The sequence below is a fragment of the Periplaneta americana genome, chromosome 16 (genome assembly GCF_040183065.1).
Source record: "Periplaneta americana isolate PAMFEO1 chromosome 16, P.americana_PAMFEO1_priV1, whole genome shotgun sequence".
NCBI classification, from domain to species: Eukaryota; Metazoa; Arthropoda; class Insecta; order Blattodea; family Blattidae; genus Periplaneta; species Periplaneta americana.
This window is the reverse complement of record NC_091132.1, coordinates 164,762,090-164,971,134: the sequence shown is the minus strand read 5'-3', so window position 1 is coordinate 164,971,134 and position 209,045 is coordinate 164,762,090. Positions and strand designations below refer to the sequence as shown.

At 35.8% G+C, this 209,045-nt stretch overlaps 4 protein-coding genes and 2 non-coding genes across 14 annotated transcripts; 2 read left to right on the top strand and 4 right to left on the bottom strand.

The window, feature by feature from the left end:
• Window positions 1-433: 433 nt before the first annotated feature.
• Window positions 434-35,738, bottom strand: LOC138691761 (zinc finger protein 431-like). Of its 3 annotated transcripts, none has more exons than XM_069814111.1 (6): window positions 35,513-35,738; window positions 27,503-27,603; window positions 20,315-20,455; window positions 15,631-15,771; window positions 6,938-7,020; window positions 434-3,563 (listed from the first exon to the last, which is right to left on the bottom strand). In XM_069814111.1, exons 1-6 carry the CDS (start codon window positions 35,559-35,561, stop codon window positions 2,726-2,728), a joined length of 1,353 nt encoding a protein of 450 aa, XP_069670212.1. In that variant the 5' UTR covers window positions 35,562-35,738; the 3' UTR covers window positions 434-2,725. The 3 variants fall into 3 exon arrangements, with proteins under 3 accessions (XP_069670212.1, XP_069670213.1, XP_069670214.1); XM_069814112.1 differs by lacking the exon at window positions 35,513-35,738 and adding an exon at window positions 34,875-34,979; XM_069814113.1 differs by lacking the exon at window positions 20,315-20,455.
• Window positions 35,739-41,231: 5,493 nt separating this feature from the next.
• Window positions 41,232-155,417, bottom strand: LOC138691759 (zinc finger protein 493-like). Of its 6 annotated transcripts, XM_069814107.1 has the most exons (7): window positions 79,233-79,338; window positions 78,204-78,304; window positions 63,405-63,505; window positions 58,869-59,009; window positions 55,514-55,654; window positions 48,912-48,994; window positions 41,233-45,609 (listed from the first exon to the last, which is right to left on the bottom strand). In XM_069814107.1, exons 3-7 carry the CDS (start codon window positions 63,498-63,500, stop codon window positions 44,490-44,492), a joined length of 1,581 nt encoding a protein of 526 aa, XP_069670208.1. In that variant the 5' UTR covers window positions 63,501-63,505; window positions 78,204-78,304; window positions 79,233-79,338; the 3' UTR covers window positions 41,233-44,489. The 6 variants fall into 6 exon arrangements, with proteins under 6 accessions (XP_069670207.1, XP_069670208.1, XP_069670211.1 ...); XM_069814106.1 differs by lacking the exons at window positions 63,405-63,505; window positions 78,204-78,304; window positions 79,233-79,338 and adding exons at window positions 152,147-152,284; window positions 155,334-155,417 and having other exon boundaries at window positions 41,232-45,609; XM_069814108.1 differs by lacking the exons at window positions 63,405-63,505; window positions 78,204-78,304; window positions 79,233-79,338 and adding exons at window positions 152,147-152,284; window positions 155,334-155,417 and having other exon boundaries at window positions 45,551-45,689.
• On the bottom strand, window positions 98,830-125,854 carry LOC138691762 (uncharacterized). Its single transcript, XM_069814114.1, has 6 exons — window positions 125,759-125,854; window positions 123,502-123,639; window positions 116,897-117,025; window positions 112,536-112,655; window positions 110,064-110,146; window positions 98,830-104,036 (listed from the first exon to the last, which is right to left on the bottom strand). Exons 1-6 carry the CDS (start codon window positions 125,849-125,851, stop codon window positions 103,511-103,513), a joined length of 1,089 nt encoding a protein of 362 aa, XP_069670215.1. The 5' UTR covers window positions 125,852-125,854; the 3' UTR covers window positions 98,830-103,510.
• Window positions 124,343-124,415, top strand: TRNAT-CGU (transfer RNA threonine (anticodon CGU)). The gene has a single exon. It is a non-coding gene; the product is annotated as a tRNA-Thr (tRNA).
• Window positions 155,418-162,533: 7,116 nt separating the features above from the next.
• Window positions 162,534-207,666, bottom strand: LOC138691758 (zinc finger protein 665-like). Of its 2 annotated transcripts, XM_069814104.1 has the most exons (9): window positions 207,545-207,659; window positions 205,223-205,305; window positions 198,215-202,039; window positions 192,071-192,168; window positions 189,793-189,930; window positions 183,077-183,214; window positions 176,462-176,581; window positions 173,507-173,589; window positions 162,534-168,152 (listed from the first exon to the last, which is right to left on the bottom strand). In XM_069814104.1, exons 4-9 carry the CDS (start codon window positions 192,161-192,163, stop codon window positions 166,493-166,495), a joined length of 2,232 nt encoding a protein of 743 aa, XP_069670205.1. In that variant the 5' UTR covers window positions 192,164-192,168; window positions 198,215-202,039; window positions 205,223-205,305; window positions 207,545-207,659; the 3' UTR covers window positions 162,534-166,492. The 2 variants fall into 2 exon arrangements, with proteins under 2 accessions (XP_069670205.1, XP_069670204.1); XM_069814103.1 differs by lacking the exon at window positions 198,215-202,039 and having other exon boundaries at window positions 207,545-207,666.
• On the top strand, window positions 190,640-190,712 carry TRNAT-CGU (transfer RNA threonine (anticodon CGU)). Its single transcript has one exon. It is a non-coding gene; the product is annotated as a tRNA-Thr (tRNA).
• Window positions 207,667-209,045: the final 1,379 nt, after the last annotated feature.

The window sequence follows — 209,045 nt, the reverse complement described above, 5'->3', positions numbered from 1 at the left end:
AAGCCAAATTTCAAAGACTTTTCTTATTAGAGAAAGTTTTCCTTCCTGCCTGAGCTGTTCTCGCGCTATCTTTACCATAAATTGAAATGATGCTGATTAGTTAAACACAGTAGCACGATGTTGCTCAGCACAATATGTTGTGTCAAACATGTTTGCAGATTGGTTGGTGCATTCTAAGGCTGCCACTAATACCAAGATTCATAACAATCTGTTCCTTTACATTTAAGTAAAATTAATCAACAAACAAAGGAACCAAAAAATAAAATAAGGAAAGCATTTAAATTATATTCACTAATATTTTCTTGTAGGTAGATTTATTACTTTTTTTTTTTCCCTGTCAATTCACTCGATATGAATGGAAATTAGAAACAATAACAAAAAAAAGTAAAGAAACCAAAGACAATTATAATCACAAAAATTGTCTTCTAGTTAGGTGTATATGATTTTATATTTCACCTTTGCTTATTTACTTAAAATAAAGATTTGAAACAAAAAGGCAACCTAAACAAATAAAATTACAAAGAGAGAAGGGAAGAAATATTACATTCTGAAACTGACATAGAGCTCAAAAACAATTTTTTCCCCTATTACACAATTAGTAATAATAGTAGCAAATTCAGTACCACTCAATGACGATAGCATTCTAAGGATAACAGACATTGAGAAACTCACACGTAATTACAAAACTCAAGAACACAAACAAGTACACAAATAATTTACTCTAACCTTATTACTCTAATACAGTCTTTCCATACATACCGTTACAAACATATAGCGTATACTGCACGTTTTGTATGTAAGAACAGCATTGTGTTACGGTGGCTCATATTCGTCAGATTAAACAGCGCGGTGTTACTTTCATTTTCTAATCAACATTTCTAACTGGGACAAAATCCTTCCCCACAGGCATAGCTTGACTCATATCCTGTGACCCGTAGAGATATGTCACTAATTTCATAACGGTCTGTAGCAGAATTTCTGTTTCTCCCTGTGTGGAGTACTCAATACTATTCCTTCTGTTGCTACTATCGAACTGGCGGATCAAGGTCACGTACAAATCAAGCACGAGTCACTGAAGTGAAACCTGTGAACTGAAGCACTGATAATTCCGGCTGTCCCAGCTGGATTTAGTTGACGAGAATGGATCAGGATTGGGGTGATCACACGTAGCAAATGCAGTCCGTTGCTTGACCTTGAGCCGCCAATTCGAAATGCACAGATAACAGCCCTTTGGCGGTTTGCAACATATGTTTACTGTATTTAAAGTTCTTCAATTTGCATTATCATCCGAGACAAAGGCTGCAATGTTGAAATTCGAATTCCATAACATCTATCTCTTGTATTAGAAACATTCTTCTCCATATTGTCCAAAACTTCTTCCCCGTTATCTTGTTACGACTCTGTATTTTTCTTCCATTTCAAAATTTTTATATCCCAATGTTCTGGTTATATTTTCCACTTCCCTCTGCGAATATTTTTGTGAACAATTTTTTCTTTTTCAATGGCCTACCACAGTCGCCAATATTTTTTAATGTTTCGTTCAAATGTATAATAAATTAATTGTTCTCCATTTCGGTAAATTCAATGTCACACTCGACACTACTGCAGGGTTACACATCACTGCCACTACAAATGGGTTCTGCTATTTTGCTGACACACTCTTGCATAGGAGCATAAACTTCGGAACTCGACATTTTATTTCTGCAAAAATAACTTGATAAATACGTAAAATTAGCGTTACTCCTGATAAAATTTTTAGGTTTACCTACATTATATGACTACAAGTATTTTATGATTCCCAGTAAACCAAGAACTGAAACGACAACGCATATCGATAAGTATGTGAATAACAATATGTAAAGTCGACATTACGGATTTAGATGTAATTTGAGTATAAATTACCAATGGCGTTCTCTCATGAGTACAAACCAGGTAACATAAACATAGGTTAACTAAATTCAAAATTTATTAGAAAGTATTTAAGAATTGAAATCACGTGGTAATCTGTTCAGATAAACGTAGAATAATACTAAAAATGATTCTATTGAATTCCTGAGTTAGACACGATGTATGAAGATATCATGTAAAGCCCTCCTTGCTACAACAAATACGATTAGAAAATACTTATGAGAACAGAGTGATTATGTTTCACGATCCCAGCAAGTTTCTCTTTAATTGCAAATGTCCACTTTCAGTGTATGTATTTAACAGTATTTCCGTTCTGGTTGTCGGTTCTGTTCCAGGTTTATTGTGGACCAGGCCTAAAGCCTCTCGCCCGTGATAGAGTCCATGACGTTTTTAGCTTATAGGATTGAGAAATACACATTTAACAGACATCGCATTACCAAATCTTTTCGTCAGTATTTTGAAAACATACTTAAAATAATCTTACAAAATCTTGAAAAAATTTTGGCCTATAGGCGTTCATGTCTTTTTAGGTTACCCTACCGACAGAAATACTAAACACAAAAATTACATAAGGGTGTTTAACAATATGTTTGAATTCATGAACACTCAAACTATATGTGATAGTGAAACTCATTTCAGTCATTACAATTAGAAATTTTCTAGCTAGTTTATGGCTTTTTAAACTCCTTGAATCAGGTAATCTCCAAATACGAACACCGCATTTGAAAGACTTTTCGTCTGTATGCCGGCGTTCATGAAATTTTAGGCCACCCAACTGAGAGAAATACTTGCCACAAAGATCACATTTGAAAGGCCTCTAGCCGGTATGTACGTGTTCATGACGTTTTAAGTTACTGGAACTTGTATAAAACTTACAACAAACATTGCATTTGAAAGGTTTCTCGCCCGTGTGATGGCGTTTATGATATCCCATGGAACTCAAATGCGAGAACAACTTCCCACAAACATCACATTTGAAAGGTTTATCGCCTGTGTGCCGACGTAAATGGGATCTTAATTGACTCAACAGTGAGAAAGAAATGTCACAAACACCACAATTGAAAGGTTTCTCTCCAGTGTGCAATAATAATTTGTGTTTCTTCAGGTTACACGACTGCGAGAAACACTTGTCACAAACTTCACACTTGTGAAGTTTCACTCCAGTGTGCAAAAATTTGTGTTTCTTCAGGCTAACTGACTGCGAGAAACACTTGTCACAAACATCACACTTGAAACTTTTTTTCTCTGCAGTGTGCAATAATTGGTGTTTCTTCAGGTTGCACGACTGGGAGAAATACTTGTCACAAACATTACACTTGAAAGGTTTCTCTCCAGTGTGCAATAATTTATGCTTCTTCAGGCTCTGACACTGCGAGAAACACTTATCGCAAACATCACATTTGAAAGGTTTCTCACCAGTATGCAAAAAATTGTGTTTCTTCAGGTAACGCGAATGTGAGAAACACTTGTCGCAAACATCACATTTGAAAGGTTTCTCTCCAGAGTGCAATAATTTGTGTGTCTTCAGATGATACGACCGCGAGAAACATTTGTCACAAATATCACACTTGTAAGGTTTCTCCCCAGTTTGAATTAATTTGTCTTTCTTCACGTTACACGACTGCGAGGAAGTCCTCTCAAAGGTAGCTGCAATCCTAAAGCAAATATACTATCAGTCTATAGAATAGCTGCAATAAAGATACATTGAGGTACATTCTTGTATAATTAATTTATGATTAATGTTGCAAGTATCAAAATTGTCTCGGCATATTGGTCTTCGCCTATGAATCAAATTTTACAATGATTACACCACGTAAGTAAACACATAGTTGACTTTTCCTTTTAATAAACCTCTGTCTAAAGCGTTGCTTACGAGATTATACAAGCTGGCAAATAGCATGGTCAAGAGTGGGACTCAGAGCTTCATTACAATTTATGCCGCTAGGTTCGCCTCGCAGTTCTACAAAATGATAGTTTCATTTTTAATCATTGTTTATGGTGATAATTATTTCATTAATTTTGCATTACTGTTCGAGTACGACGATTATAATCATCTCAAGCATATTACAGTCTTATTTGAGATTTATTTATGACTTTTTAAATACCAGTATGCGGATTTTCATTGTGATTTAATTGAATTTATAATTTTGTTTCCCGAAAGTCTGGATTTCTTCAATTAAAATATTTCCTTTCGACCTGCGTTCTTCATCTGGTTAAATTACTCTGGCAAGTTGACGGTTTTCAGTTCCGTGTTTTTCCTTTAGATTTCCCTCTAATACGTTTCAACTGCTTATAGTGAAGTTCCAGTGCCTTCTACTTTCAGATATCATCATCATCATCATCTATTATTATTATTATTATTATTATTATTATTATTATTATTACTATTATTATTATTATTATTATTATTATTACTATTATTATTATTATTATTATTATTATTATTATTATTATTATTATTATTATTATCACTAAACCACTGTACGTCTTATTTTGTCTTGCCTTAGGACAATCAGTAGGGTTATTCACTACTTTCGAGGAAAAGAGTTTGTTTAAAAATCATTCGTAATGGCGAAATATACTACGACAATGGTTAATTATTACTGCAGAATATTGACACATATACGATTTACATTATTTAAGATACAACACACGCAGCTATGCAATTTTAATGTTGTGCATGCCGAGGTTAGTGTTACATTGTCCCCTCTTTTTTTTATTTTATTGGGCTATTTTACGACGCTGTATCAACATCTCTGGTTATTTAGCGTCTGAATGAAATGAAGGTGATAATGCCGGTGAATTAATCGGGGACCAGCACCGAAAGTTATCTAGCATTTGCTCGTATTGCGTTGAGGGAACATCCAGGAAAAAACCACAACCAGGTTACTTGCTCCGACTGGGATTCGTACCCGGGCCACCGGGATTCGCGGCCAGACGCACTGATCATTACTACACAGGTGTGGGCTAGTTCCCTCATACTCCAAGCCAAATCAAATATTATTACGACATTACGAGTAAAAAATAAATAATAATTACAATTATTGGTTGTGATAAGGACAACTATCACTCTATGGTGTACCAAAGATTTTTCTTTATGTTTTCATTAAGTTGACATGTCATGAGTGACGACAGAAAACACCTAAGGCCCACACCTGTGGAGTAACCGTCAGCGCGTCTGGTCATGGAACCAGATGGCCCAGGTTCAATTAGCGGTAGGGGCAAGTTACTTGGTTGAGGTTTTTTCCGGGGTTTTCCCTCAACCCAATATGAGCAAATGCTGGATAACTTTCGGTGTTGGACCCCTGACTCATTTCACTGGCATTATCACACTGATTTGATTCAGATGCTAAATAAGCGAATATGTTGATAAAGCGTCGTAAAATAACTTACTAAAAACACCTAAGGGCACCGAGAAGCAGACATTACTAAAACAGAAATGTGGACCGGGGAGAGGAGATGCCTATGTGCAGCAACATTCTAAAAAAACTTCCTGAGATATTTGCTTATGTTTTGGAATATCGACAAATGTGGAATCCATTTCTAATCACACACGTTGCAGACTAACTTCTTGATTTAATTTGATTTAATTATAACTTCAAATTAAAAAAATATTTACACACACTAAGATATTACAACATTTGCTATTATTATCCATCATTGAATAAACTGCAGGCCTATTACATATTTCATCACATAGGTGTGCAAGAAAAATCGCAAAATTGTAGTTATCACGCATTGTGACTACAGTTTCCATCACACCACTTCAATGCCACTATGTATTTAGAAAAGAAAGGGAAAAGTTAGGCTCATTTACAAATCATGAAATTATGAACTCAGGGATATGGAAAATAATACAGTAACTTAATTCACTTGGAAATTAATAATAATAATAATAATAATAATAATAATAATAATAATAATAATAATAATAATAAAAATAATAACAATAATAATAATAATAATAATAATAATAATAATAATAATAATAATAATAATAACAATATTAATAATTGAATTATTTACATAGGCAGAGTTAAGGCTATAGGACCTTCTCTCACACTCTACCAGGTCACAAAATATACAAGGAGTGAAATTTAACAAAAAGTTAAAGAATAGAATAATAACATAGTTGGTGTGAGTGGGACTCTGAAGGGGAAGCAGTGGAAGGGAAAACAGTGACCAAACAGAAAGAAACAACACTATTCGAGAACCACTGTATATATTATTGTAGTTGTAATTCTGGTGGTGTGAAAGTGAAAGACTGTGTCAGAATGCATGAATCATCGAACAGATAAATAAATGAATAAATGAATAAGTGAATAAAGAAATAAATGAACAAATAAATAAACCAATAAATAAAGCAATAAAAAATGAATAAATAATTAAATGAAAAAATGAATAAATACATAAACAAATTAATTAATTAAATAATTAACCAATCAATGATTTAATGAATGAATAAATAAATAAACTAATAAACAAACAAATAAAAAAAGAATAAATAATCAAATGAATAAATAAAATAAGCAAATTAATGTTACACACTGACTTTGTTAATGTAATGAACTATTAGCAGAAACACTCTTGTAATGGACTCAAAATGTTAGTTCATAATTTCCTAGGGAAATATGAAGACTTCAATTATAAATAACTGTAGAAATTATGTTGGAGAGTTTCAAGTCCTGGACTGCAATACAGTGTAAAGACCCACTTCTAGCTTGTCTATCTATATTACGTTCCTGAAAGTATAGGCAATTTTAGTGAAGGACAATAAGGAAGGATTCAACAGTACATTATGGAAACCGGTACCAAGAGACGTGGAATGTGGTTGTGATGACAGATTACTGCTGGTTGATTCAGATGGATAGTTCTCCTGAATATGTGACAGGAGCAAAAGAATTATATTGAAAAATAGGAAAAAACAGGAAAAAGGACAGTTCTTCTGCAGATGCTTTTAGACAGTTCAAGGAAACAGAAACTTGAAACAGAATGAACTCCTGTGTGAAGACTCACACATCACACTCACCTTTCGGCGGAAACCTCGTTGTCCCCTGTCATTACCTCCACTCTTGGTTCCTCATTCACTGAGTGCAAGTCACTCTGCTCTTCCTAAAAATACAGAACAAAACGATAGCACAATTTACATTAACAAAAGTGCGTCGATTTTAGATGTCACAGAACTCCATTTAAAGAGTACTCAGCCTAGTAGAATGTTAGATAACACAAAACAATTGTTGGGGCAGATTTTTCATAGGGTACTTCTTTTGCTTATAGCACAGCGTTTTTCAACCTTTTACAACATGTGGCACACTAAATGAGTAATTCAAAATTCTGCAATACACTCATACAATTTAAAGGTGATATTTCCAAGCAGGAAGAGAGGAGAAATAAATGAGATATATGTATATGCATGAATATATTAAATAAAATATTATCAATTTAATATGAAATATTTTTTAGTGATAATTAGAAAAATGGTGAAAAGGTGCAGTTTGAAAGGAAGGTTGAGAAGAGAAACAAAATACATATTATTCAAAGAATTTTAAACAATTTTTATGTTTTTATTTGAAGTTATGATAGAAATGTAAAATTTAATGACAAAAAATTATTCCAAAGCAATATTATTCTGATATTTAAGTATGTTTTCTTAATTTATTATTTAGGAAACATGGCAACATACAATATCATTACATGTTTCCTAAGGTATTTAATGCACGAAACATGTTGTTTCATAAATCCAAGTAAAATACGATACTTTTTACTGATCTAGCTACCCTAGCTGCGCATGAGTCATTATATTCTCTGCTCCTCGCACACCTACTCTGTGTTTATTGAAGGTTGAGTTGAGCCGCATTCAGTATTCTGCCGCACACCAGCAGATCATTCGAGTGCGCCATGGCAAACTGGTGGAAAGAGGCTGTTATAGACTAAATATTTAACTACTGTATTATAGCAGAAATCATCTACGAACAAATAATTCAATTACTGGTCATAAAATTGGTGAATTTTGTAAGTTATTTATTTTATGACACTTTATCAACTGCAATGTTTATGTAGTGTGTTAGTGAAATGAAGATGATGTCAGTCAAATCAGTCCAGGGTCCAGTGCCGAAAGTGAACCACCATTTGCTCTCAATGAGTTCAGGGATAATCTCAAAAAAAAAAAAAAAAACTTCAATCAGGTATCTTTTCCCGGTTCGCCAGTTTGACGAACAGTCATGCTAATTGTAACGGCACAGCTGTGAACGAAATTCGTACAATTCCCCCCCTTTTTGTGACAATGTCTAATACTATATCATTGTATGGCCACAAATTTGTACACTTCCAGATATATAATGGCCTGATTCAGTTTTCCTTCTGATAGTACTTCTGTTACTATGATACTCGGGAGGAAATTAAATACAGAATAAATATGGGAAATGCCTGTTATTATGCGGCTGAGAAGCTTTTATCATCCAGTCTGCTGTCAAAATAGTTGGAAGTTAGAATTTATAACACAGTTTTATTACCAGTTGTTCTTTATGGTTGTGAAACTTGGACTCTCACTTCGAGAGAGGAACAGAGATTAAGGGTGTTTGAGATTAAGGTGCTTAGGAAAATATTTGGAACTTAGAGGGATGAGTTACAAGAGAATGGAGAAAGTTACACAACACAGAACTGCACGCATTGTATTCTTCACCTGACATAATTAGGAACATTAAATCCAGACATTTGAGATGGGCAGGGCATGTAGCACATATGAGTGAATCCAGGAATGCATATAAAGTGTTAGTTTGGAGGCCGGAGGGTAAAAGACCTTTGGGGAGGGCCAGACGTAGATAATAATAATAATAATATTGGGTTATTTTACGACGCTATATCAACATCTAGGTTATTTAGCGTCTGAATGAGATGAAGGTGATAATGCCGGTGAAATGAGTCCAGGTTCCAACACCGAAAGTTACCCAGCATTTGCTCGTATTGTGTTGAGGGAAAACCCCGGAGAAAACCTCAACCACGTAACTTGCCCCGACCGGGGTTCGAACCCGGCCACCTAGTTTCTCGTCCAGACGCGCTGACTGTTACTCCACAGATGTGGACTCAGACGTAAATGGGAAGATAATATTAAAATGGATTTCAGGGAGATGGGATATGATGGTAAAGACTGGATTAATCTTGTGCAGGATAGGGACCAATGGCGGGTTTATGTGAGGGCGGCAATGAACCTGTGGGTTCCCTAAAACCCAGTAAGTAAGTAAGGACCTCTGTGCTCATAATGCCAGCAGTTCACAAACATATTCTACTGATAATTAAATTTTGCGCACAAGTTGATAACAATGTTAATACTGACTAATAATTCGTTTAGCTTCATAATTTCTGCCAGCCACAAACATGAACTATACAATAATACTAAAGCTCCAGTACGCAAAGATTCCATTGGTTGACCTTTATGATCTTTATATTGTAGAGATAAAATTGGTTAGAAAATTCGTTCAATCATTTCATGAACTTGACAACTTTCTCGAAAATTTTAACTAAGTTGGACTCTACTAATAAGAACTACAAGAAAATTCAAATACCTTGTCTTTATTTATAATAATTTTGAAATTGGGAAATTGGAATTTCTAATTTTACATTTCTCTATCGGTATTAAAATGAAATCAACTTCACTGACATAATAACAGTCAATAAAAAGGACAACATGCATGCTGTACCTACACGTATGTATCAGAACATTTTGCAATATTTAAAACCTATTTTGGAATCCACTCGAAATCAGCTACATAATTTATCACAAAATTACAAAATATTTTTCCTCTATGAGAAAGGTAATGTTCTATAAAGGAATATTGTAAATACTTAAAAAAAAATGTGTAAAAAACAAATGAAGAGAGGTCATAATGTTTGTACATACATCTACAACAAAATCAATTGTTTCAAGGCCTTCTTCAGTTACAAGCCGGAGAATGGGTAGGTTTGGCAATGCTGAGTGGAGGCGGGAGATTCTAAAAAGATACTGATGTAATTGTGCTTGCTCATTACGTCTTTCACTGTACGTAACGTGCAATTTTTCAAAATTACTTTATGCACAAAGGTAAGATCAAGATTCAGAGTAGTGATGCAAATTATTACGGTTTCGGGAATAGTGTTTCATTGCAATCAATTAGCTATATGGCGCAAGTACGCTACTTACATACAAAAACTGAACAAAAAAGATATTCCTTGCACCGAAAATAATAAAATTAATAATGCAATAAAGACGTTAAGTATCTACGCCGTATTCTTAAGTTCCATTCAATTAACAAATTTGTGGCTAGCAAATTGACAATGTTTTGTGACTTTATGGTGTTTCACCTCCGAAATGAAAGGTCTAGGTATCATATATATCTTATTTTCAAGTGATTATCTGTCGTGCATTTCCATAAATATTTCAGATGCCCAGGAAGACAGTTTTAGTTTGAAGCTGGCCAGTCAGCATAAAATACTGTTCTACTAAATTATTAGTCATAAACTTTTTAAACTTAATTTTAAATAAATATAACTACAGGAAACAAGCTAGGAATGTAAATTATGCAAATAAAATAAAAATGTAAACAGAGGAAACTTAACATGTTATAATAAAGTATGGGAATGTAAATACAGTTAGGCCAAGTATAAAGATCTATGAAAAATGAAGAATCATACCTTCAACAAAATGCGTAACAAAACAAATCATTATCTATTAAGTATGTGCCAATTAGCGTAAACTCAGTGAACTTTAAATCCTGTAAATACGACGTGATAAGGAACATGTTTGTATCTAATTTATTAAAAAGAAATAATATTAATAAGCAAACCTTTAAAACCAACAATGTGAGTGTATGCATCTACAAATTATAGGTAGTTCTGACGTATAGCAGGCATTCCGAATCTTCAACAAGACTGCAACATTTATGGGATAACAATACAGCTGTTTACAATGAACTTGGATAATGAACGGCGTTACTTTGATATATTGATACAGCAGGCGAGACTCAACAATTTGGCTAGAATTCTGATACACCACAAACCACAAGTAAGACTATAAAAAAGTAGTTTATACGATATTTAATATTTAGAAGAATTGTCAATCTTTTGTCATTATTAATAACCGTAAAAATTACCAAAGACAGTAGCCATATTTTCATCCATTACCTTGTTTTTATTGCCAACACGCACTTAGTTTATTATACATCAACAATGAACGTTTGGTACGACAGCGAACATAATTCCATTGATACGCACTTATATTGTAGCATTAATTTACATTGAAAATCGGCATTAGCACAAACACGTGTTATAGATGGTAGGTCTCCACTTGACAGTTAATTACAGTGTTGCCAATGTATGGCCCTAATTGTAACTGAAGAAGGCTCTGATTATTTGGTGTTTGGGACTTCAAGGTTGGCACTCTGCCATAGTTTGGGACTTCAAGGTTGGTGATCCTCCAATAGCAGGGTGTCTGTAAGTATGACGATGGTGTGCTGTTGCAGCTAGAAACCACGGACAATAAAACATACATTTTCTACAGTCCACGTGTTTTATTCATCAATGGAGCTACCAGGGCCTCAACATTGGCTCTCACGATCCGGATAAATATTAGTGACATTGGAAACAAAGGTAACAGTGCAAAAATCAGTGAAATATAAAAGTGCTGTTTGGTGAAATTCGAAATGGCTAAGGATGAATGCTGTGAATTGTACAAGAAAAGGCAAGTCCTGTGGGAGTCATATAGCGGTTTGACAGTCAACTCCTAGCACTAGGCTACTGAAGCTACAACCCAGTGTTTACATCTAGCGGCCTTCAGTCAACTAGCACCAGCAGTGATCGGTAAAGTTGGAGGCTACCGATGCTACAACTCAGAATTTCCACCTAGCAGCCTTGCAGTGAACTTCAAGGGCTGCAACCCAGTACTTCCATTTATACGTCCAATCAACTTAAGGTCGTTAGCCAAGGAATCAGCCGAGTCCAGTATTTCTAACAATCAACTTTGCAGTGAAATTCAAACTATTGTCATCAACAAGATAGGAAAATAAATTACAACAAAATATAACATTCAAAGATACTTATACATCAGAGAGGTTTAGCCAAGCCTAGTTTAACCAGACTTGAAACATTTCCTGGAAGGGTTGATGAAGTAACAGAACCGGGTTTGATCAAGGTAAAATATGAAAGACTAGACAGCATACTAATGAAATATGAAGATAGTCAAGATCAATTAGAAATGATAGGAGACGAAGAAAATCCAGAGGACAGGATAGAATTTGAAGAGCGGTATGATAGAGTAAAATCAAGATTCTTAACAATAATGGAAAGCAGAAATAATGTTGCACAAGATAGGTATCAGCCCACAGTTGAAGGGAAAATAAAGTTGCCGATCATAAGTCTGTCTAGTTTCAATGGAGACTATAGCACTTGGCTCAACTTTAGGGATACGTTTAGCAGTTTAATAGAAAAAAATAATGATTTAGCAGAAGCTCAAAAATTGCATTATTTATTATCTGCACTAAAGGGAGAACCACATAAACTAGTAGAAAATCTAACAACATGTGATGCAAATTTCAGAATTGCTTGGGACATGGTTTATCAGAGATACAACAATGAAAAACTTATTGCGTCGGAACATGCGATCAGCAAGGAATCACATGGACATTTACGGTCATTAGTGAGTCAAGTAAAGAGCAATATGAATGCGTTAGAAGCGCTATCTTTAGAGGTTCCATTACAGGAAATACCATTCTTACAATTGATACTGGAAAAAATAGACACTCAGAGTAGGCGCGATTGGGAATTAAGCTGCGCGGATCGAAACATGTCAACACTCAAGAAATTATTGGATTTTCTTGAACATAAATCTCAGGCATTAGAAACCATAAAGGTCACGACTCCTATACCTGAATACAGAGTAAGGTTTGATAGAGGAAAGCAAGCGAGTATAGCATTGATAATGACGAAACTTAGATGTCATTATTGCAACCAGTCGCATTCTCTGTACAATTGACAAGCTTTCTCAAGTAGCAGTATGCAGGAGAAAAAGAACTGCGTTCTTAACCACAGACTCTGTTGGAACTGTTTGCGAAGCCAACACTTAGTGAAAGATTGTCGAGCCGCGACCTGTAAACAGTGTGGAGCGAAGCACCATACACTTCTACCTCCAAACCAGACAGTAGAAACACAACAGATGGGTTCCATGACTATACAACAAGCATGTCCGAGCATCAAGAATGAAGTAAAGTCACAAGTATTGTTGTCGACAGCCATAGTAATGGTGGAGAATGCGCAAGGAGACTTACAACAATGTAGATGTGTTCTTGATAGTGGTTCACAATGCAATTTTATGACTGAAAAATTATCACAGAGATTGAAATAACGAAGGTCAGTGAAAAGAATTCCTATACAAGGAATAAATGGAACACCATTAAGAACTACGCATTGCGTTCATACTCAGTTATCATCAACAGATGGAAAGTTCACAGCTGATACAAAGTTCTCAGTGCTTTCTAAGATTACCGGGAATATGCCTGCAGTCTATGTAAAAATACAAGAAGGAAGATATCCCATTTGGAATGGAACTAGCGGATCCTACTTTCAACAAACCAGGGAAGATTGATCTACTGATAGGAGCTGAACTATTCTTCCGAATATTGCGACCAGAGGCAAGGGTGGTCGTAATCGACTTGCTATCAATGTACAACACAAAACTAGGGTGGATATTATCTGGTAGGATTCAAGTAACAACAGCAGAGGTTATTTCGACCATCGCAGTAACATCACTTCTTATTTATAACAGGGACACCTTAGAACAACCACAGCGTTTCTGGGAATTAGAAGATATTCCAGAAAGAACAAGGACAACAGAAGAAGAATGTGAAAAACATTTTCTAGCAATGACAACAAGAGATCAAACTGGAAGATTTGTGGTATTACAACTTCCTCGACGTCTAAATCATCTGCAGTTAGGAGAATCTTTCCAAGAGGCACATAATAGATTGTAACAAATGGACCGACGTTTCCAAGGGCAACAGTTACTTCAACAAGAATACTGTAAATTCATGACAGACTATGAGCAGATAGGACACATGAGAGAAATAGATACAAAGAAAGAGGAAGAAGACAAGGCAACTTGTTACCTTCCACATCACGCAGTTTTTAAGAACTCAGGAGAAGAGCGAGAAATTAGAGTGTTGACGCATCAAGTAAGACAACGGAGGGGCACATCATCAGCACCATTTCAAGGTACACAATGCTTACAAATGCCGGCTGAAGAAGTATCACGAAGACACCCATTAGCTTCGAGAGCTCTGCAAAGAGATTTCTACATGAATGATCTTCTTAGTGGTTGCAGTGACCTGCAAAGAGACGTCACAACTCAACCTGAACAACGAACTCTACTAAGCAATGAAAGGGACATCACAAAGCAAGAGGATATTACACTCAGATTCTCTTCACTACACAGACTACAACGGGTATTCTCGTTTTGTCTCAGATTTGTTCACAATGGTAGAAGAGGAGCAAAGAAGAGAACTCGTGCACTGACAAAGGAAGAATTGCAGTACACACTGGTGTTATGTATCAAACAAGCACACCTTCACGAATACTCGACGGAAATCAAGGATTTAAATACTCTTTCCGCAGTGTCACTGAAGAATAAAGTGAAGGATCTGAATCCGTTCTTGGATTCTGAAAACATTCTCAGGGTGGGCGGAAGAATGAATAACTCTTCTAAGTCTTATGAACATAAGTATCAAATTATCCTTCCACAGAAGCAATATATAATAAGGCTGATAGTAGAAGCAGAACATTTAAGACTACTACAGGTGGGTTCACAGCTTTTAACAGCATCTTTAAGGCAAAGATATTGGATTGTAAACATTCGACGTGTGATAAGAACCATTATTCATAAATGTCTACCGTGCTTCAAACAAAGGGCCAGCACATCCAAACAACTTATGGGACAGCTACCTATTCCACGGGTGACAGCTTCTCGACCGTTCATAAATTCTGGAGTGGATTATGCTGGATCCTAGACCGTTCACGTTACAGGTGAAACACCATAAAGTCGCAAAACATTGTCAATTTGCTAACCACAAATTTTTTTAATTGAATGAAATTAAGAATGCTGCGCAGGGACTTATTTCTTTATTGCATTATTGATTTTATTATATTCGGTCCAAGGAATATCTTATTTATTTATTTACCTTTATACTATGAATAAAAAACATGTCTTTTGTAATTATTTTAAGTGGCAGTCTTTGAATGTTGGTAGCCTACTTACGCCGTATTCTGAAGTATAGCTAAATGATTGCAATAAAACACTATTTTCGAATCCGTAATAATTTACATCACTACTCTGAATCTTGATCTTACATTTGTGCGTAAAGTGACGTTGAAAAAAATACACATTACGTACAATGAAAGCAATGAGCAAGCACAATTACATCAATATCACTCTAGAATCTCCCGCCCCCACTCTGAGTTGCCAAGCCTATACATGTTCCAGATTGTAACTGAAGAAGGCTCTACATATAGCAGAATTTTAGGTCGCAGTGATCAGTATATTCTTTTCTACAAGGCCAACTAATTTATTACACATGACAATCTACATGAAATTACACTTTCAATTTTTTATAGGCCTCCATGGATATCACACGGCAATTTTAATTCCCTATATACTGTTGTTTGAAATACACGGTCTATGGATATTGACAGTGAACCACTTACTTCAACTTCAGTTTTCACGACAGGAAAGCTAATAGGCTCTTGTGTGATGTCTTCAAACTTTATCTCTGATTTGATATCGTAACTCTGGTCCACGCATTCAGTCTTCATGCTCGTCACATCCAGATGCGATAAATTCCCTTCCTGCAGAACAAAAAGACATCGTGAATTATTTTATTAGGTATTTTAAAGATAAATTGATGTGAAACAGCCACAAATCTTGTTCTACGTGGCAGACACTGACCAACTTTCAACACAAGCGACAAATGAGAGAAGAAAATTGAGGACAAAATTGGAACAAGGACACTGACAAAGACGAACTATAGGGCAGGTATTACTCAAAAATAATTTACACGGTGTAATATGCTTTAAAAAGTTATTGATATTATAGAAAATGTGTGCAAATGTTTTTACGAATATAACATTTTATTACTAAAAAATATGATTATACAACGAATCAATAAAACGAAACAAAGCAAATATCCAATCCCACTTGATTTGGTTTTCAGAAAGCTCGTGACAATATTGTGGTTCATCTCAATTTAACACTGCAACCTTCTTCACCTCAAAATTCACAAACTCATTTTCGTTAAGAATATCAATGGAATAATATCTCCTGTAATAGAAATTTATACAGAGTGTATACATATGAGTCATCAGGTTTTGACATCGTGTAGCTTAAAATTTATAATGTCCACTCATTTGTACTTATAGCCAATTGAAAGAGCGTATTCTTAAATTTAGCATCTCTCATTTCAGATTTCATTCTGACTCTTCAGTGACTCACTAGTGGCGGTTGGTATAATAGTGACTGATCAACAGAAATCATTTTGTGTTTTGGAATATCAAAGTACTCAATCCATCATCAATGTGCAGCGTGCATTCCGGAGACAGTACAGAGGAGACCCACCAACCCACCAAAGCATTCTGCGGTGGTATCGACAGTTAAAAGACAAAGGGTACTTGTGTAAAGTAAAAAGCTCAGGACGACCAGGTGTTCCAGCTAAAAAGGTGGAGAGAATCCGAGAGGCATTCAGTCGTAGCCCACAAAAATCAACACGTCGAGCAAGTCGCGAACTGGACATTCCTCACGCAACTGTGTGGAAGATTCTGCCAAACCGATTACGCTAGAAAGCGTGGCCCTCACGGTCTCCTGACCTCACAGTTTGTGATTTTTTTTTTCTTTGGGGATACGTGAAAGAGAATGTTTACATGCCACCTATGTCGACAACATTGGCTGAACTCCTGGATCGCATCACTGCTGTACTGAGGAACATGGACAATGACATGCTCCAACGTGTATGGGGGGAACTGGAGTACCGCATAGATGTGTGTTGGGTAACACGAGGAGGGCACATAGAACATTTGTAATGATATGCACAGAACTTGAAAATGTGCTCTTTCGATTGGCTATTAGTACAAATGGGTGGACATTATAAATTTGAAGATATACGATGTCAAAACCCGACGAATCATTTGTATACATTCTGTACAAAACAACAGTATAGTATAAATAAATAGGTATTTCTTGTATAATAAAGGGGATTAGTTAAAAAATTCGGATACACTTATTTTTAAATATCTGCTTTTACAATGTTATTAAACTATACATTATTTCATATCCACATTCATCCTGCTTGGTTATTTTCTGATGCTAGCGCATATTTAATAATTTCCAAATCGATTTAAGCTTTCAAAATTGCCTAACGAATACAATTATGAACTAATGCGTATCATAATGTGCACGTCAATAACAGAAGCAGATCTCAAATCAATGTGCGTGTAAGCTTTCCACTTAATTTAATATAATGAAGGTCACAGTTTTACTTGTCAGTAAGTAGTAGCATGTACTCCATAAATACTGATCAAGTGAGTGAAAGAAGGTTGCTGTTGTAGAACATGAGAAAGTACCTCGGCTCAATATAATTATGCCTCAGAAGTTATAATACAGTACAAAATGTTATGGGGTATGGAGCCAAATCTCGATCATATGAAATCCAATATTCAAGTTTCATACAGAGGGACCAAACACAACCACAGTGGAGCTGTGGACCAGATTACATGAATAACTGTGGATAGTGATGCAGGGTGAGTAGCGGTCACACTGAACAGCTGATCTTACTGAGAAAATATCTGCTCATGGGGAAAGTAGAACCAACACATACTTCATAACGCCAGACCAATTCATGATGCCTTATACCAAACAGCAAGAGCAAAGGGTTCTAATTTAGCCTACTGAATATAAAGTATCAAATATAAATGGCACTCGGGAGGAAATTAAACGCAGAATAATTATAGGAAATGCCTGTTATTATTCGGTTGAGAAGCTTTTATCATATAGACTGCTGTCAAAAAATGTGAAAGTTAGAATTTATAAAACAGTTATACTTCCGGTTGTTTTGAATGACTGAAACATGGACTCTCACTTTGAGAGAGAAACAGGGATTAAAGGTGATTGAGAATAAGATTCTTAGGAAAGTATTTGGGGCTAAGAGGGATGAAGTTACAGGAGAATGGAGGAAGTTACACAACGCAGAGGTGCACGCATTGTATTCTTCACCCGACATAATTACGAACATTAAATCCAGACGTTTGAGATGGGCAGGGCATGTAGCAAGTATGGGCGAATCCAGAAATGCATATAGTGTGTTAGTTGGGAGGCTGGAGGGAAAAAGACTTTTGGGGAGCCCGAGACATCGATGGGAAGATAATATTAAAATGGATTTGAGGGAGGTGGGATATGTTGGTAGAGACTGGATTAATCTTGCTCAGGATAGGGACCAATGCGGGCTTGTGTGAGGGTGGAAGTGAACCTCCGGGTTCCTTAAAAGCCAGTAAGTAAGTAGGTAAGTAAGTAAGTAGGCTATTTAATATTACTTGCATTCTATTTACATTGACGAACTAAAAGCAACTTAGTGTTGCAATCAGAAAAGGCTTATGTGTAATAATGATCATTTACAAAATAAATTACTCTTTCATCATAGCATACATACATATAAATCTCTCCAACTGGTAACTAACTATCTCTGTCTTATCATTGAAAATTAAATGCACATTAGATTTTGCAGCTTTAATAAACAAGACTTTAGACAGCACGTAGTCATAACATTGAGAAAATTTCATTGATTGTAAGTTGACTTTACAATATATTTTTGCTTTAACTACATTTACAACACAACTATTACGATTATGAGTCCGAACATTTCCCATTATTGAAAACATTCTGTCTGAACATGCCTCGAAATTATAATTCAAAAGAAAGTGTTATGTGTACACAGGAAATTTCTTACATGAAATCCAAGGTTCAGCTAAGTTTCATACCGAGGTGCCAAACAGAACCATATTCGGGCGGTGGGTCTGGATTACATTAATGACTGTGATTCTGCATTTCTTCTTCGTAGTATTATAATTCCTTTTTTTAAAGATTAATGCCATATAAAATAGAAATTTAGGTCCCAGTAATCACATATAGTCTTCTTTTCTACAAGGCCAACTAATTTATTACACATGACCAGCTACAGGAAATTACACATTCAATTTCTTATACATGGATTTCATACAGCAATGTTAATGGGTTCAGAAAGGGCAGATCTTGCATGGATGCTGCCTTCTCGATAAAACTGCTAATTGAAAAAAAGACGAGAGTTTAATTTAGAAACATATTTAGCCTTTATTGATTACATCAAAGCTTCTGATATGACCAAAGACCTAAAGTAATGGAAATTTTGCAAAAATGAAATATAACAAATTTGCAATATTTACACAAACAATAAAATAAATATATAATTTAATAATTTTACTTGTAACTATAGATCCATAAATCAAGAAGTACGACAAGATTGCCCATTGTCACCAAGTCTCTTCAATATATACATGGATGAAATAATACACCTTTGGTGTGAGGAGTACAAATTAGGAATTCAAATTTCAAGTTCCATAAGACTAAACACAGTTCTTTTCGCCGACGACCAAGCATTAGTTGCAAACTCTGAAGACAATTTACAGACGGGTATATTTAAACTAAATAAAATCATAGAAGAACATGGCATGAAGATTTCACCAGAAAAAACCAAAATATTGGCATTTGAAGGTACAAACCCAATCCGAAGCAAAATTGTTGTTGAATATGTGATTTTAGAAGAGATAAATTCCTTTTCATATTTAGGATCTAATATATCATACGAAGGAGAGAATGATGTAAGTAGAAAAATTTTAAAAATTTTACAAATATTAGGACTGCTAAACCATACCCTAAAACCAAGTTTAGTACAGAAACATTCCAGAATAAAGCTATATAAAACCCTTGCACTACCAACTCTCCTCTATGGAAGCGAAATTTTGGTTCTGAAGCAAAGAGATATCAGCAGATTAAGAGCAGCTGAAATGAAATATCTGCGACGAACTGCAGTATACACACTTCTGGACCACAAGAGGAACGAGGATATACTGCATGAACTCAACATCCAACCATTAGAAGAAAAAATTACAGAATACAGAAACAGATGGCTTGAACACATTTCCCGTATGGAAGCTGGCCCGACACCCCAAGAAATGCTAAAATACCACCCTCAAGGACCATCAATGGCCTAATTTCGTGCCTGGAATATGATGATTATGAATGTTAATTTCCTATATACTATAGTTTGAAATACACATGGTCTATGGATATTGACAGTGCACTACTTACATCAACTTCAGATTTCACGTCAGGAAAGCTCTTGGGCACTGGTGTGGTGTCTTCAACCTTTATCTCTGGTTTCGTATCGTAATTCTGGTCCACGCATTCTGTCTTAATGGCAGTCATATCCAGATGCGATAAATTCCCTTCCTACAGAACAAAACCACATCGTGAATTATTTAATTAGCTACTTTAAAGATGATTTGATGTGAAACAGCCACAAATCTGGTTCAATGAGGCAGTCACTGACTAACTTTCAACACATGCGACAAATTAGAGAAGAAAATTGAAGACAAAATAGAAACAAAGACACAGGCAATGACTACAATAGGACAGGTATTACTCAAAAATAACTTACACGGTGTAATATGTGTAAAACAAATTATTGATATTCTAGAAAATGCCTGCAAATGTCTTTTCGAATATAATATTTCATTACTCAGAAGTAGGATTACACAACACATCAATAGAACGACATATAGTAAATATCCAATCCCATTGATGCCCATCATACCGTGTACATTTGATTTGTTTTTCAGAAAGCTCGTGACAATATTGTAATTCATCTCAAATTTAATACGGCAAGCTTCTTCCCCTCGAAATTAACAAAGTAAATTTGGTTAATGAATAAAAATGGAATAATATCTCCTGTAATAGAAATATGTACACCACAACAGTATAGCATAAATAATTGTAGTTATTTCTAGTATAATAAAGGGGATTATTTAAAAAAATTCGAATACACTTATTTATAAATACAGTGTAACTTCCCAATAGCAGACACCACCGGGGAAAAATTAAATGTCCGTTAATGAGATGTGTCCGCTATTTAGAAAATCGTTAGTATGTATACAGTACATTAAAATTCCTCATACATATTCAACACTATATTTTACAGTACAGTACAGTAGACAGTGAGATTGTTTATACAGTGAAACCTGTCTGAAGTTACCTTGTAAAATGGCCGTTTTATCAGGTGGCTGCTTGATTAAGGTTGCGGTTTTTTATGAATCAGCATGAAAATACTGAATTTCATTGACTTTTCAATACTGTGCGCGTACAACAATCGTCACCCTATTCCATTCTTGCAACTAGCTTGCGGTACCTCAGTTTAAATGACTGGATAATACCTTGATCAAGGTGTGATGTCGTATTTGGGGGAAGAAACACCAATTTCACGGATCACATAGCGATTTTGTCGTTTAATCTTGGAATTTAAATCGCATAGCTAATTCTCAAACAATGATGATGTCATCGAAGCTTTATTGTTGGCAGTCCAGTTCACCCCAATAAGCCCATGTCAACATTCTCCAAACATCTCTGTTTCAAAGATTTCCCTATCATTAAGAATGGTTCTTTTTCTCCTACAGCATTACAACAAATGAGCAGGGTTATTCTGTATTTTGCCAACTTCCCCCTTTCACACACTTTTTTTTTTCTTAAAACTTAAAGTTTTGTTAGGGAGGGCTCTGAAAAAAAAACCCGTTTCGTCAACATTGTAAATGTCTCTGAGTTCATATTCCGCAAGAATTGAAGGCAGTCTATATTTTCCATTCTTCAGTAACATTGGTTGCAATGTCACCTCCTTCACCAGACACAGAACGAAATGCGATGTTATGCCGTTTTGTAAAGCACTCTAACCACCCATTACTAGCAACAAAATTGCTTACATTGAGTTCTTTGGCAATTTCAAGAGCTTTCTCTTGAATCATAGGCCCACTTACCGGCAATTTCGTCGTCCTCGGACACTTGAACCATTCGTAAATGAAATCATTCACATTACTAAACACAGATTTTTCCTTTTTTTGCCACTACACATATTTTTCTCGCACTCTTTTAATATTTCATCTTTATTCTTAATTATACCGTTCATTTATGTCCTTTCACATTTGAATATTTCTGCAATTTTTCTCGCAGATGTTCCCTTCTCACTTTCATCAATCATTTTTCGTCTCACCTCTAAACTTAATACCACTCTAGATTTATTGTTCTTGATTTCTGTCTCAAACTAACTTCACAGTTCCTCTGAATCAACTGAATGAAAAGAAGAAAAATTCGTAAAAGCTGGTCCCAACAGAGTAAGATAGAAAGAGGCGAAAAAAAAATTGAATGGTTAACTACTGACTTAAAACATACTGTGACATTTTCCATAGAAAAAGTCAATGTTTTAATCCTTTAAAAACTAGTAAGAATTTATAGCTGTGCAGGGTCGGAGTGGAAAGTGACAAAAGAGTCATAAAACAGTAACCAAATAAGCCCAAGATATGTAGGGTGTACTGTTGTAAACTTAGGTATTGTCCTAAATGTGATATTGCTTCCTGACCTTTAACCATCGAAAAAATAGGTCAGACAGTATTCGTGAAAAGATTTTTTGTTGGACAGTGACTATTATAGTCAGGTTCCAATGCAAATATACCTGCCGGCCGCTGACTGGAGCATGAGGTGGCCACTAAATAAAGAGAGAAATTGTATTGATCTTATGGAAAATACATTTGGTTCCAGAAAAATTGGCCTTTTGGAGAGGTGGCCGTTTAAATGAAGTGACCGCAAAGGCAGGTTTCACTGTAGTACTCAACCAGAGAGAAATCGTACTAGCAAATATTTGTAAATAAAATAAACAACACTAACCTGAGTTTTACCCATATTAAACTTTGTGACCAGCTCACGAACACTTAATTTCTTCTTCTCACTATGCTTTACAACATCCACTTTCTCTTTTAGTCACAAACGTTTACGTTTTTGTGACATTTTTAATGTGACTGTAATTCCGAACACACAACTTGACAAACTAAGAAAGTACGGACTGCTCACGTACAGTATCACAACTAACAACTGTGCTGCTTACCTTCAATAAACTACAAGAACGTTCAAATGCACGATAATTATTGTTGCAAACAATTCCGTTAGAATTCGATTTAATTTACAACCGTCTTTTTTTTTTCTTTCACGCTGTCCGTTATTTGGAAGTTTTAATTGTTGTTGGGAGATACATTTCAGTGTTCGCGTCCGTTATTGAGAATGTCCGCTATTTGGAAAAATTTTATCATAAGGGCCAATGTTATTTTGCAGGGGAATATTAAAATGTCCGATACTGAGAGGAGTCCGCTATTGGGAAGTGTCCGTTAAGTGAAGTTTCACTGTATCTGCATTTAGGCCTACAGTGTTATTAAGTTGTATCTTACTTCATACCTACTTGTATCCTGCTTGGCTATTTTTTTACGCTAGAGCATATTTAATAATTTCAAAATCGATTTAAGGTACCAAACATCCCTCTCGAATACGATTATGAACTAATGTATATTATAATAAGCCAGGGTTGCCAGATTTTACATCTACCAAGGAGGGACATCCTTTTTCACCGTACGTAGTACTTACGGTTTGTCTTAAAGAAAGAGTGATATGAATTTGGGCAGAGTTGGTAATTTTATGATTATACAAAAAAAATAATAAAAAAAAATTAATAAATAAAAAGTATCACGCAGCTGAAAAAAATAATATGAATCTCAAAATTGTAATTTGAATAAAAGACATTTTATAGATTCAGGTATCCAAGAGACTGTGAGTTACGTCACGTTTTTCTGACGTCTTTCTGAAGGGCTTGTGGCAATAATATGTTACGCCAAATTATTAACTTATATGACTTAATAATAGCTCTGTCTGGCATCACATGTGACAAAATATTTAAATTTCAATGTTTATTAATTGATAACAATGATAAAATTAATTTATACCTAAATTCTCATTAATTTGTGCCTTAGAATTTTACTGCTCCAAACCACTGCCATCGTGATCTAGACCAGGCCGTAATGCAGGTTGTGTGACGTCACTCGATGAGTCGGGCTTTTCTATTTGAGTATACGGAGCTGAGTGAAATCTATTACTTTATAGCGTGTCGGCGCTCAATTTTATTTAGTGTAATGTGTGTATAAGACCCCTTCACACTTCTTATTGCATAATATGTTGCAGAAATAATTACAAAACTGTGTTATTTTAATGTGAACGGAGTTTTACATGTTAACATAACCTGGTTGCATCAACATTTTAAGTTTGGAATGGAAGATATTTTGAGATTTAATAAAGAAGAATTATTTATATTGTGATTTTAATTTAGCACATCTACCTTCCTTACTTGTAGGTACAAAATTTACCACAGTCCCTCCTATGAAATTTCATTACAACCCAGTATAGTAGGGAACAAATAAATAATACAATTAAATTTTTATTCAATGTAATATGTGCATAAGTTCCATTTATGTGTTGCATAATGTGGCAGGAATAATAAATAAAACTGTGTTATTTTTATGTGAAGAGAATTTACCATGTTAACATAACCTATCTGCGTCAACATTTTAGGCTAAAGTTGAGAACGAAAACTGTTTTGAGATTTAATAAAGAAGAATATATTTTAGGATAAACTTCAGAACACGGTTACCGTCCTTACTTATAGGTAGAAAATTCACCACAGTCCCTCCTATGAAATGTACATACGTTATATTACTTAGTAGCGCTGAGGTATAGTTCCGGTAATTTCTGAACTGAAAACAGTTGAATTTATTTTTTTGTGGAGATGCATTTGATCCTATAAGCAAGGCATATTAAAATCCTGAACGAACCGAACTAATTTGTATATGCAAGATGTATGAATACGAAGGGAACTACCTCAGCGCTAGATTAGCCCTTGTAACATATTAAACTAATCAGACTTCAGACTGGAGTACCGTCTGAAACGAATAAATACAATTGAAGTGTAGACAAATTGCATTTATAAGTTATACGTAGCGTTATGCTTAATTATAATGCATAATTGCGAATATTACTGATAGTATAAACATAACCTATAACTTCAACACATTAAAATATGCGTGCGATGCAACTAAAAATTGTTGAAACGTGCATAAATGAATGTGCAAGAATTTCGTAATGAAGCATGAGTGCTTTATTTCAACTAATTACAATTCTAGATACTGTAACAGTAATGAAAACTATAGGGTATAATTTTTCGTAATATACTATATGTATCTCGTTTTTAGTTCAAATTGTGTATATTATCAGTCGTATTATTTACTCGTATAATGTAGGTTATTCACAAATAAAAAGGGCGCAATAATTTAAATTTAATAAGACAAATACGGTAAACTAGCAATGATGGATTAGACAAGAGTAACATCGGTAACGCTGCACTTAGGCCTAATCACAACTTACTTCACATGCCAGTCAATGTTTCACTTTCACGTATATATTATCACGCATATTTAGCCTACTGTTTATAAGACCAAAATTTCACTTAACCACATAAGGACGCAATATTTAATCGAAATAAAGGCAGGTATTACACATACGAACTTTGTCTGCAACAACGTAATTTTCACACCAAAAATAATATTATACCTTAAATTGCAAGTAAATTGTGTCTCAAGTGTCTCACAATCACTGTTTAAAATTTTACTGACGCAATTACACTGCATTTCAGAGAAATATATGTTATTCTTTATGCACTGCAATTAATTCATATGGTTGAAAGACCGCCTTTCGCGATCAGCTGTTAAGCGAGTCACGTGGTCTGCCTTACGGCCTGTATTAGATCACGATGGCAGTGTCCAAACCCATCATTTAGCATATAGTACATATCTACATTTTTACAGCTTCCTAAATAATTATCACTGCACTTTAGCATTTTCAACAAGCTTCTGTCCATTCTCTGTGCCATGCAGTTCTGATGAACAGTATCTTTTTAAATGTTTAGAAATATATTCAACACTGAATTCCCTGTTATAAACCTTACACTTGCCAAAATATTCGTTTTTTTTTTTTTTTTCAATGTGCAAACCTACATCGCTAAGAAAATTAATGGAAATGTAGTGCAATTATTTAGGCCTAGAATGAACTAATCAAGTGATGTTAATTCTCTAAAAGAGGGGCTTTTTGCATCCCGCCTCAAAGCAGGACCCGGGACTTTTATATGAAAATCGGGATATGTCCCGCCAAATCGGGACATCTGACAACCCTGTAATAAGCACGTCAATAACAGAAACAGATCTCAAATCAATGTTCTTGTAAGCTTTCCACATATTTAATGTAGGTACGGTCAATAAGTGGTAATGTACTCCATAAATACTGATCAAGTGAGTGAAAGAAGGTTGCTGTTGTAGAACATGAGAAAGTACTTCGGCTGAATATTATTATGCCTTAGAAGTTATAATACAGAACAAACTGTTATGGGGTACGGAGCCAAATCTCGATCATAATTATGAAATCCAATATTCATTTAAGTTTCATACAGAGAGACCAAACACAACCAAAGTGGAGCTGTGGACCGGATTACATGAATAACTGTGGATAGTGATGCAGGGTGAGTAGTGGTCACACTGAACAGCTGATCTTACTGTGAAAATTTCTTCTCATGGGGAAAGTAGAACCAACGCATACTTCATAATGCCAGACCAATTCATGACGCCTTATACCAAACAGCAAGAGCAAAGGGTTCTAATTTAGTCTACTGGATATAAAGTGTCAAATATAAATGGGACTCGGGAGAAAATTAAATACAGAATAAATATGGGAAATGGCTGTTATTATTCGGTTGAGAAGCTTTTGTCATCTAGTCTGCTCTCAAAAAATGTGAAAGTTAGAATTTATACAACAGTTATACTTCCGGTTGTTTTGAATGGCTGTAAAACATGGACTCTCACTTTGAGGGACAGAGATTAAGTGTGTTTGAGAACAAGGTTCATAGGAAAATAGTTGGGGCTAAGAGGGATGAAGTTACAGGAGAATTGAGAAAGTTACACAACGCAGAACTGCATGCATTGTATTCTTCACCTGACATAATATAGTAACATTAAATCCAGACGTTTGAGATGAGCAGGGTATGTAGCACGTATGGGAGAATCCAGAAATGCATATAGAGTGTTAGTGGGGAGGCTGGAGTGAATAAGACCTTTGGGGAGGCCAACACGTAGACGGGAGGGTAATATTCAAATGGATTTGAGGAAGGTGGGATATGATGGTAGGGACAGATTAATGTTGCTCAGGATAGGGACTGATGGCGGACTTATGTGAGGACGGCAATGAACCTCTGGGTTCCTTAAAAGCCATAAGTAAGTAAGGATATAAAGTGTGAAATGTCGAAATGATTGTTTTTCTGTCACTGTTACAGAAACATATAAACAAAACACATAGTGAGATATTTCACTTTACCTCTGATAAAGGATCATTTCCTTCCATTTCGTATGTGTTATCATGTAGTTGTAAGCCCAGCAGATCAAGTGCAGGTTCCATTTTGATCACATCCATCACAACTGAAATAAAAGGTTATGTAACTGTCAGTGATTACAGAAACTGTGCTGTTGAGAAAAAGTTATAACAAGATGCTAGGAAGTAATTCACATCACATTCATTACCTCGTACTCAATCTTCTTTCACAATTCCCTGCAAAGATCCCTCAATTCGCTACGTGATAGTATCAGGGACTGTGAAAATAATCTTAAATGCGCATCGCACACTAACTTACTAGACACTTGCCCAGTAACTAAGACTAGTTTAGACACGCCTTCTCGTAAACAATTATCTATGACACCTAATGACTGTCACTTGCTTCAGAGAGATTTACACGAGTTATAAAAGTGGTCACTGAAGAATAAACTGTGGTTTAACTTAAATAAATGTCATTATGTGATATATGCTAGGAAAAAAAACTTATTTTACTTACAGATACTCAATGGGTGGAGAGTTACTGGAAACCACTGACATGGTAAAAGATTTAGGCATACGATTCACTTATAATATGGATTTTTCCAGCCATATATTTGAACTTGTGTCTCAGTCTCTTAAACTTCTAGGATTTATCTATAGACATACCACAAAATTCTCATCTCGAAATAGTTTAAAAATTATATATTTTTTCATTAGTTAGATCAAAACTTGAATATTGTAGTACTGTACGGAACCCCTATCAAATTAAATATAACAAAATTGAAAGTGTTGAAAAAAGATTCATTAGATTTTTGTTCCTTAAATCATTTGGTTACTATCCCTCCTGGAATAATGAAAGTAGTATTTCGTACTCATCTCTTTTGTCTCTCTTTAATTTTGAAAGTTTGCAACACAGAAGGAATAATATTGATATAAAATGTTTTCATAATTTATTAACAAGTTCTGTAAATAGTCATCTACGTCTAGGATAGCAATACATGTACCCAGAGAGAACTGTAGGACAAGTAAAACATTTAATATAAACTATGCTAGGACATGTTGTTACAAGCACTCTCCACTTCTTAGAATCTGTTCCTTCTATAATAAACTGAGCAATATCGATATTTTTCAGGATAGAGCCACACTCTTGAGAGAAATAAATACCGGTAGCTTTCAAAACACTCCATAAGTATTTTGCTAATAAATAGGTCTTAACTGGTTTGAATATTGTATTTTTGGTCTTCTTTCTTAAATTATTTCATATCAATTTTATTATCATTACTACCTCACTCCTAATTCTGTTAACATTGTTGACTTAAAGTAGGTCTAGTCCCTCATCAGTTATTGTATTATCACAGTCTACTACATACAGTCGCGAAGCTTCAGGTGATTTTTTGCAAATCTCCAGATAAAGCGCACCAAGCGGTTAGCAACTAGAAACAATAGACTGTCCATGGTCGACTTTGGATTTAGAGTTGACTGAGTCGTATTTCCATCGAGTGCTAGGTCGTTGTGCATTTCGCATTGATGCTCGTGAAGAAAAATCCTAACATCTATTTCTTATTTTACTTGTAGATGCAAAAAGTGGTTAATAAACAGCAGGAGGGAAGATTTAATGACAAAGAATGAAGCATATCTTTATAAAAATATAAAGTTTTGCTCTCTTCATTTCGAAAACACGAAATTTATGAATGAAAACAAAAATAAATTAATCTGGAATGCAGTTCTAACTTTATTTGATGTTTCAAATAAACCTGTTCTGTTATTACCTGCTGAGAAACACAAGCTTTGCACTAATTCTACGTCTGTATCAGCTGATTCCTTGAATAATTGTACATTTTCAGACAACTTAGGCCTACTTTTTTCAAAGGATATATTTTTAATTATAGCTGTTAATTTTGTTGTTATTTTTATTTGTTACTTTACTAGAGACGTAGAAAAAGTAAGTTTGTTACAATAAAATTTATTGATACGTTTTATTTCCAATTCTGGTGTGATTATTATTGCGTAACCTCATCCCACTATGCTAACTACGTAAGCCTACACTACAAGTACCGGTACACGCAAGTTACTCCCATTAATTCATATTTCCATTATTATTGTTATTATATTATTGTTGTAAAGGGAAATGCAAATTAATATTTATTGGTTACATAGTTCATTATCGCTATAATCTTGAATGAGTGAAGCGATTATAGCAAATTTCAGTTCGTTTTGCACAAACAAAAATAATATTAACTTATTTCTTGCAGGTATTTTCGAGTTTATGGTGGAATTTAATATACTTCATTAAATAATAAATGAACTTTATCCATTATATATTTCAATAATGGAAGGAAGGTGTTAACTTTTCCAAAAGAACACAACGAAACTGTAACATATTTTGCAATCTGCTAGGAGAGATCTGTGATGATGATGATGAGGCGATACTAGCGATCCTAGTGGTGGGCAACTACCCATGTTTGCATTTTTACTATATATTGAGCTTCGCGACTGTATATAGTAGACTGTGGTATTATTGTTATTAATCTGTGACTAGTTATTTGCAGTTCATCACTTGCTCTATTACTTTAATATAATCTAAGTTTTCTTTATACTGTAAATACTTTTGTTTTTGTTTACCGAGATTTACATGTAATATTTGCTTGATATCTATTGTTGAGTAGTATCGGATTGTAACAGTTTAAGTTTAAATTACCATTATTATATGTATTACTACTGTTATTTTCACCTTTCTCTACTCTGTAATTACATTGTTGAGTGAATTAAATAAATAAATCTTACTGTAGCATAAAATAATTCAATCTACAGTAATTTCATCTCTACATAATTATTCTAGGCTTAATGTCTAATTCAGCAACTACTTCCTGCTCTGTTTTTAACTTCTACAAAATACTGACTAGTCTTTATCTTTTTTTCATTGGGTTATTTTACGACGCTGTATCAACATCTAGGTTATTCAGCGCCTGAATGAAATGAAGGTGATAATGCCGGTGAAATGAGTCCGGGTCCAGCACCGAAAGTTACCTAGCATTTGCTCGTATTGGGTTGAGGGAAAACCCCAGAAAAACCTCAACCAGGTAACTTGCCCCGACAGGGATTCGAACCCGGGCCACCTGGTTTCGCGGCCAGACGCGGTGACCGTTACTCCAGAGCTGTGGATATGAATAGTTGCATTACTAAGCATGGTGCATGGTGATAATGATTTGATTAATTTTGCATTACTGATCGAACACGACGATTGCAAACATGTCAAGCATATTTACGTAATATGATATAACATAATACGTCCTATTACTATCTAAGTTACCTTCTTCTCCTTGTTCTAACTTATTCTATTTTACAATTTACAGTTATTTTTGATCTGGCCAGTATTCGAACCCCTACGAATGTGAAGTTCTTCTTATCCTTCCATGACCATAACCACTGAGTTAACAGAACAAGTTGGGATACAACTGCTTACATATCATATAGTTCTTTCATATATTATAGCAGCTCCTCACTACCACTTATAGTTACTAGTCATAATATCAGTTCAGCTGTAGTACTGAGATAGTGGTAGTGTATCATGGCAACCAGTGCTCTCGTGGTAATTTTTCTCTTGGCCATACACCCCACCCCTTTGTTTTCTACCTTGAAATATATTTTACTCTCTTCTCTCTATCTCTCCGACTGACATTTAATGCTTTTTTATATCAAACAAGTCAAGAAATTGTTTTGCTTTACATTTTAATTGTATAACAAGCTTGCTTTAAAGAATACACCATATAACACAAGCATAGATGCACATTTGTCTCGATGAATTTGGAGTATAGGTATATTTGCAGCACTTCTTGTTTTTCAACCATTATTTTATATAATTCTGGATTCCAGTGCTGCAGAGGTGGTCAATTTTTGTTTATGAACATCAAACAAAATACATTAGAACAACAAGAGAAGATCTAAGATTTGTACAGATGTCCGCACACTAAACTTAGCCACCCATATGTCAGATCGCTCTGTACAGACAAAATTTTCTTTTTCCCATACAATTAAAAAAATTGTAGGTTCTCATACGATGTATGGTCCCGTATGGCCTCCATAACAGCACTGATGGCAAGTAACTTCGTCCAAATTATGTGTAAAATTAAATAACAATGAAAGCCATTCATTTTTCCGAAACATTTCAACTTATTACATTGGAATGAGTCTGATGAGATTACCGATTACAGTGTATAAAAAATTCGAATCATAAAACATTGTCAGATAATGTAACCCGTAGTGAGTGCACATCAGATTGTGTGCTCCTCAACAGCCCCTTCACATGGCTAGTTCTGAGTAGGGTTGTAGAAAGTCATTGTATGTATATAGTTTCTATTCACGTAAGAAGAAATACATATGAGCTACCGTTTAATTGTTTGAGTTTAAACTCAAAGAACAGAGAATGAACACAGCTAATATCACGCTAACACAATCTTGTGAAATTAAAATACAACTTAATTTTAATTAAATGTTCAGAGAATACAGACAATAAGATACGCTTATTTCAAAATGAAATTAAGAGATTAAGAAATATTGCTACTCTCTCATTTCATCTGAATATTCTGGAGAACGAAAATAATAATGATTATTTCACGTTAAAAATATTTAAAACATTTAAAACTCCGCTATGCTATTTTAGGTAAAACGAAGTTAAAAATAATAATTTTAAACTCTTCTGATTTAATTTTAATTAAATATTCGGTGAACACAGGAATTAAGAAAAGCTTATTTTACGATATACAAATCAACTTATTAGAAATAAAAAAAACTCCGTTTGTCCTACTGGAAGCATTTTCTTCAGGAAATTAGGAATAGTTCGCTCCCACTTTCATTTTTAAAGTGGTAACCAGTAAACCTACACACAAGAAATCAAATTTCCCGAGACGACTTTAAAATCAATGATGTGGGTTACGCTTACATTTCTCGTTTTCTCATCCGTCGTTTCGAACATGTCAACTATCCAGGGTACCTGGGCTTAAGACCCCTATATTTGTCTCTCTTCATGCAATAACCTTTATAAACTTGTCACATTGCATTACGTTTTAAAATTCGTTTGCAAAACGAAATTTAAATTTGTCGGATCAAATTTGTGCACATTTTAAGGTAAAGGTATCCCCGTAACATGCCATGAAGACATTTGGGGGGCATGGAGGTAGAGCCCCATGCTTTCCATGACCTCGGCACTAGAATGAGGTGGTGTGGTCGGCACCACGCTCTGGCCGCCTTTTACCCCCGGGAAAGACCCGGTACTCAGTTTTGTAGGAGGCTTAGTGAACCTCGAGGCCGTTCTGAAAGTTTGGCAACGAGAAAAAATCCTGTCACCACCTGGGATCGAACCCCGGACCTTCCAGTCCGTAGCCAGCTGCTCTAAGGACAAAAGTAAAATACTTTCAACCAATAATTATCACAATACGTTGGTCTCTTAAACTGACTGCGCACGTTGGGAATTAATTCAATAGCTTTCTCAAAATACGCTATGAAGTGTTTCATGTAAAACAATTTTCTTTCTCGAAAAGGAAGCAAGAATGACAAAAATTGTATTACACTTATTTGCACCATGTCACAGCACTGAATAGCGGGCATCAATAATGGTATGTTCCATAACAAATAAATACCAATGTAGAGAATATACACAATCCTTCAGACTGCACTAGTACCACAATTTACTTGCAAATACAACGATTTTCATTTCCAAAATAATCACAAAGACTTCTGCATTACTAATTATGTCAATATCAGAATCGGGCTTGCCAACAGGAAACAACTATGAGAAGAGGACTGTAATTTCTCACTTATCAGGGATGCTAAAATTTGCGCTGTTTGTATTGGATGGATTTTTCGTTCATGGATTACAGTATAATTCCCTTTCGTTTTTTTTTTTAATTTTTTTTTTATTCTCGCCAATCTAATTCTATTACTGTTTAATTCTGGTATCACGCTCCTTCTTGCAAAGGGAAAATGTGGAACTTCGTAAGTAAAACACGTACATTTTTTTTTATTTTATTGGGTTATTTTACGACGCTGTATCAACATCTAGGTTATTTAGCGTCTGAATGATATGAAGGTGATAATGCCGGTGAAATGAGTCCGGGGTCCAGCACCGAAAGTTACCCAGCATTTGCTCGTATTGGGTTGAGGGAAAACCCCGGAAAAAACCTCAACCAGATAACTTGCCCCGACCGGGATTCGAACCCGGGCCACCTGGTTTCGCAGCCAGACGCGCTGACCATTACTACACAGGTGTGGACAAAACTCATACATATTATAGCAACTTCGAAGATGCGAAATAGTCCGTGCGCTAGTAAAGTGTTTAAAAAAATATCGGTCAATACAGAGTATCCACCAACCAATGAACGAATAATTCACACTATTATCACTGTCAATGTGCCGCTATAAACCAATTTACAATACTTTTATCACATCCACAGCACATTTTAAATCTTATTTTGTGTGTGTGTGTGTGTGTGTGTGTGTGTGTGTGTGTGTGTGCGCATATATAATTTATTATTACATCAACACATTTATCACAAAATGTATACTGGACGAAATAAATGTAATTATTATGAAAGTCGTCAGAATATTTCCTTTCTCGAATTGTGATCCACTTACACTAGATGGTGCTGACACGAGAAGCAGAGCCAGCAATACAAACAAACGAAATTATATTAAATGTGAGCAATGTTACTACAGGTGCATAGTATTATGTGACAGGATAGAGTATGTTAGATTAGGTGTGTATTGTGTGACAGGTTAGGTTAGATCAAATGTGTAGTATTACGAGAGAGCTTAGGTCAGGTTTGATTAGGTGTGTAGTATTATTACTATGTTGGCGACACTGGAAGCGACTGTTACATTAAAGGAATATGGCCGTATTCTTCATTCACTCGCGACTATTATCGTTTATAAGGTATGCATTTAGGGCGCTTTGGGTGGGCGTACAGCTATCCCAGTGATCACATTAATTTCTATTGATCAGTACTATAAATCCAAGGCATTTTCAAGGTATTCTATGAAGTTCCTATAGTGTCTGGGACATAAGTAATATTCACCAAAAATCAGTGTAAATATCAGTTTAAACATCGTATGATTGTTGTTTAACCAACTGTCCTTAGTCAGGTTGGAATATCATAAATAACATATATAAGCCATCAGTCATGAGGTAAGTAAGGAAGGAGATAATGGGGTAAAGTGGCGAGTTCTTTTCCCCCTTATTTAATATTATAATTTGTCAAACAAGAACGTGCCACGATACAGTGGTAATAGTAACACAGATATATTGAAAACAAAATGACGGTTATATTGTAGTCTGAAGTTTATGTTGTGTTATATACATGGGAGATGAAATTTTGCAGCTTACCTCTTAAGCAATTGTAATCCTACGAAACAAATACGTGCGGAATTGCATAAGTATATAACCACGACATTCACGAGAGAACGTCGTTTGCTTGGACATCTAGTCATCGAAAGAAATCAAAGCTGCCGTGAATGTAGCAACTAGACACCAGGGTTGCCAACTGGACGGAAATTCCGTCAAAATTGATGGAATTTCAATGTAGCGAAAGGGTAAAGTCTTGGACGGGTGACGAATTTTCTGGCGGAAATTACGAGTTACATCGTATTTTGACGTGTTTAAGCTGCTGTCATTTTTAACTCGAGCGCGCTTCCGTACAGGAGCAGCGCCAAAAAAAAAGAGAAAAAAACTACAAACAAAGCAATAAAATATCCTGAACCATACTGAAGACAAACGCACCATTTGCGAGAAAAAAAATCTAAAATCACAACACTTTATAAAACGCTATAAGGAGAAACAAAAAAGAAAAATTATCATTTATCTCGTATCCTCTCTTTCCACTCCCTCTACCTCCCTCGCAGACTCTTCTACACTCTCATTCCTCCATCCTTTTCCCCCTCTCACCGCACACAACTACTTTATTTCTACTACCTAATTTTATATCTACATTACATACCTTATCATTAACACACATTTTTACTTACCTTGCCAGTGACGAGACTCGAACCACCGACGTTCATTTCTGTCCTCCATAGCCTTAGGGTACGGCCACACGAGCTACATTTGTAGCAAGTTTTCTGCGACAAATGTAGCTGGAATTATAGGCAGCATTGAGTTAAATGGAAGCGGCCACACGGAGCAGTAAATGTAGCAAGTTTGGCGCATCCCAAGGTCGTGTCGCAACTCGAATGGGTCCGGGTCCATTTTTTCTGCGACATTGACTGCTGTTGGGTGGCCACACCTACCGACATGGGTGGCTACACGTGCAGCTACATTTGTAGCAACTTTCTGCGACAAATGTAGCTGGAATTATAGACAGCATTGAGTTAAATGGAAGTGGCCACATGGAGCAGTAAGTGTAGCAAGTTTGGCGCCGTCTGACATGTTAGGTCTATTCGTGACCAATAATTTTCCACCTTAAACGAATTAACATTGTTGTTAGTTACTGGGAATTTCTTATTATGAAATCCATATTTTTAAACTTTAAATTTATATTAATATTTATTTCCGCTTTACTAATTCCCAGAGGAGACTCAGCGAGTCAAAGAATATACATGTCAAAAGACTTTTATCTACTAACTGACAATAAATAAAGAATAAATATCATGCAAAAGAAAACAAAAAAAAATGTAATAAAAGTACAAACAACCGTGTAAAATTAATGGTTATACTTTAATTTTTTATGAATGGGATAGAAAGCGAAAATCAAATGTCATGTAAAGGACACACAGATTAAGACTTTAAAAAGAGTGAAATAACAAATCAAAGTTATTCATTTTACAGTAGAGTATTACAATAATTTAGCGCAATGTAAATTAACAAATGCGTATGGATATACGCGTAAGTTAATTTTAAATACTATTTTCTTAATCTTACTCCTGTTTTTTGTTATTTCACCACAAGGAAAACTAAATATCGCCACTAAGTTCCTTTCTGGTAATTGAATTTGCAGCCAGCCATACAACACCTTGGCATTTTATTCAGGCCTAATGTATTTAAAAAATAAAACAAGTGACATTGATGAGTGCAGTGAAATTTGTCTCTCGAATTAGCTATAAGATATCGAAATTTGTACCACCCCGCTTATCTTTTAGCGTTAAAATTTTCTTTTGTTGGTAAAAAAAAACTTTATGAGACATGAAACTGTAACATACCCTAAGATTCACCTTTCAGTTTCCCCCTCCCCCGAAATTTAATAATCTGAGAAACGTGATCTATCATGTTTAAGAGATCGTAAACTCTGTTTTCTATTGGATAAGATGTAGGCCTACAATGGGAGAAAGGCATTCTCAAATTTGAAGGAAAACCCGTTTTTCTAATGGTTGAAATTCTCAGTATGTATATGTAATCATAACAACAGAATTAACTTGTGTTTATGAGGGAGTGAAGTAGAGAGGGAGATTGACATTTAGACGAGAAATTATTATCATGACAGATTTATAACAATACGATGCCAATATATATAACATATTTTGTTACTAACAATACGGTGCCAATAAATATTGCTTTGCTTATGTATAGTCCAGCTGTGTTGCCCTATTTTTTTAACTCTCTTCAAAATATCTTTCTTTAAAAAGTACATACATTTTTCTTCTTTAAATTTCGATCTAAAGAATTCTTCAATAATAAAATGTATAGTAGGATTTTTCAAAGGATCCCCAGTCGGTCTCTTTTGCTGCTAGAAGAACTTAGCCGCACGGTTCACCCCGGTCATTAAGGGACGCGTGCGGAAATTTCTAGGCGCGCAGTTGTCACGTTTTACATTGACTTCGCCACTTGGGTATGAAACAATCGTACGGTATATTTATTTCTATACAACAAATTGTACTTTCATGCAATCAATCACGAATTAATGAATGGTTAATTTTGAGTTACTGTGTGTATAAAGATCCTTGTAGAATAATTGTACGGTCAACTTCTTCAAACTAATATATTTCCATACTTAGACTATATCAATAATAATAATAATAATAATAATAATGATAATAATAATAATAATAATAATAATAATAACACAGAAAGAATATCGTCAATTTGTGTTTCGTGTCTAAATTCGCAGCGAAATCTGAAATGTTATGTAATAAAACATGGCATTTTTCTTCTCTTACCTCTATTCGTCGTCACTCTCTCCTAAAGGAATCACAAATCTCTCTTGGTTACTGTCCCTGTCGTGCTTCATATAATTCCCTTCCGTTTTAATTGCATGTTGAATACAGGAGGACCAATTATGAGGACCGATTGTTGGAGCTCCATCACGCAGAAGTTAACACACTAAACTCAAGTCGGGATAATATTGTTTTTCCTAACATAAGACTTCAGTTGATGCCAGATCATTTCCGAAGGTAGACCTGGTTGGCGCAGTTGGTATAGCGATGACCTTCTATGCCCGAGATTGCGGGTTCGATCCCGGGCTAGGTCGATGGCGTTTGTATGCTTAAATGCGACAGGCTCATGTTAGTATATTTACTGACATGTAAAAGAACTCCCGCGGGATAAAATTCCGGCACACCGGTGACGCTGATATAACCTCGCAGTTGCGAGCATTAACATTCCCAAAGGATTTAGAACACAGTGATACGGAGGAAATCGTAACACAACGTGTCCATATGAGCCTGCGAGCTCCTCCACTGCATGTTTCTTACTGCATGGCTGATTTGATATCCTGCAACATAACTCCCTTGATGGGTATGGGGTTGGGCAGGGTTATATTATTGTCCTAATAAAGTTAATTATGTCTTTAAAATTGCTGTTTATCTATCATTGCTATCTTGGGGTTGTAAAAAACTAAGTAATTTACAATATACTCCACGAAATAATAATAATAATAATAATAATAATAATAATAATAATAATAATAATAATAAAATTGCAGAAGACTTTCAAACAGCGAACAAAAGCACTTGTGAATTGTCTGAACATATTAAGAAAGACTGCAGTTAGTTTTAGCATTCAGGGGAGAATTGGCAACATTTATGTTTGCCTCAGAAAGCGGAAACAGAGACTACCCCATCCCCCGAGTGGACAGAAAAGGTTGGGGGGACCGTCTTACTTCAAAAGACAACCGCTCAGCGTGCGGTAGCCTCTGTCATTAACTGGGGATCCAAAGAGCGATCCTACTATATACAAAATTGTTCTAGCAAACCCTTCACAGCAATTTTGTTTGGTAAAAAAAAGTACAATTCTTTTGCAGGACACACCTCACAAGTCAGTATTGTTTATAAAGACATTTCCACTTTGAGTAGTATTTTGGGATATAAGGGTCAAGTTTAAATTGCCGCAATTCTTTTCAAAATACCGTTCTTTGAGAGTACACATTTTTTTTCTTTCATTTTCGACCAAAGGTTTCCTTCAATAATAAAGTCTATACAATAGCGTTCCAGTAAACCCTTCACAGCGACTTCATTTGGTTTAAAAAAAAAAAAAAAAAAAAAAAAAAAAAAAATTACAAGACAGATATCTCAAATATGTTACAAACAGATTGCCTCTTTGAGTTGTGTTTTGGGTCATGTTTAAAACTCCTTTTTACTTGGAGATGCTTCAGAAATTCGTGTATTGACAAGGGAAGAGCATGTCTAATCTGTCGTACAATCCCAATGACCCTTCTACAGAACCACGAGAAATTAGATCTTCATACAGCCTTTCAGCAAACCCTTCGCCCACACCGTACTTCCGATTGTTACTGACGAACAATATTGCCTGTTGTAAAATCGACGCAGGAATAAAAGTTAACTTTATGGCACTGCTATAAATTTTCTTCTCATGCGCATTTCAGTTGTGTGTGACCGTAATAACGTACACTAACAACACACAGAAAAGCGACTTTGGCTTCATAATCCATCTCGGAAGAAACCTTCCACTACGCTACTGCTGAATGCTGCAAAACGCAAAAGAACTAGCTACAAATGTCGCTCTGTGTGGCATTACATGTGGCCACACGTAGCGACATTTATCGCAGAAACTGGCAGTAATTGTAGCGCCCGTGTGGCCACCCATTTTGCGACAATTACAGCAGCTTCATTTGTAGCAGAAAACTTGCGACAAATGTAGCTCGTGTGGCCATACCCTTAACCATTAGGCTACAAGAACACTTGCGAAACATACCCTTCAAACCAAAGAGTTTGTAATATATTTTGTATTTAAATACATAAAATTGATGTACTTTTCTATTTCAAATACTCAAAATACTTTTTTCTTCTTCTTGTCCTTCAAGTTTTGGATTTGGATTTGAAGAATGAACTTTTGTCTTATTTGCCTACCCATTTCAGATGTGCTAGCCATACACTTAGTTTTCGTGCCACAACTGATTTCCTTAATGCCATAAAGAAATCTCCAACAGCATCAAGGATCCATCACCCAACACTCGCTAAATGTTCAGCATTATGGAATGCATCTAGGAGACCCAAATCCTCAGAAATTAGATCAGATGTCTTGAAATATTCATTAAAGTTTCCTTGCCCAACTCGATGGAATTCTCTTTATGACCCAATCTCTCAAATACTGCAATTCAAACATGATATAAACAGTATATGTGAAAAACTGGGATTGCCAATCTTCAAAGATATTGAGTTTCAGTATCTTTAAGAGTATTGTACAGTTCTGAAACCCACTGCCGTAGCCCTTGATTTAATGCAAAATGAGAAGACGTGCTATTACGGCCAACTTTTGTCCACATTAATTTCCCTCAAAAACAGATTACATATTCTGTTATCTAGCAGTCTACGCCATCTATTCCAAGTAACTCTAATCCTAATAAGTTTGCTTCCGTCAAGATTTAAAGCGATGTTTGATCTGACCCCAGAAGCAAATTGAGCTATTTTGACAGCTTGCTTCCACCCATCATTGAAGATGAGATTGCTACCTGACACTGCCTCATCAAATGATAAGAAGAGAATACAGAATATGTGCGTGAAATCAGCTGAGCATTTCTCTGCTACATCTTTGGTCAGTTCAGACGAAACAATTTTTATGTCTTCAACTCAAGTACAACAGACTTGGAAAAGAAAAGAACTTGTCTACTGCGGAGTATGAGCTCATACAATTCTTCAATGGCAAAGGGACAACCATGTGCACTCCAGAGAATTACCCAACAGTGAAACAAGCTTTTATAAAGTATAATACAACTTTGTGTTGCTCTGCGCCTGTAGAAACACTGTTCTGTTTTGCAGGATTTATTCATTTCCAAGCAAGGGGATTCTTATCTGATAAACATTTTGAGAAACTGGTTTTTTTGAAAGGAAGCAGTAATTATTCATACGTAGCATAATTTCATTGGTGACTGGGTAAAGGAAGAATGTTCAGTTACAATGTTAATATAAAACGTCGAGATAAAAATACTTTTAATGTTAGTATGATATTTTAGATTTTCAGTAATATTTTTATTTTTTAGGCCTATATATTGTATCGAGTATTTGAAATACAAGTGTATTTTGGTTAATTTTTTAAAAGTATTTTGTGTTTGTTTTTCAAATACAATTTCTTTAAGTATTTTGTATTTGTATTTGAAATACTTGGATGTCAGTATTTTTCCCAGCCCTGGCTACAACCCATACTCATTACGAGGCTAGACGTAACGGAAATTAAATATATATTTTTTGTCTTTATAATGCGAAGAAGAATATAAATTTTATATACATTCTTCAAACCAGTTATCTCATCTTCCGATTATATAATGTCCTTACAAAGGAATATTGATGGAGGTCATTTCGTAAAAAAACACGTGTTAAGCATTTTGTAACTATTTAATTCCTTCGATATATGCCTACATTAACCCTAGAATGTTATCAAACGTAATTTTGACGTACAAATGGGTCATCAATTCATCCTCACTACATTTTACACCAAACGAGCCCCTCCTCCTTCTAGCTATGCCTCCATCTGTCAGTTGCTGACAGGAGGTTACAACTTACACACTTAGCCAAGTTATTATAAGATGTATTTGGATGTATACCTCAAATTTACGTACCAATTATATTAATATAAAATTTTCTGTCAGTGCAGTCTATTTATTTCTTGTAAATGTATTTTATCTAACACAGTAACAAAGGATAAAAACTTACGTGATGATGCTGACAATGTTATGCGAATTATAGATGAAAATTCAGATGATACTGCTGAAGACAATGTAGAGTTTGATGATGAAATCTGTGACAGTGACAAGGATCCAGAATACATATAAGGACGAAGTTGAAGCTGAAGGTCAAATATCAAAGGAAGACCCAGTACGAGAGATGAAGATTAAATTGTAGTAAACGAACGAATGGAGAAAGAAGCAAGAAAACGGGGAACTCACCTCATATTCAGGAAAGAAACTGTACGAAATTCGACCAAAACACCTCCAGTTGCAGCTGGAGAGAATTCTTACTCTGAAAATCCAGTAATAAATTTCCAATCGACTTTTGAAGCCAAATTTCAAAGACTTTTCTTATTAGAGAAAGTTTTCCTTCCTGCCTGAGCTGTTCTCGCGCTATCTTTACCATCAATTGAAATGTTGCTGATTAGTTAAACACAGTAGCACGATATTGTTCAGCACAATATGTTGTGTCAAACATATTTGCAGATTGGTTGGTGCATTCTAGGCCTGCCACTAATACCAAGATTCATAACAATCCGTTGCTTTACATTTAAGTAAAATTAACCAACAAACAAAGGAACCAAGTAAATAAAATAAGGAAAGCATTTAAATTATATTCACAAATATTTTCTTGTAGGTAGATTTATTGCTTTTCTTTCCCTGTCAATTTACTCGATATGAATGGAAATTAGAAACAGTAACAAAAAAAGTAAAGAAACCAAAGGTAATTATAATGAGAAAAATGTTCTTCTACTTAGGACTAAATGATTTTATATTTCACCTTCGCTTATTTTCTTCAAATAAAGATTTGAAGCAAAAAGGCAACCTAAACAAATAAAATTACAAAGAGAGAAGGAAAGAAATATTACATTCTGAAACTGACATAGAGCTCAAAAACAATTTTTTCACCTATTACACAATTAGTAATAATAGTAGCAAATTCAGTACCACTCAATGACGATAGCATTCTAAGGATAACAGACATTGAGAAACTCACACGTAATTACAAAACTCAATAACACAAACAAGTACACAAATAATTTACTGTACCCTTAATACTCTAATACAGTCTTTCCATACATACCGTTACAAACATATGGCGTATACTGCACGTTGTGTTATGGTGGCTCATATTCGTCAGATTAAACAGTACTGTGTTACTTTCATTTTCTAATCAACCTTTCTAACTGGGACAAAATCCTTCCCCCCAGGCATAGCTTGACTGATATCCTGTGACCTGTAGAAATATCTCACTAGTTTCATAATGGTCTGTAGCAGAATTTCTGTTTCTCCCTGTGTGGAGTACTCAATACTACTCCTTCTGTTGCTACTATCGATCTGGCGGATCAAGGTCACGTACAAATCACGCACGAGTCACTGAAGTCAAAACTGTGAACTGAAGCACTGATAATTCCGGCTCTCCCAGCTGAATTTAGTTGACGAGAATGGATCAGAATTGGGGTGATCACACGTAGCAAATGCAGTCCGTTGCTTGACCTTGAGCCGCCAATTCGAAATGCACAGATAACAGCCCTTTGGCGGTTTGCAACATATGTTTCCTGTATTTAAAGTTCTTCGATTTGCATTATCATCCGAGACAAAGGGTGCAATGTTGAAATTCGAATTCCATAACATCTATCTGTCGTATTAGAAACATTCTTCTCCATGTTGTCCAAAACTTCTTCCCCGTTATCTTGTTACGATTATGTATTTTTCTTCCATTCAAAATTTTTATATCCCAATGTTCTGCTTATATTTTGCAATTCCCTCTGCGAATATTTTTGTGAACAATTTTTTTCTTCTTCAATGGCCTACCTCTGTCCCCAATATTTTTTAATGTTTCGTTCAAATGTATAATAAATTAATTGTTCTCCATTTCGGTAAATTCAATGTCACACTCGACACTACTTCAGGGTTACACATTACTGCCACTACAAATGGGTTCTGCTATTTTGCTGACACAATCTTGCATAGGAGCATAAACTTCGGAACTCAACAATTTATTTCTGCAAAAATAACTTGATCAATTTGTAAAATTAGCGTTACTTTTAATAAAATTTCTAGGTTTACCTACATTATATGACTACAAGTATTTTATGATTCCCAATAAACCAAGAACTGAAACGACAATGCATATCAATAAGTATGTGAATAACGATATGTAAAGTCGACATTACGGATTTAGAGATAATTGGAGTATAAATTACTAATGGCGTTCTCACATGAGTACAAACCAGTTAACATAAACATAGGTTAACATACTTCAAAATATATGACAAAGTATTTAAGAATTGAAATCACGTGGTAATCTGTTCAGATAAACGTAGAATAATACTAAAAATGATTCTACTGAATTCCTGAGTTAGACACCACGTATGAAGATATCAAGTTAAGCACTCCTTGCTACAACAAATATGATTAGAAAATACTTATCTGAGAACAGAGTGATATAAGTTTCTCTTTAATTGCAAATGTCCACTTTCAATCTATATATTTAACGGTATTTCCGTTCTGGTTGTCGTTTCCGTTCCAGGTTTATTGTGGACCAGGCCTAAAACTTCTCGCACGTGAAAGAGTCCATGACGTTCTTAGGATTGAGAAATACACATTTAACAGACATCGCATTACCAAATCTTTTCGTTAGTATGTTTGAAAACATACTTAAAGTAATCTTGCAAAAGAAAGAAAAATTTTCGCCTATAGGCGTTCATGTCTTTTTAGGTTACCCTACCGACAGAAATTCTAAACATAAAAATTACATAAGGGTTTTTAACAATATGTTTAAGTTCATGAAAACTTAAACTATATGTGATAGCGAAACTCATTTCCGTCATTACAATTAGAAATTTTCTAGCCAGTTTATGGCTTTTTAAACTCCTTGAATGAGGTAATCACTGAATACGAACACCGCATTTGAAAGATTTTTCGTCTCCATGCCGGCGTTCATGAACTTTTAGGCCACCCAACTGAGAGAAATACTTACCACAAGCATCACATTTGAAGTGTTTCTCGCCTTTATGCAGGCGTTCATGACTCTTTAGGTTACTAGAACTTGTAAAAGAAATACCACAACAATCACATTTGAAAGGTTTCTCGCCTGAGTGAAGGCGTTTATGATATCTTACACCACCAAACTGAGAGAATGAAATGCCACAAACATCACATTTGAAAGGCTTCTCGCCGGTATGCACGCGTTCATGACGTTTTAGGTTACTAGAACTTGTATAAAACTTACAACAAACATTGCATTTAAAAGGTCTTTCGCCTGTGTGACAGCGTTTATGATATCCCATGGAACTCAAATGCGAGAACAACTTCCCACAAACATCACATTTGAAAGGTTTATCGCCTGTGTGCCGCCGTAAATGGGATCTTAACTGACTCAATAGCGAGAAAGAGACATCACAAACACCACAATTGAACGGTTTCTCTCCAGTGTGCAATAATAATTTGTGTTTCTTCAAGTTACAAGAGTGCGAGAAACACTTGTCACAAACATCACACTTGTGAAGTTTCACTCCAGTGTGCAATAATTTGTGTTTCTTCAGGCTAACAGACTGCGAGAAACACTTGTCACAATCACCACACTTGAAAGGTTTCTCTCCAGTGTGCAATAATTTATGTTTCTTCACGCTACCAGACTGCGAGAAACACTTATCACAAACATCACACTTGAAACGTTTCTCACCAGTATGGAAAATTTTGTGTTCCTTCAGGTTACGCGAATGCGAGAAACACTTGTCACAAACATCACACTTGAAACGTTTCTCTCCAGTGTGCAATAATTTGTGTGTCTTCAGATTATACGAACGCGAGAAATACTTGTCACAAACATCACACTTGTAATGTTTGTCTCCAGTGTGCAATAATTTGTGTTCCTTCAGGCTATCCGACTGCGAGAAACACTTGTCACAAACATCACACTTGAAAAGTTTCTCACCAGTGTGCAATAATTTGTGTTTCTTCAGGTTACACGACTCCGACAAAGTCCTCTCAAAGGTAGCTGCAATCCTAAAGCAAATATTTATCAGTCTATAGAATTGCTGCAGTAAACAAATACTGAATTGTTGAATATTCAAATCCAAGCAAACCTATAACATGAGGAGGTATATCACTATTAGAGAAACATAGAGGTACATTCTTGTATAATTAATTTATGATTAATGTTGGAAGTATCAAAATTGTCTCGGCATATTGGTCTTCACCTGTGAATCAAGTTTTACAAGGATTACACCACGTTGTTAACACAATGTTGACTTTTCCTTTTAATAAACCTCTGTCTAAAGCGTTGCTTACGAGATTATACAAGCTGGCAAATAGCATGGTCAACAGTGGGACTCGGAGCTTCATTACAATTTCTGCTGCTAGGTTCGCCTCGCAGTTCTACAAAATGATAAATAGTTTCATTATTAATCATTGTTTATGGTGATAATTATTTCATTAATTTTGCATTACTGTTCGAGTACGACGATTATAATCATCTCAAGCATATTACAGTCTTATTTGAGATTTATTTATGACTTTTTAAATATCAGTATGCGGATTTTCATTGTGATTTAATGGAATTTATAATTTTGTTTCCCGAAAGTCTGGATTTCTTCAATTAAAATATTTCCTTTCGACCTACGTTCTTCATCTGGTTAAATTACTCTGGCAAGTTGACGGTTTTCAGTTCCGTGTTTTTCCTTTAGATTTCCCTCTAATACGTTTAAACTGCTTATAGTGAAGTTCCAGTGCCTTCTACTTTCAGATATCATCATCATCATCTATTATTATTATTATTATTATTATTATTATTATTATTATTATTATTATTATTATTATTATCACTAAACCACTGTACTTCTTAGTTTGTCTTGCCTTAGGACAATCAGTAGCGTTATTCAATACTTTCGAGGAAAAGAGTTTGTTTAAAAATCATTCGTAATAGCGAAATATACTAGGGCAATGGTTAATTGTTACTGCAGAATATTGACACATATACGATTTACATTATTTAAGATACAAGACACGCAGCTATGCAATTTTAATGTTGTGCATGCCGAGTTTAGTGTAACATAGTCGCCTCATTTTTTTATTTTATTGGGTTATTTTACGACGCTGTATCAACATCTCTGGTTATTTAGCTTCTGAATGAAATGAAGGTGATAATGACGGTGAAATGAATCGGGGACGAGCACCGAAAGTTATCTAGCATTTGCTCGTATTGGGTTGAGGGAACATCCAGGAAAAAACCACAATCAGGTTACTTGCTACGACTGGGATTCGTACCCGGGCCACCGGGATTCGCGGCCAGACGCACTGATCATTACTACACAGGTGTGGGCTAGTTCCCTCATACTCCAAGCCAAATCAAATATTATTACGACATTACGAGTAAAAAATAAATAATAATTACAATTATTGGTTGTGATAAGGACAACTATCACTCTATGGTGTACCAAAGATTTTTCTTTATGTTTTCATTAAGTTGACATGTCATGAGTGACGACAGAAAACACCTAAGGCCCACACCTGTGGAGTAACCGTCAGCGCGTCTGGTCATGGAACCAGATGGCCCAGGTTCAATTAGCGGTAGGGGCAAGTTACTTGGTTGAGGTTTTTTCCGGGATTTTCCCTCAACCCAATATGAGCAAATGCTGGATAACTTTCGGTGTTGGACCCCGGACTCATTTCACTGGCATTATCACACTGATTTAATTCAGATGCTAAATAAGCGAATATGTTGATAAAGCGTCGTAAAATAACTTACTAAAAACCCCTAAGGGCACCGAGAAGCAGATATTACTAAAACAGAAATGTGGACCGGGGAGAGCAGATGCCTATGTGCAGCAACATTCTAAAAAAACTTCCTGAGATATTTGCTTATGTTTTGGAATATCGACAAATGTGGAATTCATTTCTAATCACACATGTTGCAGACTAACTTCTTGATTTAATTTGATTTAATTATAACTTCAAATTTAAAAAATATTTACACACACTAAGATATTACAACATTTGCTATTATTATCCACCATTGAATAATCTGCAGGCCTATTACATATTTCATCACATAGGTGTGCAAGAAAAATCGCAAAATTGTAGTTATCACGCATTGTGACTACAGTTTCCATCACAACACTTCAATGCCACTATGTATTTAGAAAAGAAAGGGAAAAGTTAGGCTCATTTACAAATCATGAAATTATGAACTCAGGGATATGGAAGATAATACAGTAACTTAATTCACTTGGAAATTAATAATAATAATAATAATAATAATAATAATAAAAGTAACAATAATAATAATAATAATACCAATATTAATAATTTAATTATTTACATTGACAGAGTTAAGGCTATAGGACCTTCTCTCACACTCTACCAGGTCACAAAATATACAAGGAGTGAAATTTAACAAAAAGTTAAAGAATAGAATAATAACATAGTGGTGTGAGTGGGACTCTGAAGTGGAAGCAGTGGAAGGGGAAACAGTGACCAAACAGAAAGAAATCAGAAAATGGTGAAACAACACTGTTCCAGAACCACTGTAAGTATTATTGTAGTTGTAATTCTGGTGGTGTGAAAGTGAAAGACTGTGTCAGAATGCATGAATGATGGAACAGATAAATAAATGAATAAATCAATAAGTGAATAAAGAAATAAATAAACAAATAAAGAAAAGAATAAATAAACAAATAATTAAATAAATAATTAAATGAACAAATGAATAATTAACCAATCAATTATTTAATGAATAAATAAATAAATAAACTAATAAACAAACAAATAATAAAAGAATAAATAATCAAATGAATAAATAAAATAAGCAAATTAATGTTACACAGTGACTTTGTATATGTAATGAACTATTAGCATAAAAACGCTTGTAATGGACTCAAAATGTTAGTTCATAATTTTCTAAGGAAATATGAAGACTTCTATTATAAAGAAATTGTAGAAATTATGTTGGAGAGATTCAAGTCCTGGACTGCAATACTGTGTAAAGGCCCACTTCTTGCACGTCCATCTACATTACTTTCTTGAAAATCTAGGCACTTTTAGTGAAGGACATTAAGAAATGATTTAACAGTACATTATGGAAACCGGATACCAAGAGAAGTGGGATGTGGTTGTGATGACAGATTACTGCTGGTTGATTCAGATGGATAGTTCTCCTGAATATGAGACAGGAGCAAAGAATTATATTGAAAAATAGGAAAAAAAGAGGAAAAAGGACAGTTATTCGGAAGGTGTTTTTACACAGTTCAAGGAAACAGAAATTTCAAACACAATGAACTCCTGTGTGAAGACTCACACACCACACTCACCTTTCGGCGAAAACCTCGTTTCCCTCTCCCATTACCTCCACCCTTGACTCCTCATTTACTGTGTGCAAGTCATTCTGCTCTTCCTAAAAATACAGAACAAAGAGATAGCACATTTTACATTAACAAAGGCGCGTCCATTTTAGATGCCACAGAACTCCATTTAAAGAGTACTGGGCCTAGTACAATTTTAGCTAACACAAGACAATTGTTGTGGCAGATTTTTGACAGTGTACTTCTTTTGCTTATGGCACAGCGTTTTTCAACCTTTTACAACAGGTGGCACACTAAAAGTGTAATTCAAAATTCTACAATACACTCATATAACCTAAAGCTGATGTTTCCAAGCAGGAGGAGAAATTTGAGGGGTTAGGAGGAAATGAGTACTATAAAATACAAATGAATGAGATAAATGTATATGCAAGAATGGCGAAAAGGCGCATGTTGAAAGGAAGGTTGAGAAGAGAACCAAAATACATATTATTAAAAGAAATTTTAAACAATTTTTGTATTTTTATTTGAAGTTATGATAGAAATTTTAAATTTAATGACAGAAAATTATTCCACAGCAATATTAGTCTGATATTTAAGCATGTCTTCCTAATTTCTTACTGAGGAAATATGAAAGCATACATGTTTGCTAAGGTATTTAATGCACGAACTATTTTCTTTCATAAATCCAAGTAAAATAAGATACCTTTTAAGGTTGGAACAATATTCTAATTTTACTGATCTGGCTACCCTACTGAAGGTTGACTTGGTATTCTGCCGCACACCAGCAGATCATTCGAGTGTGCCGTGGCAAACTGGTGGAAAGTAGCTGTTACTGAATAACTTTTTAACTACTGTATAATAGCAGAAATCATCTATGAACGAATAATTCGATTACTGGTCACAAAATTGGTGAATTTTGTAAATTGTTTATTTTACGACACTTTATCAACTGCAATGTTCATGTAGTGTCTGAGTGAAATGAAGATGATAATGCCAGTGAAATGAGTGCAGGGTCCAGTGCCGAAAGTGAACCACTATTTGCTCTCAATGGATTCAGGGATAATCCCACAAAAAACTTCAACCAGGTACCTTGTCCTGGTTTCCTAGTTTGATGGTCAGACATGCTAATTAATTGTAACAGCACAGCTTTCGACGAAATTGGTGCAATTCCCTTTCACTGATAATATCTAATAGTATATCATTGTATGGCCACAAAATTGTACATTACCAGATATATAACGGATGTTTCAGTTCGCTTACGATAATAACTCTGTGCTCATAATACCAGCAGTTAAAAAACATATTCTACTGATAATTAAATGTTGCCAAGGATAGTTTAACCAGACTTGAAACATTTCTTGGAAGGGTTGATGAAGTAACAGAACCGGGTTTGATCGAGGTGAAGATAGTCAAGATCAATTAGAAAAGATAGGAGATGAAGAACATTCAGAGGACAGGGTAGAACTTGAAGAGTGGTATGATAGAGTAAAATCAAGATTCTTAATAATAATGGAGAGCAGAAATAATGTTGTCCAAGATAGTAATCAGCTCACAGTTGAAGGGGAAATAAAGTTGCCGATTATCAGTCTGCCTAGTTTCAATGGAGACTATAGCACTTGGCTCAACTTTAGGGATATGTTTAGCAGTCTAATAGTAAAAAATAGTGATTTAGCAGAAGCTCAAGAAATGCATTATTTATTACCTTCACTAAAGGGAGAAGCACATAAACTAGTAGAAAATCTAACAATATGTGATGCAAATTTTAGAATCGCTTGGGACATGGTTTATCAGAGATACAACAATCAAAAACTTATTGCGTCGAAACATGCGATAGCAATCTTGTCAATTCCAACAATCAGCAAGGAATCACATGGACATTTACGGTCATTAGTGAGTCAAGTAAAGAGCAATATGAATGCGTTAGAAGCGCTATCTTTAGAGGTTCCATTACATGAAATACTATTGTTACAATTGATACTGGAAAATATAGACACTCAGATTAGGCGCGAATGGGAATTAAGCTGCGCAGATCGAAACATGTCAACACTCAAGAAATTATTGGATTTTCTTGAACATAAATCTCAGGCATTAGAAACCATAAAGGTCACGACTCCTATACCTCAGTTCTGAGTAAGGTTTGATAGAGGAAAGCAAGCGAGTAAAGCATTGATAATGACGCAACCTAGATATTATTGCAATAAGTCACATTCTCTGACAATTGCCAAGCTTTTTCATGTAGCAGTATGCAGGAGAGGAAGAACTGCGTCCGTAAGCACAGACTCTGTTGGAACTGTTTGCGAAGTCACCATTTGGTGAAAGATTGTCGAGCCGGGACCTGCAAACAGTGTGGAGCGAAGCACGGTACACTCCTACATCCAAACCAGACTGCAGAGACACAACAGAAGGATTCCATGACTCCACAACAAACATGTCACAGCATTAAGAATGAAATAAAGTCACAAGTATTATTGTCGACAGCCATAGTAATGGTGGAGAATGCGCAAGGAGACTTACAACAGTGTAGATGTGTTCTTGATAGTGGTTCACAATGCAATTTTATGACTGAAGAATTATCACAGAGATTGAGATAACGAAGGTCAGTGAAAAGAATTCCTATGCAAGGAATAAATGGAACACCATTAAGAACTACGCATTGCGTGTATACTCAGTTATCACCAACAGATGGAAAGTTCACAGCTGATACAAAGTTCTCAGTGCTTTCTAAGATTACCGGGAATATGCCTGCAGTCTATGTAAAATACAAGAAGGAAGATATCCCATTTGGAATGGAACTAGGGGATCCTACTTTCAACAAACCAGGGAAGATTGATCTACTGATAGGAGCTGAACTATTCTTCCGAATATTGCGACCAGAGGCAAGGGTGGTCGTAAACGACTTGCTATCGATGTACAACACAAAACTAGGGTGGATATTATCTGGTAGGATTCAAGCAACAACAGCAGAGGTTATTTCGACCATCGCAGTAACATCACTTCTTACTTATAACAGGGACAACTTAGAAAAACCACAGCGTTTCTGGGAATCAGAAGATATTCCAGAAAGAACAAGAACAGAAGAAGAAGAATGTGAAAAACATTTTCTAGCAACGACAACAGGAAATCAAACTGGAAGATTTGTGGTATTACGACTTCCTCGACGTCTAAATCATCTGCAGTTAGGAGAATCTTTCCAAGAGGCACACAATAGATTGTAACAGATGGAGCGACGTTTCCAGGGGCAACAGTTACTTCAACAAGAATACTGTAAGTTCATGACAGACTATAAGCAGTTAGAACACATGAGAGATATAGATACAAAGAAAGAGGAAGAAGACAAGGCAAGTTGTTACCTTCCACATTACGTAGTTTTTAAGAACTCAGAAGAAGAGCGAGAAATTAGAGTGGTTGACGCATCAAGTAAGACAACGGAGGTCACATCATCAGCACCATTTCAAGCTACACAATGCTTACAAATGCCAGCTGAAGAAGTATCACGAAGATACCCATTAGCTTCGAGAGCTCTGGAAAGAGATTTCTACATGGATGATCTTCTTAGTGGTTGCAGTGACCTGCAAACAGACCTCACAACTCAACCTGAACAACGAACTATACTAAGCTGTGAAAGGGACATCACAGAGCAAGAGGATGTTACACTCAGATTCTCCTCACTACACAGACTACTAAGGGTACTCTCGTTTTGTCTCAGATTTGTTCACAATGGTAGAAGAGGAGCAAAGAAGAGAAGTGGTACAGTGACAAAGGAAGGATTGCAGTTCACACTGGTGTTATGTATCAAACAAGCACAGCTTCAAGAATACTCGACGGAAATCAAGGATTTAAATTCTCTTTCCACAGTATCAATGAGGAGTAAACTGAAGGATCTAATTCGTTCTTGGATTCTGAAAACTTTCTCAGGGTGGGCGGAAGACTGAATAACTCTTCTAAATCTTATGAACATAAGTTTCAAATTATCCCTCCACCGAAGCAAAATATAACAAGGCTGATAGTAGAAGCTGGACATTTAACACTACTACTACTGGGTTCACAGCTTTTAACAGCATCTTTAAGGCAAAAATATTGGATTGTAAACATTCGACGTGTGATAAGACCCATTATTCATAAATGTCTACCATGCTTCAAACAAAGGGCCAGCACATCCAAACAACTTATGGGACAGCTACCTATTACACGGGTGACAGCTTCTCAACCGTTCATAAATTCTGAAGTCAATTATGCCGGACCTTATTTTATAAAACATGGTTCAACAAGAAGCAAGGTCAAGGTCAAATGCTATATAGCATTATTCATATGCCTTAGTACCAAGGCAATACATTTGGAGCTCGTCAGAGACTTGACGTCTGAAGCATTTATCGCCGCCTTACGACGATTCATAGCTAGACGAGGGAAATGTGCAAATATATACAGTGACAATGGTACAAACTTCGTAGGAGCCAAGAACGAACTACGAGAATTGCAACAATTGCTGAAGTCTACAGAAGGGAAGAATTTGCTGCGAAGGAAGAATTCAACTGGCACTTCATTCCACCGAACTCTCCACATTTCGGGGGACTCTGGGAGGCCGGAGTCAAATTCATGAAACATCACCTAAGACGTGTCATTGGAGCCAACTACTTGACATACGACGAGTTGCATACCTTAATATGTCTAGCTGAAGCAGTTCTCAATTCCAGACCCATCACGTCCATATCCAATGATCTGAGTCCAGGTCATTTTCTTATAGGTGCTCCTTTAAAGTCCTATCCTGAATCAGACTTATCCTCCTCACCAATTAATTACCTGCCTCGTTGGGAACACATCCAGAAGATGCATCAAGACTTCTGGAGGAGATGGTCATGTCACTATCTAAATGGCTTTCAGCAGCAATCCAAGTGGTGTACGAAGGAAGGCAACATTCAGCCGGGTGCAATAGTGTTGCTGAAAGAAGACAACCTTCCGCCTATGCAGTGGAAGCTAGCTGTGATTCAAGAAGTGATTCCAGGAAAAGATGGACTAATTAGGGTAGCAGTCATTCCAACTAAAGATGGAACATTCAAACGGCCTATCAGTAAATTATGTTTGTTGCCAAATGTTAATGCATGTTAATTTTGCAATGTTTTCAAAGGCCGTCAGTATTCTCAGTGCATTTTAGTAACAATTTCTGTTCTATTCTTGTGTTAGATGTTATACACTTAAGGTGGGCGGTATGTTTGGGACTTCAAGGTTGGCACTCTGGTATAGTTTGGGACTTCAAGGTTGCTAATTATGCAATAGCAGGGCGTCTGTAAGTATCACGATGGAGTACTGTTGCAACTAGAGACCACGGACAATAAAACATACATTTTCTACAGTCCTCTTGTGTTTTATTCATCAATCGAGCTACCAGGGCACCAACACCTGCTATACGTCCGAACTACGTATAATTTGTAGACACTCACTTTGCTGGTTTTCAAGGTTTGTTTATTAATATTATTTTTTAAGTAATAAATTAGTTATAAACATATTTATTTTCACTTCGTATTTACAGGATTTAAATTCCATTGAGTTTACGCTAATTGGCACAAACTTAAACGACAATGTGTGTGTTTTGTTACATATTATGTTAAAGGTATGTTTCCGCATTTTTTCATAGATCTTTATACTTCGTGTAACTGTATTTACATCCTCATACTTTTATTATTAATATGTCAGTAGTTTCCTCTCTTTACATTTTTATTTTGTTTGTGTAATTTACATTCTTAGCTGGTTTTCTGTAGTTATATATCTTTAAAATTATATTTTAAAAAGTTATAACAAATGATTTATGATAACAGTATTATTATGATGACTGCCAGGTCCAATCTAAAACTGGCTTCCAGGGCATCTGAAATATATAGAAAAGCAAGATAGATAATCGCATAAAATAATATTATAATGTATCCTAGATCTTTCAAGTTACAGGTGAAACACCATAATTCGCAAAACATTGTCAATTTGCTAACCACAAATTTTTTAATTGAATGAAATTAAGAATACTGCGCAGGGACTTATTTCTTTATTGTATTATTGATTTTATTATTTTCGGTCCAAGGAATATCTTATTTATTTACCTTTATACTATCAATATAAACATGTTTTTTGTAATTATTTTAAGCGGCAGCCTTTATATGTTAGTAGCCTACTTACGCAGTATTCTGAAGTATAGCTAATTGATTGCAATAAAACACTATTTTCGAATCCGTAATAATTTACATTACTAATCAGAATCTTGATCTTACCTTTGTGCATAAAGTAATATTGAAAAATTACACGTTACGTACAACGAAAGCAATGAGCAAGAACAATTACATCAATATCACTTTAGAATCTCCCGCCTCCACTCTGAGTTGCCAAGCCTATACATGTTCCAGATTGTAACTGAAGAAGGCTCTACATAAAGCAGAATTTTAGGTCGCAGTGATCAGTATATTGTCTTCTTTTCTACAAGGCCAACTGATTTATTACACATGGCAATCTACATGAAATTATACTTTCAATTTATATAGGCCTCCATGGATTTCATACGGCAATTTTAATTCCCTATATAATGTTGTTTGAAATACACGGTCTATGGATATTGACAGTGAACCACTTACTTCAACTTCAGTTTTCTCGACAGGAAAGCTAATAGGCTCTTGTGTGATGTCTTCAAACTTTATCTCTGATTTGATATCGTAACTCTGGTCCATGCATTCAGTCTTCATGCTCGTCACATCCAGATGCGATAAATTCCCTTCCTGCAGAAAAAAAATACATCGTGAATTATTTTATTAGGTATTTTAAAGATTACTTGATGTGAAACAGCCACAAATCTGGTTCTACGTGGCAGTCATTGACCAACTTTCAACACAGGCGACAAATCAGAGAAGAAAATTGAAGACAAAATTGGAACAAGGACACTGACAAAGAGGAACAATAGGGCAGGAATTACTCAAAAATAATTTACACGGTGTAATATGTTTAAAAAAGTTATTGATATTATAGAAAATGTGTGCAAATGTTTTTACGAATATAACATTTTATTACTAAAATATATGATTATATAACGCATCAATGAAACGAAACATAGTTAATATCCAATCCCACTGATGCCCATCATACCGTGTACATCTGATTTGGTTTTCAGAAGGCTCGTGACAATATTATGATTCATCTCAAATTTAACACTGCAACCTTCTTCACCTCAAAATTCACAGAGTAATTTTGGTTAAAAATATCAATGGAATAATTCTCCTGTAATAGAAATTTATACAGAGTGTATACAAGTGATTCATCAGGTTTTGACATCGTGTAGCTTAAAATTTATAATGTCCACCCCTTTGTACTCACAGCCGATAGAAAGAGGATATTCTTAAATTTAGCATCTCTCATTTCAGATTTCATTCTGACTCTTCAGTGACTAACTAGTGGCGGTTGGTATAATAGTGACTGATCAACAGAAAGCATTTTGTGTTTTGGAATATCAAAGTACTCAATCCATCAACACTGTGCAGCGTGCATTCCGGAGACAGTACAGAGGAGACCCACCAACCCACCAAAGCATTCTGCGGTGGTATCGACAGTTGAAAGACAAAGAGTGCTTGTGTAAAGGAAAAAGCCCAAGATCACCAGGTGTTTAAACTGAAAAGGTGGAGAGAATCCGAGAGGCATTCGCTCGTAGTCCACAAAAATCAACACGTCGAGCAAGTCGCAAACTGGACATTCCTCATATGTGGAAGATTCTGCAAAAGCGATTACGCCAGAAAGCGTGGGCCCCCACGGTCTCCTGGCCTCACCGTTTGTGATTTTTTTTTTCTTTGGGGGTACGTGAAAGAGAATGTTTACATGCCCCCTATGCTGACAACATTGGCTGAACCCCTGGATCGCATCACTGCTGTACTGAGGAACATGGACAATAACATGCTCCAATGTGTATGGGTGGAACTGGACTACCACATAGATGTGTGTCGGGTAACACGAGGAGGGCACATAGAACATTTGTAATGATATGCACAGAACTTGAAAATGTGTTCTTTCGATTGGCTATTAGTACAAATGGGTGGACATTATACATTTGAATATATATGTCAAAACCCGATGAATCATTTGTATACACTCTGTACAATGCAAGAGAATAGTATAAATAAATATGTATTTCTTGTATATTAAAGGGGATTAGTTAAAAAATTCGGATACACTTATTTTTAAATATCTGCTTTTACAATGTTATTAAATTATACATTATTTCATATCCATAAATATCCTGCTTGGTTATTTTCTGATGCTAGCGCATATTTAATAATTTCCAAATCGATTTAAGCTTTCAAACTTCACTAACGAATACAATTATAAAGTAATGTGCATCATAATGTGCACGTCAATAAAAGAAGCAGATATCTAATCAATGTGCTTGTAAGCTTTCCACTTAATTTAATTTAATGAAGGTCACAGTTTTACTTGTCAATAAGTGGTAGCATGTACTCCATAAATACTGATCAAGTGAGTGAAAGAAGGTTGCTGTTGTAGAACATGAGAAAGTACCTCGGCTGAATATAATTATGCCTTAGAAGTTATAATACAGAACAAAATGTTATGGGGTACAGAACAAAATCTCGATCATATGAAATCCAATTAAATTTATTAATGCCATATAAAACAGAATTTTAGGTCGCAGTAATCATATATAGTCTTCTTTTCTACAAGGCCAACTAATTTATTACACATGACCAGCTACAGGAAATTAAACATTCAATTTTTTATACATGGTTTTCATACAGCAATGTTAATGGGTTCAGAAAGGGCAGATCTTGCATGGATGCTGCCTTCTCGATAAAACTGTTAATTGAAAAAAGACGAGCGTTTAATTTAGAAACGTATTTAGCCTTTATTTATTATATCAAAGCTTTTGATATGACCAAAGACCTAAATTTATGAAAATTTTCCAAAAATGAAATATAACAAATATCCCACTTCAAAACATTTGGAATATTTACACTAAAAATAAAATAAATATAAAATTTAATAATTTTACTTCTAACTATAGATCCATAAATCAAGGAGTATGACAAGGTTGCCCATATCACCAAGTCTCTTCAATATATACATGGATGAAATAATACGCCTTTGGTATGAGGAGTACAAATTAGGATTTCAAATTTCAAGTTCTATAAGTTTAAACACAGTTCTTTTCGCGGACGACCAAGTATTAGTTGCAAACTCCGAAGACAATTTACAGACGGGTATATTTGAACTAAATAAAATCATAGATGTACATGCCATGAAGATTTCACCAGAAAAAAAACCTAAATAATGGCATTTGAAGGTACAAACCCAATCCGAAGAAAAATTGTTGTTGAAAATGTGATTTTAGAAGAGATAAATTCCTTTTCATATTTAGGATGTAATATATCATATGAAGGAGAGAATGATGCAAGTAGAAAAATTAACAAATATTAGGACTGCTAAACCATCCTTAAAACCAAGTTTAGTAGAGAAACATTCCAGAATAAAGCTATATAAAAGCCTTGCACTACCAACTCTCCTCTATGGAATCGAAATCTGGGTTCTAAAACAAAGACATATCAGCAGATTAAGAGCAGCTGAAATGAAATATCTGGGACGAACTGCAGGATACACACTTCTGGACCACAAGAGGAACGAGGATATACTGCAGGAACTCAACATCCAACCATTAGAAGAAAAAATTACAGAATACAGAAACAGATAGCTTGAACACATTTCCCGTATGGAAGCTGGCCCAACACCCCAAGAAATGCTAAAATACCACCCTCAAGATCGACGACGACGACGTGGACGTCCACAGAAACGTCTATTGGATCCTGTATAGCTGGAACCGAAACAGGCCAACAATGGCCTAATTTCGTGCCTGGAATATGATTATGAATGTTAATTTCCTATATACTATAGTTTGAAATACACACGGTCTATGAATATTGACAGTGCACCACTTACATCAACTTCAGTTTTCACGTCAGGAGAACTCATGGGCACTGGTGTGGTGTCTTCAACCTTTATCTCTGATTTGATATCGTAACTCTGGGCCACGCATTCAGTCTTCATGCCCATCACATGCAGATGCGATAAATTCCCTTCCTACAGGACAAAAACACATCGTGAATAATTTAATTAGCTATTTTAAAGATGACTTGATGTGAAACAGCCACAAATCTGGTTCAATATGGCAGTCACTGACTAACTTTCAACACATGCGACAAATTAGAGAAGAAAATTGAAGACAAAATAGAAACAAGGACACAGGCAATGATTAACAATAGCACAAGTATTACTCAAAAATAATTTACACGGTGTAATATGTGTAGAACAAATTATTAGTTGATATTCTAGAAAATGCCTGCAAATGTCTTTTCGAATATAATATTTTATTACTCACAAGTAGGATTATACAACACATCAATAGAACGACACAAAGTAAATATCCGATCCCAATGATGCCCATCATACCGTGTACATTTGATTTGGTTTTCAGAAAGCTCGTGACAATATTGTAATTCATCTCAAATTTAACACGGCAAGCTTCTTCCAATCAAAATTAACAAAGTAATTTTGGTTAATGAATAAAAATGGAATAATATCTCCTGTAATAGAAATATGCATAATACAACAGTATAGTATAAATAAATAGATATTTCTTGTATAATAAAGGGGATTATTTAAAAAATTCGAATACACTTATTTATAAATACAGTGAAACTTACCAATAGCAGACATCACCAGGGAAAAATTAAATGTCCATTACTGAGAAGTGTCCGCTATTTAGAAAATCGTTAGTATGTATACAGTACATTAAAATTCCCCATATATATTCAACAGTACAGTACAGTAGACAGTGAGACTGTTTATAGTACTCATCCAGAGAGAAATCGTACCAGTAAATGTTTGTAAATGAAATAAACATCACTAACCTGAGTTTTACCCACTTTAAACTTTGTGGCCAGCTCACGAACACTAATTTTTTCTTCTCACTATGCTTTACAACATACACTTTCTCTTTCAGTTCACAAACGTTTACGTTTTTGTGACATTTTTAATGTGACTGTAATTCCGAACACTCAACTTGACAAACTAAGAGAGTACGGACTGCTCACATACAGTATCACAACTAACAACTGTGCTGCTTACCTTCAATAAAGTACAAGAACGTTCAAATGCACGATAATTATTGTTGCAAAGAATTCTGTTAGAATTCCGTTTAATTTACAACCGACTTTTCTTTTTTTTTTTTCTTTCACGCTGTCCGTTATTTGGAAGTTTTAATTGTTGTTGGGGATACATTTCAGTGTCCGCGTCCGTTATTGAGAATGTCCGCCATTTGGAAGAATTTTATCATAAAGGTCAATGTTATTTTGCAGGGGAATATTAAAATGACCGCTACTGAGAGGAGTCCGCTATTGTGAAGTGTCCGTTAAGTGAAGTTTCACTGTATCTGCATTTAGACCTACAATGTTATTAAACTGTATCTTATTTCTTACCTACATGTATCCTGCTTGGCTATTTTTTATGCTAGAGCATATTTAATAATTTCAAAATCGATTTAAGGTTCCAAACATCCCTCTCGAATACGTTTATGAACTAATGTGTATCATAATAAGCCAGGGTTGCCAGATTTTAGATCTACCAAGGAGGGACATCCTTTAAATCTCACATGTAATGTCAATTAAACAGTGTTCATGGGTTAGATAAGAAACATACAACATATATAACACAGTTGTAGAAACACTTTAAAAATTATGATAATTAAGATTGGTAAAATTCAGACATGTTTCGGAGTGTGCCCCTCCATCCTCAGTGACATAACCACGAGTGCAAAAGGAAAATACATATATATATATATATATATATATATATATATATATATATATATATATATATGTAAGATTCGTGGATGGTTATGTTTAAAAATAAGGTACAAAAAATATACGATGTCAGAATAATAATATTTAATTCTTATAAGGCTAGAAAAAGTTAACAGCTTAATGACCAATGTGTCTCCTATACAAAAATATAAAAATTATAAAATAGGTAAAACTGGTTTTAAAATAAATTAACATCATAAGAAGTAAGAACTATCAAATTGTAAAAAACATGTATCACATTTAAAAAATACAAAGAGTAAATGAAAAAGAAGAATGGACAGAATTATAATCTGGACGCAAGACTCACCGCTGGTTCAGGTGTTCGACCACGATGTAGCATGGCTTAAAGGAGACTGAATACGATGAAGGAAGGGACAGAAATTGCGTTCATTGATACTACGTTAATCTTTTCCTGTTCAAATCGGAAGTAATATAAAGATCAAAGAGAATGTTTTTTTTTTTTTTTTTTTTTTTTTTTTTTCATGAATTGCTTTGTCATTTAAATTTTGAGGGTTAAAAATTTGTCTTTATATATTTGAATAGATTCCAATCTTAATTATCATCATTTTTAGTGTTCATACAACTGTGTTATATATATTGTATGTTTCTTATAGTGTCATCCTTTTTCACCATACGTAGTACTTAAGTTTTGTCTTAAAAAAAGAGTGATATGAATTTGGGCAGAGTTGATATTTTCATGACTATACGAAATAAATAAAAAAATTAATAAATAAAAATTATCCCGCAGCTGAAAAAAATAATATGAATCTCAAAATTATTGCAATTTGAATAAAATTCATTTTATAGATACAGCTATCCAAGTGACTATGAGTTACGTCACGTTTCTCTGGCGTCCTTCTGAAGGGCTTGTGGCAATAATATGTTACGCCAAATTATTAACTTAAATGACTTAATAATAGCTCTGTCTGGCATCAGATGTGACAAAATATTTATATTTCAATGTTTATTAATTGATAACAACGATAAAATTTATTTATACCTAAATTCTCATTTAATTTGTGCCATAGCATATTACTGCTCCAAACCCATCATTTAGCATATAGTACATAAATACATTTTTAGAGCTTCCTAAATAATTATCACTGCACTTTAGCATTTTCAACAAGCTTCTGTCCATTCTCTGTGCCATGCATTTCTGATGAACAGTATCTTTTTTAATGTTTAGAAATATGTTCACCACTGAATTCCCTGTTACAAATCATACACTCGCCAAAATAATCGTTTATTTTTTTTTCAATGTGCAAATCTACATCGCTAAGAATATTAATTGTAATTTAATGTACTTATTTAGGCCTAGAATCAATTATTCAAGTGATGTTAATTCTCTAAAAGCGGGACTTTTTGTGTCCCGCCTCGAAGCAGGACCCGGGACTTTTATATGAAAATCGGGATATGTCCCGCCAAATCGGGACATCTGACAACCCTGTAAAAAGCACATCAATAACAGAAGCAGATCTCAAATCAATGTTCTTGTAAGCTTTCCACATATTTAATGTAGTTAAGGTCAATAAGTGGTAGCATGTACTCCATAAATACTGATCAAGTGAGTGAAAGAAGGTTGTTGTTGTAGAACATGAGAAAGTACCTCGGCTGAATATAATTATGCCTTAGAAGTTATAATACAGAACAAACTGTTATGGGGCATGGAGCCAAATCTCGATCATAATTATGAAATCCAATATTCATTTAAGTTTCACACAGAGGGACCAAACACAACCAAAGTGGAGCTGTGGACCGGATTACATGAATAACTGTGGATCGTGATGCAGGGTGAGTAGCGGTCACACTGAACAGCTGATCTTACTGTAAAAATTTCTTCTCATGGAGAGAGTAGAACCAACGAGTACTTCATAATGCCACACCAATTCATGACGCCTTATACCAAACAGCAAGACCAAAGGGTTCTAATTTAGTCCACTGGATATAAAGTGTCAAATATAAATGTCACTTGGGAGGAAATTAAACGCAGAATAAATATGGGAAATGGCTGTTATTATTCGGTTGAGAAGCTTTTGTCATCTAGTCTGCTGTCAAAAAATGTGAAAGTTAGAATTTATACAACAGTTATACTCCCGGTTGTTTTGAATGGTTGTGAAACTTGGATTCTCACTTTGAGGAACAGAGATTAAGGGTGTTTGAGAATAAGGTTCTTTGGAATATATTTGGGGCTAAGAGGGATGAAGTTACAGGAGAATGGAGGAAGTTACACAACGCAGAACTGTATGCGTTGTATTCTTCACCTGACATAATAAGCAACATTAAATCCAGACGTTTGAGATGGGCAGGGCATGTAGCACGTATGAGCGAATTCAAATATCATATAGAGTGTTAGAAGGAATAAGAACTTTTGGGAGACCGACACGTAGACGGGAGGGTAATATTCAAACAGATATGAGGAAGGTGGTAGGGACAGATTAATCTTGCTCAGGATAGGGACCGAAGGCGGAGTTATGTGAGGAGGTAATGAACCTCTGGGTTCCTTAAAAGCCATAAGTAAGTAAGGACATAAAGTGTGAAATGTAGAAATGAGTGCTTTTCTGTCACTGTTACAGAAACATATAAACAAAACACATAGTAAGATATTTCACTTTACCTCAGATAAAGGATCATTTCCTTCCATTTCGTATGTGTTATCATGTAGTTGTAAGCCCAGCAGATCAAGTGCAGGTTCCATTTTGATCACATCCATTACAACTGAAATAAAAGGTTATGTAACTGTCAGTGATTACAGAAACTGTGCTGTTGAGAAACAGTTATAACAAGATGCTAGGAAGTAATTCACATCGCATTCATTACCTCGTACTCAATTTTCTTTCACAATTCCCTGCAAAGATCCCTCAATTCGCTACGTGCTAGTATCAGGGACTGTCAAAATAATCTCAAATGCGCATCGCACACTAACTTACTAGACACTTGCCCAGTAACTAAGACTAGTTTAGACACGCCTTCTCGTAAACAATTATCTATGACACCTAATGACGGTCACTTCCTTCAGAGAGATCTAAACGAGTTATAGAAGTGGTCACTGAAGAATAAACTATATTTCAACTTAAATAAATGTCATTATGTGATATATGCTAGGAAAAAAATTTATGTTACTTACAGATACTCAATGGGTGGAAAATTATTGGAAATGACTGACACGGTAAAAGATTTAGGCCATATACTTGAACTTGTGTCTCAGTCTCTTAAACTTCTAGGATTTATCTCTCACAAAATTCTCTTCTCAAGATAATTTAAAAATTCTGTTTTTTTCATTAGTTATATCAAAACTTGAATATTGCAGTACTGTATGGAACCCCTATCAAATTAAATACATTAACAAAATTGAGAGTGTTCAAAACAGAGTCATTAGATTTTTGTTTGTTAAATCAATTGGCTACTATCCCTTCTGAAATAATGAAAGTAGTATTTTGTACTTATCTATTTTGTCTCTCTTTAATTTTGAAAGTTTGCAACACAGAAGAAATAATATTGATATAAAATGCCTTCATAATTTATTAACTAGTTCTGTAAATAGTCATCTACTGTCTAGGATAGCAATACATGTACCAAGTAAAACATTTAATATAAACTATGCTAGGACATGTTGTTACAATTACTCTCCAACTTCTTAGAATCTGTTCCTCCTATAATAAATTGAGCAATATTGACATCTTTCAGGATAGAACTACACTCTTGAAAGAAATAAATACCGGTAACTTTCAAAACACTCTATAAGTATTTTGCTAATAAATAGGTCTTAACTGGTTTACAGATTGAATTTTTCGTCTTCTTTCTTAAGTTATTTCATATCAATTATTTATCATTACTAACTCACTCCTTATTCTGTTAATATTGCTGACTTAACGTAGGTCTAGTCCCTCGTAAGTTATTATATTATTGTTATTAATCCGTGACTATAGTCGCGATGCTGTTATTCCCGGCCTGACTCCTCCTCTTTGCTTACGTCTTAGGAAGTCCAGGCTCTATAAAGTCTAGGTAGGTAGTATAGTTCGCCATTTTTGTTCTTGCCGAGCTACCAGACGAGGGATCTATTTGCCACACCGTTAAACTTAATACACATCTATAAAAACAAATTTTACCACAGATGTATCTAATACCAGTGCATCAATGTATGAAGTGTGAATGAACCTAACCATTGTTGTCTTTATATAATAATTTATAGTTGAAACGTAACGGATGTAACAAAGAAAGGACAAGGTAATTTCTACACTAAATGAAGTGTCTGATTTCTCTGAAAGTACAGCAGATATTTATTCCAATTTTTTTTTACTTTAAAGTAGACATCATACATGTTATGGTGGTACTATTTTAAAAGTATACCACTCTGATTACCTTGGCATTCTTCAAAGAAATATAAGCGTAACGGACGTAACTCAACGATTGTAACGGACGTAACAAATGAATATTTAAATTGAAAATGAAAAGAGTCCTCTTGTATTGCCAGGTACAGGTGCAATTATCTTTCTAACAATGTCATCAGGTGAGTACCATATTTCATCTTCCATTTGTGGCCATACCCATCCACATCCGGCTGGATGCATAACCCGTACACGGAACTCTCCATTCCCATTGATATCAGTCACAATCTCATAAAATTCATTATTTTCATTAATTACAACAACAAAATCATTTCTTTTAAATATGGTATTCAAGCCTATATTCTGTTCTGTATCTGGTGGCGAAAGACGTACATATCCTTAAATAGTCTCTGGTATTCTTCAGTATTGATTTCACAAGCTTGGAACACATTTCTTGTAGAATCATGTAGAAAATAGTGGAAATTCTTAAGACCAGGAATGGGGACAGTTAGTCTTCGACCAATCATGTTGCTTCTGCTGTCTGCATAAATCTATTTTCTCATTTGGTACAAAAATAACTTTGATTTTCTCAGACACTGCCAGTGCAGCATCAAAGAATTCCATAGCACTTGTGATTGTGATTTGCCTTATATAAATAAAATTAAATAAATAAATTAATTAATTAAATACATAAATAAATTTAAATAAACGAATTAAATAAATAAATAAATAAATAGATTAAAATAAATAAATTACTAAGTAAATAAATAAATTAATTAAATAAATAAAATAAATATATAAATGAAATAAAATTAAATAATTAAATTAATTAAATTAAATAAATAAATGAATTTAAATTAACGAATTAAATAAATAAATAAATTAGTAAAATAAAATAAATAAATAACTAAATAAGTAACTAAGTAAATAAATCAATTAATTAATTAAATAAATAAAATAAATATATATATATATATATAAAATAAAATTAAATAAATTAATTAATTAAATTAAAATAATAAATGAAATAAATTAATTAAATTAAAATAAATAAGTAAATAAATCTTATTGTAGCATAAACTAATTCAATCTCCAATAATTTCATCTCTACACAATTATTCTAGTTTTAATGTCTAATTCAGCAACTACTTCCTTGCTTGTTTTTAACTTCTACAAAATACTGATTAGTCTTTATCAACCAGATAGTGTTTGCTACTTACATTATATTGTAATTGTAACTTTAATTGTATTAAATAGAGCTTCTCCAAGAACTGTGATCAAGGCTGCCTCTTCCACTTCGGCCAGTCGATTTGGAAGAGAGTTGTAAACGAAGGACTTAAAGAAGCCTACCGTAACGATGATGATTTAACAGTTCGAAATGAAATTAGGAAGCTCATTGCTATGCCGTTCATTGACTCAGACGACGTAGAAGAAGTGTTTGGTTTATTACATGAGGATGTATGTGCTGGAGTTGAACCAACAGCCAGTTACACTGAAAAAATCTATGTTAGAGGGACACCAAGGGGCGCAAGATGCCAAGCGGTACCATCACGCTATCCAACAAATGTGTGAAATGTATATGATTAAGTGCAAGATAGACCACAATGCACGATCAATATTATCGAGGGATGGCACTGTAAATTTCACAAAATGCTTGTGACGCACCATGCGTGAATTTGGAAGTTCCTCCATCACATCAGGGAAGATCAAAGAGACAATGAAATTCTTCTCACTCAAATTTTGGCTGGCCACGGAAATGTAAACACCCAATAAAGAAGTCATACCAAATAAATCAACAGCAAGTAGAAAGAATGGTGGACAATTATCAAGCACGTGAAGACAGGGGTGAAGTGAAAATTTATCTGAGGAGTCTAAGCTATAGGTTGGAATTACGTCAACCTATACATGGGAATGAAGATGGGATGTAATTATAAATTTCTGTTATTTCTCCTTAATAAAGTGCTATAAATTTGTTCCTTAAAACTTCAGTAACATAATTAAATAAGTGTTATATAACAATTAATTCATTAGTAGACTTTTTCTAGTAGGCTTTTTCATTTTTAGACATTTTTTCAGGTAGACTAAAATACAGAGTAGACCTACTTCATGTAGATAAGTTGCTGTAGAGCTACTATTATATTATAGAGCTACGCAAAAAAGTAGACATAATGTCATTGGACATATTTTCTGTAGACCTTCTGTCCGTGTATCCTCAACACACAACAGAATATTTGCCAGGGATATAGGATATAATGCATTTTATCTCAGCTACGTGGGCCCTATTCCACAAAAGTATCGTCTAATATATTACAAGTATATTCTGTTGTAACTAATAGTTATTCATAGAATTGTGTTCTACAAAGGTTTTCGTGTACTTTTGTACTTAATTACTCCATAGTTAAAACAGTACAAGCGACTTTTCATTGTTCTGTATCACCTAAATATTAGTATTAGTCAAGCGTTGTAATTTGTACAGATTTACCTACAACTGTAGGAATGCTAATAACTTTAAATACCAGTGAACTTTTTGTGTAACTCAAGGAACTAGTTGACTGAAATATGTAGTCTAATGGTAGTAAAAGTGAGAAAATTCGTGTATATCAAAAGAGGAATAAATGTTCTTCAGTATAATGCACGTTTTAGGTTAAGTGGAGTTGAAGCAGAAAGAACCCTTCACTAACATTAGGTATAGATTACAACATACAACCAATCGAAGTAACCTAAGCATCAGTTTGTAAATACACTTCACTGATTCATTAATGGTAGCCAATATCATAGCATAGCAGATATGCATGCAATTTCAAAGTTTTCAGAGTTAGATAATATTGTACTCTGTGATAACAGCTACACCATGACATACAATTTGAGTACAACTCCTTATTGTGTATTTCTTTTACCTGAGTTTGAATGTAATAACCCGAGGCACGACAGCCCATGAAGGACCATGACCGACAGCCTCACATCCATATGCCGAAGCAGAAGTGGACGATCATCCAACCAGAAATTAAGTATCGTGTGGTTAGCACGATGATTCCCCCAGCCATTATAGCTGGCTCTCGTAACCGGTTTTCGCTACCTATCATTGCTCCCAAAATAAGTTAAATGTACCGAACACAATGTCTTTCCTTGTTACTAAATCCTTAAAAATAAATAATTTAGTTCAATAACAAACAAATATGGGATATGGATACTTGTACCATCTCCAGATTGCAATTTTAACTAATTGCACATTGCAATTACTTACGGAAAATTACGACAGCGAACTTAGAGTGAAAAATCACGTTTAAATATTGAAAAATATATGATAGAATACTTAAATTCTCATTATTCCTCATAAAATAAATCAGACAAATATTATAAGAATAATGATAAACCTTTCCTTGCATCCTGAAATACGAATTTATTACCAAGGAGGTGAACATAACTAATTCAAAGTATGACGTCATGTGGCAAACCGCTGTTCTTTGGCCATACACTTTTATGACGTCACTAACACTATACAACAGTTGTATATTATTTTGTGAAACAGAAAGTTACAATAACTTACTATTCAATAACTTTTACTAATAACTAACAAAGTATTAGACCGTGCTTTTGTGGAAAATGGCCCTGGGCTATTGTGAAAATTGGAGGTTTCAAAGTGTAAAAAAAAATACGTCCTAAATCATCTTTATTAGTAGAAAATAAAGTTTTCTTAATTTTCTAGATCTATTTTTTCTCGCTATTACTTTCTAAGTTACCTTCTTCTTCTTGTTCTAACATATTCTATTTTACAATTTACAGTTATTTTTGATCTGGCCAGTATTCGAACCCCTACGAATGTGATGTTCTTTTATCCCTCCATGACCATAACCACTGAGTTAACAGAACAAGTTGGGATACAACTGCTTACATATCATATAGTTCTCTCATATAATACACCAGCTTTTCATTACCACTTATAGTTACTAGTCATAATATTAGTTGAGCTGTAGTACTGAGATAGTGGTAGTGCATCATGGCAACCAGTGCTCTCGTGGTAATTTTTCTCTTGGCCATACACCCCACCCCTTGTTTTCTACCTTGAAATATATTTTACTCTCCTCTCTTTATCTCTCCGACTGACATTTAATGCTTTTTTATATCAAACAAGTCAAGAAATTGTTTTGCTTTACATTTTAATTGTACAACAAGCTTGATTTAAAGAATACGCCATGTAACACTACCGTAGATGCACACTTGTGTCGATGAATCTTGGAGTATAGGTATATTTGCAGCACTTCTTGTTTTTAAACCACTATTATATATAATTCTGGATTCCAGTGCTGCAGAGGTGGCCAATTTTTGTTTATGAACATCAAACAAAATACATTGGGAACAGCAAGAGATGATCTAAGATTTGTACAGATCTTCGCGCACTAAACTTAGCTACCCATATGTCAGATTGCTCTGTACAGACAAAATTTTCTTTTTCCCATTCAATTAAAAAAATTGTAGGTTCTCATACGACGTATGGTAACATATGGCCTCCATGACAGCACTGGTGGCAAGTAAATTAGTCCAAATTATGTGAAAAACTAAATAACAATGAATGCCATTCATTTTCCTGAAACATTTAAACTTATTACACTGGAATCAGTCTGATGAGAGTACACATTCAAATTATAAAACATTCTCAGATAATATACCCCGTAGCGAGTGCACATCAGGTTGTGCTCCTGAACAGCCCCTTCACATGGCTAGTTCTGAGTAGGGTTGTAGAAAGTCATTGTACTATGTAGGCTATATAGTTTCTATTCACATAAGAAAAAATACATATGAGCTACCGTTTAATTTTTTTGAGTTAAAAAAAATTCAAATTATAAAACATTCTCTGATAATATACCCCGTAGCAAGTGCACATCAGGTTGTGTGCTCCTGAATAGCCCCTTCACATGGCTAGTTCTAAGTAGGGTTGTAGAAAGTCATTGTACTATGTAGGCTATATAGTTTCTATTCACATAAGAAAAAATATATTTGAGCTACTGTTTAATTTTTTGAGTTTAATCTCAAAGAATGGAGAATGAACACAGCTCATGCCATGTTAACACAAACTTGGAAAATTAAAATGCAACTTAATCTTAATTAAATGTTCAGAGAATATAGACAATAAGATACGCTTATTTCAAAATGAAATTAAGAGATTAAGAAATATTTCTACACTCTCATTTCATCTGAATATTCTGGAGAACGAAAATAATAATGATTATTTCATGTTAAAAATATTTAAAACATTTAAAACTCCGCAGACAAAAGTAAAAACACGATATGATATTTTTGGTAAAACGAAGTTAAAAATAATAATTTCAAACTCTTCTGATTTAATTTTAATTAAATATTCTGTGAACACAGGAATTAATAAAAGTTTTTTTTACGATATACAAATCAACTTAATAATAAGAAAAAAAACTCCGTTTGTCCTACTGGAAGCATTTTCTTCAGGAAATTAGAAATAGTTCGCTCCCACTGGTAACTGGTAAACTCACACACAAGAAATCAAATTTCCCGAGACGTCTTTAAAATAAATTGTGTGTGTTGCGCTTATATTTCTCGTTTTCTCATCCGTCGTTTCGAACACGCCAGCTATCCAGGGTACCTGGGCTTAAACCCGTATATTTATCTCTATTCATGCAACAAACTTTATAAACTTGTCATACTGCATTACGTTTTAAAATTCCTTTGCAAAAAGAAATTTAAATTTGTCGGATCAAATTTGTGCACATTTTAAGGACAAAACTAAAATACTTTCAACCAATAATTATCACAATACATTGGTCTCTTAAACTGACTGCGCACGTTGGGAATTAATTCAATAGCTTTTTCGAAATACGCTATGAAGTGTTTCATATAAAACAATTGTCTGTCTCGTAAAGGAACCAAGAATGACAAAAATTGTATTATACTTATTTGTACTGTGTCACAGCACTGAATAGCGGGCATCAATAATGGTATGTTCCATAACAAATAAATACCAATGTAGAGAATATACACAATCCTTCAGAATGCACTAATATCACAAATTACTTATAAATACAACGATGTTCACTTCCAAAATAATCACAAAGACTTCTGCATTACTAATTAAGTCAATATCAGAATCGGGCTTGCCAACAGGAAATAACTATGAGAAGAGGACTGTAATTTCTCATTTATCAGGGATGCTAAAATCTGCGCCGTTTGTACTGGATTTTTCGTTCATGGGTTACAGTATAATTTCCTTTTTTTTTTTTTTAATTCTCGCCAATCTAATTCTATCACTGTTTAATTCTCGTATCATGCTCCTTCTTGCAAAGGGAAAATGTGCAGCATTGTAAGTAACTCACATTAATATTATACTTATAACAACTTCGAAGATGCGAAATAGTCGGTGCCCTAGTAAACTGTTTAAAAAAAATCGGTCAATACAGAGTACCGGTATCCATCAGCCAATGAACGTTTAAGGCACACTTTTATCACTGTCAATGTGGCGCTATAAACCAATTTTCAATACTTTTATCACATCCACAGCACATTTCAATTCTTACTATATATATATATATATATATATATATATATATATATATATATAAATAAACATCTACACATCTCAAAGAATCTATAAGCACAAAGTTTCTTGGTTTAGAATTGGATAATCACTTGAACTGAAAAACGCATATAGAATATATTACTCGTAAATTGAGCTCTGCCTGTCATGCATTAAGATCCTTATCTACTATTGGTGATATAAACTTACTTAAAATGTCATACTTTGCATATTTTCACTCTGTAATGAAATATGGATTAATATTCTGGGGTAACACGTCTGAAGCTAAACACGTTTTTGTTTTACAAAAGAAAGCTATAAAAATAATGGCCGGTGTGCATAAAAGGACATCACGTAAAAATATTTTCCGAAACTTAGAAATCTTGACTTTACCTTGTGAATACATTCTTTCTCTAATGATGCTGTATATTAAGAACCAAGATAAATTCAGTACTAATCGAGACATTCATCATTTTAATACATAAATTAGATCTTCATCTACCCTCTGTTAGTCTAAGCTGTTTTAAAAAAGGAGTTCGCTATTCATGTATAACAGTCTTCAATGCACTGCCTAATTATCTTAAAGATTTGAAGAACCACGAGAAAATGTTCAGAAAAGAATTAACCAAATTTCTACGTACTCATACCTTCTACAAAATTGATGAATTGTTTATGCTTGTGAATTGAATTATTCTACTTAAATGACATGTATAATTTTATATAGCTCAACTAAAATATGTTTTTATATTGACTTAATCTATTTACTATGCATTGTATATTTTTGTCTAGCATTGAATGGTAGTCTGTATAGCTCAATTCATGAATTATATATGCTGTAAATTGTATAGTAGTCTGTATAGCTCAACTGATGAATTGTTTATGATTATAAATTGAATTAATCTGCTTGATATTAATTGCAAAAATTTGAATAGCTTAATGAAAGTATGCTACTTTGTATTGTATATATGTCTATAGTTTTGGCCGATGAATTGTATATGCTTTAAATTGAATAGTAATCTATATAGCTCTATTGATCAATTGTTTGTGTTTGTAATTTGAAGTAGTTTGCATGATATGTATTATCAATTTCTGTATATTACAACTGGTTGAATTGTTTATGCCTTAAATTTAATTAACTTGTTTTGTATTATACATATAGCTCCACTGATGAATGATCGTTTGCGTTTGTAAATTTAATAATCTGATTGGCTATGTATTGTATACTTTTAGTAGAGCCATCGATGTAGCTCAGTTGGCAGACTCGCTGGGCTGCTGATCCGGAGCTGCGTTCGGGCTTGGATTGGATTCCACCTTTGGTCTTCGATTTCTTCCGAGGTTTTCCACAGCCGTGGGACTGAAGCCGGATGGTCTATGGCGAGTCCTTGGCATCAGCCTCTTTGATTTGATTACCCCCCTTGATTTGATTACCTGGTTGAGGTTTTTCCGAGGTTTCCCCCAGCCAAAAGGCAAATGCCTTATCATTTCTTCCATGTATGTTCAGCTTGTGCTCTTACTACTTCATTTACTATTTTTACAATGTTTCTGTTGATGTGGGTTCAGCAGATGTTGATATAACGATCCTAGGATTTGCAATATCACCTGATGAAAAGGCCATAGTTGGTGCATTTATCTGACTAGCAGGGACATTATCAATATTGGGGGTTCTTTCATCACAAGAATCTTCATCAATATTATCATCAGTTGGATTAGTTGGTGGCAATAAAGTTACGGCCAGTCCATTGTTACATATTTCATCAGAATTCTCTTACATGATATTCAAAAGTCCATTCAATGGCACAAGCTTCCTAAATAAATAATGGTATATGAACAGTAAACAATCTAGGAATGGTAACTGTCCACGGAAATGTTCACTCTAATAGAAAGGTGGGCCAGTCAAACGGAAAGATTTGATGTGAGTATACTGTTCATATGAAGAAGGATGAGAATCAGGGGCGGATCTATAATAAGAATTGCAGAGTTGCAGAACCACCATTTACATGGATCTGTAAAATTAAAAATGTAAAACTTGCTTTTATGTAATCTAGTTCATTATTCATTTATACTTCCAATTCATTCACCTTCAATTCGAGATTTTAATATCTGTAGGAGCCTTGAACTGCACGAGAATTTTATCTGTAGTGTACTTTTCGGATCTGTGATCAGCAGTTCCTGGCGCTCAACATAGAGTAGTCGGCAGCAGAAAACTGGTTTACTTCACCATCTCATAAAACTGCATTAGAGCTGCAACCGAAGCAGCTCTCTCTGAATAGACAAAAGAACCGCCAACACCCTCATCTCTTTATGACCTGCGTTAGGCTTCTGGACTTACTGTGTACCATTACAGCTCCAGTGTGTTATAGTACTGTGGATGCCATGCATAAAAAGAATAATACAACACACGTATAATACATTAATCTGTTTCTGTTGTGTTAATTAAAAACTGAAAATATTTACACCTACGAAGTGTACAATTGATCTAAGGAGGAACGAATATTTAGAATTTGTGAATTTGGCTCCGTGAAACTCTATCTTATTGACTGGATTTCTGTGGCTGAACGTCTGTGTTGTGAATGTTTATTTTTCTTTCTTATTTGCTTATTTATGTTTTGATTGTTCGATATGTTTTTACTTGCTGAATTGAACTGCTTCCACAATGAGTTCATCTACTCGTATTATTTTTCTAAATAGAAGACAATCTTGCTCCTGGATTTATCAGAGACTTCTATCATTTGACTTAATCCTATAATTTGTTTACATTTTGATTTGACTTCAGTGTGGACACTAGAAAGTAATTTTCTTTCTTCACGTGCTACAAATGAAGCATTATGTCCAATCTCTGAGTTTTTGTCCTGGAAATATGTCAGAGTACCAGTAGGCAGACGTCAATGCCATATACTGCAAGTACAGGTAGCTTCTTCTTGTTAGTTTAAGCAATGATTTGTCAACCAACATACGGTTGTGCATTCATGTGTTAACAGATGCGTATGTTGTGTAAATTCTGTGCTTTTTTCTGTTCTTCTTTTAAAAGAAATATTACACAAGAAATTACTAAAATCTCTTTTTAGGGACTTATGATCGTTAACAACAAAATTCCGAAGCTCATACCAGGAATATATAGCAGCTGAGAAGTATTATTTTAAAGGAAATGTTCTATTATCACCAGTAATAAATAGGGTAATTTCCTAGAAGACGGGCAAAATCCAACATGGCTGACGAAAACTACCAAAACGTTCTGCCAACTATGAAGTTCAAATGTCACCAAACATTACAAAATCAAACATGGAAAATCAAACATATATTCATATTTTTAAGGAAGAAAAAGCCGTTTAAAAAATGAAAATATGTTTAATTTTTCACCTCTGATTTTTATGGTGTTTGGTGGCATTTGGACTTCATAGTTGGTAGCACTTTTCTGGCAGTTTTTGTCCGCACTTTACCCCTACAAATCACTAAAACACAAAAGAAAAAAATAATTTATCACCTAATCAAACAAAATTCAATCCTCATTGACGTCTTCAAAGACAACCACTTCACTTGCATTATGACACAGGCTTCAAGGCAATCTAAACTTAAAGCATGCAGCCAACCAAGAACTAAACCACCACTTTGTCGTACAGTCAAGTTCACATAACTAAACCATGTATTTACACAAAATGAAATTCTCTTTGAACTCTTATTACACCTTAACTTGTACGGAGAATTCAATGAACAATTCCTTGGAATCACAGGAACAGTTTTCTCGTCAACAATCGATACAATTTTTATTCACCAGCGAAAGAACTGAACCAAAATCGACATAAAATTTAATGCTCTGTTCAATGTTCATACATCTTTCACAAATATCATAAAATTACAAACTTTCAATAGGTTTACCCATCAAACACAATATAACACCACTCACGTCAGACAACCAAGAACAACTTACTGACGTCATTATCCATTCAAAATTAACGAAAATTCTAGAACACATGATGACAACTATAACCAATCAAATCGAGGAAAATCATAAAATGACAAACTTGCAATAGCTTTAGCCAGCAAAACAGTATAACACCACTCACTTCAAACAACCAAGAACAATTAACAACGTCATTACCCATTCAAAATTAACGAAAATTCTAGAACAAATGACAACTATAACCAATCAAATTGAAACATCATCAATGCGACATCTCGTATAAAAACCTAGAACTAACATATAAAAGTCACTAAAAATCACTAACATTTAACTCTAAAGTAAAAAGGTTGGTAATACTTAGTACATCCAACTAGGTGCCCGTCTTCTATGAAATTACCATAAATAGGAAGTCAGTATATACTTTCAGCAAATATAAAAGTAATAATACTTGAAAACAAGAAGATTAAGCATGGGGACCCAATCTTCACTTTTGCGGATGGCATACTGCACTTCCCTAACCAACAACCGCAATTAGACGGCACGTAACTCAGAAATCCTCACTCTATTTTTCCACTTGAAATTTACATCAATAAATACATATTTAGTTGAGCGTAGTGTAAACACACTGATGCCAATTTGGGATATCCTCATATGTGAAACAAATTCCGCACATGTCAATTTTCGCCTGTGCAAAGAACTTAATTTTTTTAACTTCCAGTACACGGTTAATTCTTCCCGCATACATCGCATTTCAATGTTCTCTCAGCTGTGTAGGCGGATGTGATCGTATAGCTAAAAGCTGACGATTCTGAGAAAGAAATTCCATTCACCTCGCATTTCAATGGCGTTCACCTACATGTATAGGTGTGCATGTCACCTTAAAACTAACGATTGTGAAAAATATTTTCCACAGCCTCGCATTTCAATAGCCTTTCGAGTATATGACATATTCTTGCATCTCTGTTTAAAACTGACGTTTCTGAGAAAGATTTTTCACACATCACGCATTTGAATTGCCAGTGTGCATGCAACCATGTTTGTTTAAATTTTCAGAAGCTTTAAACGTTTTCCGCATACATCCCATTTGAATGGCCTTTCGAATGTGTGGATGTGTATGCGTTGAGTTAAATGTACGAATTTTGAGAAAAACTTCACACACACCTAATATTTTAATGATTTTTTCGCCTGTGTGAACGCGTACATGTCTTTCTAAAGTGGACGATACTGAGAAACACTTACCACACAACTCGCTTTTGAACTGCCCTTCGCCTGTGTGAAGGATTACATGTTGAGTTAAATGTCCTAATTGTGAGAAACACTTACCACACATCTCACATTTGAATGGCCTTTTGCCTATATGTGTGCGTAGATATTGTGCTTAAGTTGCGCCTTGTGCGAAACAGTTTACACACAACTAGCATTTGAATTGCTTTTCGCCAGTGTGAATGCGTAGGTCTAATAATAGTAATGGTAATAATAATGATAGTAATAGTAAGAACGGTAATAATGATTTTTATGATAATGACAATAATAATAATAATAATAATAAAAATAATAATAGTAATATATAATATGGAAATTTCAACAGATAAAACAAAAATTATGGCATTCTGTGGGAAATACCCAATACAAAGTAAAATTTGTCTCGATAATAAAATATAAATATCTAACAGTTTCCCATATTTAGGTTAGAATTTTCCATTTTTGAAGAATTGGACAAATCACAGAAAATTCATAAATACACAAGAGCTATGGGCATTATAAATAGTGTGATGAAACCATCCTTGGTTCAGAAACACACCTGCATAAGTCTCTACAACACATTGGCAAGACTGATGCTCAGCTATGGCAACGAAGCATGGACAATGAGGAAAGCAGATAAAAGGAGAATAACGGCTTGTGAAATGTGATTCATGTGAAGAACAGCGGGCTATACTAAATGGGATCTGAAAAGAAATTGTGAAATTTTAAAGGAACTAAAAACTCAACCAGTTTTAGATTACATTGTTCAATATCAGTCTAATTGGAGACATCATTTGGAAAGAATGAGTAATAGTAGACTCACAAAAGTAATTTATGATTATGTACCACATGGCCAAAGATCTGTGGGTCGTCCTGCTAAGAGATGGCGTGAAAATTTTATGTGAGACTGTAACAGGCCTTGTGGCCTAACACTTGTCACGCTGAATAATAATAATAATAATAATAATAATAATAATAATAATAATAATACGTAATACGACGCTAATAAGAGAGCGAAGAGCTACCAGCCTACAGCCTACAGCGTTGATATCCTCAGCAGAGGTGTAAGATGCTCCAACAAGAAGTCGGCTTTCTGTGTGGGAATCACATTGAGCCCCTGAGCAGTTCAAGGCGGATTACACTAATAACTGTGGCTCTGTATTATTGTATCATCATGCAGGGTAGCACCAAACCACTGACCAGGTGAGCCTCCTCTGACAATTTCTTCCCTTGTCTAGAGTAGAATCAACACACATTTCATGCCAGACAAAATCACGACGCCTTATACTACACAGCTATGGCGTGGTACTCTAGTTTAGCCTACTGAATATAAAATGTGAAATGTATGCTTTTCTGGCACTGTTTTACAAATGCCTAAAGAAAATACATAAAAAGACATGCGTTTACCTCTGACAAAGCCTTCTTTTGTTCCATGTTATATTTATCATCATGTGGAAGTAAGCCAAAACGATGTTCCTCAGGCTCCATCTTGATCACATCCATCACAACTGAAAGAAGAGGTTATGTAACTGACAATGATTACGGCGACTGAACTGCTGACAAACACTTGTTACAAGTTACAACGGTCAAATTTTTGTCGCACTTCCTCGTACACATTTTCACACAAGAGCTTTTCTATATAATGAATAATATAATTCGTAGACTAGATAACTAGAGTCCACACATGTCGAGTAATGGTTAGCGCGTCTGGCCGCGAAACCAGGTGGCCCGGGTTCGATTCTCGTTCGGGGAAAGTTACCTGGTTCAGATTTTTTCCGGGGTTTTCCTTCAATCCAATATGAGCAAATGCTCGGTAACTTTCGGTGCTGGACCTTCATCTTATTCAGACGTTAAATAACCTAAGATGTTGATAAAACATCGTGAAATAACCTACTAAAATAAACAGATGTCATCAATGATAGGGAAACGAAGGCAGACCTAGTAAAAGCTATAACGGCTATATTTGTATAATCTCTCATGCGGAGACTAGCATACGCAAACTGTTACATAAATATGCATATTTCATCTATTTAGTACAAATACGAGGATAGGCTAACCAACAATAGATAACAGTAAGAATCACACTGTAAGCCTACTACCTCCGTCATCAGAGATGTTGATATTTATCCATTTGTATTGTATTTAGCTCCAGGAGAAAATTTGTTTTCAAAATACTTGCTATTATAATTCTACCATTGTTCAGTTCTCGTGACATGTTGCTTCAATGTGGAGAAAACATTATCAGCAGTGTACTGTAAGTGTGATACTTGGATATCACCAGTTTATGACTATTTAAAAGACAACCCCCACAAATGAACTGAGATCCAAAATAGTGATTAAGTCAGTGCACGTTAGGTTACCGATTATCGTGTGTTTATTTATAACCTATACACTAATATTTTTATTATATCTTAAATGTAGAAAAGTGCAACCTACCTCTTCAAAAACGTAACACTTCAACAAACGAAACGCCTACAGACTATTAACCAAAAGTTATTTCCCAAGACAGTGGCTAAGCTCGAGAATCAAAAGGGCTGTGAATGAGAGCCTATGACTGACTATGACCGTTGCTTTTAGAGTTGGGCAATACGATTCTTTTTCAGTAGTCGATTCCAACGATTCAATAATACATTATGAATAGATTCTAACTATTCGTTCACGATTCTTCTCAGTCTGCGATTCCAACTATTCTTTTGAATCGTCAACGAGTTCACGATTCTGCCCAGTCTGTGATTCCAACTATTCTTCTGAATCGTCAAAGAACGACTCTCAGAACAATTTCCTTTGTAAATCACGCGTAGAACAAAATCGTTGTACATCTCTCGCATAGATGGCATAAGAGGCGAGACATTGGATTGTCTCTTTCTCATTGGCTGGAACCAATCAGCATGACCTCCATTAGTCTACAAAATTACCCAAGATAATGTTTCTAAATTATAATTTAGCAACTGAACCTTATTATGAAGTACATTTTTTTTGCATTACGTCGCTATTTAACTATGCAAATTTGAGGATTGTGTTCATTATTTTCCGTACTTAACAAATGCAGTATTTTGATTTCACTCTCGCTCGGGAGCATTCGGCACGGTTCGGAAATGTCCGCTGACAGGTTACATCAAACAAGTAAATAGAATCATGGATTACGTTACCATGTCAATTCGTTACTATTCCTTTCAATGACGATTCGTTACGATTCTTTTGAACGACGATTCGTTGATACCACGAATCGATTCTTACGATTCTTTATTATTAGTCGTTCGAATGAACGATTCGTTCACGAATCGACCCAACTCTAGTTGCTTTAGCATTTATACAAGCGGTCGCATATCTAGATCGAAAGTGGGACTCCGATCGTCATTATAATTTCTACCGCTAGGTTCGCCTCATAGTTCTTTCTCAGTCTAATACAGGGCTGGGCACCAAGAGTGAATTCTACTCTCTCACGGAGAGCCATATGACTTCGCTTCAACCTCTTTCTTCCCCGCCGAACACCGCGCAACGTTGATGAATTACGTATGAATATTAAGCGCCCCCGTTTATTGTTTGAATTCGCTCCCGATGCCTAGCCCTGTCTAGTACATAGTCACGAAGCTTCATATTGGGGCCACCAGGATGTTGCACAACGTGGAAAAGCATTCTTTTTTTTACAATCTTTGCAGGTACCTATACTTTTTTCAATCCATGGTAAATCTTTGTACCTATCTATAGAAAAGTGTATCATACGAAAATTCTGAAGAAACCATTCCTAATATGTCACTGATCCTAGAATTATTAAAACTCACTACCTACCTATCTATATACAACGCATAGCAAAACCTGAACGAAAGAAACCTACCATGTCACTGATCCTCGACATTATGAAAACACGCTATGAACAAAATAAATATACCAAAAGATATCGTTTTGTGAGGCACGCCTTATGTTCGAATAAACCAATACCATGACGAATAGAAACATGTAGTGGTCGCACTCTGTTAATTCAAACGGCAGATACCATGCGGCGCTAGTGCAGAGTTCGCCCAGTCTGTTCCGTGTGTAAGTACGTAAATAGGTACATTTAACGTAACTTGCACTGTTTACCATTCGCTCCATATACGTACGTAATTGACATTGTACTTAAAATCTTAAGACTATCTGAAAGAAAAAAACATTCACATACATCACACTGTAAAACAAATAATATTTATTATATGTAAAACTTAATTTAGGCCTACTTCTAGGTGTGCAATATGTACTCACCAACAGTTACTTGTCCGACACTTGGAGAATTTACGAGATGATTTGGCGGCCCTCGGAGCTTGAAGTTCTCGTCGGATGTGTTTCGTCCGGAAGAAGAACCAACGTTTCATGTAGTGAAAAATTAGTTTCGGTATGATATCCATGGTATGATCCAAGCAGCATCCTGTTCCCGATGGCTGAAATAGAATTGAGTTAATACTGTCTATGCACTCGTGAAATATGTCATCCTACATTCCATCGCTCAAATTTTCTTTTCATGTCTTTTCTGTTTGCATAAGCAAATGAAACACGCTCTTTGAAGGATGAGTCAGGAAGGAGATGTCACGACCAGATCCGTAATCCTTTGTTTCTGTAAGTGCAGAATACGGTGATTTGTGTCCATGATCATGGAGGGAACGGGCGCATTGCTTACATTGAATAAATTTTGAACTATTTTTCACCACGTATCCAGCCACGTGATATACCAAGCATTCGTCTCCGAGAGTAGATGCATTTTCAAATTCTGGAATAGCACTTTCCCAACCTTGAAATATGGAGTCTTATTGAAGGACAATTTTTTGTTTAAGATTTATTTCCGTCGATATTTTTTATTTCGCTATAACGTTCTTCTACATTTCGGGCTAGTAAATCCATAATGATTCACGAAAAATGTCAAGGGCGCATCGGATTTTTGTTCGCAGTTCCCCCCCCCCCCCAGATGACAAGGCCTGTTTTATATGTAATTGGAGGAAATCAATAATTGAAGGATGGTCGTCGCAACTCAATGATCGCATGATTCCGAAATGGCGTTCCAGGGGTTCTTTATGTAATTTTGCAGTTATCACATATCGGAACCCTTTGCTCCAAAGAAATTCACAAAATTCCAGTGTACTGTAAGTTTTATACTAGACAACAATGTAGTTTATTCTTCCAACAACAACTGTTCACTTTCTACAATTTAATTCCACTCCCGTCAACAATGGGATTTGCTCTCCACACCGTAACACGGTATTCGTTATTGCTCTCCACAGACGACAATGACAATTTACTTGGAATATTGAGAACAACAATTAACTGTTAATTTTAACGAATGTTCACAAAGCACTATTTACAAATCAGAACTGTCAGTTCTCAGTTCACAGTTCTACCTCAGTCACTCAAGTTCACAGTATCTCGAACCCAAGACCTTCAGAGACGATCCGCTGAACTCTGAACTCAGGTCCCCCAACTGCGGTCCACTGCACTCGAACTCCGGGCTTCAGGCTCCACAGTTACGGACACAACTCAAGTCGCGCTCTGGTCTCGAAGCTGGCTACACTGCTACACAAGACTGGCTGTTTGCTGTCCACTGGCTGTAACAACACTGGCTTACTGGCTGACTGACTGACGTTCACTTGCGTCTTCTCTTTTATAACCAAACTATAGTTTCTGGAGAGTTCGCGAAAGATTCCACTCTCGAATAATCTGAAATCCCACTTCGACGGAATTCTGGACGATTCGGGAGGGTCCGTCCCACCCTTCACTCCGCACGTAGCAGTTTGCTTCCTTCCATTCTCGGCAAGCACCAGATGCGCGCGCAACCTCCCTTCGCCGCGTCGCCGTAGAACACCGCCACTCTACCCTCTCAACATCCAGACGCTCCCCTCGCCGCCACACCTAAGCGACCAAGGGACACACGTTCGAACTCCGGTGTAGCTGTCACATTGCTCCCTCCTCAGGGCTGCTCGGGCCGGGCAGTCCCTTGGTAGGCTGCTAAACGGTCCAGATGCACCACCATCATCTTACCTCGGGGTTGTCGCTGGATGCGGTACACCACGTCTTTGATCCGGGTCACCACGCGGTATGGTCCATCTCAGGCACGCTGCAGCTTTGGTGATTTTCCCTTGGTACTGATAGGTCGATACAGCCACACCAGGGCGCCCTCCTGGAATCCTGCAGAGTTGGCTAATCTGTCGTAGCGCACTTTCATCCTGTCGCTGGCATCTTGAGGTGCTCTGTGGCCAGTTGGTGGACTCCATTCAACTTCTCGGTCAGTTCCGCCACGTAGTCAGTCGCTGGCTGGTCAGCGCTGGGTGGCGTGCCAAACAGCAGATCACAGGACAGGCGCAGCTCTCTCCCGAAGACCATGTTTGCCGGTGTCATCCCTGTTGTATCGTGGACCGAAGCTCTGTAGGCCAAGAGGAACAGTGGGACTCTGGCATCCCAGTCTCGTTGATGGTTGGACACCACCTTCCGCAGGTGCTCTTCCACGGTTTTGATGTAGCGTTCCACAATGCCGTCAGACTGTGGGTGGAGGGGAGTGGTCCTGGTTTTATGCACCCCCAGATGCTCGAGTAATTCTCCCAGCAGGTTGGATTCAAAGTGGCGCCCCTGATCGATATGCAATTCCCGGGGCACCCAGAATCGGCAGATGAAGTTGTCAAGCAGCGCGTCGGCCACCGTCGAAGCCTCTTTGTTGGGAATCGCGTACACTTCTGGCCATTTTGTGAAGTAATCCATGGCGACTAGCAGGTACCGGTTCCCGCGATTCGTGACCGGGAACGTTCCAGCAACGTCGGTGGCGATACTCTCGAAAGGAGCTCCCATGTTGTACTGCTGCATGGCTCCCCTGCTGCGTGTCCTTGGTCCACGACTGGCTGCACAGGTGTCGCATTTTCGGCACCATTGTCCCGTGTCGGTTCTCTGATGCAACCAGTAGAATCACTGCCTTAACTTGTCCAGTGTCTTGTTTGCTCCCAGGTGGCCTCCAGTCGCTCAAGCATGAGTCTCCTCCAGCGCTTCCTTCACCTTGCTCCTGGGCAGGACAAGTTGTTCTATGCGGGTCCTTCCATCGGCTGAGTCACAAATCTTCTTCAGGATACCGTCCTTGAGAGTGAAAGATTCCCACTGGGCCCAGTAGCTCTTGTAAGTGGTGCTGCGGTTGGCGATATCGGCCCATACTGGTCTCTGGCCGGACTCCACATCACGGAGTAGCTGTCCAATGTTTAGGTCCTCCAGCGGCTCCATCCTTATGGCGGCGTTATCCCATCCTAGGCTCGGCTGGGCGGCAATTGCTCGGAATGCGTGGGCGACATCTCGCTCTTCTACTTTGAGGCAGTGTTTGCAGCCATCCGGGCACGGGCGTCGTGATAAGGCATCAGCGTTGGAATGTTTCTTCCCTTGTGCAGTGTTCAGAGGTGAAGTTGTACTCTTGCAGACGTTGAACCCAAGGGGCGGTCTGCCCCTCCAGATTCTTGAAGCCCAATAGCCAGGTGAGTGCAGAATGGTCTGTCCTCAGATGGAATTTCTGGCCATACAATTATTTGTGGAAATGCTTCAGGGCTTCCACAATAGCAAGAAGTTTTCTACGCGTCACATAGTAGTTTCTCTCAGCCTTGGATAGAGTTCGGCGGAAGTAGGCAATCACCCTCTCTTGCCCGTCCTGTTCCTGAGAGAGTACTCCGCCGATTCCTACGTTGCTAGCGTCCGTGTCGAGCGTGAACTTCCTTCCGGGGATGGGATATCCCAGTACAGAAGCAGTGCAGAGCGCCTCTTTCCGCGACTGGAAGGATGACTCCGCATCGTGCGTCCACTGGAATTGTCGTTTCTCCTCGGTCAGCTGGGTTAGAGGCTTAGTGATGTAGGCGCACCCAGCTACGAACCTTCTGTAATAATTGCAGAGGCCGAGAAAGCGGCGCAACTCCTGCTTGTCCCTTGGTCTCGGCCATCCTCTGACGGCTTGTAGCTTCTCCGGATCCGTGTCCACTCCGTTGGTCCCTACTACGTGCCCCAGGTAGCTGATCTTCTTCTGGTACAGATAACATTTCTTCGGGTTCAACTTCAGCCTGGCTTGTCCCAGTCTCTCGAACACTTTCCTCAGGTTCAACAGCTGTTCGCCGAAAGTCTTGCCGACCACGATGACGTCATCAAGGTACAGCAAACAGGTGTCGTATCTTAGGCCTCTCATTACGGACTCCATTAGTCTCTGGTATGTAGCCAGGGCGTTGCAGAGGCCGAACGGCATAACAGTGAACTGCCATAGTCCCTGGTCTGTAGAGAATGCCGTTTTCTCCTTATCCTCCCGATGTAGCGCCACCTGCCAGTATCCTGACTTGAGATCCAACGTCGAGAACCACTCTGCTCCGGCTAGGGTGTCCAAGGTGTCGTCAATTCGTGGAAGGCGAAAGCAGTCCTTCTTGGTGACGTCATTCAGTCTTCTGTAGTCCACGCAGAGACGCAGGTCCCCATTCTTCTTCTTCACCAGCATACCGGTGATGACCAAGGGCTATCGGATTCCTCGATGACCCCTCTTGCTTTCATGCCCTCCAGTTGGCTGTCAATCTCCCTCTGTTTAGCCAGAGGGACGCGTCGAGGAGGTTGTCTGATAGGGCGAGTATTTCCGGTGTCGATGCGGTGCTGAACTTTCTCTGTTCTCCCGTAGTTGTTTTCAGACAGACTGAACACGTCCTGAAATTCTGTCAGTAAATCGTGGACTTGTCGTCTTTCTCCTTTGCGTAAATTCTCCGCCAATTCTCGAGCCAGCTCTTTCAGAGATGGGTCTAGATCTGGACGTGGTCGGTGACACTCCTCGTTATTTGCCAGAGACGTCACAGACACCACCGGCTCGACGCTACCTAGTACAGTTCCACTAGGCACATCCTTGTCCCGATTGGTGACATTCAGGACTCTCACCGGTACCACTTTCTGATTCGGGAGTAGGGATCTGGCCACATAAACCCCATCTATCGGAGTTATCTGCGAATCGAGGAGCAGGTTTTTCTTAGGTTTTCCGTCCAGTCTTGCCGTCACTACCATCTCACAGCATGCCGGGATTGTCACATGATTCTCCAAGGTGAGTCTGCTGGCCATGGGTTGATTTACGACGTCCCTCAGGAACACTTCATCCTGACCAAAACGGAGGATACGGCGCCGGACGTCCACCGTTGCATCGAAGATCCGCATGGCGTCGAGTCCCAGGATGACGTCTTCAGTGATGTTGGCGACGAACACACACATCTCCAGTCTCCTCTTTCCCAAGGTCAAATCCAGGGAAACCTCTTTCTGGATGGACAGGCTCTCGCCTGAGGCAGTACGTAGCTCATATCGGCGCAGCGGCGTCCTCCCAGGTAGATCACGCACGACTTCCGGTCTGGCGATGGTGAGCGACGCCCCGGTGTCTACCAGTACTCTGCATGGGCGGCATCTTATCCATCCGTCAGCAATCAGCCCATCGTCGCATCTTCTGTTAACCGTCTTCAAGATCAGCCGAAGGGATGGTGATGACGGCGCCGACGTGCACCTCATCGCATCGGCTCCTTCTAGTTTTCCTGTTTGTGACCAGATCGGTAACATTCCCTCCTCAAGTGCCCAGGTTCGCCGCAGGACCAGCAGGTAGGCTCTCCTCGTCTTCGTCGCTCGGGTGATTTGGTTGACGTTCCGGTGCAATGCCGAGACGTTCGCCGTCAACTTGGTTGCCTCCATCCTGAGGGCTGCCGCCAGAGCTGCGTTGATGGTGCGATGCTCTGCCAAGAGTAGCTGTTGTCTTATTTCCGGGTCTCGAACTCCGCTGCCGAAGGTGTAGGTCGCCTCTCCAGCGACGAAGTTAGGTGGTAGGCCCCTGAGGGCCTTATGGGCCAGTTGTTCCACCGCCATCACAAATTCTTGCAGGGACTCGCCTGACTGTTGGACCCTCGTTTTCAGTTGGGTCCGGAATGCTGCCGCAAGTTGATGGTCTCCATAACGTCCCTCCAGGGCCGCCATTATCTCAGCTGCTGTCCCATCTTCTGGAACACTATGAAGAATATTCGATGCCTGTCCCTGAAGCGCGGCCAGCAGCTGAGTGGTTTTCTCTGCCGGCGTCCACCCATTGTGCTCTGCGATGGCCTCGAAATGGCGACGGAATATCGCCCAAGACGTCGTACTGTCGAACTTCGGCGTCTTGACGTTGTAATGTCTGGCTGAAGGCGATGGTTGTGCAGGGCCACTATATGGAGTCCTCAACTCTGCTCTTGATGACGCTCGAGATCGCGGATTTTGCCGTCGAAATTGTCTAAATCCTGTCTCAACTCGGCTACTGTCTCGTTTATAATTGTAAAATTATGGTTTAGTTTATCCTAATCGGCCTTAAGTTCGTCTTTCACGATGGCGACAATTCCATCTACGTGGGCCGAAACGCTTTCAATTTGCGTAGTGACGTCATCTTTCACTCCGCTTATGTCGCCTTTCACTCCGCTTATGTCGCCTTTCACTCCGCTTATGCCGCCTTTCACTTCACTTATGTCACTTTCCACCTCACTGATATCGTTCATTTCTGCTTTCATTTCCGCGATGGCTTGCAGGATTTCCTATAGGTTCTCCATTATGTCGATAATGTCCCGATTCTGACACCAATGTAAGTTTTATACTAGACAACAATGCAGTTTACTACTATTTTCTGCTTTTTACTGAGACCTGCATTGTCCTTATAAAGCAATTCTGTACTTTTAGGTTCGCTTTGTAAAGCACTAATTCTAGCTTTGGCTGATGACAGATTGACCTTAGCGCGCGTTAACTTACGATTTACATATCTCAAGTTGGTTTTTCAAATATGCTATTTTTTTCTGAGGATCAGATGCTATAGTTAGTTTTTAGAAGAAGAAGAGAAAGAAGAATAAAATTTAATATAAACATAATTTGGTTCACTTCTTGTTTCCGGATTATTTGTCATGTGTCTATCAGGAAGATAATCTTCATCCTTTCTCATTCTTTTACGAGGAGTTGTGGATTCTTGAATTTTCCACATTCGTCGTTTTCGGGATTTGATAGGTGTTGAGAGGGACTTGGGCAGATTCGGAAAAATTTGAGGAACTGCACCTGGTTTTAATTTCCACTTCAGTCTCGGCAATTCAACTTTTTCGTTATTCACAGCGAACACGTCTACTTTAACAATAAAATCGTCTGAGAAATGAGAGTCACAAATAGAACTTGTTCGTGACAATGGTCCGTCTTTTCTTGGGATCGGCCTTGCCCATTTATAAAATTCGTCCTTGTCCTTGGGAGGGGTGAGCAGCCTTTCCGCCATATCCCGCCCTACAACCCGGAACAAAACACGAAGGCATTGCTTCAAATATAACAAGACAAGAACATAATAATCTCGTCCTTTAATAAATAAATCATAGGAACTACTCACTTGTCACTCGTGTACGAATAATTACAGCTCAGTTTATTGGCACTTAAAGTATTTAACGCATTCAATTACACTAAAAAAAAAAACAAACCAAACGAAATGAACGAACACTCTACTGCTTCTTTTATGAACATTCGCTTCCAACTGAGCAATACCGATCGCAGCGCCACTAATTCTCTTGGTCACCGTCGACAATGCTGAACAGATAGGAGTGCGGACACTTCTATTCGCCAGGTTGGGGAAAAATATTGACATCCAAGTATTTCAAATACAAACACAAAATACTTCAAAGAATAGTATTTGAAATACAAAATACTTTTAAAAAATCAACCAAAATACATTTGTAATTCAAATACTCAAAATACATTTGTATTTCAAAAACTCGACACAGTATATAAAGAAATAAGAATATTACTGAAAATCTAAAATATCATACTAACATTAAAAGCATTTTTATCTCGAAGTTTTATATAAACACTGCAACTGAACATTCTTCCTTTACCCAGTCAGCAATGAAATTATGCTACATATGAATAATTACTGCTCCCTTTCAAAATAACAGTTTCTTAAAAAGTTCATCAGATGAAGATCCCTTTGCTGGTGCATGAATAAAACCTGAAAAACAGAACGTCTTTCTACAGGCGCAGAGGAACACAAACTTGTATTATACTTCATAAAACTTGCTTCACTGTTGGGTAATTTCGAGCCCCTACCACGCCGTAGCAGAGAAGTGAGAAATATGTTCCCAGATTGAAGCAGCGGAAAGTCGCCGTTTGTTAGGTAGAAAACGCGCGGGATTTCGAAACCGCTATTTGAACACGAGCCGTATTGCATATCCGAAAGCTAAATGGTTTTATTTACAGGAACAAAACTTCCTTTACGATATACCTTTAATAACATGTTTCTGCTGTCACCAGAGTTGCTAGGTTTTCTGAGAGGGAAATCGAGATATCAGAAGCTAACTTAAGACATTGAACTTATCAACACTTTATTATAATATGTATCAAATATGAATGAGGTCTCGCCCACCTCATTATATTTTGCTCGACTAGTATGACTAGTCAGTTTGTTTTTATACCATTAAGTATGAGAAAAATTCGTACCGGCACCGGGAATCGAACCCAGAACCTCTCAGCTGTGCGCGCTGAGTGCTCTCTAACCAACTGAGCTATGCCGGGACCCGACTCACGACGCCGGCCGAACTCCTCTCGTATATAATGAGGTGGGCGAGACCTCATTCATATTCGACACATATATGATGTTAACAGTTTAAAGAAACTGTTGTTGAATATGGCCATAAAGTCATGTAATATGCGCTCCTGTACATATATGACGTGTATCGTCTCAAGTGCAGGCAGTAAGGACGTAACACGATACTACGAGAGGAGTTCGGCCGGCGTCGTGAATCGGGTCCCGGCATAGCTCAGTTGGTTAGAGAGCACTCAGCGCGCACAGCTGAGAGGTCCTGGGTTCGATTCCCGGTGCCGGTACGAATTTTTCTCATACTTAATGGTATAAAAACTTTATTATAAGATTTATAATTGTTTTCTGCAAAGTAGTGTTTGCGTGCCTTTAATGTAATATTTGCCTACTTGAGAAGCACTAAAATACGAAGGACACACAGTACAGTGATTACTAAAGGTTAATTGTTTTTCCTTTTATTAACCACGGATATGTTTTAACCATTCGCTACTAAATTAACTTTGCAACTTTTCTTTTTCGGAACCGGTACTGCAACAGTACATCTGACGATGAATCCATGTTTAAACATAGTTCACTAAACTATAAAACGCAGCAATTTTATGAGTCTCTTATTGGTGTAAAATACGATATCAAAACGCTGTCTTTAGTGCCACTCAATGCACCTAAACTACACAATGGTTATTAATTGCGAGAGCAGCAACTAGGTACCGAAACGGATTAATCAACAATGTGGTAGAACTAGGGGAACTATTATCTTGCGAGTAGAGTAAGTTGCCTTACGGCAATCAGCTGGGTTACCTCACAGACTTACTAAATATCCGTGGCTCACCTCTATGTTTACAATGTTACAATTTGAGTCAAATATCGGATAATAGCAAATGCAGACTAATTTGTTTAAATTACGTTCTAAGCTGTTATCTCTCAAATCGGAATTTTTACCAATCTCGACTCGCTTTATCGGGATTCAACCACGAAATTGGGAGAATCCCGCCTAAATTGGGATACCCGGCATCTCTGGCTGTCGGGCTTTAATCATTTTCATAGGAACCCTGAATGTGAATATTCATATCCACGGTTAATGAAAGAATGTCTACTTTTTAATTTAATCTGTAGGTTAAATTGCTATATGAAATCAAAAACCATAACAACAATAATAATAATAATAATAATAATAATAATAATAATAATAATAATAATAATAATAATAATAATTATTATTATTATTATTATTATTATTACTATTATTGTTATTACTATTAATATATTATTATTATTATTATTATTATTATTATTATTATTATTAGTAGTAGTAGTAGTAGTAGTAGTAGTAGTAGTAGTAGTAGTAGTAGTAGTAGTAGTAGTAGTAGTAGTACCTAGTAAGATAAGAAACTGTTTAATTAATCCGTAACTAAGACAAGAATTACTTTCAATCAGTCATATTAAAATATTAACGTTTTATAATTTATACAGTTTCTGTATCTTTAAATTCGGCGAATAATTATCTGTTTAAAGAAAATGTAGGATATGGAGTGGATGAAGGATAATAACAATCTATATGGTAATAACGTAGTTTGAAAGTAGTTCGAAATGAGTTGAACATATTGAATGATTCGTTGTAAGGTAGAAATTCTCTCTGCGGATTACACTTATATACATGCTGTTAAGGGAATCTTTATTCAAAGGGAACCTAAGCATAATACAGTAGTTTAAGTACAATAGTTTGTCTTCTGTAACGTAATACGGAGCAAAAATCGTCGTAGAAATGAAAGATTAATCAGTGAAGTGTATCATTCCTTCCTTCCTTATCTCTACATCCGTGTATATTGCTGCAATTAAAAACAGCACACGAACGAACCATAGCCATTCAGCTCAACCAAACAAATGGCCGCTCGTCGGCTGTTCAATTTGGGAGCATAACACTAGCGCCATTGAGCGGTCTAGCGGTTATTTAGTAAGTCTATGGGTAATTCTCTTGAGTGCACTGGGTTATCCCTTTGCCATTGAAGAATTGTATGAGCTCATACTCCGCTGTAGACAAGTTCTTTTCTTTTTGCTTTTAAAGTCTGGTGTACTTGAGTTGAAAACATAAAAATTGTTTTTATCGTCTTCATCGTCTGAACTGACCAAAGGTGTAGCAGAGAACTGCTCAGCTGATTTCACACACATATTCTGTATCCTTTTCTCATCATTTGGTGAGGCAGTGTCAGGTAGCCATCCATCTTAAACGATGGGTGGAAGCAAGCTGCCAAAATAGCTCAATTTGCTTCTGGGTCAGATCAAACATAGCTTTAAATCTTGATGAAAGCGAACTTATTAAGATCGGAGTTACTTTCAATAGATGGCGTAGTTTATTAGATAACAGAATATGTAATCAGTTTTTGAGGGAAATTAATGTGGGCAAAAATTGGCTATAATAGCAAGTCTTCTCATTTTGCATTAAATCAAGGTCTATGGCAATGGGTTTCAGAACTGCACAATATTCTGCAAGGTATTGAAACTCAACCTCTTTGAAGGTTGGCAATCCCAGTTTTTCACATATACTGTTTATATCATGTTTGAATTACAATATTTGAGAGACTGAGTCATAAAGAGAATTCCATAGAGTTGGGCAAGGAAACTTTAATGAATAATTTCAAGACTTCTGATATAATTTCTGAGGATATGGGTCTCCTAGACGCATTCCATAATGCTGAACATTTAGCAAGTGTTGGGAGATGGATCATTGATGCTGTTAGAGATTTCTTTATAGCATTAAGGAAATCAGTTGTGGCAAGGAAACTAAGTGTACGGCTAGCACATCTGAAATGGATAGGCAAATATAACAAAAGTTCATTCTTCAAATCCAAATCCAAAAGGTGAAGGACAAGAAGAAGAAGAAGACGAAGAAGAAGAAGAAAGTATTTTGAGTATTTGAAATACATAATACATCAATTTTATGTATTTAAATACAAAATACCAAATACTTTCGAAAATCCTTACAAATTATAAAATACAAATGTACTTCAAATACTGCCCAGCCCTGTCTATTCGTTATGGTTTTATGTTACCAGTACCCCATACGCAATACTGTTCACAATTTATAATGCGAAACATTTGCTTTATTATAGCTAAAATAATGGAAATATGAAAAAGAAAATCCAAATTTAATCTATTAAATACCGTTTCTCCCGCTGGAGTGGGCCTAACAGGCAGCAAAAAATCTTCTCCACCTCTCTCTATATTTTTATCCAGTAAGTTTAGGCTGCCAGGCATTTTCTAGTCTCTCGTATCTCTTCTACACTTCACCTGCAATTCTTCCGAGGTACGCCTCTGACGATATCCTTGTGAGACCCATCTCCATGCGTTCTCTTTCTTTAGGCTATATTCTATCCAATTATAACTTTTGCGCTTCCTTTGTGGGACTATTCGCTCCTCCTGTGTTCTGTGTAGTGCAAATTAAAGGTGTGCCAATTTTCCTAAAAAGTTAACACACTAAAGAACTTGTAAAGTGAATCAGTGAGTGCATAGGTCTAATTTCTCACGTCTTCTAATCTGTATATATATTTTATGCATGGATATTCACTTGCATTAAGTATCAATACTAACCCCGTGTGTTGCTCTGGTATACTGTAAAACCCTTCTGTATATATTTCAAATGGATTGTGATTAAAAATTAAGGCTTTTTAGTACTATTAAGGTTTTTTCTTTCTTTTTCTTTCTTTTTTTTTTTTTTTTTTTTTTTTTGACATTTTCCATATTTTAGCTCTGAAATGTTGTACGAATATCATGGAATGCAATAAATACAATACAATAAAGATCACTCACCGATTCTGACGTCCAAAAATTTCTGCCTTATTCAACATATATTTTTTCCGCATAGACTTCAGATAACATTATTTTTCCCCTGAGCTCATCAGCAACTTGAGAACTGTGATTGACTTTCTCAGGAATATCAAATATTTTAGTAAACATTAGCTATAACCTATAATCATTAATTCAATTCAATTTATTTGGCCATTAGACATACAGTTTTAGGCTTCGTCAGAATACATTGAAAAAAAAAACATATAAATACATTTACAAAAACACTAATAACAGAAACAGTAAAATTTAAGTAATACAATGAAAACATGAAATAATTTGAAACTTTTAAATTGAAGAAAACTAACTAAATTGCAATTAAAACTTATTTATTAAAATACAATGTCATACAAATTTGTCTCGAAAAACTCAGCAACAGAATAAAAGCGATTATTTAATAACCAATTGTAAAATCTAGTTTTGAAACTATTGATTGGTAATTTATAATATTGACTTGGGAGCTTATTATATAATTTCATCCCCATAATTAAAAAGTTTGTATTGCTCTTGTGTAATCTACAATATGGAATATTAATTTGTTCGCTATTTCTAATTTCATGATCATGTATATTGGCCACTAATGATTAATTGTCGATATTTTGTCTAGTGTAAAGTACTAGAACATATATATATACAGATTTATGATTGTTAAAATCCGTGATTGTCTGAAAAGTGGCCGACAATGTTCCAGATAATTTGATTTACATAAAATTCTAATGGCCTTCTTTTGTAAAATCAAGACGCTTCCAATTTTGGTTCCATTTCCCCAGAAAATTAGGGCATATCGAATTATCGACTGAAAGAAAGAAAAGTAGGCACATCTTAAATAATTTTGAGAAATGCAAGTAGTTAATTTCTTTAGCAAATATAAAACTCTTGATAGCTTTGTGCATATGTACTCGATGTGCTTATCCTATGTTAAACTGGAGTCTATAAAAGGTCCCAGAAATTTTGTGTAGTTGAGTTTGTTGTCCTTATTTATTAGATAGTTTAGGCAGAAAGTTAAGTTGATGGTTTTTTCTTGATTAAGCAAGAAGCCATTAGATTCAAACCATAAAGCCATCTGTGATAGTGTCGTTGTTGAGAGCATGTAATTGATTTAGAGCAGAGGAAGAACATAGGAAAATGGTGTCATCTGCATACATAATTGTCATTGCTTTAATGAATTCTGGAAGATCATTTATTGCTATTAAAAATAATAGGGGACCAATTATTGATCCTTGAGGAACCCCATAATGTGCAGTGGTGAGACTTGACCAATTTTCACCTACAGCAACTAATTGACTTCTCCCATGAAGATAGGTTCTAGAAATATTTAGTGTGTTCCCTCGAATACCATAAAATTCTAATTTTGATAAAATTAAATTATGATCAACACAATCGAAAGCTTTATAAGATCGCAGAATGTAGCATTAACTGGTGACCTATTTTCAAAATTTCTTAAAATTTCCGTTATTAAAAGCTCAATTGCATCATTTGTTGATTTACTTTTCCTAAAGCCAAATTGGTTAGTACTAAAGAGATCTGAATTTTCAAAATAATCATAAATTTGATTGAAAATTACATATTCAAATACCTTAGATAACGCAGGCATGATAGAGATTGGCCTGTAACTACTTGGACTTGTTCTATTGCCTTTTTTATATATTGGGATTACTTTCGAAATTTTTAGTTGATCGGGAAATATGCCTTGTTGTAGACAAATATTGATCATATGTGTTAGAGGAATATATATGGAAGTTTTTACTTTAAAAAAAAAATCATTTGACATATCATAAACGTCTTTTGAATTTGATTTTTTCAAGGTATTTATTGTATCCCATACCTACTCGGTGGTGACATCTTTCCATTTAAAAGTACAAGAGATTTTGTCATTTCTGTTTAGTATATCCATTGGAGATAGTTCAGAGCGTTGAATTCTGGATTTGATTATGTCCACTGAGTCAATGAAAAATTCATTGAACTCTTCCGGCGATATATTATGATTCTTTGTATGATTTTGAGTGTTACTGGATCTTTCTCTATTTATGAGATTCCAGGCAGTTTTACACTTGTTATCGGAGTTTACGATTAATTTGGTATCTTAATCCAGTTTTGCTTGAGTTAATTGGCTTCTGTACTGTTTCTTAATTTCATTTAATTTATTTTTAGCCATGGGCAGACCTGTCACCTTATTGATGTGATGTAGTATTAGTAGTTGGGGTTTCATCCGTTTTAATTCTTCTGAATACCATTTGTTTGGTTGTTTTTTACTTTTATTCAGTTTTACTTTCTTGATTGGGAAAGTTAAATTAAAATATTCTAATAATAAATTTAAAAATGTATTAAAATTTGAGCAGCTATTGGGTCTTTAACATTAAGAAAGGATTCCCAATCAATATTGTTTGTATTATAACAGAATTCCATTACTCTTTCCGTGGTAAAAAAACGTTTTTTTAACCATTTGAGGTTGTATATATTCGTTTCTCAATTGAATATGTAATTTCAATGTAAGAGCAGAATGGTCTGAATATGGGAAGTTATTTACCAGAATGTTGTATGTTTCCTGCTGACTATTTATAAGAATGTTATCGAGGCAAGCTTTTCCTCTCGTAGGAGTATAATTTCCTGGATAGAAATTATATTGCCTTAATAGATTTAATAGGTCAAGTACGGTTGTTTTATCTGTTAAGACATCAAAGTCACAGTTTACGTCTCCTCCGATTACTACTGTGTAATTGTGCCATTTTGTGAGTATTTGAAGAAGCTTTTCGAGTTGTATTAAAAAATATTTGAAGAACCGCTAGGAGATCTATAAATGCAAATAATTATCAATTTAAATGAATCAATCATTACTCCTGAACATCCGAAGTGAAATTCTATTTTTAATTCATTTAATTCCATTGGTTTGAATTCTAAGTTGCTTTTAACAAAAATAGCCGATCCTCCATGAATATGCTTGGATCTTTTAAAATAATCACCTAATTTAAAGCCATCGAAATTTATATAGTCAATATTATAATCACGCAACCAATGCTCCGTAAAACATAAAAATGAATAGATGTCTAAGTTGAAAAAAGTTTCCAGGAGATTAATTTTGTTATTCAAGCCCTGTATATTAAGATATAAAAAATTTATTGTTGTTTTTTCACTTTTGTCATTGTTTAACGATCTGGAATTGGTTTTTATGTAGTTTGTGTTTGAAAAAACCTAGTGACCAGAACCCCTTCAGGCCAGATATTAGTGTCCAAAGCTCGAACAATATTATCGGAGTTAATTGTAATTTTGAAAGATGCATATGAATTAGGAAATTTTGATTTCAGGGGCTCGCATTGTGCCTCCGGGAAACTTTCTTTCACAAATGATTCCAAGCTATCCACTGTAGTAGTAGGATCTAGTCTAGAAACAAATAGATATCCTTTTTTGGGAACCTTAGTCCCTTATCATTGGGAATTGAGTTGTTCCCGACTACAATTTTTTTATTCTTTCTCGTTGATCCATTCTTTCCCACCGTGATCCATTCTGTTTCATCAGAAGTCTGACTGTTTACTTTAGGAGCAGGGGCCTTGTTTTGGTTTGCAGCTGTGCCCTCGTTTTTTTGCTCGTCTTTGCTAGATGTGGCAAGATTACAGGCAATGTCGGCGGCCGAAGAATTTGCAGCGTTAGCTGAAATTCCAGCGCTCACTGGTGTAGTATTGCGCTGACTTTGTTTACAAGTTGAGGCTTTTGCAACAACAGCACTGAAAGATGTCTGGGAGATAGTTGGAATTCTTGGTGATTCCGTGACCTTGCCGATCTTGTCACCTGCTAGCAAAGACAATTGACTCTTAAGTTGATAATTTTCATTTTTTAAATCTTTTATGTCTGCTTCCAGGTTCTTTACATATCCCAGAACTAGATTTAAAGTTTCAACAATATTTTGCGTGTTGAGTCGCACTGTCTCTATTTGCACTGCTAGAGATTCAGCATTGCTGATCTCTGGCAGACATATTAACCTCTCTGGAGACAAAATTTTTTTGGTTGGCGTCTTCTTCTCGATGGAAGTTAGATCACTCACCGGGGATTGATGAGAAGATCTTGGTTGAGGGCTGGCTCGAACTGGTGTGGTGTCGCCCCTCGTTGACCTTGCTGTTGTTAAGCAGTCTTCACACCGAAAGACTGAGGATCCACCCTCATATTCTGCATCTCCAAATTTGAGGCAGTCAAGGTGGAATCGTAAGCCACACGGCCCAATACACTTCAGATTCCTGCCTTGGACAGCTGACGAACATTTCTTGCACGTATCTTTGGTTGGCCGCATGTTGCCTTAGCATGCGAACCACACAGTGACACACTTATTTAACTGACTCGATTAGGTAAACCTAGTCGTCGCAGAACTATGTAAAAACACGTCCATTCGTTGCAACGATCTACAACGATCGAGGCTAGACTGAGATGTAATGGAATATATATATATATATATATATATATATATATATATATATATATATATATAATTTTTTGTTCTTATAATGCGAAGCAGAATATAAAATGTAAAAATATTATTCAAACCAGTTATCTCATCTGCCGATTATATAATGTCGTTGGAAAGGAATTCTGACGGACGTCACTATATTTCGTAAAAGAACACGTGTTAAGGATATTGTACCAAATTAATTCCCTCAATATATACCTACATTAAACCTGCAATGCTACCATACGTAATTTTGACGTATAAATGGGTCATCAATTCATCCTCACTACATTTTATACCAAACGAGCCCCTCCTTCTTCTAGCTATGCCTCCTTCTGACAATTTCTGACTAGCAGTCGTGACAGCAGGTTGCAAATTACACACTTAGCTAAGGCATTAAAAGACATATTTGGAAGTATACGTCAGATTTACGTATCAATTATATTAATACAAAATTTTCTGTCAGTGCAGTTTATTTATTTTCTTGTACGTGTATTTTATCTAACACAGTAACAAAGGATAAAAACTTACGTGATGATCCTGACAATGTTATGCGAATTATAGATGAAAATTCAGATGATACTGCTGAAGACAATGTAGAGTTTGATGATGAAATCTGTGACTGTGACAGTGACAAGGATCCAGAATACATATCGGGATGAAGTTGCAGCTCAAGGTCAATTATCAATGGAAGATCCAGTACGAGAGATGGAGATTAAACTGTAGGAATACGAGCGAATGGAGAAAGAAGGAAAAGAAGCAAGAAAACAGAAAACGGGGAACTCACCACATATTTAGAAAATAAAGTGTACGAAATTCGACCAAAACACGTCCAGTTGAAGCTGGAGAGAATTTCTGCTCTGAAAATCCAGTAATAAATATGTAATAGAATTTTGAAGCCAAATTTCCCACACTTTTCTTATTAGAGAAAGTTTTCCTCCCTACCTGAGCTGCTCTCGCGTATCTTTATCAATAAAAATGTAGCTGATTAGTTAAAGACAGTAGCACGAATTTGTTCAGCACAATATGTTGTATCAAACATGTTTGCAGATTGGTTGGTGCATTCTAGGGCTGCCACTAATACCCAGAGTCATTAATAATCAGTTGCTTTACATTTAAGTAAAATTAATCAACAAACAAAGGAACCAAATGAATAAAATAAGGAAAGCAATTAAATTATATTCACAAATATTTATTACTTTTTTCCCGTCAATTTACTCGATATGAATGGAAATTAGAAACAAAAACAAAAAAGTAAAGAAACCAAAGACAATTATAATCAGACAAATTTTCTTGTAGTTAGATCTATAGGATTTTACATTTCAGCTTTGCTTATTTTCTTAAAATAAAGATTTGAAACAAAAAGCCAACCTAAACAAATAAAATTACAAAGAGAGGAGGAAAGAAATATTACATTCTGAAACTGACATAGAGCTGAAACCAATTTTTTCACCTGTTACACAATTTGTAATAATAGTAGCAAATACAGTACCACTCAATGACGATAGCATTCTAAGGAAAACGGACATTGAGAGACTCACACATAATTACAAAATTCAAGAACACAAACAAGTACAGAAATAATTTACTGTACCCTTATTACTGTAATATTATACAGTCTTTCCATACATACTGTTACAAACATATGGCGTATACGGCACGTTTTGGAGCTAAGAACAGCATTGTGTTATGGTGGCTCATATTCGTCAGATTAAACAGCACGGTGTTACTTTCATTTTCTAATCAACCTTTCTAACTGGGACAAAATCCTTCCCCCCAGGCATAGCTTGACTGATATCCTGTGACACGTAGCAATATGTCACTAGTTTTATAACGGTAAGTAGCAGAGATTTCTGTTTCTCCCTGTGTGGAGTACCCAATACTACTGCTTCTGTTGCTATTATCGAACTGGGGATCAAGGTCACGTACAAATCACGCACGAGTCACTGAACTAAAAAAAGTGAACTGAAGCACTGGTAATTCCGGCTGTCCCAGCTGAATTTAGTTGACGAGAATGGATCAGGATTGGGGTGATCACACGTAGCAAATGCAGTCCGTTGCTTGACCTTGAGCCGCCAATTCGAAATGCACAGATAACAGCCCTTTGGCGGTTTGCAACATATGTTTACTGTATTTAAAGTCTTTCAATTTGCATTATCGTCCGAGACAAAGGCTGCAATGTTGAAATTCGAATTCCATAACATCTATCGGTCGTATTAGAAACATTCTTCTCCATGTTGTCCAAAACTCTTTCCCCGTTATCTTGTTACGACTCTGTATTCTTCTTCCATTCTCAATGTTCTTCTTATATTTTGCACTTCCCTCTGCGAATATTTTTGTGAACAATTTTTTTCTCATTCAATGGATTCCCTCTGTCTCTAATATTTTTTAATGTTTAGTTGAAATCTATAATAAATTAATTGTTCTGCATTTCGGTAACTTCAATGTCATATTCGACACTACTGCAGGGTTACACATCACTGCCACTACAAATGGGCTGTTATTTTGCTGACACACTCTTGCATAGGAGCATAAAATTCGGAACTCAACATCTTATTTCTGCAAACACAACTTAATCTTGCGTCTTTTTTTTTTCTCTAAGAAAACCTAACTTATGACAAATAGAAACCGTAAAAGTTTTACTTCAACTAATTTATATTTTTTTATTATTTTAAGGAGAGCTTATTGTTGAATGAAAAAATATAAGTTACTATATTTTTGTATCTTAGAGTTGAAGAAAATAATTTGTTTCCATATGCATATTGATTCACTTTGTTCCACTCATTAAATAGTACACATAGCACGTTATATTTCGTAGTCTTGTAACACAAAGCCTCATTTCAACCTGGTTTATATTTCGCAGGTCATGAATTAATACAAAGAACTTGATAAATATGTAAAATTAGAGTTATTTTAATAAAATATTTAGATTTACCAACATTATATGACTACAAGTATTTCATGATTCCCAGTAAACCAAGAAATGAAACGACAATGAATATTGATTAGAATGTGACTAACGATATTTAAAGTCGGCATTACGCATTTAGATATAATTTGAGCATAAATTACTAATGGCATGCTCTCATGAGTATAAGCCACTTAACATAAACATAGGTAAACTAAGTTCAAAATTTATGACAAAATATTTAAGAATTCAAATGATGTGGTAATCTGTGCAGATAAATGTAGAATGATACTGAAAGTGATTCTATTTAATTTCTGAGTTAGACGCGATGTATGAAGAAGATATCATGTTAAGCCCTCTTTGCTACAACAAATACGATGAAATTACTTATACGTTGGCAACACAGTGATTAAATTTCATGATCCGTGCATGTTGCTCTTTAAATGCAAATGTCAAATTTTAATGTATTTAACAGCATTTACGTTCTCGGTTTATTGTGATCCAGGCCTGAAAGCTCTCGCCCGTTATTGAGTGCATGAAGTTTTTACCTTACAGTATTAAGAAATACACCCTTCACAGACATCGAATTAGCAAATCTTTTCGTGAGTATGTTTGAAAACATACTTAAAATAGATTTGCAAAATAAACACGTTTCACAGACATCACATTTGAAAGAATTTTCGCTTATAGGCGTTCATGTCTATTTAGGTTGCCCTACCGACAGAAATTCTAAACACAAAAATGAGAGAAATAAGGGTTTTTAATAATATGTTTGAGTTCATGAACACTTAAACTATATCTGCTAGCGAAATTCCTTTGTCAGACATTACCATTAGAAGTCTTCTAGCCAATTTATGCCTTTTTAAACCTCTTAAATGAGGTAATCACTCAATACGATCATCACATTTGAAAGGTTTTTTCGTCTCTATGCCGGCAATCATGAACTTTTAGGGAAGACGACTGAGAGAAATACTTACCACAAACATTACAATTAAAAGGTTTCTGTAAAACACTTGCCACAAACATCACATTTGAAAGGTTTCTCGCCTGTGTGAAGGCGTTTATGATATCTTAGGCCACCAATCTGAGAGAAAGAATTGCCACAAACATCACATTAGTAACGTGTATCGCCTCTGTGCTGACGTAAATGGGATTTTAATTGACTCAATAGCGAGAAAGACATATCACACACACCACAATTGAAAGATTTCTCTCCAGTGTGCAATAATTTACGTCTCTTCAGGCTATCAGATCTCGAGAAACTATTGATACAAACACAACATTTGAAAGGTTTCTCACCAGTGTGGAAAAACTTGTTTCTCTTCAAGCTGTAACATTGCGAGAAACACTTGTCACAAACATCACATTTTAAAGCTTTCTCTCCAGAGTGGACTAATTTGCGTTTCTTCAGGCTATCCGACGTCGAGACTCTTGCCACTAACACCACACTTGAAAGGTTTCTCACCAGTAAGCAATAACTTGAAAATGATTCTGATGAATTTCTGAGTTAAACAGGATGTATGACGAACATGTCATGTTACGCACTTCATGCTATAACACATACGATAAGTGCTTATATGATCACAAGACAGTAATTAAGTTTCATGATCCGTGCAAGTATCTCTTTAATTGCAAACTATGTATTTAACAGTATTTCCGACCTTGTGTCTTTCCGTTCCTGGTTTATTGTGCACAAGTCCTAAAAGCTCTCGCCCAAGATCGAGTTCATGAAGTTCTTAGCTTACAGGATAGAGAAATACACATTTCACAAACATACCATTAACAAATCTTTTCGACAGTATGCTTAAAAACATACTTAAAATAGTCTTGCAAAAGAAACACGTTTCAGAAAAATCACATTTTAAAGAATTTTCACCTATGGGCGTTCATTTCATTTTAGGTAACACTACCGACAGAAATACTACCCACAAAAATTACATAAGGGTTTTTGAGAATATGTCTGAGTTCATGAACACTTAAACTATATGTGCTAGCGAAATTACTCATTACAATTAGAAGTTTTCTAGTCAGTTTGTGGGGTTTTAAACTCCTTCAATACGATGATCACTTAATACGAACATCGCATTTGAAAGATTTTTCTTCTCCATGCCGGCGATCATGAACTTTCAGAGTACGGGACTGTGAGAAATGCTTCCCACAAACATCAAATTTAAAAGGTCTCTCGCCTTTATGCAGGCCTTCATGACTCTTTAGGTTACTAGAACTTGTAAAACAATTACCACAAACATCACATTTGAAAGGTTTCTCGCCAGTGTGAAGGTGTTTATGATATCTTACGCCACCAAACTGAGAGAAAGATTTGCCACAAACATCACATTTGAAAGGTTTCTCGCCGCCTGTATGCACGCGTTCATGACGTTTTATGTCACTAGAACGTGTAAAAAACTTACCACAAACATTGCATTCCAAAGATATTTCGCGCGTGTGATGGCGTTCATGATTTCTCACGGAACTCATATTCGAGAACAACTTCCCACAAACATCACAATTGAAAGTTTTCTCTCCAGTGTGCAATAATTTGTGTCTATTCAGACTGCCCGGATGCCAGAAAGACTTCCCACAAAGGCCGCAGTTCAAAGGGTTCCTTCCAGTGTGCAATAATTTGTGTGTCTTCAGGTTACCAGACTGCGAGAAACACTTGTCACAAACATCACACTTAAAAGGCTTCCAACCAGTGTGCAACACTTTGTGTCTCTTCAGGTTACAAGCGAGCGAGAAACGCTTATCACAAACATCACACTTGAAAGGTTTCTCTCCAGTGTGCAATAATTCGTGTTTCTTCAAGTTACAAGAGCGCGTAAAACACTTGTCACAAACATCACACTTAAAAAGTTTCTCTCCAGTGTGCAATAATTTGTGTTTCTTCAGAATACACGAATATGTGAAACACTTGTCACAAACATCACACTTGAAACGTTTTTCTCCTGTGTGCAATAGTTTGTGTTGCTTCAGGTTAGACGACTGCGAGAAACACTTTTCACAAACATCACACTTGAAAGGTTTCTCGCCAGTATGTAGGCGTTCATTATTTTTCTTAGGTGACTAGAATCTTTAAAAGACTTACCACAACCATCACACTTGAAACGTTTCTCGCCTGTATGTAGGCGTTTGTAACTTCTTAGGTTACCAGAACTTGTAAAATTCTTACCACAAACATCGCATTTGAAAATTTTCTCGTCTGTATGGCAGCGTTCATGGCTTATAAAGCTACTTTTCGTCGGAAAACACTTACCACAAACTTTGCATTTGGAAGGTATCTTGGCTGTGTTCTTCGGGAAATCCCAATTCGACTTTGCCGAATTCGAGGAACATATTTTAGACACTCCAAATTGTAATTGCTTTTCATCTTTACGAGAACGCGCAAGTTTCTCCGAAGAACCTGAATTCTTGGGAATCTCGCACACATTCTCGTTCTCTTCAAGTGCAATACCGTCCAATTCTGACGATACAGTCCTCTCAAAGTTACCTGCAATCCTAAAGGAAATAAACTATCAGTCTATAGAATAGTTGCAATATACATATACTGAATTATTGAATATTCAAATCCAAGCAAGCTTATTTCATGAGGAGGTATATTAGGCCTACCATTAGATATACGTACAGGCACATTCTTGTATAATTAATTTATGAGTAATGTTGGAAGTATCAAAATTGTCTCGGCATATTGGTCTTATCCTCTGCATCAAATTTTATGAGGATTACACCACGTTAGTAAACACTTAGGCCGGGTGCACCGAAACGCGAAGCTTTGCTTTACAACGACAGCTTAACACGGTCTGCTCGCGACAACTGATTTGCTGGCTGTGTGGGTTTGGAAAACTGGCCTAGGCTAGAAAATGGCGTCAATGAAAGTGGACTGTCTATATGAGAAGTTCCATTGTATTTACTTATTATTTCCTAAGGACGCTTGATAAGCCTGAAAATCTATACGATTGAAGGTCTTAAAATAAAATGTACTGGAGAAACGTAATTTTTATGTTTATGACTACTTCACGACTCACAATAAAGAAAAATAATATATTAAATCAATAATGAATGATAGAATAGAGCAGAGAATTAGACTTATTACAAATACACTGTTCAACAGCCATTTTGCGCCAGACATAAAACTAACAAATTCTTACTAATTTAGACCTCCTGAATTAAAAAATAACAAGCAAAGTGTTCCATCAGTTCTTGTTTTCGAAATGCACAACATAATTCATTTTCTATGCATTTTAATGAAAGAAATTACCGTACTTCGTGTGTAACTATTTTGATTTACAAATGTGAAGACCCATTATGTGAAAACAATTTTAGTATAGTAGGGCACCATGTTAGAAGCACTTGTAGAAAGGGAAATAATTCTATTGCCTTTTTACGAGTCTATTTGGAGGGGGTTAAACAGGTTCGTAGTATGAATTCGCTAATTTTATCTTATCTTATTTGAAAAGTGTATTTCTTTCACTGAGCTTTAATTACATTACTGTAGTTTATATTTTGCAACAGATCACCTTGTCAAAACCACTTCTAGAAGCGGAAATTGTTTTATTGTCCTTTTCGGTTCCATTTGGAGGGGAAGAAACAGGTTCGCCGTATGAAATCGCTTCAGTTTATCACGAGATTTCCGTGTTAAAGTATTCTGTGCAAGACGTATATTTCCTTAAAGTGTGCTTTAATGATAATATTCAAAGTACGAATGGTTTATATGTGCGGATTTGAAGGTTGTAGCATTGCTTTTTGGAATGCACTTAGGCTACACAATATTTTGCAGCTTTCTGAGCGAATGGGACAGTCGTGGTAGAGGTAAGCATTATAAAATGAAACGAAAATTACTAGAGCCAGGGAAGAAAAATATTATACATCAACCCCTTGTACCTCAAAGCAATGTAATTTTACGCCCTTTACACATTAAGTTGGCGTTAATAAAGAATTTTGTTAAAGGGATTAAATAAATCTGAAGCATTTAAACATATCCAGGAAAAATTTCCTGCTATTAATAATCCATGGTGCTACAGCCCGTGAAGGGCTGCTGGCTTCACGTCTACATACCGAAACAGAGGTGGACGATCATCCTATCAGAATGGAGATATCGTGTGGTTAGGACGATGATCACCCCAGCCGTTATAGCTGGCTTTCGCAACCAGATTTCGCTACCTATCGTAGCTCCCAAAGTGCATTACGATGCTGGTTGGGCACCGGTCCCATACACTCGCCGAAATTTCATGAGAAAATGTCTTCCCTCTTGAGGACTTGAACCAGCGTACATTCAGTAACATTTCCTGCTATTAATGATTCAAAAATAAAAGAGGGAGATCTCAATGGACCACAAATTAGAGAACTAATGAAGGACAATCACTTCGGATCTTTGTTGGGAGGAAAAGAGAGATCTGTCTGGATTCCATTCAAGGAGGTTGTATTAAATTTTCTGGGTAACTGTAGAAGTGAGAACTATGAAGAACTTGTGAAAAATTTACTGTTGACATATAAAACTATTGGTTGTAAAGTGTCCCTGAAAATTCACTTCCTTCACTCACATCTTAACTTTATCCCGAGAATTGTGGCGATTTCAGTGAAAGCTTTCACCAAGACATTTCAACTATGGGAAAAAGATACCAAGGACAGTGGAGTACCAATATGCTAGCAGACTATTGTTGGACTTTGGCGCGTGATGTACCCGATGCCCTGTGCAAAAGAAAATGCAGATAAAGAAAGCTGTAATCTTCTGAAGAGTGAATATTTAGCCTTATTGTCATTATATAAAGCAATATTTTAAATAGATATAAATTCGAAAATTTCTCAAAAACCGTAACCAACAACTGTTTTTTATTGTCTTATTCGTATTCAGGAGGCTCAAATTATATAAAAACATATATCACATGCCCAGCGCAAAAAAAAATTTAAAATTTCTTACCCAGTGTTATTATTATTAATTATTATTTCCCTGGTGCTTTCATCTCATTTGCAATATTTCACCTATTTTTAGAAACAACATTATTGTCGTGATATTGTTTAAAGATTGTACAGAGCATATCTTTCCTTTACTAAAACAACTAATTTATCCGCATTGAGCTCCATTATGAATAATGTGCACTACACAACAATAGTATTATTTGTAGATAATGAAAGCGTGCAATCATAGCCACTACTAACGCATGCGCAGTACACTGCAGCTATCAGACAGTCTCCTCGCGACGAACTTCAAGCAGTCATTCGATGTTGTCTCTTCGTGTCTCCTTGTGTCTCCTGGCAACCGCCGCGCCGCGTCTGATTCTGTATGCATCACATCATAAGAAATCAATGGGAGACAAGTACCAACAGACAAAATGTCGCGTCGCACCGTGCCGCGTCTGATTCTGTGTGCACCCGGACTTAGTTGACTTTTCCTTTTAATAAACCTCTGTCTAAAGTGTTGCTTACGACATTATACAAGCTGGCAAATAGTATGGTCAAGAGTGGGACTCGGAGCTTCATTACAATTGCTGCCGCTAGGTTTGCCTCGCAGTTCTACAAAATGATGAATAGTTCCATTACTAAGCATTGTGTATGGTGATAATTATTTAATTAATTTTGTATTACTGATCGAGTGCGACGATTATAATCATGTCAAGTATATTACAGTCATATCTGGGATTTATTGATGACTTTTTAAATATCAGTATGAGGATTTTCAATGTAATTTAATGGAATTTTAAATTTTGTTTCCCGAAAGTCTGGATTTCTTCAATTAAAAATTTTCCTTTCGAACTACATTCTTCATCTGGCTCATTTACTCTGGCAAGTTGACTGTTTTCAGTTCCGTGTTTTTCCTTCAGATTTCGTTCTCTCTAATACGTTTTAACTGCTGATAGTGAACTACCAATACCTTCTACTTTCAGATATCAACATTATTATTATTATTATTTTTACTATTACTACTACTACTATTATTATTATTATTATTATTATTATTATTATTAATAATAATAATAATACTATCATTAAACTAGTGTACTTCTTCGTTTTTCTTGCATTAAGACAATCACTATCGTTATTCAATACTTTCGAGAAAAAGAGTTTCATTTAAAATCATTCGTAATGGCGAAATATTCTACGACAATGGTTAATTATTACTGCTGAGTACTGACATATATACGATTTTCATTATTTAAGATACAACACACGCAGCTACGCAATTTTAATCTTGAGCATGCCGAGTTTAGTGTAACATAGTCGCCTCATTTTTTTATTTTAAAGGGTTATTTTACGACTCTGTATGAACATCTCAGGTTATTTAGCATCTGAATGAAATGAAGGTGATAATGCCGGTTAAATGAATCGGGGTCCAGCACCGAAAGGTACATAGTATTTGCTCGTATTGGGTTGAGGGAAAATCCAGAAAAAAACCAAAACTAGGTAACTTGCTCCGACCAGAATTCGAACCCAGGCCACCGGATTTCGGGGCCAGATCCACTGACTGTTACTCCTCAAGTGCGGGCTAGCTCCCTCATCTTCGAAGCCAAATCAAATATTATTATGACATTACGAGTAAAAAATAAATAATTGCAAATATTGGTTGTGATAAGGACAACTCTCACCGTATGCTGTACCGAAGATTTTTCTTTATGTTTTCATTAAATTGACATGTCATGAGTGACGACAGAAAACACCTAAGGCCCACACCTGTGGAGTAACTGTCAGCGCGTCTGGCCAAAACCTGATGGCTGGGGTTCGATTCGCGGTAGTGGCAAGTAACTTGGTTGAGGTTTTTTCCGGGGTTTTCCCTCAACCCAATACGAGCAAATGCTGGGTAACTTTCGGTGCTGGACCCCGGACTCATTTCACCGGCATTATCACACTGATCTCATTCAGACGCTAAATAACCGAAGATGTTGATAAAGCGTCGTAAAATAACTTACTAAAAACACCTAAGGGCACCGAGATGCAGACATTACTAAAACAAAAATGGGGACGGGGAGAGCAAATGCGCATGTCCCTATGTGCGACAAAATTCTAAAAAACTTCCTGAGATATTTGTTTATGTTTTGGAATATCGACAAATGGGGAATCCATTTCTAATGACACATGTTGCAGACCAACTTCTTAATTTAATTTGATTTAATTCTAACTTCAAATTAAAAAAATATTTACACACACTAAGATATTACAGCATTTGCTATTACTAGCCTCCATAGAATAATCTGCAGGCCTATTACATACGTCACCACATAGGTGTGCATGAAAAATCGCACAATTGTAGGTATTACGCACTGTCACTGCAGTTTCCATCATAACACTTCAATGGCAATATTTTTTTTTTTTTAAAGAAAGGGAAAAGTAAGGCTCATTTACAAATTATTAAATTATGAACTCAGGGAAATGGAAGATAATACAGTATCTTAATTCACTGGAACTTAATAATAATAATAATGATAATAATAATAATAATAATAATAATAATAATAATAATAATAATAATAATAATAATAATAATTGAATTATTTATATTGGCAGAGTTAAGGCTATAGGGCCTTCTCTTACAATCTACCAGGTCACAAAATATACAAGCAGTGAAATTTAACAAAAAAGTTAAAGAACAGAATACCAACATAGTTGGTGTGAGTGGCACACTGAAAGGGAAGCAGTGGAAGGGGAAACAGTGACCAAACAGAAAGAAATCAGAACCTGGTGAAACACCACTGTTCCAGAACCACTGTATGTATTATTGTAGTTGTAATTCTGGTGGTGTGAAAGTGAAAGATTGTGTCAGAATGCATGAATGATCGAAGAGATAAATAAATGAATAAATCAGTAAGTGATTAAAGAAATAAATAAACAAGTAAATAAAAGAATACATAAACAAATAATAAACAAACAAATAAATAAATAAATAAACAAATGAATAAATAAATATACAAATTAATTAATTAAAGAATTAACCAATCAATGATTTAATGAATTAATGAATAATTAAATAGATAAATAAACTAATAAACAAACAAATAAAAAAGAAGAAATAATTAAAAGAATAAATAAAATAAGCAAATTAATGTTACACAGTGACTTTGTAAATGTAATGAACTATTGGCAGAAAAACTCTTGCAATGAACTCGAAATGTTAGTTTATAATTTCCTAGGGAAATATGAAGACTTCAATTATAAAGAAACTGTAGAAATGATGTTGGAGAGTTTCAAGTCCTGGACTGCAATACAGTGTAAAGGCACCCTTCTAGCATGTCCATCTACATTACTTTCCTGAAAATCTAGGCACATTTAGTAAAGAACATTAAGAAAGGATTGAACAGTACATTATGGAAACCAGTATCAAGAGACGTGGATTGTGGTTGTGATGACAGATTATTGCTGGTTGATTCAGATGGATAGTTCCTCTGAATATGAGACAGAAACAAAAGAATTATATTGAAAAATATTTAAAAAAGAGGAAGAAGGACAGTTCTTCTGAAGGTGTTTTTAGACAGTTCAAGGAAGCGGAAACTTGAAACACAATGAACTCCTGTGTGAAGACTCACACACCACACTCACCTTTCGGCGAAAATCCCATTGTCCTCTGCCATTACCTCCACGCTTGGCTCCTCATTCACTGTGTGCAGGTCAGTCTGCTCTTCCTAAAAATACAAAACAAAAAGGTGGCACAATTCACATTAACAAAAGCGCGTCGATTTTAGATGCCACAGAACTCCATTTAAAGAGTACTGGGCCTAGTAGAATTTTAGCTAACACAAGACAATTGTTGGAGCAGATTTTTCATAGTGTAGTTCTTTTGCTTATAGCACAGCATTTTTCAACCTTTTACAACATGTGGCACAGTAGAAGTGTAATTCAAAATTCTGCAATACACTCATATAATCTAAAGCTGTTGTTTCCAAGCAGGAGGAGAAATTTGAGGGGTTAGGAGGGAATGAGTACTATAAAATACAAATAAATGAGATAAATGTATATGCATGAAGATATTAAATAAAATATTATCAATTTAATATAAATTATTTTTGAGTGATCATACCGAGGAATGATAATTAGAAGAATGGAGAAAAGGCGCATGTTGAAAGGAAGGTTGAGAAGAGAACCAAATACATATTATTAAAAGAAATTTTAAACAATTTTTGTATTTTTATTTGAAGTTATGATAGAAATGTTAAATTTAATGACAGAAAATTATTCCACAGCAATATTACTCTGATATTTAAGCATGTTTTCTTAATTTCTTACTGAGGAAATATGAAAACATAAAATATCTTTACATGTTTGCCAAGGTATTTAATGCACGAAACATTTTCTTTCATAAGTCCAAGTAAAATACGATACTTTTAAGATGGGCACAATATTCTAATTTTACTGATCTGGCTACCATAGCTGCGCGTCAGTCATTTCTTTCTCTGCTCCTCGCACACCTACACTGTGTTTACAGAAGGCTGACTTGGTATTCTGCCGCACATCAGCAGATCATTCGTGGCAAACTGGTGGAAAGTGGCTGTTATAGAATAAGTATTTAACTACTGTATTATAGTAGAAATCATCTACGAACAAGTAATTCAATTACTGGTCACAAAATTGGTGAATTTTGTAAGTTGTTTATTTTATGACACTTTATCAACGGCAATGTTTATGTAGAGTGTGAGTGAAATGAAGATGATGTCAGTGAAATGAGTCCAAGGTCCAGTGGCGAAAGTGAACCATCATTTGTTCTCAATGAGTTCAGGGATAATCTCAAAAAACACTTCAATCAGGTATCTTGTCCCGGTTCGGCAGTTTGACGACCAGACATGCTAATTGTAACGTCACAGCTGTGGACGAAATTCGTACAATCCACCTTTTTGTGACAATGTCTAACACTATATCACTGTATGACCATAAATTTTACATTACCAGGTATATAATGATCAGGTTCAGCTTGCATTTGAACCTCCGGGTTCCTTAAAAGCCAGTAAGTAAGTAAGTAAGTACCTCTGTGTGCTCATAATATCAGCAGTTAAAAAACATATTCTACTGATAATTAAAGGTTGCGCACATGTTGATAACAATGTTAATACTGACTAATAATTCCAGTTTAGCTCTATAATTTCTATCAGCCAAAAACATTAACTATACAATACTGTAATACTAAAACTAGAGCTCCTTTGCTATTACCTTAACGATCATTATATGGTAGAGAAAAAGTTGGTTACAAAATTCACTCAATCATTTCGTGAACTTGACAAGTTTCCCGAGAATTTTAACTAAGTTGGACTCTACTAATGAAATATACAAGGAAATTCAAATTCATTATCTTTATTTATAATAATTTTGAAATTGGGACATTGAAGTTTCAAATTTTACATTTCTCTGTTTGCATTAAAATGAAATGAACTTCACCAACATAATAGCAGTAACTAAATGGACAATAGTAACATGCATACTGAACCTGCATGTATGTATCAGAAAATGTTTCAATATTTAGAACCTATTCTGGAATCCACTCAAAATCGGCTACATAATTTAATGTAAAATTACAAAATATCTTTTCTCTATGAGTAAGATAATGTTCTAGAAAGGATATATTGCAAATACGTAAATACTTAAAAAAAAATGCATAAAAAGCAAATGAAGAGAGGTGATAATGTTTGTACCATACATCTAAAACAAAATCAATTATTTGGAAACGGTAAATATATTGAGAATTTGAGACAAAGGCACAAAGAAGACAAAAAGGAGTCGTGTCCTTAAGAACAACATTTTTTGAAAAGCCTTGTGGGAATGAGTAGCTTGGCAACAATTTAGAGTAAGCATAACAAGCAATTTCATTTTCTTACTTAAAAAATAATATGAGATAACAGTTCAACATTAGTTTTCTCCAATCCGACTTAACTTGTAATATTAGTATATAGTGATAAGTGTTTTTTTTCTATCATAGAGTGAAAGGCACTGCAAGTCCTGTTGTAAAGACATAAGATCTGCGAAAATCAGAACAGAAAATATACACTGGAAGAACACACAGTGCATTCCTTGTGCTCCACTCACCTCAGGTTCACGTTTCACCACAGGGAATGATATTGGCACTGGACGTCCTTCAAGTTTTATCTCAGAAGTGAGATCAGGGCTCTGCTTCACAGTCACATTCTGATCCAAAAATTTCCGATTCTGCGGGACAAAGACAGTCTTAAATGAGCAATTTATGACACGGTCTAGAAGGCGAATTCTAATGTTCACACTGTGTTCTACATTTCCGCATGCCAGGGCTTGACATTATGATGATGGTGTGCATTCATATGCAGATGGAAATTTGTCGTGCAAAAATATTTTTAGACACGTTGTGAACGTCTGTAATAATACAAAAAATTAATCGTACTTTTTTTTTTGCATATTTCGGCCATTACTACATATAATACACTATTGTTCATATGTTGTAGCATATTTTCAAGATTGTATTTGATTAAATCTAAAATGAGAGTAGTATTTTTTTAAGGCAATAAGACTATGGACTGTTCTTTCGTCAGCACAACAATTTTTGTTGACTATTGAACGGCTAGAAATTACTTATATATGAAGGAAAACTATGGGAAAACCAACATTGCCTGCTTTTGTTCCATTGAACACCAGCTGCACATTCCTACCTACCAGACTCTAACACTCCTTACCTCCTTTTTTTCACTTCTTCTGATGCCACCGATATAGCTCAGTCGGTTAAGGCACTTGCCTACCGATTCCCGCTTCGGCTGATTACCTGATTGGGTTTTTTTTCTGAGATTTTCCCCAATCATAAGGCAAATGTCAGGTAATTTATGTCGAATCCTAGACCTCATCTCGCCAAACATCATCTTGCCGTCACCAATCCCAACGACGCTAAATAACATCGTAGTTGATACAGCGTCGTTAAATGACCCAGTTAAAAATGACTTCTGAATTGGCGCAATAGTAGTATTTTGTTTCGTACTGGCAACTACTCTAAGCATTATACCGTTGAACTATCACATACTTCGACAACAAGCTTTGGCAATATTATAGCTTTTTTAATTTTTCGTACAGAATAATCTCTGTAATGTTTACAATTAATAATTGAGGAGAAAACTTCGCTCAGGCGCCGGGGATCGAACTCCGGTCCTTGGTTCTACGTACCAAGCGCTCTGACCACTGAGCTATGCCGAATTCAATCCACAGCACCGGATCGAACCTTCCTCCTTCAGTGTTTCCCTTTGTGGCTTGACTCCAAGTTAAGCAATATACTTTCGACATGTATGAGTGGGGAACATTCTGGGATCTGGAAATTGTCAAATTCGTGTACTTGGAAGTTTCTGGAACTGAACTGAATTCAAGTTTTCCTGAACTTGTCTTGCAAATTCTTCTGGACTGTCCTTTTTGTTGTTGACAAGGAAAATAATTGTTTTTTGATGATCCTATCAGTCTTTGGAAGAGTACACGTTGGTTTAATAAATTGAAAAGTTCTTGTAAAACATCACAAATAAATGCTATATCAAGGAGAAGTTCCTGTAATGTTAGCTCTTTGAACAATCCTGTGATCTTTAACTTTTCTTGTCCCTTTTCTCCCTTTACTATTGTTCAAAATGCTTTGCTATATCACTGTAAGAGTTTTTTATTTAGCGTCGATGAATTGGTGACAGTGAGGTGGTATTTGGCGAGATGAGGCCGAGGATTCGCCATAGATTACCTGGCATTTACCTTACGGTTGGGGAAAACCTCGAAAAAAAACCCAACCAGGTAATCAGCCCAAGCGGGGATCGAACCCCGCGTCCAAACGTAACTTCAGACCAGCAGACAAGTGCCTTAACCGACTGAGACACACCGGTGGCTTTGTAAAAGTTCCATTCAGACAAAGTAGTTCTATAGCTACTTCAAATGTAGGGAATATAAAGTACTTTGCCAATATTTTTAAACTGCACTCTCAGTTATGTTTTTGGTGATAGGCTATAAATAACATATAATGAAATTTGTCCACGTACGCCTGAAAGTGAAAGATGAAATTTTGGTACCAGACTGTCATTAATTGCAAGCTCAAGGCATGGTTAAGGCAGTGCCATAAAATAATGTATGGAAATTGTTCCTTTAACAAAGTACTCACTACACATTTCCCTCCAAGACTTAAACCCGCTCCATCACTAACAAACCACACTAATGGCTTGAAGAAATCCTTCATCTAAACCGTAAAAATCTAAGATTTTTAATAAAGCTTCCTCTATTGTCGTAGCTTTTTGATTTTATAGTCAGATAATTCCATAAAAATAGTAATGGCATCTCCATCTATGAGAGTTCTTATATATGTGAACAAAGTTGTGCATTTGTGAACTAAAATTTACAGATTTTTACACTCTTTCCCAGTATTTGAAAGAAGTGTTCAGTCTATGCGCAATGCTTTTGCCCAAGGATGATGCGAAGAACTCGATTGAGCATTTGCACTGCTTGTAGAAGAATGATCAACTTCATGTTTGAAGGGACATGTGCACTGCAGTTCGGGGGGACCAAATTCACTGCGTTGAAACCACGAAGGATTTTAAATATCTTGGCTCAGTAATGGCCAATGATAAAAAGGAATGGACAGATATACAAACACGCATGACGAAGGGATATCAAACATACTTTGCATTATTGGCTATCCTGAAATCAAGATTTGTACATAAGAAAACTAAATTTCGAATCTATAAAACAATGATTAGAACGGTACTCTGTTATAGATGTGAAACTTGGGTAATGAGTAATTAGATAGAATCAGCCTTAGGTGCATTCGAAAGAAAGATATTGAGGCGGATAGTTGGACCAGTTAATGAAAATGGACAATGGAGGATAAGGTATAACCAGGAAGGAATGGAACAATATCGAGATATGGAGGTAGTGACACACATCAAACTCCGAAGATTGGAATGGGCTGGGCATATCAACAGAATGGAGAACCAGAGGATACCTAGGAAAATAATGGAGGGAAAGATATATGGTAAAAGACCGACAGGCAGACCGAAGGATAGATGGGCCGATGCAGTGAGAGAGGATGCTAGACAAGTTTTGGGAGTATTGGCGTGGAAGAGAACACCACTGGACAGATCTGATTGGAAGAGGAGAATAGAGGAGGTCAAGGCCATAGCAGAAGAAGACGAAATTCACTGAGTACGGCCCTGGATTTAGTAATTTCTCCTCGGATAACTTCGCATTTTCACTATTAATTATTAATATGGTTTAATGACCTTCGTAGTGGTTGAATTTTTGACAATGCATCTTTGCTGCTTTTTCATTATGACATGAGAACTTACTGCAGTCGAGTATTTCACTCTGTTATCAAAATTAATAGAAAAATTGAACTCCAGGAAAGATGAGACATTTACTCCACCATCAATTATGTTACTTTCACAAGTATAGAACATGTGTTCTTATTCCACAACAGAATTCGTTCTCTCTTGTGAATTTTATGAAATCTTGTGCCTGGGTTACTCATTCACAGGATAAAATATCTACGAAATGTTCCTGAGATCTCCTGAAAGAGAAGAATTTGAAGAAACAGTCCATTATTTTCCTTCATATGTAGATGGACTTAACTTGGTTCAAAATAATGTATTTGATGGAATTTCTTACTTGACGAAATATGCTAATTCAGAGAAAATAGCGAAATGAAAAGAAGAAAATGGTACTCCTTGCTGAAAATGAAATATATTTTAATTTTTTTCTGTGAGAAAATAATTCCGTGAACTCTAGAAGTGAACTAGCCATGTGTTTTCCTGGTATTAATGCTTCGTTGTCTCCAGTGATTATTTTTTCTTCAATAAACATGTTGTGGACTTCCAAAAAATCCACAATGAGTTAGAAAATGTTCGAGCCATAATTGCTATCTTAACCGACTTCAACATGACCTGTCAGAAATTCAGTGCAAAATTGCAATCCAGAGAACATTTGCTGAAAAAAATTCACTTTCCTGAAAAATACAGTTCTGTCAGCAGTAGGTAAAGTTGCAAAATATCTTTTCTATACTGGCAGAAGAATGTCCTATGAAAGACATATTCCAGACATGTAAATACTTAAAAACAATGGGTGGAAAGACAAATAAATATATGTAATAATATTTCTGTATACATCTAAAGCAAAAACAATTATTTTAAAACCGTAAAAATATCGAGAATTATAGAGAAAGACACAGAGAAAACAAAAAGAATTAATGTCAAGTACAACACATTATCAAATTAATAATACATCATGGGAATGTGTAGCTATGGCAACCATTAAGAGTGAGTATAACGAGTAATCTCGTTTTCAAATTAAAAAAAAGAGAGATAACAGACTGAAAGGCACTACAAATACTGTTGTAAAGACGCAGTATCCGTTACAATCAAAATACAAGGTAAACACTTCCAGAACACACACTGCACTCTTTGTGCTGAACTCACCTCAGGCTCACGTTTCAACACAGGGAATGAAATTGGTGCCGGATTTCCCTCAAATTTTATCTCAGATGTGAGATCTTGGTTGTGGTCCTCCTTTATATCAGCCACAAGCTGATACAAAACATTCCGTTCCTGCAGTACAAAGAGACGTCTTAAATGAGCAATTTATTACAGGATGTTGGAAGAAGACTTCTAACGTTACAAGTTATTCTCAGTATGTCCGTATGCCACACCCTGATCTCAACCCACAGCAGAGGTCTGCATCGGACGTTTTCGCTCGAGCGCCAAGTAGTTCATAGCATAATCCGATAGGAAGCGCACATGCATGATGGGTAAAATTGTCGCGAGCGATTAATCCTCGGACGGTTTAAGCCGAACGTTAGACATTCTTTCTTGTTACAGTGATGAATGTGTAGGAACATCATACATGTTTATCATTTCAAAACTTTGCAGTGTTTAAGTAACCTCTCCATAGTACAACTACAAAACTTGCTTTAAAATGTAATATAAATGTGGTAGGTAAATGTTTGTTTTTTCCAACAGGAGTGATTTTGTTTTTGCCACATCTGATACAGTTAATTATGATACTTAATCACTTATTTAAAGTTTGTGTGACTGCAACCCATGTATATTTTTGTGTGGCTTGACTTTGTTTATACTGTTTTTTTTTCTCTCTCTCTCTCTCTTTATTTTTTGTGTGGCTTTATTTTGTGTATAGTGTTTTTTTCTGTTTTTTTTTTTCCATATTATTGTATTTGTATTACTGATGTTGTGGAAGAGAAGGCCTGATGTCCTTAACTACACCAGAATAAATAAATAAATAGATGTTATTGGATGAAAATGTAATTATTTTAAACTGAGAACACAATCACGATAATGCAAGAACCGTATCAAGTTTTCTAGTAATAATAATAATAACAATAATAATAATAATAATAATAATAATAATAATAATAATAATAATCTCTAATAATCAGTGTATCAATCTTCGCGTCTGTAAGAGTTTTGCAGTATGATTATTCGTTGTATTATATTTTCTGTGACATTATCTATGTACCTGTACTAATATTGTTATTAATCTACTGCTATATCAATAATATTTTGTAAAACGTTTCTACATCGTCGCAGTATATAGGCGGTACACTATGTATGAAAATATCATATTATACATGTGGTAAATCAAATATTGAATAATTATTAATTAGCAATAATAACTGTATATCGAAGTTTTTCAAACTATTTAATCATAACTTCATGTTACTGTTGTGGTACGTTCCATTAAGCATTTGTCATAAATGCAGAAAATAAAGCCTTATTTTTACCGTGTAAGCAAAACATATGTGAATCTTATCTGTCGCCTTCCATACAAGATAAAACATGTCGGTGAGATGACCTTGTACTGTGCTTCTATTTATTACAGGCCACGACCGATCTTATCTCACTTGAGGGTGCGACATTCGACCGAGTTCAAGCGAGCGATTTAACTCCAATGCAGCACTCTGATCCACAGCATATGCTTTACATTATGATGAATAAAGCCCTGATTCATATGCAAGTGCATATTTTCATGCAAAAACATTTGTTATACCGGTACATGTTATTAATGTCTGTGATCATGAATACGAAAAGTTAACTGTTATGTTAGGAGGTGAAACCATTCCGGAAGTTAACGAATGTAAATACCTATTAATAACATTTAGCAGCGATCTCGGCTGGGGGAACACGTTACTGACACAGTGGGAAAAGCATGGAGAGTGTTACACTTTGTGCTGAGGGTAATAAGAGATTGCATATAAATCACTAGTACGTCCAGTAATGGAATATGGTGCTGCATGTTGGGATGCTTAGAATTAGATCATAGATATATTTTTTTTAACGGTCAGAGGGCATTTTCCTAAAGATTGCTGTTTTGCAGGTTTCTTTTTTCTGTCTCTTTTTCCTAAATTAACACAAACACAACACCCATGTCTGAGGCGGGACTCGAACCCACAACCCTTCGGACCAAGCCGCAGAGTCATTGCGTGTCTCTACGGCTTGCGCCACCCAGGTCGGCAGGTTAAGACACTGGAAAAGATTAAGAAATGGGATCTCAAGCGTTGTCGTAATAATTCACCATTAAAATGGGGCACACGGACCAGAGAACGCGAATTCGATTATGCGCAATGTTCAAAACATAGAGAGGTGAGCCTGCCTGAAGAGAAATAAAAAATACATTGCAGCTGCCAAATTACTCTTCAAGGAACGACCACTCATATAAATTGAGGGAAAGGAGAAAGAGGACGGACATTGAAATGTTTTCTTTCCTCAACCGTACTATCAGGGACTAGAATGCTTTATCTGCAGACTTAGTAAAGGCTTTACCAATAACCAAAAATGTATTTAAATATAGGGTTAAGGACTTTACTAATAGACGGTAGTATATTATACACACTATTTAAAGGGTGTAATTGATATTTGTTATTGAAGTGTTGTATCAGTGAAGAAGTGTGTTCTGTCAGTGAAGTGTGTTGTGTAAGTGAAGTGTGTTTCTGTCAGTGAAACTTTATAGTTTATAGTGGCAGTGCAAAGTATTTGAACAGTGAAATGTTTTTGAAGTGTTAGTGACATCAGGATAGAATCAGTGAAATGTGTCGAGTTCCAGTGCAGTGAGTGAGTTGACAGCGAAATGAGTGTAATGTGGAAAGGTACTTGTGCAGATATGAACATATCATACTCGTGGGTTTTAGTTCGAACTTAGGGTTAAATTACAAATTAAACTTACTTCAAATGTTATTTTAAGTGATTGTGCTTCATTTAATTTAGGAAGCTGCCTGTTATTATTATTATTATTATTATTATTATTATTATTATTATTATTATTATTATTATTATTATTATTGTTATTACTAATTTATATTTAATTGCATTTTTTATGAATTGTGTTTATTGTTGTCATTATTAAGTGTAATTAGTTATCAATTCCACCGGATATATACTCATTTGCAGTGTGAATAAATACATACATACATACATACATACTACATACATATGTTTTGCATATTTCGGCCATTTCTGTATATATTATACCGTAAACTGCAGGAATACTGAAAAAACGAGGGTAACCACATAAACACGGCTGCTTTCCTATTTTGTGTTGGAACTCCCGATATTCTGTGTAGAAAGAACACAGCTTTGTTGCATTTAGTTGGTGGCACAAGTAGGCAGTACTTGTGTTACCTCCAAGTGAACACACCATCAGGTAGTGGGTGTTATAGAGAGAACAGTTTACCTCATTCTGATAAAAGAAATCACTTAAGCAGGAGGTAAGATATTTTGCACTGAATTTAAAGTTTATTTAATTCATTCAAACAATACATTGCCGTTTCTGTATTATTTTCAATATTTAAGCAGCTTTGTTTTAATTTCACGTACATGATTTAATACCGAACAATGCCAGAAATTGAGAAGGAAAGAGTTCCGCAAAGAGGAAGAGATGTGACCCAAAAGCCATGAAAAAGGCAGTTTCAGATGTTAAAAGACTTAAACTAACGTACACACAAGCTGGAGCAAAAGTATGGTGTGCAGAAATCTACGCTACATGCAACTGTGATTAGAAAATGGGAAACTCAGAACGTTGGGTGATCAACAGTATTAAGTGAAGATGAAGAGAAGCAGCTGATTGAAGGAATTGTAACTTATGACGAATGGAGGTATCCACGCCAGCAATATGATATTAGGTTGGTGGTTAAAGGATTTTCAGGTAAGCAGAATAGACAGGAAAAAAGATTCACGAACAATAAGCCAAGGCGTGGATACGTGACATCTCTTCTAAAAAGACACCCCGAAGTTAGTGTCCATACATCCAAAAATATAAAGGCTGTTAGGGCAGAAATATCTGAAGAAGTAATAAATAAATACTTTGATGAATTAGGTATCATATTATGCGAAGACGTGGATACGTTACATCTTTTCTAAAAAGACACTCTGATGTTAGTGCCCATACATCCAAAAATATAAAGGCTGTTAGGACAGAAATATCTGAAGAAGTAATAAATAAATACTTTGATCAATTAGGTATCATATTATGCGAAGACGTGGATACGTTACATCTCTTCTAAAAAGACACTCCGATGTTAGTGTCCATACATCCAAAAATATAAAGGCAGTTAGGACAGAAATATCTGAAGAAGTAATAAATAAATACTTTGATCAAATAGATATCACACTTCAAGATGTTTTCCACAGAATCTGATCAAGTCCTCGAAAAAGACTGGATCATCAAATTAATGAAATTGTGACTTCAGTGGAAAAAGTAATTTCGAACCTCTCATTTGTATCAATAAATGCTTGCATTCAATGGCTGAATAAATTTGTATCCTTGATTAATCAAATGGTTCTAGTCGTAAATACAGGCATAACGAAAGGTGTCCTTGAAATTATTTTCCATCATCCATTACAGATTTGTTGGTTGCACCCTTATTCGAGGGAGGTCTTCAATTATGATGAAACCGGCTTCAGTGATGATCCTGGCAAAGCTAGTGTAATAGTTAAAAGGGGCTGTAAGCATCCATATAGGATATTAGACACGTCAAAATCAAGTACTACTGCTACGATGGCTGTCACAGGTGACGAAAAAATCTTACCATCATGTGTTGTATACAAAGCAAAGAATGTGTATTCCACCTGGATTGAGAATGATCCACGAGGACCTTGTTACAACCGTAGTGTATCAGGGTGGTTTGATATGAAACTATTTGAAGAATGGTTCATCTCCATATGTGTCCTTTACCTGAGAAAATTACAGGACCAAAGGTGCTTTTACGTGTCAAATTGTGTAGCCACTTATCTGTAAATATAATACGGCTGTGCCAGCAAAATAACATTAGATACATGATTCTTCCTCTAAATTCAACACGTATACTTCAGCCATTAGACGTAACTTTTTTTCAGACCAATAAAGAGAGACTGGTGTACATCGTCTCTGAATGGAAGAAATTGTAAAGGGGAGATCTGCCAAAAGCAGAATTTCCTAATCTTCCTGAGAAGATTTCTGGAAATACAATTATTAAGAACATATGTTCAGTGTTCAAGGCTTGTGACCTCTTGGAAAGACAACGAGTTTTAAAGAAGTACCAACTGCAGCAAAGAAAGCAAATGACCAATCAGAGAAGTCATGGACGGAATTCCTGGTTGAAAACCATCTCAATAAGTTAAGAAAGAAAAGAAGCCACCCTCAAAACGCAGAAGAGGGAAAAGAGTGAATATTCTTCCAGGAGAGTCAGTCTGTTTGGAAGATTTTGGAAACAAAACTTGTACGAGAAAGATATTTTTCTGTATAGAAAATAAATATTTTGGTAATTCTTCATTTGTCATTAAGATATGCATTGTTTATATTAAATTGCAAATGAATACAAATCATATGCTTCAATCCTTCAAATTTTGTTTTATTTACCTTATAACGTTTATTTACATCCTTGCTCAAACGAAGAGGCTATCTAATAATTAATTGATGAATGCGCATTCTGTATTACAACATTATCCTATCTTTGACAGTGAAATAATTGGGTTTGTTCGGTATTAATGCCTAACAGCCTGTTGAGAATTAAAATAATGAGACAAACAATTTTGATATTAAACATAGTTGACTAAACCCATGGTGTGGAGTGATAGAAGGCACCGTAAGCATTTTAAAATATTTTTTGTACTTTTTCCAAAGGGGAAATAATATTTTATTGATTTATAGGTTATTTCTGTTTGGTATTACCGCTGTTTAACATACTATTGTGTATATATTGTAGCATATTTTCAAGATCGTCTTGCATTAACCCTAAAATTTGCATAGTTTTATACAAAATAAAAGCAATAAGAGTGTGGGCTCTTCTGATGTCAGCACGTAATATTTTTTAATTCACTGTATTCGATGGCTAGAAATTCCTTGTGTATGTAGGAAAGCTGTGGAAAGAACCAATGCCTGCTTCTGTTCAGTTGAACTACTGCACAAAAAGAAACATTCCCAAGCATCTCAACCTACTTATCACCCCTACCCTCCTTTTCTATGTTTCATTTATTGTGAGATGGCGCACTTGCAGCATTTTGCTAAATTTGAAACCTATTCTGGAATCCATTCTAAAACAGCTACATTATTTATCGTAACGTTACAAAATATCCTTGCTCTATTGGTAAGACAGAGTTATACAAAGGATATATTGTAAATACGTACATAAATACTTAAAACAAGGGGTGAATAAGAAATAGACAGGTGATAATGTTTGTACATACATCTAAAAGAAAATCAATTATTTAGAAACGGTAAAAAGTATTACGAGTTTTAGAAACAGACACAGAGGAGGCAAAAAGTCGTGGGAATGTGTAGCTTGGCGACCATTAAGAGTAAGCATAACAAGTAATTCTGTTTTGATATTTAAAACATAAAACGAGCCAACAGTTCAACATTAGTTCTTTGCAACATGACGTAATTTGTAACAAGACGAAGTGATAAGTGTTTCTTGTCTCCATTATAGAGTAAAAGGCACTGCAAGTATTGTTGTAAAGGGACAGTGTCCATAACAATCAAATAAAAGATCAACACTGGAAGAAGAACACACAGAGCATTCTTGTGCTCCACTCACCTCTGGTTCACGTTTCATCATAGAGAACGAAACTGGGTTCGGTTCTCTCTCTTCTTTTATGTCAGATAGGAGCTCAGGGCTCTGGTTCACATATTCCTCTTTTATAGCAGTCACATGCTGATCCAAGGAATTCCGATCCTGCAGTACAAAGAGACGTATTAAATGAGAAATTTCTTACAGGATGTTAGAAGGCGACTTCTAAAGTTACAAGCTGCTCTCTACATTAAAATTTTAAGGAGAAAAATTCGCCCCGCCGCCGGGGATCAAATCCGGGTCCTTGACATCAACCCCTTTGATTTGATTACCCCCTTGAATTGATTACCTTGTTGGGTTTTTCCGAGGTTTTCCCCAACCAAAAGGCAAATGCCGTGTAATAATTTGGCGAATCCTCGGATCTCACCTCATCTCACTACATCTCACCAAAATATTTTTAAAAATTGCACAAAACTGTAAAAATTGTAGAAAAATACTAAATTGTAAAACTGTAAAAATTTGTAAAAATTGTAATTGTAATATTGTAAAATTTTGACTTGTTCCACATCTTAAAGCTTCATTGCTCATGTAAGATCTATGGAATAAAATAAATGAATGAATGAATTAAAATATTAATTGTCAATATTACAGATATAATCTATAATATTCTCATAGCTGCAGTACATATATTTGTACAGATTACTGTGCACGTAACTGTGGAATCCCGGCCAAAAAAATCACTCAGCTGAGTGCGGTCCTAGTATAATGGCAGTTGACATTGCACATATACGTCAATATATATGCCTAACTTCGAGTCAGGCCACAAAGTGAAACATTGAAAGAGGAGGGTTCGGTCCTGTGGATTGAATTCGGCGTAGCTCAGTGGTCAGAGCGCTTGGTACGTAGACCCAAGGACCCGGGTTCGATCCCCGGCGCCGGAGCGAATTTTTCTCCTTAAAACATTCATTGTCAATATTACAGATATTATTCTGTAGGACAAATCAATACATCTATAATATGCTCTCTATATGCCTGCATGCTACAGCTTGATTATGCCAGCAACATCATGATGAATAGGAGCATGATTCATATGCAATGTTAATTTTTCATGCAAAACATTTATTTGATTTGTTATGAACGTCTGTGATATGCACATTTAGGTCACTGCTGTATATATTATTGTCCATATACTATAACATATTTTCAAGACTGTGATGAATTAAACCCAAAATTTGAGTAGTTACTTCAAAAAACAATGACAATGACAATGATACCAACAAGGCACAACTTTTGAGGCAACTATGCCAGGTGATAATACGGTATGGTGGCCAGTTCCTTTCCCCCTTTCACTTCAGTATATCTCGTTATTTTCGTAAAGTTTAACAAACAATGAAGACATATGGCCCCAATGCCTTTACGACATGGCCGACGTAAAGACAACATAACAATTACGTGAACAAAATTATGATGAAAACAATAATTACACACAATTGCAAGATATCCTATTTTAAAAAGGGCACATCCGCACTTATTTACAATATCATCTACACCGAAATGACGACTCACGGTAAGAATACAATGTAGGCCTATTTGATTTAAGGGGAGAGGATGGTATTTTTTGGTGAAAAATGAGTAAATTTTGAAAAAAAAAAAATTTTTTAATAATGTGTGATATATGTGGAATGCATAGCATAACATTTTGAGGGCATTTGTGACCTAATCGCCATTTTTAAACTTCCTGTGGTGCACAGGTGCTTTAGAAAGCGAAAATCGTTTAATTTTTAACGGACTTTTTGTATATGCATTTCTAGATTCCCCCATACGTGCTACATGCCCTGCCGATCTCAAATGTCTGCATTTAATAGTTCTAATTATGTCAGGTGAAGAATGCAATGTGTGCAGTTCTGTGTTGTGTAACTTTCTCCATTCTCCTGTAACTTCATTCCTCTTAGCCCCAAATATTTTCCTAAGCATCTTATTCTCAAACACCCTTAATTTCTGTTCCTCTCTCAAGGTGAGAGCCCAATTTCACAATATAATAATAATAATAATAATAATAATAATAATAATAATAATAATAATAACAGCTAAACAAGAAAAAGAACAGCAGAGACAATCGCGGTAACAGTAATAAAGCGATAATACTGTGGAGCTACACGTGTCCCTGAATTTCAGGTAAAAATCTAGAAACCTTAAATTAGAATGGCAGTATAAATTTATAAATGCGCATAGTAATTAGTAAACAGGAATGAGGGAGTAGACATGGAGATAAAAATGGTCTTACATCTGGTGATGGTTGACTCTCTTCTTTAACAGCGTCATCACATGACTGAACTGTCAAAGGGACGACCTCGGGTTCCATCTTGATAGCATCCATTACAACTGAAAGCACAGTGTCAGAAAATTACCTGTTTGCTGTTTATGAGCTGTTATACTTTTATACTCACAACTGGATTTGCATGAAAATGGGAGATTTTAGTGTTAATACTCGCATATATGTTACATAGAGGAGAAGGTAGAAATATGGGCTACCATTTTCTTTTCCTCATAATAATGGAAAATGGTGTGGCATATTGCTTGGATATCTTTATTGACATACAAAATAATTATTCATATACAATTTTTCAAGTCTTAAAGGTCAATAGTTGCAATAGATATTTGCATATAATTACTTTTTGAAAGAAATACGAAGTGGTCCTTTATAGGTAGTGGGGTCCAAATATCTGCTACCACAAAAATTTGAAAATAACATTGGAAAAACAACAAAGAAACATAAGTAGGAAACCTGTGTCACATCAATGGCTGTATTCTGTAAGAAAAACACAAATCACGATAGTGAAAATACGGGATGTGTTAACGTGCTGGTAATATGGGCTACCTATCCAATATTTGACTTATAGCAGAAGCCCATATTAGCAGCATTGACTCATGAAGGTTTCTAAGAGTATGTATGGCAATTGTTGTTCTAAATAAATCTTATTCTTATGCCATGTGATAGAGCTATTCTTAATCAGTGCAACACATCAAGCGTGATTTCTAAACACGAAATATGTTTTTTTTTTCAATTAAATTGAAATTACATACCTGCAAAAACTTAGAAAATTATGAAAACCACAAAGAACACACCACATCCACACCACAAAGGTAGGCTAACTGGTTTGTCTCTTAGTGCACGCAGACTGATGGACACGAGATGTTCTTTTAGAACTTTTTCTCTAGGTGAAAACACCATATATAGTAAAAAAAACGAGGTAGCGAATATTAGCCACTGGCATAGCTCGGTCTGTTAAGGCGCTTGCTGCCGATTTGGAGTTGCGCTCAGGCGCGGGTTCGATTACCGCTTGGGCTGATTACCTGGTTGGTTTCTTCCGAGGTTTTCCCCAACCGTAAGGCAAATATCAGGTAATATATGGCGAATCCTCGGTCTCATCTCGCCAAACATCATCTCGCTATCACCAATTTCATCGACGCTAAATAACCTCGTAGTTCATACAGCGTCGTTAAATAACCCAGTAAAACAAAGAAGACCATATTACCACTCCTAGCCCATATTTCCACCTTTTCCTCTATTATATCTGTTTTTGGTGATTGAGGCATAATATATAAGGGTTATGGTGAAAGTATAATGGAGTTACAGGGACTTGCAGGTAGAGCAAGTATTAATACACAAATATATAAATAAGACACCATTTTAGTACTCATATTCATTAGAAGACAGTTACTAATAAACAAATAAATGGATAAAAACGAATTTCAACTGGTTTGGCCATATCCAGGACAGAATGTGTGAATGTCTTGTAGCAACAGTTTATCAATGTTACTGTATTCGCGTCTAATATATGAAATGACAATGCGAAGTTTTTAACTATAATAACAATAATAATAATAATAATAATAATAATAATAATAATAATGATTTAGTTAACCTGGCAGAGTTAAGGCCATACAGCCTTCTCTAACACTCTAATACGGACATTGTACTTTGAGACAAGTCCGCCGAGTTAGCTCTACCTCGGGACTAGAAGAGAAGGAGGTGCACAACTTTTAATCACTAAATTGTGCACCAATATGCCTGAGTTAAATCCCAAATCTCTCCGCAGAGTATATGAAGAGAAGGCATATGTCACTGTTGATAGTGCTTCGTCTGTCGGACGGGAACGTTAAGCCTGGCGACAATCTTGGTGCTATTCGACAGGAGCAGGCTACGTGCCGGCACCGGGTTTATCTTCATCATTGTCCTCACTTTCTCCGTACACTACACTTACAAGAAAACTTACACATACACTCACCCTAGTACACGACATAACTCACAAATACACATCATGCATAACGTGGCCCTCCGAAGAGGTGTGCAACTTGAAAATGAGTCACACTCCTGCCACCTATCCGCACTATGCGGAACCCATATCACGCAAGTGAAGTGGGTAGGCATTAGACACACACACACTTCGAGATAATATCAGTAGTAGCTTACACGAATAAATTACGGGTAATTTGTCTCGATAGTTCAAAGACATTATATTTTGTAAATTATTTCAAGGGAGAATATTCAACAATGTTATGGTCTGATGTTGAAGTTGAAAGACTACAAAGCAGAAGGTTCCCAGATCGAGTTAGTTAGTTAGTGGGGTTTAAAAAGGGCGCGTCAGCTACTATGGCTATTTGCGCCCTTATCTAAAATCTTTCACTAAACACAAACACAATACAATAACCAGAATGCTTAAAGAACTAAAAAGCGTTGTCACGGTCCCAGATCGAATCCTGGTGATTCCAATATGACAGGTAAAATTAAAATATATAAATACGTATTAATACTGAAGTGCATCGATAGTAACAGAGAGTGAGAAGGAAGAGGGGAAGGAGAAAGAGAGGGGGGTGGGAAAAGGAGATGAAGGAGAAAGGGGACAAAAGTGTAAAATTATTTCTCTTTTCCGAATTTCATTGCCATAAGACACGAGTTAATGCATAACTGGCTTATATGAGAAACGGTTGGATTCAAATGTAACACTACGCCGTTTTATAGTTAATAAATGAACATCAATAGAAACATACGCAAAGCAGAAAAGTCATTACCGGCAGCCTGTATCTATTAGGCCTAGGTTAGAATTGTAATCATAATTCCTAAATGAAATAAGTGGATGCTAATTAAGAATATTTCAAAGCTTTCGTTGTTTCCACAGTGACAAACACACGCATACCATTGTGAAATTAACGTTGGAAGAAGTGAACCATTCGACACGAGACTATCTACCGTTATCATTTAGATTCAACCTTCCATTGTAGTAAAATTTCAATACATATATACGAAAATTAAACATAACATGAGCATGTCTTGGTTTGTATAACGGTGACAGATCAATAAGCAATTCCAATAACGAAAATGTTCCACACTCATATCATACATACCTGTGGTAATGACGTCGAAACTTATAATATTTCAGTTATCCAGTTTACGATGAAGAAGAGAGCCGATGTATAATGGCGAACGCGCGCAAGCTACTACCAGAGTCTAGTATATACAGTCACGAAACTCAATACGTAGTAAAAATGCATCATTAAATAGTTGCTAACCACTAGGATCGCTAATATCGTCTCGTTACAGACAATGCGGCACAATCTATTGTTCCTAGCACTCTCACAACTCAAGCTTCGTGACTGTATATACTAGATGGTGCTACTACGTGAAACAAATTAACACTTAACGATGGGAGAAAAGTTGTTATCTTGTATTTGAAAAGCTAATAAGTTGTAATACGAAATCGAGGACGTAGTCTATAGATTAAACACCAGAGTCACACTGATACGAAGCTACGGATAATCATGAACTATTTCTATCAAGTTAATATATGGATTATGAATTCTCTGAACTTGGATGTAAACATCATAAATAAGTAAATCCCGAAAAGACAAAGTATATGATTATGTCTCGTGACCAGAATATTGTACGAAATGGAAATATAAAAATTGGAGATTTATCCTTCGAAGAGGTGGAAAAATTCAAACATCTTGGAGCAACAGTAACAAATATAAATGACACTCGGGAGGAAATTAAACGCAGAATAAATATGGGAAATGCGTGTTATTATTCGGTTGAGAAGCTCTTATCATCCAGTCTGCTGTCGAAAAATCTGAAAGTTAGAATTTATAAAACAGTTATATTACCGGTTCTTCTGTATGGTTGTGAAACTTGGACTCTCACTCTGAGAGAGGAACATAGGTTCAGGGTGTTTGAGAATAAGGTGCTAAGGAAAATATTTGTGGCTAAGCGGGATGAAGTTACAGGAGAATGGAGAAAGTTACACAACACAGAACTGCACGCATTGTATTCTTCACCTGACATAATTAGGAACATTAAATCCAGACGTTTGAGATGGGCAGGGCATGTAGCACGTATGGGCGAATCCAGAAATGCATATAGAGTGTTAGTTGGGAGACCGGAGGGAAAAAGACCTTTAGGGAGGCCGAGACGTAGATGGGAGGATAATATTAAAATGGATCTGAGGGAGGTGGGGTATGATGATAAAGACTGGATTAATCTTGCACAGGATAGGGACCGCTGGCGGGCTTATGTGAGGGCGGCAATGAACCTTCGGGTTCCTTAAAAGCCATTTGTAAGTAAGTATATATATAGCCTTCTATGCTAGATGGCGCGGGTTCCATTCCGGCAGAGGTCGATGTTTAACTGTGTTTAAATGCGACAGGCTCATGTCAGTAGATTTACTGGCATGTGAAAAAGAACTCCTGCGGGACAAAATTCCGGCACACCAGCGATGCTGATGTAACTTCTGCAGTTGCGAGCGTCGATCAATGAACCATAATTTAAATTTTTAAAAGTGCTCTACATTATTTATAACTGAAAAAAATATAGATACCAATGTAAACATATCAAAATTAAAGGCAAATATATAAAATAAATCTCTAATCTCTTCTACGCCACATATTTACATGCACTACTCCCGATCAGAAGGATAAATATGGGTTAGGAATAGTGAAGATTAAAATAAAAGTTAAGTATGTTACAAGAAAAGCACATAATTATACCATAGCGTTTTTAAACATATACTGTAGTGCTGGTAGTTATATTTTGATTATACATTTTGATTACACAACTTTTAACACTATAAGCTTATCGCTTCGGAATATATACTATATTTACTTTCACGTGTTAAATTTGTTAAAATTAAAATATTATCACGTGAAAGTAAAAGGTATCCCCGTAACATGCCATGAAGGCACTTGGGCGGCATGCTTTCCATGACCTCGGCACTAGAATGAGGTGGTGTGGTCGGCACCACGCTCTGGCCGCCTTTTACCCCCGGGAAAGACCCGGTACTCAATTTTATAGGAGGCCGAGGGAACCTCGGAGCCGTTCTGAAAGTTTGGCAACGAGAAAAAATCCTGTCACCACCTGGGATCGAACCCCGGACCTTCCAGTCCGTAGCCAGCTGCTCTACCAACTGAGCTACAAATACAGTATATATTCCAAAGTTATATTTTGAAGTAGAAAGATTTATTTGCCGTTAAAATTGTACATTTTTTGGTTTTGTCATGAGTTTAATTACTATAATTAACGTAAATAAATTTACCGACTTTATAGGTACATACCGGTATCCATACTTTGACCTTACAATATAGGCTAAAACCTGTTAATGTATGTGATATAAGAGCTGAGTTTCCTGTTCAAATTTATTCTCTTGTTAACAGAAATACACATCAGTAAAAAAAAGCCAAGTATAAACATAATAAATACTAAATAATGGTAGATAAGCACTGGAAGAAAAATGGAAATTTATCAAAATAACAATACACACAAAATATTACATTACATTGCACCAAAAGGTCAATAGTTAAATGGGTATACTTTAAAAATACGAAATATACAAACATTAGGTAGAAAAAGATGCGAACTTCTGCCTACGCGAACTAGAGTCCCAACTTTGGAGGCGGGGCCCGGCTAGGGAAAATAATAATAATAATAATAATAATAATAATAATAATAATAATAATAATAATAATAATAATTATAGTTCTATTTGTTGAACACTAAAGGCATCGTGTGGCAATATAATCTTGTAATATATTGTTGTTAAGTCCAAAGAAAGGTTTGAACCTCATAAGTGACACCAATGAGGCATCACTCATGAAGCAACTGAACTAGGACATATTGGGGTAGGGTGGTGGCCATCTCCTTTCCTTCTTTATTGCATACATCGCTGACTAGTAACATATTCCATTAATCAGAGTTCAGATGTATTTGTTCTTCCTCTGACACATATCAAGTGGAATGTACTGCCTAATAATTGATATATACGTATCAGTCCGATTTACGTATATATGAACAAGGGTATTAGCCAGAACCTCAATCAAAGGTAATCTTGTAATTATAAATGTAAAAAACTATAGTTGGTACTTTTCTACTTCATTTCTAAGTCTGCTTGTCTATTTTCTAAATTCAAATTACGTTAAATAAATCCTAGAGGCCCTGGGTCTCTATGTCCGGGCTTGATTCGAAAAATAAACTAGGCCTATATAGTCACTTAGATACTATTTTTTTTTCGTTGTTTGTAACTCTATAGCATCTATTAGATGCTTTATAGTTGTGCTAACAGATGGAGTTACTTGTCAACAATGTGACGCTGAAACGTGTGTTCAGGTTACTGCCCAGCAGCAGTCCTGATGTATTTTATATTTTGATGATTGGTTAATTAATATTAACCCGACACACTCACATTCATACAAATTTCCAGACTCTAGACACCCAGGTAATTTTTCTTCAAGAGAAATTCAACGGGAGCCGAGCCCGGGACCTCCGGATCTGCAAGCCAAAATGCTGACCAACAGACCACGAAGGCAGTCCTTAGATACTATTACGAACAGTTTGGTTATATTACCAGTACTCGCATTCGACGGCTTAATGTGAAACTAGCGTTACTGTAATAGATATTTTATTCACAACAAAATCCTTCACAGAAAATACGCTTACTTCACATGAACTATAGCATCATGTTTTGTAGCTACGAATTGTATTGTATACAAAACTACTAAAATTCAGATTTTATTTCACAATTCATATAGATGACAAGGTTACAAAAACAAAAAGAAAGAGCTTTGAATTTATTTAGTTATTATGCTTCTTAAATATCAAACTAACGTTTTTCTCTTTAAGTTTAAATATAGCCTATGTATTTTTCTCATAACGAGTCGCTAGATGGCATTGGTGACGCTGTCGCTAACCACATGCGTGTTATTGATCATTACTTTCCACTATTGTAGTAGTAAGCTATTTGATATTACATATCACACAATAAATAAATAGGCCTACTTCGTTGCTAGGTAAACGTGGACTGCAGTGGAGCAATAATTTCAAAGTCTTTTGTTTTGCCGCATACCGTATGTCCTTTGGTATTCTTATGGTTTGGCGTGTAACATAATCATTATGATGACTGTTACCTTTGTCAGTGTAAAATATCTGGGTTCAACAGGCGTGCATTATACATCCAAACCTGACTTCAGCAGTGACGCTTGTCACATGGACGAGATGTTGCAATTCCAACATCATCTATGGCAGTGCCAGGGAGTACCTCATGCGCTTCAAACACAGAAGGTGACCTAAATGCAGTGGCGGTTCCTCGGAGGAGGGAAGGGAGGAACGTCCTCCTCACATTTTCTTCTTTTGAAAGTAAATACCAAATAAAATATGTGCCTTAAAATTCGAGAAAGATTCGATAATTTTTAAGTTCACAGCTATAAGAAAAACTCGGTTGATCGAGTTTTAAACGACGCGCGCTCATATGCTGTAGAAAACTGTGAGAAAGATGCAAGATTGTCTTTGTAGAGGAAAGGCACTCCATTCCTCCTCTACTGCAGTTAACACACATAGACAACAGCGCACTAGCGGCCAGAGAAAGAAGCAGAGTTTTAAAGCAAGTAAATGAACGGAAAGGGAGGAGATCCTCCTCTGAATCAGAGCATGGGCGGGAAATAGAAAACGACTGGTCGTGCAGCAAGCTCGCTAGCGCTGCCATCTAACGATGCTGCATTCAACCAGACTATAACACATCTAGGAGGAGACACAATAAAAACAGTTTTAACGCAACGCTATGAAAGACACCATGTAAACTTTTTTAAAATTATAAATCAAAAATATTATTCATTGCACTTTATATAGGCTATTATTCATGGTTTGAAACTTTCGTGGATATTTGAAAGTTAAACTTTATGTAAAACAAAGAGGAAGTAGTTCTACGTAGTTGGCCCCTGAAATTCACTTCTATTCATTGTATACTAGACAGGGCAACAGCCAAGTTGTCAGTTTTGTACAAATATATTTGAAATTGAAAGTAGGTACTCCAAACTACCTTATTTTAAAATAAAAAATTAATCGGCCACTGGCAGCTTTGAACAATAATGATAGTATGACTTTACAAGAACTGACATTCTTCAAAAACATGTGATAGACTACTGAACTTGTAAAATGTACATGTGGCAACACAGACCACGTGGGTGGATGCAGTGTTCTCGCTTTCCTCAGATTATTTCCCATTCCCATTTCCATTTCCGTAAAACGGTTCCGGTTACATGTTAGTAGCTAGTCTCTTCCAACACGTGTAATGCTGTAGTGTGCTCGAAAAATGCTACGAGGTTGTGAATTTCTTCGTAATTGTTAATTTGTGCAATTATTCAACAATGAATGGAAGTGAAAACATAATACATTTTGGAAAATTTAGGAAACTCAGTTTACAAGAACAGATTATTGCTATACAGAAGGGGAGGCCAACCCCAACACTACCTGGTCTTACATGTATGGATGTAGGCTAATTTGTAGCATGTTTCATTCAAGAAAGTGTCATTTCCTCCTCTTAAGAAATATGCAGGAGCCGCCACTGCCTAAATGTGTCCCCCAGACTTCCAAGATGGCAAACCACGCCTTCTGAGTCCGCTTGAATGAAAAAATTTGATAAGCGACTTGGGTCTTATACAACTGAATGCCTTCTCCCCAGTGTGTGCAACTGCCTGACTTTTTAGATTTTCAAATACCGAAAATTTATTTCCAAATATATCACGATAGGATGAGAAGAAATTGCCTACTGAAGGATGCAGTGGAAAGAAAGGTGAACGGGAGAGGATTTCTGGGGGGGGGGGGAAGAAGATATCAGATGATACACGACATTAAGCTATGTGGATTATATCAGGAAACAAAGAGGAAGACAGATAATAGGAGACTGGAGAATGCTGGGTTTACAGTGAAATACCTGCCCAGAACACTAAACAAATGGATATCACAACTGAATGCCTTTTCCATTGTGTGTAAGAATGAATTATTTTCAAACAACGATATTCTGAAAATTTCTTTCCCCCTATGTGCTCGAGAGCATTTTTTTTATAAACAACCAGATTGTGAAAATATCTTTCCTCATTACATATCACAATTGAATACCTCCTTCCCTGTGTGTCTAATTGCATGCTTTTTTTAGACTACCAGACTGTGGAAAAATTGCTTTCGACATATATCACAACTCAACGTCTTATCCCCTAGTGCATACCAGATTCCGAGAATTTCTGTACACATATCGATCGTCCAGGTCAAAAGTGCGATAACTAAAATATTGCAATTTTTTAGTTATTTACAGTACTGAAACCCCCTTTCGGAGCTCTTTCGGATTCAGTATTGAGATAAGTCATATTTACAAACAAAAAGAAAAAAAAACTAACTAGACTGCTTTAGCAAAAATTATAACTAAGGACTTTACTAATTCATTATTAGTACATTTTGAAATGTGCTAATAATGAACTGGAAAATTGTAATAAATTCGTCCTGAATACTGACTCATTTCTAATTGTCGTGGTTATGAACCAGAACTCTGTTCCTTTCTAAGTGATTTATTTGAAACTTTCAACTGAAGATATCTCAAAACTTGATTTTTTTTTCCCTGTCGCACTTTTGAACTAGACGATCGATATATTTCAACTAAACACCATCTCAAATGTGTGTAACAGTGCATGCTTTTTCAGATTAATAGATTCCGAAAATTTATTTCCACATACAGTAAAGTTTGTGGAAATTGCAACACCAAGAAGGATACATGTGACTGAAATGAAATTGATACCACAGATTAAGGACAAGACAATACACAAACTATTAGAATTACAAAACTGTACCTGATCTGTGACCGTGATATTTCAGTATGGTGTGAACCCCCCATGCGTTGCAATCAGAGCCTCTAAGCGTCGTGGCATGGAATCAAAGAGGGCCTGGATATGTTCCTGGGGAATCTCCTTCCACGCAGTTTGTATGCGAGTCCACAAAGCATCAAGAGTGGGTGCTGGAGGACTACGACGAACAAGTTGCCGACCAACCATATCTCAGACATGTTCGATGGGCGACATGTCTGGCGAACGTGCAGGCCAGGGAAGCAGTGATACTCGTCGTTCTTCGAAGGCTTGCACAAACCTCCCAAAAGTGGCCGGGCATTGTCCTGCTGAAATATGGCATGTGGATTTGGCTCTAAAAACCTCCCTAATGTAGTGGCTGCTGTTCAGATTGCAATGAATACGTATAAGGCGAGATCGCATATTATATCCAATGGCGCACCAAACCATCACACTGGGCGTCTGTCCACTATGCCGCTCAACAATGCAAGATCTCAGATTTCGTTCACCTCGGCAGCATCTAACACGTATGCGGCCATCATTGTAGGATAAGTTAAAGCGGGACTCGTTCGAAAACACTACATTTTGCCACTCATCACGCCGGCGAAAGCGTTCACGTTCCCACTCCAGGCTGAGTCGTTGGTGGTTTTTGGACAATGGAAGCCACGCAACGACATGCGAGCCACTAGTCCAGCCCTCAAAAGATGAAGACGAATCGTTGACGCACATAGGTCTATGTCCGTTGCAGTACTCCAAAGTCGACTCAACACTGTGGATAAAGCTATACAGTCCGTGACGTTCATGCCGTTAACATGGCGGTCACATTACGTGGTCCAGTACCCGCTCGTCTCTGCGTACGACCCTCTTCTATCCACTGGTTCCACACACGCACCACTCTCGCAGCGGTATGTTCTGTACGAGCCGAAATGTCACGGTATGACAAACCTCCTTCCTGGAGACCAACCATTCTGCCCCGTTCGAAATCACTCACGTGCTGATATTGCGCCCTTCCACGTCGACGGGGCATATTTGCAGTAGCTTTCAGTTTTCACTTCGTTTCGAAACCCTGCACTTACTGAGCAAGGCATAACACTCCCCTTGCTGGTGACACAAAAGCCTTCACTCTTAGGATTATGTGTATGCCATTTCTCTGGAAACGTAATCAATGATTGGTGGTAGACAGTTCTGCACATCTCCCGAGTTTGGGGTCGTTGGGGCCTTTGTTTCTGGGTGTTACACTTTTCACAACAGTATTGAATATCACAACTGAATGACTTCTTCCCTATGTGTACGACTGCTTTCTTTCGTAGACTATCAATTACGAAAATTTATTTCCACATATATCACAGCTGAAGTCTTATTCCCTGCTGCATGCTATTTTAGAGTACAAGATTCCGAAATATTCTTTCCACAGATATCTCAGCTAAATTTCTTGACCCCAATGTGCAGCATTGCATGCTTTTCTACAGTAGCAGATAGTGAAAATTTCTATTCGTCTCTACTGCGTGTACGAATACGTGCGTGCTTTTTTAGAGTACCACATTCCGACAATTCCTTTCCACATCTATTTCAATTAACTGCCTTGTCCCCTGTGTGTATCAATGCATGCTCTTTTAGATCACCAGATTTCGAAAATTTCCTTCCACATATATCACAACTAAATGCCTTCTCCCCTGTGTGTATCAATGCATGCCGTTTTAGATAACCACAGAGCGAAAATTTCTTTCCACATATATCACAACTGAATGCCTTCTCCAATGTGTGTACGATAGCATGATTTTTTAGAGTACCAGATTGCGAAAATTCTTTTCCACATATATCTCAACTGAATGTATTCTTTCCTATATGCATGCATGCATGCTTTTTTAGTGTAGAAGATTGCGAAAATTTCTTCTCGCATATATCACAACTGAATGCTCTCTCCCCTGTGTGTACGACTGCATGCCTTTTCAGATTACCAAGTAGTGTAAATTTCTTTCCACATATATCGCAACTGAATGCCTTCTTCCCTGTGTGAATAAATGTGTGTCTTTTAAGGCTACTAGATTGAGAAAATTTCTTTCCACAAATATCACAACAAAATGGCTTCTCGCCGGTGTGAACACGTTTATGAATTCTCAGAAAACTGGATTCGGAAAATTTCTTTCCACATTTATCACAACTGAAAGACTTCTGCCCTGTGTGTATGTGTACATGCTTTTTCAAATTACTAGATTGTGAAAATTTCTTTCCACATATATCACAAACGAATGTCTTCTGTCCAGTGTGTACGGATGCATGCATTTTTAAATTACTAGATTGCGAAAATTTTTTTCCACATATACCACAACTAAATGCCTTCTTCCCTGTGTGTTTGCATGCGTGCTTATTTAGATTACTAGAATGCAAAAATTTTTTTCCACATTCGTCACAACTGAATCTTTTATCCCCTTTGTGTACGAGTACATGGTATCGTAGACCAGATTGCGAAAAATTTTTTCCACATATATCACAAGTAAATGTCTTCTTCTCTGTATGTACAAATGTATGAGTTTTAAGACTACTAGATTGAGAAAATTTCTTTCCACAAATATCACAACAGAATGGCTTATCGCCTGTGTGAATACGTACATGAATTTTCAGACAAACCTTTCGAGAAAATTTCTTTCCACATATACCACATATGAATGCCTTCTCGCCTGTGTGTATAACTGCATGGTCTTTTAAATTACCAGACTGCGAAAATTTCTTTCCACATATATCACAACTGAATGTCTTTTCCCTTGTGTGTACGAGTGCATGCCGTTTTAGATTACTAGATTGCGAAAATTTCTTTCCACATAAATCACAACTGAATGCCTTCTTCTTTGTGTGTACAAGTGCATGAGTTTTAAGATAATAAGAATGAGAAAATTTCTTTCCACAGATATCACAACTGAATGCCTTTTCTCCTGTGTGTACCAGTGCATGCTGTTTTAGATTACCAGATAGCGAAAATTTCTTTCCACATAAATCACAACTGAATGCCTTCTTCTTTGTGTGTACAAGTGCATGCGTTTTAAGATAATAGGACTGAGAAAATTTCTTTCCACAAATATCACAACAGAATGGCTTTTCGCCGGTGTGAATAAGTGCATGCCCTTTCAGAATTCTTGATTCACAAAATTTCTTTCCGCATACATCACAAGTGAATGACCTCTCCCTAGTGTATAAGAGTGCGTTTTTCATCAGTCTAGAGGACTGCGAATTTCTTTTCGCACGTTTATCACAATCAAATGGTTTCTCGCCGTTGTGCATGCGTGAATGTCTTTTCAAATCATTCGAATTATTTCCACATAAATCAGATCGCAATGACTCCTCGCCTGTGTGTACACATGCATGCTTTTTGAGATGATCCAACTGCAAACAATCCTTTCCACAAACATCGCAAATGAATGATCTATTGCGCGTGTGTAGAACAGAATGGTTTTTTAGCATTGCCGAGTCGAAAAACCACTTTCCACAAACATCACATTTGAATGCCTTCTCACCTGTTTCCATGTACTCATCTTCTTTAATACTGTCGCAGAAAGCTCGCAGTCCAATGCTGTGAACAAAATGTCCTCTTAGTTCAAGAAAGACTCAACCAGCATAACCAAAAACAAAACTGCAACCACGAGAAATATATTACATTTAGACATTAGTTAATAATGCTAACAATTATTTGGTTATATACAATAATTGCACTCAAGGTAATTCCATAAATAGTTTCTTAGTTTATATTTTCAGATTTTTTGTCAACAGCTATAGTTTCTGGTGACTGAGCCAGATGAAGGTGATAAATAATAATGCTAGTGAAATGACTACAGGGTCCAGCACCGGAAGTTACCCCGCATTTGCTCTAAATGAGTTGAGGAAAAACACAGGAAAAGATCTTCATCACTTATTTTTCCCAACCAGGATTTCAACCCATGCCCACTAATTTCATGGTCAGATATGCTAACCGTTACTTCCAGACCCAGTGCCTTCTAGATACACAACCATGAACAGCGAGAATTCGTAACTATAGAAGGAAGAAGTCCGTCTGCTTTGTAACTTATTTGCAGTGTCGACATAGCATCCAATAATAGATAACGTGATTATTTTGATCTAATATTAAATTTATGATTTATATTTTACATATTGTATAGCAAACGCGGTAAATTTAAAGATACGATGGAAGGTTATGATGTCTTAGATGACGTTACAAGGTCGTTATAATAGTTACGTACAGCAAGGTTGTTTTTATAAATTGACGATTTCATTAAATATTTATGGAGTTAATGACATTAAGTTAAGCGTATATAATATTTCGTACTCACCATTGTTTCATTCATAATGCACTTCGACTATGACTTCACAAGCAAAACCTCTAACTAAGCTTTAATTAGTTTCACAACAAGCTACTTCTAAAGTCATTCCATGAAGTCAACATTATTAAGGACGATGTTTTATATAATTAAACATTTAGAGATGAGTGAATAAAAGGTAACATAGACAGTTAATATATTTAAAAGTACAGTATAATTGTGAATATGTAGATATGTAAAAACAGAGAAGACAAGAAAAAGAGAAAGGAGAAAGAAAAAGAGAAAGAAAAAGAGAATAATTTTACTTAATTCTTGTAAGGCGGTAGTGACGTCATCTCTGACATCATATCTTTCCATCGTGTCTTTAAAATTACCGCAAAAGCGTATAGAAGGATAATAAATTTAATATTGAAGTTAAGTCAAATATAATATTACGATAAATTGAACTTAATTTATAATATCAACAGAATAAAGTAATTTCTGAGAAGTAGCCAGTGAATGTCTGTAGATAGTGAAATAAATATTTCTTCCTTATTGCTCTATTTGTCTTCTTTATCGGCCATTGCAACTTACTTTCTGGATGGATGAACATCGTACAATTATACGAAAGTGACTGACGAGGCAGTCATGTACAGTAGATAACCTGGTATTTCCAACTTGAGATTTGCATATGTTATCTGGAATTGCTCTTTAACATATTCATATATTAAATCTTCACATTTATTTTTACTGTGGCTTTAATTTTGGACTCAGTTCTCAATTTCATTATTCACTGTATATTTCACTATATACAGTGTCATTTTAGTGGTCACATAACCAGAATTTTTGCTGAAGTACGCAGCATTGCGATTTTCCAGATATAACTTTCGAGACGCCTGATGTGGCTAATTGAAGCTATAACACTTTTTCTAATAAGACCTGCGGTTTCCTTTTGATGTAACATCACATATAGTTTTCATGAGATTAATGTCTAAACCTGTTTCAATATTTGTCAGAAGTATTATGTATAGAGTGTATCAAAATTAATAGTGAAAACTGAAAAAGTTGAAAGTGAATGATAGCAGAAACAAAAATTTTCCTGTAAACATGCATCCTCAAATAAGCCATTTGCGAGATAATTGCGAATACTGATTACAAGCCGCCACTGACTTCACTCGTTGTAAACATCATATGCTTTACTCGTTCCGCACAAGAAGCAGTTGGCGATGTGTTCTTGTTTACAAAACTGAACATTGCCGAGATGTGGAACACCTCCTTTAACAGGCAAGACTGTACAGTAAACTGTAGCATGTTACGTCCTCAAGTAGTATTGTATTCCTTGTTGATTGTTTTTTATTTCAGTAGATTATTTTACGACGCTTTATCAACATCTTAGGTTATTTAGCGTCTGAATGAGATGAACGTGATAATGCCGGTGAAATGAGTCCGGGGTCCATCTCCGAAAGTTACCCAGCATTTGCTAATATTGGGTTGAGGGAAAACCCCGGACAAAACCTCAAACAGGTAACTTCCTCCGACCGGGAATCGAACCCGGGCCACCTGGTTTCGCGGCCAACCGCGCTAACCATTACTCCACAGGTGTGCACTATTTCTTGTTAAGATAAGCTTGACTGATTTATGAGCCAAATGAGATGGGGAATTAAACGAAAAGTCTATGTTTCAAATAAATTTGTACTAATTCGGACGATATTTCATAATCACAATAAATGCAAAACAGTTGATAAGTTCCACCTGCTGTAGCCACTGAATCATACAGTGGGGCCAGAATGTCCCGTTACCCCTTATGTCAATTTACTTCAGTTTGTTTCAGATCGTATGAACGAAACAATGGCTGATATGACTAATTATACCACTGATGCTGTGACACGTACTTTCACTCAAGTTACGCCAGCAATGCTCCGAAAAATGTCGCACAGAACTTGACGGCGTATTATCCTTTGTCATGAGAAAGATGGTGCACACAATGAGCCTACTGATATATTTAATGTCACTATACCACAGAAAATATCTTAAATTCATTGTAAGTTCTAAATAAAAACTACTATAAAGACTTGCCATTCATTTTAGTTTGTTTATAATATGTGTAACGGAGCTTTGTGGCCTCACTGTATAATAACGTAAAACATAATCCGCCATGACGTGAACAAAGATGGATAAACAAACAAACAAACAAATAAATAAATAAATGAGTGAATGAATAAATAAATAATGACGTAAAAATATTGAAACTTTAAAGTAAAAATACTGAGGGATTACTTTATTCTGATCCACTTCTATGGTTTGGAGACTGCAAATGGAAAATGAGAGTAAACTGAAATTAATATACTTACAAATTGCTTTCAATTTTATTCTCACTGATGGATGCGTGGGTGAATGGATGGATCGAAGTAGGGATAGGCGAAATGTTGAAGACACAGACAGACAACTAACATACACACAGACAGAAAGACAGACAGAGAGCTACAAATACAGACAGACACACAGACAGACATAAAGATAATTTCAAGACAAAAATTCTTCTGGGCCGGGTATCGATTCTGGGACCTTTGCCTTAGCGCACCAACGTTCTACCGATTGAGCTACCCAGGTGGATTGTATTGTATTGTATTTATTAACATTCCATGGTATTCTTACACATTGCTTCACAGCTAGAATATGGAACAAGTCAAAAAACTTTATACTATTATAGAGTCTTAATTTATAGTCACAGTATAGATGAAATATATACAGAAGAGATTTACAATATAGTCTACTAGTACAACACATAGTTTTAGTATCAATTTCATGAAGTGTTATTGAATGTCATGAATTCACCTATAGAATAGAAGACGTGAGAAATTAGGTACTTCTTTAATTTGGCCCTAAATAATCTTATGTTTTGAGTTTCATTTTTTATATTGATAGGGAGGCTATTAAACATTTTTACTGCCATATAACGTACTCCTTTTTCTTAGCATGATAGACTTCCCGACGAAGTATGAAAGTCATTTTTTGACATGTATTTATGCTATGAACTGTTGAATTAGTTACAAAGTTTTCACGATTGCATAAGAGGAAAACTGTTAATGAAAAGAACTGACAAGCTATGGGCATTATTTGTACTTCTTTGAAATTAGTCCTACAAGATTCCCTAGATTTGGCACCTACTATTATTCTAATTACTCTTTTTTGTAATAGGAATATACTGTTACAATCCGTGGAATTTCCCCAAAATATTATTCCAAAACTCATTACCGAGTGAAATATGCAAAGTATATTGTTTTTAAGGTATTGATATTTACTATCTTTTGCATAGATCTAATAGTGAAACCTGCTTGAATTTAGTTTGGGGTAATTTCTTTAATTGACAAGACGCCAGAAACCCAACCCTGAGTGCACACAAATTGTGACTTGAATTGTGGTTTTTTCTGTTAACGTACCACAGATCGATACCTGACCCTGAAACAATTTTTCCCTTTAAATGATTCAAGTCTACTTCACAGGGTGCTATGCGTGAAAGCCAGATTCGCAGATATAAAGGTAGACAAACACATAAAGAGACATACAGACACATTTACAGGCAGACATGGCGGTTCAGAATACTAAGTCGTTCATGTTGATTTTAAGTACATATTTATACTCTTCGACGTTATAACTAAAATAAAGCAGTGAAACCAACAACGAAGTAAAGGTTCACACACTTCACTCACCCCTCAGTAAAGACTTCATCCTCTTCTGCCGTTACTTCCAGTTTGACCTCCTCCTCCACTTGATCTAACTCGTGTGTCTCCTCCTGCAAGACATTTTGTAAAACGAAGCTATAGGACAATAGCGCTTCAAGAATCAATGCACTGCAATTTATATGCTGTAGACTTGATTTTATATCCTACTTAATTCAGCAAAAAAGTTCAAACACTGTCGGTAAAAAATTCAAACTATACTATACTGCACTGATTATTAAATCAGAGTGAACACTGGTCAAAATTATCAGCGGTAATTAAAAATTCAAAATGTGAATGATTTAGTGAACGTTCAGCATCACAGTCTCTACCAGAAAAACTGGGTGGGGAAAATTCACAAAGGACAGCAGGATGAAGAAATAGATAGCATCAGAGCAACAATCGTACTCCCTGGGGATTGTTTCTCAAACCTTATGGACTAGTAATACTAGTCTGTACAGTAGTAATATTAGTTTATTTTACAAGTCTGTGTTTCTAGAAACTACAATGGTAAAGTAGTAGTTACCAGTTCACAGACTAGTAATATTGGTCGATTTCACCAGTTCTGTTTCTCAAAACGCTAATCTAGTTGATTATACTAGTATTCAACAGGAATATTCCTACAAGACTCTAAAGACTGGTGATTCCTATATTATCAGTTACCAAATAAAGTGAAACTGGAAAAGATTGAGAAGCATAGGGGAGAGAGATAGTGTACAAGCAGACGTGTGGAATAAAATATAAGTAGGCTATTTATAGGAAGTGAGAATAGTGACAATGGATTAAGTGTAAGCAGAATAGTGAGAAAGTGAAAGTGAGCGCAAATAGGAATAAGAGAAAATAGTGAGAAAGGGTTAAGAGAAGTGAACAAGTGACAGCATAAAATTAGTACTAACATTTGAACGTTGGAACAGTAAATGAATATGAGAAAAAGATAGGAGAAAAGGTCAAAGAACAAATAGGACAAATAATTAAATGTATGGGTGCTCAGCAATATGATAATTTATAGAGATAAATTGAAATTGAGATTTTAGTGAATAGTAGTTAGGGGATAAAGGGGGTGTGAAAGTAGTACAGAATATTAGATATATTAGGATTAAGGAACAAATAGAAAATAGCAAATGAAATATAGGCGAAATACTGAAGGAGAGTTTGACCAAATAACAAAAAAGGTACATAGTGTAATTGGGAGTATTGGTGTAGATGTGTACTGCAAATAATGTGTTATCGTAATAATATGTTAATGGTGGCACCGGATACAGAAATGTAAGGTACACCATTACATGTAAAGAAGTACTGTGACGAATTATATCATATCATATTATCAGTTACCAGTGACAACCTTTCTCAGATAACAAAACAAAATATTGTGGTTATGTGGTTTCGTGATTCTGATTGAAGTGATGAAGTTGTTATGAGAAGAGCTAAAACTATATAGAGAAAGAACAAATATTATTCCTTTAAAGGAGCACTTTTTAAATATAATGAAAAGTTTTGGTACCGGTAAAGTGCTGAAAAGCTTGAAGAGTTGTTAAATATAGTGGGACCTACCATAACGAGGCAAACAAATAGAAGTCATACATTATCAGCAAAGCTGAAAATACAAATTGCTCTACAGATCGGGATGTTGATTATTTTCCAATGCCATCAGGTCTTTGTGTCCTAGACCAGCAAAACTTGCAGAATTCTTTACTAATAATCTAATACCAATTCATCAACTGCAGTAATTTTTGCTGACTCTCCTCCTCCACTGCCAGTTCTTCTGACATTGTTAGCTTTAGCCTACAAATTAAATATAAAACGACAATAATAATTATGAATACATCAAATTTAAAACTAAAAAAAAAAAAAAAAAAAAAAAATTGCTAATTTTTCATCAAGTCATAAGTGACATTCATGTCGAAAGTAGACCCACTACCTACATAATATGTACTGTGAATTTGAATTGGTACTTATCGAAGTTGCTTTCTTAATGCTGGGCCAGTAAGTGTCCCTAACGTATGCATAATCTTTGTTCTGAGGCATCCATTCCCTAGCCTCACACATTACAAAATTTCTTGTCATTTCGTTTACTTCATCATATTTTGTTAATATGCTTTAAAAAGCACCGAATAGTATATCCTTTGATTTATTAATCATATTGAGTATAGTTAATTTGCTTCTAATTGATGGAATTTCAACCGAAAAGAGAAATCAAAACCAAAACAAACAACTTGGCTTTCTAACCTCAAATCACAATATCTATCAATGACTATAAACAAAATAACTCAATCAGCTGACTAGTGAAACAGATCATGTGACTAGTGAAAAATTGTCACAAGTTACTAGACTGGTAAAATAGTATGAGAAACAGAATCTATTAGAGCTGGTGAAATATACTCTGGTAACTAGTAACTGGTGAACTACTAAACTACTATTTTTAAGAAACAGGCCCCAGGTCATCTGAGTGTAGCAGCCACATCAGCCAGAATGTAACACAGTGTGAACTACCGACCAACACACTTCTTAAACAGCACTCACCTCAGCTTCACTCTTCATGACTGGAGAGTCAATTGGCACAGGAGTATCATCAAATGTTACGTCTGATTTCAGATCATATATCTTTATTCCAGTCATGTGTGAATCTAATACATTTTCTTCCTGCAACATAGAATTCATAATAATTATTTAATAAATCATAATTATGTAGCTGTTCACGAAACACCTGTGACTATTTTAATGTCTCCCCAAGCTATTATTAAATTCTGTCACGATATGTTTGGATCCTTAATATTGTAATCTCACAGAATGAAAATTCAATGATACGGTCCGTCACTACACCCGTGTTTAATTGAGGAAACTTTGAAAAACGAATAAATTGAGGAAAAAGAAAACCCAAAATTACAATATCTCCCTTTATTATAATTTTCTCTTAAATGAAATTAGCAGCAAACTTTCAACAATAAGTAACAAGAATATCCCCTTTTATTATAATCCTTCTTTCAAATAGAATTAACAGCAAACTTCCAACAATAAGTAACAAGAATATCTCTTAGTATTATAATCTTTCTCTTAAATAGAATAAACAGCAATTTCCAACAATAAGTAACAAGAATATCTCCCAGTTTTATAATCTTTCTCTTAAATAGAATCCAACAGCAAACTTGCAAAAATAAATAACAAGATTATCTTATTCAGCAACAACTCCTTTTACATATCTTTTAAAATCTCTCGACCTACAACATAGCCCATCTCATAATCGCAATCTCCAAGTTATCGGTGTATACTCATAACATACCAGAGGTCAAGTTTAGGTCGGTTGATCTCTCTAACTCAGTTGATTCTACCCTCTTAACGACTCACATCTGGCCAACTCTCCAACTGGCGCCGCGTTCCGACTGTCCTTCCCACGACCATCCCCCTTCTCTCGAGCATTCAAGTAGGAGGTCGAAGGGGATCGAAGCAAGCGCACCGAAACAGTTAAAGTTTGATACACTGGAAACCGTTTTATAAAGATACATGTAAAGAAAAGATAGCCGAATTCTCATTCTGTCGGATTACAATATTAAAGATCCAAACATACCGTGACAATTCTGATGTCAATGAATGCATGTAAACACACTCCTGAGTCAGTAGTCATATAATTTGTATGAAAGGCCTCGTCTAGAATGATTTTATTGTTCATAATCTTGTGCATTGGTTTATAGAAGGTGTTGGCGGGGAAGAGAGGAATAATACTTTGTCCCCAAGTAACAGACAGTGTAAGGATGCTACCGCAGAATGGAGGAGGATGGAAAAGGAACTATGAAGTAGTCTTTGTGACTTGTGATATTAATGCGTAGTTACGAACAACTGGTCCCAAGAAATAGACATCAAATATATAGAGTTTGGCTAATAAACTAATATGAAAAAATTTAAAATAACAACTAAGTGTAGCCTAGTTCCTGAACTACTGCAAACATTATAAATTTATTTTAAAGTTTCTCAAACATATGATTTATCTTTTTTTTTCTTTGCAAATTATTATTTGCTAATAGATCTTACAGAAGAAAATTTATGAACGCCTTCGCCTATATGGCATCATCAGATATTCAAAATGTTACAACGAAATCTAAATGTAAGACAATTTTTTATTTTTTTTTTATTTTTGTAGTTTATTTTACGACGCTTTATCAACATCTTAGGTTATTTAGCGTCTGAATGAGATGAAGTTTATAATGCTGGGGAAATCAGTCCGGGGTCCAACAGCGAAAGTTACCCAGCTTTTGCTCATATTGGATTGAGGGAAAACCCGGAAAAAACCTCAACCAGGTAACTTGCCTGCACCGGAAATCGAACCCGGGCCACCTGGTTTCGCGGCTAGACGCGCTGACCATTACTCCACAGATGTGGTCACGTAAGTCAATAAGGTATTCACAGTAATAAGCATAACATTGACTTCAATAATTGATCATGAGTTATATGTAATAAAATTTTATACTGGTGTGACAAATGCTCAATTTGACTGATTTGTGTAGTTTCGCCAACTTGTCGGAAAGTAAAAAATATAAAATATGAATGTCAATTACGTACAACTCATTACATTTTGCTGAATGTCACTATTATATATATATATATATAATAGTGACATATATATGTAAATTTAAAAAATTGATTAAATGTAAAATATTTGAAATATTTGTACTTAATATCTGTGTGAGACAGATTCTACGTGATATTATGCAAAATATTACTGATGTTACGATTAAAATGTAGTAATGGCGTATGTCTTATATGAAACACATTTGTTGAAAATCTTCTATAATTATACGATTGTTCACCAGGTTCTTGACTTCTGTAACATATATGTATTTGAATAAATTTAATGATTAAATCAAGATATGTTAATGTAATTGACAATCTTTCGTATCATACTGTCATAATTCTTGAACAAAATGTGATTGAATATGATTTCATTTACATATATGAATGTTTCAATTGAATTAAATAAATTGAATTAGAAACTCATGTATTATATACATGTGGAATGGGTGAGGCATTCATTCATGTTAATTATTTTTAAGGTATACAAAGTTTGATGATCCTTTTGGATTTGTAGTCACTGGAATATACATATTGAAGGCGTAATTGAACTAAAATTGAATGTTGAAGAATATTATGAATATAAAAGAATTAAAGTGAAAATACATTGTAATTCCATGTATTATGGGTCCCTATCACCATGGCATGGCGCGTCCTCAGGTTGCGGATAGAGGAGACGGCCTCCAGATATGGAGGGTGGCTGTGAATATATTGAATAAGCAGTCGTGGACAGCCGATAAGGGGTGGTCCTCCAGCTTGCGGGTTGGGCGAAGGGCTAACAACCCATCACCGTAAAAAACAGCTTGTTACGAATCCCTACAATAAACCTCGGAATAGGATTGATTCTCTGGCACGACCACAGCAAAGGAATAAGGTTTTGAGATTTGGCACTTGGAACGTAACTAGTCTTTATAGAACAGGAGGGGTGACATTAGTAGCTAAAGAACTAGCTAGATATAGAATAGACTTCGTGGGAGTACAAGAGGTTAGGTTTGATGGGAATGGCATATCACAAATAGGAGATTACTTGTTGTATAATGGGGAAGGAAACAATAATCACTTATTAGGAACAGGATTCTTTGTTCATGAAAGAATAAAATCAGCAGTAAAAAAGGTCGAATTTATCAGTGAGAGGTAATCATATTTAGTACTTAAGGGTAGATGGTGAGACATCATAGTTTTAAATGCTCACGCCCCTACAGAAGAGAAAGACGACTATATAAAGGATAGCTTCTATGAGGAATTGGAACATACTTTTGATCAGTTACCTAGATATCACATGAACATTTTATTGGGGGATTTCAATACTAAAGTAGAACGGGAAGATATTTTTAGACCAACTATTGGAAAAGAGAGCCTACACATAACTAGTAGTGACAATGGAGTTAGATTAGTCAACTTTACCACATCGAAAAATTTAATTGTCAAAAGTACAACATTCCCCCATAAGGATATACATAAATATACTTGGACTTCTCCAGGTGGATTGACACACAACCAAATAGATCACATCTTGATAGATAAACGGAGACACACTAGTATAGTAGGCATTCGAACTTTCAAGGGTGCAGACTGTAATTCTGACCATTATTTGGTAATTGGAGAATTAAGAGAAAGACTATCAGTAGCCAAGAGAGTAGAGCAACAAGTTAATACTACTAAATTAAATATTTTCAAATTAAAGGACGAGGAAAATAAGCAAAATTATCAGGTCGAAATTTCGAATAGGTTTGCCACTTTAAAAAGTACCGACGAAGTTGAGAAAGAATTAGATGTTAACAGCGTGTGGGAAAATATCAGAGATAGTATCAAAATTGCAGCTGAGCAGAGCATAGGTTATAATGAAACTAAGAAAAAGAAACTGTGGTTTGATGAAGATTGTTGCATGGTAGTAGAAAGAAGGAAACAGGCAAAATTGAAATTCTTACAGGATCCAGTTGAGGAGAAGAGAGATAATTATTTCAATGTAAGACGGGAAGCAAGTCGTACACTTAGGAATAAAAAGAGAAATTACTTGAAGGAAAAACTGAATGAGGTAGAAACAAATAGTAAGAATAATAACATTAGAGATTTATATAAGGGTATAAAGGAATTTAAGAACGGATATCAGCCAAGGGTAAATGTGATCAAGGATGAGAATGGTGACTTCCTTGCAGACTCTCCATCAATCCTAAACAGATGGAAAAACTATTTTGCGCAACTATTAAATGTACATAGGCCAAATAGAAATGATCGGGACGATATTGAAATACAAACTGCTGAGCCATTTATACCTGCACCCACGCTTTCAGAAGTCAAAATTGCGATATAAAAACTGAAAAAGTACAAGTCTCCAGGTATCGATCAAATTCTAGCAGAATTAATACAAGAGGGTGGAAGTGCATTATATAGCGAAATTTATAAACTCGTACTTGCTATTTGGGAAAAGGAAATTGTACCAGAACAATGGAAGGAGTCCATAATTGTACCTATTTTTAAGAAGGGGGACAAAACCAACTGTGGTAACTTTCAAGGAATATCACTTTTGTTGACGTCGTACAAAATGTTGTCAAATATTCTTTTGAGAAGATTAACTCCGTGCGTAGTTAAAATTATTGGGGATCATCAGTGTGGTTTAGGCATAACAGATCGACTATTGATCAGATTTTTTGTATTCGACATATAATGGAGAAAAAATGGGAGTATAAGGATACAGTACATCAGTTATTCATAAATTTCAGAAAGGCATTTGACTCGGTTAAGAGGGAAGTATTATCTGATATTCTTATTGTATTTGGTATTCCCAAGAAACTAGTTCGATTAATTAAAATGTGTCTCAATGAAACATACAGCAGAGTCCGTATAGGTCAGTTTCTATCTGATGCTTTTCCAATACACTGCGGGCTAAAGCAGGGAGATGCACTATCACCTTTACTCTTTAACTTCGCTTTAGAATATGCCATTAGGAAAGTTCAGGATAACAGGCAGTGTTTGGAATTGCATGGGTTACATCAGCTTCTTGTCTATGCGGATGACGTGAATATGTTAGGAGAAAATCCATAAACGATTAGGGAAAACACGGAAATTTTACTTGAAGCAAGTAAAGCGATCGGTTTGGAAGTAAATCCCGGAAAGGCGAAGTATATGATTATATCTCGTGACCAGAATTTTGTACGAAATGGAAATATAAAAATTGGAGATTTATCAATCGAAGGGGTGGAAAAATTCAAATATTTTGGAGCAACAGTAACAAATATAAATGACACTCGGGAGGAAATTAAACACAGAATAAATATGGGAAATGCGTGTTATTATTCGCTTGAGAAGCTTTTATCATCTAGTCTGCTCTCAAAAAATCATAAAGTTAGAATTTATAAAAGAGTTATATTACTGGTTGTGAAACTTGGACTCTCACTCTGAGAGAGGAACATAGGTTAAGGGTTTTTGAGAATAAGGCGCTTAGGAAAATATTTGGGGCTAAGAGGGATGAAATTACAGGAGAATGGAGAAAGTTACACAACGCAGAACTGCACGCATTGTATTCTTCACCTCACATAATTAGGAACATTAAATCCAGACGTTTGCGATGAGCAGGGCATGTAGCACGTATGGGCGAATCCAGGAATGCATATAGATTGTTAGTCGGGAGACCGGAGGGAAAAAGACCTTTGGGGAGGCCGAGACGTAGATGGGAGGATAATATTAAAATGGATTTGAGGGAGGTGGGATATGATGATAGGGACTGGATTAATCTTGCACAGGATAGGGACCGATGGCGGGCTGATGTGAGGGCGGCAATGAACCTTCGGGATCCTTAAAAGCCATTTGTAAGTAAGTAAGTAAGTATACATTGTAATTAACGATTGATATAGGATGAAGAAATGTACAGCATGACAGCAAAAATCGTACCTGGTCACCATTAGCCAGTATATAACAGAGGGAGAAGTACCGACAAACTCACTTCATAAACTGACTCACCTCAACTTCACTTTTCATGACGGGAAAGTCAATTAGCACAGGAGTTTTATCAAATGCCATCTTTGATATGAGATCGTAGCTGTGACTCTTATATTCCGCCTTTATTTCAGTGAAGTGCTGATCTAATACATCTCCTTCCTGTAACACACAAAACATAATAATTATTAAATATATTATATATAACTGTTCACAAAAAATCAGAGACCATTTCTAGAGTCTCACAACTCTATTATTAGATCCTGATGTCAACGAACGCACGTGAACACACTTCAGAGTCAATAGTGAAATATAAGTTGTACAAAAAGCCTTGTAATGCAGCATGTAAGCAAATGGCTCTGTAATATCATTTTGTTTTGTTCAAATATATGTTTACTTCTTTTTATATTTCCACATAGAAGTATATTTCACTTCAGAATGACTTAATTTATAACAACAAAAAAGTCTGCTGGGAAATGTAAATTATGCTTTGAAATTAGTTATTGTGTTAGATGTTTCTCCTGAGAGTAATGAGTGACAGATCAGTAGTAGAGTTGTTCTGTTTAATATAGATTCAAGCAGCAAACAACTTTACTATGATCTCTAACATCTCTTTGTATATTATTACAGCGAGACATGGATGCTATTTAATCTGTAACTCAAAGCTATGACCAAGGTAAGAACTAAATGAGTGCAATGTTTTAAGCAGGAACTAAACAACCTATTCTTCCAGTTAAAGAATTGAAACTGGCATGGCTCACTAGCCGATGAGTCTTCATTGGGGAAGATAATTTGTCATGAAACTTTAACCACTGTGCGATATCTTAGTCCACCAAATTAAATCTATGCTTCAGTGGCTGGCCATGATAATATCTTTGAAAAATATTGGAGTGCAAGAGGTCAAATGACTTTATTGTCAAACGCCTGGCATTAGAAAACAACAACAACACTCCACCAATTTCGAGATTAACAAAAACAATAGAGGTAATATATCTCAAGGCACGTGCCCATTATGTGGACATATAGAAGATGACATTCATATTGTTTTTGAATGTCAATATACAAAAGAAATAAGGATGAAATTTATAAAAGAAAAGCTCTTACAAATGAATAAAGAAATAACTATAAGAAAATTTATGAACAATAATAACATAAAGTTACAAATGCAAATAGGTCTACATCTTTTGTTGGCCAAAAAAATTAGAATGGAAAGTAAAAATGAAATAGCTAGAATTGAATGAGAAAAAATTGGATAAGAAAAAAGGTGTAGTTTTTAATAGTATTATCAATAAATAAAATAAAACTTATATATGAAAAAGTTTTAAATGTACGAGAATAATGGAAGATTTATATATGATAGCTGCACATTACAGATTGAAATGTCAAGTACATCTTACGCAAATCAACTAAGACTAATTGTAACAACATAATAAAATGAGTTGAATCTTGCACAAAACTAGTCGCGAATGCAAGATAAAACATCTTATATTAAATAGTTAAGGTTAGAAATTATATTAAAAAATAGTATATCTATATGTAAATTATAAAGTATGTAACATAAGGTGTCAATGATTATAAGAATGTATACTCTGTTTTTTTGGTCTATGAACTATAATAAATATATCATGTCATATCTTAATCCACCAAGCATTCTGATGAATATGAGCAGTTACTACAGCTGGCGAAATCTGGTTCTGTCGACCAGCTGTAACAGTTATAATATCGTAATACAAGAATGTAACTTATGACGTGTTGGTGAGCAGTACTAGCTACTGTTGACTTGAATTTTGTTAGTGTAGGCCTACTTCAGTCTGCTAACTATAAATTGAAACATGTAGCTTATAGTTCTTGTGTTAAAGTTTATAGTGTTATAGCCTAAGTCTAGTAGTAGCAGTAGCAGTAGCAGTAGCAGTAGCAGTAGCAGCAGCAGCAGGAGCAGCAGCAGTAGCAGTAGTAGTAGTAGTAGCAATAGGAGTAGTAGTAGTAGTAGCAGCAGCAAGACCAGCAGCAGGAGCCGTAGCAGTAGCAGCAGCAGCAGCAGTAGTAGTAGTAGCAGTAGCAGTAGTAGCAGTAGTAGTAGTAGTAGTAGCAGTAGCAGCAGCAGCAGCAGTAGTAGTAGTAGCAGTAGCAGTAGTAGCAGTAGTAGTAGTAGTAGCAGTAGCAGTAGCAGCAGCAGCAGCAGGAGTAGCAGTAGCAGTAGCAGTAGCAGCAGCAGCAGCAGGAGCAGGAGCAGCAGCAGCAGCAGCAGCAGCAGCAGCAGCAGCAGCAGCAGCAGCAGCAGCAGCAGCAGCAGCAGCAGCAGCAGCAGCAGCAGCAGCAGCAGCAGCAGCAGTAGCAGTAGCAGTAGCAGTAGTAGTAGTAGTAGTAGTAGTAGTAGTAGTAGGAGTAGTAGTAGTAGTAGTAGTAGTGGTCTTCAATGTAATAAGCTTACCGTTAGAAAAGCGTCGAAAGAACTGTACACTGTAAAAACAGGTTTAAAGTTAATAAAAAGCCTTTATTTTATGAGTGTCGGTATTCTTCAATGTAATATTGTTAGAAAGGTGTTGAAAAATTTGTAAACTATAACAATATTTATGATGATAAATCTACACGGCCTTTTTCTTTTCCAACATCAATAAAAGTGCTCTTATTAATTTTAACACAAGCAGTAATTCTCATTATGGCTTGCGCAAAGCGTAAAACAGGTCCGCCATTATCTTTTTCCCTCTCTAAACACTCTCTTACATTAGACACCATCTTCGCGCTTAACTCTTTAACGGGGCACCTTGTCCAATATTCTTTGTTCTCCGCCTGCTTTTTCTTCCTTCCGACATTGCACTAATCACCTGTTTAGAAAATCTCGCAGAAACTACAAAACACACACTAGTCACACACTCCACCAATAACAACGAAGATAATATGTCTAATATAATTTAAAAACAATAATTATCGATACACTAAAACAATAAAACGACTAAATAATATTTTTAATTCACACAAAGCACTCGCTAACCTGCCAACTCGAAAGTCATTCTGGGAACTGTATTCACCACTACGCCGTGGTATTCACGTGCAACTTGTAAACATAGACACAGCAAAACCGTCCCGTTAATATTCGTTATGCGTCTCTCGTGATTGGTTGATTCAATTGTTGCCATGTTAACATGCTAAAGGCGCCATTTGTCAGGTCGGAAGTAGTTTTGGACAGACCATAATATCACTTTTCATTTACCTCTGATAAGGGCTTTCTTTCTGCAGCACTTATCTCCATAGGCAATGGGCTGATGTCGGGTTCCATCTTTATCACATCCATCTCAACTGGAACAGGAATTTATAGAGAGTGACACTCATCTGCAAGATGTAAGACATTAGAAGAGTCTTATTTATAGTGGTTGCAACATAGTTTGCTGAACACTCCGAACTTGTTCTGAACAAATTATCTGCTATACGCAGGAACGTAAGACATTTTAATATTAGCGGTAAGTAGCAATGAATTGGACACGCGGACTCCTCATCTACAAAATGAGATCCAATTTCCCTATAGAATCAATAGGAGGAGTGCGTTTGTATGTGAAAGCGCGCTCATATGCTTCACTGAATAAACACTACTCTTCCTCACGATGTCACCCAAATTAGTAATCAACGATGGAAAATTTAAGGATGATACTCTCAAAACAATACTTTAACTATTAAATACAATCTCATTAACTTCTCACGTGCCAGAATTTACAACCCTGTTGCTCCAAAAGTTATGGTGTGGTTTGGAATACTAGGTGATATGGTTGTGGGACCATATTTCTTTGACAGAAATGTAAACCAACACACATATAGAGACTTACTGGACAGCACTGTAATGGAGTTGCTGTATGATCTGTCACTGAACAAACGAATAAGAATGTGGTTTCAACAGATGGGGGCAAGGCACATTATGCTCTAACAGTTCGCCAGAAACTAAATGAGATATTCGGTGTGCACTTGGTTGGACCTGTCATGGCCTTCACGATCACTAGACCTCACACCTCATATATTTATATGGCGATTTGTGAAAGAGCGTTTTTTTCAGACAACCTAAATCTATATATGACTTGAAGGAAACGATCCCTCATGTTATCCAGCACATCCCACCTGCAACACTTTTAAGTATAACGAAAGAATGTCACGATCAGGAGAGGCACGGTCTTCAAGTAAATGAAGCACATTTTGAACATCTGCGGTGGTAAACACACTGTACTTACACAATTGTACTTCCAATTAGACTAATGTTTCCCTTTTGGCAACTGACTTCTGTGTCACACGGTAGTTGGTAATTACTAATTAGCAATGGACCGCTGGACATTGGTCCAAAATCCATATTTAGGAGGAGAAAAGTAGAAAAATGACATGTCAAAAATGAAATAAAAAATTTATTTTTTTATTTTTTTTCCATATAACTGAGTAACACTCAATTGATTATCTTAATCATGGAGGTGGCTGTAGAGTGAGGTAAGAAGCCAGTAACATGCCACATTTCGATCATCCAGCGTTCTTACTCAGCAAGTGCCTCGAGTCTACCGTTTTCTTTGTGCTGTAACTCTGTTGTAAATGGTCGATTCCCATCATATTTGCTATCAACATGTCAAGTGGTTCTATATATATATGTAACACTGTTTGTTTTTGATTATATTTAATATTGTTATAATATGTCAGATTAGTATGAATTGACACGAGACAAAATATAAATATAACCATTGAGTGCATATTTAGCTAAGGTAGAGAAAAAACACCATTTTTTCCGTCCCTAAATGATTTTAGTCTTCATTTCCTCGAAAATTTATCACTATTTTAAATGAAGTCTTAAAGTGCGCAGATTTGCGCAAGTAATAAATTATGCGAACTATTCTTTCCAGGTGCAGTATTGCAATTCTTCTATATTGCAGTTATTTAAATATCTGAGAACGGAAACTGCTTCCGAAGTACAATTCAGGGAATGTAAGGTGACAGGTTATTAATTATGTATCAGAATACCTTCCCGAGTGCCCAAAAGGTACAATAGTGCATAAAATGTTACATTTTCCTGTAAGATAATTTATCACTGGAGAGCAAGAGGATAAAGAATATGAGTCTTCTTTAACAAAATGCACATTGGCTTTGTGAGCTACTTATTAAATTAGATTCTCATCGTGATAGTAAAGACAATTTAGAGAAAACTTACCCCTGGAAAAAGTCGTGGCTGATCAAGACAGCTTTTCCATTACAGCACGTTCATACTTCGACCTCATGGTCGAAACAAGGACAATCCAGAGAATTAGAGATTGCATACAAGACAAATGAACTACCTGTAACTACTGCATAAAGTTGCACCAAAATCTGTTGGATAGGAGAAAAGTTACTAACTTTATCTCAATGCATCCCCATATAAGTGGCAGTTCCCCTTATGCCAACGTCATCAAAGTTTGTATACAAAACAAATGTTCCACCTGTAGCTACTGTGTAAAATTTCATAAAAGTCTGTTAGATCGGAGAAAAGTTACTAATTTTTTCTACATGCATCCCCCTATAAGTGACAGTTCCCCTTATACCAACGTAATCAGAGTTTGTATCCAAAACAAATGTACTACCTGTAACTACTGTATAAAGTTTCATCAAAATCTTTTAGGTAGGAGAAACGTTAGTAATTTTGTCTAAATGCATCCCCCTAAAAGTGGCAGTTTCTCTTATACCAATATCATCACAGCTTGTATACAAAACAAATGTACTACCTGTAACTACTGTATAAAATTTCATAAAAATCTATTAGATCGGAGAAAAGTTACTAATTTTGTCTAAATGCATCCTCCTATAAGCGGCAGTTACCCTTATACCAACGTCATCAGAGTTTGTACACAAAACAAAACTACCTGTAAATACTGTATAAAATTTCACGAAAATATTTTAGATAGGAGAAAAGTTACTAACTTGTCTAATTGCGCCTCATATAAGGGATAGTTTCCCTTATACCAACGTAAATATAAAAGATATAAATAATTGTCATGTGTGGGCCTGTATGTTTCGCCGATATGTTGACACCTATTTGCTGCTTCCACTGCTCAGCTTAATTCGGTGGTGAGTTACAGTGCAAAATCATTCTTCCCATTATTTTTCCCGTTTCAAACCAGTATAATGAAACCAATTTAAATACACAATGTTATAAATGTTATAAGCTTTTGGTGATCAGAAAGAGATATGTTAATGAAAATTAGCATAAATTAATTATAATGGCTCGAGGAAACACCAATATGCTACAAAATTTCATTAATCCAGTGATTCATAATTAAATTATTTGTAAACAAGTCACAGTTTTCATACTATACCAGTATTCTTTATGTATTAATATTACGCCATACCATAGTCTAGTATATACAGTCACGAAGTTCAATACGTAGGGAATATGCATTCATAAATAGTTGCTAACCACTAGGATCGCTACTGCCGCCTTATTACAGACAAATGCGAAATAGCACCAGCACAATCTATTGTTCCTAGTACCCTCAACAACTCAAGCTTCGTGACTGTATATACTAGACTGTGGCCATACTTAATTATTAATGCTTATGTTAATTGAATGTGTGAAGTTTAAAAAAATTGGAAAGGCATTTAAGAGTAAATTTGTTGGGACCGGGCCATGTTCCTACAGAAAAATAATTTACCGGGCCGCGGTCTCTCGAAGTTGATAATCTCTGCTATATTCAATTGTATTATCAATTAATCTTTCCCATTAGTCAACTGATTTCCGTGTCACATTGTAGTTGGTAATTATCTTGTACAAGTTACCAAAGAGTTATGCAATAATAACAGAACTGGACTGACAATCACATTGAAAAGCAAACACATATAGTAACTTATGTACGTTTAAATTCGTAATATATCTTAAAACTGATAATTGTAACCTACCTCACCAACAATATTTTTACTGCACTTGTACGAATGTCGCAAAACATACCAAAACCTCATTGCCATGGAAACAAATCAAGCACAGAGATCAATGATGCCGTGAAGGAGATGTAGTGGCCCGTGGGAACCCTTGAGAAATGTTGTCGTAGTTGTTTCACTTTATTTTCAGACTTTCTATGCAAGAGGATTGTAAATCCACCCATAATGAATTAAAATGAGAAAATCGTTCTATTCCTTAAGGCGAACTAAACAAGAATGGCTATTTCAAGTCAAAGCTTCAGACATTCTTATTTATTTAGATGACACAAATGCTTGGTTTCTTCTAAAATGTCATACCATCTTCACATTCCATACTGCTGGTAAAACAGAAATTGTATAATATCAGCATGGAATTTTAAAGGAAACATTACCTGATTTAGCATTTTCCCTGCAATTTTAAAGAATATTTATATTTTTTCTTGGATCTGAATTGACAACACTGTTTACCAGCGACAAAACTCGAAGAAGGTAATGAACTACTGGAAAAAAAAAAAAACACTTTTGTGATGAGTAGCTTGAAAATGCAGCTCTCAAGAGTTAACTAATATTTTCGATAAATTAATCTTACTTACCTTTTATTACTTTGTGCTTATCGAGGGGAAATGAAATGCCACTAACATTTAGGCTACGGTACTAGGGAAAAATTGTTGTCTAGTGTATCTGTATGAAATGAATCAGTAATATTACCACTTAAGTTAAAAGCAGTGGGCACAGAAGTACCAGGTTGCTGGGCCGAATTTTTCGAATTGGAGTACTTAAAAAATGGTACTAGTTTTAAGATTTCTCTGATTAATGCATTGTTCCAAACTGTCCTTCCTTTGATTGATTTTTCTATTGCGTACAATTTATAACTCCACGGTCACTTATTCTTTAATAATCACTAAATCACACACCAACTGACCAATCTACCAGGCTACTATCATTCCACATATGAAACTGAGAAGTAGCAAACAAACGTATCATGAATAGTGCGACAGTGAGCATAATTTTATTGCGTGATCGAGTGCCGATATGTTATACTACAAACTCTAAGTACACTGCCAATGTTAGTCTCGGCAATCGCTTTCCATTTTTTTTTTTTTTTTTTTGAAAACTGAAGTGTTAATAAAATCGCTATTTTTAGTGTAATATAAACAAATACACCGACTGTCTTAAGCATGCTACATGTTTATTGTTGCTTGCAGGAAGAGAGCGGCACCGCGCATTGGGTTTGTTCAAATGTCATATCATGGTTTTTTCGGAAAAAATTTCGTAAAAAAAATTTTGAATATGTTACTGATTTTGAAGTTTTCTTTTTCTTTACTTATGACGAAATTATAGAAAGTTTCACAAACCTTTCGGGAAAAAATGTCACCCCCTGAATTCTGTCGTCACAGAGCAACTACCTCGGTCTGCCCATGGGAAAATTGGGCCTGAATTATAAAAGTTCGAAACATTCGGTCTTTGCCATTAAACTTGATACATGCACATTTTCAGTGTTTTATTATGTTAAAGCTTATGAGAGAATCATGAACTTCTTTTTATCAACAGTAATCTCACTAGAGGTGTTGATTAATGTAGAGAAAATCAAAACTCGAGCGGGATTTAATTCACTATTACACGATTAGAAGAAAGTATATAAAGATTAGAAGTAACGAAATACTCCAATACAATAAAATATAAATTGACTTACGAAAATACAAAACTGCCTTCAAATTTGTACCATCTCAACAATACAAATAATACGCTAGTACTTGGCAGTAGTGTGTTATGGTTAGCTGTTAGCTGTTTTCTTGTTATCAGTTTTGCCAACTATAGAATCTTCATTGAACTCTGTGGACGGTTACTGGTCAAGAAGGATTTGTTGATTCAGTTTCATTTTTATTAAAAGTTTCATTCCACTTCAAGGCTTGGACGGGTGACGGATTTCTGGCAGAAATTACGATTTACATCGTCTTTTGACGTGTTTCAGCTGCTGTTATTTTTAACTCTTTAATGTTTGGGGAGCACGTAGACCAACCTAGGATATCAACTGTAGAAATGGAGGCAGATGATGTGGCTGAATTATTATTGTAACCAAGATTAGTAGGGAAGTTGCGTTAATACTTTTTATTGAGTGGGTATCATATTTATTTAATTTTGACTGATTTCCAAATGTATGACTGACTGGGATACATTTTGTGTTTGGGCAACGCTGCAAAACAGATCTGACTGCTCCAGAGATGCGCTGTCGTGTTAGCAGTGTTTCCAACGGGACGGAAATGCCGTCAAAAGTGACTGAATTTCAACTTAGCGGCCGGAAAAAAAAATGGCTTTGACGGATGATGGATTTTGTGGCGCATATTGCGATCTACATCGCCTTTTGACTTTTCAGCTGTTGTTTTTAATTGTTGAACGATTTTACTTTTTCTTTGAACAGCCCTGCCCGTGCCGTCTCATGTTAAAGAATCCCCATTTCAGATATCCTCGTAAACAAGTCAGAGGTTAAAGAATTATTATTTTAATCAAGATTGTTAAGTAAGTTGTGTTAAAATTGGCTTTTTATTTCTATATAGATATATTCAATGGGTTTTATTTACTTTTTTTTTTTATTTTAATGGATTCTGATGGATTTCCAGGTGTCAAAGTGACGAGGATACAATTATGTGTTGGTGTGTTAGCCACAAAGCACTTAAGACAGACGATAGATAAATAGCGTTCAATCTAGCACAGTGTTATATTACTGGTAACCCATACGTAATACTCTTCAGAATTTATATTGCGAAACACTTGCTTTATCATAGCTAAAATAATAGAAATATGAAAAATGAAAAATAAAATCCTAATTTAATCTATTAAATACCGTTTCTCCCACTGGAGTAGGCCAAAAAGGCCGCAACAAGTCTTTTCCACTTTTCTCTATATTTTTATCCAGTAAGTGTAGGCTGCCCGGCATGTTCTAGTCTCTTGCATCTCTTCTAAACTTCACCTCCAAGTCTTCCGAGGTCATCTCTGACGATATCTCCATGCGTTCTCTTTCGTCAGGCTATATTCTATCCAATTATATCATTTGCGCTTCCTTCGTGGGACTATTTGTTCCTTCTGTGTTCTGTGTAGGACAAAATTAAGAGAGTGCCTAATTTCCTAAAAAAGTTAACAATGTAAAGAATTTGTAAAGTGAATCAGTGAGTACCTAGGCTTAATTTCTCACGTCTTTTAATCTGTATACGTATTTTATGCATGGATATTTACTAGCATTAAGTATCAATACTAACCCCGTGTGTTGTTCTAGTATACTGGAAAACACTTCCGTATATATTTCAACTAGATTGTGATTAAGAATTAACACTTTGTAGTACTATTAAGGTTTTATTTTTTTTTACATGTTCCATATTTTAGCTGTGAAATGATGTACGAATATCATGGAATGCAATAAATACAATGCAGTAAAGATCACTCAAAGATTCTGACGTCCAAAATTTGTCTTTATTCAACATACATTATTTCTGCACAGACTACAGATAACATTACTTTTCCTCTGAGCGCATCAGCAACTTGGGAATTGTGATTGATTGACTTTCTCAGCAATATCACTTACTTTAGTAAACGTTAGCTATAACCTCTACTAACTACGAGGCTAGACTGATATGTAATGGAAGAGAAATATATTTTTTTTGTCTTTATAATTCGGAGTAGAATATAAAATGTATAAATATTATTCGAACCAGTTATCTCATCTGCCATTATATAATATCCTTGCAAAGGAATATTCATGGAGGTCACTAAATTTCGTAAAAGAACACGTTTTAAGCATATTGTACCTATTTACTTCCCATAATAAATACCTACATTAACCCTGGAATGTTATCAAACGTAATTTTGACGTATAAATGGGTCATCAATTCATTCTCACTACATTTTACACTAAACGAGCCCCCCCTCCTTCTAGCTATGCCTCCATCAGTCAGTTGCTGATTAGCAGTCGTGACAGCAAGTTGCACTTGCACACTTAGCAAAGTTATTATAAAATAAATATGGAATTGTACACGTCAGATTTACGTATCTATTATGTTAACAGAAAATATTCTGTCAGTGCAGTCTATTTATTTTCTTGTAAGTGTATTTTATCTAACACAATAACAAAGGATGAAAACTTACGTGATGATCCTGACAATGTTATGCGAATTATAGATGAAAATTCATATGATACTGCTGAAGACAATGCAGAGTTTGACGATGAAGTCTGTGACAGTGACAAGGCTCCAGAATAAATACCGGGATGAAGTTGCAGCTCAAGGTCTAATATCAATTGAAGATCCAGCACGAGAGATGGAGATTAAACTGTAGGAAACGAGCGAATGGAGAAAGAAGGAAAAGAAGCAAGAAAACAGAAAACGGGGAACTCACCACATATTCAGGAAAGAAAGTGAACGAAATTCGACCAAAACACCTCCAGTTGAAGCTGGAGAGAATTCCTACTCTGAAAATCCAGCAATAAATCTGTAATAGAATTTTGAAGCCAAATTTCCCAGACATTTCTTATTAGAGAAAGTTTTCCTTCCTGCCTGAGCTGCTCTCGCGTATCTTTATCAATAGAACTGCAGCAGATCAGTTAAACACAGTAGCACGATATTGCTCAGCACAATATGTTGTATCAAACATGTCTGCAGATTCGTCGGTGCATTCTAGGCCTGCCACTAAAACCATGATTCATAACAATCTGTTGTTTTACATTTAATGAAAATTAATCAACAAACAAAGGAAGCAAATAAATAAAATAAGGAAAGCAATTAAATTATATTCACAAATATTTTCTTGTAGGTAGATTTATTACTTTTTCTTTCCTGTCAATTTACTCGATATGAATGGAAATTAGAAACAAAAAAAAAGTAAAGAAACCAAAGACAATTATAATCACAAAAATTTTCTTGTAGTTAGGTCTATATGATTTTATATTTCACCTTTGCTTATTCTTTTTAAATAAAGATTTGAAACAAAAAGGCAACCTAAACAAATAAAATTACAAAGAGAGAAAGAAAGAAATATTACATTCTGAAACTGACATAGAGCTCAAAAACAAATTTTTCACCTATTACACAATTTGTAATAATAGTAGCAAATACAGTACAACTCAATGACGATAGCATTCTAAGGATAATAGACATTGAGAAACTCACACGTAATTACAAAACTCAAGAACACAAACAAGTACACAAATAATTTACTGTACCCTTATTACTCTAATTATTATACAGTCTTTTCATACATACTGTTACAAACATATGGCATATACTGCACTTTTTGGAGGTAAGAACAGCATTGTGTTATGGTGGCTCATATTCGTCAGATGAAACAGCACGGTGTTACTTTCATTTTCTAATCAACCTTTCTAACTGGGACAAAATCCTTCCCAACAGGCATAGCTTGACTGATATCCTGTGACCCGTAGAAATATGTCAATAGTTTCATAACAGCCTATAGCAGAGATTTCACATTCTACCTGTGTGGAGTACCCAATGCTACTAATTCTGTTTTACTATTATCGAACTGGTGGATCAAGGTCACGTACAAAACACGCACGAGCCACTAAACCGAAAACTGTGAACTGAAGCACTGGTAATTCCGGTTGTCCTGGCTGACTTTAGTTGACGAGAATGGTTCAGGATTGCGGTGATCACACATAGCAAATGCAGTCCGTTGCTTGACCTTGAGCTGCCAATTCGAAATGCACAGATAACTGCACTTTGGCGGTTTGCAACATATGTTTACTGTATTTAAAGTTCTTCAATTCGCATTATCATCCGAGACAAAGGGTGCAATCTTGAAATTCGAATTCCATAACATCTATCTGTTGTATTAGAAACATTCTTCTCCATGTTGTCCAAAACTTTTTCCCCGTTTTCTTGTTACGACTCTGTATTTTTCTTCCGTTCAAAATTTTTATATCCCAGTGTTCTGCTTATATTTTGCATTTCCCTCTGCGATTATTTTTGTGAACAATTGTTTTCTTCTTCAATGGACTATCTCTGTCGCTAATATTTTTTAATGGTTCGTTCAAATCTATAATAAATTAATTGTTCTCCATTTCGGTAACTTCAATGTCACACTCGACACTACAGGAGGGTTACACGTCACTGCCACTACAAATGGGTTGTGCTATTTTGCTGACACACTCTTGCATAGGAGCATATACTTCGGACCTCAACATCTTATTTCTGCAAGCAGAACTTATTCTTGCGTCTTCTCTTTTTTTTTCTCCAAGAAAACCTAACTTATGACAAATATAAACCGCAAAGGGTTACTTCAAGTAATTTATATTTTTTATTATTTTAAGGAGAGTTTACTGTTGAATGAATAAGTATAGATTATTATTTTTTTTGTATGTTAGAGTTGAAGAAAATAATTTGTTTCCATATTCATATTGATTCACTTTCTTTCACCCAATTACACTTAGTACACTATAGTTCACATAGCACGTTATATATCGTAGTCTTGTAGCACAAAGCCTCATTTTACCCTTTTTTATATATCATAGGTCATGAAGAAGTACAAATAACAAATAACTTTATAAGTATGTAAAATTAGGGTTACCTTAATAACATTTTTATATTTACCTACAATGTATGACTGCAAGTGTTTTTTGATTCATAATAACCCAAGAACTGAAACAATGATGCATATTGATAAATATGTCAATAACGATATGTAAAGTCGACATTACGCATTTAGATGTTACTTGTGCATAATTTACCAATGACATTCTATCATGAATACAAGCCAGTTAACATAAACATAAGTTAACTAAATTCAAAATATATCACAAAATATTTAGGAATTCATATCATGTGGTAATCTGTTCAGATAAATGAAGAATAATACAGAAAATGATTCTATTGAATTTCTGAGTTAGACACGATGTATGAAGAAGACGACATGTTAACCCTCCTTGCTACAACAAATACGATGAGAAAATACTTATAGGATTTGAACACAGTGATTAAGTTTCATGATCCCTGCAAGTTTCTCTTTAATTGCAAATGTCCACTGACAATGTATGTATCTAACAGTATTTCCGTTCTCGTTGTCGCTTCCGTTACCGGTTTATTGTGGACCAGGCCTAAAACCTCTCGCCCGAGATAGAGTCTATGAAGTTTTTAGCCTACAGGAATGACAAATACACATTTCACATACATGGCATTACCAAATCTTTTCGCCAGTGTGTTTGAAAACATACTTAAAATAGCCTTTCAAAAGAAACATGTTTCACAGACATCATATTGTAAAGAATTTTGACCTATAGGCGTTGACTTTTCAGGTTACGGAACCGACAGAAATACTAACCACTAAAATTACATAAGAGTTTTTCAGAATATGTTTCAGTTCATGAACAGAAACTATATCTACTAGCGAAATTAGTTTCTCTGTCATTACGATTAGAAGATTTCTAGGCAGTTTACGGCTTTTTAAACTCCTTGAATGAGATGATCACTCAATACGAATATCGCATTTGAGAGATTTTCCGACTCCATGCCGGCGGCGTTCATGAACTTTTAGGCCACCCAACTGAGAGAAATACTTACCACAAACATCACATTTGACAGGTTTCTCGCCTGTATGCACGCGTTCATGACGTTTTAGATTACTAGAACTTCTAAAACACTTATCACAGACATTGCATTTGAAAGGTTTCTCGCCCGTGTGATGAAGTTTATGAGTTCTCATGGAACTCAAATGCGAGTATAACTTACCACAAATATCACATTTGAAAGGTTTATCGCCTGCGTGTCGACGTAAATGGGATCTTAAGCGACTCAACAGCGAGAAAGAAAAATTACAAACACCACAATTGAAAGGTTTCTCTCCAGTGTGCAATGACTTGTGTTCCCTTAGGGTACCCGATTGCGAAAAACACTTTCCACAAACATCACACTTGAAAGGTTTCTCTCCAGTGTGCAGTAATGTGTGTCTTTTCAGGCTATACGAGTGCGAGAAACAGTTGCCACAAACACCACACTTGAAGGGTTTGTCTCCAGTGTGCAATAACTTGTGTTTCTTCAGGTTATACGGCTGCGAGAAACACTTATCACAAAGATTACACTTGAAAGGTTTCTCTCCAGTGTGCAATAACTTGTGATTCTTCAGGTTACCTGACTGCGAGAAACACTTGTCACAAACATCACACTTGAAAGGTTTCTCTCCAGAGTGAATTAATTTGTGTTTCTTCAAATTACACGAGTGCAAGAAACGCTTGTCACAAAATTCACACTTGAAAGGTTTGTCTCCAGAGTGCAATAATTTGTGTTTCTTCAGGTTACAAGAGTGCGAGAACCGCTTGTCACAAAAATCACACTTGTGAGGTTTGTCATCATTATGAAGATGATCATGAAGTTTTAGACCGTTAAGTATTGGAAAAGACATTCCACAAACATTGCATTTGAAAGGTTTCTCGCCTGTATGGTGGCGTTCATGGCTTCTCTTAGCAGTCAAATCCGAAAAAGACTTGCCACAGATTTCACATTTCAAAAGTTTCTCGCCTGTGTGCCCGCGTTCATGAATTGTTAGGTGACCAGAATTTGCTAAACACTTATCACAAACATGACACTTGTAAGGTGTCTCGCCCCTATGGAGACGTTCATCAACTTTCAGGTTACCAGAATTTGTAACACACCTACCACGTTTCTCGCCTGGTTGCAGGCGTTCGTGACTTCTTAGGTTACCAGAACTTATAAACCTTTCACCACAAACATCACACTTGTAAGGTTTCTCGCTGGTATGCAGAAGTTCATGAACTTTCAGGTTACTAGACTTTGTAAAACACTGGCCACAAACATCGCATTTGAAAAATTTCTCGTCTGTATGCCAGGGTTCATGGCTTATAAAGCTAGTTTTCGTCGGAGAACACTTACCATGAACATCGCGTTTCAAAGGTATCTTGACTGTGTCCTTCGCCAAATCCCAATTCAATTTTGCCGAATTCGTGGAACATATTTTAGACAATCCACATTCTAATTCCTTTTCATCTTCACCAGAGCGCGCAAGTCTTCCCGAGGAACCTGAATTCTTGGGAATCTCACACACAGTGTCCTCTTCATGTGCAATACCGTCCAATTCTGACGATACAGTCCTCTCAAAGGTAGCTGCAATCCTAAAGGAAATAAACTATCAGTCAATAGAATAGTTGTAACAAATACATATTGAATTATTGAACATTCAAATCCATGCAAACCTATTTCATGAGAAGGTATATTACCATTACAGATTTATAGAGGTACATTCTTGCATAATTAACTTATAAGTAGTGGAAGTATCAAAATTGTCTCGGCATATTGGTCTTCACCTGTGCATCAAATTTTACAAGGATTACACCACGTTAGTAAACACTTAGTTGACTTTTCCTTTTAATAAAGCTCTGTCTAAAGTGTTGCTTACGAGATTATATAAGCAGGCAAATAATATGGTCAACAATGGGACTCGGAGCTTCATTACAACTTCTGCGGCTAGGTTCGCATCGCAGTTCTACTAAATGATGAATACTTCCATTACTAAGCATTGTGTATCGTGAAAATTATTCCATTAACTTTGCATTACTGATCGAGTACGAGTACACGTCAAGTATATTACTGTCTTATTTGAGACTTATTGATGACTTTTTAAATAAGAGTACGCGGATTTTCAATATGATTTAATGGAATTTATAATTTTGTTTCCCGAAAGTCTGGATTTGTTCAATTAAAAACTTTCTTTTCGAACTACATTGTTCATCTCTTTCATTTACTCTGGCAAGTTGACTGTTTTCAGTTCCGCGTTTTTCCTTCAGATTTCGTTCCCTCTAATACGTTTTAACAATATCTTCTACTTTCACATATCATCATCATCATTATTATTGTTATTATTATTATTATTATTATTATTATTATTATTATTATTATTAAACTAGGATACTTCTTCGTATGTCTTGCATTAAGACAATCACTAGCGTTATTCAATACTTTTGAGAAATAGAGTTTGATTAAAAATCATTCGTAATGGCGAAATATTCTACGACAATGGTTAATTTTACTGTTGAATATTGACACATACACGATTTACATTATTTAAGATACAACACACGCAGCTATGCAATTTTAATGTTGTGGATGCCGAGTTTTGTGTAACATAGTCCCCTCAATTTTTCTTTACTTTATTGGGTTATTTTACGACTTTGTATCAACATCTGAGGTTCTTTAGCGCCTGAATAAAATGAAGGTGGTAATGCCGGTGAAATGAATCGGGGACCAGCACCGAAAGTTATCTAGGATTTGCTCGTATTGGGTTGAGGTAAAATCCAGGAAAAAACCACAACCAGGCAACTTTCTCCGACCGGGATTCGAACCCGGGCTACCGGGTTTCGTGGCCAGACGCGCTGATCGTTATTCCACAGAAGTGGGCTAGTCCCCTCATGCTCCAAGCTAAATCAAATATTATTACGACATTACGAGTAAAAATTAAATTATAACCACAATTACTCGTTGTAATAAGGTACAACTATCACCGTATGCTGTACGGAAGATTTTTCTTTATCTTTTCATTAAACCGACATCTCATGAGTGACGACAGAAAACACGTAAGGTCCACACCTGTGGAGTAACGGTCAGCGCGTCTGGCCGTGAAACAAGGTGGTCCGGATTCGATTCCCGGTCGGGGCAAGTTACCTGGTTGAGGTTTTCCGGGGTTTTCCCTCCACCCAATATGAGCAAATGCTGGGTAACTCCCGGTCCTGGACCCCGGACTCATTTCACAGGCATTATCACCTTCCTCTCATTCAGACGCTAAATAATCGAAGATGTCGACAAAGCATCGTAAAATAACCTACTAAAAACACCTAAGGGCACCAAGATGCAAACATTACTAAAAAAGAAATGGGGACCGGGGAGAGAAGATGCGCATGTGCCTATGTGCGGCAACATTCTAAAGAAAAAAAAATTGCTCCTGATGTTTTCGGATATCGTCAAATGCGGTAAACATTTCTAATCACATATATTGCAGACTAACTTCCTAATTTAATTTAATTTAATTTAATTCTAACTTGATATTCAAAAAATGTTTACACACACTAAAATAAAACAGCATTTGATATTACTCTCCACCACAGGTTAATCTGCAGGCCTATTACATATTTACTTCATCACATAGGTGTGCAAGAAAAAACGCACAATTGTACTTATCACGCATTGTGCCTGCAGTTTCCATCATAACACTTCAATGTCAATATGATTTTTAAAAAAGAAAAGGAAAAGTTAGGCTCACTTACAAATGATTAAATTATGAATTGCGAGAAATGGAAGATAATACAGTATCTTAATTCACTGGAACTAAAAACAATAAATAAACATGTGAAAAGGGTTTACAACAGTACTCATGTAAAATGTATTAAGTTTCTTTCATTATTTCCAAAAGGTACGGTGTATGAATTGAACAACAATGTAATTGAATTGTTCTGCTACGAATATCTAGAACCGAACACGGCTCCAAACTGCGGAGTTAGCGTTATGCAGGAATCACTTTAGACCCCATATTTCATGCGCCAGCTTGCATAATCTAGTAAGAAACGGTGTAAGGTCACCTGCCTTTCCTTTACTTTTTTTTCGACACGAGCTTGCTATTTTCTGCGATTGTTTCGAAATTCCGGATTCTATTCTTCTAACTTTATATATCATAACTCATTCACAGATACAGCCAAATCAGTACCCGTACTGAAACTGTGTTACTGAAACAAAAGCTGATAAGGTACTGTATAGCTTTGTCGCGTTCCCCTCCAAGACGATTCATTCCCCTCAGGTAGGGAAATAGAAAGTGCACATCGCACAGAGACAAATGTGCAGGGTTTTGGCATGCCTGCGATAGGACATTGCTCGCAATTAAGCTTCCATGTTGTTTTCTTCTTTATTTGTGTTATATTGCCCCACAACCCTTCCATACGTGTTTGGTTAGAGAGATACCTTTTATTTGCATATAGCCTAATATTTGTTTGTCCCAAACGAATTTGCGCCATCTAATGTTCATTATCATGTCGCTCTGCTTGTAAATTTTGTATGAAACGCCATATAGATACGTGATGAGTACCTAACACTCTTTGCAATTTCGAATGGAAAGCTTCAACTGCGTTGTTTCTTTGCTGTTCTCTATTTATGACCGAATTGTACATATTCCTAATAGGAACAGGAAAACGAGGTGGAACAGCTCTCCTTCTCCAAATAGCTCTTCGAGCATGCAGGCACATGTGATCGAAATAGTCTGCAAATTCCAACACATCGTCTGGTGTAACTTCATATATTTCACGAAAAGTATCTTCAACATCATTTAATGGCACAAATGGTAATCCCATAATCTCCATAATAGTGTCATACGTCAGGTTGCCCACGATCCAGATAAGCTGCTCTAAGATATCGCTGAATTACATTTCTGTACAATGCTTGAGACAAATGAAACAGACAGCTTCTCACTGTGACACCAGGAAACGATCGATAAATCGCATTAATATTTGCTAATTCGTAATCCATCGCGACAGTTATTTGACTCAGCTGCAAATTGTTTATGACGGCAATCGATTTCAACTCTTCATAGATTCTGAACTACGTCTCCTCTGTTCGTCGCTTGCTTAGTACGAAAACAAACGGGAAAACACGTGGGGAAAACACGTGGAACTACAGTAAACAGCTGAACGAAGATCTTAGGAGCGGTTTTGAAGGTTCCGTCAGTAAAGAGAATATCATTTCTATATGGATGTTCTATATTTCTTACCGTGGAGAACATAAGTATTCTATCTATATCATCTGCACCAGAGTCAAAAATTAAAAAGTGCTCACCTCTAATAGCTTCACTGTAAGGTGGTTGTACAACTAGATCTTGCAATGATTGTACATTGATCAGTCTACCTCTGTTCTGCTGTACTCTTTCACATTTTGCAACACTGAAAGTATAACATGTAAGGGTGGTTCATTCGGATGTTCAGTAGCTCTTCTTTTTATAACAGACATGGTTTCTCTGTCTGCTGTGTTTACTGTATTAGCCTCATGTAGATGAGCATTAGTACCATACATATAAATCCGATATTATCTAAATTTCGATTTGTTGTGCACCGAGAATTACATTCTCTTCTTTCCAAACATCTCCAATATATTTTTCCTTTGTATACTGACTGCTTACTGCAGATAGTGCAGGAAAGGCTTATTTCTTCTGCGACTCTAAAATTTGGGCCATGTCAATACAGAAATGAAATTGAACTATATAATAACCATAGAAGTACAGCAATGTAGAATACTTCATTTTCAGACTGAATGTATAGGACATTTTGCTTTGGTCCTTCGGCTTTTTGAACATTTAGTCTTTTGGACATTTTTGCTCTGGGACACATTCCCTTGGACACAGAGAGCTCCAACCATTGCCGTGCTGATTTCGTGACACCAATGCCCTAAAATCACTATGTGTGAGGAATAATGGAGAGCAAGAGAGATAACAGCTTTATTGCCAAGAACTCTGCATTAGTTAATAACAGCACCCACACATTTAATAATAATAATAATAATAATAATAATAATAATAATAGAATTATTTATATTGGAAGAGTTAAGGCTATATGGCTTCTCTTACATTCTACCTGGTCACAAAGTATACAAGCAGTGAAATTGAACAAACAGGTTAACGAACAGAATACTAACATTGTTTGTGTGAGTGGGACAGTGAAGCCGGGTATACACAGTGGAAGGGAAAAAGTGGCCAAACAGAAAGAAATCAGAACGTGGTGAAACAAGATTGTTCAAGAACCATTGTATGCATTATTGTAGTTGTAATTCTGGTGGTGTGAAAGTGAAAGACTGTGCCAGAATAAATAAAGAAACAAACAAACAAACAAATTAATTAGTTAATTAACCAATCAATCAATGATTTAATGAATGAATGATAAATAAATGAATAAATAGATCAATAAACTAATAAACAAATAAATAAAAGAAAAAATAATTAAATGAATAAATATAATGGGCAAACTAAAGTTACACAGTGGCTTTGTAAATTTAATGAACTATTTGCAGAAAAACTCTTGCAATGGACTCAAAATGTTAGTTCATAATTTCCTAGAGAAATATGAAGACTTCAATTATAAAGAACCTGTAGAAATTATGTTGGAGAGTTTCAAGCCCTGGACTGCAATACAGTATAAAGGCCCACTTCTAGCTTGTCCATCTACATTATTTTCCTGAAAATCTAGGCACTTTTGGTGAAGAACATTAAGAAATGATTCAACAGTACATTATGGAAACCGGATACCAAGGGAAGTGGAATGTGGTTGTGATGACAGATTATTGCTGGATGATTCAAACAGACAGGAGCAAAAGAATTATATAGAAAAATAAGAAAAAGAGGAAAAAAGACAGTTCTTCTGAAGGTGTTTTTAGACAGATCAAAGAACGGAAACGTCAAACACAATGAACTCCTGTGTGAAGACTCACACACCACACTCACCTTTCGGCGAAAACCTCGTTGTCCTCTGCCGTTACCTCCACCCATGGCTCCTCATTCACTGTGTGCAGATCACTCTGCTCTCCCTAAAAATACAGAACAAAAAGATAGCACAATTTACATTAACAAAAGCGCTTCGAATTTGGATGCCATAGCACACCATTTAAAAAGTACTGGGCCTAATAGAACTGTAGCTAACACAAAACAATTGTTGTGGCAGATTTTTCATAGAATACTTCTTTTGCTTATAACACAGCGTTTTTCAACATTTTACCACATGCGGCATACTAGAAGTGTAATTCAAAATTCTGCAATACACTCATATAATCTAAAGCTGTTGTTTCCAAGCAGGAGGAGAAATTTGAGGGGTTAGAAGGGAATGAGTACTATAAAATTGAAATAAATGTATAAGCATGAATATATTAAATAAAATATTATCAATTTAATATGAATTATTTTTGAGTGAACAAACCGAGGAATGATAATTAGAAGAATGGTGAAAAGGCGCATGTTGAAAGGAAGGTTGAGAAGAGAACCAAAATACATATTATTAAAAGAAATTTTAAACAAGTTTTGTATTTTTATTTGAAGTTATGATAGAAATGTAAAATTTAATGACAGAAAATTAATCCAAAGCATTATTAGTCTGATATTTAAACATATTTTCTTAATTTCTTACTGAGGAAATATGAAAACATACAATATCATTACATGTTCGCTAAGGTATATAATGCACGAAACATTTTCTTTCATGAACCCAAGTAAAATACGATACTTTCTAAGGTTGGCACATTATTCTAATTTTACTGATCTAGCTACCCTAGCCTCTCTGCTGCTCGCACACCTACTCTGTGTTTACTGAAGGTTGAGTTGAGCCGCATTCAGTATTTGCCGCACACCAGCAGATCATTCGAGTGTGTCATGGCAAACTGGTGGAAAGCAGCTGTTATAGAATAACTATTTAAGTACTGTATAATAGCAGAAATTATCTATGAACGAATAATTCGATTACTGGTCACAAAATTGGTGAATTTTGTAAGTTGTTTATTTTACGACATTTTATCAACTGCAATGTTCATGTACTGTCTGAGTGAAATGAAGATGATAATGCCAGTGAAATGAGTCCAGGGTCCAGTGCCGAAAGCGAACCATTATTTGCTCTCAATGGATTCAGGGATAATCCCAGAAAAAACTTCAACCAGGTATCTTGTCCTGGTTTGCCAGTTTGACGACCAGACATGCTAAATGTAACGGCACAGCTGTGGACGAAATTCGTACAATCCCCCTTTTTTGTGACAATGTCCAACACTATATCACTGTATGACCATAAATTTTACATTACCAGGTATATAATGATCTGATTCAGTTTACTTTTTATAGTTCCTCTGATACTCTGAGGAAATTAAACACAGAATAAATATGGGAAATGCCTATTATTATTCACTTGAGAAGCATTTATCATCCAGTCTGCTGTCAAAAATCTGAAAGTTAGAATTTATAAAACAGTTATATTACCGGTTGTTCTTTATGGTTGTGAAACTTGGACTCTCACTTTGAGAGAGGAACAGAGATTAAGGGTGTTTGAGAATAAGTTGTTTAGGAAAATATTTGGAACTAAGAGGGATGAAGTTACAGGAGTATGGAGAAAGTTACACAACACAGAACTGCACGCATTGTATTCTTCACCTGACATAATTAGGAACATTAAATCCAGACGTTGGAGATGGGCAGGGCATGTAGCACATATGAGTTAATCCAGAAATGCATATATAGTGTTAGTTTGGAGACCGAAGGGTAAAATATCTTTGGGGAAGAGGAGACGTAGATGGGATGATAACATTAAAATGGATTTGAAGGAGGTGGGATATGATGGTAGAGACTGGATTAATCTTGCTCAGGATAGAGACCAATGGCGGGTTTATGTGAGGGCGGCACTGAACCTCCGGGTTCCTTAAAAGCCAGTAAGTAAGTAAGTAAGTAAGTAAGTAACTAAGTATTCAGTACTCTGTGACTGTTCCTCTACGTCGTGGGTTTGCGCATGCATGTCATATAACAACAGCAATCGGGCGTTGATGATAGTATGATTACTTTTTCGTAATATTTTGCAGGGAAAAAATAGATTAGAAAATTCGTTCAACCATTTCGTGAACTTGATAACTTTCCCGATAATTTTAACTAAGTTAGAGTCTACTAACAAGAACTACAAGAAAATTCAAATACATTATCTTTATTTATAATAATTTTGAAATTGGGAAATTGGAGTTTCTAACTTTACATTTCTGTATCTGTATTAAAATGAAACGAACTTGACTGACATAATAAGAGTAAAAAAAACGGAAAATATAACATGCATAGGTCTACTGAACCTGAACGTATGTATCGGAACTTATTGCAATATTTAGAAACTATTCTGGAATCCACTAGAAATCGGCTACATAATTTATCGTAAAATTACAAAATATCTTTTCTCTATGATTAAGATAATGTTCTATAAAGGATATATTGCAAATACATAAAAACTAAAAAAAAATGGATAAAAAGCAAATGAAGAGAGGTGATAATGTTTGTACTTACATCTTCAACAAAATCAATTTTTTGGAAACGGTAAATATATTGAGAATTTTAGACAAAGACACAGAGAAGACAAAAAGAAATCGTGTCCTTAAGAACAACATTTATTCAAACGCCCTGAGGTAATGTGTAGCTTGGCAACAATCAGAGTAAGTGTAACAAGCAATTTGATTTTCTTACTTAAAACATAAAACGAGATAACAGTTCAACATTAGTTCTTCCCAACATGACATAAAAATGTAATATTACATAGTGATGAGTGTTTTTTTCTACATCAAAGAGTGAAAGGCACTGCAAGTCCTGTTGTAAAGACATAGGATCCGTGAAAATCAGAACAGAAAATATACACTGGAAGAACACACAGTGCATTCCTTGTGCTCCACTCACCTCAGGTTCACGTTTCACCGCAGGGAACAATATTGGCACCGGATCTCCTTCAAGTTTTATCTCAGAAGTGAGATCAGGGTTCTGCTTCACAGTCACATTCTGATCCAAGAATTTTCGTTCCTGCAATACAAAGACAGTCTTAAATGAGCAATTTATGACACGGTCTTAGAAGGCGAATTCTAACCTTCACACTGCTCTCTATGCCAGGGCTTGACATTATGATGATAGTGTGGATTCATATGCAGATGGAAATTTGTCGTGCAAAAATATTTTTAGACACGTTGTGAACGTCTGTGATAATACATAAAGTCAATCGTACATTTTTTTTTTTGCATATTTCGGCCATTACTACATATAAGACACTATTGTTCATATATTGTAGCATATTATCAAGATTGTATTAGATTAAATCCAAAATACGAGTAGTATTTTTAAGGCAATGAGACTATGGACTGTTCTTTCGTCAGCACAACAATTTTTGTTGACTATTGGATGGCTAGAAATTACTTATGTATGAAGGAAAACTATGGGAAAACAAACATTGCCTGCTTTTGTTCCATTGAACACCAGCTGCACAAAAAGACATATTCCCAAACATTCCTACCTACCAGACTCTAACACCCCTCACCTCCTTTTTTAAGTTTCACTTCTTTTGATGCCACCGATATAGCTCAGTCGGTTAAGGCGCTTGCCTACCGGATCCGGAGTTGCGCTCGGGCGCGGGTTCGATTCCCGCATCGGCTGATTACCTGATTGGTTTTTTTCTGAGATTTTCCCCAATCACAAGGCAAATGTCAGGTAATCTATGTCGAATCCTAGACCTCATCTTGCCAAATATCATCTCGCCGTCACCAATCCCAACGACGCTAAATAACATCGTAGTTGATACAGCGTCGTTAAATGGCGCACTAGCAGTATTTTGTTTCGTACTGGCAAGTACTCTAAGCATTATACCGTTGAACTATCGCATAACTTACCCCGACAATAAATCTATGGCAATATTATGGCTTTATTAATTTTTCGTACAGAATTATCTCTGTAATGTTTACAATTAATAATTGAGGAGAAAACTTCGCTCCGGCGCCGGGGATCGAACTCCGGTCCTTGGTTCTACGTACCAAGCGCTCTGACCACTGAGCTACGCCGAATTCAATCCACAGCACCGGATCGAACCTTCCTCCGTCAGTGTTTCCCTTTGTGGCTTGACTCCAAGTTAAGCAATATACTTTCGACATGTATGAGTGGGGAACATTCTGGGATCTGGAAATTGTCAAATTCGTGTACTTGAAAGTTTCTGGAACTGAACTGAATTCAAGTTTTCCTGAACTTGTCTTGCAAATTCTTCTGGACTGTTCTTTTTGTTGTTGATAAGGAAAATAATTGTTCTTTTAATGAACCTATCAGTCTTTGGTAGAGTACACGTCCTTTCCTGTAGTTGGTTTGATAAATTGAAAACTTCTTGTAAAACATCACAAATAAATGCTATATCAAGGAGAAGTTCCTGTGATGTTAGCTCTTTGAACAATCCTGTGATCTTTAACTTTTCTTGTCCCTTTTCTCCCTTTACTATTTGTTCAAAATGCTTTGTTTTTTTTTTTACTAGGTTATTTAGCGACGATGAATTGGTGACAGTGAGGTGGTATTTGGCGAGATGAGGCCGAGGATTCGCCTCATCTCGAATCCTCCTCGAAAACCTCGAAAAAAACCCAACCAGGTAATCAGCCCAAGCGGGGATCGAACCCGCGTCCAAGCGTAACGTCAGACCAGCAGACAAGTGCCTTAACTGACTGAGCCACGCCGGTGGCTTTGTAAAAGTTCCACACAGACAAAGTAGTTCTATAGCTACTTCAAATGAAGCGAATATAAAGTACTTTGCCAATTTTTTTAAACTGCACTCTCAGTTATGTTTTTGGTGATAGGCTATAAATAACATATAATGAAATTTGTCCACGTACGCCTGAAAGTGAAAGATGAAATTTTGGTACCAGACTGTCATTAATTGCAACCTCAAGCCATGGTTAAGGCAGTGCCATAAAATAATGTATGGAAATTGTTCCTTTAACAAAGTACTCACTACACATTTCCCTCCAAGACTTAAACCCGCTCCATCACTAACACACCACACTAATGGCTTGAAGAAATCCTTCATCTAAACCGTAAAAATCTAAGATGTTTAATAAAGCTTCCTCTATTGTCGTAGCTTTTTGATTTTATAGTCAGATAATTCCATAAAAATAGTAATGGCATCTCCATCTATGAGAGTTCTTATATACGTGAACAAAGTTGTCTTTTTACTTAAGGTACCGGTACTGCATTTGTGAACTAAACTTTACAGATTTTTACCCTCTTTCCCAGTATTTTAAAGTAGTGTTCAGTCTTTGCGCAATGCTTTTGCCCAAGGACGATGCGAAGAGCTCGATTCAGCATTTGCACTGCTTGTAGAAGAATGCTCAACTTCATGTTTGTAGGGACATGTGTCCACTGCAGTTCGGGGGGACCAAATTCGCTGAGTTGAAACCACGAAGGATTTTAAATATCTTGGCTCAGTAATGGCCAATGATAAAAAGGAATGGACAGATATACAAACACGCATGACGAAGGAAAATCAAACAAACTTTGCATTATTGGATATCCTGAAATCAAGATTTGTACATAAAAAAAATAACTTTCGAATCTATAAAACAATGATTAGAACGGTACTCTGTTATGGATGTGAAACTTGGGTAATGAGTAATAAGATAGAATCAGCCTCAGGTGCATTCCAAAGAAAGATATTGAGGAGGATAGTTGGACCAGTTAATGAAAATGGACAATGGAGGATAAGGTATAACCAGGAAGGAATGGAACAATATCTAGATATGGAGGTAGTGACACACATCAAACTCCGAAGATTGGAATGGGCTGGGCATATCAACAGAATGGAGAACCAGAGGATACCTAGGAAAATAATGGAGGGAAGGATATATGGTAAAAGACCGACAGGGAGACCGAAGGATAGATGGGCCGATGTAGTGAGAGAGGATGCTAGACAAGTTTTGGGAGGATTGGCGTGGAAGAGAACACCACTGGACAGATCTGATTGGAAGAGGAGAATAGAGGAGGTCAAGGCCATAGCAGAAGAAGAAGAAGAAATTCACGGAGTACGGCCCTGGATTTAGTAATTTCTCCTCGGATAACTTCGCACTTTCACTATTAATTATTAATATGGTTTAATGACCTTCGTAGTGGTTGAATTTTTGACAATGCAACGTTGCTGCTTTTTCATTATGACATGAGAACTTACTGCAGTCGAGTATTTCACTCTGTTATCAAAATTAATAGAAAAATTGAACTCCAGGAAAGATGAGACATTTACTCCAGCATCAATTATGTTACTTTCACATGTATAGAACGTATGTTCTTATTCCACAACAGAATTCTTTGTCTCTCTTGTGAATTTTATGAAATCTTGTGCCTGGGTTACTCATTCACAAGATAAAATATCTACGAAATGTTCCTGAGATCTCCTGAAAGAGAAGAATTTGAAGAAACAGTCCATTATTTTCCTTCATATGTAGATGGACTTAACCTGGTTCAAAATAATGTATTTGATGGAATTTCTTACTTGACGAAATATGCTAATTCAGAGAAAATAGCGAAATGAAAAGAAGAAAATGGTACTCCTTGCTGAAAATGAAATATATTTTAATTTTTTTTCTGTGAGAAAATAATTCCGTGAACTCCAGAAGTGAACTAGCCATGTGTTTTCCTGGAATTAATGCTCCGTTGTCTCCAGTGATTATTTTTTCTTCAATAAACATGATGTGGACTTCCAAAAAATCCACAATGAGTTAGAAAATGTTCGAGCCATAATTGCTATCTTAACCGACTTCAACATGACCTGTCAGAAATTCACTGCAAAATTGCAATCCAGAGAACACCTGCTGAAAAATATTCACTTTCCTGAAAAATACAGTTCTGTCAGCAGTAGGTAAAGTTACAAAATATCTTTTCTATACTGCCAGAAGAATGTCCTACGAAAGACATATTCCAGACATGTAAATACTTAAAAACAATGGGTGGAAAGACAAATAAATATATGTAATAATCAGGGAAAGGATTTATATGTAAATACATATTTACTTATAAAGCTAATATAATTTATATTTTGCATTATCTTTATGTTTCACAATGTGTAGGGTTGAAAAATCCTACTTTTATTTTCCATATTTTTCCATATTTTAGAGTTTAGTACATATTTTCGTTAATTTCCATATATTTTCCATATTTCATATAAAACAGTCCATATTATATTAGGTTTAACAATAAAACAAAACAAAATTCCATTAACTTTTAAAAATACATTTCAGCAATAGAGATTTAAACACATGTTCAGTAATCCCTTTAACATCAGAGTTATTTGAAAATTAGCAGTCCTATCAACAATGGGAAAGTAAGTTACAAAACTGTATTAATTTAATTTAAAATTTTTAACAGACTTCAGTTGTGCAGCTCAACAGTTAAATGCCAGTCAGAGTACACATAGGTTCAGTTTTGTAAATCATACTATAAAGACGGTAAATATGCCAAAAGTACGTCATTCAGTCAATTTAAAATCAAAACTAACAAGTTACATTTCAGAATTTAAAGAAGATGGTTTATCAACTGACAATAAAATATTATTTTGTAATTTGTGTCAGTGTGCAGTATCATCTACACAAAAGTTCCTGGTGCAACAACACATTACAACTAGTAAACATCAGGCCAACAAACAACTAAATTCCAAGCAGAGACAATTGTTTTTAACACAACCAACAACATCGAATGTAAGATCTGAGTTTAACATCGACCTGTGCCGTTCTCTCATCTCTGCTGATATTCCTCTCTACAAACTAAAGAATAAGGTCTTCAGGGAATTCCTTGAAAAATATACTCAACATACAATCCCGGATGAGTCAACACTTAGGAAGACGTATGCTCCATCCATCTACGATGAGACAATACAGAAGATAAGAGATGAAATTAAAGATAGTTCAATTTGGGTTTCCATTGATGAGACTCCCGACAAAGAAGGTAGACTTGTTGGTAATGTAGTTATCGGTTTGTTAAGTGAACAATATTCTGAACGAATTCTTTTACATTGTGATGTTCTAGAAAAGTGCAATAACAAAACTATAGTTAAACTGTTCAACGAAGCTATGGGTATCCTGTGGCCAAAGGGTATTATGTACGATAATGTGTTATTCTTTATTAGCGATGCTGCCCCTTATATGGTCAAAGCTGGACAAGCATTATCTGTTGTATATCCTAAATTGACTCATTTTACTTATGTGGCGCATGCATTTCATCGTGTGGCAGAAGTGGTCAGAGACAATTTCCCTAAAGTAGATTTGTTGATTTCATCAGTGAAAAAAGTATTTCTCAAAGCTCCCAGTAGAGTTAACGTGTTGAAAGAAATGTACCCTGAAATTCCATTGCCACCAAAGCCAATTTTAACTAGATGGGGTACATGGCTAGAAGCAGTTGAATATTATGCCGAACATATAGACTCTATTAACAATGTTCTCCTTGCATTGGACTCTGAAGATGCAGTCTCAATTGATACTGCGAAAACAGTTACCTGTGACATAAGTGTGAAGAATGACTTAGCTCACATTCAGCATACATTTTCATGCATCATAAAAACGCTCAAAAGTCTCCAAAATAGGCACCTTTCACTATCTGAAAGTTTTGAAATTATAAATAGTACTGTGGAACAACTGAATCGTGGTAGAGGTAAAGTTGCAGATGCAGTAAGAGCTAAGGTGGACACTGTACTTTCAAAAAACCCTGGATATGAAGAACTACAAAAGGTTGTTGCTGTGATGAGTGGTGAATCAACAGTGAAGATTAACTTGGACTTATCCCCAGCAGACATTGTGAAATTGAATTATGTACCAGTTACTTCTTGTGACGTCGAACGCTCTTTTAGTCAGTATAAATCTATCCTCAGAGACAATAGAAGAAGATTCACTTTTCAGCACTTGAAAGAAATGTTTGTAACCTATTGTTACGGTAACAGACAATAAAAATTGTGTTTTGTTGAAACTACATTGTAAGATAAGGTACGTCCATTATATTTTTTGTTTAGTTTGATTAAAATGTACCAATATTTAACGTACATAGTCATTTTTTTATAATTTTAAGTCCATATTTAATTCCATATTTTGGTAAAAATCCATATTTAATTCCATATTTTGGTAAAAATAACTACATATATATTTACATATTTCATATATTTTTAGTCCATATAAATCCGTTCCCTGGTAATAATATTTCTGTATACATCTAAAGCAAAATCAATTATTTTAAAACCGTAAAAATATCGAGAATTATAGAGAAAGACACAGAGAAAACAAAAAGAATTAATGTCAAGTACAACACATTATCAAATTAATAATACATCATGGGAATGTGTAGCTATGGCAACCATTAAGAGTGAGTATAACGAGTAATCTCGTTTTCAAATTAAAAAAAAGAGAGATAACAGACTGAAAGGCACTACAAATACTGTTGTAAAGATGCAGTATCCGTTACAATCAAAATACAAGGTAAACACTTCCAGAACACACACTGCACTCTTTGTGCTAAACTCACCTCAGGCTCACGTTTCACCACAGGAAATGAAATTGGTGCCGGATTTCCCTCAAATTTTATCTCAGATGTGAGATCTTGGTTGTGGTCCACGTATTCCTCCTTTATATCAGCCACAAGCTGATACAAAACATTCCGTTCCTGCAGTACAAAGAGACGTCTTAAATGAGCAATTTATTACAGGATGTTGGAAGAAGACTTCTAACGTTACAAGTTATTCTCAGTATGTCCGTATGCCACACCCTGATCTCAACCCACAGCAGAGGTCTGCATCGGACGTTTTCGCTCGAGCGCCAAGTAGTTCATAGTATAATCCGATAGGAAGCGCACATGCATGATGGGTAAAATTGTCGCGAGCGATTAATCCTCGGATGGCTTAAGCCGAACGTTAGACATTCTTTCTTGTTACAGTGATGAATGTGTAGGAACATCATACATGTTTATCATTTCAAAACTTTGCAGTGTTTAAGTAACCTCTCCATAGTACAACTACAAAACTTGCTTTAAAATGTAATATAAATGTGGTAGGTAAATGTTTGTTTTTTCCAACAGGAGTGATTTTGTTTTTGCCACATCTGATACAGTTAATTATGATACTTAATCACTTATTTAAAGTTTGTGTGACTGCAACCCATGTATATTTTTGTGTGGCTTGACTTTGTTTATACTGTTTTTTTTTTCTCTCTCTCTCTCTCTTTATTTTTTGTGTGGCTTTATTTTGTGTATAGTGTTTTTTTCTGTTTTTTTTTTCTATATTATTGTATTTGTATTACTGATGTTGTGGAAGAGAAGGCCTGATGGTCTTAACTACACCAGAATAAATAAATAAATAGATGTTATTGGATGAAAATGTAATTATTTTAAACTGAGAACATAATCACGATAATGCAAGAACCGTATCAAGTTTTCTAGTAATAATAATAATAACAATAATAATAATAATAATAATAATAATAATAATAATCTCTAATAATCAGTGTATCAATCTTCGCGTCTGTAAGAGTTTTGCAGTATGATTATTCGTTGTATTATATTTTCTGTGACATTATCTATGTACCTGTACTAATATTGTTATTAATCTACTGCTATATCAATAATATTTTGTAAAACGTTTCTACATCGTCGCAGTATATAGGCGGTACACTATGTATGAAAATATCATATTATACATGTGGTAAATCAAATATTGAATAATTATTAATTAGCAATAATAACTGTATATCGAAGTTTTTCAAACTATTTAATCATAACTTCATGTTACTGTTGTGGTACGTTCCATTAAGCATTTGTCATAAATGCAGAAAATAAAGCCTTATTTTTACCGTGTAAGCAAAACATATGTGAATCTTATCTGTCGCCTTCCATACAAGATAAAACATGTCGGTGAGATGACCTTGTACTGTGCTTCTATTTATTACAGGCCACGACCGATCTTATCTCACTCGAGGGTGCGACATTCGACCGAGTTCAAGCGAGCGATTTAACTCCAATGCAGCACTCTGATCCACAGCATATGCTTTACATTATGATGAATAAAGCCCTGATTCATATGCAAGTGCATATTTTCATGCAAAAACATTTGTTATACCGGTACATGTTATTAATGTCTGTGATCATGAATACGAAAAGTTAACTGTTATGTTAGGAGGTGAAACCATTCCGGAAGTTAACGAATGTAAATACCTATTAATAACATTTAGCAGCAATCTCGGCTGGGGGAACACGTTACTGACACAGTGGGAAAAGCATGGAGAGTGTTACACTTTGTGCTGAGGGTAATAAGAGATTGCATATAAATCACTAGTACGTCCAGTAATGGAATATGGTGCTGCATGTTGGGATGCTTAGAATTAGATCATAGATATATTTTTTTTAACGGTCAGAGGCCATTTTCCTAAAGATTGCTGTTTTGCAGGTTTCTTTTTTCTGTCTCTTTTTCCTAAATTAACACAAACACAACACCCATGTCTGAGGCGGGACTCGAACCCACAACCCTTCGGACCAAGCCGCAGAGTCATTGCGTGTCTCTACGGCTTGCGCCACCCAGGTCGGCAGGTTAAGACACTGGAAAAGATTAAGAAACGGGATCTCAAGCGTTGTCGTAATAATTCACCATTAAAATGGGGCACACTCACGGACCAGAGAACGCGAATTCGATTATGCGCAATGTTCAAAACATAGAGAGGTGAGCCTGCCTGAAGAGAAATAAAAAATACATTGCAGCTGCCAAATTACTCTTCAAGGAACGACCACTCATATAAATTGAGGGAAAGGAGAAAGAGGACGGACATTGAAATGTTTTCTTTCCTCAACCGTACTATCAGGGACTAGAATGCTTTATCTGCAGACTTAGTAAAGGCTCTACCAATAACCAAAAATGTATTTAAATATAGGGTTAAGGACTTTACTAATAGACGGTAGTATATTATACACACTATTTAAAGGGTGTAATTGATATTTGTTATTGAAGTGTTGTATCAGTGAAGAAGTGTGTTCTGTCAGTGAAGTGTGTTGTGTAAGTGAAGTGTGTTTCTGTCAGTGAAGCTTTATAGTTTATAGTGGCAGTGCAAAGTATTTGAACAGTGAAATGTTTTTGAAGTGTTAGTGACATCAGGATAGAATCAGTGAAATGTGTCGAGTTCCAGTGCAGTGAGTGAGTTGTCAGCGAAATGAGTGTAGTGCTGAATGGTACTTGTGCAGGTATGAACATATCATACTCGTGGGTTTTAGTTCGAACTTAGAGTTAAATTACAAATTAAACTTACTTCAAATGTTATTTTAAGTGATTGTGCTTCATTTACTTTAGGAAGCTGCCTGTTGTTATTATTATTATTATTATTATTATTATTATTAGTAATTTATATTTAATTGCATTTTTTATGAATTCTGTTTATTAAGTGTAATTAGTTACCACTTCCACCGGGTATATACTCATTTGCAGTGTGAATACATACATACATACATACATACATACATACATACATACTACATACATATGTTTTGCATATTTCGGCCATTTCTGTATATATTATACCGTAAACTGCAGGAATACTGAAAAAACGATGGTAACCACATAAACACGGCTGCTTTCCTATTTTGTGCTGGAACTCCCGACATTCTGTGTAGAAAGAACACAGCTTTGTTGCGTTTAGATGGTGGCACTAGTAGGCAGTACTTGTGTTACCTCCAAGTGAACACACCATCAGGTAGTGGGTGTTATAGAGAGAACAGTTTACCTCATTCTGATAAAAGAAATCACCTAAGCAGGAGGTAAGATATTTTGCACTGAATTTAAAGTTTATTTAATACATTCAAACAATACATTGCCGTTTCTGTATTATTTTCAATATTTAAGCAGCTTTGTTTTAATTTCACGTACATGATTTAATACCGAACAATGCCAGAAATTGAGAAGGAAAGAGTTCCGCAAAGAGGAAGAGATGTGACCCAAAAGCCATGAAAAAGGCAGTTTCAGATGTTAAAAGACTTAAACTAACGTACACACAAGCTGGAGCAAAAGTATGGTGTGCCGAAATCTACGCTACATGCAACTGTGAGTAGAAAATGGGAAACTCAGAACGTTGGGTGATCAACAGTATTAAGTGAAGATGAAGAGAAGCAGCTGATTGAAGGAATTGTAACTTATGACGAATGGAGGTATCCACGCCAGCAATATGATATTAGGTTGGTGGTTAAAGGATTTTTAGGTAAGCAGAATAGACAGGAAAAAAGATTCACGAACAATAAGCCAAGGCGTGGATACGTGACATCTCTTCTAAAAAGACACCCCGAAGTTAGTGTCCATACATCCAAAAATATAAAGGCTGTTAGGGCAGAAATATCTGAAGAAGTAATAAATAAATACTTTGATCAATTAGGTATCATATTATGCGAAGACGTGGATACGTTACATCTCTTCTAAAAAGACACTCCGATGTTAGTGCCCATACATCCAAAAATATAAAGGCAGTTAGGACAGAAATATCTGAAGAAGTAATAAATAAATACTTTGATCAATTAGGTATCATATTATGCGAAGACGTGGATACGTTACATGTCTTCTAAAAAGACACTCCGATGTTAGTGCCCATACATCCAAAAATATAAAGGCAGTTAGGACAGAAATATCTGAAGAAGTAATAAATAAATACTTTGATCAATTAGGTATCATATTATGCGAAGACGTGGATACGTTACATCTCTTCTAAAAAGACACTCCGATGTTAGTGTCCATACATCCAAAATTATAAAGGCAGTTAGGGCAGAAATATCTGAAGAAGTAATAAATGAATGCTTTGATCAAATAGATATCACACTTCAAGATGTTTTCCACAGAATCTGATCAAGTCCTCGAAAAAGACTGGATCATCAAATTAATGAAATTGTGACTTCTGTGGAAAAAGTAATTTCGAACCTCTCATTTATATCAATAAATGCTTGCATTCAATGGCTGAATAAATTTGTATCCTTGATTAATCAAATGGTTCTAGTCGTAAATACAGGCATAACGAAAGGTGTCCTTGAAATTATTTTCCATCATCCATTACAGATTTGTTGGTTACACCCTTATTCGAGGGAGGTCTTCAATTATGATGAAACCGGCTTCAGTGATGATCCTGGCAATGCTAGTGTAATAGTTAAAAAGGGCTTTAAGCATCCATATAGGATATTAGACACGTCAAAATCAAGTACTACTGCTACGATGGCTGTCACAGGTGACGAAAAAATCTTACCATCATGTGTTGTATACAAAGCGAAGAATGTGTATTCCACCTGGATTGAGAATGATCCACGAGGACCTTGTTACAACCGTAGTGAATCAGGGTGGTTTGATATGAAATTATTTGAAGAATGGTTCATCTCCATATGTGTCCTTTACCTGAGAAAATTACAGGACCAAAGGTGCTTTTACGTGTCAAATTGTGTAGCCACTTATCTGTAAATATAATACGGCTGTGCCAGCAAAATAACATTAGATACATGATTCTTCCTCTAAATTCAACACATATACTTCAGCCATTAGACGTAACTTTTTTTCAGATCAATAAAGAGAGACTGGTGTACATCGTCTCTGAATGGAAGAAATTGTAAAGGGGAGATCTGCCAAAATCAGAATTTCTTAATCTTCCTGAGAAGATTTCTGGAAATACAATTATTAAGAACATATGTTCAGTGTTCAAGGCTTGTGACCTCTTGGAAAGACAACGAGTTTTAAAGAAGTACCAACTGCAGCAAAGAAAGCAAATGACCAATCAGAGAAGTCACGGTCGGAATTCGTGGTTGAAAACCATCTCAATAAGTTAAGAAAGAAAAGAAGCCACCCTCAAAACGCAGAAGAGGGAAAAGAGTGATTATTCTTCCAGGAGAGTCAGTCTGTTTGGAAGATTTTGGAAACAAAACTTGTACGAGAAAGATATTTTTCTGTATAGAAAATAAATAAATATTTTGGTAATTCTTCATTTTTCATTAAGATATGCATTGTTTACATTAAATTGCAAATGAATACAAATCATATGCTTCAATCCTTCAAATTTTGTTTTATTTACCTTATAACGTTTACATCCTTGCTCAAACGAAGAGGCTATCTAATAATTAATTGATGAATGCGCATTCTGTATTACAACATTATCCTATGTTTGACAGTGAAATAATTGGGTTTGTTCGGTATTAATGCCTAACAGCCTGTTGAGAATTAAAATAATGAGACAAACAATTTTGATATTAAACATAGTTGACTAAACCCATGGTGTGGAGTGAGAGAAGGCACCGTAAGCATTTTAAAATATTTTTTGTACTTTTTCCAAAGGGGAAATAATATTTTATTGATTTATAGGTTATTTCTGTTTGGTATTACCGCTGTTTAACATACTATTGTGTATATATTGTAGCATATTTTCAAGATCGTCTTGCATTAACCCTAAAATTTGCATAGTTTTATACAAAATAAAAGCAATAAGAGTCTGGGCTCTTCTGATGTCAGCACGTAATATTTTTTAATTCACTGTATTCGATGGCTAGAAATTTCTTGTGTATGTAGGAAAGCTGTGGAAAGAACCAATGCCTGCTTCTGTTCAGTTGAACTACTGCACAAAAAGAAACATTCCCAAGCATCTCAACCTACTTATCACCCCTACCCTCCTTTTCTATGTTTCATTTATTGTGAGCTGGCGCACATGCAGCATTTTGCTAAATTTGAAACCTATTCTGGAATCCATTCTAAAACAGCTGCATTATTTATCGTAACGTTACAAAATATCCTTGCTCTATTGGTAAGACAGAGTTATACAAAGGATATATTGTAAATACGTACATAAATACTTAAAACAATGGGTGAATAAGAAATAGACAGGTGATAATGTTTGTACATACATCTAAAAGAAAATCAATTATTTAGAAACGGTAAAAAGTATTACGAGTTTCAGAAACAGACACAGAGGAGGCAAAAAGTCGTGGGAATGTGTAGCTTGGCGACCATTAAGAGTAAGCATAACAAGTAATTCTGTTTTGATATTTAAAACATAAAACGAGCCAACAGTTCAACATTAGTTCTTTGCAACATGACGTAATTTGTAACAAGACGAAGTGATAAGTGTTTCTTGTCTCCATTATAGAGTAAAAGGCACTGCAAGTATTGTTGTAAAGGGACAGTGTCCATAACAATCAAATAAAAGATCAACACTGGAAGAAGAACACACAGAGCATTCTTGTGCTCCACTCACCTCTGGTTCACGTTTCATCATAGAGAACGAAACTGGGTTCGGTTCTCTCTCTTCTTTTATGTCAGATAGGAGCTCAGGGCTCTGGTTCACATATTCCTCTTTTATAGCAGTCACATGCTGATCCAAGGAATTCCGATCCTGCAGTACAAAGAGACATATTAAATTATAAATTTCTTACAGGATGTTAGAAGGCGACTTCTAAAGTTACAAGCTGCTCTCTACATTAATATTTTAAGGAGAAAAATTCGCCCCGGCGCCAAGGATCAAATCCGGATCCTTGACATCAACCCCTTTGATTTGATTACCCCCCTTGAATTGATTACCTTGTTGGGTTTTTCCGAGGTTTTCCCCAAACAAAAGGCAAATGCCGTGTAATAATTTGGCGAATCCTCGGATCTCACCTCATTGCACTACATCTCGCCAAAATATTTAAAAAAATTGCACAAAACTGTAAAAATTGTACAAAAATACTAAATTGTAAAACTGTAAAAATTTGTAAAAATTGTAATTGTAATATTGTAAAATTTTGACTTGTTCCACATCTTAAAGCTTCATTGCTCATGTAAGATCTATGGAATAAAATAAATGAATGAATGAATTAAAATATTAATTGTCAATATTACAGATATAATCTATAATATTCTCATAGCTGCAGTACATATATTTGTACAGATTACTGTGCACGTAACTGTGGAATCCCGGCCAAACAAATCACTCAGCTGAGTGCGCTCCTAGTATAATGGCAGTTGACATTGTACATATACGTCAATATATATGCCTAACTTCGAGTCAGGACACAAAGTGAAACATTGAAGGAGGAGGGTTCGGTCCGGTGCTGTGGATTGAATTCGGCGTAGCTCAGTGGTCAGAGCGCTTGGTACGTAGACCCAAGGACCCGGGTTCGATCCCCGGCGCCGGAGCGAATTTTTCTCCTTAAAACATTCATTGTCAATATTACAGATATTATTCTGTAGGACAAATTAATACATCTATAATATGCTCTCTATATGCCTGCATGCTACAGCTTGATTATGCCAGCAACATCATGATGAATAGGAGCATGATTCATATGCAATGTTAATTTTTCATGCAAAACATTTATTTGATTTGTTATGAACGTCTGTGATATGCACATTTAGGTCACTGCTGTATATATTATTGTCCATATACTATAACATATTTTCAAGACTGTGATGAATTAAACCCAAAATTTGAGTAGTTACTTCAAAAAACAATGACAATGACAATGATACCAACAAGGCACAACTTTTGAGGCAACTATGCCAGGTGATAATACGGTATGGTGGCCAGTTCCTTTCCCCCTTTCACTTCAGTATATCTCGTTATTTTCGTAAAGTTTAACAAACAATGAAGACATATGGCCCCCAATGCCTTTACGACATGGCCGACGTAAAGACAACATAACAATTACGTGAACAAAATTATGATGAAAACAATAATTACACACAATTGCAAGATATCCTATTTTAAAAAGGGCACATCCGCACTTATTTACAATATCATCTACACCGAAATGACGACTCACGGTAAGAATACAATGTAGGCCTATTTGATTTAAGGGGAGAGGATGGTATTTTTTGGTGAAAAATGAGTAAATTTTGAAAAAAAAAAAAAAAAAAAATTTTTAATAATGTGTGATATATGTGGAATGCATTGCATAACATTTTGAGGGCATTTGTGACCTTATCGCCATTTTTAAACTTCCTGTGGTGCACAGGTGCTTTAGAAAGCGAAAATCGTTTAATTTTTAACGGACTTTTTGTATATGCATTTCTAGATTCCCCCATACGTGCTACATGCCCTGCCAATCTCAAATGTCTGCATTTAATAGTTCTAATTATGTCAGGTGAAGAATGCAATGTGTGCAGTTCTGTGTTGTGTAACTTTCTCCATTCTCCTGTAACTTCATTCCTCTTAGCCCCAAATATTTTCCTAAGCATCTTATTCTCGAACACCCTTAATTTCTGTTCCTCTCTCAAGGTGAGAGCCCCAATTTCACAATATAATAATAATAATAATAATAATAATAATAATAATAATAATAATAATAATAATAACAGCTAAACAAGAAAAAGAACAGCAGAGACAATCGCGGTAACAGTAATATAGCGATAATACTGTGGAGCTACATGTGTCCCTGAATTTCAGGTAAAAATCTAGAAACCTTAAATTAGAATGGCAGTATAAATCTATAAATGCGCATAGTAATTAGTAAACAGGAATGAGGGAGTAGACATGGAGATAAAAATGGTCTTACATCTGGTGACGGTTGACTCTCTTCTTTAACAGCGTCATCACATGACTGTACTGTCAAAGGGACGACCTCGGGTTCCGTCTTGATAGCATCCATTACAACTGAAAGCACAGTGTCAGAAAATTACCTGTTTGCTGTTTATGAGCTGTTATACTTTTATACTCACAACTGGATTTGCATGAAAATGGGAGATTTTAGTGTTAATACTCGCAAATATGTTACATAGAGGAGAAGGTAGAAATATGGGCTACCATTTTCTTTTCCTCATAATAATGGAAAATGGTGTGGCATATTGCTTGGATATCTTTATTGACATACAAAATAATTATTCATATACAATATTTCAAGTCTTAAAGGTCAATAGTTGCAATAGATATTTGCATATAATTACTTTTTGAAAGAAATACGAAGTGGTCCTTTATAGGTAGTGGGGTCCAAATATCTGCTACCACAAAAATTTGAAAATAACATTGGAAAAACAACAAAGAAACATAAGTGGGAAACCTGTGTCACACCAATGGCAATATTCTGTAACAAATAACACAAATCACGATAGTGAAAATATGGGACGTGTTAACGTGCTGGTAATATGGACTATCTATCCAATATTTGACTTATAGCAGAAGCCCATATTAGCAGCATTGACTCAAGAAGGTTTCTAAGAGTATGTATGGCAATTGTTGTTCTAAATAAATCTTATTCTTATGCCATGTGATAGAGCTATTCTTAATCAGTGCAACACATCAAGCGTGATTTCTAAACACGAAATATGTTTTTTTTTTTTTTTCAATTAAATTGAAATTACATACCTGCAAAAACTTAGAAAATTATGAAAACCACAAAGAACACACCACATCCACACCACAAAGGTAGGCTAACTGGTTTGTCTCTTAGTGCACGCAGACTGATGGACACGAGATGTTCTTTTAGAACTTTTTCTCTAGGTGAAAACACCATATATAGTAAAAAAACGAGGTAGCGAATATTAGCCACCGGCATAGCTCGGTCTGTTAAGGCGCTTGCTGCCGATTTGGAGTTGCGCTCAGGCGCGGGTTCGATTACCGCTTGGGCTGATTACCTGGTTGGTTTCTTCCGAGGTTTTCCCCAACCGTAAGGCAAATATCAGGTAATCTATGGCGAATCCTCGGTCTCATCTCGCCAAACATCATCTCGCTATCACCAATTTCATCGACGCTAAATAACCTCGTAGTTAATACAGCGTCGTTAAATAACCAAGTAAAACAAAAAAAGATCATATTACCACGCCTAGCCCATATTTCCTCCTTTTCTTCTATTATATCTGTTTTTGGTGATTTAAGCATAATATATAAGGGTTATGGTGAAAGTATAATGGAGTTACAGGGACTTGCAGGTAGAGCAAGTATTAATACACAAATATATAAATAAGACACCATTCTAGTACTCATATTCATTAGAAGACAGTTACTAATAAATAAATAAATAAAAACGATTTTAAACTGGTTTGGCCATATCCAGGATAGAATCTGTGAATGTCTTGTAGCACAGTTTATCAATGTTACTGTATTCGCGTCTAATATATGAAATGACAATGCGAAGTTTTTAACTGTAATAATACGGACATCGTTCGTAAATTGTACTTTGAGAAAAGTCCGCCGAGTTAGCTCTACCTCGGAACTAGGAGAGATGGAGGTGCACAACTTTTAATCACTAAATTGTGCACCAATATCCCTCAGTTAAGTCCCAAATCTCTCTGCAGTGTATATTAAGAGAAGGCATATGTCACTGTTGATAGTGCTTCGTCTGTCGGACCGGGAACGTTAAGCCTGGCGACCTCCTTGGTGCTATTCGACAGGAGTAGGCCACGTGCCGGCACCGGGTTTACCTTCATCATCGTCCCCACTCACTCCCTAAACTACACTTACAAGAAAACTTACACATACACTCACCCTAGTATACGCCATAACACACACAAATACATATCATGCATAACGTGGCCCTCTGAAGTGGTGTACAACTTCAAAAAGAGTCACAATGCTGCCATCTAACCGCAGTATGCGGAACCCACATCACGCAAGTGAAGTGGGTAGGCATTAGACACACACACACACACACACTTCGAGGTAATTTCATTAGTAGCTTACACGAATAAATTAAGGGTAATTTGTCTCGATAGTTCAAAGACATTATATTTTGTAAATTATTTCAAGGGAGAATATTCAACAATGTTATGGTCTGATGTTTAATGTTGAAGTTGAAAGACTACCAAGCAGAAGGTTCCCAGATCGAGTTAGTTAGTTAGTTAGTTAGTTAGTTAGTTAGTTAGTTAGTTAGTTAGTTAGTTAGTTAGTTAGTTAGTGGGGTTTAAAAAGGACGCGTCAGCTACTATGGCTATTTGCGCCCTTATCTAAAATCTTTCACTAAACACAAACACAATACAATAACCAGAATGCTTAAAAGAACTAAAAAGCGTTGTCACGGTCCCAGATCGAATCGCTGTGATTTCAATATGACAAGTAAAATTAAAATATATAAATACGTATTAATACTGAAGTGCATCGATAGTAACAGAGTGAGAAGGAAGAGGGGAAGGAGAAAGAGAGGGGGGTGGGAAAAGGAGATGAAGGAGAAAGGGGACAAAAGTGTAAAATTATTTCTCTTTTCCGAATTTCATTGCCATAAGACACGAGTTAATGCATAACTGGCTTATATGAGAAACGGTTGGATTCAAATGTAACACTACGCCGTTTTATAGTTAATAAATGAACATCAATAGAAACATACGCAAAGCAGAAAAGTCATTACCGGCAGCCTGTATCTATTAGGCCTAGGTTAGAATTGTAATCATAATTCCTAAATGAAATAAGTGGATGCTAATTAAGAATATTTCAAAGCTTTCGTTGTTTCCACAGTGACAAACACACGCATACCATTGTGAAATTAACGTTGGAAGAAGTGAACCATTCGACACGAGACTATCTACCGTTATCATTTAGATTCAACCTTCCATTGTAGTAAAATTTCAATACATATATACGAAAATTAAACATAACATGAGCATGTCTTGGTTTGTATAACGGTGACAGATCAATGAGCAATTCCAATAACGAAAATGTTCCACACTCATATCATACATACCTGTGGTAATGACGTCGAAACTTATAATATTTCAGTTATCCAGTCTACGATGAAGAAGAGAGCCGATGTATAATGGCGAACGCGCGCAAGCTACTACCAGAGTCTAGTACATACAGTCACGAAACTCAATACGTAGTAAAAATGCATCATTAAATAGTTGCTAACCACTAGGATCGCTAATATCGCCTCGTTACAGACAATGCGGCACAGTCTATTGTTACTAGCCCCCTCACAACTCAAGCTTCGTGACTGTATATACTAGACTGTGCTACTAAGTGAAACAAATTAACATTTAACGATGAGAGAAAAGCTATTATCTTGTATTTGAAAAGCTAATAGGATGTAATACGAAATCGTGGACGTAGTCTGGAGATTGACACCAGAGTCGCACTGATACGAAGCTACGGATAATGATGAACTATTTCTATCAAGTTAATATGGATTATGAATTCTCTGAACTTGGATGTAAACATCATAAACAAAATTAAGTGTGTGTGTGTGTATATATATGCTCGAAGGTGTGGGTTCGATTCCGGGCCAGGTCGATGGCATTTAAGTGTGTTTAAATGCGACAGGCTCATGTCAGTAGAATTACTGGCATGTAAAAAGAACTCCTGCGGGACAAAATTCCAGGGCACCAGCGACGCTGAAATAACTTCTGCAGTTCTGAGCATCGTTAAGTAAACCATAATATAAATTTTTAAAAGTGCACTACATTATTTCTGACTGAAAAAATATAGATACTAATGTAAACAATTCAAAACTAAAGACAAATATATAAAATATATTTCTTATCTCTTATACGCCACATATTTACATGCACTACTCCCGATAAGAAGGAAAATTTGGGTTAGGAATAGTCCGTATACGTATCAGACTGCTTTACGTATATATGAACAAGGGTATTAGCCAGAACCTAAATCAGAGGAAATCTTGTATATATGATTGTAAAAAAGTATAGTCGGTACTTGTCTACTTCATTTCTAAGTCTGCTTGTCTATTTTCTAAATTCAAACTACGTTAAATAAATCCTAGAGTCCCCGGGTCTCTATGTCCGGGCTTGTTTCGAAAAATAAACTAGGCCTATATAGTGACATGTTTGCTACTTAATCTTAGATACTATTTTTTTTTCGTTGTTGGTAACTCTATGGCATCTATTAGATGCTTTATGGTTGTGCTAACAGATGGAGTTACTTGTCAACAATGTGACGCTGAAACGTATGTTCAGGTTACTGCCCAGTGACAGTCCTGATGTATTTTATATCTTTATGATTAGTTAATTAATTTTAACCCGGCACACTCACATTCATACAAATTTCCAGACTCTAGACACCCAGGTAATTTTTCTTCAAGACAAATTCACCGGGAATCCAACCCAGGATCTCCGGATCTGCAAGCCAAAATGCTGGCCAACAGACCACGAAGGCAGTCCTTAGATACTATTACGAACAGTTTAATTATATTACCAGTACTCAAATTCGACGGCTTAATGTGAAACTAGCGTTACTGTAATAGATATTTTATTCACAACAAAATTCTATACAGAGAATACGCTTATTTCACATGAAATATACCATTATGTTTTGAAAATTCAGATTTTATTTTACAATTCATATAGATGACAAGGGTACAAAAACAAAAAGAAAGAGCTTTGAATTTATTTAGTTATTATGCTTCTTAAATATCAAACTAACATACTTCTCTTTAAGTTTAAATATAGCCTATGTATTTGTTCTCATAGCGAGTCGCTAGATGGCAATGGCGATGCTGTCGCTAACCACATGTGTCTTATTAATCATTACTTTCCACTATTGTAGTAGTAAGCTATTTGTTATTACATACCATACAATAAATAAATAGGCCTATTTCGTTGCTAGGTAAACGTTGACTGCAGTTGAGCAATAATTTCAAAGTCTTCTGTTTTGGCGCATACCATATGTCCTTTGGTATTCCTATGGTTTGGCGTGTAACATAATCATTATGATGACTGTTACTCATGTCAGTGTAAAATATCTGGGTTCAACAGGAGGGCATTATACATCTAAACCTGACTTCAGCAGTGACGCTTGTCACATGGACGAGATGGTGCAATTCCAATAACACCTACGGCACTACCAGGGAGTACCTCATGCGCTTCGAACACAGAAGATGATCTAAATTTGTCTCCAGACTTACAAGGTGGCAATCCACGCCCTCTGAGTCCGCTTAAATTAAAGAATTTGGTAAGCGACTTGGGGTCTTACACAACTGAATGCCTTCTCCCCAGTGTGTGCGACTGCCTGATTTTTTACATTTTCAAATACCGAAAATTTATTTCCAAATATATCACGATTGGATGAGAAGAAATTGCCTACTGAAGGATGCACTGGAAAGAAAGGTGAACGGGAGAGGAGTTTGGGGTAGAAGATATCAAATGATAGACGTCATTAAGCTATATGGATTATATCAGGAAACAGAGAAAAAGATAAGTAATAGGAGACTGGAGAATGCTGGGTTTACAGTGAAAGACCTGCCCTTGGGCAGAACATTAAATAAATGGATATCACAACTGAATGCCTTTTCCATAGTGTGTAAGAGTCAATTATTTTTACACAACGATTTCAAAATTTCTTTCCCACTGCGTGCATGAACGTATTTTTTTTAAACAACCAGATTGCGAAATTTTTTTCCTCATAACATATCACAACTGAATACCTCTTTCCCTGTGTGTATAACTGCATGCTTTTTTTTAGAATACCAGATTGTGGAAAAATTGCTTTCCATATATATCACAACTCTACGTCTCATCCCCTAGTGCATGCTATTTAGAGTACCAGATTCCGAGAATTTCTATCCACATATATTTCAACTTCTCCAATGTGTGTAACAGTGAATGCTTTTTTAGAATACCAGATTCCGAAAATTTATTTCCACATACACAAAGTTTGTGGAAATTGCAACACCAAGAAGGATACATGTGACTGAAATGAAATTGATACCACAGTTTAAGTACATGGCAATACACAAATGATTAGAATTACACAACTGTACCTGATCTGTGACCGTGAGATTTCAGTATGGTGCGAAGCCCCCATGCGCTGCAATCAGAGTCTCTAAGCTTCGTGGCATGGAATCAAAGAGGGCCTGGTATGTTCCTGGGGTATCTCCTTCCACGCAGTTTGTATCAAAGTCCACAAAGCATCAAAAGTGGGTGCAGGAGGACCACGACGAACAAGTTGCCGACCAACCATATCTCAGACATGTTCAATGGGCGACATGTCTGGCGAACGTGCAGGCCAGGGAAGCAGTGATACTCGTCGTTCTTCGAAAAAGGCTTGCACAATCCTGCCACAAGTGGCCGGGCATTGTCCTGCTGAAATATGGCATGTGGAATTGGCTGAAGGAGGGCTCTAAAAAACCTCCCTAATGTAGTGGCTGCTGTTCAGATTGCAATGAATACGTATAAGGCGAGTTCGCATATTGTACCCAATGGCGCACCAAACCATCACACTAGGCGTTTGTCCGCTATGTCGCTCAAAAATGCAGGCACTCAGATTTTGTTCACCTTGGTAACATCTAACACGTATGCGGCCATCATTGTAGGATAAGTTAAAGCGGGACTCGTTCGAAAACACTGCATTTTGCCACTCATCACGCCGGCGAAGGCGTTCACGTTCCCACTCCAGGCTGGGTCGTTGGAGGTTTCTGGACAATGGAAGCCACGCAACGACATGCGAGCCACTAGTCCAGCCCTCAAAAGATGAAGACGAATCGTTGACGCACACAGGTCCATGTCCGTTGCAGTACTCCAAAGTCGACTCAACACTGTGGATAAAGCTGTACAGTCCGTGACGTTCATGACGTTAACATGGCGGTCACATTACGTGGTCCAGAACCCGCTCGTCTCAGCGTACGACCCTCTTTTATCCACTGGTTCCACACACGCATCACTGTAGCAGCAGTATGCCCTGTACGAGCCGAAATGTCACGGTATGACAAACCTGCTTCCTGGAGACCAACCATTCTGCCCCGTTCGAAATCACTCACGTGCTGATATTGCGCCCTTTCACGTCGACGAGGCATACCTGCAGCAGGTCTCACGTTTCCACTTCGTTTTGTAGCCCTGGACTTACTGAGCAAGGCATAACACTCCCCTTGCTGGTGACACAAGAGACTTCACTCTTGGGAATATGTGTACGCCATCTCACTGGAAGCGTAATCAATTATTCGTGGTAGACAGTTCTACACATCTCCCGAGTTTGGAGTCGTTCGGGCCATTCTTTCTGGGTGTTACACTTTTCACAAACAGTATTGTATATCACAACTAAATGACTTCTTCCCTGTGCGTACGACTGCTTTTTTTTGTAGACTATGAATTACGAAAATTTATTTCCACATATATCACAGCTGAAGTCTTATTCCCTGCTGCATGCTGTTTTAGAGTACAAGATTCCGAAATATTCTTTCCACAAATATCTCAGCTAAATGTCTTCTCCCCAATGTGTAACAGTGCATGCTTATATTAGATTAATAGATTTCGAAAATTTATTTCCCAATATATCACAATGAATGCCTTCTCCTCCCTGTGTGTATCACTGCATGCTTTTTAGAGTAACAGATAGTGACAATTTCTATTCGCCTCTCCTGCGTGTATCAATACATGCGTGCTTTTTTAAAGTACCATATTCCGACAATTTCTTTCCACATGTATTTCAATTAACTGCCTTCTCCAATGTGTGTATCAATGCATGCTTTTTTAGATGACTAGATTTCGAAAATTCCTTTCCACATATAACACAACTGAATGCCTCCTTCCCTGTGTGTACGACTGCATGCCTTTTCAGATTACCAGATAGCATAAATTTCTTTCCACATATATCACAACTAAATGCCTTCTCCCCCGTGTGTATCAATGCATGCGTTTTTAGATGACCAGATAGCGTAAATTTCTTTCCACATATATCACAACTGAATGACTTCTCCCCTGTGTGTACGACTGCATGCCGTTTTAGATAAAAAGAGAGCCAAAATTTCTTTCCACATATATCACAACTGAATGCCTTCTCTCCTGTGTGTATGACAGCATGATTTTTTAGAGTACCAGATTGCGAAAATTCTTTTCCACATATATCACAACTGAATGTCTCCTTCCCTATGCGCGTGCATGCATGCTTTTTTAGTGTACAAGATTGCGAAAATTTCTTCTCGCATATATCACAACTGAATGCTCTCTCCCTTGTGTGTACGACTGCATGCTTTTTTAGATTACCAAGTAGTGTAAATTGCTTTCCACATATATCACAACTGAATGCCTTCTTCCCTGTGTGAATAAATGTGTGTCTTTTATGGCTACTAGATTGAGAAAATTTCTTTCCACAAATATCACAACAAAATGGCTTCTCGCCGGTGTGAACACGTTTATGAATTCTCAAAAAACTAGATTCGGAAAATTTCTTTCCACATATATCACAACTGAACGACTTTTGCCCTGTGTGTATCAGTACATGCTTTTTTAAATTACTAGATTGTGAAAATTTCTTTCCACATATATCACAAACGAATGACTTCTCTCCAGTGTGTACGGATTCATGCATTTTTAAATTACTAGATTGCGAAAATTTTTTTCCACATATACCACAACTAAATGCCTTCTTCCCTCTGTGTTTGCACGCGTGCTTATTTAGATTACTAGAATGCAAAAATTTTTTTCCACATTCGTCACAACTGAATCTTTTATCCCCTTTGTGTACGAGTACATGGTATCGTAGACCAGATTGCGAAAAATTTTTTCCACATATATCACAAGTAAATGTCTTCTTCCCAGTATGTACAAATGCATGAGTTTTAAGACTACTAGATTGAGAAAATTTATTTCCACAAATATCACAACAGAATGGCTTATCGCCTGTGTGAATACGTACATGCATTTTCAGACAACCCTTTCGAGAAAATTTCTTTCCACATATACCACATATGAATGCCTTCTCGCCTGTGTGTATAACAGCATGGTCTTTTAAATTACCAGATTGCGAAAATTTCTTTCCACATATATCACAACTGAATGTCTTTTCCCTTGTGTGTACGAGTGCATGCCGTTTTAGATTACCAGATTGCGAAAATTTTTTTCCACATATATCACAAGTGAATGCCTTCTTCTTTGTGTGTACAAGTGCATGAGTTTTAAGATAATAAGAACGAGAAAATTTCTTTCCACAGATATCACAACTGAATGCCTTTTCCCCAGTGTGTACCAGTGCATGCTGTTTTAGATTACCAGATAGCGAAAATTTCTTTCCACATAAATCACAACTGAATGCCTTCTTCTTTGTGTGTACAAGTGCATGCGTTTTAAGATAATAGGATTGAGAAAATTTCTTTCCACAAATATCACAACAGAATGGCTTTTCGCCGGTGTGAATAAGTGCATGCCCTTTCAGAATTCTTGATTCAGAAAATTTCTTTCCACATACATCACAAGTGAATGGCCTCCCCCTAGTGTTTAAGAGTGGGTTTTTCATCAGTCTAGAGAACTGCGAATTTCTTTTCGCATGTTTATCACAATGAAATGACTTCTTGACTTTGTGCACGCGTGAATGTCTTTTCAAATCATTCGAATTTTTTCCACATAAATCAGATCGCAATGAGTCCTCACCTAGGTGTACACGTGCATGCTTTTTGACATGATCCAACTGCAAACAATCCTTACCACAAACATCGCAAATGAAAGATCCATTGCGCGTGTGTAGAACAGAATGGTTATTGAGCATTGCCGAGTCGAAAAACCACTTTCCACAAACATCACATTTGAATGTCTTCTCACCTGTTTCCACGTACTCATCTTCTTTAATAGTGTCGCAGAAACCTGGCAGTCCAATGCTGTGAAATAAATGCCCTCTTAGTTCAAGCAATGAAGACTAACCAGCATAAAATACCAGAAACAAAACTGCATCCACGAAAAATATATTATACTTACACATTACTTAATAATGCCAAAAATTATTTGGTTCTTTACACTAATTGCACTCAAGTTAATTCTCATAAATAGTTTCTTAGTTTCTATTTTCATATTTTTTGTCAACAGCTATAGTTTCTGGTGACTGAGTCAGATAAAGGTGATAAATAATAATGCTAGTGAAATGACTACAGGGTCCAGCACCGGAAGTTATCACGCATTTGCTCTTAATGAGTAGAGGGAAAACACAGGAAAAGATCTCCATCACTTAATTTTCCCAACCAGGATTTCAACCCATACTTACTAGTTTCATGGTCAGACATGCTAACCGTTACTACCAGCCCCAGTGCCTCCTAGATACACAAGCCAAGAACAGCGGGAATTCGTAACTATGGAACAAATCCGTCTGCTTTTTAACCGTTTTGTAGAATCGACCTAACTTCCAATGTTAAATAACCTGATGATTTTAATCTAATATTAAATTTATGATTTATATTTTACATAGTATCACAAGAGCGGTAATTTTAAAGATACGATGGAAGGTTATGATGTCTCAGATGACGTTACAAGGTCGTTATAATAGTTACGTACAGCAAGGTTGTTTTCATAAATTGACGATTTCATTAAATATTTATGGAGTTAATGACATTAAGTTAAGCGTATATAATATTTCGTACTCACCATTGTTTTATTCATTATGCACTTCGACTATTCACGAGTAAAACATGTAACTAAGCTTTAATCAGTTTCACTTCAAGCTATTTCTAAAGTCATTCCATGAAGTCAACATTATTAAGCACGATGTTTTATATAATTTAAAATTTACAGATGAGTGAATAAAATGTAACATAGGTAGTTAATATATATAAAAGTACAGGATAATTGTGGATTTGTAGATATGTAAAAACAGAAAAAGAAAAAGAGAAAGGAGAAAGAAAGAGATAATAATTTTACTTAATTCTTGTATGACGGTAGTAGTGACGTCATCTATGACATCATATCTTCTTTCCATCGTGTCTTTAAAATTACCGCAAAAGCGTATAGAAGGATAATAAATTTAATACTGAAGTTAAGTCAAATATAATATTACGATAAATTGAACTTAACTAATAATATCTACAGAATAAAGTAATTTCTGAGAAGTAGCCAGTGAATGTCTGTAGATAGTGAAATAAATATTTCTTCCTTATTGCTCTATTTGTCTTCTTTATCGGCCATTGCAACTTACTTTCTGGATGGATGAACATCGTATAGCAATTATACGAAAGTGACTGACGAGATAGTCATGTACAGTAGATAACCTGGTATTTCCAACTTGTGATTTGCATATGTTATCTGGAATTGCTCTTTAACCTTTTTTTATTTAATTCTTCAAATTTATTTTTGACTGTGGCTTTAATTTTGGACTCAGTTCTCAATTTCATTATTCACTGTACATTTCACTATATACAGTGTCATTTTGGTGGTCACATAACCAGAATTTTGGTTGACGTACGCAGGATTGCGATTTTCCTGATATAACTTTCGAGACGCCTGATGTGGCTAGTTGAAAATATAACACTTTTTCTGATAAGACCTGGGGTTTCCTTTTGATGTAACACCACATATAGTTTTCTTGAGATTAGGCCTAATGTCTAATCCTGTTTCAATATTTGTCAGCCGTTTTACATACAAGGTGTATCAAAATTAATAGTGAAAACTGAAAAAGTTGAAAGTGTTCGATATCAGAAACAAAAATGTTCCTGTAAACATGGATCCGCAAATAAGCCATTTGCGAGATAATTACGAATACTGTTTACAAGCCGCCACCGACTACACTCGTTGTAAACATCATATGTTTTACTCGTTCCGCACAAGAACAGTTCGCGATGTGTTCTTGTTTACAAAACTGAACATTGCCGAGATGTGGAACACCTCCTTTAACGGGTAAGATTGTACAGTAAATTGTAGCATGTAACGTCCTGAAGTAGTATTGTATTCCTTGTTAACGTAAGCATGAATGAAGTATGAGCCAAATGAGATGGGGAATTAAACGAAAACTCTATACCGGTATTTCAAATAAATTTGTACTACCTCGGACAATATTTCATAATGACAATAAATGCAGAACAGTTGGCAAGTTCCACCCGCTATAGCGACTGAATCATATAATGACGTAAAAATACTGAAAGTTTAGAGTAAAAATATGCAGCGATTACATTATTCTGATCCACTTCTATGGTTTGGAGACTGCAAATGGAAAATGAGAGTAAACTGAAATTAATATACTCACAAATTGCTTTCATACAAGGACTTATATTCAGACTGATGGATGTGTGGGTGCATGGATAGGCGGAATGTTGGAGACATAGACAGACAATAAACATACACACAGACAGAAACACAGTCAGAGAGCTACAAAGAGAGACAGACAAAGATAATTGAGGAGTTTGCCGGAAAAGGGGCGTATACGTCAATATGGCGAATTGAGATACATGCAATCTAAGATTTTAAAACGCTAAAATTTTATACACGCACGCAGCCCTGTCCTGCAGGTATGTACAGTACAATCAAAACAAAATTTCGCTACTATAATTATTCACTACATTTTAAACCGTTTTCCCGAAGAAGGGGATATATGTCTATCCGCCCTTCTTCCGGCAAAGCCCTCAATTTCAAGAGAAAAATTGTTCTGGACCGGGTATCGATCCCGGGACCTTTGCCTTAGCGCGCCAATGCTCTACCGATTCAGCTATCCAGGTGGACTGACAAGACGCCAGAAACCCAACTCTGAGTGCACAAACTGTGTGACTTGAATTGCGGTTTTTTTCGGTTAACGTACCTACAGATCGATACATCACCACAAAACAATTTTTCCCTTCAAATTATTCAAGTCTACTTCACAGGGTGCTATACGTGAAAGCCAGGTTTGCAGACATAAACATAGACAAACACATAAAGAAACATACAGACACATTTACAGGTAGACATGGCAGTTCAGAATACTGAGACCTTCATTTGAACAAAGATCATGTTGATTTTAAGTACATATTTATGTTCTTTGACGTTACAACTAAAATAAAGCAGTGAAACCAACAACGAAGTAAAGGTTCACACACTTCACTCACCCCTCAGTAAAGACTTCATCCTCTTCTGCCGTTACTTCCAGTTTGACCTCCTCCTCCACTTCATCTGACTCGTGTGTCTCCTCCTGCAAGACATTTTGTAAAACGAAGCTATAGGACAACAGCAGTTCAAGAATCAATGCACTGAAGTTTATATGCTGTAGACTTGATTTTAAATCCTACTTAATTCAGGAAAAAGTTCAAACACTGTCGGTGAAAAATTCAAACGAATTCAACAAATTATGAGAGAAAACAATATGGCATTTTCTAAGAAACATCCCGTTTTAAATAAGAATTCCATAAACAAGAAGTCAATTGTAAGAGTAAATAAAAATGACACTCGAATAGTGTGATGGATGGTCATATGTGAGTAGGATTCAGGAAGACCCAGTTGACAAGTAATCAAACTGTCATGGTAAAATTGGTAACGGAAAGTTTTTGGTAGCAAAGTTCGAAACTATTTCAGTTATCTCAGGATTTATAGGAAGCATACAACTAAGTTAAACAAATGAAGGTTTGTAAAACTCTAAGACAGTTTGAAAATGTAGGGAAAATAATTCAGGACTTGTAAGGAACAATAGAAGAAATTATCTCATGTGTGAATATTCACGGTGATTCTTCCACCTACTGGCATGTTATATATAAATCCGAAAAGGTAGCTGTCCTTAAGTAAGGATTGCCAAAAGACACAGCCGATACTAAACAAATAAAAATAAGAAATAAATCTTTATGTTATGATTATTATTTTCAAATGGAAGCTACCGTTGGGAAAGTAAGTTTATTCAATAATTATTGGTAATCAGATAGAATATAAGGAAATTTAGGTGTACAGGTGATTACGTAAAATCTGAACAGAATATTTTATTACTTCTAGAGCAATAATTTTCAAAATTTTTAAAGGAATTCCAAAAGACTTTAAACATTCAACTGAGAATTTTGGAATTGCTCCCCTTGCTCCAAGCAATAATTCAAATACTACAATCTGTCATTGTATATGATAATAGTATTCAATTGTAGGGTCATAAATGATCTTCTTTCCTTCATGTACTGCTATGGGTTGTTCAACTGCAGTTTCAAAGTGCACAGTGGGAGCGATGATAATTGTGCTGTCATTTTTTCTATCAATTGCAATGATGTCAAATCGCCGAGAACTTCCATCTTTTGCAAGGCAGTGCACTGCTTGGTGAACCTCGTAGAAGGAAGGGAGACTTTTCTCGTATTACATGGTGTCTAGTATTCCATGTTGGCAGGATCCCAGGATGTGGCGTAAGGTTTCTATCTCAGTGCAGTCTGCACTGGGAGCCATCCTTAGGCCGATCTGGCAGGGCACGCACATTTGACACTTGTCCTATCATTTTAATTGCCTCCTTTCACTCGGATACAGGACGACCATCCCTTATTTTTATCCAACGGTTAGCTGGCGTGTATTCCTGAAATAATGACACACCTCTGCCTTTCTCCTTGAGTGTGCACCATTTTTTATATTCCTCATCTCTTAATATATTTCTCATCATGGTACTAGTTATTTTTTTAGTCTCTGCAAGCAATTGTTCTCTTTTTATGCCCAATTTATTAAGACAGTTATTAGCCTCGGCTTCTGGATTTCTTGACGCGTTAACATGACAGTTATTGATGGTTCACAATGTAAGGCAGTTATTATACCGTTGAATTTAACCTTCCTTCCCTTATGGTCTCTGGAATTTTTACTTTTCCAAAGTCTGGTTTGATATTATTGTTCTCAATCCAGTCTCTTGATTTATTTCAGGAATTTGGACTCGATAACATGATAAAAAGATCCTCCCCATGTCACAGTCAGTGTGAGGTGGCTACTGCAGAGTGGAGGAGGATATCAACAGAATTCTAAAGATGTTTTCGTAAATTGTGACGTTCGAGCATATTTACCAGCAATTTGTCCCAAGAAATAGACAATAATCATGTAGGTTTTAGCTGCCAAAAAATGAATTACAAGAAATTTAATTAACGGTATTTCCTACACCAGGCACAAAATAACTGGCACGTACCGCCAGAGTAATTGAGATTGACCCCACTCTATACGGCACTGATTATTAAATCAGCGTGAACTCTGGTAGAAATTATCAGCGGTGATTAAAAATTCAAAATATGTATGATTTAGTGAACGTTCAACATCACAGTCTCTACCAGAAAAACTGGATGGGGAAAATTCACAAAGGACAGCAGGATGAAGAAATGGATAGCATGAGAGCAAAAATCGTACTCCCCGGTCTTCTGAGAATAGCAGCCACATCAGCCGGTATATAACACAGTGTGAACTACCGACCAACACACTTCGTAAACAGCACTCACCTCAGCTTCACTCTTCACGATGGGAAAATCAATTGGCACAGGAGTATCATCACATGTTACGTCTGATTTCAGATCATCTGTCTCTATTTCAGTCATGTGTAAATCTAATACATTTTTTTCCTGCAACATAGAATTCATAATAATTATTTAATAAATCATAATTATGTAGCTGTTCACGAAACACCTGTGACTATTTTAATGTATCCCCAATCTATTATTAAATTCTGTCACGGTATGTTTGGATCTTTAATATTGTAATCCGACAGAATGAAAAATCAATGATACGTCCCTCACTACACCAGTGTTTAACTGAGGAAACTTTGAGAAACAAATAAATTCAGGAAAAGGAAAAACCAAAATTACAATATCTCCCTTCATTATAATTTTCTCTTAAATTAAATTAGCAGCAAACTTCCAACAATAAGTAACAAGAATATCTCCCAGTATTATAATCTTTCTTTCAAATAGAATTAACAGCAAACTTCCAACAATAAGTAACAAGAATATCTCCCAGTGTTATAATCTTTCTCTTAAATAAAATTAACAGCAAACTTCTAACAATAAGTAACAAGAATATCCCCTTTTATTATAATTTTTCTTTCAAATAGAATTATCAGCAAACTTCCAACAATAAGCTACAAGAATATCTCCCAGTATTATAATCTTTCTCTTAACAGAATCAACAGCAAACTTCTAAAAATAAGTAACAAGAATATCCCCTTTTATTATAATTTTTCTTTCAAATAGAATTATCAGCAAACTTCCAACAATAAGTAACAAGAATGTCTTCCAGTATTATAATCTTTCTCTTAAATAGTTATTATCAGTAAACGTCCAACAATAAGCCACAAGAATATCTCCCAGTATTATAATCTTTCTCTTTAATAGAATTAACAGCAAACTTTCAACAATACATAACAAGAATATCCCCTTTTATTATAATCTTTCTTTCAAATAGAATTAACAGCAAACTTCCAACAATAAGTAACAAGAATATCTCCCAGTATTATAATCTTTCTCTTAAATAGAATTAAGAGCAAACTTTCAACAATAATTAACAAGAATATCCCCTTTTATTATAATCTTTCTTTCAAATAGAATTAACAGCAAACTTCCAACAATAAGTAACAAAAATATCTCCCAGTATTATAATCTTTCTCTTGAACAGAATTAACAGCAAACTTCCAACAATAAGCAACAAGAATATCTCCCAGTATTATAATCTTTCTCTTGAAAAGAATTAACAGCAAATTTCCAACAATAAGTAACAAGAATATCTCCCAGTATTATAATCTTTCTTTCAAATAGAAATAACAGCAAACTTCCAACAATAAGTAACAAGAATATCTCCCAGTGTTATAATCTTTCTCTTAACAGAATCAACAGCAAACTTTTAAAAATAAGTAACAAGAATATCCCCTTTTATTATAATTTTTCTTTCAAATAGAATTATCAGCAAACTTCCAACAATAAGTAACAAGAATGTCTTCCAGTATTATAA

Coding starts and splice junctions, on each gene's coding strand:
- LOC138691761 (XM_069814111.1), bottom strand. CDS start 35,561: ATGGAGGACAGAAATGAACGTCGGTGGTTCGAGTCTCGTCACTGGCAA. Junction 15,772..20,314: donor ACGTGAAATCTGAAGTTGAT/GTAAGTAGTGCA, acceptor TTTGTTCTGCAG/GAAGGGAATTTATCGCATCT. Junction 7,021..15,630: donor TCGTGAAAACTGAAGTTGAA/GTAAGTGGTTCA, acceptor CTGTATTTTTAG/GAAGAGCAGAGTGACTTGCA.
- LOC138691762 (XM_069814114.1), bottom strand. CDS start 125,851: ATGGATGCTATCAAGATGGAACCCGAGGTCGTCCCTTTGACAGTTCAG. Junction 123,640..125,758: donor AGAGTCAACCATCACCAGAT/GTAAGACCATTT, acceptor TTTGTACTGCAG/GATCGGAATTCCTTGGATCA. Junction 104,037..110,063: donor AATGGGATTTTCGCCGAAAG/GTGAGTGTGGTG, acceptor TATTTCCTTTAG/GATTGCAGGTAACTTTGAGA.
- LOC138691759 (XM_069814105.1), bottom strand. CDS start 155,414: ATGGATGTGATAAAGATGGAACCCGACATCAGCCCATTGCCTATGGAG. Junction 146,270..152,146: donor TCATGAAAAGTGAAGTTGAG/GTGAGTCAGTTT, acceptor TCTATGTTGCAG/GAAGAAAATGTATTAGATTC. Junction 139,190..143,620: donor GATGAAGTCTTTACTGAGGG/GTGAGTGAAGTG, acceptor TTTTGTTCACAG/CATTGGACTGCGAGCTTTCT.
- LOC138691758 (XM_069814103.1), bottom strand. Junction 189,931..192,070: donor AGAGTCAACCGTCACCAGAT/GTAAGACCATTT, acceptor TTTGTACTGCAG/GATCGGAATTCCTTGGATCA. Junction 183,215..189,792: donor TGATGAAACGTGAACCAGAG/GTGAGTGGAGCA, acceptor TTTGTACTGCAG/GAACGGAATGTTTTGTATCA.